This window comes from Tasmannia lanceolata, unplaced genomic scaffold (genome assembly GCF_043159265.1).
Source record: "Tasmannia lanceolata isolate RefF3 unplaced genomic scaffold, GAP_Taslan_0.1 ptg000015l, whole genome shotgun sequence".
NCBI lineage: Eukaryota > Viridiplantae > Streptophyta > Magnoliopsida > Canellales > Winteraceae > Tasmannia > Tasmannia lanceolata.
This window is the reverse complement of record NW_027518692.1, coordinates 53,699,001-53,981,771: the sequence shown is the minus strand read 5'-3', so window position 1 is coordinate 53,981,771 and position 282,771 is coordinate 53,699,001. Positions and strand designations below refer to the sequence as shown.

The window sequence follows — 282,771 nt, the reverse complement described above, 5'->3', positions numbered from 1 at the left end:
AATGGTTCTTCGGTTTGCCGTTTCATCATTCGTCAAAGTCCTAGTTTCCGATATCTTTGTCAGGCACGATCTATAACATCCTCGATTTCATTAAGTTCAAAAAAATCAAAAATTCATCAAATCCAATCCTATGTCAAATTCAAGTTCATGAAAAATCTCTAAATTCTTCGTTATTGAATTCATCAATCAAAGCTATCTTGTTTCTTTGAGCCTGTTTGTGAACGGTGCCTCTTTTCTCGAGTCCATTTGTAAATGGTCTCGTCTTCTCCTTGAACCCGTTTGTGAACGGTGTCTCATTTTTCTGAGTCCATTTACGGTCTCATGTCCTCCTTGAGCCCGTTTGTGGACGGTGCCTTATTTCTGAAAAATCAAAAATTCATCAAATCCAATCCTATGTCAAATTCAAGTTCATGAAAAAACTCTAAATTCTTCGTTGTTGAATTCATCAATCAAAGCTATCTTGTTTCTTTGAGCCTGTTTGTGAACGGTGCCTCTTTTCTCGAATCCATTTGTAAATGGTCTCGTCTTCTCCTTGAGCCCGTTTGCGGACGGTACCTCATTTCCCAAAAATAAAAAATTCATCAAATCCAATCCCCGATTCAAACAAATCCAATCTTACGTCAAATTCAAGTTCATGAAAAATCTCATGTCCTCTTTGAGCCCTTTTGTGAAAGGTGCCTCATTTCTCGAGTCCATTTGTGAATGGTCTCGTCTTCTCCTTGAACCCGTTTGTGAACGGTGTCTCATTTTTTGAGTCCATGTTCTCCTTGAGCCCGTTTGTGAATGGTGCCTCATTTCTCGAGTCCATTTGTGAATGGTCTCGTCTTCTCCTTGAGCCCGTTTGTGAACGGTGCCTCATTTCTCGAGTCCATTTGTGAATGGTCTCGTCTTCTCCTTGAGCCCGTTTACGGACGGTACCTCATTTCCCAAAAATAAAAAATTTATCAAATCCAAATCCTTAATTCAAAAAAATCCAATCCTACGACAAATTCAAGTTCATAAAAATTCTCTTGTTTCTTTGAGCCCGTTTGTGAACGGTGCCTCTTTTCTCGAGTCCATTTGTAAATGGTCTCGTCTTCTCCTTGAACCCGTTTGTGAACGGTGTCTCCTTTTTCCGAGTCCATTTGTGAATGGTCTCATGTTCTCCTTGAGCCCGTTTGTGAACGGCGCCTCATTTCTCGAGTTCATTTGTGAATGGTCTCGTCTTCTCCTTGAACCCGTTTGTAAACGGTGTCCCATTTTCTGAGTCCATTTGTGAATGGTCTCGTGTTCTCCTTGAGCCCGTTTGTGAACGGTGCCTCATTTCTCGAGTCCATTTGTGAATGGTCTCGTGTTCTCCTTGAGCCCGTTTGTGAACGGCGCCTCATTTCTCGAGTTCATTTGTGAATGGTCTCGTCTTCTCCTTGAACCCGTTTGTAAACGGTGTCCCATTTTCTGAGTCCATTTGTGAATGGTCTCGTGTTCTCCTTGAGCCCGTTTGTGAACGGCGCCTCATTTCTCGAGTTCATTTGTGAATGGTCTCGTGTTCTCCTTGAGCCCGTTTGTGAACGGCGCCTCATTTCTCGAGTTCATTTGTGAATGGTCTCGTGTTCTCCTTGAGCCCGTTTGTGAACGGCGCCTCATTTCTCGAGTTCATTTGTGAATGGTCTCGTGTTCTCCTTGAGCCCGTTTGTGAACGGCGCCTCATTTCTCGAGTTCATTTGTGAATGGTCTCGTGTTCTCCTTGAGCCCGTTTGTGAACGGCGCCTCATTTCTCGAGTTCATTTGTGAATGGTTTCGTCTTCTCCTTGAACCCGTTTGTGAACGGTGTCTCGTTTTCTGAGTCCATTTGGGAATGGTCTCATGTCCTCCTTGAGCCCGTTTGTGAACGGTGCCTCATTTCTCGAGTCCATTTGTGAATGGTCTCTTATCCTCCTTGAGACCGTTTGTGAACGATACCTCATTGTCCGAATCCATTTGTGAATGGCCTCCTATCCTCTTTGAGCCTGTTTCTGAACGGTATCTCATTTTCTGAATCCATTTGTGAATGGTCTCATCTTCTCTCGTTGCCCGTTTGTGAGCGGCACCGCAGCGGGATTTTTTTTTTTTTTTTTTTTGCATTCCAAATTCCAGGATTTCATCTAGGGTATTGCATTATGTGAAGGTTGCATTATGTTAAGGTACATTGTGTCTAGAGAGTTCTTTGTCGATTAAAGCTACGCAAAATGGTTTTGTCATTTTTTGCTTTGGTATTCAATGACTACGTCATCTCTACCAAAGAGGGGCATCTGTAGACACCCCATTTTGTTTTGTTTTAATCAACAAAGAAATTAGTGTGTTAAATCCATGTGAGAACCCCCTCTATCATTGATTTATATGTTTTAGGTCATTAATATCTTGATCTGATTTTACGGATCATCAATCGGGACAAAATAAGCTAGGGTCACTTCATAGCCCGGACCCTGATTCCATTCCGAGACCCGATTTCCGTAAATCGTTAGATCAATGGCAGATCTTGACCTGGGTCTAACCATCCAAAATCACCTAACCTCTCCTCTCATCCTAACCATCCAAACCTCACCTAACCTCACCTAACCTCTCCTCTCATCCTAACCATCCAAACCTCACCTAACCTCACCTAACCTCACCTAACCACCTAACCTCACCTAACCTTACCTAACCTCACCTAACCTCACCTAACCTCACCTAACCTCCTATCCCATTCTCCTATAAATACCCTCTCATCCCACCATCCAAAGGGAAGGAAGAAGAGAAAAAAAAAAGAACCCCTCTCTTAGAAAATTCATCCCTCTCCCTCATCTCTTCAAGGGTTCGGCCATCCTTGCCGGATCGGGTGATTTTATACGTTGGGCGATATATATCAAAAGCAGTCATTATCAAGCAAGGAATCATCTTCAAGGAATTAACATCAAAGAAAAATCAAACACAAAGTGGGTTTCCAAAGAGGTAGGCATTTATTTCAATTCTATGTAGGGTCTGTTTTCATGCATATCTTTTACTTTAAAAGAAAAACCATGTTAGGAAGCATGTAGGGTCCGTTTTCCCCCTGGTTAGCCTCTGGTTAGACCCTGGTTGCACCCAGGTTCGCTGCTGGTTGCACCCAGGTTCGATGCTGGTTGCACCCTGGTTCCCTACTGATTCGCACCCTGGTTCCCCTACTGATTCGCACCCTAGTTCCCCTTCTGGTTGCACCCTGGTTCCCTGCTGGTTGCACCCTGGTTCCCCTGCTGGTTCGCACCCTGGTTCCCTGTTGGTTCGCACCCAGGTTCGCTGCTGGTTGCACCCAGGTTCCCTGCTGGTTGCACCCTGGTTCCCCTGCTGGTTCGCACCCTGGTTCCCTGCTGGTTCGCACCCTGGTGCACCCTGGTCCGCACCCTGGTTTGTACCCTGCTTCCTCCTAGTTAGACCATGGCTAGTCTCGGGTTTGCTCCTAACTTAGACCTGACTCACTTGACCCTAACCATTAACCCAATCCAACCAAGTCATATCCCAACACAATCCGAGTCGCATGTCTGAATCCATTTGGCCAAATCTCATAAGCCCGCCCACTTTGAATTCCGAAAATTCAAACCCTTGATGATTCCTATATGCTCAATTCTTTGATGCAAATTCCCAATTCCAAAATCCCATTGCTAGATCAATGTTTCTGAATCTCAAGTCCAATGCTCAAATACAAACCCGATTCCAGATCCAAATACCAATTCTGTCTTCCAAAATCCAAGCAACCTCCCCAGTGGAACTACGTGTGGCTTGATCCCCATCACGGGGTACGTAGGCAATTTGGCACTCCCAAGTTCAGTCGCACCTTTCTCTATCTTTCCCATTCCCTCACACTATTCATCATCTCGATTCATCTCGTGTCTCTCGGAACCATTGGATTATGGTTTCCGTCGTAAGAACCCTTAGAGCCCAATTTAGGAACAATGGTGTCGTGTCGTGTTGTGTCCTAAGTTTTAGGGAGTCCTAGAGTTAGGAGTCCAGCCTCATCACGGACGTTTGCTATGTATAGCAACCGTGCCATAGGTCTAGTTACACTAGTCACCCAATCTTTCCCTAGGACAAGCCTAGTAAACTAGGATGTAGGCAAACCTGCATTAGTCTAAGGGACCATTTGCATTTAGATGAGAATCATATAGCATCTTAAATGAAATCCTAAGATAATAAAATCCTCAACTTGAATTAAATAACTTCTCCTAAAACTGTTGAAACAGTCAATCCCGTCTAGGTCGGTGTCCTAGTTGAGTTAGGCATAAGTAGCTTAGCTTAGGTGCACCGAACTACGTCGACTCTGATCCCAGTGAGGCTTGGGTACGTAGGCAGCTTGGATGTCTGATGGCATACCACCCGCGAGTCGGCACCACAAACAAATTGTGGTGTTTTGTATATTAATTTTCTTGTAAATGCTTAATCAAATCACTTAGGATTTTCCATGAAATTAGAATTCTAGGAGAACTTTCACTTAGAATGAATCCAGACAAATTAATAAATCAAGATACACATCTAGGATTCACATTAAAATTAGATCATAGGATGCATGTCACTTAGTTCGCACATTAACATAGAGTTGAATGAGCCATTTAAAATAAATTTAAAAGAATTAGCTTTTGGAATCGAAGACCGATTATCGGGCAGGAATGGTGCATGTGGCGGATAACTCCCCATACCTTCCATTCTCGTAACCAGGTAGCGAGTCTAGATTTCTGGTTAATTTCGGGTCCTAGATCCCACATCTAGGTGGCGACTCTGTCATTCTCTTTCGTGTGGAGTTCGGATTGCCTTAGTGATCCCAAGTTCACATGAAAGATGAATTCAAATCAATATTAAAATGCACACGCCAATCGCGTGGATACAAGAGACCAAGAGAGGAGGCGCGGCGGCTCGCGCCCCACCCCTCTCGCGGGATCCGGGTACCACAAAGGGCTATACTCAAGTGAGTGGGATAGACTACTTTGATGTCTACTCACCGGTCTGTCATTTGGCTACGATAAGAATTCTTCTTGCTTTGACATCTATTGAGCATTTTGTTGTGCATCAAATGGATGTAAAGACAGCTTTTCTCAATGGAGAACTGTCGGAGGAAATCTACATGAATCAACCTGAAGGGTTTGTCATGAAAGGTTTTGAGAATAAAGTTTGTAAATTAAACAAATCTTTATATGGTCTTAAACAAGCACCTAAATTGTGGTATCAGAAATTTGACAAAGTAGTAAAGAGCCTTGGGTTTCTGTCAAGTGACTCAGATAAATGCCTTTATTATCGTTTTGTGTCGAATAAGGTCGCAATTATTTGCTTGTATGTAGATGACATGTTGATTATTGGTTCCGATCTCTCTGTAGTGAGTGCTGTGAAACTAACCTTGGGTAAAGAATTCGACATGAAAGACCTGGGTGTTGTTGACACCATTCTTGGTATGAAAGTAAGGTTTGAGAGGCAAGGAATTTTCCTTAGCCAAGCCCATTATATTGAAAAACTACTTTCTATATGGGGATGCAGTGAATGCAAACCGATTGAGACGCCATTTGATTATACCAAGAAGCTGATCTCTAATGAAGGAGACAGTGTGAATCAGTTAGATTATTCTAGACTGATTGGTAGTCTCATGTATGCTATGAGTTGCACTAGGCCAGACATAGCCTTTACAGTTGGCATGCTGAGTCGTTTTACTAGTAATCCTGGCCATGAGCATTGGGATGCCCTTATAAGACTGATGAGATACCTTAAGGGTACTCAAAATTATGCTCTTTGTTATGGTGGCCATCCTCCTGTTTTGGAAGGATATTCTGATGCATCATGGGGCTCAGAATTAAGAGACAGTAAGTCTACCAGTGGTTATGTATTTACCCTGAGTGGAGCTGCTGTAGCATGGAAGTCGAAGAGACAGACTTGCATTGCCTTGTCGTCTATGGAATCAGAACTTTATGCTCTAGCTTCAGCTGCAGCTGAAGCCGAGTGGATAAAGAATCTGATTATGGACATTCCACTTACTAGATTAAGGATTCATTCCTTAAGTGTCTTCTGTGATAATCAAGCCACAATTACGATTGTAAAGAACTCACTCTTTAATGGTAAGAGGAGACATCTTAGGCTGAAACATGCCATGCTGAATTATCTCATTGAACACGGGATTATCACTTTGATTGATGTGAGATCAAAGGATAATATGGCCGATGCTCTCACAAAAGGATTGAATAAAGATCGAACATTCAAAACTGTAAAGGAAATGGGATTAAAGTCTGTAAAGACAGAAGGAACTTAAGTTAACGCCTTTGTAGAAAAGACTTAACTTACATTATCCATGTTATGGACACTAATCTACATTATCCATGTTCATTTGAATTTTTGAATACTCCTTGTATGGCCCTAGATAAGCACTTGATATGTTTTCTTTAGGTTTAAAGTTGTTGTATATCATTCCACACTTGATGATATACCCTCTTTTGAGATAGGCTGTACATTCCACATTTGATCATACAATTTAACTCAAACTTTGTTATCCTGTTTGGGAAGGGTTGGACATTCCACACCTGATGATTCAACTTGACTCAAATATGGATAAGATGACTTAACATTTTATGAAAACATGAAATGGTTGTTTGCAAAAGAAACCAGTTTTTTGGTCTTGTTCTTTATTGAAACTTGACAATTATGGTACAATAGTTCTTTGCAAAACAAGCTATTTTGGTCTTGTTCTTTATTGAAACTTGATAATGATGCTTATGGTGAGAGTAATACTGATACTTTTTCAGCCATTCATGTGTGTAATTTATGGTTTTACACAAATGGTTGGATTCATTCTCATGAAATCCATATTGTGGTAATTCACAGGGATTGGCGAAAAAGGAGGAGCGCATCTTGATTTTGACTTTGATGAAGATGACTTACTTGATGAGTAAATCTTCTAAAGTTGTAAAGAATGAGTGTTTTCTTTCAGTATGTATATAGAGTTCACTTATATGTGAAACTTTATTTTGGATCTTGATGAGAATCATACCCCATGAATGAATTCTTCTTAAGAGTAGTGGGGTTCATGTATATATGAAACTTCATTTTGGTTGAGTTTATTGTATATAAAACTCTTGTTTTGTTCATAAAAGAATTTGTGTTTTTTCAGTTGGATTACAGATCTTTTATGATAATGTGATGTGGATAGTTCAATATATTGTTTGAACATCACACTTTCTATCTATGGATCGGGCTATATGTAGAACATAAGGAGGAGATTGTTGGATATATGTTCAAATATATAAGCCCATAGATAATGGAACAGGTGCTGGGCCCATATGGGCTGAAGCCCATAACCTCCTCTCTCCTTATCCCTTTAATATTTATATCCTTAAATAGGGGCTGGGGGCAGCTGTCCAAGCATTCCACTTTGATGCTTTGAGAGCAATGCTTCAAGCAACAAAAGAGCTTATCCGAACAATCCACCGACTCTCTGGTCTTCCCCATCGCCTTAACAACAATTAGTGATATCCATGTCCTACATCTGATTGAAGATGCATGACAATATTTTTTTTTTATGAAGGATTCTAGTGATGGTGATTAGATTAGACAGAAAGAGAAACAAAGGCGACTTTTCGTTGGCAAGCGCGTGGTCATCCAACCTATTTGTTGACAACGTGCATCTGTAGACATACAAGAACTAGTCGTGGTTCAACTTGTTCGTCCAACTTCTACCTAAAGTAATAAATCGATCGTGTAATCACTCACTTGTTGCCGGTTTTTATCACTTGTCCAAAGTCCAAACTAGTTGACTACTGAGTTTTTTTCCTATATATATGGGCCCTCTCTAAATTACGATTCCGAACAAACCCTTTTAACAAAGGAAGTGCGTAGACTTAGGTGGCTGGGATAAATGCTGCCGATGGCCAGGCACAACAGCGAGCAATAGAAAGTAAATTACGAGAAAACATAAATGGGACTTGGAAAAGTAAAGTACGTTGGGAACGTGAAGGATGTGGGAAAAGTAGACAACCCTAGAAAGGAAAAGGGTGAAGAAATGTAAATGATGCTAGAATAAAGGTAAAATGCATTGAAAGTATGAAAACAAGAAAGAGAGAGAGAGAGAGGAAAGTGTTTTTCTCTTGGGTGTTCTCTTGGGTCTTTTCTTGGGTTACTCTCGATGTAAGCTCTTGGGTGAGAGAAGCAAGGAAAGGGTTGGGGGTTTGGGTTAATCCATTGTAATAATTGTAGATATGTATTTCTCATATAGTACTGGAAGATCATGTTCTCACTGGGGCATGGTAACTCTGGTGTGTGCCTCCGAGGACGGAAAAATCACTGAGGAGATCTCGTAGTTCCCACGTTCCTGGCACGTGGAGGGGCGAGATTGTTTACATTGCTTATGCACGGAAGGAGATACTGTTGGGGGTACCATGTAGCAAGGATCCCACGTCCAGAAGGTAAAGAGATGTGGATGGGCAAATTATAATGGCTTGGGCACCGTCCCGTTAACGGCTACGTGAGTGCTACCCGGGTCCAAAAATGAAGTCATCTGATAGCCGAATTTGTCTTATTGAGAAAAAAGGGGTTGCAAAATTGTCCCAACGCTCTCCCTCTCTGTCTGTGCGTCTCTCTCACACCCTGACGTGCCTTTTCTCTTGTCAACATCAAACGAAGCCCATTATGAATGAGACACATACAACACCATTATGACATATCTATCATAGGGAATTCATATCATCATCGTAAACAAGTTTTAATAATTGCTCAAATCCATTTTGTCTTTTCCTTTTTTAATTCACCTGGGAGAGGTTCTTGGAAACGGTAATAGCCTTTGACAGATCTTTACCGCTCTATCGAAAACGGGTTTTATTTAGTTGTTTTATGGTTTATTACTTATGGAGAACTATTTTTAATGGCCAATTAGTTAATTCTATATATACAATGTGGTCTATATTCCAGGGTGATCTCAAACATTAGTTTTAGGCTCATGGCATAGGCGAAATTATATGATGTATGAGCGTACCCATTCGTCCTGCCCTTGGAGTATGATGCAACGATACCCTATTATAAAGTCAGCTGTTGTTGAATCAAATATCAAGGGCTGCACTATGATTACACACAGCTATGCACGGGCACCATATAAGGACAACTTAACATAGATAGGTTGTGCCTTGAAACTCCATAAGATGATCCTAGCCCTCCAATCTATATGGTTTTTTATATTATGTTGTGTTGGCCTCTCTGCAAAGCAGGCATAAGGCTGCGCACATTTGGCCCTTTCCAGACCCCGAAATGGCGGGAGCCTCGTGCACTGGGCTGCCTTTTTTTTATTGTGTTGGCTATTTTAAAATTGTACAAATCGAAAGGATTAGAATCATCCTAAGAAGATTTTTGTGGACAGACTCTACTTGATTCGGCAAAAGCGTGTGGAAAGAAGGCGAAGAGCACCGTCCCATGTTGAAGAAGAACATCGTCTCTCTTTGATGAAAATGCAACAACATCAAGTCTGATGCAAGTAAAATTTTTTTTTTAAAGGCAAGGATATCAACACTCCCTTGTCTTGATAATCACACCCCACAATTTATTAAATAATTTTTTGATTGTATAGACAACTTTTTGGAAAGGCTATTAAAAAGGATATCAACGTTTTCATCTGGTAAAGTAATGTAAAATAGGGTGTGTTCACCTCTTTATTAAAAATAAGGCGTGTTCACCCCATTATTAAAACATGGTCGTGCCAATATCACTAGTCCATGTATATAATGGAAAAAGAAAGGTGACCCTAAAGTTATTTAAAAACTTGCAATTATAAGGTTTCTTTTCACGGCTAAATACCTTATAAATGTAAATTTTTTTACAGCTATTAATATTTTTTTATAGCCTTCAATGTCTTTTATACGTAATTTTATATAAGAAAAATAGTTAAAAAAATGCAAACATTAGTTTGTATTGTGAATCAAGGGTACCTTTTGTTTTTTTAGTAAAAGAGGGGTTGTCAGGTACTTTTAAAGGAGGCTTAGGACAAGAATACCCTCCTATCTCTTTTTCCCTCCACCTTTTTCCTCCTTTCCTCGCACTTTTCACCTACACTTTCACCTTTTCCCTCCACCTTCTTCATCCTCAAGCCTTCCCAAACGTGGGAAACTCTATGAAAGGCCATGGAAGCTTGTCATTGCCACCTTTTGTAAGCTCCATCTCCATTGGCTTTTGAAAGAAAACCCCATTGGTTCTCTTAAGTTTCCTTTGGGTGCTCCGATAGGTCCATTTTCCACAATTTAGTGCTTAGATTTTAGATGTTGTTGTCATTTTTATTTTATTTTTTTTGTGATTTTTTTTTATTCTCATCCTCTCTATAATGGTGTATTTGTTTGGTTATTCTCATATCTCTCTCTCAATGGTTCTAAAGTTCTAAATGGTTCAATGATTGTAAACCCATTATCCAACCTGTTTAGTTACTCTATTTAGACACTCATAACAACCCATTTATACAGTTGGAACCATTATGTAGACCTCGGAACCACAATTTAGTGGTTCCAAGAGTGTAAATAGTGGTTCCAAGAGTGTAAGTTATGGTTCCAAGAGTGTAAATAGGGTTCATGCATTGTTAAAATGATCATGAATGTATTAAAAGTGGTTTAGGTACTCATAATTAGTATGTATACACTTGGAACCATTACGTAGATCTCGGAACCATAATTTAGTGGTTCCAAGAGTGTAAATAGTGGTTCCAAGAGTATAAATTATGGTTCCGAGAGGGGAATTAGGAGTTCATACATTGTAAAAGTGATTATGAGTGTATTGATAGTGGTTTAGGTACTCATACTAAGTATGTATACAATCGGAACCATTAACGGACCAAAATTTAGTGGTTTCGAAGGTTGCAGAAGTGATTATGAGTGTATTAATAGTGGCTTAGGTACTCATAATGAGTATACGTACAATCAGAACCATTACGTAGACCTCTGAATCACAATTTAGTGGTTCCAAGATTGTAAATAGTGGTTCCAGGAGTGTAAGTTATGGTTCAAAGAGTATAAATAGGGGTTCATTCATTGTTAAAGTGACCATGAGTGTATTAAAAGTGGTTTAGGTACTTATAATCAATATGTATACACTTGGAACTATTACGTAGACCTCGGAACCACAATTTAGTGATTCCAAGAGTGTAAATTATGGTTCCAAGAGTGTGAATAGGGGTTCATGGATTGTAAAAGTAATCATGAGTGTATTAAAAGTGGTTTAGGTATTTATAATCAGTATGTATACACTTGGAAGCATTACGTAGACCTCGAAATCACAATTTAGTGGTTGCAAGAATGTAAATAGTTGTTCTAAGAGTGTAAATTATGGTTCCAATAGTGTAAATAGGGGCTCATATAGTGTAAAAGTGATCATGAGCGTATTGATAGTGGTTTAGGTACTCATACTCAGCTTGTATACAAAAGTATTGTACGGCGATGATCCAAACCGTCCATTTGTTGGGCCACACGATAACAGGTTGTGCCCAAAAATCATTACCGAGTTCAGTTGAGATAAAGAATTAAACGGTGTGCTTTTTTATCTCTATATTTTATGATTCGTTTCTTTTCGTATGATTCCGACATGAAAATGAGATTTTTGTTATTAAGAAGAGCAAATCAATGGGAAAATGACAGTCCTCATCTCACAGGATAAAAAGATCTAAGAGATTAACATCAGGAATGAAAAGTGAGCCACCAAAGCAAGGAATGCCCTAAACGCAAGTGAAGCCATTGTGCGCTGAAGGATTGTGTCAATTTAGGGAAAGAATAATTTTCACTATTTAAGTATAAACTTGTCTTTCATAGGGTGTTTCTGGCATTTGATTGTAACAACTAACGAGATAGTGTACTTTAAAAGGATAATAATACAAAGTTACTAACAACCAATTAGCAAAGTGTTAGAACAAGGCAGACATATTTATCATTTAATTTTCCTTAAAATTTTTGCTTCCATAAGCCATGACCTCACTCTTCCGCACTCAATCAACTGTCATGCATTAATGCATTATAATGGGTGTACGTGAGGATAGAGAAGAAAGAGAATGGGAATGGTAAAAAAGTGAGACCCATGGAAAGACAAAGTAGTAGGTGGACTTGGAAAAGCAGTATAGAAATGATGAAGAAATGGGAGCATCGCAACGAACAAAGTACGCTGACTTACCAAGTTACCAAAAGCCTTCTCCTTCTTCCTCCTTTTTCTTTACCAAACCTGAAAACTGTAACCCACTACCAAAAGGCAGGGGACCCACTACCGAAAGGCAGGGGACCATACCTACCCCCAAAGAGGCAAAGAGAGATATTATTAAGAGGTAAATGGGTTGGAATGTACACCCAATCTACCTAATTTAAGAGGTCAAAAGGTATTTTTTTTGGACGTCAGCTAACCTCATTTAAGAGGTCAAAAAGTATCTTTTTTACTTGCAATAAGTAGCGTAGGGTCCTTGAATTTATGAGTTTAGAGTTTGTTTGGTATTGGAGAGTTGAAAGTTGGGAGTCATACTTTCTTCCAATTTAGAAGTTGATTTGGTTTAGGAGAGTTGGGAGTCATCCTATCCCACCAATTTAGTAGAGTTCCGAGTCCTATATTAGTTTTGCGGGCATGTTAAAGAGTAAGGTTAGTATTTAAAATTCAACGGCATCTGCAATGGACGCTAGAAAATCCTTTTGGCCCGTTTGGATACCTCATGCATTTGTATTTTGATTTGGATTTGAGTTTTGGATACAAAATACATCCATCATCTTCATGCATGTTTTAAGAGAGAGAGAGAAAGAGACGGTGAAGGAAGTTTTTTGCTGGAGCCGTTTTGCTGGAGCCTTTTGGCCCGTTTGGATACCTCATGCGTTGTCTCGCTGCTGTTGGAGCAAGGTCGAGGAGCAGCAACGGTGAAGGAAGTTGCCACAAATATTGATTTCCAAATAATGTCTATATTTGAAAATTGGAATTTTTTGCACTGTTGTAGTTGATTTGGAAATTTTTAGGATCTGATCGAGTTCAAAATGTCAACTAAATCCAAATCTAAATCTTGTGGGTAACATGGCCTTAGAGAGATTTCATCAGTTGTGCACGTGTTAAGTCCAATATTTTTTATAAGGGCAATGATAAATTCTCACCCCTATAGGATAATTCGCACCCATCTAAGTTGAGCATGCGGCAGACTTTAACGCTTTTTAACGTCAATTCAAGTTAAAGGGGTGCAAATTATCCTACAGGGGGTGGGAATTTATCATCGCCCTTCTCATAAATTAATGTGGGTTCCACTTTGTAGGATTATCCAAACCGTTCATTTGTTGAGGCACAACGTATACATTCATAGGATGCTTTCTAACCCTCCGAGTTGTAGGGGGGTTATGGTCATCTTACGGAGCTGGTTTACGGGATACAACATATTTAAGTTGCCGCCCAACGCCCAACAAATGAATGGTTTGGATAATCCTAAGAAGTAGGTTCCACGGTACTTTTTGAAGCAATACTGGAAATCACGCGCATGGCATATAAAATCTATAGTTTTAGAAGTCTTTACGCAAGAAAAAATTGTAGATGCATGCACCTTCATTTACATTGTGCAATCTGGTTGGGGTCTTTTCATAAAATACCAACAAGTTCGGATACATTGCTGCTCTATCTCTTAAAACAAATTTCTAAAGGCAAACAATATCCATGGACCAGATCACCGTACACATTGCTACTCTATCTCATAAAACAAAATTTATATCATAGGTGTTTAAATACACAGCCACAAAAATAAAAGGCTACTGATATTGGCACTACTATATTTTGATAATTGCACAAACTCATCTTGTCTTTTATTATTTAAATAGCCATCAAATGTTAATGTTATTCCCAAAAAGCTCTCAGAAGCAATTTAATACACAAAAGACAGGTTGAGTTTGTGCAATTATTAAAACATAGTAGTGCCAATTGTTGGAAAATTATCCGTTTAGTGGTTGAAAAGAAGATAAGAAGATGCTTCAAGGCGCGTAAACGCTCTCCTTAAGACGATATTCGCCCCCACCAGTAATGTGCAAAGGGGACCACGAACTCGCCTCCAAGATACAATGAAGTCCGGTTCCAAACCGATTGCTTGACGACGTTCTGCACTGAACTGAATCAAAGCCTGAATCACCTTTGAATTTTGCAAGTATTTCAGACCCAAGAGTTCTGTTTCTGCAGAGAACATAATACTTGAAAGGATTTCTTAAAAACAGTAAAACAATAACTTTGTATGGGTTTAGAGATAGATAATTGTACTAGAAATAGTGATTTTGGGTATTCCAAAGTAGAAAACCGAATTCTGTATAGAATGAGTATTTTCTACTATTTTTATAGAGCTTCTGGTGGCTTTTCCTGTTGGAAAACACCCTTCTGGACATCCTTTCAGCGGGTTTGAATTCTGACCATTAGATCGTGTCTAATCGCGACTCTATGGATCAGATCAATCCTAGAGTGACCGTTAGCTCGTGTAAAAACCCTCTCAACTCCGGACCGCTAGATTGCCCATCCATAGTGCAGATCGCACCCTTTGGGCCTTATCGGAAAAATGAAAGGCTCCAATCGCTCCTCGCTACGATGCGAAGTGCGCCTAAAAAGGCGTCACTATACGCCCTATAGCCAACGCGTGCGCGAACGGTAACACACCGTCCCGCGGTTCAACTCAAGGCTAAGACCCATTGAGCAATATAATAAAGAAGAGAAAAGAGTAAGGCTTTATAAGCTCAAATTTTTCTTTCTTATGAGTCGGTATGTGACTATCTTTTTAACACTACTTTTGCACTCTTCTCTTTCTCTTACAAAAAACAACTTTTTCCAAAGAAAAGTTTTTCCTTTTCTAAAACACACTTAGAATACATTTTCCGAACACTATCTTTTGACCAAAATATAAGATTTTGAAAATCAAAATCTAACAATATTAGTAACCAATGTAAGTTAGGACTCATATGTTTAGATGATCCATGCATTCATTTGCTGTTCCCCGTCATGGATAATACATTGTACCGCAAAGATCTCCCTTAAAAAAGTTAAAAAAACCTCTCCACAAATCAAGGGGTTTACGATAAGATTTTTTTGGGGCACACCCTATATGCAATGGAGAGCAACAAATGAACGGGATAGTTTATCTAAATAAATGGCCCCACTTTGTAGTGCTGTGGTCCTATATTTTGACTAAAATACTGATACACACTTTCCATGGGCTACACACTTTCCTCGGGCTAATTGGCATATATTCTTCCAATGAGGGACTTTTTGGCAAAAATCCTACAAAACAAAACAACATGAGGGATGCTAAACTCACGGGAGCCCTTGTAGAAACCAGTGACAAGGGCGGCACCATTGGATACACATCATCTTTAGTGCATTTATAATGGCACCGATAACGGTACAAGGAAATACGTGGATCCAATAGTGCCATCCTTGTCGCTGGTTTTTATAAGGGCTCCTTCCAGATAATTTTTAAACCCGGAATTTTGCACTGAGGTCCCGGGATGGATCCGATGATTTTATTAGAGAAGTCCAACGGACAAGGCCCAAACAGGCTTACAAGGTAATGAGGACATGTACCGTCAAAAGCTTACTTAAAAACAAGAAACATGATCAACCCTTAAGACGGAGACTAGGGATTCCCACGCTATCGCATTTCATTGCTCCTTTTGCCTCTTTAGGGCTCCTGTCAGTCAGCATCCCTCAAGCAACATTATAAAGGTCATCTCTAGAGTCCGCACATTTGCAGAACTCGTTACCAATGTGTGATTTTAGAGTTCTCCCAAAAGGACGTGTCTGACTAACGTTTGATTCGGCAAATCCTCTAAAGGTTGTGCAAATCTCCTGCAACGACTAAACCCCCTAAGGATCTAGCAATGTGTTTAGAGTGTTTGGACCCTCTGATTGATATCATTTTTCAACCATGATGCAATCCAGAAAAGAATTGTTAGGAGTTTGTGTTAGTTATCTTAAAAATGTCTACCAACCAATAGAATAACAAGATCAGCGTATCATAGCAAAAGTCAGGTCAACCTTAGTACTATACACAACAATTGCATTTTTATTGAGAATTTGTACAATCTTAAAAGCTGTATCTCCTGTAAAAGGGGTGAAAAAAAACTTCAAAACCAGAGATTTGTAATCAAAATCCCCATCTCCACAGCCACAATCTCTGCAGTGGGTGAATGGAAACTCTGCATTTGTTTCCAGGGAAGCCAACCTCTCTGCAGTTCTCGCAACTAGTGTTATCTACTCTAGAAATTCGCGGAGAACTATATATAACAATATAGATTCCTTCAGCATAATCGTTTGTATACAAGATATTTAATATCTAAAAGGAAATTTACATTTATAAGGTATTTAATAGCTATTGAAAATTTTACATATATAAGAACTTTGATATGTATTACATTATAAAGTTTTAAGTTACCCCAGGGCCATCAATATCATATGGTACACATTTTTAACATATTGAATAGTTTCAGTGAGCTTTAAATTTATATGGTAAAAACCTGGGGCCACCCATGTTTTCCCAATGAAGATAGAAATGGATGAAGAAAAAGATTAGATAGGCTACTAATATATAGGCACAACCATATTTTGATAATGGGAATCAGAGCCATTTGGGAATTGTAATATTCTTTTACAGCTGGTTAAAACATATAAAATAAGATGAGTTCGTCCTATTATCAAAGCATGGTGGTGCCAACATCAGTGCCCTATAGATGTCAGAATTTACATTTATAGGGTTTGAAAAGGGAAATGATATCTGCGCCAAGGTGTTTCCATAAACAAGCGTTCCACTTGTTTGTCGTGTAGTATTTAAAGGGATTTCAGGTATGAAATATATTAGAGCTTCACTTTTGTAAGATTTTAAATAGCCTAGGGGCTTGCGCACGACCATTTAGTTGAGTTAGTTGGCATTAAATAGTCTGGGGTTGGTCATATGGAGACAAACTTCTTTTGGGATTAACCCAAACAACTACCTTACCGTTTCATGTATGCATATCATGAAAAAATGGTTATTGATATAGTGTTTGACACCTGATGCAATATGAAGGCCCGATAGGGACCTTTCGAAATGGGAGAATCTTCCTATCATTGTTTCAAATGGGAGTGTCCCTATACTCACGTTTCTTATAATGTGTCTATGAATGTTTTAGTATAGTCCCGATCACTCAATCTAATGTCACAGAATGGAGTCAGGGCGTGTCTATCATTTTGTTAAAATGAGAGGGCTGTTCTTGTTATTCAAAACAGTTATTTTACTATTTTAGGGACACAAGTTACGACTTTCCAGGCTTAAGGAATTGCCTGAGGAGTAAACGAATGGTTTATCTTTTATTTACATTCGCTCGAGCAGACCCTAAGGCTTCGTTCAGTTGTGTTACTTGCTGCAGAAAAGATATGAGAAAAGGATGATTTTCTATCACCGTATCAACTTCCCACCGTTCAGTTGCTTTCCCTTCATTAAGGGGGGAAATAATGTGGAATCCATGTCGCCACACTTGGATTCCATGTCGCCCCCTTTTCTATTGCGGAAGTCTCTCTCTTTCTGTGTGTGCTACATGCCTAATTAGCCGTAACGCAAATAAATAAACTGAAATTAGAGAAAATATTAAAAAAGTGGTTGATTCGAGGCAACCGGACCTCCTAATGGCTCTCTATTCGAGAGGAGCCATGACTCCTCGTAATAAAGTCTCCTTTGTAGGGTAAAAATCCCCTTCTTTTAAATACAAGCACAAAGAGAGTGCCAACCCTAACATTAATAACCATCTAATAACAACTGTGTACGTACAGCATCGATGTGGGACTATTTGCTTCCGTGGAACCCCAACATATCTCTCTCTCTCTCTCTCTTCACCCACCATTGAAAGAGAGGCAAAGGTCAGTATCGATGCCTTGGTCGTCGTTCAGCTAGAATCCTCTGTGGGTGACAATCTTGATGTCATGTAGACTGTGGCGAGCCCTCTTATGATTGGTTTGGGTAGTAGTCCTCCTACGATTTGTTCAGGTAGCCTATAAAAGATGTGGAAATGGAAAATTGGTTCTTCGAAAATGGCGGTTCAGGGGACATTTCGTATTGGGGTTTTGGTGGTCGATAGACCCTCTTCTCATTTCTAACCCGTGCATTGGGAACCCTGTATTTTCTCTTCGATTTTGATATAAAGATCTGTAAGTTTTGTCCCCCCTTCCCTGTTAAGTACCTAAATTATAAGAACCAACATTAGAAAAAGTTGTTAAAGTAACTTCTTCAACCGGAATGAAAATAGGATCAACTGATCCGTGCCTGAACTCAACCGATAAGCCCGTTCCTACTTTATGATTCTTTCTATGATTTATGATTTGATTATATGCTGCTGTTACTTTTTCTATTTGATTTTCTTCTACCATTTTAAATAGGGAAATGATATGAGAACAATCATGTTTTAATAATTGCACAAACCTAGCTTGTCTTTTCTTTTTCTTTTTTTTTAATTGGCTTGTGATAGCTGTTAGGGAATTGTAATAACCTTTGACAGCTCTCTAAATAATAAAAGACAAGATGGGTCAGTGCAAATATCATAAAATGGTTGTGCTGATATCATTTCCCTTTATATATAGGACAAGCAGGCCAGTGTCATTTACTAATTTTATAGGGATTTGCTAGGGACCATTTTGCGGACTGGCTGTTGCATGAGAGAGCAGCCACATATACTCACTTTTCAACAGATTTTGTCTTATTCATTAAATTCATCTGAGATGGCTGGTCTCTGATGCAACAGCCAGTCTTGTGCGATGGTCCCTAGCAAATCCCAGCAATATATATTACTGCGATTCAAAGTGGGCCTCCAATTGTCTACATGATTAATGACGAAATTGTGACTTTATTGCTTCTTATAATTGGTAATGAAATCATGATTTTATTGCCTTAGATCTTTGCCTTGATATTTTTAAGAGTATAATAAAGGGCTGGGGCCAAAATGGAATGTCCATCCATTAAATGTAGACATTGCTCGGACAAAACCAAAAAATCTACCCTGTCTTTTTTGGCCCTACTTGTTTTGGATTTGACAGCTGATTGTGAGTCCAAAACTGAATATTGGAATCAATTTTACGCATAGGCGTTCGTTTATGATTATGACAACCGATTGTGAATGCCAAACTTATTATTGGACTCAAATTTAAACGCATTTTTGAGTCCAATAATAGGTTTGACACTCACAATTGGTTGTCATAATCTTAAATGAAGAGGTCCTTAATTTTGAGTCCACTAATCAGCTTTCGACTTACAATCGGTTCCCGAACTACAAAGGACCTGTTCGTTTTGGAATTTTAGAATTGATTTTGATTTCAAAATTGAATATTTGGACTCAAAATTGCGTTTAATTTTGAATCCAATAATCTGTTTTGGACTCAAAGTTGATTCTTAAAATCCAAAACAAACGAGACATTTGCATTTTTAGAATTAATTTTGAGTCCAAAACTGGTCACCTAAAATTCTTTAGGAAAATGATATAGGAACTTGGAACCCAATAACCATTATTAGGGCGTGTGACACAACAAATTTTCCTAAATCTAAGGGCTGGCTTACGGCACTGAGATGTTGTGGCGAGAACCCATTTGGTCGGTCACTTGCTCGGGCCTTCTCTCTGTCCCCATAGCATTACTCTATTTATGTAAGAACCGGTAAAATATATATATATATATAAATATAAAAATGGCCTCATAGGTGGGTAATCATCGGCCATTACTCATTTTCCCCAAGTTAATCGGGCATGAGGACATCTGGCATAATGGGGCGTACACGATTCGAACCCAAGTCTAAGCTAAGATTGAACGGCTTCCTACCACTAAGCCACCACCCCAGATGTCAACAAAAACGGAATAAATATATATATATGTTAAAATTTCCAATAGTCACTATTCACAATTACTATTCACAATAGTCACTATGCAAGATTACTATGCAGAAATACTATGCAAGTTCACTATTGAGATACACTATTTAAAAGTATTATTCACAGTAGGACCCACCGAGTACTATTTACAAACGGGTCCCACCATCAGTAGGTCCCACATCAGCGGGCCCCACACAAGTAGGTCCCACATCAGCGGGCCCCACACAAGTAGGTCCCACACAAGCGGGTCCCACATCAGCGGGTCCTACCAACAGTAGGTCCCACAACAAGTAAGTCCCACACAATAATTCAAGTTACTATTCAAGCAAATAAACTAATAATATAATAATTCAAGTTACTATTCAAGCAAATAAACTAATAATATAATAATTCAAGTTACTATTCATGCAAATAAAATAATAAATAAAATAATAATATAATAATTCAGGTTAAGGCTATAAATAGAGGCTCGCAGACGAGGAGAAGGAAAAAAAAAAAGAGAAAGAGAGAGGAAGAGAAGAAGAAGAAAAAGAAAAAAAAAAGAAATCTGAGAGAGGAGAAGGAAAAGGAAATCTGAGAGAGAAGAAGGAAAAGGAAATCTGAGAGAGAAGAAGGAAAAGGAAATCAGAGAGAAGAAGGAAAAGGAAATCTGAGAGAGGAGAAGGAAAAGGAAATCTGAGAGAGGAGAAGGTAAGTCTGTCAATAGTTATTTATTTACACAGTGAAATATCGGTGATATGGTTGGTTCTACCACCTATGGATAAAGCGTGCATATGAGGCGATAACTCGCTATCGATTATGCAAACTTTATCATCATATTTGAACGGTGAAATGCTCGCATAGTAACCGTAAAGTAAACTGTAAGGAAAGAAAGGCGAAGGTCAATAGTTATTTATTTAAACAGTGAAATATCGGTGATATGGTTGGTTCTACCACCTATGGATAAAACGTGCATATGAGGCGATAACTCGCTATCGATTATGCAAACTTTATCATCATATTTGAACGGTGAAATGCTCGCATAGTAACCGTAAAGTAAACTGTAAGGAAAGAAAGGCAAAGAAAGGCGAACTGCTGAGCATAGTAGCCAAAGAATGGTGGCCCACATGAATAGTAACATGCGGGGCCCACATGAATGAGTAACATGCGGGGCCCACATGAATAGTAACATGCGGGGCCCACATGAATGAGTAACATGCGGGGCCCACATGAATGAGTAACATGCGGGGCCCACATGAATAGTAATATGCGGGGCCCACATGAATAGTAATATGCGGGGCCCACATAAATAGTGCATACTGGACAGAAAGGACATGAATTTGATAAAACTTAGAATTATTTACAGGTTAATCATTCCTATTCTTGTTGGGACTTTTCGGTTACTATCTTCACTCAGAAATTAAAAAGGCAGGTGACAGCTAGACCTTGTCTTGTAATGGTATTCAATATAATTGTCTATGCAATGTAGCTCTGCTTATAAATTGCCTGATAAATACCTGCTTAGTGAATTTATACTCGCTTGCCTGGAATCAAATGAATTGAAATGAATGCAGGAAGAAAGGCAAAGGTAAGTAATTGCATACATGTTGCATACATGGGGAAAGTGAAGGGGAACTTAAGGGTGTGGTGGAATCATCCTGGGACCTAAGGTCCAAAGGCCAACGCGAGAAGCGTGTACTGCCTTTCGTTGGCAAACCAACCAAAAAGGGAAAGTATCCCCGAGGGATAGTATCCCCGGCTCGGCAAATGCGAGACCGTAATCCAAGTCCATAACGTCACTACCTTCAGACAGGGGTAGTGGGTAGCCGTGCGGCAAGGACACCGGCAGAAAAAAAATAAAATAAAATGAAAAAGTCAGAAAAGAACTGACAGAAAAATAAATGGGGGAAAAGCCGGATGTACCTGGGGAATGTGCTGTCTCATAATTATTGCATGCATAGCATACATTGAAATTATTGTCATTCCTTTTATTTATATTGCCATGGGCATTGTAATCTTTATTATATTGTTTCTAGACATTATTGAGGATGTGGATTATATTGTATGCACTGTTATTATTGTCTCTTTTACTTTGCTCGGTCTCTGGATGACCCTGCTCTGACGTTGATTCCTCCACCACAGGGGTTGAGGCATTAGATGGCGGAGCATTTGCAAATGAAGGAACCATGGGATAAGGGACTGTGTGATCAGAGAGTTTGTTCCTGAGTTTTTACATTTTGACGCCTTGCGTCATTTACCATGTCTATCAATACTTTGTTATGATAAGACATCTTTCAGTTGTAATAAGATTCTATCGTGGTTGATGCTTGTATAAAAAAAAATAAAATAGTTACATGATTTTTGCTTTCTTTTGCTCGTATCGACTCGTCGGAAATCGGGTCGTTACAGTTTTGGTATCAGAGCTCTGGGTTTTTGTGAAATACCTGGACTTCGTGAGAGTGGGTAGAATTATAGGATTGGGGTAGACAATTAAGACTTGTCGACCAAATTATATGCACTCTGATTTCTATACCCTTAAAGGGAAGACACAGTACTAAATTTTAATATTACTCCATTAATGGCAACAAAGTCTTTTCTTAGTTTGGTACTTCCTAGCAATGAAAAGATTATGTATTGTTCATTTTTGAAGATGTATCAGAGGAGGGGAGCTGCTAACTGTGGACCCCGATCCTGAGGATACGATGAGGTGAGGGGACAGGCCCCCACACCGTCCTCTGGATCATCCACGTGTGAAGGAGAGCTCTACCAGGGAACTCTCGGAACGGATGCCACCCTCACAGCATAGCTCGAGTGGCGATATAAAAAGAAAGAGATATGTCTCGATCCGGAGCCAGGGCTCGAAACCGAGACATACCTGAAATAAACTCAGAGTCGCCATCCATGGACATGCCATGGAACCAAAACAAATGCTCTGTTTGCAATGGATAACCAGAGATACAAAGGGTCCGTGCCTGATGACGAATGGGGAAGGGGTTAGGCGCCCCCAATTCGCCCAAGTGCGAACACTTGGTCTCTTATGCCATTTTTCATTAACTTCGAAGAAGTTTGGGTAAAAATCATGTGAAATGGGAACAAATATCCCCGAGTGAACGTCTACCTAATCATGCATGACTCGGGGATGAAATAATAAACACACATAAAGTAAGATAGAAGATGTGCCACCTAAGCATAGCTAGGTTATGAGTGACATGCCTAAAAGGTGTCTAAGTTCTGATGTGCAAACACATGCAAGCTATAGCTAAAGGTATAGGATCAGTACAAGAAAGTAAGAAAACACATCAAAACATACGATGACTACACAACAAATCCTAAGACTCTAAATTATTAGCCCGAGTCTTCGGATGGTCTGGTATTCATCCAAAGAAGCCTACGTATCCCCGCCTCCACGAGAATCAAGGCAACGTAGTTCTTCGCGCCTATTCTAAGCTAGGATGCCTAAGACACCTAGACCTCTATATTAGACTCGATCTAAAAGACCGGACTAGTTATTAAAGCTTCTTGAACAATTATTTAAATTCCAGTGAATTGTAGATTTTAGGACACCCTATATGCCCTAACTAAATGCAGATTAGCCCTAGGCTAATGCAGGTGGTTCCTACAACCTATGTGTAACTAGGTTGTGTGTCCTAAGGAAAACAATAGGATCACTAACGCATCCTAGACCTAGTCATCAGTCGGCGATGTGAATCGCCAACTGACCGGACGGAGGCGCTCCTATAACTCTAGGACATACCCCTAACTCTAAAACAGGCACACAACAAACAAACAATCAAACAACCTATCAAAAGAAAAACCCTAACTCTAAAACTCTCTATCTAGGAGAAACTCCTAACTCTAGAGGAAGATCTTTTGAAAACAAGATTTTAAAGGTTTTTGAAGAAGGTTTAAAACATTTATTTACAAAAAAGTTTGGCTGGACTTGGGATATGGATCCCAAGCTGCACTACGTACCTCGTGAGAGAGGATCAAGCCAACGTAGTTCGAAACGAACTCTTAAACTACGCTTCTAAAAGAAACACTCACACTTCAGATTTTTTAAGGTTTTTTATATTTTCAAATGTTTTTGATATTTTTAAAGTTTTCACATGTTTTTGGATTTTAAAGCTTTTCCAATGCTCGGGACCTTTAGATGAATTCACTCTTAAAAGGAACACGCAAGAACAACCACAAACTAGGGCAAAGCCCTAAAGCAAAAGGAGAAACTCTGAATAAGCAACTAGCGTCTCAAAGAGACAAACCACAACAAGAAAGATAGCGTCCCAAGAAGAGAGAAAACGATCCAAGATCCCAAGCAAGCAAAGCTCTAATAATACTGAGTTAGTCTCAAACAAGGATGAATGACAACAAATCTAAAGGCGAACTACTAACTAACACACTAAAAAAAGGAGCACAAATGAGTCAGAGACTCACTAAAAACACTACCAAGAAAGGGGTAAAAATGAGTCAAAGACTCGCCAGGAGGAAGGGTTATTCTAACATGAGGCTAGGTAAGCCTCATAAAGGGGAAACTCTCTATAGGAGACAAGGCTTGTCTCCGAGACACAAATGACGTAAAAAGGAATAAGAGACCCTGTGCATATTTGGCAAAGGTAAAACACCCAACCGGGCCGGACAGCTACCTAGCCCTAGGGTGCAACAAATGTGCGACCCAATACCCATAAGGGTAGGGGTATGAAGCCAAGCCGAGTAGGATGTTCTCCCAAAACCAACCGGCGTACAAAGAGGAGGTTAAGCAAGAGAATGAGACTGGGCAAGTCTCCTATATACAAAGGAGGGGTATGCTACTTGGACTGAGCAAGTCCCCTAAGGATGGGCTTGGGCTAGCGCCTTCATCGCCCTCGCGATGAGAGGGGATTCTAGTATCTAAAGAAATTTAACAGAAATCTATAAGACTGTGTTAGTCTATCAAAGAGAGAAGAAAAAGATAATCGCAAACCCATTCTATTCTTATAAAAATAAAACAAGTGTTAAGCAAAGAAGAATTTTCAATTAAAAAAATACACAACCTATAGCAATCATAAAATGATAAACAACATAAATTAGTCCAGACCAGCCGCTGGATAGCCTAATAAAGCAAAAAAAAAAAAACAATATCAAACACTTCTATGCCCAACCACAACCACCAATACGGGGACTCCAATGAAATCAGATGATGCCAAAGTAATCATCTGATTTCCTACACGTATAATATTTCTACAAACCGCCTTGAAATCAGACGATATTCGTGTCAAGGACATCGAATAGTGCAAATCATCTGATTTCCTTCTTCAATTAAACAATTTATAAAATTAATTAGCCCAGACCAGCCGCTGGGTAGCCTAATGAAATAAAAGAAAGTATGATAAGGTTTCAAGATAGTCTCACCTGAATAATCCATTCATCACCGTCTTCAAAACCTGACTCAAAGGCTTAGTATAAAAGACAAGCATTAAATCTTCAATATATTCCAATGTATTCAATGATATTTCCAATATATACAAATTTTAGTGCATAACAACTTGTGCAGATTCAAATGTAAACTAGGGGTAGATTTGTGCAGATTTTGGTATCAAACAGTGCTGACATGTGCCGAACAGGGAAGTTGATATGTGAACTGATTTTAATGCCAAACAGGGAGTTGATATATCAAGAAGAGTACAAGGGCTGTTTGTATCAAAGGGGTGTGAGGGCTATTCAACATGGTAGGATTAATGTCAGTTAACACAAGCATGGAAAATCATTCTATATGTTGACCCAAACCCAAACTACTATACCGAATGAGATTTAAACATCAGATCCCACACATATTAGACTATAAACATGATAAATTCAACTAGAAATTTAATCTGAGTCTAAATCCTAGTACTCAAAATGAGCTAAAATCTGAGAAATCCAAATCCACAATTAAAATCCAATTCTAAATCTCACATCCATATGAGCTGCCAATGCAAATGTGACAAGCTGAATTCTAACACACCAAACATGAGCTGAAATACATGAGAGAATATAACAATGGGATGTTACAGATTTTACCTGAGTGGCGCAGATTTACCTTGCTGACAATGAAGATCGGAATTGCGAGATGGCAGAAGTAATGCTCGACGAAGATGAGTGTCACCGACAAGATTTTCGAGAAGGAGACCAGAACCTCTCTGTCTGTGGATCTCCCTATTTCTAAGTGCTCAGCTCTCTTCCCGGAGTTGTGGCTGGAGAAGAAGGAGTTGCCGGATCTCGGATCTGCAGAGGTGATCAAATGTAGATGATCGGAGAGAGATATAGTTGCTGGATTCCGGCATGAATCGCCGGAGAAGATGGAAGAGGTGGAGAAGATGGAAGAGGTGGAGGACGCGGCTGCCGGAAAAGGATCGGATCCGATCGGATTTGATGATCGGAGAGAGATATAGTTGCTGGATTCCGGCATGAATCGCCGGAGAAGATGGAAGAGGTGGAGGACGCGGCTGCCGGAAAAGGATCGGATCCGATCGGAAAATCCGATCGGAGAAAGATCGGATCCGATCGGAAAGATCGGATCCGATCGGAAAATCTGATCGGAGAAGATGAAGGCGAAAGGAGAAACCCGATCGGAGAAAGATCGGATCCGATCGGAAAATCCAATCGGAGAAGATGAAGGCGAAAGGAGAAACCCGATTCCCTCTCTTTCTCTCTCTCTCTCTCAGTGCTTCTCTGCAAATCCTCTTTTCCCTCTCACTTCTCAGATCTGAAATTTCAGATCTGAGATTTCTCCTTGGCGCAGCGATGATCTGTTGAAGCCTTGAGGTGGGAGAGATGGAGTTGGCCGAAGGGAGGGTTGACCGAAGATGGTGAAGAATTTGGGAAGAGGAAGAAAATAAGGCCGATCGGAGTTGCAGAGATGGGTTTCGGCTGGGGGAAGAGATCAAGAAGAAGAAGAAGAAGAAGAAGCCGGAGATGGGGATAGTGATCGGAGGTGGCACGGCTGTGGGAGAGAAAATGGTGGCCAGCCACCCAAAAACCCTCGTCCCTCCTCCCTCTCCCGTTTTTTCCACTGTCCCTTTTTTTCTTTTTCCTGCTGTCCTCTTTTTCTCTCTTTCCTCTCGTTTTTCTTCGCGAGAGAGATCAGAAGACCCATCATGAGTCATCATGATGGGAGAAAATGAGAATTTTTTTGTCCCCCTCTTGTCCCCCCCAAATTCCCTTATATTTTTGCAAAAATAAAAATAAAAATAAAAAACAATAATCAAATGCATTGGATGCCATAAAAAATCAAAACATACTCATTACTCATTACATGCAATTTAAAAACAAGGGAAATGATTACTGTCCTTATTCTCTCCGTGAATATAGCGGATCCCACATCAGCGGACCCCACAACAGCGGGCCCCACACAAATGGGTCCCACATCAGCGGGCCCCACACAAGCGGGTCCCACACAAACGGGTCCCACAAAAGCGGGTCCCACACAAACGGGCCCCGCACAAGCGGGTCCCACATCAGCGGGCCCCACACAAATGGGTCCCACACAAGCGGGTCCCATATCAGCGGGCCCCACATTCATTCATTTTCCGCCTGACCTCGGGATTTCATTCGAATACGCGGGTTTAGGGTCCTGTCAAAATGGGGTGTTTACACTTAGCTCGTTCGCTAGGCAAACGTGGTCGGATCTTGACGAAATTTCACAGGGACCTCGGTGGGACCCTAAGCTAGCTCAGGGTGCAATTTGGGACCCCAACTCACTGATTTGACGAGACTCGCACAGACAACGCAAACTTGGGTCTGGTCAAAATGGGGTGTCTACAGATGCCCCTCTTTGGCAGAGCGTGTGTAACACGCGAATGGCAAAGCTGAACAGACAACGCATTTTGATCGACCCGAAAACAAAAGAAATTTTTTTTGGGATTTTTCGGTTCTAAGAACGATAATTACAAGGATAAAATGGATTTTGGTTTTGAAATTCAACACTCAACATGACTTATGAGTAATTTGGTAAAAGGCGGGACACATAACTCGGCAATCAAAACATAAGAGAAACTCTCACCATACATAACATAGTAACATACCAAAGAAACAAACGCAGGCATACCTAAATCCACACGTGGGTGGCGGCGGTATACTGCAGAACAACGAATCATGTAAAACATGACCCAGGCTTTCATTACGAACAACAAAAATAACAAGATAGAGTTGCGGTCCAACTTTTTACCAAACTAGACAAGAAAGAACAACAGTTGAATGAAAATTTTGATTAAGGGTCCATGGTGATAAGCCACGAAGAGCCTTGAAAGCGGGAATCAAGGGTCCACGGTGATAAACCGTGAAGAGCCAAGAAAGAAGGAATCAAGGGTCCACGGTAATAAGCCGTGAAGAGCCAAGAAAGAAGGAATCAAGGGTCCATGGTAATAAGCCATGAAGAGCCAAGGAAGCAAGGATCAAGGGTCCACGGTGATGAGCCGTGAAGAGCCAAGAAAGAAAGAATCAAGGGTCCATGGTAATAAGCCATGAAGAGCCAAGGAAGCAAGGATCAAGGGTCCACGGTGATAAGCCGTGAAGAGCCAAGAAAGAAGGAATCAAGGGTCCATGGTATTAAGCCATGAAGAGCCAAGGAAGCAAGGATCAAGGGTCCACGGTGATAAGCCGTGAAGAGCCAAGAAAGAAGGAATCAAGGGTCCATGGTAATAAGCCATGAAGAGCCAAGGAAGCAAGGATCAAGGGTCCACGGTGATAAGCCGTGAAGAGCCAAGAAAGAAGGAATCAAGGGTCCATGGTAATAAGCCATGAAGAGCCAAGGAAGCAATGATTAAGGAAAGGATCAATGACATGTAAAAGATATGAATGGAATGACTATGAATAGTGGGTCCATGATATATCTGAGAGGACACATCACGAAGAGCCACTCAGGGAGCAAGGGTTCATGGTTGTGGGACACGATCCCGCGAGAGGGGCGTGGCGCGAGCCGCCATGCACTCTCTTTTTTGGTCTCTCGTTCCCACGCGATTGGCGTGTGCATTTTAATATTGATTTGAATTCGTCTTTCCTGTGAACTTGGGATCACTAAGGCAATCCGAATTCCACACGAAAGAGATTGACAGAGTCGCCACCTAGATGTGGGATCTAGGACCCATAATTAACCAGAAATCTAGACTCGCTACCTGGTTACGAGAATGGAAGGTATGGGGAGTTGTCCACCACATGCACCATTCTTGCCCGATAGTCGGTCTTCGATTCCAAAAGCTAACTCTTTTAAATTTATTTTAAATGGCTCATTCAACTCTATGTTATTGTGCGAACTAAGTGACATGCATCCTATGATCTAATTTCAATGTGAATCCTAAATGTGTATCTTGATTTCTTAATTTGTCTGGATTCAATCTAGGTGAAAGTTCTCCTAAAATTCTAATTTCATGAAAAATCCTAAGTGATTTGATTAAGCATTTACAAGAAAATTAATATACAAAACACCACAATTTGTTGTGGTGCCGACTCGCGGGTGGTATGCCATCAGACATCCAAGCTGCCTACGTACCCAAGCCTCACTGGGATCAGAGTCGACGTAGTTCGGTGCACCTAAGCTAAGCTACATATGCCTAACTCAACTAGGACACCGACTTAGACGGATTTGACTGTTTCAACAGTTTTAAGAGGAATTATTTAATTCAAGTTGAGGATTTTATTATCTTAGGATTTCATCTAAGATGCTATATGATTCTTATCTGAATGCAAGTTGTCCCTTAGACTAATGCAGGTTTTGCCTACATCCTAGTTTACTAGGCTTGTCCTAGGGAAAGATCGGGTGACTAGTGTAACTAGACCTATGGTACGGTTGCTATTCATAGCAAGCGTCCGTGATGAGGCTGGACTCCTAACTCTAGGACTCCCTAAAACCTAGGACACGGCACGACACCAGTGTTCCTAAATTGGGCTCTAATGGTTCTTAGATTGGAAACCATAATCCAATGGTTCCGAAAGACACAAGATAAATCGATTTAAGTTCTCGAGGTTAATGAGTTTCAGATTTCGAAGATTTTCAGTTTCTAGACATTTAAGGATTACCAATGGTTCTAGGGTTCACCAATTTCGGCCTTGAATGGCATCCAAAGGAGGGAATCGTGCGCTCTTTCCTTGTGCAATTTAATACTTAGGTTATAGCATCTTATTGCCTGGCAGAATCTCAGGATTTCCGTGGACACTAACCTCGGAGCCAACAACATGCTATAACTTAAATATTCAAATTGTCAAAGATCAAGTTGCAATTGGGATACGATAATGGATGCACGGGCCATTTTTCCAGGAAAATCTAAAGATCCTAAAATTTCTGTTTCAATGGATTAAGGAGTGAACATGTGACAGAATTTTAAAGTTCTTTAGGAATTTTTATATGATTTTCAATTAATTTCGAATTTTCCATGGATTTTATCAATTTTAAGCATATGAGCGGTTTTACAAGTGAAATTGTTGCAAATAAATTCGAAATGATTTGAAATTTCTACAGCAGCAAGATGAAAATGTATGTAGCTTACAGGATGAGTTTTGCATATTTTTACATTAAATTCACATTTAATCTTGATTAAACCATTAAATGTCCAGATTGCACAATTAACACATAAACTAGTAGAAATATATCTCTAAAGTCTATGAAATGTCTACAGAAATACTATATGAATCAAAATAGCATGCAGTGAGATTTTCATGAATTTTAAAAATTATTTACTACCAATTTCGGATTTTACAATTTCCAGACCAGATTATAAATTAACACTACATCCCATATTAAAACAGATCCAAATCACACGAAACTTTTACAGTAACAAGTAATATGGAAGATAAGACTACTGTAAAAATTTTATGAATTTTAATGATGATCTGATGTTAGTAAAAATTATCCTAAAATCTGATAAGTTTCAAAGAAAATATTAAATAATATACCAAATAAACTCCAAAAATATTTACAAATTCATGGTAAAATGAATCAGTAACATATTATTTTCTCACGAAATTTCATTAATTTTAGAATCTGTTTGGTATATAATTTAATTTTTCTTCGTCAAAAGATGTTTTTTGAAGAGTTTTCCATTTTTAAAACACAATTTGCGGAAAAAATCAGAAAAATTCGGAAAAATACAGAAATATTTTGAGAACAATGCACCTACCTGTGGTGAAGATCTCCGCCCAATCCAAAAAAATATAAAAAATCCTGCCGCCGCCGATCCGCTCCGCCGTCTTTCGCTTTCTCTGGAGTGTTTAGAGGGAGTGATTGAGGGAGTGAAGAGATAATGGAAGAAGAATATTAGGGAGAGGGATGGAAGAATATATTGAGGAAAGGGATTGGAGGGAGTGATTAGAAGAGATAATGGAAGAGAAAGAGATAATGGAAGATAAATTTCTTTTTTTTTTTTTTCCTCTTTCTTATGGATGGGAAGGGAGATATATATAGGGAGAGAAAGAGAGAGAGAGAGATATGTTGGTGGAGAGCTCATCATGTTGTCCCTCTTAGTGGAGAATCCATCATTATTGTTCTTAGTGGAGGGCCCATCATGTTTCTTAGTGGAGAGTCCATCATTATTGCTCTTAGTGGAGGGCCCATCATGTTTCTTAGTGGAGAGTCCATCATTATTGCTCTTAGTGGAGGGCCCATCATGTTTCTTAGTGGAGAGTCCATCATTATTGCTCTTAGTGGAGGGCCCATCATGTTTCTTAGTGGAGAGTCCATCATTATTGCTCTTAGTGGAGGGCCCATCATGTTTCTTAGTGGAGAGTCCATCATTATTGCTCTTAGTGGAGGGCCCATCATGTTTCTTAGTGGAGAGCTACCATCATTGCTCTTCATAAGAGGCCTCACAAGAGGCCCCACTGAGGCCCCACAACGCGGGCCCCACAATGTGGGCCCTCGGTTGATTCGATTTTAAACAAATGTTCAATGCGGGCCCACCAAACAAGTCCAAATTTAATCAAAATGCATCATGCGGCCCCACCAAATGGGTCCCAATTCTCTCTGGTTTAGATTTTTCTGAATAATCCTTCTCAACATTTAGCGGGAAAATACGAAACACGACGGAAACGACCAAAAATATTTAGAAATGTAACAAACGGATGCGGGAAAGAAAGACATTGGAAAACCGACGGAAAACAAACCCTAATTTCTTTATCGATTAAGGTAGAGCAAAATGGGGTGTCTACAATGGTGTACCTGACTGGTAGACCATGAAGAGCCAAGGATGAACAAGGATAATGACAAGCAATGGAGATGAATAGAATGAGTATGGATAGTGGGTCCGTGATATAACTCGAAAGTCTGATCACGAAGAGCCACTCGGGAAGCAAGGGTCCATGGTATTCCTAAATGGTAGACCACGAAGAGCCTTGAATGAATATAGAGGACTAATTTATTGAATGGAGAATTGATTTTTGGATTTTTTAGATTTTTCTGGAATTAGCTTTCTCTTGCCAAGAAAATTGGGAGTATGAGTTCCTTGCTGAGGATCAGACTTAAGTACTTGACGGGGCTTTCAGGTGTTTACCCTTCTTTAACAAGTGAAAAGCATTCTGCTGAGGTTTGAAGGTTGCGGGAGCAAATTCTAAACTCCGGTGGGGAAATTGATTTTCTTTGGGAATTGACTCTTTTAAGAAAGAGGGCTCATTTGAAGAGCTCGGAGATTTGGCTCAAGACGTGCTCGCATCTCTCTTACTTCAACTTGTTGTAAACATTGGCACTGATTGCCTGTATGCTTGATATCTTTTATGACGCAAGTCATAAAAGATGCCCCTAGTGTATTGTACTTCCATGACAAGAGTCTCAAGAAAAGTAGAACAAGGATAGATAATGAAATTTTTGGATTTGCATAGGTTCTTTCTTGGGAGTAAAGATGGGAAAATGGCTAAGCTCAAAGACTTCTCCTTTCATTGACCACTATTTGAGGTTCGCTCTTTCCGACACCAACTGCATGAAACTTGACATATTCAGTCTGTCAGAGTAGGATACCTAAACCAGGATCTTTCATTTTGGAAGGTATACACCCCTTCCTTCCAGTGCCATACAACTTAGACCTTGAAAGAAAACAAATATAAATGAAGGACAGACTCCCAAGGACTCTATCAAAGAAGGTGTAGATTATTCAAGAGACTCGACTACATTCTGATTCACCCTTAGATCAAATGTGTTATTTTTTTAAATGGTAAGGTCAACCACCCTCCGAGTAATCTCGAAAACCAAGTCAAAAGGCTCTAATTTCCTCCATCGGGATTTCCGTCATGGTTATTAACCCCTTCGGATTGCTCAGTCTTAATGCCCCTAGTTTAAAAAAAAGATATCAAAGCAAGTCTTGTCGACACTACTCGGATTCCAGGATCCTGCCCTGTTTGAGAATGCTTCTCCGTTTCCTTGATTTCTCTCTTCAAAAGAAGTCACAACTCAAATTTTGAAAATTCTGCATAACTGAAGAACTCCTTCGGTATCTCATCAATTCTCTCTTCATGAAAATTCTTTGACTCTGACTAGATTGCCTCTTCAAATTTTCAATCCAGCAGACCGCTACCCTTACCTTTGCATAAGCCAACCTCTTTGGTTATTGACTTAGCAAGCACATGATTTCATTTAGGCCGCCCTTTCGGGTTTTCAACCTATTGGGTCTTCAGACTCTCGTTCTTTTTTTCTGTTTTTTTCTTTTGATTCGCCTCGAACCTTTGCTTGTTTCACCAGATGGACTTTCTAGGAAGGCTTAGGTTCAAAAGGGGTGGGATATTTAAAGTTCAAACGATTTGGACCGAATCTGGTCTAGCCAGACTACCTACGTACCCCAAAAATGGAGGATCAGATCCGCGTAGTTCGCTGTGGGATTTTTCAAAGAATGGTTTAGCATTTAGCTTCAAAATTTTGAAAGGGATTTTATCCCAAGGTTTGACCGAACCTGAATTAATCAAGTTGCCTACGTACCCCTGAAGAGATGGGGATCAGGTCCGACGTAGTTCGGGCGCATAAATGCCCCGGGTTTATAATGTGTTTGAAAAGAAGTATTGGCTTTAAATTGTTGGCCCAAAGGGTTCTCAAAAGGCTTTTAAAACGTTAGGATTTTGGCTATTAAGGCTCAAACGTCCAATGATGGCCTCCTGATATATTTGATGTACAAGCTCTTTTGCTTAAGGTTCAAAGCCTTTGAAAATTTTTTATTTTTTTATTTTTTTCGAGGAGTCTGGCGGTTTTCTGGCAAAACTTCAACCACTGTGCTCCACTCCCTCTGAAAATCTTCTCTCAATATTTCATCAGCTCCACAGGATGTCTGACGCTTCACTTTCTAAAATTTTCACTTTCAACTTGATGTCTAAAGATGGTGGAGCCCTGTCTTGGATCACACCAGAGCATTCACCTGGTTTATCCTTGTAGGATCAAACAAGACTTCCTTGAACCCCTCTAAATAGGTTTATCAATTCCTCACGCTCCTCGGGAGATAACGTTTTGCCAATCCATCTTTCCCGAGTTTCGGATTTCGATACCACTATCGATAACTTCGATTTCTTCTTCAAGTGGCTATGCTAGACGCTCTTCCTCTCGTTTGACCTTTTCAGATCTCGAGGGGAATTTCGTCTGCAATCTCATCCAAGAGGGCGTCTTTAGTTGTTTAAACATTAGATCTAAAGAGTGAATCACAGAACATCGAAGACTTGAAACCAAACCAAAAACTTTATTGAATCGAAGACTCTTAAGTACATCAGTAACTCTCCTTTTTTTTTCGACGCGCCTCAATGGGCTCTACATTGAACTTGACAAAGGATGAAAACAACAGACTATGAATGAACACGACTGACAAACATGACACACTTTTTTTTTTTTTTGACATTAACATAGTAAGACTTACCAACTCTGAGAGACGAAAGTTGGTACAAACTTAATGAAAGACAAACCTTAACAACACATGACATTTTTTATTTTTTTTTCGATACAGATGAACTGGCACTGAAAATATGAGTAGTACACCTTCTTCCATGATGTCGATGACTTGGGGTTCAACCCTGATATAAGTCCTGTTGACTTGCTTAGGTGAAGTGAAAGGAGACTGGTTCAACAAATGGGTGGGGTCAATTAGGTCAGACTCCTGTCATGGAATTGACAAAAACTGACTTTAGTATGAGGCAATCTCATGAAAATGATATACACAAGTTGAAACAAGAGATAATACAAACACATCTTTCCCTTGAATAAAACTAACAGCAGAACTGTAAGAAGGATCATTGTAGGGTAAGCACATGACTTATCAATAATCCTAAAGGATAGCGATCACACTGAAAATGAGTTGAGTAAAATCCGGCAGCATGACGGCTATAAAAGGATTGTGGTAGAGTAAACTCATGGCTTATCGATAACTTTGAAAAGATAGCGATCACGCTCAAGGTGTTTATACAAAATTCGGCAGCATGACGGCTATATAGGGTGATCCCCACAACTCAACATAAGGGTAAATGAATAGAAACTCAGTAATGTAGGACTCTCAGCAAGGATACTTGCACTCAAATAATGATGGCAAGATAAGCACACAATCAGCAAGCAGAGTATGGTCACCACGGAGATATAATCACATGAGGGATTGACCATGAATGACGACGCTTGGTCATGGGTTGGATTTGCGACCAAAAGATATATCATGGCTATAGAGACATCGGACAAGCCATCGACCAGATCTAAGACACAACAAAGAATGGATATACAATCAAAATGGCAGCAAGTAGACTGTGGCCATGATAGTGACAAGTACGGGCCACCCGTCAGGTGAATCCGAAAGAATGCACATATAATTGATTAAACCAGGAATCCCCACTAGAAATGGGTCCTAATCTAATCAACCGACATAATCGTATACACACAAGAGATATGTACAATCTGAGGACGAAATGACAGATTATGGTTTCAACAATGGCAAGGGAAATGACACCAACCAAATCAAGAGAATATAGATATGATGAATTAGACCAGGAATACCCACCGAAAATGGGTCCTAATCTAGACAATCAACTCAACAAATGGTGTAGGTACAAGAAGGTAACTAGAAATCGACTCAGCAAATAAGTTATGTACAAAGGAACGACACAACTAAACACTCGAGAGACAAAAGGCAGACCATAGTTAGAATAATGATAGAGGAAAATTACTGACCAGGTCCGAAGGCTGGGGAATGAAACAATGTGGCTAATGGATAAACCAGAAAACTTCATTAATAGACAGGCCCTGGTCTAACAGCTAGCAAGAAGAATGGATAACAAAGAATCAAGAAATGAACACAGGCTATAAAAGGTGGTGAACAAGAATCATCAGCCTGATCCAAGAAAGAAATAGTGAACAAACTCTAATCGGGGATAATAGACCAGAAAACCTCAGTGGAAAGTAGGCCCTGATCAGACAGCCGACAAAACGGATATAAATCCGAGATACAGGAATAATCATATGATAAAGATGACAGGGTAGACAGCGATCTGGATGATGACCAAGCAAGAGCAAGAGTCATTGACCGGGTCTGAAAGAATGGTATGACTGAAATAGATAAAGAAACCTTATTCGAAAGGATAAGCCCTAATCTAAGAATAATACAATATACATACATATATATACATATATATACACCCTAACCAGGGGCACCAGCCCTAATCTATCTAACGGAGTCGAGAAAGTCTCGACTCGCGACAGACCAGTGAGTGTACTAGAACCGCGCTGTAGCCACATAAAGTGAGCTACCCTAGTCTACAAATGGGACAAGGCTCCTAACTCTAAGCTTCACATGTGTGAGCAACACATGTTCGACCCTTATATGAATGCAATATACTTATATAAACACAGGTACTTCCTAGTTGGGTTTCACTAAGTCAGTACGTATATACATAATATATAAAACAAAATAGGGCTCCGGACTCAATCTAATGGGTACTATGCGTATGAAACATACTTAATATGTATAACAAAAGTACGCCCAATGTTATACATAGTATGCTTCATTGCTCATCGGCTGCTGTAAACACAAGTACGCCCAGTGTTTACGGCTGCAGCACCGGCGCATAGCTTGGAAATAGATTCAACAGTACCATCAGGGTGTAATGACATCCCAGTCGGGCACGCATTGAATCTATCCCGTGGAGCCAATAATGAAAAACAATAAAAAACAATGAAAGAAATAAAAAATATGACAATGCATGATGTGTAGTGTGTGAATCCCTTGTTTTAATTACGCACCTGTCTGGTGCCCCTGGATTCTAACGATAGAGTTCCCATTTAAAATGATTTTAACCCAAATTCCTCCAAAGTTAGTAAAAATGGCATTTTAACAGAGTTAGGCAATGTTTCAAGAAGTCCCCAGCAGAGTCGCCAGCCTGTGGACCCCGATCCTGAGGATACGATGAGGTGAGGGGACAGGCCCCCACACCGTCCTCTGGATCATCCACGTGTGAAGGAGAGCTCTACCAGGGAACTCTCGGAACGGATGCCACCCTCACAGCATAGCTCGAGTGGCGATATAAAAAGAAAGAGATATGTCTCGATCCGGAGCCAGGGCTCGAAACCGAGACATACCTGAAATAAACTCAGAGTCGCCATCCATGGACATGCCATGGAACCAAAACAAATGCTCTGTTTGCAATGGATAACCAGAGATACAAAGGGTCCGTGCCTGATGACGAATGGGGAAGGGGTTAGGCGCCCCCAATTCGCCCAAGTGCGAACACTTGGTCTCTTATGCCATTTTTCATTAACTTCGAAGAAGTTTGGGTAAAAATCATGTGAAATGGGAACAAATATCCCCGAGTGAACGTCTACCTAATCATGCATGACTCGGGGATGAAATAATAAACACACATAAAGTAAGATAGAAGATGTGCCACCTAAGCATAGCTAGGTTATGAGTGACATGCCTAAAAGGTGTCTAAGTTCTGATGTGCAAACACATGCAAGCTATAGCTAAAGGTATAGGATCAGTACAAGAAAGTAAGAAAACACATCAAAACATACGATGACTACACAACAAATCCTAAGACTCTAAATTATTAGCCCGAGTCTTCGGATGGTCTGGTATTCATCCAAAGAAGCCTACGTATCCCCGCCTCCACGAGAATCAAGGCAACGTAGTTCTTCGCGCCTATTCTAAGCTAGGATGCCTAAGACACCTAGACCTCTATATTAGACTCGATCTAAAAGACCGGACTAGTTATTAAAGCTTCTTGAACAATTATTTAAATTCCAGTGAATTGTAGATTTTAGGACACCCTATATGCCCTAACTAAATGCAGATTAGCCCTAGGCTAATGCAGGTGGTTCCTACAACCTATGTGTAACTAGGTTGTGTGTCCTAAGGAAAACAATAGGATCACTAACGCATCCTAGACCTAGTCATCAGTCGGCGATGTGAATCGCCAACTGACCGGACGGAGGCGCTCCTATAACTCTAGGACATACCCCTAACTCTAAAACAGGCACACAACAAACAAACAATCAAACAACCTATCAAAAGAAAAACCCTAACTCTAAAACTCTCTATCTAGGAGAAACTCCTAACTCTAGAGGAAGATCTTTTGAAAACAAGATTTTAAAGGTTTTTGAAGAAGGTTTAAAACATTTATTTACAAAAAAGTTTGGCTGGACTTGGGATATGGATCCCAAGCTGCACTACGTACCTCGTGAGAGAGGATCAAGCCAACGTAGTTCGAAACGAACTCTTAAACTACGCTTCTAAAAGAAACACTCACACTTCAGATTTTTTAAGGTTTTTTATATTTTCAAATGTTTTTGATATTTTTAAAGTTTTCACATGTTTTTGGATTTTAAAGCTTTTCCAATGCTCGGGACCTTTAGATGAATTCACTCTTAAAAGGAACACGCAAGAACAACCACAAACTAGGGCAAAGCCCTAAAGCAAAAGGAGAAACTCTGAATAAGCAACTAGCGTCTCAAAGAGACAAACCACAACAAGAAAGATAGCGTCCCAAGAAGAGAGAAAACGATCCAAGATCCCAAGCAAGCAAAGCTCTAATAATACTGAGTTAGTCTCAAACAAGGATGAATGACAACAAATCTAAAGGCGAACTACTAACTAACACACTAAAAAAAGGAGCACAAATGAGTCAGAGACTCACTAAAAACACTACCAAGAAAGGGGTAAAAATGAGTCAAAGACTCGCCAGGAGGAAGGGTTATTCTAACATGAGGCTAGGTAAGCCTCATAAAGGGGAAACTCTCTATAGGAGACAAGGCTTGTCTCCGAGACACAAATGACGTAAAAAGGAATAAGAGACCCTGTGCATATTTGGCAAAGGTAAAACACCCAACCGGGCCGGACAGCTACCTAGCCCTAGGGTGCAACAAATGTGCGACCCAATACCCATAAGGGTAGGGGTATGAAGCCAAGCCGAGTAGGATGTTCTCCCAAAACCAACCGGCGTACAAAGAGGAGGTTAAGCAAGAGAATGAGACTGGGCAAGTCTCCTATATACAAAGGAGGGGTATGCTACTTGGACTGAGCAAGTCCCCTAAGGATGGGCTTGGGCTAGCGCCTTCATCGCCCTCGCGATGAGAGGGGATTCTAGTATCTAAAGAAATTTAACAGAAATCTATAAGACTGTGTTAGTCTATCAAAGAGAGAAGAAAAAGATAATCGCAAACCCATTCTATTCTTATAAAAATAAAACAAGTGTTAAGCAAAGAAGAATTTTCAATTAAAAAAATACACAACCTATAGCAATCATAAAATGATAAACAACATAAATTAGTCCAGACCAGCCGCTGGATAGCCTAATAAAGCAAAAAAAAAAAAACAATATCAAACACTTCTATGCCCAACCACAACCACCAATACGGGGACTCCAATGAAATCAGATGATGCCAAAGTAATCATCTGATTTCCTACACGTATAATATTTCTACAAACCGCCTTGAAATCAGACGATATTCGTGTCAAGGACATCGAATAGTGCAAATCATCTGATTTCCTTCTTCAATTAAACAATTTATAAAATTAATTAGCCCAGACCAGCCGCTGGGTAGCCTAATGAAATAAAAGAAAGTATGATAAGGTTTCAAGATAGTCTCACCTGAATAATCCATTCATCACCGTCTTCAAAACCTGACTCAAAGGCTTAGTATAAAAGACAAGCATTAAATCTTCAATATATTCCAATGTATTCAATGATATTTCCAATATATACAAATTTTAGTGCATAACAACTTGTGCAGATTCAAATGTAAACTAGGGGTAGATTTGTGCAGATTTTGGTATCAAACAGTGCTGACATGTGCCGAACAGGGAAGTTGATATGTGAACTGATTTTAATGCCAAACAGGGAGTTGATATATCAAGAAGAGTACAAGGGCTGTTTGTATCAAAGGGGTGTGAGGGCTATTCAACATGGTAGGATTAATGTCAGTTAACACAAGCATGGAAAATCATTCTATATGTTGACCCAAACCCAAACTACTATACCGAATGAGATTTAAACATCAGATCCCACACATATTAGACTATAAACATGATAAATTCAACTAGAAATTTAATCTGAGTCTAAATCCTAGTACTCAAAATGAGCTAAAATCTGAGAAATCCAAATCCACAATTAAAATCCAATTCTAAATCTCACATCCATATGAGCTGCCAATGCAAATGTGACAAGCTGAATTCTAACACACCAAACATGAGCTGAAATACATGAGAGAATATAACAATGGGATGTTACAGATTTTACCTGAGTGGCGCAGATTTACCTTGCTGACAATGAAGATCGGAATTGCGAGATGGCAGAAGTAATGCTCGACGAAGATGAGTGTCACCGACAAGATTTTCGAGAAGGAGACCAGAACCTCTCTGTCTGTGGATCTCCCTATTTCTAAGTGCTCAGCTCTCTTCCCGGAGTTGTGGCTGGAGAAGAAGGAGTTGCCGGATCTCGGATCTGCAGAGGTGATCAAATGTAGATGATCGGAGAGAGATATAGTTGCTGGATTCCGGCATGAATCGCCGGAGAAGATGGAAGAGGTGGAGAAGATGGAAGAGGTGGAGGACGCGGCTGCCGGAAAAGGATCGGATCCGATCGGATTTGATGATCGGAGAGAGATATAGTTGCTGGATTCCGGCATGAATCGCCGGAGAAGATGGAAGAGGTGGAGGACGCGGCTGCCGGAAAAGGATCGGATCCGATCGGAAAATCCGATCGGAGAAAGATCGGATCCGATCGGAAAGATCGGATCCGATCGGAAAATCTGATCGGAGAAGATGAAGGCGAAAGGAGAAACCCGATCGGAGAAAGATCGGATCCGATCGGAAAATCCAATCGGAGAAGATGAAGGCGAAAGGAGAAACCCGATTCCCTCTCTTTCTCTCTCTCTCTCTCAGTGCTTCTCTGCAAATCCTCTTTTCCCTCTCACTTCTCAGATCTGAAATTTCAGATCTGAGATTTCTCCTTGGCGCAGCGATGATCTGTTGAAGCCTTGAGGTGGGAGAGATGGAGTTGGCCGAAGGGAGGGTTGACCGAAGATGGTGAAGAATTTGGGAAGAGGAAGAAAATAAGGCCGATCGGAGTTGCAGAGATGGGTTTCGGCTGGGGGAAGAGATCAAGAAGAAGAAGAAGAAGAAGAAGCCGGAGATGGGGATAGTGATCGGAGGTGGCACGGCTGTGGGAGAGAAAATGGTGGCCAGCCACCCAAAAACCCTCGTCCCTCCTCCCTCTCCCGTTTTTTCCACTGTCCCTTTTTTTCTTTTTCCTGCTGTCCTCTTTTTCTCTCTTTCCTCTCGTTTTTCTTCGCGAGAGAGATCAGAAGACCCATCATGAGTCATCATGATGGGAGAAAATGAGAATTTTTTTGTCCCCCTCTTGTCCCCCCCAAATTCCCTTATATTTTTGCAAAAATAAAAATAAAAATAAAAAACAATAATCAAATGCATTGGATGCCATAAAAAATCAAAACATACTCATTACTCATTACATGCAATTTAAAAACAAGGGAAATGATTACTGTCCTTATTCTCTCCGTGAATATAGCGGATCCCACATCAGCGGACCCCACAACAGCGGGCCCCACACAAATGGGTCCCACATCAGCGGGCCCCACACAAGCGGGTCCCACACAAACGGGTCCCACAAAAGCGGGTCCCACACAAACGGGCCCCACACAAGCGGGTCCCACATCAGCGGGCCCCACACAAATGGGTCCCACACAAGCGGGTCCCATATCAGCGGGCCCCACATTCATTCATTTTCCGCCTGACCTCGGGATTTCATTCGAATACGCGGGTTTAGGGTCCTGTCAAAATGGGGTGTTTACACTTAGCTCGTTCGCTAGGCAAACGTGGTCGGATCTTGACGAAATTTCACAGGGACCTCGGTGGGACCCTAAGCTAGCTCAGGGTGCAATTTGGGACCCCAACTCACTGATTTGACGAGACTCGCACAGACAACGCAAACTTGGGTCTGGTCAAAATGGGGTGTCTACACTAACCAGGCGAATGTCCCTACTAATGATGGACATGAACCATCTCAGCTCGTTACGCATGACCCAGTTCAACCTCAAAATCAGGATAGTCTGCAAATGCTTGCAGAAATTCTTAGACAGAATCAGATAGCTAATCAGACCGCCCTTCAAGCCATCGCAGCCAATCTCGGGAATCGTCAGGAGTCGAGACCTCGTGAGGATGCCTCTCAGATGCATCGTCAGTTCCGAGACTACCATCCATCTGAGTTTACTGGTTCAGGTGATCCCTTAGCGGCAGATCATTGGATTACAGAGATAGAGGGGATCTTTGCAGTAATGGAGTGCTCAAGTATTCAGAAGATGCGTTTTGCTTCCTTCCTACTGAAGGGAGAGGCGGGTGTCTGGTGGCGGACTATGATTCAGAACTATCCCGCAGTCTTGTCAGGGACTTGGGGACAGTTCAAGTCTCGCTTCAATGAGCAGTTCTTTCCGGAGCGCATAAGAGATCAATTGGCGGGGCAGTTCGCAGAACTAAAGCAGGGGGCTTTGACTGTGGCTCAGTATGGAGCCAAGTTCAGAGAGCTGTCTCGTTTTGCACCTGGATACGCAGCAACAGAGGCAGATCGGGTTCGGAAATTTGTTAGCGGTCTTCGCCCTTCCATTAAGGCGAGTATCGTTAACCTTGGTTCTAGGACCTTGGCAGAAGCCTGTGAGAAGGCCGAGGTGGCAGAAGACTGTGAGAAGTCAGTACAGGCAGCTAGATCTCAATCTATTGTTAGCAGGAATCAGGGACCTCCACCCAAAAAGCAGAGGACGGATGGTGGTTCGCAATCCAAGACCTTGTGCCCCCACTGTGGAAAGATTCACGTTGGGCAATGCTGGAGAACCATGGCAGTATGTTTTAACTGCGGAGACCCTAACCACAAAAGAAGGGATTGCCCTAAGGCACCAGCCTTCATCCAAAACCGCCCACCTTCGCCACAATATCAACCGATGCAAACAAATCAGCAGAACCAGGGAAGAAGAAATCAGTACCGCCCTCTTACCCAAGATAAGAACGCACAGCCAGGAACTGAAAAGCGTTTCTTCGCCCTAATCAACGATGACAACGAGGTACAGGATGGGGCAACAGAAGGTCAGAAAACTTATTTATAAATTATGGATTATGGGAAACAAGGGAATTCATAGGAGTAAAATGTCTGCCTAGAATAGAAGATTAGTAGTATTTAAGAGGCAGTGCAGATTATGATGGATTTCACAAGACGTTAATTTCTAATCAAAATTAAGATTTACAAAGTAAAGGAGATGATCTTAAATTATCATGTGTCGAGATTCTGATTATCAAGATATCTAGGTTATGGGCGTAGGAATTTCGGGGACGAAATTTTTTTAAGGGGGGTAGAATGTAAGAACCGGTAAAATATATATATATATATATAAATATAAAAATGGCCTCATAGGTGGGTAATCATCGGCCATTACTCATTTTCCCCAAGTTAATCGGGCATGAGGACATCTGGCATAATGGGGCGTACACGATTCGAACCCAAGTCTAAGCTAAGATTGAACGGCTTCCTACCACTAAGCCACCACCCCAGATGTCAACAAAAACGGAATAAATATATATATATATGTTAAAATTTCCAATAGTCACTATTCACAATTACTATTCACAATAGTCACTATGCAAGATTACTATGCAGAAATACTATGCAAGTTCACTATTGAGATACACTATTTAAAAGTATTATTCACAGTAGGACCCACCGAGTACTATTTACAAACGGGTCCCACCATCAGTAGGTCCCACATCAGCGGGCCCCACACAAGTAGGTCCCACATCAGCGGGCCCCACACAAGTAGGTCCCACACAAGCGGGTCCCACATCAGCGGGTCCTACCAACAGTAGGTCCCACAACAAGTAAGTCCCACACAATAATTCAAGTTACTATTCAAGCAAATAAACTAATAATATAATAATTCAAGTTACTATTCAAGCAAATAAACTAATAATATAATAATTCAAGTTACTATTCATGCAAATAAAATAATAAATAAAATAATAATATAATAATTCAGGTTAAGGCTATAAATAGAGGCTCGCAGACGAGGAGAAGGAAAAAAAAAAAGAGAAAGAGAGAGGAAGAGAAGAAGAAGAAAAAGAAAAAAAAAAGAAATCTGAGAGAGGAGAAGGAAAAGGAAATCTGAGAGAGAAGAAGGAAAATGAAATCTGAGAGAGAAGAAGGAAAAGGAAATCAGAGAGAAGAAGGAAAAGGAAATCTGAGAGAGGAGAAGGAAAAGGAAATCTGAGAGAGGAGAAGGTAAGTCTGTCAATAGTTATTTATTTACACAGTGAAATATCGGTGATATGGTTGGTTCTACCACCTATGGATAAAGCGTGCATATGAGGCGATAACTCGCTATCGATTATGCAAACTTTATCATCATATTTGAACGGTGAAATGCTCGCATAGTAACCGTAAAGTAAACTGTAAGGAAAGAAAGGCGAAGGTCAATAGTTATTTATTTAAACAGTGAAATATCGGTGATATGGTTGGTTCTACCACCTATGGATAAAACGTGCATATGAGGCGATAACTCGCTATCGATTATGCAAACTTTATCATCATATTTGAACGGTGAAATGCTCGCATAGTAACCGTAAAGTAAACTGTAAGGAAAGAAAGGCAAAGAAAGGCGAACTGCTGAGCATAGTAGCCAAAGAATGGTGGCCCACATGAATAGTAACATGCGGGGCCCACATGAATGAGTAACATGCGGGGCCCACATGAATAGTAACATGCGGGGCCCACATGAATGAGTAACATGCGGGGCCCACATGAATAGTAATATGCGGGGCCCACATGAATAGTAATATGCGGGGCCCACATAAATAGTGCATACTGGACAGAAAGGACATGAATTTGATAAAACTTAGAATTATTTACAGGTTAATCATTCCTATTCTTGTTGGGACTTTTCGGTTACTATCTTCACTCAGAAATTAAAAAGGCAGGTGACAGCTAGACCTTGTCTTGTAATGGTATTCAATATAATTGTCTATGCAATGTAGCTCTGCTTATAAATTGCCTGATAAATACCTGCTTAGTGAATTTATACTCGCTTGCCTGGAATCAAATGAATTGAAATGAATGCAGGAAGAAAGGCAAAGGTAAGTAATTGCATACATGTTGCATACATGGGGAAAGTGAAGGGGAACTTAAGGGTGTGGTGGAATCATCCTGGGACCTAAGGTCCAAAGGCCAACGCGAGAAGCGTGTACTGCCTTTCGTTGGCAAACCAACCAAAAAGGGAAAGTATCCCCGAGGGATAGTATCCCCGGCTCGGCAAATGCGAGACCGTAATCCAAGTCCATAACGTCACTACCTTCAGACAGGGGTAGTGGGTAGCCGTGCGGCAAGGACACCGGCAGAAAAAAAATAAAATAAAATGAAAAAGTCAGAAAAGAACTGACAGAAAAATAAATGGGGGAAAAGCCGGATGTACCTGGGGAATGTGCTGTCTCATAATTATTGCATGCATAGCATACATTGAAATTATTGTCATTCCTTTTATTTATATTGCCATGGGCATTGTAATCTTTATTATATTGTTTCTAGACATTATTGAGGATGTGGATTATATTGTATGCACTGTTATTATTGTCTCTTTTACTTTGCTCGGTCTCTGGATGACCCTGCTCTGACGTTGATTCCTCCACCACAGGGGTTGAGGCATTAGATGGCGGAGCATTTGCAAATGAAGGAACCATGGGATAAGGGACTGTGTGATCAGAGAGTTTGTTCCTGAGTTTTTACATTTTGACGCCTTGCGTCATTTACCATGTCTATCAATACTTTGTTATGATAAGACATCTTTCAGTTGTAATAAGATTCTATCGTGGTTGATGCTTGTATAAAAAAAAAAAAAATAGTTACATGATTTTTGCTTTCTTTTGCTCGTATCGACTCGTCGGAAATCGGGTCGTTACAATTTATTATAGGGATTTTTGCAAAAGAAGTCTTCAACTCTGCTTTAGTTAAAAAATACCCGTGACACGAATTTGATATTGTCTTGATAGGATGGGTCCCACCAACTCAACTTGAACCATGCATAGCCGCATAGGTCATAGGGTGGGGCCCACAATTTTACACCTCATAGCTCATGCTTTGATGACCAATGCCATAAAATATTATCAATCTAGATACGTGCTAAAGTTAATCTTTTGATTAATTTTTGCCCAAGTGGGAGAATGTATGAGAGTACGTAGGAAACCATTGATCTTAGATTAACAATCAAGATTGAAGAATGAGAATATATGATATTATTGGATTCACCCAGTTACTTAAGTGATCATTAGGGATATAAGCGCATCATAGTATCCTAGTGTAAAATCGATGTTTTAGTGTAGCCCTAAGTTAACCACATTCTGATTAGTAGTAAATTACATTAATCTAGATAAAATCAATCAAAATTATTAGAGTTGTGTTGTGAGAAGAACACTTAACAGATGTTTTGCTATAAATACGGAGGTTGGTCTCTGTTGTCATCTACTTGATCATGAGGAGATCTGAAATTTATAGGATTGTTCCCAAAATTGCATTCCCTACTCCATTTAAACTTCATTTCTACTCATTTTACAGCACCTTATTGGAAGGATGTGTAGAGACTATATCAAATTTTCTCTAGAAATCCAAAGATAAACCTCAAAAAATTGATAGACACACACCCAAATGGACGGTTAGAGACAGAATTTAAAAGACCATTTATTTTTATCAAATAGTCTGCACAAATTGAAGCAATCCTTTTTATTACAGAAATTCAAAAGAAAGTCCTCACAAAGTTGGTTTGTAGCTACATAGGCCTCTCATACAAATACAAATTCCTTTTCATTACCCTCACTTGCAATGCATTAATTTCAAATTGCAGAGAAGAATAAAAAGGGGAAAACCCACCAAAAAGCCTTATTCACCACCTCTCAAACTGTTAAGGCTTCTTCACTCATATATATATATATATATACAAGCTTTGGCAATCATCATTCATGGCTCCAATTTGCCGCTAGCATCGAAAAGCCACCCCAACATTCTGCTCTCCAACTCACATCTGCTCACAGAAATGGCGGTGATGAGTCAAATTTAGCAGCACATATTTGAAAGCTAGATAGTGCTATGCAACCCCTTTCAGTACTCTGTAGGAACTGAGAGGCAGTTTCAAGTACACCATGCTTAGTACATAAACTCAGAAATCAAGGGCTTCTTTGGATACCTCTAAAAAATATTATTGCATAATCCATATTGGACTGTGGATTGAATGATATTAAACATATAAATTAACAATATAGAAGAGAGCGAAAAAAAAATGAATGAATATTTCAGAACAAAGAAATGGAAGAACCAGAATCCATCAATTCAATTTTGTGTTCTTCGTTGCTTGTTGGATGGATCTTAGTTATGGAATGGGAAGTCATAATCCATTGATTGTATTATTTTTACACAAATGGAATAACATGTCAAACTTTACCCTTAAAAATTTAAGAAAATGTTCTAGCTAGGCATATCCAAGGATTGTGCATAGTGCTAAAATTACACCATTTTAACAAAGCCTAATCGTTCAACCAAATGACCAAGACATGGACAGCTTATTAACGATTGCACAGGTTTTCTAACCTAATCTTAAGTACTCCCGTAGAGTGGGGAGAGGTTTAGATAAGGTTGCAAAATTTGAAACTCAGAAAAGAGTCCCTTTTGGGAGCCAGAACTAGGGGATTAACGTCAATTTGGGTAGGGAGAATGAAGTTATATCAGAACAAATGTTTATAAATGGGCACGCATGTGGTATAATGAAAACCAAATATTATTTTTCTCCTACAAGAAAAACGGGGGGGGGGGTTGAATTTGCATTAGTACCATATTTTGATATTCCATCATTTGACACAGTTCCCATAAAAACATCATCATAGAAAATACAACAATACAACAATACGAAAACATTGAATCCATAAGGCTCCGTTCAGTTGCTTTACTTGACGGAGAAGGTGCAGGGATCTGATGTGTCAAATGGATGAAATTGGAAGGAAAGATGGGTGTTTAGTTGTAAGAACACTGTAGATAGAAAATAAATGGAAAAGGAAAACTGATTTTTAATAGAAATTAAAAATCATACCAAAGAAACAACAAATAATGAAATTCCAGCAAATTTTGCCCATGTTTGTGACATATAGAGCCATGTATGAACCACTATTGTCATCAGTAACATGTTTCGGACACCGTTGAGCCTATTTATGGAATTGACCCTCCTCTTGAATCATCTTCACTGAATTATTGGTTGTGCATGCACTTTGCATTTGGATCGTTTCGTTTCAGTGTGCTATGACGACCTAAATTTTTTTTAATATTTGAAAATATTAAAAAAACACAAAAATAAAAGAAGAAATTGTTAAAAAAATATATAAGAAACATAACAACAAGGAAAATCACTACCAGCTGAAATACCTGTGTTGACCGGTACCAGACTATATGAAAAAAAAAATTAGAGACCAAATTATGAGATTTTTTTACTCGACTTTTGGGATTTAATAATGATTGAACAAGATAGACGTTATGAATTTTTAAAATTGAAAAAATACCCCATCTTTCGGAAGTTAAGATTTTGACCCAGTCCGATTTTCTCGAATTAAATACTAGAACAGGAATGTTGACTTTTAATCCTTTTAGAATTGGGTCTTGAAACTATTTTTAATCAATTCAAATGAAGGGTTTACATGTAAATACTAAGAAGAGGGAAGAAGAGAGAATCAAGAAGAGACCATAAGTGTAGAAGAAAAACAACAAAAAACGGAGTATTTCGGACAAAACGGGTCATTTCATCCCGTTTCGTCAGGATTTCGTCTGAAACAGATGAAATGGGATGAAACTTAAAATATGCTGTTTACATTCCGGATTTCGGTCCGGAACAAAATTGACGAAACGAAACGGATTTCATAACAAGGGATATACACAATTATTCAGCCATGGAAATTAATGAGACGGTGTTTTGGAAAAATTGGTGAGGGTGCTTTTTCAAATGATGATTGATAAGAATTTGACCCCTTGGGGACGTCAACAACTCCAATATTTATGAGAGAGAGATGGTGAAGATGATGAACCTCATTAGGCAATGAGACTGGAAAGATGTTATCACCACCTTGGCAATGTAACAACCATACAAGTAAAAATCACAAAGCTTCATATTTGAAAAAAAATGAACTCTTGGAAATTTTTTATTTTGGAAAATATGAGAAAACGTCAAATCTTGTTTCTGGGGATATAAGCAAGAATGGACAAAGCAAAAGGAAGAGAAGTAACAAAAAGAAGAAGAAATGAATTCCCCAATTAAGATTCAAAATAAAACAAATAGGTAGATGTACAAATGACATTAAGATTCAAAATAAATTCCCCAATTGATACAAACTAAAAGAAGCAAAATGACAAGCATACAGCTACAAACTAAAAGAAGCAATAAATGACGCCTAATTGATGGATAGGCCACATCATCTATTCTTCTTCAATTGGTGGTCCCCATCATTAGTCCCCAACCTCAAAGCATTTGTCTCCAGCGAATGGATGGACGTGTATTGTTCATAGAGATAGAGAATGAGACAGTTGGAAATCCACCACTGTGCTCCACGAACTATCTGGTTGTACTTCCAACTTGTGAATTGTGATGTCCATCACACCTTGTATAAATGATTTTGATAATCTCGCACATCTTCAATACTTATGATATCTTAGGCACAATAGGCAATCAATGATTTGTTCGTTGTCACTAATGCTCATGATAAATAGTCAATACCTCTAACATTCAAGACATCAATGCCCATATCCTTAGGTAGATTTAGGAAGTAAGAATTAGGGCTAATCTCCTTAGGGATTTTATAAGGACTTGAACTCCTTGATTGTAGCTTTTGATATTTCCCTTTAGAAAATCTTTCTTGCGCACAATCACCATATCTCCTTTCGTAAGCTCCACGAAATGTCAGTGTATCAGCATGTACTGTGTAAGATTCATTACTGATAGCAATTGTAACCGTGTAAGAATCATTACTGATAGCAATAGTTCATCTAACACCTTCATGAATTTTCTTAATATGGTAAATACTGGCGTACAATCAGTAGCCTTGACATCTAGATGTTACAAAACCAAGTTAGTAGGTCGCCTTGGCTGAATTCCTAACACAACTCCAAATGGATTATGGCTTGTCGTAGGATTGACAGAATTGTTGCGGGCAAATTCAACAAGGGCTAGAATCTGATCCCAATTAGTCACATACTCTTTTCAACTAGGCATCACAATAGATTTCCCAAGCTCCAACATCTGTACATCGGTCTGTGGAAGAAAGGCACTGAAATATTGAAGCTCGGTACTCATCATCCTCCACAAAGATTTTCAAAAAGAATTAATGAATTTTTAACATCTCTATCGGAAACAACAGTCATAGGAAGCCATGTAGACGAACAATCTCCTTAAAAAATAGCTTGGCAATATGCATAGCATCAAAAATTTTAGTGCACCTGATGAATTGTGCCATCTTCGAAAATTATCCACCACAACAAAGATGGCCAAGAAGTATATAACTTTGTGAAACGAAACGGGAAACGGGAAACGCATGAAAAAAATACAGGGGAAACGAGAAACAATAGAAAATCATACGAGAAACGTCTTAGGAAATGATGTGTTTTTTCCAAAATAATTTTCATAAGTTCCACACATGTTTCCTACACATTTCATATGCGTTTTCTACGAGTGTTGCATACGTTTATTACACGTTTACACATTATTTACATAAGTTTTCCATATGTTTCCCATGTGTTTCAGAACTATTTCTCCAATTTTGTATTATTTTGGAAACGTTTCTGAAACGTGTTTCCCTCATTTTAGGGGAAACGAGTTTTCCAACCTCGAGAAACGCATTTTAGGAGAAACGGGTTTCCCACCCGCCTAAGGAGTTTCCGGCAACTATGAGTGCGACACTGCTTAATATTTTGAGCAACAACTCTCTTTCATACTTGCCAAAAGAAACAATCTTCAATCATAACAATGGTTTTATCATGACTTAATTGTCCACTAAGACCTCCATGCAATACCCTTATATTGTGATCTTGAATCAAAGCAGAACATGCACATGTACCTATAACAAAAGATACCCATCATTGATAGAATGCTTGAGGCCGTGTTGTGAGATCTGTGTATATGACTCCAACGCTGTGTATGTGACTCCAAAGCCACGATCACGTGCATACTCCTGCTTGATCTAATCAAAACCCAATAGCTTTAATTTCCATAGTATCCAAAATGTAAGTTTGTCCATTCAATGCATATGCAACCTTGTTCTCTACTACTTTGTGCTTCAATACAATTGGGAACTGCAAGAGATAACTAGTTCATGTGGAATGATGAGTTTCCCACTTTCTTTTGCGAATTGAGATGCATTAATACCTCATGGTCTAAGTAGAGAACAAACTCTTTACTAAACAAATAATGTCACCAATGTCTAAGAACCTGTACGACTGTGTAAGACACTAGGTTGTATGTAGAGTATTGCCGCTTGGCTTCATTTAGACTCATTGTAGAAGGCCACTTGATGTCCATCTTGACTTAAAATGCCTCTTATGCCCACATATGAAGCTTCACAAGCGACTTCAAATACCTAGTTGAATCGAGCAATTGCATCACAGGTGTTACGGTCATCTATGTCACAAATATCTCCGATATTTTCAAAATATAGTGTTTTTATTGCGAGATTTTGATAAAACGACAAAATCCCGAACTAATCCCGAGATTTAAAAATATAGCAATATTTTCGTTTTTATCATAAAATATCCCGATATTTTTATTTTATATTTTTTTCTTAAAATTAATATTTTTATATATTTTTTAAATAATTTTATTTTTATCGTTTGTTTCCTGATATAAACCCAAAAACTTTAATAAAAATTAATATATCGCGAGATTTTCCCTTGCCGAGAAATTCCCGAGAACGACATTTGTGACATAGACAGTCATCTGCTTCTTGATGTCTAGAGAGGCTTTAGCAGCTAATTTAGTCCATTCAAATTGTGCTTTCTTCATATACGTTGCAATTGGAGCCATAACAGTATTGAAGTTGTGAAAGAACCTTCTATAGAAAGATGCCAATCTAGGGTAGCCTTTATTTTATCGGGATTTGATTCAATGCCACGTGAAGCGACCATAAATCCAAGGATGATTATGTTATCTCGTGAATGGGCACTTCCTCAAATTGTTTTACAGATTCTCGTCTTAAGACTCGTCAGTTGAAAAATATAGCTCAAGTGTTCCTCCTTGTCTTAGATGTATACACGAATATCATTGAAATGAACAAAAAGAAATCGGCCAATAAAATATAAAAACACACCGACATTATCACGCACAAGAATGCATTCAGGGCATTGGTAAGGTCGAACAGCATAACCAACCACTCAGTCCATCCTTCGCTACAAATGTTGTCTTCCACTCGTCACCAAGTCAAATTCTAATTTTAGGATACCCACTCTTCATAGCCATCTTTAGAGAAGATAGTAGATCTCGAAAGCATACCCAAAAACCCACTCTTCATAGCCATCTTTAGAGAAGATAGTAGATCTCGAAAACATACCCAAAAAGTCAACATGGTGAGGGATAAGAAACTAGTAATTAATTGTGATTATATTAATAGCTCGATCATCGTGAGGAGTAGGAAACTAGTAATTGATTGTGATCATATTAATAGCTTGATTGTCAATACACAGCCTCCATGATCCATCCTTATTTGGCGGGGTGATCTGGCATTGTGCATGCACTTAGACTCTCAGATGAAACTCTTATACAATAAGTCTTCTGCTTGCCTCTTCAACTCTACATGTTCAGTTATATTCATACGGTAGGCCGGCAAGTTAGGACAGATCCATACACAAGATCAATAGTATGTTGTAAGATCAATACCGTGTTGTATAAAGCTCATTTGGAACTCATCCGACACCAAGTCCTTAAATATTGAGAGGATAACTTGCACCTAACGAGGAAGAGTGGGCTTCTCTTCAATTGTAGTGTCTTCTACCTCTAGTGTCACTAGTACGAGTACAAAACCATGTTCACTGAATTCAAATTCAAACTACTTGAAGGTGAGCATGTTCGAAAGTTTCTTCAATTCAACTTTCTTCAAACTCACATTCTTCTTGGCCTTTTCAACTCCAACATGCAATGGATTAAGATTAATCTTTTTTCTATTGAACATGAAGTCACATGGACTCCCCTGAGTTTCAAAATTCCCATGCATCATCATGGACTCTCCCAAGTCGACTCTCTTTTAAGTTGGCCACATTTTTGTCCACGTCAGTGTTTTGCCTTGCAAAGTCAATCAACACTCCTTTGACTCTCCAGTGTTATGACCGCGTCGTGCCGAGTCAACTATGATATGCTTTGGCAGCGTTCTGGCCTACATCCGCATTTTGAAACACTGCTCTTACCACGAAGAGTGGCATCGCAATCATATAGCCACGGCTGCCCAAAAGAACATGTGTGATCATCATTGGGATGGCATCACACCAAATTGAGTCCTTATATGAGCCAATCTCAAGAGGCAACAAGCACCACTGATCCAGTCATACAACATCTTTACTTAATGTCATTCTGTAAGGTCGTGAATGCTAGTCCGTTAGCAGCTGTACCTTCTCAACAAAGGCCTCATATACCACATTAGAGTTGCTTCCATAATCAACGATCCCCTTGCACACCTTCTTCCTCAATTTTGATAATAGCAAGAATGCATTTTACCACATGAGTTCCTTCATCATCACACTCATCATACCCAGTAGCATCGCCCGCATTTTACCAAATTCATGAGTTCCTTCATCATCACACTCATAATCTTCAATGGCAGCCCTCCATTTGATCAACTGAATCATCACCGTCTTCTTCGACAACGATGTCCAGGCTATGCATGAGCCAACCATGGTTTTAAATTACCATCAAAACGACCGAAATGTTTCTGTTTCCATCCCCACAAAAACCAAAACTGAAACCAAAATGACCGAAATACAGAAACCAAAATCGTAAGTGTAATGGTAGAATGTATTACTGTATAACATAATTATATTTACATGATTTGCGTACAAAATGTGGCTCATGCATTATGTATAAATATTTATGTGGATTACATGTGAAATTTGGTATGTACTAAATTATCAGACATGCATGACAGGTACACATTAAATGTACCTGTCACTAGGTATGTGAATTACACAAAATGTACCTGTCACTAGGTGTTAAATGTTTTTAAACCATTATGGATGGTTATCTTGCTAGTGTGATAGTTTATAAGTGCCTATTTGTGCTTATTCTAGCATTTCCTGACGTTTCATCTGTAAATCCTATCAATTGCATACATTTTTTATAGGATTTCCGCCAAAATTTCCAGCCGAAACCAAAATATTTCTGTTTCCGTGGTGACCAAAACCGAAATTGAAACTGAAATTTAAAACCTTGAAGGCTATTAGATTTATGCCCCCATTCCTTACATTAATTGCACTGAAAAGTACTATGGTTGGTGTTGCCTTGCCTGGATGACTGGATGTCTTGCCTTATTCTTATAATCAGTTTTATGTGTAGGTCTAGGGGTGGTTGGCCTAAAGGCCCGTATAGCATTGTTCGGCATTTTAGTATCCAATCTCCCCAGCTTGACGTGCAAGCCTCCTAAACAGTTGGCTCAGGTTCTCCTATACCTTCAAAAGGTCGTCTTAAATGCATCTTTTAAGTCGTAGATCTGCATGAAGTTCATCTCCCTTTTGATTTCCAATCTTCTGCGCCGCATGTCATCAAGAACTCATCAAACTTAGTTTCATGATGGAAAGTCACCATATGATCATAAAGCTTTTCATGTAAATCGACTGGTGGGAACTAGTCCTCTTTAGGAGTTGTTTCATGACTTACATCTCATCCCACAATATATAGGAGGTTGTCCCATACGATGTTGCTTCACTTCTTGTACTCCCCACCAAGTCATTGCACGGGCTACTAACTTCGCCTTAGCAAAATTGAACCTTTCTATAGATATATCTAACCTTTCTATAGGCAGGGGTGGAGCCAGGGATTTTCCCCAGGGGGGGCAAACAACTCATAAAATTTGTGCAGCTCATTTACAATTTCCATGTAGAAGATTGCAAATATTTTTAGTTTTCAAGCTCATTTTTCACCTATACTCCGTTACTTTCGACATAAAATGGGTGCAAAAACAAATTTTACACCCATTTTTACGCTAAAATTGAGCATAAAATTTGTTTGATGTCCATTTTACATCGAAAGAAACGGAGCCTTAAGAATAGTTCCACACAATCGAGAATCATCTCGAATAGATACAAAAGTTGTATGATGACATTCAAGGAAAGGAGGAGCTATAGCACAGAGTTGATAAAGATATGATATGATCTTTCCTCCTTTAGCTTGATGAGCCACTCTTGACTAACCATAAACATTGATTCTTCAAAATTTGAACAAGAAAGTAAATGAAATATATGTTAGGTTGGAAGTAAATTACCTTCTCAAGCAAAACTACAACATAAAATATGGGTAAGTGATCAAAAAAATGCTGACAAGATGTCACTATAAAAAATTGAGTGTTGAATTTAGCAAAAGTGGAGTGCTGTTATCAAAATCAGCACACCAATAATAAACCTTTTATTTACATTGGTTCTGTTATAAAAAAAACATAGGTGTTTTTAAAGATCGTAAAACCCACTAGTAGCATAGTTTCAATTTTGACCGGATAGCAAGGGTTTCTTCTTGGGCAAAGGGCTACTGACAAAATGTTTATAAAAAAAAATGAGATAAAGTAGTCGTGCATATGTTAGTTCCAAAAACTTCCGAAAATGACCTTTGCCCCCTTCTAAAACAATTGAAAGTTAGAGGGGCAAAGGGCATTTTCAAACATCTAGAAAATTTTCTCAGATTTTTCAGAGGGGGCAATTGAGCGCACCTCCCCCCCCCCCCCCCCCAGCTCCGTCGCTGTCTATAGGTATATCATATCAATTGAAGTATTCTTAAAAATCATGCCAATCAATAATATAAGATGCATCAAACTTCCCATTGAAATCAGTAACATCTAATCCAACCATTTGGTGATATAATCAAGTGGTTCACTCCTCCATTTATCATAGTGCAGATCATATCCTGCCATTGATCCTCTAGGGGGTGGATAGTGGTCACAAGAGTTCTTGATTTTGTGCAAGGAACTGAAGCCTGATGTCACAGATCTTCATCATCACCTCCAACTTGTTGATTTGATATTCCTTATTCATTAGATGCCAGATTTAGATTTGATTATGGAGTTCTATTTCTTTTGCCCTCCTCTAAAGCTTGTAGTGTCTCATTGTGGAGATCCAACTTTTCCAAAATTTGGACAAGAAGTTTATTCCTTGGTAGAACTGTCAACATTCCACTTGTAAATTCCCTCATTCTTGTAGACATGGTGTTTGAAACCAAGGCTCTAATCTCGCAGCATATTGGAATCAAGTCCTGAAAACCTCAGACAGATTCAAGAACTATAACAGATTAAAACCCGAAGGAATTGAATTTGAATATGGACGAAAGCATGGTTTTAACTTTCAGTCAGAAACATTTTCTTTAGCCCAAACATTTCGATTTCGGCTGCTACCAAAACGAAATCCATTTTGATTTGGATATGTAAAAGATTTCGTCCAAAATTTCAGGATTTTTTCATGTTTCAGTCGAAATATGCGAAACATGCAACTTTTCAAATAGAAAAATAAAGACATTTCGAGAGAAACCCTGACAAAAATCAACTCCACTCCCAGAAAAGAGAAGCACGAAATTCCTTTATGATATTTCTCAAAAAAGGATAAAAAATAAAAAAGAGAAACCAGTGGTGAAGAATCTTGATTGGATTTCGGCTGTGATTTCGTACCAAAATGTTTCCGTGAATTTACAAGATTTCAGCCAAAATTTCGTACCGAAACCAAAACATTTCGGTTTCGCTGATGAACGAAACCGCATGGGATGAGTTAAAGTAATGGTGCTCTGGTCTGCTCTCGGAAAGTGGCCAAAGGAGCCAACTATCTCTTTACTTTGGGTAGGCTCTACAGATCAACAACCATAGCTGCATGGAGTACGGTAGAATTCCCCGGTACGGTCATTCGGGAAGGAAATTTAAAACCTTGGATGAAAGGGATGATAAAAATGAAGAAAGAGATTAAAGAGAAGGAGGAACATCAAATAGTATTAATATTGGAGAGATATTTGTAGCACTCGTGGTTCTCAATACTGTTTTGTCCGGAGTTTCATTTTGGTCCGTGGGACGAGACGCTTCGGTGTTTAGGCCATTTCAGTGTTTTGTTTCTGAAAAAAATGTTACAGAGAAATTTTCCTTTTTAATAGTTAAAAATTCAAAACTCAAAAAAATAAATTTGTTAGACAATATAAGAAACCATTATACCAACTAAATTTAACAAAAAGACACATTTTATCGCTTAAAACATCAATTTTATTTCAATACATTAATGAACCTAATGAGTAGAGATAAAACACAAAAAGATTGTTAATAAATCAGTTACAGGCTGACACCTCCCTCCCCTATCGCTAATGTGGCTTGAAATAAAACCTCCTTGTTTTGGCAATGAACAGAGTAGAGTATCAATTGATTGAATAGAGACACTAGTACAAGGATTTGAGGGATTGGATAGGGTTTTATAGGCTTTTACTGTTTGCACAGGCAAAAAGGTGCATTGCTGTAATTTCTCAAACGGCTATTAAACAGTCAAAACGGACAAAAAAATATGAACAAAAAGGTTGAAAAATCATTAAAAAAAATAGTTGATATGGGAGCATTGCTGTAATTTTTCAAAAAATAAAAAATAAAAATAGAATTTACAGTTTGGGACGAAACTGTGTGAATGTTTCATCTGAAACAAGCGAATCGAAATGAAATTCCAATCGAGATGTTTCGGTATGGTGAATTGTACCAATTTCCTTACCGATATGAGATGTGTCATTCAGTTTGGATGAAATGATTCGGTATTGACATCTATGGTAGTATAAAAAACAATTAAAACACAACAGATAATAAGAGGACAAAGGGTAGAGTTTTCAAACGAATCCACCTTTGGGGGCTCTAGTCATCCACACCTAGATCAGCACACCAGGAATCCCACATGACGAGCAAGGTTTTAAATGTTGATTTCAGTATTCATGTCCGTCGCCATAGAAATAGAAACATGTCGGTTTCAATCATAGATTTCGGTGGAAATAGTGTAAAATCACAGAAGTACAGGCTAATGATAAAATTTTAAAATGAAATTTTAAGAGTTCCTATAATAAGCCCAGATACACACTTACAAACTATTACATATAAGCAAGGCAACCAATCATAATGATTTAAGATGACCAAACACCAGATGTCAAGCATTTTCGCACATATATGGAAAAGTAAGGTCTATTCAAAACTGAAAATGTATACAATCAAATGTACATATGTTTGAAATAAATAGAAAATGCAAGAAAACAACTACTTCATTCATTAATTTCATAAAGAAAAGACAATACAATGAACGAGTACATAATAATGATAGAAAATTAAAGAATTTTCTAACAAAAACAAAGTAATTAATTTTTTACATGAAAATAAAAAATCAAACTTCGTTAATTGGTCGATCGAGCAAGAATAACTCACATAAAAAAGATAAGAAGCTAATATACATAATGATTAAAAAAAATTGAAAATTATAGATTTTCCATTTTAAAATTTTTAAAAAAAATAAGTTAAATAAATAATTTTTGAATTTTGTAAAAAATAAATAAGATAATTAATTTTTGAAATGAAAAAAAAAAAAAAACTAACTCTATCTTTTTTTTTTATCAATCAGTCGATCAGACAAGAACTCACATATAATAAAATTAGAAGCTAGTACGCATATATGATTAATTTTTATTCGAAAATATAGTTTAACCCAATTTTTAAAATCATAAATCAGTGAAAAATAAAGTCATGTAGTAATCCATGTCCAAATACACGTGGTTTTGAATTTCCACGAAATTCCCCTGAAACGACGGAAATATTTACATTTCCATCGCCACCGAAACGAAATCTGCATGATTTCTTTCCACGTCATTATTTCCCCAAAATTTCAACTGAAATTCCCAAATTCAACCGATATTCCCGAAAATCGATCGATATTACTAAAATTTGACCGAAATGATTGGAACAACAAAATAATATTAACATGTTATGATTTTCATTTCATTTCATTTCATTTCATTAATGTAGAGAATGATATTTTGTAGGCACCATCATTGAACAAGCATCATTGAACTGCACAACAAAGTAACCGTATCTTATGCATGGGATGTCAGATCGGCATGGGACCAGTAATACTTCATAACTCTATGTGGTATTGACATAGAGTTGGGGTCATTAGAGGGTAGACTGGTCATTGCACTTTCTTGTACTCCATTACATGTAGTTTTTTAATGAATTTACTATTCCAGACATTTCTAAGTATGTATTTATGCTTATTCTAGCATTTCTCAAATCTTCATCTTAAAATTTCATCATTTGCATATGTTTCCATACGTTTCCGTAATTTTACGAAATTTCCACCAAAACCGAAATGTTTCCATTTTCGTGCCAACTGAAATCGAAACCGAAACCGAAATTTAAAACCTTGCAAATACAACACATCAACAATTTCTTGATGCATTTGCACTAGAATTGAAGAAACAACAAAAAAATGTAAAATGAGAACTTACCAAGCAGGGGGCGGGGCAAGGATTTAGTAAATATGACTGGACAGGAGGTACCTTAGAGGGATATCTTTCGCTATCTTGGTTCAATCCTACATAAGGAAGGAGAGACTGAAGAGGATGTTAACCACAGAATAAGAGCTAGTTGGTTGAAGTGGAAGCATGCTTCAGGAGTTCTGTGCGACAGCTGTGAGGCCAGCCATGATCTACGACTTAGAATGTCGGGCCACCAAGAAGCAACATGTGCATAAGATGAGTGTAGCAGAGATGCGAATGCTTAGATGGATGTGCGGCCACACAAGGTTAGATATAATTAAAAATGAAGACATCCGTAAAAAGGTGGGGGTGGCACCAATTGAGGAGAAGATGAGAGAGCACCACTTAAGATGGTTTGGGCATATCCAACGTAGGCCTCTGGATGCTCTGGTGAGAAGAAGTGACTCATGCCAAGTTGATGGAGTAAAAAGAGGTGGAGGCAGACCGAAAACAACTTGGGTAGAAACATTGAGGAAAGACTTGATGGCTAGAAACATAACAGAGAACATGACCTTGGATAGGAGAGAATGGAAGAAAATGATCCGTGTAGATAAACCCAACTAGTGTCAGGATTAGACATGGTCAATTTGAGGCGGGTAGATTCTATCACCTTCTTCATGAATATTTTCTAAAGGATTCATTAGCCGACCCCAACTAGTTTGGGACAAAGGCTTAGTTGAGTTGAGTTGAGTTGAGAGAACGTACCAGGCAAAACAGTGAAAGCCCAAGCTTCTCTCTCCAGTTTGGTAAAAAATTCAACATGTTGACGGAAGTTGTGTGATTTACATACAAAAGTAGTAATGTTTCGACCAAGTTGTCAAAATTCCCATGTGTCGACTGAAATTGTCAAAATTCCATTTCGTATCGGTTTTGACCAACATTTAGAGCCATAGGCTAGAGGACAGCAAGCTCCCAATAATTTTACTTCAAAAAAACTCTTTTGGCTCTAAGGCCTACACTATATAAACTTCCCATGCGGCTTCAAAATAACTTACCTACAATTCAAAAATTCAAAAATAACTTTCCATAACTAAACCCTATCTTATTTTCAGTTTTCTAATACAAGCAAGTTGCTCCTTGGATGAGCTGGAGACAATATGAATCAACTAGTCTACTTAAATACTTTTTCAATTTTCAAGTCTCTTGTATGGCAGTTTCAGAGACCCCAAGTCAAATCAACCCAATAAATAATCAAGTTGAGTCAAGTATACAAGTTTTTAGTACTACAAATTTTTAGGAAGTGGTGCACATTTTATCATTATAAACATAAATAAGAATAACAGGTCAGTTTACATTAAAATAGAATTACATACCATTGCTGGCTTTTCCTGAACTCTGTAAGGACTGGGTAGATGTTCTCGAAGGCTGTGTATGTCTCTTCTCTCACCTAGAGGAGGATTTGAAATTAAACCAATCAACCCTCAAGAATATTGCTACGGATGGAGATGAATGAAGAATAAAAAAGCTTAAGGGGAATGAATGTGTTACCTTAGCCCCTGTCAACACAATCTTGCCTGAGACAAAAATGAGGAGTACAATTTTCGGTTGTTTCATCCGATAGATCAGACCAGGGAATAGTTCGGGTTCATACTATTAGAAACAACCAACATGCAGCTGCGCTCAAAATAAGAAAGCCCACTCGGAAAGCCCAGAAAAAGATACTAATACAGCTCATAATAGTAGGAACAAAACAAAATGCAAATGATAGTGATTTAAGTATAACTTACACTGGAGAAAGCACCGTGAGAATATGCAAGGCCTTCCAGTCTGATTGGAAATTTGACATCACAAGACCCAACAATGTTCTGAATCTTGAAGTCCTATGGATCATGCTAACAACATATTAACAAAAAGAAAGAAAAAAAAAGTAGAGTTTAATAAATGAAAATTTAACATGATACACTAACACTAACCAGCAGTGAGAACAGTGGAAAAAACCCTACAAATCTTATATAGAGTCATAGAAATACCTTGAATTTAGCAGGAAATCCAAGCTTCTGGATAATGCGGGCATACTGAAAAACAAAAAACGTCATAGTTGAAGATCTTTCAAGAATTTTTTTTCTGTGACAGTATCAAATAATTTTTTTTTTTTAATGGCAATAGTATCAAATAATTGATATGTATGATGCCAAGCCACCAGTCCAGTTGGGAATTGTATAGTTTCTCATAGTCAACTTAATGTGATAAAATCCTGAGTATCCATGATGAATTTCAGCAGTCATCATACCTTCCTCGCTGCCAATTTTGATTGTTGCTCACTTTTTGCACCAGTGCATACCTGAAAATCAACAGCACATAGGCCATAAGTTCGGATGCCAAAGTGCCTCAGAGTTTAAGGTTGACATTTTATCTGAGTGGTCCTACGGTTTTGAGTCTTTAGACTTTGAGACCATTACTTACAAATATGGTAAATGTATTGAGCATCGCATATAGAAATAAAAGAAAAGATCTGAGATAATCAAAGCATGGAAATGATTATGATGCCAGTGATGATGATAAGGTAATGCTAGTTATAATTTCAATACTATTTTTAACCTAATTTTACATCATTTCGGCCGAAATTTCCACCGAAACCGAAATATTTCAATTTCAGTGGTGCCCTGAATTGACACTGAAACCAAAATTTAAAACTTTGGTTTCAAGGAAAAGGATGAGAGAACCTTGGTTTCAAGGAAAAGGATGAGGGAAAAAACAGAAAGAAAGAACGCACGGAAGATTGCATGAGAGGTTTGGGGATGATATCATATTAAATTTGTATCCATGATGGAGAGAGAGAGAGAGAGAGAGAGAGAGAGAGAGAGAGAGAGAGAGAGAGACAAAAGTACCCCTGACTAAAATATGGAATATTTTAATATGAACCACTCCTATGATTGTAAGTCCTCTTCCAATAGGACCAAAGAAGACGTCATATAGGCATTACCTCTAGTGGAAAAATTAGTTTAAGGGAAAGGGAACCCATATATCGAGGAACTGTATTTAGTTTAAGGGAACCCATACATAAAGGAACTGCATGAAGGCCACATAATCAGATAAGGGGAGAATAAGGGTCATTTTCCAATTTTCCAATCATAGGCTCAACAGAGATAAATCTAAACACCACCAAGTGTAGACGGACCCAGCACTAGACTAAACTATAATGATTGAAGTATAAAATTGTGTACAGCTGAAATCATAGAGAAATAAATGAAGCATGTCATTCTTTTCATGTGCACTACAAGTGTATAAAGTGGGTGTGACTCCCATATTTAAAATGTCCACATAATATAGCTACCAACTCTATAGAAGTGGGGTATAAATGAGTCAAGGGATCAAATTTAAATGGCAAAACTATAATGATAGAAGAATAAAATTGTGTACAGCTAAAATCATAGAGAAAAAAATAAAGCATGTCATTCTTTTCATCTGCACTACAAGTACATAAAATGGATGACTCCCATATTCAAAATGTCAAGATAATATAGCTACCAACTCTATAGAAGTGGGGCATATATGAGTTGAGGGATCAAATTTGAATGGCAAAATAATGGTCCCAATGCATGCATTCAATAGTAAAGTAAAAGCCAATTGTCCACGTTGAGCTGACTCCCAGACAAAAATTCAACTGATCCAGAATTCCCAAAAGCCATTGCCGTTACTATCTAAGCGATTGATGCCCCCCCCCCGCCCCCCCCCCACCCACGCCCCACACGCGCGGGCGCACACATATCTCCTTCTCTCGCACGGATAGCCGATAGAGGCTGAAAACCCTACTACCTGAAGCAAAACACATTGAATACCTAACTATTCATAATCCATTCCGCCAGGACTAGATTGACACTTCTCTACTTGACAGTTCTTCACCGAATCTGAATCTCCTTCCCTGAACCAAGATGGCTCGAGAGGAATATTCGACTATGGGAGTTTGGACATCTATGAGACGAGCTTTCATCCGGTCTAGATGAGCACCCTTGGGTAGCGGGAAGCAGATGACGAAGTGTTCATAATCCGTTCTGCCAGGACTAGCTTGGCACTTCTCTACTTGACAGTTCTCCACCAAATCTCCTTCCCTGAACCGAGATGGCTCGAGAGGAATATTCGACTAGGGAGTTTGGGCATCTATGAGACGAGCTTTCATCCGGTCTAGATGAGCACCCTTGGGTAGGGGGAAGCAGATGACAAAGCGGTGTTCATAATCCTTTCCGTCAGGACTAGCTTGGCACTTCTCTACTTGACAGTTCTCCATCGAATCTCCTTCCCTGAGCCGAGATTGCTCGAGAGGAACATTCGACTATGGGAGTTTGGGCAATGGGCATCTATGAGACGAGCTTTCATCCGGTCTAGATGAGCAACCTTAAGAAGGGGGAAGCAGATGACGAAGCGGTGCGTCTACAAAACAGGATTATCCTAACAAGAATCCGGGGGCATGCAGAGAGAAATGCCACCAAAAAATGAATTCTTTTGATCGATCTGAAAAAAAATGCAGTTCTTTACATCCAAAGAAAATTTCAATCTCAGGCCCATATGCTAATCTCCACAAGATAGCACATGCTTTATAAATCATGTTTTTAAATTTAATATAATTCACATATCAAATAAAATACTCTTTTTACTAGTGATCAAGTGAAAACGAGTTCGAGAAGAAAATCTAGACAAGGAAAAGATAGTGGCAATCGAATTTGAAAAAACAGAAGAGGCGGTAAGAATTACAGCTATGCTGATCCTTGGATCGACACAAGGGTGATGATTTTTTATTTTTATTTTTTTTGTGAATGAAAAAACGGTGATGAATCCCCCTCCAATAGGTACAAGTGATAGGACCTAGGCTATGTTGCATGCATGTGTACGGATACGAGTGTCGGAATCCGACACAGGGATCTAGTGTCGGATTCAGCTAACATAAAAAAGGGATTCTTAGATTCAACTAATTTTGATTCTTTTACATGATAATACAGCTATATGTTGGGAATTTAGGCAAGTATATGTAATGCTTTACTTCCATACAGAAAAAGCTTACTAGAAGATATAAAACTCAAAACATGTAACCATTCAAAAAAACGCAAAAAATGTGATGATTGTAAATATGCTGTAGTACTTGGAAAAAAAAAAGATTAAAGAGTTCTAAAAGTGTCGCAGTGAATCCAAAAGTATTGGAACCTGATATAGGACCTAGGACACGTGTCCAACGCAAGTATTCCGCCGATTCAGTTCTTTTACATCCAGAGAAAATTTCAATCTTAGGCCCATATGCTAATCTCCACAAGCTAACACATGCTTTTTAAATCATGTTTTTAAATTTAATATAATTCACCTGTCCAATAAAATACTCTTTTACTAGCGACCAAGTGAAAAAGAGAAGTTATACAAGAAGAAAATCTAGACAAGGAAAAGACAGTGGCAACCGAATTTGAAAAACAGAAGAGGCGGTAAGAATGATCCAGCACAAGGGTGATGAGCTTCTTCTTTTTTTTTTTTTTTTTTTTTTTGTGAATGGCAAAAGGGGTGATGATCCCCCTCCAATAGGTGCAATTGATAGGACCTAGGCTATGTTGCATGGATACAGATACGAGTGTCGTCGGATCCAGCTAACTCAACTCAACTCAACAAAGCCTTTGTCCCAAACTAGTTGGGGTAGGCATCGGGTCGGATCCAGCTAACATTAAAAAAAAAAGGATTCTTAGATTCAACTAAATTTGATTCTTTTACATGATCATACAGTTATATGATAGGAATTTTGGCAGGTATATGTAATGCTTTACTTTCAAATAAAAAAATTACTAAAAGATGATAATACTCAAAACATGTGACCACTCAAAAAAAAAAAAAAAAAAACTCACAGCATGTGATGATTGTAAATATGCTGTAGTACTTAGGGGGGGGGGAGATTAAAGAGATCCAGAAGTGTCACAGTGAAACCAAAACTATTGGAATCTGACATAGGACCTAGGACACGTGTCCGGCGCAAGTATTTTGTCGATTCAGAAGCATCCGTGTATCATAGGACCCAGAACAATACAAGGGAGGCGTCACATCATATTAGGCTGACCCCATCACTTGTCGGTGGGCAGACTTGGGCCCATCTGGATCCTCTTTGCGTTTTTGATAAGACAGTGTAAATAACAGAAGTAGACAAGATGTAGAAAAAGCAGTGCTTTACAAAGATTTCAAAAGCAAAAAACACAGAAAAATTATCTAGAAGTTAGACAATAAACATCAAGGTACTAACAGCTCACCATTTTCCCAGATGCAAATATCAAAGCTGTGGTTTTGGGTTCCCTTATCCTCATAATCACAGCAGCAAAACGCTGTAACACAAGCCATGTGGAAAAGAAAAATTAAAGCATCAAAATGCATGATAGCAACACAATGAAAATATGATCGGGGATTGGGTGCGATGGTAGATTGAAATTTGGTAAGCTTCTCATAATAGAAGAAAAAATATACAGAAACTATGTTCCATACCTTGGGATTGTACTCTGCATTACGGGCTTGCAGAGCTATCGCCTTAAGATCCAACTTACAATCTAAATTGACCGTTGAAACAATGTTCCTAGGTATTCAACAAATACAACATTGGATACGGATTAAGAATAAATTCAGATGTCTCCTACAATTCTAAACGAGAATCTCAAACAAATTACACCAAGACAAGTAACATTCAGATATCTGTTATCTGGCTCGTGCCAATTAGGTTGTGTTCATTCTTCATTAAAACAGTAAATCTACATCTGCTATATCTTAAATATCCAAGTGTGAAGCGTCAAACTAATAAACATCAAGGATCAAAGGGTTTCGTAATTATGCTTTACACCAAAAGATATAAATCACTTACTGTGTGGACCAACACAAATAACAAAGCATGCTCTCTAACTACCACATAACATCATCGGGATCAGTAATATCCTAACGAGCCATCTCTCTATCACACACACTAAAAAGCTGATATAATGAGATTTTACATGTCACGTGCAAGTAAATTATTTTTCAAAAATTACTGGCCCACTTCATAGGACGATCCAGATTATTCATTTGTTGGTCCCAGCACATAAATAGGATGCACAGGGAAAATCATCTCCATAGCATGATCCTAACCCTCCGATCTATAATGGAATCACCCGTCCGATCAGAGGGTCAGGATCATCCTATGGAGATGATGATTTACACAGAACATGAGGTGTAAATAGTGGGCCCTACCCATCAAAACATGAGGTCTTAATATTGCACTACATCAAAATATGAGGTGTAAATTGTGGGCTCCACCTTAAGCATGGGTTAGGGGGAGATGGTGGGCCCTACCTATCAAAACATAAAGTGCAAAATGGTGGTCCCCAACATGGTATAACAATCATTTTTTGCCGCCCCTTAAGCATATTCCTGGCTTCGCCCCTGACTAGAATGCATATGTATGCCAAGGATTCAATATACTTCTGTCTGATATGGGTAAGACACATAAAGCCTAGGATGCAGTGGATATATTTCTCACTTGTTCCAATAAAAAAATCTTACCCTACCAAATTATGAAAACAAATGAGCAATACTGAATTTAATCCAATGAGGCACAAGTAACAGTACTATAGAATTAGATAATCTAACTAAAATGTCAAATAAACCTGTGATTTAAATTACATTATTTTACAATTCATACTATGGTGTCCAAGGTTGTCTACGGCAACCATTTATTTACCGCATTCTCCCCCTTTTTAGGCTTGGAGAATGAGAAACGCAAAAGGTATCTCAAAAAATCTTGTTCGGCTAAATGGCCCATTAAGCCCGTTTCTATTTTTTTCCCTTCTTTTTAGGTTAACTCTAGGATTCTTTGGAGCGACTAATAGTCGCTTCCAATGATTCTCATTGATCCCTTTCTCGCCCGTTTAATTGGGCGAGAATGAGAAGCATTGCCGAACACGCCATAAATATCAGCTGAAATTTTTAGCCCAAGAGGTAAGCTTGACTTCGTTATCCAATAAACAATTGGTTCAAGTCATAGTGAAACATAAATTGTGTTAGCAACTTAGTATGCTCGAACAATTTTGAGATTAAATATATGAAACAAACACTTTACGTTTCCATAAAAGGAAAAAAAAAGGGCACGGGATCCAATATGCAAAAATCCTGTGATAACAAATGGAGAGAATCAGAAGAATTATGCTACCACGGTGATTTTGTTGGCCAAATTGATATTGGTTTCACGATATTTCACATGTTATCTTAGGTCAAGACTTTGCCTTGTTTCAGATTTGTTCCCAGCTCCGATTTATGGAGATTCCGACGTGAGAATTGTGCTAGCAGTGATAAGGATGTAGCTTCTCCTCATTGGTACTCTCCTGCTCATGGTGTCTTGAAACTCAATTTTACTGACTCGAGTTTAGGTAACCCGTGGCTTTGACCAGGTGGGCTTTTTCTGAGACTATTGGAGTGACAGACTCCAATGAAGCCGAATTAAGAGTGGTTTTACAAGGAATCAGAATCTTATATGTTAGTGTTCAAAGCAACCTGATTGTTGAGGCCTTGAGGGGGACTCACTAAATGTGATCAGGTGGATGAACAGCGGGAATTCACATCCTTGGAGATACGCGGGGTTGATAGATGAGACCAGGAGAGAATAGCGGATTTCCATGTTAGGTTTCAGCATGGGAAAATATGAATGGCAGGAAGTCACATCCTTGGAGATTCGCGGAGTTGGTAGATGAGATCTAGGAGAGAATAGCGGATTTCCATGTTAGGTTTCAGCATGTGAAAAGATCAGCTAATGGCGATGCAGATAGACTCACCCGTGATGGGGTTGGTAGTAATGCATTGGAAATCTATGATTTTATGCGGCCCTAAGGGCTGTTGTATTCCTTTTTTACTTATTTTCCCTTTCTTTGTAGCCTCGTCCATCTCGGTTTGGGGCCTCTCATTTACTCTTGAAAAAAAATTTCAATTTTCAGTTTAAAAAAAAAAGCAATATTTCACACAAGCCCAGAAATTTCAGTGTTAAGACACTTTACTTTCTGATGAGGTACAATTTTCCCTTATTTCAGTAACTGCCACAATTATAGACAAGAACAAAAATAACATGCATGTGGGTTCAATCGCCAACAGCTAAAATGACCCAACAACCAGAAAGACGAGTACAAAGCATTCTCATAAATAGGTAAAAGAAAACAGAAGTACCAATAACTCATACTGAACCCCAAGATTATAAAAAAATCTATAATATGAGGGCCCCTTGTGCAAGACACTAAATAGATTTACTGGAGTCAAAGACACCTTCCCCATAATAGGAGAGAGAGAGAGAGAGAGAGAGAGAGAGAGAGAGAGAGCGCAAATGTGTTAACTAAGTTCATTTATAACCACAGCAGGTTCGTCTTGTAGGTGACCAAGATAAGCCTTCTATAGACTATTTATATGAGGCTACGAGGAAGCTAAGGAGGTGAGACAAGCAAAGTTGGATCATAAGAAATCTGCGTACATGCCTCCTGAAAGTTAAGCAGGAGAAGGTGTAAAGCATAGCCACTAGCTTCGCAATCCAAGAGGCCGGCACTCTTAGTCACCCCCAAACAAAATACAAGATAAAATCAAATAATTAGTTCAAAAATATTAAGGTACAACAGGTAACTTCAGTTTGCCTATAGTTGCTCGCAGAAGTGCCAATCTTAGATCAAGTACAGTAGTTTTTGTTATTATTTGTTTTTTCAGTGATTTGATATTGAAATGAACAAATTTATCAATTATTCAAATTATTTGAAATTCAGCAAACACAACACTAAATTTAGTGATACTAATTTTTGAATGATTACAGATATTCTTTTTGCCATTCAAAAAAAAAATGTGAATGGTTACCTTGGGCATCAAAACTTTGTGATTGCATGATGATCCCAATTCAATGCCTTTCCAAGCACACGCACTCCATGAAAAGGACTAGACTATAGGACCAAATTTTGCACGATCTAGTATTTGTTCACTACAATTTCAAGGTTCCAGAAGGGTGTAATTTACATTGAAAATGGTAATTATGAGATGCTCATACTACAAGTAGCTTGATTTGTAAACACCAACATGATATTGGCATGACCGGAATACTTTATCCAATGGTCTAACTAATTGATTTTATAATGTGAAAATCACTTTTACAGAACAGCATTACCATGTGAGCATAGAACTTAAATGTGGACAGCTGGTCATTTATTCTCGACTGTCCATTTTCATGATATTAATTGGAAAGATGGGATCATTTGATCAGCACAACTTTCTTGTCGTGTCATTCCATTTCAAGGCCTGCTAAATGAAGGGCATGAATCCTACCAATCTCATGTTGGTGAGTCCAAATCAGGCTTCTCATGTTCTTCCCATATTAAGGCTTCCCATAGCATTGTTCCCCATTTATAATTAAATGAAAAAAAAAAATCTATACAGGGTAATAATTTTATCTTCTACTCTTCCACAATTTTACATGCACACTTTTTGAATGGCTAGGATTAGTACTACGTTGTAATATGTCATAGGCAAGAGACAGTCATCAACAATGGACCCCATCATCCTAGAGAACATGCATACCATGCGAGCATGGATAGGTGAGGAACCTGCTCTTCCCAAATAGAATGAGCTTGAAAGGCAATACACTGAGCAACCAATTGCTACTATTGCACCAGAGGCAAAAGAAGAGCCTATGGACTAATGATGAGGTCTAAGGTGTTCGAGATGGAGATGAAGAAGATGAGTATGCCTGTGAATTTGTGAGTTCATTTTTTTGGACATTTCAAAAAATTGGAGCTGTACTTTAAATAATTATATTTGCATGCTTACGTTTGGTTTGTGAACTCACTTCAATGGATAAACTACGATACTTGTTAGGTGCCGTGTAGTGGATGAATTTCTGATTTTTGTTGTGGCGACAAAACTTCTATTACAACCAGCTTCTGATTCGTGTCATGAAAGAAATCGGCGGACTAATGTTTTCCTAAATTTTTATGATTTTTCTTTTTCTTTCTAATCTTTTTTTTAGTACTTTAAGCGATAGAACACAAAAGTAGACACAATGCCTAAACATTCCAGTTCAAAACTAGCAGATCATACTGCCATATGTGCAAATAAAATACCATCATTCAGCTTTTTCAACAACATCAAGAATCTTCACATTGCATTACATTGCCAAACCCCCCATATTCTTCAATAAATCAAGATCAATAGCTTTACAAGAATTGATATTAAAACCCACATCCCTAAATCTTTAAAAGAAACGAGCTATCTACCTCTCAAAAAAACAAAAACAAAAAAAGAAGAAGAGGAAGAGGAAGAGGAAGAGGAAAAGAAGACTCACTGGAGGGTGGGAACAATGCCAGACGGATGCTTTGAAAGATCGACTGGTTGGTTCCCTTCCAATACCTGATCAGCCATGTCCCTACCCTTCAACCAAAAAAAAAACCCACTCGAGATCAAAGCAGTTTATCTCAATTTTAGGGTTTCTTCTTCCTCTCTCCTCTTCTAATTTGATCAAAGCAGTTTATCTCAATTTTAGGGTTTCCAGAACAAAGAAAGAAAGAATGCGAATAAAAGAAAATACAGCTTTGAGATCTAAATTCGTTCGAGATAAAAGCGATCAGGTGGGAAAGTAACAGGAAGGATCAAAATCGAAACCCTAAATAGAGAAATGTTGGGAAAAGATGAAACCCTAGGGGGTTAATCGAGCGGACTAAAAAATTCGAATTTATGGATAGAATTCGAGGATTTTTTCTAGAGGGGGAGAAAAGAAATCCAGAGCAGATAGATTGGGAATATGAAGATCAAAGAACGAGCCGGGAAAAAAAAAAAAAAGGGTTTCCGCCCAGATCCGTGCTTGAATTTGTGAAGAATCGCAAAAGGGTTAGGGATTCTTTTCTGGGAATTGAAACTCGTGGAGAGAAGAAGAAAATATAAGAAAGAAGAGAGGAGACAGAGAGCGAAGAGGGTTTAGATCCTTTGTAGGCTAGGGCATTATATAATGTTCTAAGGGAACTTGCGCGCGACTTGGTTTTCAGACTGTGTACCGTACACGTGGCAAAATAAGCGAATGTGGAATCGGGGCCGTTGATTTTATCAAATATAACAGGGAAAGATAGGTGGCACCTATGCCGGGTTATGATTGAGACCTGTATGATCGAGACCGTCCATTAAACAGGCACGTTTCTAAGACGTTTAACAACAATTACGAGAGTTGATAGCTATTGGCCTTGATCCAACCATGCTGAAGTATGATCGAGACCGTCCATTAAACAGGCACATTTCTAAGAGTAGAAGGTTAATAACAAGGGAAAAATATAGATACAACCCCTCGACTTTCTCACATTTTCAACCATAACCCTGACTTTTATTAGAAGTCACCGATTGTACTTGAACTTTCCTCTTGATATTTGTTGAATATCTAAGCATGTTACCGAAGACAAGATGGTCACTAAGTTTCTTATGCATTTTCTACTTTGAGGATATTCTCAGTGCTAGAGATGTAATGGAATGCCTCCACCATTTTAATGAATCTACTTGATTTAATCCTCTAATTTGCCAGCACAAGCCCAACAATCTCATACTATTGGGCTCAGTTACAAAAGCATGCAAGGTTTCAATTTGCATTTCAAACCTCATAGTAGAATTATTCTGGATGATGCCTACATTACATTATTAAACTCGATATTTTAATAATAAGGTCAGAGTTCTTATCCAATCCATAACTCTCTAATTACATTTCACTAAAATAAAATAATCTAGCTTCAAGACAAGAAAGTGAGTTTCAATCCATAACTGTCAAAGTGAGTTTCCTACCGATGAGGTAAAAGAAATAATAAACTAAGATTTTTCAGCTCTCTCTCTCTACAAACACATTTTGGCCAACCACAGAGCGAGCTGTTGCCTGTTGGAAACATGTCTCTTTTATGGTGGTCCACATGGACTTTGCCTATTATTACGGAAGTCTTAGAAGTCTTCTAAATATTTGGGTTTTGGCTTAATAAAGATCTCTCATTAAGAATCCTAAAAGGTAAGAGTTTTAGTATAAGTTGTAAACTAATCCATTCCGCAACATTCCATCAAGAAATTGGGTTTAGGGTTTTATTTGAGTGGTCCCGGATCTACTAAGAACAGCTTGTGATCCCATTGATTTAAGCGTGAGGCTTGGATAGATCTGAAGGCTAAATCATAACCGAGTTCGTCGTGGAGCGCCATCAACTGTAAAATCACTTGCACCGTACTCGCTTTAGTCTGGTCATCATGGTATGAGGTAATGATCTTTGAATTGGGAAGATCTGTTCAATTTGAACCGGGAAGATCTGCTCACTCTCTTCATGAAGGATTCATTAGGCGACCCCAACTAGTTTGGGACAAAGGCTTAGTTGAGTTGAGTTGTATAGTATGAGGCAAAGATCTTTCGGCTTAAAGTACAATAAATTTCTGAACGGTATCAGACCAAACCTCTGATCATGATGATCGATCGGAGCATAATGCTTTGATCGAAAAAAATGGATATTTTTTTCGAATTTTGGATTTAACGTATTCCTCCGTTGGATCTTGATCACTAATCAATGATAATTGATTGATGTATCAAGAACCTAGAACCAATCCCAAATCGATGTATCTGCTATCAAAGTTGGGTTTGAGGTTGACAAGAAAAATATTTTAAATTCAGAAATATTTTTATTTATTTTTTGATACCCCCACCAGAATTTATTAAGAAAGAAACAGAAGTACAGAGAGAACACAAGAGGACCATAGCCTCCATACAAGCTTACAACCTTACATATTCAGTTCCAATCCTATCTAGGTGCAGAATTTGTAAATTCAGAAATATGATAAAACCCTAAAGAAAACAAAAATTGTAAGGTCTCTGATAGGGTTTCTTATTTGGTTTTGGGGTTACGCCGTTGTTAGTCTGTTGCTAGCTCGAGCAAGTTGTGGACTAGTTTGGTGAGCGGCCTACATTGCGGCTTTGTGCTGCTATGGAAACCCATTGAAACCAACTGCCCCCTTTCTCAGGGTGGCAAGGTTCCGGTCAATGGAGGGCGGTGTTATGGCCGTACACACTCCATCTCGAAAACTCATTGAAACCATACGCCCCCTTTTCTTTCCATCGTGTCTTTGGAGAAGAAAGGAAAAATACTGGTCATTTATTGGTTTCTTAAATGCTTTATAGTAATGTTTGAAGCTTTTGGGCCCATAATAATTCACAGAAATTACAGGGCCTAAGATTCATTCAAGGCCTGAGAATAAATTTTAAGGCCCATAATAATTCACTATGGCACATTATGACGTTTTGAGGGCCCATTGTCAATTTTCAAGTTATTCTGGGAGTTTTCTTCCATTAATCACAAAACAGAGGAACACAGAGAGAAGAATCTTAAAAAGAAATATAAAAACAAGAGACAGAAATAAGTTATCTTTCTCTCAAAGCCCGTTTAGGGTTTGCACCGGTGGCCGGGCTCTTGATGAGAGATCAATGGTAAGGATAAGATCAAGAGAATCCTAATCTAAACAACTCGTTTTATCTATACTAACTACCCAATCTGACAACACAACCCAACGGTCAGATATTCTTTAATATGCCATCCACCTGAAATTTGTTGATATCAAAGTCATCTCCCATGAGGCCATCACGCATACACCTAAATAGGGCTCATGAATATAGGAATATAATTTAAAAGTCTAACTACCGAATTATATTTGAGTTTGGCTTGCTTTATAAAATAAACTATAGTTTCAAAGGTTGTTCCCTTTGATACATGCAGAAATTAAAGATGTTCACATAAAATGTTATTTAGGATATAGAGATATTATTTAGTTACCACCTGTATCTTTCTCGGTGTCCAAACCATATTGTTCTGAAAGTTGATTTGTTATAGAAGCTCCATGACTGAAGTTACTGGGTAGCGGCAGGAGGAGGAGGAGGAGGAGGAGGAATGCCATCCACCTGAAATGTGTTGAAATCAAAGTCATCTCCCATGAGGCCATCCTGCATACACCAAAATGAATGGTTATGGAGAAATTTTTATTAAGAACGTATCTATAAATGCTTATAGGAACTCAGGGCCTCTTGGAAACTAACAAAACAGTTCCTTATTTGCCAAAGGATTAGTTTAATTTAATCTTATTTGCAAATGGGAAACTAATTAAGGCCTCTTTGGAAGCCATTAGCTATATCATTTCTAGCACTACTGTAATCATTATTTGCAAATTATTATATTTGACTTCAAAACCATTTGTATGTGATTATATTCAAATCTTTAGAGGTATCCAGTTATACTCTTTGGATGCCTCCAGAATGTGTCCCATTTGCAGACACGATTAACTTAAAATAATCTTATTTGCACCTCTTCTCTAATAGTTATAGTGTGCGTGCGTGTAAATCCCCTCTTTTTTTAAAACTATGCACTGTTAAAAGAAATGCAAGAGGGGAGGATTCTCTATCTAAAAGAAAGGCGTCAATTTGATTGAAAAATCATGGTATGGTTTGTGTGCTCCAAAAACTCACCTCCATGAAGTTCAAAACATCCCAGTCAGCTTCAGAAAACTGAGCAGGAGTTGAGTTGGTTTCAAACACAGTACCCTTCATCATGTCTGCTAAACCAGTAGCCTCTGTCCCATCCAGAAGATCATTTTGTTGTTGTACCATATCTGCAAGCACTTCCTTGAATTGGGTTGTGTCCCGAATCTCACAGAAAGAAGAGAACTGATCATTGGTTCCACTGTTGGGAACCCCACTTAGAGAAACAACCCCATCAGTTACACTGTTAGAAAACCCATTGAAAGGACCAAACCCATTAGTTCCACTACTAAGATTTGAGAGGCTGAAATCAGGAACAAGGGAGGGATTTTTTGCTTCCACTCCAATAACCACTTTCGTGTTACTTTCATTCAACAAATTGTAACTTGAGTTGTTATTGTTAGAAGATTCTCCAATCATGCCTGTCTGAGTGGATCCAAACAAGCCTCCACTCCTTGTTAGTTGTAACCCACTATGGTTGTTTCCAAAGCTAAAAGGCGGGTTTTGTGTGAACCTTTCAACTGATGCTGGAGTAGTTCCAATGGTTGGAACTGAACCTATATTTCCCAAGTTTGAAGCTGATCCAATACATCCTATGTTTGAAACTAGTCCAACATTTCCCATGCTTGGAAAGTTGTTTTGAGATCGAGGGTTAGTCATGGGGAAACTATCAAACTGACTGCTTCCAAAAAGCCCTGGGCTCGTCTGAATATTTGGTTGGATTGTCTGCATTAGATCAATACCACCCCCGACATGACCAGTGGACATATCAGCAAGGGAGGGTGAAATTGTTTGAACATTTTGATTTGGGAACATTCCAAATCCTGAGTTCCCAGCGTTTGGTTGTAGCACTGTTGGTTGCATGTTTCCACGAGTATTCAACAATGATTGACCAAATCTTAAGGTTGCAGAAGAGTTATTGCTTTGTGGGTTTTGATTGAGAAAGTTCATGGGGTTCAGTACTGGAGGAATAGGTGCTGGAGGATTAAGAACTGGCATGTTGCTACCAAGCCCGGGCAAAATTCCAGTCAGATTTTGGTGTTCTGCGAATTGAATAAAGTCTGACTGATTTTGGAGACCAAACAGTAATTGTGGGGGAGTGGGCCCAAAAGATGATTTTGGAACATTAGTGATGAGAGGGCTTGCCAGTCCAGGCTTGGATTGACTTGCTGTATTTAGCCTTCGTAAGAACACACGGTATTTCTGCAAAAAAAGACGAACATAAAATGCAATATATATCATCATTGTAAGTCATATATCAACGATTGAGCAAACCAATCTTGATATTCATGTCTTTAGATTAACTTAAGAAAAACAACTGTGGTGAAAATATTTATCAACACAGCTTAGGACCCATGTTTTCACTAGTTTTTAGGGTGGACTTCTAATCATTCCTAGATAAGTAAAATAAGAAAATATTTACTTCTATGTTAATTCTTTCAATTCAGGGAGGATAATCATCTTGCATGCTCAAACTATGAGAATTATAGACATAATAACCACTGCTCAACAAGCTCAGAATATTGAAATGAAATATAGCAAATAAACAATATGAATAAAAAATTTCAACAAACACAATAATTATTCCAACCAAACCAATCTTTATATTCTTACAGATGTAGTGACAAAATTTATCAAAGCAGCTTTGGTCATATTTATTCATTAGTTTTGGGTGGAGTTCTAATCATGCATGGATAAGTAAAATAAGAAGACATTTATTCTTGTGACGATACTGATTTCGCTTCAGTATCTTTGTTGGCCCCAATAAGATGGATCATTATATAAAATATGCAAATTTGTAATGCATATGGTGAAAGGGCTCGTTTAGAGTCTACTAAAAACAAGAATAGACATCAATATATATATATATATATATATATATATATATATATATATATATATATATATTATTTATTTTATTTTTTTTACAAGAAAAATCAGTTATCTTCTTCTTCACTAGATCTCTACAATTCTCCTTTTCTTTCTCTACATAAATGTACTACATATGTAGACGTAAACAATTCCTAAGATTCATAATCACATTAATCACTTTGGTTGTATTTTTCATGAGACTTTAAGATAATACAACCAACTACATAGAACTCCTCATAAGACTCTTGGATAAACTCACTTAACACAACTTTGTGGAACATACAAAGACTTTTCCTTTTCCTTTTTTTGGTCCGTCGACCAGAAACACAGTGGGATCCTCGTTGTTGGGTGATCCAAAACATTCATTTGATGGGCTCTGACATAGATAGGGTGTGCCTGAAAAATCATCTCGATAGGACAATCCTAACCCTTGATTTGTGGAGGTACAGAATAGACAGATTTGTGGAGGTTTAAAATATGTCCATTTGAAACCTCCACAAATCAAGGGTCAAGATGATCCTATGGAGAATTTCGGGCACACCCTATCTATGTTGGGGCCCATCAAATGAATGTTTTGGACCACCCCAACAATGCGGGCCTCACCGTTTTTTCTGGTCGGTTAACACACACCCACACACACACACACACTTTCCAATACATATTAGTTTTGATTTACTAAATTCCAACAATCCTGATTCACCTAAATTAGTATCCAAGCCTTGCTCTACTTTCTATCCTGATAGGTGATCTAACACTAGTAGGGGTTGGGGTTCGAGGAATCCAAAGAAACAAACCCATAGTTAATTAAGTTGCTGCAATGTGGAGCAATAGAGATGCACTAGGTTCAACAACTTGCTGAAATATGACTTGAAATATATCAAATCGGTCTAAAGGCATATTACTGCTGGTTTGTGGTTTTTTGAAGAGTTATCACGTATTATTGTATTAGGGATTTGCTAGCGGTCCATCGCAGAAGGCATTTCGCGGATGGTATGTTGCATCCGACAGCAGCCACCTCATGAATGACGACAAAACTTGCTGAAAAGTGAGCCTGTGTGGCTGCTGTCAGATGCAACAGACCATCCGTGAAATGCCTTTTGCGATGGACGCTAGCAAATCCCATTGTATTTTAAACTAATGGTTGGAGAATTACCAACTGTTTGGTTATTATAGAATATGGACATGGACCATGCATTCCCAGGGATTGCCCCATTCCATGTTCGAATAGTCTGCTTTGTTGAAGTAACTGTCATCATCACCAATAATTTCTAGTCACAAAAATAATTTCATTTCATATTCTGTGTTTCTAACTACATAGGATTCATGTTTTACTCCAGCCAATAAGTTTGCTCGTGCTCAGAAATAACAATTGAAATCGTTACTGTAGAGAAGTGTGTCAATTCAACAAGAAAGAAAGCAAAGATGTTGAACATGACATCTTGTAGGGTGACTCTATTTGATCCGAGAACCACGGCAAGAAATTAGAGATGGGGAAAACAAATTAGCATGTTACGGGCCAAAGTGGGGTCGGGCTTGCCTTGGTATGTGACTAGGTGGGACCCAGCCTGACGTGTTACACCAGTCATGGGGCTTTTGGCATATTCGTTTGATACCAGAGCAGCCACCATGTCACGTGTTCAAGTTATTGTAGGGGCGATATGTGGAGAGGACTCCCTATAGAAAGGGCTACTCGGAAAAAATCCCAAAGTATTTTCTTTAAAATAGCAACATCTTGACAATTTCAGTTACAACCAACATGTTAAGAAGAAGCACATATAAGGGGGACATGCAATCCTTTTAAGGAAACTAAAAGCAAACCTTCAGATATCAAGCAACTAACCTGTAAATGGCTAGCAACATTTTGTCTAGTTAGTCCTGGAACACTCATTAGCTCGAGTATTTTTGTTGGCATGGCATCTGGATCGAAACAACAAAAGTTGAATAAAGAGTACCACTGTATAGAAGACAAGTGGAATACTATATGCATAATATGCTGAACTTCAAGTAAACGTACTTACTTTCGAAGCCTAAATGATTAACAGCATTCATGAACTGATTGTGAAGCTCAGAATGCCAAACTACACGTTGATTCTTATGCCCTGTAGGCCCCTCATTCTCTCCACTGCTATCTTCCTCCTCGGCCTCCTTTCTCTTGTGTTTTTTCCTATTATTCTCTTCATTGACCGAAGTTGCAAATTCACTATCCTCAGGCACTTTCTTTTGCTGAGTATCTTTATCACTCCCTGTTTGTCCCATGTTTCTCGGCACACTTTTCCTCTTCCGAATAGCATACTGCCAAATGTTCTTAAGGTCATTTGTTGTTAAGGGTTTCATAAGGTAGAAGCAAGCCCCATGTTCAAGTCCTTTTATTGCAACATCCACTTTACAATCAACTGACATCACTGCATGACCAAGAGCCAAATTGGAAAGAAAATATTATTGGGAAAGAAAATCATCAAGGCCAACAAAATGATTTATGGGAGAAAAATTTCTAGGTCTAGCAGGTTTATTAAAATATAAAAGATTGAATAACGCCATCTCCAATAGCTTAAGCTTTTGGAGTAATTGGCTGTTTTCACATCATATCAGAGCAAAGGTCCTGAGTTCAAAACTCATTGACATTAAAAATCCACACGAAATAGCGAACCCAAAAGAGGGGCCACATGTGCCACGTGTAGGCCAACCCTAAAAAGAAGGGCCACATGTGAGAGGGGGGTGTTAAAGTATAAAAGATCAAATAATGCCATCTCCAACAGCTTAAGCTTTTGGAGTAATTGGTTGTTTTCACAAGGTTTGTAGCTTCCCATGAAAGGAAAGAACATAATTTCCATGGAGAAAATGAGTTAACCAAATGCTTGAAAATTCATCTTCCAACGAAAATGTTTCCCATTAAAAAATTTCCTACATCCAAAACCATAAAACAACAAAATCAGAAACTGAAATAGGGGTGACACTCACAAACCACAGGCAAGTCCAATTCCAGGCCAATATGCTCAAGAAGCTTAAACCCATCCATGCCGGGCATGTGAACGTCGGTCAGAACAAGATCGAAATCTCCTTTTCTCTCTCGAAGCATCGACAAAGCAACCTCTGGATATTCACAGGATGTAACTGAAAGCAAAACGAGTAACTTATCTATAAGAAAAGATAGCTGATGACTAAAGAAGACTCAAAGTTGTAAAAAAAATTATTTCACATGTTTCTCAACTTTTACAAGATTTCACAGAAGAAACGCAGTCACAGGGAATCAACATGTAATACCGATAAACTGATCTATCAAAGATTTCATCTTATGAAAGTTTTGGTATCAATAAATATACCCATAGAAATTACCATAATCTTATCAAGATTCTTGTGTTTCTATGGGTATCAATAAATATACCCATAGGAAACACATGAAATGCATTCACAAGAAAGCAACATGCAATGCCAATAAACTGATTTAATTATGAAAGATATAATCTTATCAAACTTTCAGTATTATTAAACCCATGTTTCTCAAATTTTATAGGATTTTACACAAGAAATGCCGTCAAAGGGAATCAACATGCAATACCAATAAAGCGATCTACGAAAGATATAATCAACATGCAATACCAATAAGCTGATCTATGAAAGATATAATCTTATCAAAATTTCAGTATCAGGAAATATACTCTTAAAAACATAAAAAAAAAAACATCTTGTATCCAAGGGAAAAACGTCTTGAACATATTGGCCTGGAATTACTTATTTGCAGGAAATATATCCATTTATGCATGTATACAACTTCACAAAAGCAATTTTGCAGCACCTCTTTTTCAGATGAGAAGTGCAACCTCATATGACTAAGAGGACCTGCGACAAATTGCCTAGAAAATCATGGTACTTATGCGCACTCCCTCGCAATATCAACAACATAGATCTTTAATGATCCGGCCTTTCACATGGCAATAGTTATCCTAGATACAGTATATGTAATAGTTACTATATGTATACACCCGTATATACATATATAACAAGAAAATCAGGGTTGTCATGCATATGTCCATGCAAATCAACATCATAGATCTTTAATGATTAGGTTTTTCACATGGCAATAGTTATCCTATTTACAATATGTAACAGTCTAATAAAGAAACCTGGATATCCTTGAGGTTATTTAAAACCTCATTAAACGTATAACTTTCATATGGTAAATATATACTATATAATGAGAAAACTTGCGTGGCCTTCATTATCAATATTTAGACGCAGATAGGGAAATGTACCTCTTCTTGGAGGAAGACCCTCTTTTACATTCATATTGGTAATAATTACTTTAGCATAGAGTTGATTGCTTAGATTCCAATGTGGAAGGATGTGATGAATATGAAGGTGTGTCAAGTGAAATTGCGATTAGTATAGGAAAGTTCAATCTCAAAAAGAACAAAGAGAACACATTGGGACTTTTGTCCACAAGTAAGTCCATTTATTTCTACCTATTGAAGTGTCGCGTCGATTTGTTCATCATTTCCTATATTGCTTCAATTAGGAAGTAGGCATTGATTATGAATAGGGAGTAGTTCCTTCATTTTTCTTCTATTCAATTAGGATGTTTAGGTTTTTCTCTCCTTAAGGAATATCCTATACTACTTGCTTTAGTACTGGTGACACTTTGTCGAAGGATTGAAACACTCAATCAATGCTTGCTGGTGGAACTAGAGCCGGTCTAACGTTGTTAGGATGTTATACCGGCCTTTATTGTAGGGACTCTTAACATGGTAGAACTCGCCCCTAAAAGCTAGCTGTTAGAGGGAGGATGTCCATCCCTTATAAGCAAATCCACATCCATTGACTTTTCCGATGTTGGGCTATTTTTGCTTTCACGTGGAACCCCCAACAATCTCTCCCTCCACGTGGAAGCAACGTGGACAATCTCGCCCATCCACGTGGGTGCAACGTGGGAACTACGAGATCTACCCCAAGGGATTATTCCGCCCTCGCAGGCATTATCGAGGTTACTGAGATCTTCCCCGAGAGACATTCCCCCCTCGGAAGCAAACCGGGGTTACCACGCGCTAGCTCTAATACCACTTGTAGAGACTCTTAACAGGGTAGAACTCGCCCCTAAAAGCTAGCTGTTAGAGGGAGGGTGCCCATCCCTTATAAGCAAATCCACATCCATTGACTTTTCCAATGTGGGACTATTTTTCCTTTCACGTGAAACCCCCAACAATCTCCTCCGTTTAGGCTAATCATCCTTGATGAGGTACTCGCCTTCATCTTTGATTCACAGATAAATAATAACCAAAAGCTAGCTGTTAGAGGGAGGGTGCCCATCCCTTATAAGCAAATCCACATCCATTGACTTTTCCGATGTGGGACTATTTTTGCTTTTACGTGGAACCCCCAACAATCTCCCCATCCACGTGGAAGCAACGTGGACAATCTCTCCCATCCACGCGGGTGCAATGTGGGAACTACGAGATCTACCCCGAGGGATTATTCCGCCCTCGCAGGCATTATCGGGGTTATTGAGATCTTCCCCGAGGGACATTCCCGCCCTCGGAAGCAAACCGGGGTTACCACTCCCTAGCTCTGATACCACTTGTTGAGAAAATCCGCCGGGTAATCCAATCCGATCGTGCACAAATTAAATGGAAAAGATAAAAGTAATAAATAAGCCACAAGATGAACACCAAGATTTTACGTGGTTCGGCAAAGCCTACTCCACGGGCGAGAAACACGATCTTCCACTATGAGAAAAAACAAAATACAAGGATTACAATGGATTAATCACAAACCCACAAACCCGCAACCCTTTCCTTGCTTCTCAAACCTAAGATCGTACCCAAGAGAAAACCCGAGAGAAAACCCCAAGAGAAACCCAAGAGAATACCCCAAGAAGAAAACCCAAATAGAAAACCCTTTATTCTTCTTCTTCTCCCTTTGTCTCTCTCTCTTCACTTCTCTTTTTCCTTTTTTTCTCTTTTCCTCTCTTGATTTTTCCACACTCCAAAGAAGAAAGCCACTTCCTCTTTTTAGTTGCTTCCAAGAAATCCAAATAAAAGGGTTTCTATTCTATCTTTGCCTCTTGCCTTCCCACCCAAGCCACCTACAGTAGGTGGGAAATAAGGCAACTTTCCAACATTTATGACTGTGGCATGTAAATGGCCTTTTATGATTCTCAAATACCTTTAAGGCCATGACCAATGCCTCAATTAGTCCTATCTATTTTCTTTAGAATAGAAAAGATGAATTTGGCACAATATATACATCTCTTTGAATTTAGTACATTCTTGATGTGATTAACAAATAGCAGTATTAGAACTTATGTGTAGACACCCAATTTTGGTCAAGGTGGTGCTAATGATAAGTTGTCGCGATGACGACTCTTATGACGAGCCCAAGGCACCTTTGATCTTTCTCTCGATCTCTCTCTAGTTTACAAAACAGAAAAGATTTCCAAAAAAATGAATTTGTTCCAAAGTTAAAACCAAAAGCCCGTTTTTACACGACACCCGACTTCTACAGCACAACCAAAAAGCCCATTTTTACACGCCATTTAACCAAAAGTTAACTTCGAGTAAAAAACGTATATTATTTCACAAAAATTACCCACACCAATTCAAAGCACATAACTAGGTTCGTTGGATTCTCCTTGTCGCAAGGAGTCCAACGGATTTGACAGTGCACGATTTGGATTCCAAACGAAGGAGTTATGATCTGTCGAAATTCCAAAACCCCAAAAAACCAAAATTTGGACAAAAATACCCCTCCCACGATTTCTCAAAATTGCGAATCGCGATTTTGTCCCAAGTAAAAATTGCAAATCACGATTGGTTGCCGACCTGACATTTGATGTCAGGTCCGCAATTTAGGAAATCGTGAATCGCAATTTCTCCGTTGACCTGACATTCTTGTCGGAGGCGAAATCGCGATTCGCGCGAATCGCAATTTTGGACTTAGATTTTCTATATATAGGAGGGGGTAGAAGTAAAAAATAGAATCTGAAATCAACCAAAAACCTCTGGAATTTCATAGCTTTTGTTCAAGACATATTTTCTGTTAAATTTCAATTTCTTTTATTCAACTAAAGAGAGGAAGTAGAGAAAAAATACTCGAGGAGCTTGCCATCTCTAGGCATCAGCATTTTGCCAAATTTTTCGAGGACTCAGAGCAACACCATCTTATAGGTGTCGTTGTTCTGCCTAATTTCCAGAAGCTATACTACCCATTTGTTAGGTATATTTACATTAATTTTTCTGCCTTTTGTATTTCAATTATAAAACTCGGTAGTAGGTAGCTATAGGGTTTGGGGATCCTTTTGCCCTGAACCCTATAGTATAAATCCCTATCTTCTTGTAAATAGGATTTTGTTCCCTCTCCTTATCCCACCACTCTGTCTCTGGTCCTCCCATAGACACGAGATAGTGGTGAGAGCCTAGTGCTCTGACGGCATTGGACAAACAGAAGGAACTAAAATCCCCTTTTTGTTACAATTATTATATTATTCGGATTGAGGCGGTCGCTATATGATTCGTGAGTAATCCCTTGAGGACCCAAATCATGCAGTAAACATCCCTATTTCTGGTAATATTAACCACGTTTCCCTCATTACTTCATATTTTCTTTTAAATTCAAAATAGGGACATGTTTAATCATAATAAAGGCCAAAAAGTTAAGGTGTTGCTAAAGTTCTTTAAACTGCCAAGTCAAGCCAATAGACTGGGTTTACCCAGGCATGAGGGGTGCCTAACACCTTCCCCGAATGTAACCATATCCTCTACTCAGATCTCTTTTAAGACCATGCCTAACAACAGAGTAAATTATGGGTTCTAGTTCCTAATCTAGATGGTGACTCTGAGATTCTCTCTTCCATGAAATTCGAAACCCGATCCCAAGTTCATAGAAGACACAGACATCCACAAACACTCCCGTACGCTACATGATGTGGTAGCCGAGAACGGGCTCCACATTATGCCATAAGTAAATTCTAATTATTAAATTTGGCACTCACCATTAATTAAGAATCTCATGAATCATTTTTGAGCACCAGACCCTATTTTATTTGGTTCTTCTTATTGAAGCGTCGATCTTCATTGTATATGATGTATTTTATTTAAAAATACAAATTTGGGATAAGATCTCCTATTTATTTATTTTTTAAAAGAAACTAAAAAGAGATTCTCTTTTGATAAGTCATGTAATCCTTAAATTCGATTATTGTTGATACGATATGACGCAAAAGTTAGTTACAAGAAGTGGGAATTGAGATAGATAGACTATTATAGATTATTTGTCTTTCTAAGTAATGTTCACCGCTGTAATTTTTGGATCTATTATTTATAATAACATTTCCTAATAGGGAGATATATAAATTTTTCGGCCCTCTGTACGATAATGCGCTCCCTGTTAACGTGAATTGTGGGCTGACCTTAACGTTTTTTGACGTCAAATCACATTAAAAGGGGGGCGCATTATCTTTCATGGGTGGAAAAATCATTGCCCTTTCTAATATTTATTACATATAATACTTTTAGACACTATAAACACGCAACATGCAATACCAATAAGCCGATCTATGAAAGATATAATCTTATCAAACTTTCAGTATTACTAAATATACCAATGTTTCTCAACTTTTACAGGATTTTACACAAGAAATGCTGTCACTGGGAATCAACATGCAATACCAATAAACCGATGTATGATTGTAATCTTATCAAACTTTTAGTATCAGTAAATGTACCCACAGAAACACTGCACTCAGTATGGGCCCAAAAAAGAAAGAGAATGAAAAGCAGTGCGATTAAAAAAATCCCAAAATGGAAAAAATGAAATCCAACACAAGCATGTCCCTCATCATTTACCAAAATGTAAAAAGGAAAAAACAATTTGTATGTCGCAAATCATTGAATGTCAAAGGTATTAACAAATTACAACACATGCCAAATACTAGAAAAACCTAAAAAGCATCTTATATGAAGTGAAATGTGTCGGGAAGAAATAAAAAATTGCAAAATCAAAAGAGTTTGATTATCTTAAGCTGATCAAGACAAAGAAGAAAAAACAAAATCCCAGTATGATAACTTCAAACTTGTAAGATTTGAGCATCTATCCAATGATCTAAAGACACGTTGTGTCATCATTGACGACCAAAACTCGGAGTCCGGTTGGAAATGCTCGCAAAAAGCACTCATCGCCATTCTCAGTTTCCAAGGAATTACCTTTCTGAGTTTCCATGGTTTCACCTTTATGTGTTTTTATGGTATCAATAGAATTAGTTTTTTGGGTGTACACATAATCAACTTTCTGGATCTCGCTGTTGTGTCACCTTCCTCACTGTATATATTAAGGGAGAGAGAGAGAGAGATAGATTCGAATGAAGAAAATAGAACACACAAGTAGTGGAAGGATGGCACAATGAAACACACAGGTACGTTTAGTGTATGTAAAGACATCGTATAGAGACCATTGAAAAATGCGACTTTTATGGACAAAATAGTAAGAGATAGAAGAGGGACATGGAGTGTTGTCAATATGAAACATTTGTGTTGCACGCGCATGGAAGATGGAGGACCTGAATCCTTTTTTGTTTTATTTCTCAATATTTTTCCTATTTTGGTTAAAATATCGAACTCCAATCTATTAATGAAAAAATCTATATAAGTAGAGTTTTTATGGAAGTACGTCTTACTTATGGCCATCATATGTAATTTCACCCTAATCGTCTGGACGTAACTAAAAGAAGGAAAATTACCAAAATAAACCTCACATTAATATAATGGGCAAAGAGAAGAGACTTACTTCTACAAAAAGACGTTTCAAAGAAGATGTGTACCCACCCATCTCCTCGACCTAATTATCCAAATGCTCTTATTCCTAATTCCTTTTAGGTAGATAAAATATATGGTTATTTTACAAACAATTTTACTTTTCGCCCATATCAACTCATCCAAAATCTTCAATGGTTACAAGCAATGACTCTTTGGTATTATATATATATATATATATATATATATATATATATAGCAGAAGAGAAAAGAGAATAATTTTTTGATTTATTTCAAAATTCTGTCAATCTAAAACATCAACATGGTGGCTTTTTACTGTTGAAGCCCTTGCCATATGTATGTCCAAACTAACTATGTGAGGGTAAACAAGTCATTTTATTATTTTCCCCCTACTTTTTTAATATGAATGTGTCACGAAAGTCAACATTGGCAGCCTTTCTATATGCAAAATTACGGAAAGTTTGCAGTAATTACATGATATTACAAATTCCGGACACCTTTAAAAATATTGACGAATTCCGGGCACCTTAAGAGGAACAACAATTGTGGAAACCTCTATAGATTGGAGGGCTAGGATCAGCATATGGAAATGATTTTACAGGCATAACCTATTTATGTTGTGTTCCATCACATGGACGGTTTGGATCAACCGATGATGTCGTCCGTACAGTTCTTTGTCGGCCCGTGCATCGCACGAGGTTTTTTACTAGTGTGTATATATATAGGGACGGTTTTTTACTAGTATATATATATATATATAGGGAAAACCGTTTTTCCACTCTATCTCAGATAAGCTTATCTAAGCTCGAGCTCCAAAACAGTGTGGGCCCACATTTTTTCAAAGGCTCTTACATGGATAGGGTGTGTAGCAAAAATCTGGTGGTTAGGATCATCCTAACCCTTTCATTTGTGGAGGAAAAATTGGTAGATTTGGGGAGAAACAGTATCTGTCCATTTGGCCCTCCACTTTTGGATGGGTTAGGATGATCCTATGGTAGTAACTCAATGTTAATATCACATAGAGTTACGAGGTATTATTGGTCACATGCCGATCTGACATCCCATGCATAACATACGGTGACTTTGTTGCGCAGTTCGATGGTGTTGCCTACCAAATATCATTATCTGCATTAATGAAAATGAAATGAAATGCTAATAAAAACATCCTTCTATTTTTTGTTGTTCCGACCATTTTAGTTGAATTTTGGGAATTTCGGTTGAATTTTGGGAATTTTGGTCGAATTTCAGTCAAATTTAATAAATTTCAATCAAATTTTTTAAGGAAATAATGATGTAAAAGGAAATCATGTGAATTTCATTTCGACGGGGATGGAAATGGAAACATTTCGGTTGTTTCGGGGAAATTTAAAAGTGCGCGCGCACACACAAATACAAATATAACGAGAAAATTAGCAAATCTAAAGAAGAAACTATGGGTTCTCTCTAAAATAAATCTATGCCACGTACAATTGGAAAATTTGGGTAGCCTCGAGGTTATTTAAAACCTCGTAAAATGTAAAACTTTCATACAGCAATTGCTACTAATCTATACTATATATAATGCTAAAACTTGGGTGGCCTCCATTCTCAGTATTTAGATGCGGATATGGAGATATACTTCTTCTTGGAGATAGACCCTCTTTTACACTAATATTGGTAATAATTACTTGAGCGGAGAATTGATTGCATAGATTCTTTTAATTGATTGCATAGATTCTAATGCTGAGGATGTGATGAATATGAAGGTGTGTCACGTGAAATTGTAATTAGTATAGGAAAGTTCAATCTTAGAAAGAACAAATAGAACACATTGGGACTTTTGTCTACAAGTAAGTCCATTTATTTCTAGCTATCGAATCACATTGATTTGTTCATCATATCCTATGCTGCTTCAATTAGGAAGAAGGCATCTATTTTGATTGAGAAGTTCCTTCATTTTTCTCCTATTCAACTAGGATGTTTCAAGTATCTCCTTCCTTATGGAATACCCTATACTTCTTGCTTTAGTACTGGTATTCTATTGACGTGCAAAAGTCTCTCTGTCGAAGGATCGAAACCCTCAATCAATGCAGGTCAGTGGCACTAGAGCCGGGCTGACGTTGTTAGGATCTCATAGATGCCTTTATGACCCTGGCCGATAAATGGCCTTTTATGAGCTTCTCAAATATCTTTAAGGCCATGACCAATGCCCCAATTGGTCCTATCTATTTTCTTTAGAATAAAAAAGATGAATTTGTCACAGTATAACTATAAACTTCTTTGAATTTAGTACGTTCTTGTTTTTATTAACAAATAGCAGTATTGGAACTTATTCCATAAGTAAATTCCAATTAATATATTTGTTACTCACCATTAGTTAAGAATCTCATGAATCAGTTTGACCACCAGACCCTAAAATCGAGATTATTTCATTTCCTTTTCCTACAAAGAGGGGCCGCTTAGTTTCGTAAGTGGGGCTTATTTAAATGAAATACCAATTGGGGTGCAGTTGTTTTAGGTCTTAACAATAACCTGCTAGTCCTTGTATTTAGGGAAGAGATTGTTCAATGAAATAAAGACCCGTCATATGAACCCTACATTTAACTGAATATACTGTTCCAACACTAAACTTAAACTTATGTAAGGGGACATCAGTAGGGCATTTAAAGGCTTCAAAGCGTCAGGGACTGCTAGTCCCTGTATTTAGGGAAGAGATTGTTCAGTGAACTAAAGACCCGTCCGACATATGGAACCCAACATTTAACTAAATATCATGTTCCAACAGTGAACTTAAACTTTTGTAAGGGGACACTAGTAGGGCATTTGGAGGCTTCAAAGCCTCCCCTGACTAATGGGGCCCCATCCTATTGTTGTTATAAGTCATGTAATTCTCAATCTCGAGTCCTATGAATCCGATGTAATAGAAAGATAACTCACAAGGAGTAGGTTTGAGAGATTAATCTGCAGGAACTCTCAAATGATGTTAGGTATTTTTCCTTTCAAGCATTGACCATTTATTTAATTGTGAAAGGGTTAAGAGAATTATGTCAATCGTAAATTGGGTTTAAAAATTTTTAGATTGACAAAATTCAACGAATTAAGTATTGAATTGACAAAAGGGCAAGGAAACCCTCCAACTTGTCCGTTCTTGGTATTTAGAAGTGTAGTTGGAGATATACGACTTCTTGGAGATGGACTCACTACTATATTCCCCATTGAATCCTTCTGACGTGAAGTACATCAGCCCCTCTGCAGTCATTGATACACTGCTGCTGGGTGTCCCAAGTAATCAAAAGGGGCGGATTTATCACTTCCCTATTATTTTAGTTATTTTTTGGAGAACTTATAGCAAAACGGAATTTATTTTCGAAAATAGACATGAAATCCCATGTGTAGTGTTTTCCCTATTTTGAAGTAAATTGAGATGAAAAGAATACATCTCGGAGCATGGATAGAGCAACCTCTGAAAGTTTAGAGGAAGCAACTTAAAGCACAAACAAATAAAAATCTATAAGAAAATATCTGATGATGAACAAAGATTCCATAGGTCTAAAGTTCAAGAATCAGCACTGCTTTGCATTTAAAACAATTTTTTCTTCCGCATGCAACACCAAAAAAACCAATCTATGAAAGATATCATCTAATCAAACTTTTAGTATCAGAAAATATTCCCATCGAAACACAATAATCTGATCAAGATTAATTATCGAGTTTCTATGGGTTTCACTAAATCTGCCCATAGAAACACAAGAAACGAAGTCACAAGAATCAACATGCAATACCAATAAACTAATCTATGAATGACATAATCTTATATCAAACTTTCTGTATCAGTAATTATACCCATGTTTCGCAACTTTCACAGGATTTCACACAGGAAAAGGGAATCAACATTAACTACCAACTACCAGAAACAACCAAAAAAAAAACAGCTTGTACCCAAGGGAAATATGTCTGGAAGAAAGAAAAAAATCATGAAATCACAGGAGTTTGATGATAATCTCGAGCCGATCAAAACAAAGAAGAAAAAACAAAATCTCGGTATTATACCTTGATACTTGCAAGATCTGAGTATCTGCTCCACGGCCCGAAGACATGCTGTGTCATCATCAACTACCAAAACTCGTATTCCCTCTGGAAATACTCTTGAATTACAATCATCATCAGTCTCAGTTTCTGCGGAATCACGTTGTTGGGTTTCCAAGGAATCACTCTGCTTTTTTCCCAAGGAATCAGTTTGCTGGGTTTCGACAGAATCAGGTTTCTGGATCTCCATTGTTGTATCAACTTCCTCACTGGACATGGTATGAAAGGAAGAAAGAGATATATTTGAAGGAAGAAAATAGAACACAGGGCAAGAGAAAGAGGGAAAAATGAAGCACACAATATGTATGATGTCTGGAAGACAATGTATATAGACCACTGAAAAAGCTGGCTTTAATGACTCCTCTTTCTTATTTAACCTCCTACAGAGCCTTAACTTCTTTTCCAAATAAAACTTTCTTGTCTTGGAATGATTACAGTTAGTATCTTCACTAATCTTCATGAAGTAGAATGGTTAGACCCATGTCTTAAAGTAAGCCAAATCCACAAGAACATTTACATACAATGTCCAAAGGATTATAGAAATAGAACAAATGTCACCCATGCTAAGAAAAATTTAAATAAATAGCAAAGACAATCAAACTAATCTCCCCTTGTGTCTTAAGCAACAAAGATTAGGATTAATTTCGTTATTATCACCATATAGATTTAAAATAACAAAAAAGTTTCAGAGGTTTGTGTTTTTCAAAATTTAAAATGATTCGAGATTTTTTCATAACTTCTTTCATCTAAAAATAGTGAAAGGTGGCAATGTGAAAGATTCGTCCTTACTCAACCCACTCAAGAAGGATAAGGTGTTCTCAAAAGCCATGCATGCAGCATTAAATGCATAGTAAATGAAATTTCCTTATTTTTAAGATACACTTTTCATTGAACCAACATTTGGCGTTTGAATCTATCTTAGCAAAAAAATTTCCTTCAGAGCAGTAGCACGCGTGTTGGTGTGGCAATTTTGGTAAATGAGGAAGAAATTTCAAGCAATTTTGTGTAAATGAGGAAGAAATTTCGAGCCGTCAGAAAAAACAACAGGAAGATTTGAAGGGAGCCCTTCCTTCCTCTTCTTTGTGTCTTCTTTGAGTGACTGAAATTTCGCTATATATGGGAGAACCAAGACAATTTATTGGACTCCAGTACTTGTACTGTTTTTGTTCTTTTATTATATAATTTATTTTAAATATTTTTCTATTTTTTGTTAAAAAGTAAAAAATTAAAAAAATAAAAAAATAAAAAATTCTTTGGCCTAAACTCTAGAAAAAGGGCGATAATATTTTCACCCCCCCTCTCTCGCAGTACGCATTCGCTCCCATTATAACATGAACAGTGGCCAACTTTAACGCTTTTTTACATCAAATCACGTTAAAAAGGGAGCGAATGCGTACTTCAGGGGGAGTGAAAATATCATTGCCCTTTAGAAAAACTCTGTAAAAAGTGCAGTGGGCCCACACGGTTGGATTATCTAAACCATTCATTTGTCATGTCCTTATATAAATTGGCTGTGCTCTATATATCATCTCCATAGGATGATCTTAACCCTCCAATCTGAAGGGGTTTATGTGATGGAAGAGGATCATTAGGTTATGATGATTCTATATATGAAGGGTTAAGAGCACAACCAATTTAAGTAAGTACTGGGAAATGAATGGTTTGGATCACCCAACAATGCGGGCCCGACGCATTAAAAAAAAATTCATTCAAGTACCATGTACAAAGTACCATGCAACCCATGTATTCCTAATAAGAGCCAAAGGATCCATTAAATACCTCTTTGGATATCACTAAAATTAGTTCGTATTTATAAATAAGATTCCCGTTTGGATACATCATATTCTGTATTTGGATTTGGAATTGAGTTTTGAATACAAAATGAATAGATCCGCCAGCTCATGTTAAGGGGGACAAAGAGGAAAGGGGTACTTCCTACCGGAGGGGAGAGGTTGAGGAGCAAAGAGGGTGAACGAAACTGCCACATCTGTGGATTTCCAATTATTTATTTCCACAGCATATTTGGAAATCTGATTTTTTTAACTGTCAGTCACCGATTTGGAAATCCATGGATTTGATCCGGATCCAAATAACAATGCAAAATGGGCTGCAAATGTGAGGAATCCAAATCAAAATCTTCTCGGCATCCAAACGGGCTCTTAGTTTATTGCGGAACCGCGATAGCAAAACAAATTTATAGGCCAAAACCACTTGCTCTTAAACCGATCATCATCCGTTCACTAAAAAGTCAGCTAGTTGAGCCATTGAACCGTTCTATGGGATAAATCCTAGCCTTAGATGTCGAGGGCAAGATCAATGGAGGACCAGTCTATTAATATACCATTGCATGCACGAATTGGGGTAATCCTGGTCATTTGGCTGCAATCAAGTGGGCCCATTGTAGATTAATCAAGGATGATGTCATAGACCTGGCAAAAGTGACCCGGACCCGCGGGTCCACCCGGCCCGCCCGTAAATTTCCGGGTCCGGGTCACCTATTGGTGACCCGTTAGAAATTGACCCGCGGGTCCACCCGGCCCGTCAAAAGTGGGCCGGGTCGGGTCCACACCCGCGGGTGCCCGTAAAAAAAGTGCAAAAGACTGTTTTTTTCTTATAATTGTCATATTGTTTTACTGTTTTCCGGTAGTTTTCTCGGTAATTGTCATATTTTATATGTAATTATTTTACTTCTGACCTTTTTGCGGTAATTTTTCATTTCAAACTTACAAACTTCTGAGAATCTTTTAAAAATCCGTAATGATTACTTCTCTTTATTCTCTGTATTGCTAGCCACAGACCGTACTTCACCCAATCTTTTCAGCAAAGGAGAGGCTACAAGCCGAAAAATAGCCCAGGAGAAGGTGGCTAGCAAATCCCTAAATAAAAAAAAAACTCTTAAAAAATACGTCAACAATCCGGGTGACCCGCGGGTCGACCCGGCCCGTACGGGCCGGGTGCGGGTCCAATGTCAATGACCCGTAGAATTTTCCGGGTCACTTTGACCCGGACCCGTACGGGCCGGGTCAAATCCGGCCCGGCCCGGCCCGCCCGTTTGCCAGGTCTAGATGATGATTGGAGTTAGGGAATTTGGATATCATGTGAGTTGATCTCGCCTTAATTGATTAAAAATTGAGTTAGGGAAACTGGAGATTCATTTTCAAGATCTGAACCTCAATACTTTCGGCAATCAGAGACGAGCAGTTCAATCACTTGCAATTCTCGATCGATCCTGTACATCCGTTCGTTTAGGACCCTGATCAAATTATTCCAGGTTTGGTTCTCGATCGATCCTGTAAATCTGTGAGATGACAAGCTAGAATCATCCATATAAAATTGCAAGGATGCTAAGAAAATTTCCATTTTTAATCCACAAATCTTGATCAATAGCCTTCAACCTTTCCTTATAAGGCTATCCCAGTGCTTGATTTTTGTAGATCTGAACTATAATGCATTAAACTGAGTTCATCCTTGCCATCAGATTACTATTTCTCTCCTTTATTGAGGCCCTGTTTGTTTTAAGATTATAACAACCGATTGTGAGTGCTAAATTAATTATTGGACTCCTTCAAACATAATTTTGAGTCCAATAATCAGCTTGGCACACAAAATCGGTTCTTATGATTTCAATTTGGCACACATAATCTGTTGTTATAATCTTAAACGAACAGGGCCTAAAGAATTTGTAATTATCAATTAATTATGCGGTTCTCAACAATTGTTTTGTTCAATTAGATATAATGGCAAATTGGAGTGCTACAACATACCAGATCCTACCTTCAATTAATCTTATTCATTCACTCGAAAACTTTGCTTTGGATCTCTTATGGCCCAAACAACACATTAACCATAGGATGTCTTCAAATATGCAGAAAATGGTGCTCTTCACATTCAATGGGTAAAAATTGACATCTTTGGATGCTAGGATTGGCATGATTTTTGGCTAATTGAAACACAGCACTAACAACGAGTGGTAAATATCGCCAAAAGCCATCTTGCACTTGCAAACACACAATCCCACTCCAATGCTAAGTTGTGAAGTAAAAAGAAAAGATAAAAATAAAATATAGGTCATCAACCTAATTCAAGGTGTGTCCATTTCACAATAGCCGCTAAAATACCCACATGTGATGGTACAGAAAAATAAAGGACATCAACCTAATTCAAGGATCTCTGTGATTGTAGAAATTTTGGTGAATACTTTTAGGGGCGTTTGGATACGCAGATTTTTTAGAATCTTGGATTTCTTCAAATTTGTAGATGGGAGACAAGAGAAGAAGGAGACCATTTGTTTCACTTCTCTTCAGAATTTTGGATTTTAAGTAAGAAAACCAAATTTCTAAAACCTGGAAACATGAGATGATCTCCTACTCTCTTGCTGATGAAAAGAAGGGCGAGAAAACGATGGCTGGTTTCCTTCTCCTGTCTCCCATGTACAATTTCAAAGAAATCCAAGATTCTAAAATCCGCGTAGCCAAATGGGCCCTTAAACAGACATTAAATACTGAAAGATGTCCCAAACCAGCTTACAGCATAGCTCCACTTCAATAGATGAAAAACACTGTATAGCAACCAATTCCTAACTTGTATAGGATAACCAATGAGATGAGAGTGGGCTCTGAAGAAACCTCCTCCTCAAATAGAGTACACAGCAGGAAAAATAATCTGTAACCCAATCCTATTAATGGAATCTAAACACCTAGGTTGCAGGGCTAACTGAGCAGGACTAACCATGTAGACCTGAGCTCAAAAAGAGGATTGGATGAGAGAGAGGTGTGTGTTGCTAGACATGGGTGATATGTTATACAGATTTTTGTGTGAACACATGATGAAAAGATTGCAAAAACACAAGTGGCATGTGGAATTTTCTACCACCGAATTTAGAAAGGTTGTGACCATACATTCAAAAAAAGAAGGCAGGTTGAGAACATATATCACATGATTGGAGGAAGAAACTAGAGTTGTATTACCCAGACTAGCATTTCTATATAAGTGGCTCTACTATATCATCTGAATAGCATTGCTGTGTGTTTTGCAAGATAAAAGAGAAACTATCAAGAGCGGGTCCACATTAACATGCTATTGAGCCCAATCAAGCATTCTTACTATTAAACTTGAGGTAACTTCTCAAGCCACTTGGCCACACCCAAATGGGTGCTAGCTGTCTTTGCCTCAACTTATCAAAGTCCATCACCTGGAATTACCTTGGCTGGTTAAACTGTTTTTCCATTCCATGCAAATCATAGCATACTTCATCCTATTTCACCCATAAGAAAAGATTGCAACTGAGGAACTTCTAAATGAAGAATAAGAAGCAATAATACATATGAAGCCATTTGCGGATCAGACTCACATGCTTCAGATCTGGAGATGTTACATACACCATCAACAAATAATGGAAATTTGCTTTCCAAAGTACAAATGAGATCCAGCCCTTCAGTGATCCAAATCATTCATCTGCTGTCCTTAAGGATGGGTCATAGACCAAAAATCTCTTTATTAAAAACAGAAGCATATAGTTTGATTTGCATTGGCAAGGAATTATGATGCCATGCTCATTCTATAATTTTTGGCTGATGGATGCTAGTAAGAACTTTTCAAATGATCTATGCAGCTTCAACTTCTTCCAGTAAAAGAAATTTGAAAAATAGAACAGAAATTCCTTGCATCTCAGATAGGTTCCGCAAAAAAATTTGGGTTGTGAGAAACATTCTCAGGGGTAGTTTGGATGCATGGATTTTATAAGCTAAAACCTGGATTATAAAATCAAGGCTTTACAGACTCAAACTTGGATTTTATAAGCAAAAACCTCGATTTTACAAGCCAAAGCCTTGATTTTTTAATCCAGGTTTTAGCTGATAAAATACAGGTTTTAGCTTATAAAATCCACGCTTTAGTATGTAAAACCCAGGATTACAAAATCCATGTATCCAAACGGGCGCCCGTTTGGATACATGAGTCACGAAAAATGAAATAAAGAAAAAACAAGGGAGAGAGAGAGAGTTAAGAAGACAAAATCAACATCGAAGGAGTCATGGGTGCTTGTAGATGCACACGGGCATAACAGGGCAGTAAAAGGAAAGCACCATTGAACATAGATGATGATATTGGGGGAGGGGAGGGGGGGGGAGTAATACCATTCAATCCTCTTCTGGACCAACAGGAATTTGCGGATCTAACTAAGCAGAAGTTTGAGCCTTATTATGTGGATTGAGATGGTTTGCGAAGATGAAGAGTGACCCTCTTATTGTTGAAGGAGACTCTGTAAATGCTTTAGCATGGGTGTCGAATAAAACTCTAGTCCATGGCAGCTTGCGGATGTGATTCTGGAAATTTGCGATCGATCAAGTATTCATCCATCTTTCAGCCTCATGAAGCAGTCGGCGAATTCTCAAGCAGACAAGTTCGTGAACGAAAGTGTGGAGAAGGATATCTTAACATTTTCAGGCCCTACAGCATATTAAAGCAATGGTTTATGCAGCTAGAGGGCTGTTGGAGGCTCAGGCATGGGGACTGTTTACTTCCTTTGTAGTTAGAAAACAGGGTATTGTCTGTTTCTACGGTTGTGTTTATTGTAAGCAAGGGCTGTGACTGTCGGTGTAATCTTGGGACAACTTGTACCCACCTTTGTAATACGATTTCTAGAGGAATAAAATGTTACCTTTGAGAAAGAGATAGAGAGACTAACCTCTTATGACGAAAGAATGTCTCTCTCCAAGTCCACTTCAGTAAATGGTGGCAAGTTTTGGATATGAACAGAATCTAGAACCCTTTTGCTAAGTTATCAAGGGCCAACCTTGCATTGGTTTATCTAATCCCTCAACTTATTTTGGCTTTTTGACCCCATATTGCAGGGTGGATCTCGAAAGATATGAAAGATCTCCCTCCAAGCCGTACATCCGTCACGGTAACAAAGGTATTATTGTGGATCGTTGGTTTGGGCTGTTTCCCTCTTGACTTTGGATCTTGGCACCCAAAGTACAAACAATCTAGGCCAGCTAAGGTCGTAATTAACCGACAATACTTTGCTAAGGTTCAACCGTTTCACCGTTGGTTAAACCAAGATGGGTTCAGAAGAGAGCTAGCAGTTCCATATGAACTTTGGCTTTTTTTTTGAAAGGCAAAGGCAGATTTCATATGAACTTCCTATTAACAGGTAAATTGTCGAAGCTTTTCAAAATTGCCCAAAAACCTCTATAAATAACTCTATGGTTTCTCCTTCAATAGTAGTTTTTTTTTTTTTTGGGAATGGCAAAGATTTATTAATAAAAGGGAGTAAGCCCAAGGTAACTGTAGTTTGGTCAATTTGAGGGAAAAAATTAACTTGTATAAAAATGTAAACAAATGAATCAACTTCATTCTGAATTTGAGAAAAATAAAAGCCGCTTATCATAGTAGCAATTGAGTTTTGAACATGTGACCCATTTCAAGTTTTCAACTACAACCGAAATGCCTACCAATTGTGTCCCAGAAATGTTCCGTGCTAGTAAGTCCGATCCCTGAACAAGGAGTGTAAGTCAACCCAAGTACAGCATCCAAGTACCTATGGTAACATAGATGGATCCTTAACAGTCGCAGATTGACATAATGATTTGTTTTCAATCTGAATATAAGACCAGTACCAAAAAGTGAATGTAAAACAGTACTATGTAACAGGATCTACTGATGGTGCGACAAGCATCCGATAGTAGTATCATTCCATAACAAATCTTGATTGCAGACTGAAAAGTCCTCCCAGAACACACCCCAAAAAACAGTCATTTTACATGTGAGTTCCCATTTACCCAACTGTCAAAGATGATAAGTGGTAAGTCTAAGCTTGTTACAGTAAATGTTATGTTCTAATCATACCTTAACCAGAATCATCAGCTAAAAACTTCAGGTAGATGATATCTGGAAACCAGAATCCACTGATTATAGGGCCATCACAACTGTTCAAAATGATGAAAGTTAGCAGCACGGAACAGATGAGCACTTTCAAAAAACCAAAATCCAAGTAACATAGGAAGTGAGAGTGGAAAATGATGTGTTAATGTGAGACTAGAGAAACCACATCCCTATCATTGCTACATTAAAATACTACAAACGGTAAAGTAATTAAAAATTACATTTGAAATTAAAATCAAAAGATGATTCATGCTTAAAAACAAAATGAGAATTCCATAAAAATAAGAATTCAACCCTTACATTTTAAGGTTAAAAATGATTAAATAAGAATTTGTGTGAATGATTCAAGAAAAAGACACAACAAATATTATCATCTGTGTTGCATGGATTCAGATTCGTGTGTCAGGATCCAACACGGATTCGAGGTGCCGGATTCGGAAAACCCCAAAACTAGGATTCGTGGATTCAGTAATTTTTATTAAACAGAATAAAGAAAAATAATTTAAAAATTAACTATATAATCATGAAAAAAAATTGAGGGTGGAGTGTCAAGGGGTTAGGTTTTTTTATTAAGACAGTAGAAGATGAAGAGGCAAGGAGGTCGATCTTCAAGGGTGAATGATCAAGGTGCTAGGATTTTTATTAAGATTGGATGGGTTGTGCTTTTATTTTATTTTTTAAAAGTTAAGAAGAAAATGTGTCAAAAGGAAAAATATACAGGATTCGCATTTTAAAAGAGAACATGATGTGTCGAATTCGCCCAAAAAAACAAGGATTCGTGGGCAGAACCGGCTACGACAAGAATCCAGGTGTGTCCCATGTGAATCCATATCCGATTCGCATGTCGAAACGTGTCGACACGGATTCGACATAGGGGGCAAATAATCCTTGCAACATAGATTATCATGTAAAGAAGAAGTACACAGAATGCAATGGATACAGAAGAATTAGCATTGCTGAAGGTTAGAAATTTTAAAAACATAAAGGGGGTTAGGCATAAACAGAATCCATTTGACGTGGTGAGCCAGTGGAGACGCATAGATCCCAGGAGACAATGAGGGGAAAACATTAGCAAATATCTACATAAAAGATGTCAAATTCAACATTCCAAATTGACATCTATAATTAACAACACTGTAGCAGAAGACCCACTGATTATCAATCCGGTTAATTTCCCCTCTTACCTGCCACAGGAGAACTACAAAGGCACATCAGACTAACATTATAAATAAACGATAACTAGAGGCGTCAATGTATTGAGATCATAATGGCTATTCAATATACCAAACAGCACATACCCAAATTGTGGCAATCCTAAGACATGGTAACCTCCTGCTCTAGACAAGCAATTAAATCAGTGTCGTCATTGAAAATGAATGAAAAGTTAAGACATGCAATTAAAGGAAGTAGTTAAAGAAACCAAGATGGAAAACCATAAAATTCAACTCAAATAAAACATAATAACACAAAACCTTCAGTAATTAGCTACTCAAGAAAGTTCGAGGTAAAACAACTAGGGAAAAAGAAACTAGCATCTCCGACGCATTGGATCTGACAAAGCACATCCATAGGGGAAATCCAGCCGCATGGTTAAAAAGTGGAGCACTCAAGTTTAGGAAGCTGGAAGCACAATTTCTCCAATACTGCTAAATGAACCGATCTTTCAGTCCAAAAGTCTCTGCAATTGTCATAACAGTACAGCAAGGTTAAAGATATGAGTCCCAAACTTCCAACAAGTTGAAGTCATAGCAACAGGTAATAAATCAGGTTCACAAGAGCTCCAAGAACCTCAAGCCTGCCAAAAAATCCATTTATAAGCAGAAGCACAGTCAAGAAATGCAAAAACAAGAATACCAAAATGCATGATGGAAAAATGAATATTTATTCAGATTAAAAAGATTCCAACAAGCATTATGTTCGGCTCCACATAATCACAGCTGAGATGTCCTTGCTAAAGTAAAACAAAAAGTTAAAACAGTAAAACCAATGAAACATACATCAGTAACTATTCCATTAGAAAACCGAATACAAAATATAAAAAATCATTTTATCAAAATTCTATTTCATGTATGTCGCTATGGCAATATAACTCATAAAAAATTTCCCTGGATCCAGCCTTTACTACAATATAATACAACAATAGCTGAAAAATGTGACCAACTTACTTCTCAAGCAGGATAACAACATTGCGAACTAATACGAATCACTTCATCTCTGCCATGAATTTCTCGTACTCTGAGTCGGCAGCATAAGTTGTCGCTTCTGAAGATGAAACTGGCTGAGGCGCTGGCGGGTTTGCTGCCCATGGTGTATTTCCCATGCTCTGTGAATGGTCTACTGTCGAATGAGGTACAGGAGGAGCTACACCATAATAAGATGGGTAACCCAACGAAGACGGTGGATATGTAGGTTGTACACTCGGTGCCATTCCAGCCAGTGAATTTCCATAGACATTGTTTGGTACAGATTGTGCTGAGGAATTGTTCTGAGATTGTACTCCGGGTGGGAAATTCTGCTGCGCCTCACTAGAAGCCATAACTTGCGATGGAGCACCAGAGGGCATAGTCTGAAATGAAGGGGGGTATTGGAACCCATAAGGGGGCATAGACTGACCTTGAACATGGTTGTACATACTTGAACCAGGAGGCGGAGGGGTGTAGGGAGCATAGGGAGGGGGGATAGGAGTCCCCCATGGAACTGTGCCACCCATGTAGGGTCCACCCGGCGTGAATTGCTGGGATGGGTACCCACCAACACCCGGATTCGAACCATGGTATGTAGGCATTGCTGGTGGAGGAGGCCCTGGAGGTACAGTAGGCTGAGGCGGTTTACCTGCAACTCTTACAGCTATAGCCCTCCCCTCTAAACGATACCCATTCATACTAGTAATGGCTTGAGTGGCCTGAGTAACATTGGAATACTTCACAAAACCATAGCCTTTACTTAACCCAGTCACCCGATCCTTAATGACCTTAGCCATCACAATCTCACCAAAAGTTGAAAACAAATGAATTAGCCCATCATCATCAAGATTAGGAGGCAAGTAACCAATATACAAATTTGTATCATCATATTCCTTTCCTGTCTTCGCATCATTTGCAAGACCCACTAGAGATGAGCTCCCAATACCCCCAAAGCCAGTACTGTTGGACCACGGATGATTGGTTCCCGAACCATTTGAACCGAGAAGTGGCAAAGCTGAACTTTGCCGAGTCAAAGGCTCGGGTGCGCTCCCTCCTAACTCAGCCAAGAAATTCTGATACTCATCGTCCATTTTCTTTCCTGTTGTTCCTTTCATGGGGCAATCAATAGTGGGATGCCCTCCATCCCCACAAATCTTACAGAGAACGTCACTCTTAAAAGTCGAGTCACGAGAGGGGCAAGCAAACTGGCGATGCCCGGGCTCACCACACAACCTACAAAACTCCTCATCCTTTATCGTCCCATTCAAAGCAGCAAGTTCCCTAAGCTGTTGTCGCTTGTGCTCATTGAGCCCTTCGTCAACAGGGCTTAAGAGTTTCTCTACCATTCCTGCCGCGGCATCAAGTGCCTCTTGCGTCTCAGCTTCAACCAAAACATGCAAATCCTCATTCTCGGACAGGTCCGGTTTCAAATCACGCTTTTGCTGCAACCTACCTTCTTTCACCGACCCTTTACCACGAATCACAATCTTTGCCCCCGTCTCCTTCTCCATTCTCTTCTGCGTGTTTCCCCTTGGCCCAATGATAAGTCCTATAAAATTGTAACCTGGGTATTCCTTCATAGGTATATACAGCTTCTTGTGAAGCTTGGGAGGGCGGTAGTCCGCCGGTGGTTTGAATGCTGGGTTCTTTTTTATCAATTGAGAGATTATTTCCTGTCTTTCTCTATTGAATTTCTCGCGGGCACGATACTCGCGAGTGTTTATACGAATGCCCATGTTATCGTAAATGGGTTCAGGCGAAGGTGACCGTGCACCTTCAGGGCGGTCGTCTAAAGGCAATCCAGACTGTAGCATTCTACTAATTTCAAGAAGCCTAATGTTAAGTGATTGTACTTCAGGGTCTAGATCTATACCTCCAGTTAATTCCCTCATGAAGTCAGGTAATTGAATAAGAGGCTTTGGTTCTTCGTCGGCCCATCGGGATTTCCTCTTGCGACCACCGCCAGAGCCATCTCCATTTGCAGGATCGGATTCAGATGGTGGGTCCCATCTACTCCGGCGCCTTCGCCGGCTGGTCGTCTCCTCCTCCCCGCCGGAGTAGTCCTTGTCGGCACCACTGTGGGTGATGTTGAAACCATTTTCCGACAATGGTGGTTTTTCACTGTCTGGTTTTGATGTGGTGGGTGTCTGATTATTGTTTTCAGTGGGGAAATTCTGAAAAGAGGGGTCTAGGGTTTCTGATAAAGAAGGTAAAATCTGGGTTTGATGGGAATAGAGACAAATTTGAGCTTTATGTGGTTCTGTAGAGGAGAGATGATTTTGAACGGATGAAGGTAGAGTGTTGAGAGGAGGAGCTAAGGTTTCAATAGGTAGGGTTTCAGAAGGGGGAGGAGGAGGAGGGTTTTGATCGGTGTCTGCTAGGGTTTCTGGAGGAGGAGGGGGTGGGTTTTGGGAATCTAGGGTTTCCCAAGAAGGTGGGTTGTGATAATCTAGGGTTTCTGGAGGGTTTTGATTATAAGAAGTTAGGGTTTCAGAGGGTGGAATTAGGGTTTGAAAGGACGAAGCAAGATGAGGGAAAGGAAAGTTAAGGGTTTCGGAAGAGGAAGGAGGATTTTGATATGAGGAAGCTAAGGTGGTGGTGTTTTGGAATGGAAGTGAATATTGAGGAGCTAGGGTTTGGGTAGGCAAAATTGCAGAATCTTCCATTCTAAGCTTGAAAAGGAAGATGATGGAAGAGAGGAGATATGGGTTCGTAGCAGAAAGAGGAGATATGGATTCGCGGAATTTTATTATATACTCGGGGGAGATATCAAGTCGATATGGAGTGGCTCGGGCCTCGGGGAAGAAGGCCAGAAAGGAGGAGGCAGATTGAAACCCTAACCCACTTTAGATTGGACTTTTATACCGTCTTAGCAGTGAAATCAAAGTGGGGCCGCCCATGATGGGCGGATGGGCCCTTGCAGAGACTACCAACCATCCACTCACAACTCTCCAGACCCTGGGATTGTAGAACAATCAAGGTCCCAGACTTTATCGCGCGTGATCCACCGTCTGTGATTAGGGGTGGCAAAATTGGCCGAACCGAACCGGAACCGAGCCTAAACCGAACCGAAAATTCGGTTTCGGTTTGGTTAAACCAAACCGATTCAAATTTCGGTTTGGTTCGGTTTGGGGATCAAACCGAACCGAAACCGAATATTTCCAATTATTATGAGTAAGGGGTTGCAAAATTGGCGGAACCGAACCGAAACCGAACTGAAAATTCAGTTTTGGTTCGGTTTTGGTTTGGTAAAACCAAACCGATTCAAATTTCGGTTCGGTTCGGTTTGGGGGTCGAACCGAACCGAAACCGAACCATTGCCACCCCTATCTGTGATGCAGAGAGGAGACGCACCATACACAGGTGCATTCACACTAAATAGAAGAAGAAATACACCATCGAGGTTTTAAGGTGAGGACCGAAACCGAAATTGCCAAAAGTTACCAAGTTTCGGTTGAAACTTTGGAAATTTCGGCTAAACTTTTGATAAAATATTAATTTTCATTCCGTTACAGAATGTCAGCCGAAATTACTGAAATACACCATCGAGGTTTTAAGGTGAGGACCGAAACCGAAATTGTCAAAAGTTACCAAGTTTCGGTTGAAACTTTGGAAATTTCGGCTAAACTTTTGATAAAATATTAATTTTTATTCCGTTACAGAATGTCAGCCGAAATTACTGAAATTTCGGCAAAAAAAAAATGATATTTCAAGCGTCTTTACCGAATTTCGGCTGAAATTTCAGTTTCGGTGAGTACCAAAATTATGCCAGAAACCGAAATTTAAAACCCTGTACACCATAATATGGTGGTGTTATATTTAATTAACATGTGGATTTTAACTACTTAAATCCAATTGGTTGGATGTTTAAGTTAGAAGCTTAAATCTTATTGGTAGGGACATTTTATGGTATGCAAGGTTATTTTGGCCATTTTCTATAAGATAGTAGTATTTTGGCTAGGGGAGATGATGTTTTCATTACCCCCCCCCCCCCATTACGCATGCGCTCCCCTTATAATGGGATTCGCAAGGAACATTTCATCTCAGTGAGGCCAATGATAGATGATGTACCAAGGTAACAAAGAAGAGGGCGAGACACCAAATGAAAGAAGGCCCTGCGATGATAGACGTGCCACGTGTACGGTGGAAATTCAGAGAGAAAGAGAGAGGGGCCCGCCTAGCTCGATGGAAGCCGATATTTAGCCTAGGCGGGAAAGTTTGAAAAGAGTCTAAAACGAGGGCACATTTTGTATTTCTTCTTCCTTGGCTTTCCACTTCTTCTTGTAGACGAAAGGAAATGCCGACCATCTTCATCGCCGTTCAATGCGTCCAATGCTCTACCATGCAGGAAATCTCTCTCTCTCTCTCTCTCTCTCTCTCTCTCTCTCTCTCTCTCTCTCTCTTCACCACTTTCTTGTGTTGAGGTGTTGATTTTTCCTGGAATTAATGGATATGATTTCAGGTGAAGCAGCAGAAGAAGAGCAGCAACAAATGGAACTGTGTTATCTGCAACCAGAAGCAGTCCCTTCGAAAGGTTTTCGCCCGCGGATTTCTCGCCAAAGACGTTCGCAAATTTGTTCAGGGTTTCAACATGTCCAGGCAATTCCCATCCCAAACCCTAACCCTTGCAGAGGAGAAAATCCAGATCCATGATTATGACAACTCTCATCATCAAAAGAAGAGAAGCGATTGGACTGAGTACTTGGATTCCAAAGATAATGAAATAGAAGGAGGAGAAGAAGGTTCTGTTCATTTAAATTTGAATTTTATTTTAGGGGAAAAGGGCTTTAGCTCATTTATTTAATTTTTTTTCAGGGGCTTTTTCGGAGGCCCATATTGAGATTGTTACTGAGTTGCCAAAAGACATGTTTAAGAAAGCCAGTTCGAAATGCTACAATCCCTCTTCTTCTTCTTCGTCTGGATTGAAGAAGCAGAGAGAAGGAAACAAACTATTCAAACCAATTTTCTCAAAAAGAAAGTCTGCAAACCCTATCCTACAAGGTACAGATCATTTTTATTTTTTTTTCATTTTTTCTTTTAATTATATTCTTCTTCCTTTCATTTCCTCAAATAATCGATCAAAACTAGCTAGTTCATGGAAAAAATCCTAAACCCTGACTAACTATGCATTAATCTAACCCTAGAGTCTAGTTGCTTGAATACACTTCTTATTAAATCATTTCTTTGCAAGCATTATTACTAGCATGTTTGACAACCAGAAAAAACTTCCATTGAAAAAATAAATTAAAAAAATCTAATCCCTGACAATTTATGCTTTAATCTAACCATAGAGTCTAGTTGCATGAATGCAGTTCAGATTAATTCACTTGTTACAAGCATTATTACTAGCATGTTAGGCAACCACGAAAAAATTCCATTGAAAAAAATCTAACCCCTGACTAATTATGCTTTAATCTAACCCTAGAGTCTAATTGCTTGATTACAGTTCAGAGTAATTCATTTGTTTGCAAGCATTATTTTACTTATTTAGAAGTTTATACTTTATATTACTTATATCTAAGAGACTGATTTGGCTGAATAAGTTGGGTAGACACACTAATAATTGAGAGAGCATTCTAACTATTTTGGAAATTCCATGCGGATATTATTAAACTTCCCAGAAAGCTATCAACAGCTAATCATGAAAGCAAATTATAAAGAGGGGCGTATGGGTATCATCTCTCCATAAAATATAAGGTAAAACTTTTGCTTACAGTATTGAGATGATTACTTTTGGCAGAGAACGCTGATTCAAAGAAATGTAAGATTTCAAAGCAGGTGTCCAAATGGAGTGATTACTTGGAAGAAGAGAAGGATGGGACTATGTTGGCTACAAGCAGAGATTCTCCAAATACTTATAACCTTTGGTGCGAAGATGGTGTCTTAGAGAGTGGGTTCAATGATCAAAGAGTAGAAGAGGACGTCCACCCTGACTTCATGTAATGGTTTTACCTTTCTCATGTTTACATCACTAATAGTCTATGTAGATATATCATCATACTTCATACAATGCACATAATGCGGCAGTTCAATGCTATATTTCAATCATGTAGCAGTTCAATGCTATATCACTAATAGTCTACGTAGATATATCATCATACTTCATACAATGCACATAATGTGGCAGTTCAATGCTATATTTCAATCTTCCATCTTCCTTGTTGTCTTGGTGTTGTTAAAAAGTATAATGGACATGCTATCGCCACTTCTTTGTTGTTTTAATGATGACACCCTTTTCTTTGATTTACAATTCCCTAATGATCTGTTGCAAGTTGTTATAATCTCTAGAAGTTATCATTATTCAGATGAATTATTTTGTGTGTAATAATATGTTTAATTTTTCCAAGAAAATTCGCTGGAGAGAAGCACAATCCACAGAATAACGGAAAATAGCAGAAGAAATAAAGGACAGAACAGACAAAAAATTCACCTGGTTCAGTCGATGACATACGCCCATGGGACGTGAATCTCTCTCTCTCTCTCTCTCTCTCTCTCTATATATATATATATATATATATATATATATATATATATATATATATATATATTCATTATCAATGAGAATAAATACCAAACTAATTACAGAGCAATCCCACGAACACAAGATTTCGATGAAAACAAAGAAAACCCATAGCCACAACAGTGAATGCTCTGATGAAAGAATAGCTCACCTTTTTTTTTCTCATGTTCTCTTTGTTCAACCTTAGCCGACCCCAACTAGTCTGGGACAAAGGCTTAATTTGAGTTGAGTTGAGTTGAGTTCTCTGTGTTCAACCTTCCTTTTTTTAGGTTGCAACAACCTAAGCAACCTCTCAAGTCAAATAGCTTCTTTGTGATTATACTTAGAGGTCATTTATTCAACTTCTACTGTGGACAATTTCACAACTGTTGGCAACCTTAGTTGCACTATCTATCATGAAGAAAATATATCTTATGTTAGATCTTTTACCCCTGTCATGGGCAGAATCAACACATTGAAGCACAATGGAACCTTTTCCACTTAACTCTTTAGAGTCAATTAAATCTCTCATCTTTCCTATCTCATGCCTAAGAATTTGATTCATTCATGGCACCCAAATCTTTTATTCTGTTGTCCCTAGCCAAATGAGCTTTTATTTATTTATCTAGGAATTCAAGCTGACACCTTTAAATTTTATCAATATGAAAAAAAAAAGAATTACAACCGGAGGTCATACCATCTTACCTCCAAACCCAAAGGAATACTCAACTTATAATGAATACTTGGAATACCCAAAGCATCACATCTAACCATACCCTTAGATCTAGTTTTGAGATCCTTCTAAAATCTAAAAGCTTTATTACTTTCACTTTCACTTTCACTTTCACAAACATAGTTGGCTAAAGAGTCTGCAACTTGATTGACTTCTCTATAAGCATGAGAGCTATGCGGCTTCAGCTCTAATATAAGCGACTTCAGTTCCGGTCAATAAAATATAACGGACCAAGGAATGTCGAGATTCTCGCTGACAAGGTCAATTAGCACTTTACTATCAGATTTCATCAAGATTAGTTACATTGAAAGCATTGCAATATCTAAGACAATTCTGTGCGCTTCTAATTTCCGTCTGCATATTCATAATTTCATACCAATATTATAATCACGAGAAAAAGGAATAACTACATTACCTCTATAATCTCTTAAAAATCCACCGCCATCAAATACATCAGGGTTGCCTTTGGATGCTCCATCTCAATTAACCTTATGCTCACCTTTCCTTGGTTTGACCCAAGCTACTTGACGCAGATGGAAGCTAAGTCTTGCTATTTGATTGAACTGTTCTTGAAGAGTCAACGATCCAGCTGTGGAGATTGACTGTACTTGAATTTGATTTGAAATAGTAAATGGCCGGAACTTACATGCCAAATCAGTTCACCACACTTGATTTAAATTTGAGAGGAACAAATGCAAGGTCCTGTTCGGTTGCCTGGGGTGGCTTGGAGAGTAGTGGAAGAAGTCAAAAGGGAGCAGCCAAGCATGGAAGATGTCTAGAATTTCCACTTGGAGAATTGTGGAGGAGTGGTAAGTAGTGTTTGGTTGCGTGGGAGAGTAGTGGAAAAAGTACCGGTGTCATTACCAATTTAGAGTTTGTTAGAGAGAGAGAGATAGGGAAGAGACAAAGATAATAAGACAACACCTTTTCCACTATTCTTCTACCCAAAAAAATTCCATTTTGGTGAAATTTGGTTGGAAGATTAGAGGAACATTAGCGCCACATAGGGGCCACGTAGGAACAAAAGCAATGATGATGTCCCAAACATGTCTTGGAGTCAAATGAAGTTTCAATGCAATATTGGCAACTAAACATGGAATCGGAATTCATTGGAAGTTCATTGGCATTTAAAATTCCAATGAATGCTAAGCGTTCAGCAATCAAACAGGGCCTAGAATTCTGAAGAAGAACCGATCTTGAAACTCTCCTTCAACTCTAACAGAAAATAGCCATCTGTAAGAGTACAATTCTGCTTGTAAACAACTTGGAATTCTGCTCATAATCGGTTCAGCTGTACATAACTTGAGCTAATAAGGAATGACTTGCAAACCCAGTCAACGGACCGCATCACTAGAAACCACATTCTCGCAGCTACCGGAGTCAACAGGCATCTCGCATAGCAGTCTGTTAATGGTGCATCTAATAGTGAAAAATGTTGTGGCGAAGCAACTCTTCTTCTAGTTGCTTTGGAGTCAAATAGATTCTTCGTGTCACTAGACTTTGTCCAATCTCATCTGCTTCCAGCACACAGGTTTTCTCGGCATCATTACACACTTCACTATCTTTACCACTCTCATCAACTGGATCACTTTCTTCTTGCACATCCACTTGTTGCCTTTGTTTTGGGCAGCCCCTCACGTAATGGCCAAGATTTCTGCACTTGTAGCATCTAACGGTTGGTGTAGATGATGAATTTTGGCCTTGAACTCCTTGAGTTGCTTGTTGTGAACGAGTGACTGGCCTACTTGGAGATATGACGACACTACAACAGCTAAAACAGTGACTTGAGGCTTGGTAGAGGGGGAAGAGGTAGAGGCACCAAGTGTCATTGGCTATGGGGCAGTCCTATAGGTTACCGATTGTGAAACAACCCTATACAGTGCTCTCTTTTATGATTCCTCAACCAATTGTGCCTTAGCATGCACCTCGGAGGTGGTGAAGAAGGGCTGAACATGTAAAGCATAAAAAATAGAAGGTCTCAACCCTCCCAAATACCTCGCAACCAGCTGGTCCTTAGTATCTATTGCATTATTCTCTGCCATGCCTAATTTTAAAGCAATGATTGCAATACGAAGACAGTTTTTCATAAATAATCTGCTGCCATATGCAAACTTCCTTAGTGATGCTTAGATAGATCCTTTTAGGCAGATCCTTCATCAGATCAACCTCTATACACAGAAGAGCTGCCTCCATCTTTGTTCCAAGGAGGCTGGGGAGCGATGTTAACCACATTCCCTATGATTCTTACGACATATTTTACCAGATCCTCATTGTAGAAGATCAAGGGGATGTTTAGAAGGCTCAACCAAATGGGGAAAATCAGATTTTCATTTCAAAACTTGATCAGAGGGTTCCAATGCATGAAAACTTTTAGAGGTAAATGATGTGATTATGGCTTATTTAGAGGGATATCATTATAAACTGAAGGTCCTGTAAATAATACTTGAATTGCAGTGCTTCCTCTTCGTTTTTTATGTGTAACCATACAATGAACAAATAGGAAACTATAGAAAAGCTCTATACTTGAAATGTTTTAAGGCCAGGCCGTGACGTGACTTAGAGAGAGAGAGAGAGAGTGTGTGTGTGTGTGTGTCTCAGACGTTACTTGATTTTATTTATTTTTATTTTTATTCATATTTTATTCTTTACGAATTGCGATGACAAAAAAATTTGCGACCACAAGCTTTAGAGCCTTGCGATCACATACTCGTCTAAAATTATTCTGTTTAAGTTTCTAACTATTTTTAGTTTAGTGTATATAATGCTAATAATGAATGCATTCTTATCGCACGTTGGTTTCCTGATTAGTGTGCAGTTTAATGTTGTATTATTGCTTATAAAAAGTTATCTTCTTCTCTATATATGTTCTTAAGTCTAGATTTGTTTGGAAATGACCTTTCACTCTTCTTCTTGAGCAAGAATTTTTTTTCTTCGGCTCTTTCAAGTGAGGTAAGGCACATACGGTGTCTCCCATAGCTTATGGGTTCATGAGTGTACACACGAAGAGTTGAGAGTTTTATCCTTGGGGCAACTGTCAATAACCTGTTTGTACCATCGATTCATCCTAGTTAGGCCTGTAAATGGACATTCGAAAATCCGATTACCGTCCGCATCCGAATCCGTTTAAAGCGAATATTATCCGAATCCGTTTATGAGATATCCGGCTCTTAGCGGATACGAATCTGGTAAATGGTACATCCGATCTGTTTAACATCCGAATCCAAGAAGTACATCCTTTTATCCCGAATATCAGGATTTAGATCCGTATATCCGAATTCGTATCCGGAATTATTTTATTTTTATTAATAATATCATCAAATAAGATTTACATTTTTTAGGGAGGAACACCTCAAATATAATTAGATTTACATTTTTGCCATCGATATATATATATGAGGAAACTGTTAAGCTCACCAAACTTATGGTGAGCTAGCTTGCCCAATCACATGGGTCCCACATTTTGGGGAGTGATCCAAACCATTCATTTGCAAGGCCTTATCATAGATAGGGGGTTTACCAAAAATCAGCTCCATAGGATCATCCTAACCCCTCCATTTGTGGAGGACAAAAATGGGGCAGATTTGTGGACAAATAATGTCTGTCCATTTTGACCTCCACAAATGGATGGGTTAGGATGATCCTATGGAGCTGATTTTTGGTACACACCCCATCAATGTAAGGGCCTTTCAAATGAATGCTTTGGATCATCCTAACAAAGTGGGTCCCCATGTGATTGGGCGCTTAAGCGCACCAACAGTTTCCTCTCTCTCTCTCTATATATATATATTAATATTTATTTAATATAACTCTCTAGTTTGCAAAATAATTGGTAAATAGTCCTTAAGAATCACATCATAGAGTGAGCCTAGGGGTGGCAATGGTTCGATTTCGGTTCTATTCAACCCTCAAACCGAACCGAACCGAAATTTGAATCAGTTTGGTTTTACCAAACCGAAACCGAATTTTTGGTTCGGTTTCGGTTCGGTTCCGCCAATTTTGTCACCCTTTACTCATAATCATTGGAAATATTCAGTTTCGGTTCGGTTTGATCCCCAAACCGAACCGAACTGAAATTTGAATCGGTTTGGTTTAACCATGGTTTTAAATTTCGATCGAAATCCAAAATTTTGAATTTCGGTGGAGACCGACACCGAAATACATCAAAACCAAAACGGTCATTTATTTCGGTCGAAATTTCGGTTTTTCCGAAATTTGACCCAAAAAATATGTTTTTTTAATATTAATTTAATATTTCACCGAAATTTAATATTGATTAAAATATTAGTTTCGGGTCAATTACCAGATTTCAACCGAAATTTCATGGTCCGAAACCGGTACCGAAACCCAAATTTTAAACCTTGGGTTTAACCAAACCGAAACCGAATTTTCGGTTCGGTTCCGGTTCAGTTCGGCCAATTTTGCCACCCCTAAGTGAGCCCTTTGATCTATGGAGGTTTCCATAATAGAGTGAGCCCTTCCCGTAAAATAGTGGAAGATTGTGTTTCTCCAGCTAGTGTTGTATGGTGTAAGCCTTTATAGTCCCATACTTTTCTATAAGTACTGTACGGACCACAACATAGGATGATCCAAACCGTCCGTGTGATGGGACACAGCGTAAATACTAAATAGGTTGTTCCCCAAAAATCATTTCCATAGGGTGATCCTATAGATCGGAGGGCTAGGATCATCCTATAGAAAAAAATTTGTGTCTGATTTTTGTATGAGAAAACACCCAAGTCAGCTTAATTAAATGAATAAGACCAAATTTGTAAAAAAATTGAGCCTCTGTGGCTGTACTCACATGCAAAAGTCGGCCGTGAAATTGTGTTTGGGGAAATTGCCTAGCAAATCCTTAATTAAAGGATTTGCCTAGCTAACCAATTTCATGGAAAGAACATTTCGTAGCTGACTTTTGCATGTGAAAACAGCCAGGCCCATGCTCAATATAGGGCTTTTGCTAGATTCCATAGGTTCTTTTGTTTGTATGTATCTATTCCCTATGGCCCATGCTCCATGCTCAATTGTTTTTTAGTCAATTTAAGAAGGGCAATGATAAATTCGCACCCCCTGCAGTACACATACACATACGCACTCCGTTTGGCAGCTTTTGACAACTTTGTTTTGACTAAAACCACATGGTTTCTTTAAAACCATGGGTTGGTTTTCACATTCTCCAACTAAATAATTACAACCCGTGTGACTTGTAAGAAATTTGGGTGAAATTTTCGCCCAAATTTCGTCCAACCTATCATTTCGCATTAATTTTATAACTATCATGTGACTTGTACAAAATTTGGATGAAAGAGGGTTTTCCCATTAATTTTATGACTATCAGTGGTTGAGGATAATCAAGATAAATAAAAATAGAGGAAATGTAACAAATGAAGGGCTGAGATTAGTTATGGTAAAGAGCCCTGGGAATAAAACTCTAAGTAGAGCTCGTGGGAGGGATTATTTTTCGTTTGCAGACAAAAGAGAGCGAGGGAGGGAGAGAAGGGATCGAGCCTCCAAGCTTCGGCAAGATCATCTTCTCCGGCAAAATCTCTGCCGCAATCCGGCCACGCCTCTGGCCTTGCCTCCTTTACAGCCACTACTATCACCAAAACCCTCTTCTTAAACCCCATTTCTATCCATTAAAACCCAAGATCCCCTGCAAACCCAACCTCATTGCTACCTTTGCCTATACCTTTATCTCCTTCTACCTTCTCCCCAGCACTAAATCTAAACCCCAATCCTCCATTTTCGTTCCTCTGAAGCCCTATTCTCTAATCTCTGAACCCTTGAAATCGACCCAAATCCTCCAGATCTAGGATATTTGGGCTTAGATCTGTCTATCCTAAGCATAGATCTAAGCACATTGGACCAGAAGCTGGGTCATTTCCTTTATCAGTGTTCTCTTCGGCACTGAGATCTACTCTCCGATCACAGCCTTCTTGTGATCTTTGTCGGAATTCGGCATTCACTACAACCCCTACAAATCTGAGGATCATTGGCAACTCTTCTCCTGATATACAGATTCGAATATGAATTCGGATGTGAATTCGAATTTCGAATTTATCCGATAAACGGATTCGGATATGAATTCGGACATTCGGATGAGAATTCGAATTTCGAATTTACCGGATAAACGGATTCGGATAATATCTGTCGGAATCGAGTTTGAAAGAAAAAATTAAATATCCGTCGAATTCGAATTCGGATAGTGTATAATGGAATCGAATTCGGATTCAGATATAGCCATATCCGCTTCGAATTCGATCCGTTTACAGCCCTAATCCTAGTGAGAGCAAATTTTCCAATCTAACCTCTCACTTTCGTACTTAGTCAACAAGTTACATCAATAATTGTATGCTCGTCGATGTGATTGAGATTTCATCCACATGAGGTATGACATAACCCTCTCTGGGCTGATGTGTTTAGACCTTGTGTATATGGCTAGATGTAGTTAATTGAAACTTTTCCGCAAATCATAACAAGGGAGTAAGGATACAAAAAGCACAATGGTTAAAAAAAAAAAATCTGCAACCATGATGTTCTTTATATGTGAGAGAGTGAAAGCATCCCTTTACATGGGTCACTGATAACAACAATTTGTGCTTTTGGTCACTGATACTGCTGATACTTCGTCGACTGCGAGTATTGCTTTGCCAGCAGTAGGCGTTGTTGCATCGCCTATCTTAACTTCAAGGTTCTTTTGGCTATTACTTTCATGAATTCGAGTGATCATTTGTACAAAAGCCTCTTCTACGTTTGCATTCTCCAACGCTGAAGTCTCCATAAAACAAAGGCCTTCTTGCTCTGCAAGGCTCTGCCCTTCTTCTTTATCAACAGCCCTCTTGTGACCCAAATCTGATTTGTTCCCAACGAGCACTATCACCATCTCAGAATCTGCGTACTCCCTTAATTCTACGAGCCATTTCTTCAGATTACTGAATGTTGCTCTTCGTGTTATGTCGTAGACTAGCATGGCACCTAAAGCACCTCGGTAATAAGAGCTTGTGATTGCTCTATATCTATAAAAAAAACATATAATTATATGAACAATTGTTATTGCTCTATATCTATAAAAAAAACATATAATTATATGAAAAATTGCTCTCTTAATTAACATTAAAGATTAACTACCAAATTGCGATGAAAGAATGAATTTTTCAGGAATGTAATCCATTAGACCATTTTACTATCTCTAATCAATAAACTTTTGCTTGTTGAATGTAAAAAGGATAGGCCTTGGTTTGGTCATCCTATGAACTAAAAATTACATCAACCATACAATCCTAATACCCAACAATGCTTATGTTCTTCATTAGGTGTGAACGGTTGCCTACATGTAGTTTTTTACTTTCTATGTTTATCAATAAAAAGTAGACATTGTTGGATGTTAGGATTAAATGATTGGTGTGATGTTTGGGCCATAGGTTATGAAATGGATGGTTCAGATAAATTCAAAGGTGGAGCCCACAATGTACTAGCTGACTGAGGTCAAGTCCTATTGAAGCATTCCTCTAGTCATAGGAAAATTTATATGCAAATTATCAGCAACAAGTCAGATCAATTTATTGGCTACGTATAGGAGACTTATCCCTACGTATAGGAGACTTTTCTGCAGACAATTTTGCAAAAAAAGCCATTTCTCCCCTCACTTTACTGCGCATACTTGGGTACTTGCTCTGTTTTAAATGAATATGACAAAATCTACTAGGCGGTGGCCATTCTCTCTGAAAAAATGAGTGGCAAAATGAATTCTTGCAAAATTGCCTAGAGAGTCCCTAATAATATTGACAAAATATTAAAAATATTAGTAAAATAAAATGTAAGTTGAAAATTGCAATTAACTGTGGTACACAGGTTTAAAAATCTCTATGAGGCTGTTCTATAGGGGATATCAATACTTTGATATGCTGCTTCTAGGATGGCTATCCTTCTTGGATAATTTTATCTGGAATAAATCCCTAGGATTAGATTTGATTATTGTATAATATACCTTACCCATTAGGGCTGATTGGCAAGGGAGATAGTATTCTAGGAAGCGATCGACCAATTTCTAGGTCAAGAGCATATGATTAAGGAAGGCTAAGAGGAGGAAAGGAAAAAAGGGGTTTCTGTTGTAGTATAAATGATTAAATAACACCAACTCTAACAGCTTAAGCTTTTGGAGTAACGGGTTGTTTTACATGGTGTCATAGCCACCAACAACTCCTTGATATTAAAAATTCATGTGTACGGCCAACCCAAAAGAGGTGCCAAGTGTGCCACATGTACCCCAATATTTACATAGGGGTTACATGTGAGGGGGAGTGTTGAAGTATAAATGATTAAATAACACCAACTCTAGCAGCTTAAGCTTTTAGAGTAATTGATTGTTCCACAGAGTCAGCTTCCTGTTAGTCATCAGAAGATAAAAGAGAACAGAGAGGAGGTGAGGAGGGCATAGTGAAGAGGGGATGATTAGGGCATGGGTCTCAGTGGATGATAAGATGATTTATGCCGGGGATGGAAGGAAGTTTGCTACAACAATGAGACAGGCAGATTGTGGCTCGCTTATTGGACCCGCCTATGGAGGGATATTTTAAGCTAAACTTCGATGGGTCTAGCTTGGGCTATCCTGGGCCGGCAGGAGTGGGTGGACTCCTTCATGATCACGTAGGCAGTACGAGTTGGGCATTCTCAAGTCCCATTGGAATTGCAAACTCCAATGAGGTTGAGACTAGGGCCATTCATAAAGGAATAAGTTTGATTGATTACAACATCCTTAACAAGGTCATTGTGGAAGTGATTCACTCAACGTGATAAAATGGTTGGATGGGACTCTCCCTTATCCTTGGCAGTTTGCACATTGGATTGATGTGATCTTGGGCCTAGTGGAGGGGTTCCTCAATCTCTTTTCACAATGTAAGAAAATAGGCGATTAGTGAGGCAGATAGGCTAGCAAGGGAGGGAGCCTCTGGGGCGGCATTGAAAGTATTTGATTTTCTCCCTCCGTGATCAGTGATGCATTATCCTGTACTTTTGGTTTTTCTTCTTCCTTTGGGTTGTACGTTATCATGGTTGATCCCTTGGTTCTTATTTCATTATAATCAAATTCTTTATTGTAGGGAATTTAACCGGGTAGAACTCACCCTTAAAAGCTAGCCATTAGAGGGAGGGTGCCCATTTTACTTATCCGATGTGGGACTATTTGCTTTTGTGTAGAACCCCAACATTTACCATTCAAAAAATAAAAAATCCCGGCGATGAACTATCCCATTAGGGTTATTTTTTTCGACGCGAAAGGAGGATAGCAAGCCCATCCAATGATAAAATAAACCCTTGATTTATATTTGATATAAAATAAGACAATAAAATAACTTTGGGCTGTACATCAGCAACCTAGAGAATATACTATGAAATGGGAACCTAGGGAATATACTATAAAATGCTCCCAACTAAATTTGTGCAACATCCAAACATCCCCTTAGCCTTAAAAAATTAGTCCATATAAGGTGAAATTTTGAATAGGTTGTATCTCAATAGAATTTCTTGTGAAACCCGCTACCGGAGAATATGATTTGGGAAGGGTTTCTAAGGAAAAAGAAACACAGAGATTATGACAAACTTTTAAAATATAAAATAAAGTCTCCAAATAAACCTGTTAGAATATTGACTCTAAGACCAATTTTAGATATTTTAAATAAATAATTTAATTACCATAATTACTGGATCATCCCTGCACTGTAAATTACCAATCATTCTATCTGGTCTGTGTCGGTCTTTCATTTTTTTTTTTTTTTTTTTCACTTAAGCCATGATGAATATCACTACATTATTAATCTTTCCTCCTCACACTGTGTAATCAAGTAATTTGTGTCAATAGGAATTATAACAGCCAGTAAAAAGTGAAGGACATGGTAGGCATTATGGTCGGGAACAATTATAAATCAACGGATCCGATCACATGAATTATAAATGTGAAACAAGTGGGGCCCAATGGTTATCTTAATTTAGAAAAAGTATAAAATCAAGAAAGGAGTACCATTATTAAAACAAGGGAGTGGAGATATCTTTGTCCCTTGCAATAATGGAAGGTTTCAACAAGGTTTGGTAAGAATCTTGACAAGTACATGAGAAAGAGCCAGAGTTTTCAAACCCGGACCCGTGATCAAACCAATTTTTATTTGGTCTAATAAGGTTCTAAGCCAGTTGATTTACTGGTTCAACATGGGTTTGAAATTCGAAGCATAATATCTGAAGATTTTTCTAAAGAAAAAGGTAACCTTCTTTATCTAAGAAAAAGCTTCTGTAAACTATATCATTCAAAACTCCCTGAAATCTCTCATCAGAGCATGGAAGAACAAATTAAAGAATATCTTGAATGATAAGTTAAGTTTTCTTATAAACTGATAAGAATTTCTTGTACCATACCATGAAATCGCGCTAAAAACATTGGGGTCACGTATTCAATCCTACATGAACAATCAAAATAACAGAGAAGAGAAGATAAATAGATAGTTAAGGCTTACCGTTCTTGGCCCGCAGTGTCCCATAACTGGGTTTTGATGAGCTTATCGCCTACCTTTATATTCCGATATGCGAATTCGACTCCTATTGTTGGTTTAGAATCCAAGCGAAATTCATCTCGAGCGAATCTCGAGAGGAGGTTCGATTTACCCACGGCGGAATCACCGATCAACACAGTCTTAAAGAGATAGTCGCACTCTTCGTCGAAGGCCTCGGCCATGTTCGCAACCATACTCTAATGGATGCTTCAAGGAGGAGAAGAAAAAGAAGAAGAATGGTGATGATGTTGAGATGTTTGACAAAAGGATTAGTGGGTCTTTAGCTTAGGGATGTGATGATGACAATGATAAAAACGACATAAAATGTGCTTTTATATTTGTCTAATGGTTTCCTTTGAATTGACAGATGAAAATTACTTGTAGTAGGAATTGAGGAATGCTACAGTAGGTTGCGATAGATGGATCAGAACCGCTCATTTGAAAGACCTTGGTGTGGATGGCCTAAAAATTGGGCCAATCAAGCAATAGTAAATTCTAATAATATGTATTGTTTTTGTTATTGAACTACATATATGCAACTTATGTCTTGGTCACGGGTTGTTCTGATCCATTACCGGTTGGGCCTGCTTTTCGTATCTGGGTCCTGATTTTTGTGTAATCGGACCATTGGGGTGTCCTTGTTCTTACTTGGATTGTATAGATTTATAGGCTTATGGTTAAGGGAGGGAAGAAGGAAGAAACTTGAGAGAGAGATTAGATGAGAAACGTCATGGAAACCGAAAAAATGGGGAATTAAAATATTGTTTGTCTTCTTTGTAGGGCTTTTAATGTTATAAAAATACCTATTATGAAATATGAATAGACAATTAAATGAAAAAAAAATAAATGTGAACGGTATTTTTGTAGACCGTTGGATTTTGTGGTTACGTTAATCTCGGACCTTAGGATATGGATCCAATACACAGTTCGGCTCAAATCCTATCCATTAACATTCGAATCCTTTTGATTCATTGGATTCATCTGGTCCATTGACACCCTATCTACAGAGAGTCCAAACTAAGACATAGAACGGACGGTTCAGATTATTAGTGGGTGCGCCTCATTGTATTATAATGACATCGCATGGTAGGAAATGAATCCTTGTTTTCATAATGGTACTTTTTTGGTGGGCTGTCGTTTGGTTTTGGGGAATCATAATAGCCTTTAACAGCTAATTAGAAAAGTGATAATTAAGCAGAGTTGTTTTATTAAAGCAAGGAATAAGGCTATCATTTTTCTTAATGAAATTGCTAACAGTTCCAAATTCTTTTCTCAGTCATCATCTTCATCCCTGGTCGTTTTATCATAGAAGGGTGCAGTTCAAGTAGTTTATTTATGAAGGGAAATGGCAAAAACAAGGTGGGTGTTAGGCGATCTTTCCAAAGATCTACTTTTTGGACCTCAATATTTCAGTCTGTTTTCGTTCACCCCCACCTTGATAGGATGATCCTAGCCCCTTCATCCATCGACCATCATTTGGGCTTCCATCTAGAAAAGATAAACCATTAATTTTTAATAAAAATGCTTACTCAAAATGAAATTACTCTTCGGCTGATAAAGAAACCAAATAGATTCTGACTAAGATATAGACAAGCATCTCCCAGTACACATGTGATGCAGCCATGTAGGTGCATATATCCCTCATATTAAGACAAATGAGTACCATCCGAAGGTCGGTCGTCTCTGATCGTCCGTAGATCAAACAACGTCCAGATCAACAGCCCACGTTGAGCACATATGTTGGGTGATTGCTGCTGTTGATTTGAATCTTGCTAATGGTAGGAGATCACATCTATTAGATAAAGGGCTACCAATACCAAGTGCAAAATCAAACTCTTGTAGAAAACCCCGAGAGGTCCATTTAATTTGGATTAAAGTTCTATGATATTCGAAACATGGTGAATGCTGCCGCGATGGACTCGACTCATTCTCCATGGCCAAATCGATGGACACGGATCTACTGCCATGACCTTTCACGTGATTGTAGGTGCCATGTACATCCAAATTGTTTTGAAAATAGGGCTCATATATTTACACCCCCCCTCCTTTTTGTTTTTGTAGTTATGTGCGAATACTTACCAACTTGCAGGTGGAATCCTTGGAAAAAAAAGAGTTTTCTTGGAAAGAGCAGCGTATTTTCTTGGAGAGAGACCTCTCTCTCTCTCTCTCTCTCTCTCTCTCTCTCTCTCTCTCTCTCTCTCTCTCTCTCTCTCCATTTTGTTACCTTTCTATTTTGTTTGCTTGACAAAAGAGGCGTTGGGGCTTCTCTTCGTCTCTAATTTCAATAGACTGTAGGGTTGGGATATCTTCCAAGGAAGAATAGTTTTCAATAGTTTTCGATCTAAGTGCTTATTTAAGCACAAGACGGTGTTAATAAATATTATCCCAGATTAGCAGAGATCACAGATTCTATAATAACATTTCAGAGTGATCCTAACGTTCTGATTTGTGGAGGATTAAAATTGAGAGCATAGTATAGAAATATTTCTCCACATATCAGAGTGTTAGAATTGTAATATGGAGAAGATTTTTTGGGGACATCCTACCTAACTCAGGGCCCAACAATTGAACGGTTTAGATCACCCAAACAATGTGGGGCCCATTTTATTTTTTGGGCACATCCTATCTAACTCCGGGCTCAAAATACAGTTTAATATTGATTTAGATTTACTTAAAACAGTGGGATTTGCAAGCCAATTTCATAAAAGCCAGGGAATATCTCCTAAAAAAGTGAGCCGCGAAATGGTTCTTTTTTTAAAAATTAGATTCTTTTTCCCTTGAGAACATGTAAGATTATATGGTGTAAGGCCTTACAAACTATAAGTACGGTGGAGGTACCATCCTTGATATTTGATCCAACAGCAGCTTCTCAAAAAGTGAGCTGCTGTTGGATCAAAAATCAAGGGTGGCACCTCCCCCATATAGTTGTTAAGGTCTTACACCATATACAAAACTCGTTAGATAGATGTTTTCTTTGGTGGACTGAAATTGCCCCAACATGTTGAGACGTGATACCTTAAGAAGGGAAAGCCAGCTTGGCATACTAATTTGACCGATTAGTTTGCCAATGTATTCATCGTACTGAAATGCAGGGGATGCCAGCAAGGCATTTTACGGCCAACAGAAACCCACGTTGCTTCAAGCTAGACTTCCTCAAGGCGTAAAACATTTGCAATTGGGTTGAGACTAAACATCCCTTCCTATAAACAATTGTCACTAAGCCTCGCCTAAATACACGCATTAAGGTGACTTATCCTGGTCAGTAGGTAAGCTAGCAGAAAGTTGTTGTAAATAACTTATATTAACTTGCTAACAAGATTAGCTTATAAGATTATTCTAGACACAAAGCTCATATATCCTTTGACCTGACGGGCCATATTAATCTGTCGCCCTGCTCTTCACTTTTGGTATGCCTTAAAATGGTTCTCAGTTGTGAGTCATATTCTGGTAAGCTAGACTGTAGGATAACCTACGAGATTAATCGAGATATCTAACAAGGAATCCACTACCTCATAAGAGGAAAGTCATTAGATCGGACACCACAGTATGGATTCTGGAAATTTGATTTGGGCTAGTTGAAAGAATAAGGTTAAAGGGGGGATTTTATCCGTCAGAGGGAGAGGGGGAGAGAATATCATTCCCCTCCAAAGATACACACACTAAGCACGTAACTTTCCTTTTTGTCATTCGCCTTCTCCAGGAAAAGGTTTTCTTGAAAAAAAAATTCTTTATGCCTATGTTTCATTTTGATAATGATGGAGCCAGCATTATACCTAAGCAGAGCATGGTAGGGGCCACTACCAGCGCACTATTTCACACCACATGCTATGACGGGGTAGGGCCCACCAATTATACCTCGTATTTAGACCTGGCAAAAGCTACCCGTGCCCGCGGGTCGACCCGACCCACCCGCAAATTTGCGGGCACGGGTCTAAGTTTTAGTGACCCGTGAAAATCTAACCCGCGGGTGACCCAACCCGCAAAAACATGGGTCGGGTCGGGTCAACCCGCGGGCACCCGCATTTTTTAATCTTTTTTTTTAGAATGTCATCATCACTCAGCAGTACTATTTTTTAGAGGGAACTCTCACTTTATAAAAGTACGGTATGGAAGTACGGTATGGCCCGCACCATAGGATTATCCAAACCGTCCATTAGATGGGCCATATCCTAAATAGTTTATGCCCCAAAATTATTTCCATTGGTTGATTCTAACCCTCCGATCTATAGAGGGTTAGGATCAACCCTCTAACATTCAGATTGGAGGGTTAGGATCATCCTATGGAAATGATTTTTGGAGCATAACCTATTTAGGCTATGGCCCATCTAATGGACGGTTTGGATCATCCTATGGTGTGGGCCATACCATACTTTTAATAAAGTGAGAGTGCGGTCATAAGAAAACAGAGTGTTGATAACATTTTCTTATGTTTTTTATTTTATAACAATTTGCTACCAAACTTCTCCTCCGGGAACTTCTCCGCATGTGGCGTCATCGGGGTGCAAATATGCGCACATGCAAATGTTGCTACCAAACAAAAAAACAATAAAAAAGTAAATTAAAATTGCTAAATTATAAAGTTTTAGATGAAAAATTACCTACAAGTGGTTATCCAGTTATAAAATTACGAAAAAATACCAATAAAACATAAAAAGTTATGACAATTACCTGAAAAACAGATGCGGTCAAATTCAGATAATTATTACAATGCCATATTTGCGGTGACCCGCGGGTTGACCCGGCCCACCCGCGGGCCGCGCGGGTCACCTAAATTCTGACCCGCAAAAATGCAGGTCATTTCCTCACCCAACCCGTGGACCTGCACCAGCATCACCCGCAGGTTGACCCGGCCCGACCACCCGTTTGCCAGGTCTACTCGTATTATTGATGGGATGGAGGCCACCATCTATACCCAAATCTATGCTTAAGATAGGGCCTACCATTTATCACCTAACATTATTATGACGTGGCGTCTACTATTTCTACCCAACCCTATGAATTAGGGCGAGGCCCGTCATTTGACACCTCATGTTTGATTGTGTGGGGCCCACCATTTTACTCCCATGCATAGCATGGCCCCGAATACTAGCATATACATACACATATATGTGTGTGTTCAGGGGCGATGCCAGAAATTTTGCACAAGGGGGGCAAAAATTATAGTAATTTTTTATCTATCTTGAAATTAAGATAGAAAAAATTTCTATCTGAAATTTTGCACGGGGGGGCAAAAATTATAGTAAATTTTGCACAAAAAAGGGAGATAAAAATGGTAAAATTAAAATTTTAAACTTATTTTCTATCTTAGGGATGATTGGAAAGGGGGGCATATTTTTTAAAAAAGGGGGTAAGTATTAAAAAATAAAGGCATATTTTTTTTTTCCAAAAAAATAAGGGGGGCAATTGCCCCCCTTTCCTCTCATGTGGCATCGCCCCTGTGTGTGTTCTTTTCTTTGTTTTTGAATGATACTATAAATCTTTAATTTAAAAGAAATTTACAAATGCATTTGTAAATTGTAAGTCCCAAGTAATGAAAGAAAATGTACTTTTTAGTAGGTGGGCTTAGGAGGTAATCTGTGTTCCACCTCCCACAGGACCCACCTTGTTTGGAACAAAACTTTGCTCCAGATCAGTTTGGAGGAACCTCCTCCAACCCCTCTAATAGCAAGGGATGTGGAAATATCAATTCCATGCTTACTTTTTGGTTTTAGAAGGAATCGATATTTCCACACCCCTCCCAATTAGAGCTATTAGCAAGGGTACGGAGGAAGTTCCTCCAAACTGATCTGGACCCAAGTTTTTTTCCCTTGTGTAAATGAGAATTGGCGAAAGGATAAGTGTGGTATCCAGATGGGGTATGTTAGTCATTCCACATTCGTCTTTTGGGTGATATCCAGATGGGGTCCACTTTCTTGAGTTCAACTTGTAGTAGGACCACTTGCATGAGTGCAACGTGTACTAGAAGGATATGAAGGGATTGATATGATCACTATTTTAATGCAAGTTGAGATCTAACAGTGATCGAAAGGTATTCAAGTGAATCTAGCTAAACAAATAGATTTATTGTGGTTAGAAACAACTAATTAAATTTAAATCATGCTCAATTAGCATAGATCAAAACAAGATCTAAAGGTCTCATGGATGAATACTATTTAACGTGGCTTTATATGATAACTTCACCATCAACATGCATTTGAAATTTTATGTGGGGCTTGAGTTGAAATTTAATATGGGGCTTGATCATTTATCAAGGTACTAGACATTGAATCTTTCTACATAGATATTAAACTATTTAAGCATGCTGAAGGAGATTAAGGCCCTGTTTGTTTTGGATCTTGAGAACCGATTGTGAGTCCAAAATGATTATTGGTGTGGAAATTAAGTTTAATTTTTAGTTCAATAATCAGTTTTTGGACACACAATCAGTTGTCAAACATCCAAAACAAAGAGGGCATCACGGATTACTAAAGCTCTGTTCGTTTTGGATTTTGAGAATTGATTTTCGCTCCAAACATGATCATTGGACTCAATTGTATTTCATTTTGAGTCTAATAATCAATTTTGAAATAAAAATCAATTCTCAAAATCCAAAATGAACGAGGACTAAATATTTGTTTGAGGTCATGGGTAATGTTGTAAGTTAGGTCGGGTTTTAGTGTTTTACTAAACTTGCATCATCCTGACCTAAGTTACAACCTTACCCGTGAATTTTCTTACTTTTTCGCTAAAAAGATAAAACTGTAACACTACTCTCTTATCTAATACACTGGACGGTCGTTGCCCCTCAACTTCTCCCTTCTTTAATTTTTTTCATTCCTCCAAACTCAAAAGTGAAAACAGTTAGTTGCATCAATAATTTGTTTACGGGAAAGCATTTCCAAACAAGAAACCATTAGTTGAATCCGCTTGCACTATCACTTAATGGCACATCATTCATGTCACGCATTCTCAAGGTAAAATGAGACCAATTGGAAAAACTCACCTAACCCAACCCTAGAAACTATCTGTTCTTCCCCGTGAGAGGGCTGATTGGGATTGTTTGAGCAACTCATGTAATCACTCACAACCCTGTTTTCACGGTTTAGGCAGGTCCCATTTCGCTTGCACCTACTGCTGGAATCACTTTTGCTTTCTTTTCCTCTGGCTACTAAGAAGTTTCAGTTCCACGCATTCCAAAAGGAAAATGAGTCCAAATGGAAAATCCCACTGCAACCCGACCCTAGAAACTATCTCGGGTAGGGTCGGATTTATGAATCTAAATTTTCCCTTTCAAAATCCCGACCTGACCCAACGTGTGATTGTTTCTCAAGTAAGGTAGGATTCTGGAAAACCCAACCCACCCGATTTGATTTGCAACTGTGGTCGTCGGTATCTTGGGAGTTGTCCTAATGGTTTTTAAGAGTAGGTCTACAAGAAGAAGCTCTGAGATGAGATTGAGGCAGCCTCCATACAATTTCATCTTTGTAATCTTGCAATCTAGCTGAGCAAAATGAGGTGTCTAGAATTTGTAGTGGAGACCAATTTCCTTGTAGATTATGAAACAACCTATATGGTCTTGGTCCCATGCCGAACGGCACCCCATCGGTAAATTAACTGGTTTCGGGCAAAAATTCAGCAAAAATCAACATTCAACAAGTGAAAACAAGACCAATTGGCTAATCCAATGTATGCATTTTCACTCTGGAATGAATAGAGTGAAGTTCCAAAAGAGAGAAGTAAAATACCACACGGCCGCACAATAGACGATCAAATGATATAGATTCTTCATGATATATATGTCCTATTGATAGATTATAATCATTGATTACAAAATCTACAACACTAATCCTTAAAATAATAGCTTTTCAAATACTAATACATAGTTTAATAATTATATATCTAAAAAAGTAGGGTGCAAAATGGTCGATTCTTTGGATTTCGGGTTGAGCTTTTGCCATAAAATCGAGACGGGTTCAAGTTAATTCCCATTCATTTTTTAGCAAAAGCTCAACCCAACCCGACCCAAGCTGCACTCCTACTGGAGAGAAATCACTAAAATCTGAGCTAGCAAAGAAACTACCTCCTCCATAGTAGGCCTCTCTCTAGAATTCTCACTAGTACAAAGACAAGCAATGTGGAAGAATTTTTTCACTTGATCCGCCCCCTCACCTTCTGATACCAATCCCTCCTTGGACATAACATCATCCAACATCTCCATATGTCTATTAAGGCCCACCATCCTCCGGGCCCACTCGACCAACCACACATCCTTCCCACCCTCCCTTAACACAGGCAAATTAGGCCTCTTCCCCGTGGCCACTTCCAACATAAGTACCCCAAAACTATAAACATCGGCCTTCACCGTAGCAATCGTAATCCCATCCTTATACTCCGGAGGCATATACCCCATGGTCCCAGCCACTTGGGTCGATACATGCGAATGGGCCCCCTCGACCCGTCTAGCAAGCCCGAAATCCGCTATTCGGGCCTCAAAGCCCGAACTCAATAATATATTACTAGCCTTAATATCCCTATGAATTATCTTCGGGTCCGACTCATTATGCAAAAAAGCAATCCCAGACGCAACCCCTTCGATGATGTGGGCCCGGTTAGCCCAAGAAAGTGGGACTCGTTCCGGCAACGTGTCGTGTAACCATTGGTCGAGGCTCCCGTTCTCGAAATAGTCATAGATTAAAACCCTATCGGATCCAGATATACAATAGCCTAGGATCCGAACGAGATTAGGGTTTCGGCTACTGATCTTGCCTAGGGTTTCGATCTCTGCCCGAAATTCTCTAAAGCCCTGGAAAGCATCTAGGCTGAGTTTTTTAACGGCAACAGTAACGCCACTAGGGAGTCGAGCTTTGTAGACGAAACCGAAACTTCCGTCACCGATAATTCCGTCACCGGCAAAGTTTCGGGTGGCGGAGATTAAATCGGCCATTGAGACCTGTCTTAGAGAAGGATCAAAGGAAGCGCTTTCATCTATGTGGAAAGAATAAAGAGGGGTAGAGTTGGGGTTTGGTCTTCTTTGTTTTCTAGTTTTGGTTTTGTTACAGATTAAGACAACGAGGAAGCAGATTAGACCGACGATGATGAAACTAATGGAAGCTGCTATTAGGGCTTGGAGCTTTGGATCCATGGCTGATAGAGATTGAATAAGTAGGGTTTGGTTGGGTTAGGTTTATAGATGGGTTTGGGAACAAAAGGGAAGGAGAATTATAGAACTGAAATTAACGGGATTTTGATCCATGCGAAAAATATAAACTCTGGTTCCTCTTTGGGTGATGATTTTTTCGCCCCCCCCCCCCCCCCCCCCCTGTAGGATTATGCGCCCCCACTTTTAACGTGAACTGTGGGCAGACCTGATTCTTTTTTACGGCAAATCACGTCAAAAGCGGAGCGCATAATCCTACATAGGGGGCGAAAAAAAATCATCGCTTTTCCTTCTCTTTCAAAGGTCGACGTCTGGTGGGGTGTGGAATTGTAAAGTCGTCGGCACGCGTCAGTAAGTCTTTGTCTTGCTTCTAAATAAATAAACCAATAATTTGTAAAGGGGAGTGATATTTCCACCCCTTTCTCATCGTTTACGAATATTTTTATTTCTGAGGTGGGAAAGAGGTAGGAAATGGTAAAACAATTGGTTGTGGAAATGTTGGAAACAGGGACTTATAATTAAAATAGTTTTATTCAGTTTCCAAGCTTGTTCGTGAAGAATCGTGATAGAGTCAAACTAAATTATATTGATCTTTCCTAGTTGGCGCTTATTGGGGGCCCCAAGAAGTGATCCATATGTCTATCGAAGTGCCATGTGTCTACCCACCTCGATTATTTGAGCCTCTTGATCCATCAAGATGCATCCGAGGTCGCGTGAAAGGAAAAAAAAAAGGCTAAACCATTGATTTTTTTTTTCGTACGTATTAAAAAACAAACAATTTTGATTCCACATGCTTGTCCACTTGTGAGACTCACAAATGGAAGGTAGAAAAGTCTTGAACTGTGACTTTTTCCCATTGTGACTAATTTTTTAGGACGGTTACTCCTAAAAAATGGCCAGAGGGTACGAACGGCTAGATTGCTGCGTCCTGCATTCATTATGACACTGGTGCAGGGGTGATGGTTTTCTCATGTGACCTGACCTATACTCACAGACAAAAGGTTAGGACACTCGGAGTGGGAACTCTGGGAACCCTCCGAGGCGGAGCCAGGAATTTACTCGAGGGGAGGGGGAGGGGGGGAATGGTTTTTATATACATTTTCCCCCTCAGAGAACAGTTGTTTATGAATTTACCCCAGAGAGGGCAATTGCCCTCCGCCCCCCGGGCTCCGCCACTGCCTCCGATGTTCGAGTTGGACATGAGGTGATAGAATGAGAACCAAGCACTGGAGGTTAGTGTGCTACCTTGGAATGGAGCGGGGTTCCCTTGTATAAGTGGGGATTCTGTGCTTTGCGGGTGCGATGTGACAGTGCTGCGACACCGGTGTGATCGCAGGTGGGGGCACCATCACTGGCGCAGTGCAATTGACCAGCGATGGTATGTCAATTGCAGGATGTGGCATGGTGAATGTACGGTCCTTGATGGTGACAAGCTGGCACTTAGGAGATGCTAGGACGTTGTACGATAGCAGTTGGGAGATGCTGGAAACCAGTATGGCTTTTGATAACGATGCGGCTGGCAGGTGGTGGGATGTCATACAGTCTCCAGAGACAATGAGTCGGTGAGTTGTGACCAACGTGTTGCCTTGCAATCGCTGAGTGTTTTGGCTTGCCTGAGGGCATACGAGGGCCTCGGTGGGATTCGGCCTTAAGTTCTGTAGCGTGGTGGCAGGCGGTTGTAAGTAGTTGGTTGTCGGTAGGCTGAGGGTTCTCCTCTTTGCCGGAGTAGAGGGGAGACCGCGCGGCGGCATTCGACTGTGGACCTCAACCCCGAAGACCCCTCTTGGCCAAGCTCTTTTGGTTTTAGACTTCGTGGGGTGGAGTGATTGGCAGTGCTTAGATGGGGATAATGAGGAGGCCCATCTAGTTTAGGCATCTATGGGCCCCTACCAAATGTCGTGTTGCTCTCGGCGTACCTGATTTTACCGCCCCCCACGTATAAGCCCCCTACTTCCTAGAGTCGGTAAGGGCAGACAAAGTAGTCTTGTTCACTGGAAGGGGCTTCATCGAGTAGATAGGTGATTTGGTCTGAAAGCAGCACTTAGCTACAGAAATCGCAGTCCAACAGCATGCCAAAGACATTTCTTCTTATAGTTTTGTCAGGTTGCAGAGTTGGTTAGGCTTACAGGGTCTTAGAATGCAACAACAAAATTAATGCACATGCGCGCATTACACGAAAGTTTGTGCTTCTGGGTTTTCGGTCTATCTAACAAATGGGGGTGGCTATTTATAGGTTTTTTGGATCTCTTGCGATTATGGAGCACCATAATCGCAGGCGACCATAATCGTAGCGTTGAGAATATGGAGGGTGATGGGTTCCCGGGTTGGTTTTTCAGGGTCCTGGGTTGGTTTTCCGGGATTTCGGTTTGGATTTCCTCGATTGTCATGGATGGCGGGTGCCGCGTGGGAACAAGCTAAGGGGTCGGATCTTCGGGATCTCGGTTTGTCAAACTTAGGGCTCGATTTTAAACAAGTTTGGTTAAAGGTGTCATTTGCACTCTATTGGTACATGTAGTAGGAAAACGTTCAATTTGAGAGAAGGATTCAAGCATTGGAGATCATCATTGAAGTCTTCATCTCGGCTACCTATCATTAGTCCGGTCTTGACAAAATCGTGTGTCTACAAAGCTGCACACGAGCAAGTTGGCTGGTATTTGCATACAAAATTAATCAAAGGAATGACAATGTGAAGGGTGGCATTGCGAGGCCCAAATGGGAGTTAAATATTCATCGGGCAGGGACGGTGCATAACACCTTTCAGTCCCCTTAATCAGGATACAGATCCTAAATGGAAATGTAGATCGAGTTTATAGAGTCACATGTGGGTCTGAGGCCCTCTACTAGCTGTCGACTCTAATTGTTCCCCATAAAACTTGAGTTCACCTTGGTTTTTGTGGAGGAAGAGAGAGGTGGTTGACAACCGACATTGAATGATGGATGGTTGTTGAGGATGGATTGCCAAAAAAAAATATCAAAAATGCAAACAAAAAGGAGTGGAAGGAGTGCGCAGGCTAGTTGGCCAGTATTTTCTTAATTATAAAATTATTCAAAGGAACTATAATATGAAGGGTGGCATGGCAAGAGCCAAACAATAAGATCACCCCATTAGATCTATGCAATTCACCACAACTTGGGCAAATCTACCTCACAAAAAATAACCAAACTGACCCTATTTCATAGAAAATGGTCAGATGCCCTTCTATTATGGAAAATGACTAAAGTATCATGTCCCTTGAAATCTAGCCAAAATGCTTCCATCTCATAAAGTGATCAAGCTACCCATATCTCATAGATAAGCCTACAAACTTGAAGGTTTTGAGGAATATAACTTCTTAAGGCCCTGTTTGGATGCTCGAACACTCGGCATTCACTGGAGTTTCAAATGCCAATTAATGAAATTCCAATGAATGCCGATTCATGGTGGGTTGCCAAATTTACGGTGATACTTCATTTGACTCCCAGACATGTTTGGGATATCATCATTGCCTTTTTTCCTACATGGTGCCCATGTGGCACTAATGTTCTATCCCCTGATCTTCCAATCAAATTTTACCAAAATGGAGAAATTCGGGTGGAAGAAGAGTGGGAAAAGTCTTGTCTTATTCTCTTTTTGTTTCTCTCTTCCCTATCTCTCTTTACCAAACTCTATACTAGTAATGACACCCCTACATTTTCCACTACTCTTCCAGAGGATTGCCACTCATCCAAACACTACTTACCGCTCTTCCACTATTTTCCTAGACATCTTCCATACTTGTCTACTCCTTAAGACTTCTTATTCCACTACTCTCCCTACCACCTTTGAGCAACCAAGCAGGGGTTGAGGCTTCCCACTGATAGAGAGCTAGGATTGACCCAATATTAATCTTGTAAAAGATGATTAAACCATTCCCCCTTTTAGTCATAAATTACTTTGACAGAATTAACTTCTATCATTTAACATCTTTTGGCCATTTGACCATCAAATGAAGGGTTTTTGGTTGCACAAAAGCCAAAAGCCATGATACATTTGGGGTTTTGGTTTTGCATTTGGGTGCCACATCAGGAAAATCTCTTGTTTGGTTGCCAATGTAGCATCGAAATCCCTGAAGACTACCAGACAAGTATATAGATAATTTTTGCATGTCTGGTGACGTAGCATCCATGTCCTCTCCTTATACTTTTCAGGCCAAATTTCTCAAAAAGGGAGAATTTGGCTTGGAAAATGATGCTTGTTCTTTTTCTCTCCATTCCCCCTCTCTCTTCTCTTTCTATATTAATAATGTCACCTCCTCCAACTACTCCACGAGGTTGGCAACCGAACACTACTTATTTAACGAGGAAGATTCTAGGTAAATCTAATGTCTGCCCCCCCTTTTTGACTACTTATACCACTAAGCTACAAGGTAACAACCTGCAGCCAAATAGAGCCCGAAGGTTCAACCGAAGATTGATAAGAAGATTGCTACTCGTAAAAGATAATTTAACCCATTAACTAATTGAGAAGTTGTTCTCCATTTGAGAGGGAGAAAGAGGTGGTGAAAAAATTCATAATGTATGTGTGAAAGAATGCATGCATAATGCATTGAGAGAATGCAAGAGGATATGCAATTTACGATATTTAATAGGACATTTGCCCGTGAAGTCTAGGACTTTTTTGGAAAGTCCAGTGGGGTTTACTTCTTGATGATATAATGTACAGCCCATTACAGATAAGAGAGTTAGGATCATCCTATGGAAGATAATTTATGGGGTTTAACCCATTTACATTGTGGCACGTCAAATAAGCAGTTTGGATATCGTACAAAGTGGACCCCACTCTACTTTCTGAAAATACCAGACTTCCCTCGCAAACATCATGTAAAATCTCGGTGATCTACCTATGTTGCACTTATCTCTTTTGATGGGAAAATGTTTGGAAAAAACCAGATTCGAAGAGAGAAGGCTGAGTCGTGCCACTGGTCACTCTCCTTAAGAATCGTATCCGCCCCCTACCGATGCAACCGGGATCCGCGAATCGACGCTCCAAGATAAAACAGCCAAATATGGCTCCAGTCCAAGTGCACTCGCTGACTGGTCCACCCAGAACCACCTTAGAACTGTGCTCAGACACGGAAGGAACAGAAGGAAGGAAATGAAGCAAAACCAGAAAACATAAACCTTTTTCTGTGTAAACCTCTTTCTTTTTCTGTTGGCAAAAGCCACCCCAAAAACTCTTAGCCTTACCCAAACCGTATTCTCTTCTCCTTTTTATAGACACCAAAGTGTCAGAAAAGGAAAGAGCCACCATTTATGGGTATTAATGTTGAGAAAAGCTACCATTAAGAGCCTTGAACGTTTCTCTTCCAACATTCATATCTGTGACCGTTGGAGATGAAACGGTTTTACAACTTTAATAGGTGTTATTATCATAATCATTTAGCAATTAATGGGGTAAAATGGAAACTGTTTTGGGCATTAAAAAGAATCTTTTCATTTAAAAAAAAAACACTCAAAAGTCACTAGCTTTTGAAATAAGAGGGAAACCAAAATTTGAATCTTTTCCTCTAAATTTTAAAGACAAGGCAACAATCACTTTTGGCTTTTCAAATTCTTTAAAATTTCCAACAATCCCCCACAAGATTCAAAATACAGTTACAATTTGAAAACGGGAGCATCTGAGCACATTAGAAAAATAGAGTGGATTCATACCGGTGTCTTTTGGACTTCAACCGATATTTAGGATAAATAGATTACGTTCCCGAGTACAGGTAGAGTTAGACTCCTTCAACCTTTCCTCGTAGGTGTAACTGGCTAACCTGTTACCCACACCCTACCTTCGATTCCTTAGTGATTCATTCACAGGATTGGAACATTTTGGCCTTGTTCCCCTCTTGGTTCTCATGAATGTTCTAGAGAATTACCCGTTAAATTCTCATAGGAAGCGGCCTCACCTCCACATTCACTTAGGTCAGTCATCAAGTGTGCACTGCAAGTAACACACCACCCAATTAAGGTTATGAACTAATTAAGAGTCTCAAACTCATCCTACCGCATTTGCAGTGAACAATATCCTTCAACATTTGGCATCTAGGAGTAGGGGGTGATAGTGTTAACAAACCATCCGGTGACTTATTAGTACTCATTGAACCTAATTCCAGGGATCTCCTTTCACATAGGTTGGGTGTCCATCACTAATGGTTAATGCCCCGGGCTTTAACCCCATTCCTTTCTGATGCCTTATATACCACTTTATGTGGCTTTACTAGAAGATCTGCAGACTCCTCTCCGCCTTTACAAAGTCGATTGTTACTGTCCCTCATCTGCTTTACTAACTTATGCCTGAGGCAATCATGCCCATTTTGCCATTTAAGGTCTTACATTTGGCCTTGGCTAAAGCATTTTTTAGCAGTCACTATATAAAATTACCGAGGGAACCAGTCTTGGCCATAACAGCCCATCTACCATAAAAACATAACTTGAGCCATTTGGCTCCACCTTCTGCTAGGGATAAGGCTATAATCTTGCTATCATAGTGAATCTTTACAATACATTTGTTTAACCGATTCTCATGAAATCGCTCCACCACTTAAGGTGAATAAGTACCCATTGGTATACCAGGATTCTCTCAATTAGAGATCCATTGGCACAACCTAGCCTTCTTGAACAGCAGGGCCCCCACAATTTGAACAATTACCTCTTATTTCTGAGTTACCAAGTAATACCCATCCCAATTTGATGTACACATGTACCTTTCGAGCAACAAACCATAAGTACATGGCATTTACATTTTAAGCCGCCCTACTCCAAAAATTATGGTTAGTCACCAATTCAAGAATTTAGAGTCATGTCCATACGATACTCGTACGCAATTACATTCGATTATCCAATCTTTATATAAGTATTCTTATGGACTTACTTTCTGCAACCTGCAGAATATGAACATAATGGGCACATAATGCATATATTGTTCAAATTTTGTTCCAATATGCCAAATCTACTTATTTTCCAAAAAAAATACAGAAAATTAGAATGACATTTTAACATGCATTATATTGATGAATTTCATCAATTCTTCTTTAGATGGAATAAACTAGTTAGGGTAATGCCAAACCCAATTTGGCTCTTAGAGTTCCCATGCCATAGTACATATAAAACATCATTTCCAATACATGAGGGCAATACACCAAGTTCCTTAACAAGAACAAGAACTTTAAACTTTAATAGTGTATGAACTATAATGCAGATTTTTTCTCATTGAAAATAAATCATTACTTATATTGCCATTAGATTCATTTACAAGCATTCAACAAGACATGCTTATCTCTTAAAGGCATTTTAGCAAACACTTGACAAGCATCATTTTTTAACCATGTACCATTATCAAAACAAATGAGTGTCAAAACATTTAACTAGATAAATGGGTGTTGATATCAAAACATAGGCTACTGATTTTATGAGCCACCGCAAACGATCCAAATATCAAGCCCCTATGATGATCAACCATAAATTCCCTTTTCTTTTATCAACAAACCAATAAAATTTCTTAAAACGGAAATTTAACATGTTGAGGCAATTGTATAAAGATACAATAAGAAAATCCATCATCAAAGCCAAACAAATATAATCTACTAGTTTAGGTGCCAATAACAATATTGAGTCATAAGGTACTCAACCTTTTAATTTGCCAAACCAAATAAGAGATGGGTTTTTACACCAATTTAAAAAAAGGTGTTTTCCAAACTCCATTCATGTGATCCATTTAGTTCCAAACATCAAAAGAGTTTTAACTAAATGATGAAAAAAACATCATATGAATTTCAACCAAGCATATAAAATTTTAAAACTGTAATTGAAATAAATTATGGAACTTTTCATGTTTTAAAGAGCAAACATAAATGGATCAACAATCAACATCATAACATGAGGCAAAAAATCATTAAAATGTTCTATTTTCTTTTGAGAAATCTGAACATATCTTTTGACTTTGTTTGCACTAAAATTGGGTTTTTTTTTAGAAAGCCATAGATTATAGATCAGTAACAAGTTTGACCCTTATAAGAGAAGTAGTAAATATGAAATACTACGATTCTTAAGTTTGTTGGATAGAATCCATATCTTAAGAAGCCCAAATATGATTCTTAAGAGTGTTGGATAAAATAGACGGATCAGATTTCTACATATCTTATAAACAAATAATGAAAGAATGATATATGGCTTAGTTGAACCCAAAACACATTACTTGAAACGAAAACATGTTACTCGACCTCAAAACAGTGCAAGTCGAAGCCAAAAATCCATGTATTGTAAATTAAACCATAATTAAAATAAAACATGGAAAACATATTGCACTTATCTCTTTTTATGGGAAAACGTTTGGAAAAAACCAGATTCGAAGAGAGAAGGCTGAGTCGTGCCACTGGTCACTCTCCTTAAGAATCGTATCCGCCCCCTACCGGTGCAACCGGGATCCGCGAATCGACGCTCCAAGATAAAACAGCCAAATATGGCTCCAGTCCAAGTGCACTCGCTGACTGGTCCACCCAGAACCACCTTAGAACTGTGCTCAGACATGGAAGGAACAAAAGGAAGGAAATGAAGCAAAATCAGAAAATATAAACCTTTTTCTGTGTAAACCTCTTTCTTTTTCTGTTGGCAAAAGCCATCCCAAACGTAGACCCCAAAAACTCTTAGCCTTACCAAAACCGTATTCTCTTCTCCTTCTTCTTTTTATAGACACCAGAGTGTCAGAAAAGGAAAGAGCCACCATTTATGGGTATTAATGTTGAGAAAAGCCACCATTAAGAGCCTTGAACGTTTCTCTTCCAACATTCATATTTGTGACCGTTGGAGATGAAACGGTTTTGCAACTTTAATAGGTGTTATTATCATAACCATTTAGCAATTAATGGGGTAAAATGGAAACCGTTTTGGGCATTAAAAAGAATCTTTTCATTTAAAAAAAAAACACTCAAAAGTCACTAGCTTTTGAAATAAGAGGGAAACCAAAATTTGAATATTTTCCTCTAAATTTTAAAGACAAGGCAACAATCACTTTTGGCTTTTCAAATTCTTTAAAATTTCCAACAACCTATCACAAAATGGCTTCCCTTCCTAGGACAAAGTAACTCCTACTACTAGTAGTTTAAAAACGGCTAACGAAGAGTTCCACAATTACACTCTCTCTCACACCCGCGCGCACACACAAAGAGTTTATCTACAGCATGGTCATTTTAAGGGTTTAAAAATCACCTTGAATGAGGATCTCCCGACTAAGGATGGCAAGTGCCAATGGATAAAATAAACCCTAATTAGCTTTGTTCTGGAATGGACGATAGCAAAGTGCCTCTTTATGGATAGAATAAACCATCTCTTGCTTCTACCTTAAATTAGTTATATGGTTAGAGAAAGATAAAGATTTTAGAGAGGAGGAGACACAGAGGGAGAGATTTTCACTGGAGGGAAGATAGAGCCAAACAGAATTGAAAATACCACCTCTTCGGGTGGTATCAAACTCCATCTGATATTCCGTCAAATATTCCACTCCAAATTTCCGAAATGCAAATCCAAACACGCCTTTAGACGTATGGATACTGAGATTAAGACCATTTTGTCTCCTAAGAAAAATAACTAATAAGGTCTAAACTGTAAAACTCTCGAGGGTGAAAAGGTCATTTGACCAACGGTGATGCCCACGTGAAGAAAAGTTAGCGTTTGTTTGTCCAGTTTTTGGCAAAAATGTGAGGGGTGATGTTACATCCTCCTCCTCATGCCACTACTTTTAAAACATTTAATTTTTTTAATTTAAAACATAGACCGAGATTTGTCCCAATAGCACAATCTTAGCTATCTGATCTGGGTACTTTGCACGATGCCCATCCATAATATCTGATCCGTTGATTTTCGTAGTCTTTTATCTTACATATGAAATGTCCGATCGGAACCAAACCAAAAGCATTTAAATCATCTGATAACACTCTACAAAATCAACGGTTTCGATTTCACATAAACACCCAACGTGGGACCCGAAACTTGCCTATTACGCCGTTAAATTCACTTTTCTCGTAACGCCAAAAAACCGACCAACGTGCACGCGTCGCCACGTCATTGACCACACGTGCCAGATCCTTACCCTTTAAAACTAAGTTTTCCTCTTCCCTTCCTTCAGGAGGCTTTCTCTCTCCCCTCTCGCTTTCTGCAAAAACCCAAAAAAACCCAAAAAAAAAAAACCTTTCCCTCCTTTTCTCTTTCTTTCTCCCGTCCTTTAAAACCCTCTCTCTCTTCTTTTTTATCATTCTTAAATTTCCCTTCTCTGTCTTTTAAAACCCTAGATTCTTTTAAAACCCTAAAATGGCGACTCCTCCTTCTCCACCACAGTCGGTCCCACAACAACAAGGAGTCTTTAGTAACGCTTCTCTGTATGTTGGGGATCTGGACCCCACAATCACAGAAGGCCAGCTCTATGATCTCTTTAGCCAGGTGGCTCCTGTTGTCTCTATTAGGGTTTGTAGAGATCAGATCAGAAGGGTTTCTCTTGGCTATGCTTATGTCAATTACAACAATGCTCAAGACGGTATTGTTTTCTTCTTATTATTTAATATAAATCTCTCTCTCGTTTGATGTTTTGATCGGTCTAGGGTTTCAGTGTTGTGTGTTTTGCATGTTGCTATTTTAGGGTTTGAGATTGACCTATGGTTCTGTAGTGTGTATGTTTTGCGGATTGGTACAACAATGTTCGAAATATTCATTTTTCTTCTTCTTATTGTTAATTAAACTTCCCTCTCATTTGATGTTTTGATCGGCTAGGGTTTCAGTGTTTGGGCTTTTCGTGTTGGTATTTTAGGGTTTGAGATGGAGCTATGGTTCTGTAGCTATGTATGTTTTGCGGATTGTATGATGTTTTGTTATTTTAAGGAACTCTGTGGAAATTTGAGCTAGGGTTTTGGATTTAGTTAGGGCTTATTAATCTTGTAATGATGTTTCCAGATGATTTTAGATTGTTGTTTTCTGATTGTTTATTTCTGTTTTGTTTTGCTTCTGTTTATAAATGCTTGCTGGGATTTTGTTTTTGTTCCGTGTGTATTTTTTTGTGTGGTTTTCTTGTAAAAAAACTTGTTTTTCTTGTTGCTATAGCTATCTATCTGTGTTTATGTTAGTTGAAATTTGTCTAGTGATGGGTTTCTTTTTCATTTGTCATCTGTTTTGAGGCTCTATAAATATTCATAATAGGATTATATTGTTGGTTCTTGTGGTTTGGATACTTTAAACTGGTGGGGTTATTGGCTTCCACAGTATGGCTACTTTATTTATGACATTTTACGGAAATCATATCACTCCCATTTGTAAATAAAACTTAAGGCTCTGTTTGGATGCTTAAGCATTCTTTGGGCAAGTAAAGTCCATGGAGGGGGGCAGGATTTTAAAACCCTGGTAAAGCCAAGTAAAGTCTAGGTAAAGTTCCTGTTTGGATGCAAAGTTAACTGGGAGAGGGAAAAGGAGAGGGAGGGATAGAGGGAGAGAGAGGGGGATTACCTATGAAATTTCTTCCTTTTGGGTTATTTCATATGGAAAGATATGTGTTTATATTATTCGTTTTCCTTCTATTTGTGACCACTAAGAGTGCAAATAGATTTTGTGACTCCTATTAAAAAACTTATCATCGATAGCCCCGTTACTTATTTATAAATTTTTATTTTATCCCAAAAGGCTAAAAAATATTGTTTCCTGGCTCACTGCTTCCACCGTTGTGAAAGGGACCTCTTTTATGTATTTCTGAATGATGATGGTTACAAATATGAATTTAACAAATATGATTATTAACCTGATCTTTTTGAATTGTTTATATGAATTTAACAAATATGATTATTAACCTGATCTTTTGAATTGTAAAATTGCAGCTAGTCATGCCTTGGAGCTTTTGAATTTTACTCCCATAAATGGGAGACCGGTCAGGATCATGTTCTCACATCGAGATCCCAGTATTCGGAAAAGTGGATTTGCTAATGTTTTTATTAAGAACCTGGACACGTCAATAGATAACAAGGCATTGCATGACACTTTTGCTGCCTTTGGGACTGTCCTTTCTTGCAAGGTTGCCACTGATAATAGTGGCCAATCAAAAGGATACGGATTTGTACAGTTTGAACAAGACGATGCTGCTCAAAATGCCATTAAGCGACTTAATGGAATGTTGATAAATGATAAACAAGTCTATGTTGGCCTTTTTGTTCGCCGTCAAGAACGAGATCGAGCAAATGGTTCGCCGAAATTCACTAATGTATATGTAAAAAATTTGTCTGAAACAACTATTGATGAGGACCTTAAGAATGTTTTTGGTAATTATGGTCCCATTACTAGTGCAGTTATTATGAGGGATGCAAATGGAAATTCTAGAGGCTTTGGTTTTGTAAATTTTCAGAACCCAGATGATGCTGCCGCTGCAGTTGATAATCTGAATGGAAGTACTTTCAATGATGATAGAGTTTGGTTTGTTGGCAAGGCTCAGAGAAAAGCAGATAGAGAGGCTGAGTTAAAAGCCAAATATGAACAGGAAAGAAATGGTAGGCTAGAAAAACTACAAGGGGCTAATTTATATCTGAAAAATCTTGATGACACTATCGATGATGAAAAACTCAGGGAGTTGTTCTCTGATTTTGGCGCCATAACATCTTGCAAGGTATGTATTAAGCTATACTTAAATGGTATTTAAAAAAAATACAGGAATATATTCACATGTAATGCTTTCTATTTTTTTCAGGTCATGCTTGATCCACAGGGGCAGAGCAGGGGTTCTGGTTTTGTGGCGTTTTCTCTACCAGAGGAAGCTACCAGAGCTGTAAGTTGGCCACTTCTCTTTGCATTTGATCACCTTATTCTTCTGCGTTTTTTAGTCAAACTGTGAACTCAGTTCTATTTTTCCTCTTCATGGGCAAACTCTTATGCATCATGGAACTCTGTTTAGGTCAATGAAATGAACGGGAAAATGATTGGAAGGAAACCTCTATATGTTGCAATGGCTGAACGTAAAGAAGAAAGGAAGGCACGGTTACAGGCGAGTTCTGCTTTTACAGCAACTCATAAGAAATTTGGTACCTATATCTATTACTATATAGCAGAAGAGAAATTGGAGAATTATTGTCCATTTAACACGTCAGTGTGCATGATTTTTACCCTTTTCTGCCCTCCCCACATATCTGTACATACTATCTATGAGGGTAAAATAGACATTTAATTCACCCGAAATATAGCAGTCATCATTACTCTTTTACCATCATCATTACTCTTTTCCCATTAACCCCTTTGCTGATATTTAACATCTAACTCTATGAGAAATTATTTGGGGGTAAAATAGTAATCTACATACAAAAAGTACCAACACAAGGTAATTGTTCTATGACAATTACAGAAAAAAACTACCGAGAAGAGGTAAAGACATATGACAATGACGGAAGAACTACTTTATATTACTCATGCAGGACACTTGCAAAATATTGACGGATTCCGGGCACCTGAAGAGGAACAACAATTATTGAAACCTCTCTCGATTGGAGAGTTAGGATCAGCCTATATTGATTGGAGGGCTAGGATCAACCTATGGAAATGATTTTACGGGCACAATCAATTGATGTTGTGTTCCATCACATGGACGGTTTGGATCAACCTATAAAGCCACATAATTTCAATGTTACCCCCCTCCTTTATGCTTTTTTAATAAAAAATCTATAGGGTGATCTTTACCATCCGATTTAAGAGGAACAACATATTATGGAAACCTCTATAGATTGGAGGGCTAGGATCAGCCTATGGAAATGATTTTTGGGGCACAACCTATTTATGTTGTGTTCCATCACATGGACGGTTTGGATCAACCTATGATGTGATCCGTACAGTTCTTTGTTGGCCCGTGCTTCGCACGAGGTTTTTTACTAGTATATATATATATGAGAAAAGAGTTTTTAGACACTAGTGTAGATAAGTTATCTACACACTAGCTTAAAATACAGTGGGGGCCACATTGCTTGGGTGATCCAAAGCATTCATTTCATTGGCCCTCACATAGATAGGGTGTGCCTCAAAAATCAGCTCCATAGGATCATCCCAACCCCACTATTTGTGGAGGTAAAATGGACGTGTATATACCTTCACAAATCTGAAAATTTTTACCTCCACAGTTCGAAGGGTTAGGATGACCCTATGAAGCTGATTTTTTGGGCACACCCTATCTATGTGAGGGCTCATCAAATGAATGTTTTGGATCACCCAAGCAATGTGGCCCCCTCTGTATTTTAAGCTACTGTGTAGATAACTTATCTACACCAGTGTCTAGAAACTCTTTTCTCTCTCTCTCTCTCTCTTGGTTGAAAGTTTCCACCGAGAAAAGGATATTCTTTGTTTACCTATTAGCTGTTTATCGGATTGAAGGTTCTCTTCGTAGTTATCAAATATGTTCCTGTCGTAGTTCCGTTTCCTCATAAGTTGGAACATTTGGCTGTTCCGTTCCAGAAAAAGACACTTTAACATGTAGATTTTTTTTTAAAAATATGAAAAACTTTAATAAAACATGGTACCTCTTTCGAATCACCACTTGGAGGCTAAGTGGTTGTCCCTTGGTGTAGAATCTGGTGGAAGAAGAGGTTGCACAAGAAAGTGGGGAGAAATCTTTGTCTTAAAGCTACAGGTAGAGTTTTAAGGAAGAAATAAGTATCTCAAATGTTGGTTTTGATGGGTTTTAACTTTTAACCCTCTTAATCATCTGGAAAGGCTAAAACGCACCAATTGCTGTCCAAATGGACACAAAAAAGTCACTAAAAGAGGTAAAACAGGGGAAAAAAGGAAAAATATTGTCCCAAAAATAAAGTTTTGGGAAAAAAGATCTTCGTATTATTTCAAGTCAAACGATTGCAGGCTAGAGTACCGCCCCTACATACAATAGGATTAGCTTACATATCCGTTATATGCTACGCATCCCTATTTCCTATCACATTACCCAGTTACCTAACTTGTATCGGAACCAACAAAATTGCCATATTTTTGGGCCCCAACAAGTCATCACACGTGTCTGCCATGCCACACAAACTTCCCCACCTCTTCCCAGCTGGCGATTTCGATTTTCAAAAATCCCGCTCGAAGACCTAAAGATATTGTGCGCTCTTAACCGTGCACGATAGCCATTTCTTCTAACGTACGTCGGGCCATCTTCTTCGGCTGCATTTTCAGAGAGAGAGAAATGAAACGAGAGAGCTGGTACACTTCTCCGGCAACTATCCCCGCCGGCCACCACCTCCTTCTCCACGGCATCACCTCCAGTCCCTCCTACATCTCTTCCACAAAAGCCATCCATCTCCACTTCTTAAGCCCATCCACCACCACCATCTTCTTGAAGATCTAAACCCACCTCCACCACAACCCATTTTCTTCATCCCATTCCGCCATTTTCAGATCAATCCCATCTTCACCACCCGATCTCCGGTGGACTTCATCTCGCAATACCGCCAAGCCTCGGCGTACCCCCATTAAGTCCGGCCTCAATGGCCTCCTGACGGCCTCTAGGTCCGGTTAACCCATGGACCTTCCACTACCTTCCCTCCACGGCCTCACTTCTCTCCACAGGCTCCAGATCCGGTCTCCATGGCCTCCCACGACCTTCCGGATCCGGCCTAAAAGGGCATAATGGCGGACTCCAGACTGCCTTCACAGCTTCTTGACGGCCTCCACGGCCAACTCTTTTGGACCATCTTATTGTTGGGGTAGACTCTCTCAATGTCGTTAAGTGGGTGGGAGTTGGGCCCTACTATCCTTGGCGCTATGTGGATGCTATTGAAGAAATTTTAGATAAGATCGATGTCTATGATATTTAGACCTGACATGTTTTTTGTTCGGCAAACAACGATGATGATCTTCTCGCTCGATATGGAGTTGTTAGAAATGCGCTTTTGAGCTCGATCATTTGCCCCCTTGATGAGCGTTGTATTGCTGTTTCTTTGTCTTGTTTTTTGTTTACTTCTATGTTGTTATGTCTTTCCTATTGCTTTTAGACCTCCTCGGTTGATTGGATAAATTTCTCCTTTACCCTCAATGCATCACAAATTTTTCATGTGTTGCAGATAGCCTTGACGAAGCCAATTTCTAATCATCGTACGATGCTTCTTGAATCTATGTTGGGGTCTTGAGGCCCTTCTCCATTTCGTTTTAAACTTGCTTGGTTGGAACCTGGAAGTCCCTTCTTTGAAAGATAAACTGAGGGTGTGGTAGTTCGAAGCAGAGGTGGTTGGTTTGGCTGATGTGAGATTCGGTCCAAAACTCAAATTTGTTAAAGATATTCTTAAAGTGCTGTATATTCTTGAAGGTATTAATAAAAGTAGTACTCATAACACTACTTAATCGCGAGAAAAATGCCAACTCATGGATGAGTATAAATAGACTATCGTACATGGGAGTTGAAATGGAAACAAAGGTCTACATTAAAATGTTTGAAATGGATGATAAAAATATAGCCTACTTTCATGGTATTGCTAGCAAAATCCCATTTTTGGAAATTGTATTTTTTTGATGCGTTGTATTACTCTGAAAACTAGAACCTTCCCAAGTTGGAGAATATGTTGTTTGGTCACCTTGATGATGATATTTGCGAGTGATTGGAAAGACAATTTTATGAGGATGAGGTTAAACTATCTCTTTTTTCATCAAAGATTTTAAAGGTCTCAGGTCGGATGGCTTTTGTATGGTATTTTCTATCTATTTCATTAACTTTTTGATGTAAAGAATCCATGTAAATGCACAAGTGTCACTTTCATCACGTTGCCCCCGAAAGGGATGGTGCGTAAAGATTATTGATTTTCGGCCAACTAATTTGATGGGCCGCGTTTATAAAAATGTAGCTTAAGTGTTGACAGATAGGCCCCGTGGAGCTTTGGTAGGCAACGCAATTTTTTTAAATGGTAGGCAAATCCTTCATGGAGCCTTGATAGCTAAGGAGTGCGTCGAGCCCTGTCATCTGACAAAGGGTTATTCTTTGTAAAATTGATGCGGAAAAAAGCATACGACAGTGGAGTAAAATTGTCTTGATCATCTTATGGGTAGGATTTGGCTTCAATTCTAGATGGTAAGGTTGGATGATGTGAAGGTTAGACCGAAAACAACTTGGGTAGAAATATTGAGGAAAGACTTGATAGCTAGGAACATAACAGAGAACTTGACCTTGGATAGGATAGAATGGAAGAAAATGATCCACGTAGAAGAACCTTAGAAGCAGGAACCTCCTCTCGGGGTGCCGCTCCCACCTCGGAACCTCGATTCCGCGCTCCTTAGGAAGGAACTTCCAGGGAGCGCGACCCCATAGAGACAGGAACTGCTCTAATGACGCTCACAGCTTGCTTCTATTACTCTATAAGTCCCACGATCACCAACTTCCTTATATCAAACTCCTCCAACTCTTCAAAGTAATTCGTTGGAGAAAGCACAAAGGCTTGTGCATCTTCAGAAGGCACGAGGAACGAGTGCACACAAATGAAGATGGTGAAGATGGTTAGAAATTAGCTTTTAGATGTACTTCAATTTTGAAAGATACATATGAAAATGGTTAGAAACTATTATTTTTTGATGTGCTTGAATTTTGAAAGATATATAAAGAAAATATTACATACACGCTCCCATGGCGCTCCCAAACTTAGACTTTTCTAGAACCCACGCTTCCCCGCCCCCGCTCCCGCCTCCGCTCCCGCCCCCGCCCCCGCTTCGTGCTTCTAAGAGAAGAACCCAACTAGAACCAGGATTAGAGCTGGGTAGATTCCTTTTACCTTCTTCATGAATTTTTTCTAAAGGATTCATTTAGCTGACCCCAACTAGTTTGGGACAAAGGCTTTGTTGAGTTGAGTTGATTTCAATTTCAATTATCAGTGAAACAGAAATATTTTGGTTTCGGTAGGAAATTTCGGCCGAAATTTTGTAAAATGAAGGAAACATTTCAGTATGAAATCACGATCGAAATCCAAGGGAGATTCTTTACAACTGGGTTTTTTAATATTTTTTTGTTTTGTTTTTAGAAATATCTTAAAGTTAGCTCGTTGTTCTCTTTTATGCGAGAGCTGATTTTTGCCAAAGTTTTCACATTTCGACAAAAATATTACTTTTTTTGTTTGAAAAGTTGCATGTTTTGTATATTTCAAGTTTTCAACCGAAACATTAATGAAATCCCGAAATTTCAGGTGAAATCTGGTATTTTTCCTAATCTAAGTGAACATCGTTATTGTGGCAGCCAAAATCAAAATATTTCGGTTGAAATGAAATGTTCCGACCGAAATTGAAAACCATGGATGATGTCTTCTTTGTCTTCATGTTGGTGTTCATTGTGATTAATGGGTCACATAAAATTTTCTTTTAGACATCTGGGTGTTTGCATCAGAGAGACTTTCTTTCTTCTATTTTGTTAGATATAATGGAGTATGCCTTCGGTAGGATGCTGTTTAACACTTGATCGTGCAGCTTGATTGAAGGCTTTTTTGTATTGGCCATGCCAGAATTGAAATCTCCCACCTGCAGTATTCTGACGATCACTTAGCTATCCTAACTTGTGGAACATTAAAAATCTGAAGTTTGTTCTTGATGTTACGAAGTGATGTTGGGCCAATGGATAAATTTCAGTAAGTATGGTTATGAGAATTTATATGGACGATTTTGAGGTAGAGAAATTTGTGAAGATTTTGGGTTGCAAGTTTGAGTCCATCCCTTCAGGACTTCCTTTTGGGAACATTCAATTAGCCTTTGGGATCCTGTAATCGAGAGATTGGAAAAATGATTCTCTCCTTGGAAGAAAAGTTTATTGTCTAGGGTGCAAAACACTCATCAAGTCCATGCTTTCAAATGTTCCCATCTATTACATGTCGCCTTTTCATTTCCCTTCCGTAATAAAGAGAATTGAGCAACTCAAAAGAACTTTCTTTTGGAATGACAGCAATAACATTAGGACTTACCATCTTGGTCAGATGGAAGAATGCTAAAACCTAAAATATATTATGTGGTACTTCTTTTGAACATACCATCTTGAAGAAAGACAAATATTTGTCCACTTCCAAGCTTCCCATCTACACATGGTTTTAAATTTCCTTGAAATTTCCTCGAAATGATCAAGGTGTTTCCATTCTATCCCCACCGAAACGAAATCTACATGATTTCCTTTCATGTCATTATTTCCCCAAAATTTTGACCGAAGCTCTCAAAATTCAACCGAAATTCTCGAAATTTGACCGAAATGGTCAAAGCGACAAACAAAATGAAAAGATGTTATTATTTGCATTTCATTAATGTAGAGAACGAAATTTGATAGGCAACGTCATTGGACTTCATAGTAAAGTAACCCCATGGAATGTCAGATTGACATAGAACCAATAATACCTCGTAACTCTATGAGGTATTGATATAGAGTTGGGGTCCTTAGAGGGGAGACTAGTCATTGTACTTTCTTATACTTCATTACATGTACTTCTTTATTGACTTTACTGTTCTAGACATGCACTGCAACACATTTCACTCGGTGGTCGATATGATTAAGCCATTATGGATGGTTTTGTTTCTTATTTGAGGGTTTCTAAGTATGTATTTGTGCTTATTCTAGCATTTCCAAAGTTTCAATTTAAAATTTGATCATTAGCATATGTTCGTTTTAAAGATTAAAAAAATTCATCATTTGCATATGTTTCCATATGTTTCCGTGATTTTAGAAGATTTCTACGAAACCAAAATGTTTCTGTTTCCGTTTCTTTGCTGACCAAAACTGAAACCGATATTTATGTTTCCATCTGATTTGGGTTTTATTGGGATTGTAGTTAGGGCTTAGATAAGTGTCTTACAGCCAGGCACCCCAAAATCTTATACATTGTCAGATCGTATTGTTCAACGCATCTTGTAAATTGGCCAAGAGGCACCCTTTTTTCAGTTATTCATTTATTCATTTGGGGTGGGAGGGTGGTTCTGATTTCTGAATAGTTATTCGTAGATGATGCTTACGCTCATCCATTGAGTTTGAGGCGTGTCGAATGATTCCCGTATCTGGATATACTTTAAAACATGGGTAAGAGTGTGGAAAACGTTTGGAGTTTTTCTTTTTATATATGTCCAAAATAAAGAAGATTCCAAAACTAGTGATGGAAGATTATTTGGTTTTTAACCATGTTTAGGATAATTATCTGATTCATCTATGCTTGGTATGGGTAGGGTTCATGGCTCTCTACCAATAGAAGAAGGTTCTCTATTAGTTGTTGTTGGCATATCTGGTTTGCTTTTTGGATCTTTCTGCCGGGTAAAATTGGTTCTCACTCGCTAATATGATGTCATATATGTTTATGACATATTAATAGTGACGATGTTTAATTTCAGTGCTGTTTTTTCCTGATTGTTTGAATGGTTCCATGCCACTGGTGTAACTCTTATTTGTGTATAATGTATTTGTGTTTAATTTTTTTTTTCTATTTAGCACTCAATGATTTTAGCTGAGATTTACTTTTATTTAATTTACTTGGGATTAGGAAAGGTAGGCCTAGTGCTTCAAAAAGGTTGAAAGAGGTAAATGTCAAACAATATCTTGGACCCCATGCAAAAAGTAGGAAAAATGTTTGGAGCTTATAGCGAGGCAACCTCGTAATTTAAAAAAAGGAGGGTCCAAACTTACAGAAGTTTTTGAAAAAATAAAACCCGGAATTCTGAAATATGCATATTAAACTGAACCGTATCTCAAACCAGTTCATTTTATTTATAGTATGGTTTCGTCTTGCAGGCTCATTTTGCTCAGCTTAGGGCTCCAGGGGCGATGGCACCTGCAATGCCGGCGAGTTTGCCTGGATTTCATCCGGGCACACCTAGGCTTGCTCCACAGCAACTGTATTTTGGTCAGGGTACTCCTGGTCTCATTCCACCTCAACCCACTGCCTATGGATTCCAGCAGCAACTCATGCCTGGAATTCGGCCCGGTGTTCCCCCAAACTTTATAATGCCATACCCCCTCCAGAGACAACAAGGACAGCCTCCACAACGGATGGGTGTAAGACGAGGTGGCACTCCGCAGCAGATGCAGCAGCAGCAGGTTCGATAATTTCTCGCTTCAACTTTGCACTGTCGCACCCTATGTCATTTAAAAAAAAAAAACTTTGCACTGTCACAGTTGACTGTCCCTCGGTTTTAAGTTACCAGACATGGCCACTTATTAGTCAAAAGACCCATGAACCTTTGCGATTACCATAATAAACTTACTTCTCTACTCTGTCATTATGTCTGAGATTGTTCGGCGCAATGTTTAAAATGTCCTTGGTCAATCATTGACTCTATTGAGTCAACTAGAGGTGCAATTTTGGTCGGTTCGGGTTGCACTTTTGCTAAAAATTGAATTGAAATTGAAATTAACCTGAACCCGAGCCCATTTTATGGTAAATGCTCGGCCAAATTTCTCAAAAATAGACCGGAGTTGCACCCCTAGAGTCAACTTAGTTTTGCTTCGGGCACTAGAGAAGCTAGTTATCAAAGCAGTTTTATCTAAAGATTGTTGTTATAGATAAGGGAATTTCTGCCCATGGATATATTACTCAAAAGATTTGCCTTGGAAAGTTCTTGGTATGAGTTCTTAACATACTTATAACAGATGAGAAATGACATCAAATGTTGGTAGTACTCTCATTGGTTCTTGATTTGTCAATATGGATCAAGTTTCTGAAAGGGTTCTCAAATTGATTGGTTTGAGTATAGTCAAACCTGTGGAGGGCTTTCCTTAAGCAGGGGTGTTGGCAGGTTGTAAACAGATGTCCGATATGTGAGTTGGGCATTGTTGACATGGATGCTAGGATAAACCTTACTTCATATTTTAATTCCTGTTTGCAATTGTTATTTATTTTTGTAGTTCTAATACACTGTTGTGAAGTAATATTTGTATCTCATGTCTCACACCATAATTTTTTGGACATGGTGTACCTAGTCTTCCAAGATCACTTGGTCAGGTACCTTTGTGCCTATCTCTGGTGCACATGTGTGCATCACACGGTTATATGGAATAGTAGAATGATAAAAAAAAGCATGTGCCTTTTTATGTATTTCAGGACTACACCCAACAATTGGCACCAGTCCCTTATTTCGTTGTCTTTCGTTGTTCTTTTTAAAGGGATGGGCTCAAGTCATTGAAATCATTAAAAAAAGGCATTACATCTCACATTCTTGTCCTGGTAGGAGTTGGTTCGTCTGTGTCTAACCTGTATAATCCCGACTAGTTAGAAGTTGAAAACTAATTTGTCAAAGGATATTTTTGACTGCATATTGTGGTACCTGTATGGATTTTTTCTTTCTATTATTCATTTGAAGCTTCATGGGAAGAGTGATCTTTGTCATAGATATCTCCAACATTTTGATAAAATGACAAAATCTTGAAATAATCCCTAGATTTTAAAAAATATTGCAATATTTTCATTTTAATCAATTTTCAAGATAATATTACCTAATATCTCAGTATTTTTACGATATTTTTTATATTTTTCGTAAATTATATATTTTTAAAGAGGAAAGTGTTGGTGCGCTTGAGCGCACCAAGCTTATGGTGCGCTCGAGTGCCCAATCACATGTGGGCCCACTTTGTTAGGATGATCCAAAGCATTCATTTGAAAGGCCGTTACACAGATGGGGTGTGTACCAAAAATCAGCTCCATAGGATCATCCTAACCCATCCATTTGTGGAGGTCAAAATGAACAGACACTGTTTGTCGACAAATCTGCTCATTTTTTACCTCCACTTTTGAAGGGGTTAGGATGATTCAATGGATCTGATTTTTGGTACACAACCTATCTATGATAGGGCCTTGCAAATGAATGGTTTGGATCACCACAAAAAATGTGGGACCCATGTGATTGGGCACTCGAGCGCACCATCACTTTCCTCATTTTTAAATAACTTTATTTTATCATTTTTCCCAATATAAACCCGGAAGAACTAAAAAAAATATATCCTCAGATTTTCCATTGTCGAGATATTCCCTAGAACGATATTTGTGACTTAAACCATGATTCTGTCTTCCCAGTTATTATTCATTGCCAACTGCGGAATCACAGAAATTCTTTGCTGCTTTGTTATTTCCAACGGATCTATCTCTATGCTTATGTCTAAAATTACATTATTCAACAAGAAGTCATGATAGCTGGGTCATTTCTTTAAAGATGTTTCGGCTGTATATTTGGGGAATTTTTTTCATGGACTTGTGCTTGTCTTTTTTATTAATTTTCATGTTTTTATTTTTTTTCTGATGGTCTTGTCATCTCAGTTGATGCAACGTAATGCAAATCAAAGCTACAGATACATGCCAAATGCCCGTAATGGGGTCGACCCGTCTATGGTACCTCAGAGTTTGATGGGTCCAATGATACCGATGCCGCTTGATGTCTCTGGAATGCCAGGGGCTCCCATGGATGCACCACGCCCAGCACCAGTCCCGATCACTGCACTTGCCTCAGCTTTAGCTTCTGCAAGTCCTGAGCATCAACGACTAGTATGTAGCTCATTTTTTTACCTTTATTCTTGTGAGTTGTTGTGATTGGTTTTATCAGTACATTATTTTTGGGGAAATGATATCAGCACAACCATGTTTTTATAATTGCACAAACCCAGCTTGTCTTTTCTTTTTTAATTGGCTTGTGAGAGGTTTATAGGAACTGTAATAACCTCTGACAGATCTTTAAAAACTAAAAGACAAGATGGTTTAGTGAAAATATCAAAACATAGTTGTCAGGGGTGCAACTCGGGTCGGGTTCAACCCGAATTTGGGTTGGGTCGGGTTAAGCTTTTTCGCAAATCGGGTTGGGTTGGGTTGGGAAAATCAACCCGAATTGGAAATCGGGTTGGGGTGTCGGGCAACCCGACCCGACCCGAAACCCGAATTTGGGTTCCATCTGAAATTCTGTATGTGTTTTTCTGAGAAATTATATGATGGGTGGCTGTGAAAACACGCGAAGTCTGGAAAGTATGGTACGACCCACTCCGTATGATGATCCAAACCGTCCATCTGTTAGGCCAGAACTTAAATAGGTTGTGCCCCAAAAATCATTTCCATAGGATGATCCTAACCCTCTGATCTGTATATGTACTGCCCCAAAAATCATTTATGGAATCTTCTACAAATCGGAGGGTTAGGATCAACCCATGGAAATGATTTTTGGGGCACAACCTATTTAAGTTCTAACCTAATAGATGGACGGTTTGGATCATCATATGGAGTTGGCGTACCATACTTTCCACGCTTCATGCGTTTTCACAGCCACCCATTATATAAATTCTTGTGTTTTTCTTTTTGAACATTGAAATAGTCTCCACAGTCCACAATGGACTGTTTGTTTTGGATTTTGAGAACAATCGGTTCTCAAAATCCAAAACAGCCCGGCTTGAGTTGAGGTGGTCAACTATTGGTACCATATCAAATCGGGTCAACCCAACCCAAATTGGAAATCGGGTTGGGTCGGGTTGAGGAAATTGCAAATTGGGTTGGGTCGGGTTGAACCCAGCCGGGTTGGAGATCGGGTTGGGTTGGAAAAATGGGTTCCTCGGGTACCCGACCCGAGTTGCACCCCTAATTTGGTTTTGTTGATATCATTTCCCTATTTTTTTCAAAGGGTATTGCCAGAAAGGTAGAAATTTTAAGGAATATCACATAAGAATACGACATTACTTCACCAATCAATCAATCAACTAATCCTTTGTCCCAAACCAGTTGGACATTACTTCACCATTAAAAAAAATACGGCTTTACTTCCCTTCATTTTGGGAATGGTTTTGATGTGATTATTACTAAATTCATCCAAAAACTCATGGAATTGGTCTAATTTGCCGGATATTACAAGATCAAGTTGCATAAACCTCCCCCTTTTGAAAAGGAACCAGTTCCTGGAATGTTCTTACCCATTTTGTATATTTCTTTTTATGATACTCTATCATGTGGTTCTTATCACCTTTTGCATTCCCAATTTCAGATGCTGGGTGAACAGCTTTTCCCTCTTGTGGAACGCATTGAGCGTGATCATGCAGGAAAAGTCACTGGAATGCTGCTGGAAATGGACCAGACAGAGGTTCTGCATCTCATTGAATCCCCTGATGCTCTCAAGAAGAAAGTCGCTGAAGCCATGGAAGTTCTCCGGATGGCACAAGTGGCAGGCTCTGATGCTGCCGATCAGCTCGGTTCTCTGTCGCTGAATGACTGAATTCGTTCCTTTATATGCGTTTTTGGGATCCATTTTTATGTTTTTTCTTTTAAAGGGCTTGCTGAGGTGAGATAGTCATTGTTTTGAGGTTTTTTCATGACTGCTCTCTGGAGATTTGTTCAGTTGGTAGGGTCATTATATCCGGCAGCTAGGCACTGGAATTTTGGGGGTTTGACATGCGCGCGTCTTATAAACTTTATGTTTTTGGGTGGCTTTTTTTTGTCTTTGTTTCTGGGTGGGTTTTAAATAGTTATATGATTGGATTGTTGACAATTTCAGAGTTTAGGTTGATTAAAGTTTATGTTTCTATCCTTTTTAGTACTAGGTGGTATTTATGCTTTGCTTGGTTTCATATTTGGTAGGGATGATTCTTTGTTATGCCTGCTGGATGCCTGTAATGTTGTGTTTGTTGGTTTTGCATGGGGTGGTTCACTTTTCTGGTGGGTTTGGGTGTGCAACTCAATTGCATTTTGGGTGAAATTTTTCGCCGGACTTGCATCTTTCAGATTGAAATCGAGGCTCCATTTCTTTCGATGTAAACTTTGTTTATGTTCAGTTTTACAGCATTAAACAAATTTTATGTTGAAATAAACGGTGCCCTAGTAAAAATGATGAACTGTCACCAGATTGTTGGATGAAAAAGCACCAAGTTGCAAAGTTGGGTGGAAACTCATGGATTTTTTGTTGCATTTTCGGGGTTGGGCTGGGTTGGGGTAAATCTTTCAAAAATATGGTTGAACCTCACCAACGCGAAAAGCAAACCCCCAATTTTAGCTTTAGGGCATGTTTGACAACCTCAACTCAACAAAGCCTTTGTCCCAAGCTAGTTGGGGTCGGCTAAATGAATCCTTTAGAAAAAAAAAATTCATAAAGGAGGAGGATTGGCGTCAGGTTGGCCAGCAGAAAAACTTTGCCACTATTCTATGAAATGCATATTTGACAACCACGGAAAAAATAATTTCCCATGCAACTAAACATGTTTTTTGCTGCCCCTAGAGACGGGCAAAAAGATATTGTAATCAAGAAAAAACTGTGTACGCACACTTGGCGTTAGTCTCATTAGCGAATATTTATTATTAGAGGAATGCTAAACTGAAGGGTGCCCTTGCAAAAATCAGCGACAAGTGCACCCCCATTGGATCCACTTTATCAAGCTGCATTTAATTTAGCACTTAAAAATGTAAACATATTAGGAATAATAAATTGGATCAGATGGGGGGCACCCTTGTCGGTGATTTTGGGAAAGGCGCCCTTTAGATTAGCATTCCTCTTATTATCATGCCATGCCATCTCCTTGTCGCTTACCACCATTTGACACTTGCCTTCTTAATACCATTTGTGCATTTCATATTGTTCTAATCGTCCTTGCTCTGTTTAGGGTTTTCCTTCTAGTCTTGTCTGTTAATCTAGTTAACCCAACTACAATTGTTAGTTCTACAGCTTAGCATTCCTCTAAAAACATGAATATAGAGTAGCAACACTAGTGTTCAAAGTTCAAACACATGATATGACCAGATAGCAACTCGGTAGACTCATTAAACTTTAGGTCATCTCATTGCCGTCTTAACCACTGTTTGAAAACTCACCGAGTCAATCGTTGACTTGACCGAGCCAACCCAGTTCTTCCTTGGCCAAGTTCTCGTCGAGTTTTGCCTCACCAAATCAATAAAAAAAAATTCCTTTTCGCTCGTCCGGGCTAAATGAAAAAATTGACCGTTGCTGTCATTGATTTGCACAAGTAAATTCCTTTGTTACCATGGCCAAGTTCTTGTCCGAGTTTTTTTACACACTGATTTTTCCCATTAGGAATTGTTAAATCGGAACATCGATCAGACATGTCTAATTACAAAAAAAAATACAATGTATATAACTGAAATCATCAGGCATGTCTTATTACAAAAAATACAGTGCATGTAACTGAAATGATGATGTGAAGATTATGGAGTGAGGATCATTTAGAGATGGCTTTCATGAATCTGTTTAGTGACGAAAATATGCCTGCTGCTCTTACCAAAAATGGAGGCTCCTCCGATTTCTCAGCCACATCTCCAAATATTATCTGTATAAAAAGACAGGACAGAAAAGGAGTCATAATTTAACAAAATGCAATCATATAACTGTTAAAAATGTGAAAAAGTCATGAGTATCTGCATTTAGTAACTTGTTTCAGCTCTCTCATTCATGTCCAACTCAAGAAGGTTGGAGAGCTTTTAGGTAGTGAATGTGAAGGCTATTTAATTTTTTGCACCAGCCTTCACTAGAACAAACTTCTCTTTAAGGTTGTTTTTCCATAAAGAAAAAGGGTTTGCAACTTGCAAGGGTCTCCCTCCCTCTCTATATGTATTGCAGCAGGAAGGAGCAACTTTTCATATATATGAGGAAAGTCCATTGATCATTCCATTCCACCAACCATACATCCACAGCACTGAAACCCCACCAAAACTATATGCTCACAATAGAGAGCAATATATTCTTTTTTTTATAACATTTTCTTCAGATATGGCTTAAAATTAAGAGTCACAATTACAGTTGTTTGGAGCATTTGGGATGAACAAAGTAGGTGATTATAGACATTGCTTCTCACAAAAAAAGGCGTTAGGGTCTTATCCCTGTTTCTCTTCTAAATGTTTTTTGAATTTGTTTGAAGTCAGTATTCGGATCTCCATAATTTTTAAGCTAATCAATAACAACGAAAATTTTAAGCTAATCAATAACAATGAAATTATTATAACTTTGCAGAAGCTGCAGCTCACAACATATAGAAATCAAATCAGACTCTGATTTCAATGCAGGAAGTTCCAGTTTACATGGTGAGAACCCCTATAATGGTAACAGAGATATGGAAATTCTCGAGTTGATGCTTCCTGACCAATTTTGGTAGATACAATATAGTTGATTCTTTATGATAAAGTATGGAAATTCTAATCTACTCTGACTTCCACAATCTCATGAAAAAATACAGAGCTGATACAACTGACATGGAATACATATTTGTGTGTGAAGAGCTGATACAACTGACATGAGAATATTTTCCATTTCCAACAGCATGGATTCAGTACCTTGACCGGTACGTGGGAAGAACTACATTTGTATAATCCACTGACTTCAAATATTCCTTTACATGAGAAACAATTAGGCAATTTTCAGGTTGCTAAGTTTCAGTCAAGTGTTGAGGTTGAATATAGAGCTAAGGCTCACACAGGATGTGAAATGATGTGGGCCAAATCACTTTTAGAATAAATGAGGTTCTACATTAGCTTCCCAATGCAGATGTTGTGTGATAATTAAGTGGCAATATACATTCCAAATAATCCTATCTTTCATGAGAGGACGAAGCAGATTGAGGTAGATTGTCATTTTATTTGAGACTTGGGAATGTAAAAGAAACTTATAACTCACATGAAGTCAGTTAATCAACTTGTAGATGTGTTCACCAAGGAAGTAGCTTCTGCTCAGTTTCATTCTATGTATAACAATCTAGCCATGATTTATATATATGGCCCAGCTTGAGAGGGTGTGCTAGTGTTAGTTTATTTCATTTGAGGTGAGACCCTTATTTTTTCTCTTTTTTTCCTTTTATGGCTTAGTTGTATTACATCTAGAAACACACGATTCATTGAATATGCATGTTTGGGACAAGATTTGAGGAAATTTATTTACTCAGATTTTCCTGTTTTTTCTTTTTTTTTTCTATTTTTGTAATATTTCATCTTTTAATATTAGAATTATATGTCGAGAACTTATATGATTCCCGACCGTGAGATTATAAAGGGCAGAGAGAGAAAACCATCTCTCCCTTGGTTTTTAATCCAAGAGAAAGCCCTTTTTTTTTTACTTTTCCTTGGTTCAAAAACCAAGAGGCAGCAAGTTTTGTCTCTTACCACCCTTTACATTCTCATGGTCGAGCATCATATAATTTCTCTTATATGTCAATGCATTGTTTGATTGTCTTATACATCTATCAATTTGTGCATTTTCAACCATTCAAATTTTTTTTATGAACCAGTCTAAAAAATCATTCAAAAAAATCAAATTATGCATTTTTTACTTTAATGACTATATGTAATTTTTAACTGTTATAAAGCCAGATCTACATGTTATAAGCATTATGAATGTATTTATCAATATATGTGCCCCTTTTTATGAACTATTTTTACCATTTTTGTACTTTTTCATATTTTTTAACCTTTTACTAATTTATTTTATTTTATGTTTAATATTTTAGAAATCAAGCCTAGAACTGTGTAGGCTTGTTCTTGGTTATTTTACTGTTTTTTTATTGCTTTTTGTATTATGGAACTTGTTAGTACTTATGCAAATTATGTTACTTTTCTACCTATTTTTATTATTTAATTGTTCATTTCTTTAGTTAAAATAATTGTTTCTACACTTCCAGTTGAAGTAGTAGCAAAAAAATCTTGACGGACGAGCAGACACGCAGGAGCGGATACACTCACTAGCACAGTATAAATCCAATAATTCATGTTAAAATTATCAAATCACAGATTTTAGTTGAAGTAAATATGCCCACAACCATTAAAGATAAATGCAAACTCAAAAACATGTTAGAAACCTTGCATATCACTCTATTTTTGGGACCATGATTATCCATATCATCTGATTCACATATGTATCGCCGATATAGTCAATAAGTATCACTGATAGGGTCGACATGCATTGTTTTGGCCTCCGACCATTACGTTGATCGAGACCAATATTTTGACCCTTGGATCTGTCTTTTCGACAAGTAAATTAGTTCTAAAATTATCACGTAGGGAGGATTTAAAAATGTAAGATAGTGTATCTAACCTCAATATCTTCAGCATCTGGGCGACTAGGTTGTTCTTTTGCTAGCAAATATCGATTTGGCCGATCCTTATCATCATAGAATACCTTCCACAACCTGGTAAAGTATCAGATACAGAGTCATTACCAGTGTCAGTTTTCTCTAATGAAAAGCTTATGTGTGTCTTTCTTTTCACAAGACAACAATTGTAGGTTACTTCTCACCCTGGATAGCATCTAAAAACTGCACCAGATGGCAAAGGTCTCATTGAATACACTGTCGTGAAAGTGCTGCATTTTAAAAGACATTATAGTTAGTATTCAAGTAGATCATCAAAGAACCCATATCCATATTTCCATATGAAGGTTTTCTCTATTTAATCTAACCAGCATATAAGAAAAATAACAAGGATAGCATGCCCTCATAGATATTCATATAATTTATGTGGTAACTATAATTTACATATAAAGAAACCCCACACAATTCAAGATAAGTATTAATTGGGTGTCTAATGGTAAGCAAATAAACAATTTTTTCTCCGTTTAATTTCATTCACGGCCACATGCACCAACTTCTTGATAATTTTATTTATTATAAAAAAATCCAGAGAATTTTAGTCGATATGATTCCAACCACCAGAGTATATACCTTCTCATTCCACTTGTGGAGCACACTTAAAACCCTTTAAGCATTGATAACATGTGAAGATGTAATTTTTCCCATAAAAGATTTACACATCCAGCAAACTTACTGTCTTTTAAATAAACAATGACAACCACATCAACTGAAAGACAAAAAAGAATCAAAATGCAGTGCTTGAGCCTCTGCGTAGGTTCATGGATTTTATTCCTACTTCCTTGCCGAGAAGAGACTATAGGGAAAAAATAAAGAAATGTGTCAAGCCACTATTGCCATAAACAGTGAAGAAGAGAGCTGACATGTCGGGACGTAGATGCTAAATTCTTATCATTTTGGCATAAATTACAAAGTAACTTGAGTGAACCAGTCAACAACCTATCAACATGGTTTAAATTTCTACCGAAATTAACAAAAAATGACCGAAATGTTTAATTTCCATCACCACTGAAACACATACTGAAATCGGGACGTATACCAAAACCAAAATCGTAATTGTATAGATAACATTATTTCAGTCGAAACTTGGAAACATGTTGAAAACATATGAAAATCATGAAAACATATGAAAATTTAAGATGAAACTAAAGGAAATGGTAGAAAATATTTTATCGTACTTGAAAATAGGAAAATAATTATTTTCTCAACTCAACTCAACTAAGCCTTTGTCCCCAACTTAACTCCGCTTGCGTTTTTCACAGCTTGTCCCAAGCCAGGATAAAGGAGGAGGGTTAGCATCAGGTTAGCAGCCGGCCGTAAACTTTGCCACTCTCCTATGAAATGAATCCTATAGAAAATAATTATTTTCTAATATTAAAATATTAAAAATACAAATAATATGTAAAAATTATAAAAATCAAAGAGGATATAAATAACACAATTCATATGAATGTAGTGTTATATACTATATTTTATAATGTTATAACTAATATTTTGTAGTTTTGTTAAAAAATTAAAAAATTATTAATCTTTCAAAAAAACTAACAAAATCTAGGCATGTGTAGATTTAGCCATGACCTGTTTAAACATAAAATTTAGGTAGTGTTTTCTCACTATTTTTATCTTTGTTATAATGTTTTTATAAAATATTAAAAATATTTTAAAAAAGAAAAGAGCATCTGGTAGATGTAGCTTTGTCCAAAACCAATAAACTTTCATATAGCTCCAAATCTCTAGTTGAGACATGATGATGGAGACAAGATCTGAGGAAATATCGGTGATTAGTTGGAATAGTAAACCAATTTATGCATATGCTATGCTACTTCACTTGAATGCAGTGTATAGGATTTTGAGATATCTTAACTCCAAAAATTGATAAGAATTGTTGCTACTAACCATGTACATCTTTGATTTTTTGTTTTATTAGATGTTGACTGGGCATGATTTCCTGTCACTTCTGTTGGTGGAAATCTTCTGACATGGGAAGGCAATGAATAGTTTGTGGTTGCAAGATGGAGTGATGGAGTAGATGGTGATATAAAATTCTATATCTGAGATTTTGCGGCTGCGCACATTCTTATCTAAGTTAGGCGTTGAGACTGATTATCTTATTCCCAGTTAAGGTGACAATCAAACTGCTATTCATATCACATTCACATCAAAACTAGTTTTCATGAGGACCAAACAGAATGAAGTTGTTTATCAATTTGTCCTAGATAAGATGATGCGTTGAGATATCTGCACACCATATGTTCATTCTTGGAGTTAGTTGGCCATTTTTTTTCCCAGCAGCTCTAAGCAACTGTCTTCGTAAGATTATTGCAAGTTGGAATGAAGGACATTCCTGCGCCAACTTCAAGGAGAGAATTGGAGTTCATAAGTTGGAACTCTTACTTTAGTATGCTTTTATGTTGTATGGGAATTCTTTTCATATTTTTTTATTTATTAATGACGACTTTTTAATTTATGCAATCCTCTATGTATGACTCTAATAAACCAGGCATTAAATTACATTTTTTGTAAATGGTCACAATTCTAATTTTTATTTGTAGCCAAGTTCTCGTCGCAAAAAAATGGATGGTTACTTCTTCAAGTGCCTTTCATCAATATTTTAACGAGAAAACAAGGAAATGGCAATTTTGTAAATGCAAGCAGTGCTAAGCAAGTCAAATCAATTTACATTCACATATAAGAAGTACAAGACGTGCGGGAAGATTATTTTTTTAGTTTTGCGAGATGGAGGTGTTGTATAAGTATATGAGCTTGTCGAGTGTTGCTTCTCCCACATTCAAAGGGAAGGAAACTCTAAGCCAGAAAGATTAACAACTATAAGGTTCTCTGTAGATATGTTGTAGTTCGGCATGAAATGCCTGAGCTGTGATTTAGTTCCCTTTTCTCTTTTTTCTTTTGTTTTTGGCTTCATCTTGTCTTGTCTTTGCTACCTTTTCTATTCTTTTAATCAATCACATGTCAAATAAAAAAGAAAAAAAGCCAGACATGAAGTACAAGATGCGTGTAGAAGAACTACACTTGCAAGAGAAATATATATTAAAAAGTCTTTTAACATCCACAGTTTCTTGCGTAGGAAGGAAATGAATAATAATTCATAAAGAGACATCTCATATTGGCATAAATTTGTCTGTCATTCAAACCAGTCCACTGCTAAAGAAGAAAAAGCACATTCCGCATCAATACGAATGGAAAATGAAAGAGAAATTTACCTTAAAAAGTATCTACGCAGTCTCCGGACATTGAAGCCAACTCCAACATCTTCACTGATAAGACGTGGATTCCACATGATAAGAGGCCTTGGCTATTCACAAAATAATTAGGAGTTTAGTGTTAGAAAAACATCCTTCTTGGCCTGGAAACTGTGCAAGAGAAAATTCCTCTATTGCCTTGAAGTAATATGTAAAGTAATAAATTCGCTAACATGTATAATTGGATGACACCAACCAGATAGTATAAAGAATTGTTTATTCATCAACTACAAACACTCAAGAAACAAAAGATCTTAACTCTTAAGGAAGAATGACAAGAAAAACCTAAGCTTAGTTAAACCAAAAGAACAAAGAAAGGCTTTTTACTACAATCAACGAGTCCCAATAAACAAAAGGATGCTGCCCAATCCTCACATGTATTCATGTCAATCTACAAGATTTCAACTACAGTGGCTGGTAGACTGGAGAAGATCCAAAGGAACTTTTTATTGAATAGTATTGGCTATATTTCTTGGGGGAATTTGATTGCTTGGTGAGAAATATGAAGGCCAAAGGGGATGGAGACTTGAGTAAGGACTTTAGTGTGCAATAGAGCGTTAAACTGTTATTTGGGAAGTGGTGGTAGAGGATTTATAAAAAGCCACATGGATTGCACTCATCTATTTAGGGTACAAATATGGGGAAAATGGCAAGATGTTTTTGGTTCAACTAATGGAAGAGGAAGCTTCTTGTTTCAGGATTTTGAGGAGTATTATGAGTGTTCATGTAATAATATACCCACGTAGGGGGTATTCTTGTCATTCATGTAACCCTACTCATATATATATATGAGGAAAGTGTTGGTGAGCTTAAGCTCACCAAACTTATGGTGAGCTTAAGCGCCCAATCACATTGGGGCCTACTTTGTTAGGATGATCCAAAGCATTCATTTGAAAGGCCCTTACATAGATGGGGTGTGTACCAAAAATCAGCTCCATAGGATCATCCTAACCCATCCATTTGTGGAGGTCAAAATGGACAGACATTATTTGTCCACAAATCTGCCCATTTTTGTCCTCCACAAATGGAGGGGTTAGGATGATCCTATGGAGCTGATTTTTGGTACACACCCTATCTATGATAGGGCCTTGCAAATGAATGGTTTGGATCACCACAGAAAATGTGGGACCCATGTGATTGGGGCGCTTAAGCTCACCATAAGTTAAGTGACCAACACTTTCCTCTCTCTCTCTCTCTCTCTATATATATATATATATATATATATATATATGAGGAAAGTGAAGCTACACCGCCGGTGTAGCTAACTTAGCTACACCGCCAGCTTAAAATACAATGGGCTCACATTGTTTTGGTGATCCAAACCATTCATTTGATTGGCCCTCACATAGATAGGGTGTCCACCAAAAATCAGCTCCATAGGATCATCCCAACCCTACGATTTGTGGAGGCAAAAATTGAACGTGTAAAAACCTTCACAAATTTGTCCATTTTTGCCTCCACAGTTTGAAGGGTTGGGATGATCCTATGGAGCTGATTTTTGGTGGACACCCTATCTATGTGAGGGCCAATCAAATGAATGGTTTGGATCACCAAAACAATGTGGGCCCATTGTATTTTAAGCCAGCGGTGTAGCTTCACATTCCTCTATATATATATATATATATAATATAATATAATTTTTGTGTGCGAGAGAGTAACACAACTCTCTCATCACCTTTCTCTCATTTCTCATCTCTTCTCTCTTCTCTTCCTCATCTCATGCAGAAGACAACATGGTTTCAGAGCTCAAGTTTGAAGATCAACACTTTATCCCTCCTTGATGTCGCCGTATGGCCATACCACACAAACCTAACCCTAGAACCCCAAACACCTAACCCTATCATTGCCGCCCCTTCCCTAAACACCCTTTAAGGTTTCCCAACCCTCAACCCCAACCCCTAATCTGTAAATTGCCGCCCACCCCCCTACACCCATTTTTTTGGTTGTTTCCACTGTTCTTTTTGGGTTTTATCAAACCCTAACCCTAGCCCTAGCCGCACCCCTCCAACTTCACTATTTTTTTGAGTTTCTTCAATCCTAACCCTAGCCACCCCTATCAAACTACAGTTTTTGGGTTTTTCTCAACCCTAACCCTAGCTGAACCCTCCCTACATCTTGTTTTTTGGTTTTTCCTTAACCCTAACCCTAGCCGCCCCCTCCATTCTATTATTTCTTGAGTTTTTCATCCACCCTAACCCTAGTCTTCTCACTCCATAATCTGCCTTAGTTGGTTTCAACCCCAACCCCAAACCCAACGCTAAACCATCTCACATATACCTTCCTTCACTTTGATGACTTAAACCCTCATCCGTGCCGTTTTTCATTCCGTTGTTGGTTCTAGGACGATGTTTTGTGATTCCCTATTGTTGGTGATGTGCCTGTGTGGTGTTGTGGTATCTTTCTATCCCGGCACCACGTACTGATGTATGGGCCAGCATGTATTAGTGGCTGGCAGTGGTTATCGTTCTCTGTGTTGAACGTTTGTTGCTGATTTATTGATGATATGTTGGCGGTGCGTTGGTGCTTTATTGGTGATTTGTTATTGATTTGTTCATTGTTGTTGTTGGTGGTGGTGATTTGTTGTAGGCGATTTGTTGGTGTTGTTACTTGTTGTGGATATTCAGTATGACTACTACTGTTGTTGTTTCTTCCTCTATGTCACTCCCTATGGTACCGATGACCTCCATCAAGCTTGATGAGTTGAATTATCCAACCTGGTGTTGGTCGATTCAGATTTATCTCTGTGCACAAGGGAAGATGAGTTATCTTAGCAAGGATCCTCCTCCACTTAAGGACGCGACATATGAAAAGTGGAGCCAGGAGGATGCTCTCATTCAGTCACTTTTATGCCATAGCATGGAGCCAAAGATTGCTCGTCATAAGCTGTTTCTAGATTGCTAGTCATAAGTTGTTTCTGGACACATCCCGCGATGTCTAGCAATTGCCTTTCATCTCCCAAGTGTTAACTCTTACTCCAAGCAGTTGTGGAACAACTTTTCTTTTCCGCAAAGAGTGGGATCTTCCCTGTAAGTGGTAGATTGTTCCTTCGATGGAAACTTCCTGGATTAACAACATGCTGTCACTATGGGGTATGGACTCGAACTTTTTTTTTTGGAAGGTAAGCTGGGATCAAACCTGAGACCTCAAGGTTGAGATACAAAGCCTCAACCATTGAGCAGCAAGCCCAAATCCCACATGGGCTCTAACTATCACTGTACTGATTAAGGTTATTTGGTGTCATTGATATCACTGTTACTTCGATGGAAGCTTCCCCGATTAACAACATGCCAAGTCACTATGGGGTATGGACTCTACCTATCACTGTACTGATCAGGGTTATTTGGTGTCAGTGAATTATCCATGTAATCAGGGGAATAGAGTCAGGAATTTAAATATACTCGCAAAATCATTTAAGGTGGTGTTTTTTTTTAATGGCAAAATCATTTGAGGTGTTTGGAAAACGAAGCACTTCTTTCATGTTTTAGTGGGGTTGGGGCATTGTTTTATATTCGGGCTAGAAGACCAAGGTTTGTGTTCTCCAACAAATGTGTAGCGGAGGCAATACAGGGCATCATTGTCTAAGGACAGACCTACTCGTGTGTCTGATTTGACCATTGTAGAGCTAAAGGCAGAGAGATAGGGCCTTCAACAATTACAGGTCATCTCAATCAATCGTGAACATTCAAAGCATTTTTCATAATGCTATCTATGGGTTAGACTGTGCACTAGGAAAGCATATCAAGGATATTTCATGAGATAGATAATATTCAAGAATGCTATAGAACGTGATATTTGTAGAGAAGTAAACTCATTTCCAGATGCTATGGCAGTAAAGCTTTCTTTTCCTCGTACCCAGGAGCTCATTCAAGCATAAAGGTAATTGATGTGTTAGCAGTTTTCTGAATGGATTTAAATTAGGCCTTTTATTTAGGGGCAGGCACAAATATCATGCCTAGGAAACAGATTTTATATAGTTTCCGAAAACCCAAATGTGTGGAAAATCCTAGGAAACATATGACATGCATTTGGAAATGCCTATAAAACTTCACTGCATGTGATACTGCGTTAAAATGGTATTAAAGTTTAGCTGTCACAATAACGAACAACTATTGATTGATTGTGAGAGTTGAGCCAGTAACTCAATAGGGACGGACATTGTGTGAATATTGTTTGTAAAAATGTTTAAGAAATTATAAGAAAGTGCCAATCATACAACTGTAGAACAAAAACCACTATAGAAAACTGTCTGATAAAGAAATCAGATACTGTCATACCGGGTCATTTGACAACTGGGATGCAATTCGCTCAACATATTCCAACATTTGATAATCAGGAACAACCATAACCACGATTTCATCTTCGTTCTTTACAGGCTTTCGGTCACTTAAGCTGCATAAATATAAGAGAAAAGATCAATGTCAAAGACAACATAGATTCCAGGGGTACAAAATAAATAAATATATAATAACAGAGGAGATAATCCAAATTGTAACACATCATGTGTGTAAGAGGTGATGATTAGAAAAACAGCAATAGTGTTACAAATAACATTTGATGCAATTGAAAATCACCTGGCAAACCCGAAATTTGCATCTTTCCACCGATATTTCAGTAATGCAGCAGCTCCAGCATCAGGAAATATGGCCTTCAGTCTCTATAAATGGACACAGCATTTTATAATATAAGGTTAGAAACACAATCAGCATTCGCAAGCAAAGCTGAACCTACTTATAAAGAGTGTTTAAAAACACGGATTTGTTGCGGAACGCGGCCAAGAAAAATCCTTGTCAACTCGGTCATAACTCGCGAGTCATAGGAGTTTATTGACTCTGTAGGGAAAAACGCGGAACGCGGATGTGGTGCAACGCGGAACACGGCCGAGATAAAAAGGAGTTGACTCGGGCGAGTTCCTTGCCGAGTCAAGGAGTTTTTAAACACTAATACAGGCTCAGCATTTATAATTAGTTATCCATAAAAACTCTCAAAATGATTATTTTTGTTAGTTAATATAAATGTAAGAAACAAATAATTTAACAATAGATTTGAAATGAGAAGTATCCAAAATAAGAAAGAAAAAATGCACTTTATTGAAAGCAAATAAAATATTTTTATACGGTCAATCTTAATAAAAGTTACACAGTGTTAGTTATTATTCAGTATATAGGTGAATGCATTATTCAGTTTCCTGAAAAATGTTGACAGTCCATTTAACCAGTAGCAAATACAGAAGTATGAAAACCACAATATGAAAAGAGAACATGAGTTTGGTATTCTTTCAAAAGATCCATTAGTGTCATACTTTCATTAAGGCACCCTATAGAATTGTTGAATTCATTCTTAGTTATAAATAAGTGTGAAACTACCAGTTACTCCAAAAGCTTAAGCTGTTGGAGAAGGCGTTATTTACTCTTTTATACTTTAACACTCCCCCTCACGTGTGGCCCCTCTTTCTTTGGGTTAGCCTACACGTGGCACATGTGGCCCCACTTCTGGGTTGATCATTGCATGTGAATTTTTGACATCAAGGAGGTTTGAACTCAGGACCTTTTGCTCTGATACCATGTGAAACTACCAGTTACTCCAAAAGCTTAAACTGTTGGAGAAGGCGTTATTTATTCTTTTATACTTTTTTTTTTTTGAAAAGCGACATAGAATCCATTAATATAGAAGGTAGACGGGACCAGGAGTCCCATTCTACAATACAAAATATTAATGAAGATTGGAACGGGCATACCTGAACCAAAAATATTATTCTTCTATACTTTAACAATAAGCTTTTTGATTAAACAGAAATTTGTACGATAGAACAATCAAAACTGAAGTTCTCAATAATATTTTCATTTTGAATACCTATAAATGAAATGGAAACTACTATTTAGTGTTGATAAATTCACATTGCAGGTCGGTAGCTGACGGCAATCAGGTTTGAAAAGGGTAGGGACATAGCACAAACACAAGCACGCACGCGCACACAAATGAGGAAAGTGTTGGTGAGCTTAAGCTCACCAAACTTATGGTGAGCTTAAGCGCCACATTGGGGCCTACTTTGTTAGGATGATCCAAAGCATTCATTTGAAAGGCCCTTACATAGATGGGGTGTGTACCAAAAATCAGCTCCATAGGATCATCCTAACCCATCCATTTGTGGAGGTCAAAATGGACAGACATTATTTGTCCACAAATCTGCCCATTTTTGTCCTCCACAAATGGAGGGGTTAGGATGATCCTATGGAGCTGATTTTTGGTACACACCCTATCTATGATAGGGCCTTGCAAATGAATGGTTTGGATCACCACAGAAAATGTGGGACCTATGTGATTGGGGGGCGCTTAAGCTCACCAACACTTTCCTCTATATATATATATATATATATATATATATATAGAGAGAGAGAGAGAGAGAGAGAGAGAGAGAGAGAGAGAGATAACTGGCTAGTATAGAAACACATGCTGAGTTTTCTCAGTATCAAAACACGGGCTGAGTAAATTATCCAAAATTTTTTTTGAAAAGATAACGAGATTTTATTCCAGTAACACGCCAATTACAAACAGGGGACAAGACGTCCCCAAAGCCGAAAAGCCAAAATGCAAACGGTTAGCCCCCTATAACTAACCGATCAATACATAATGTCCTGGAAAAATTCAAAAATTAATCCCTAGATGGTCCTCCACCACGATCCGAGGTGAATGTAATTCAACTCCCGCCCTAGCCAGTTCATCCGCCATCGAATTCACTGATCTTCTCATGTGGGTGAGCTGAGGGTGTAAATTATCCAAATTATTCTAGGAAAATTGATGGGAGCTGGTATATGTTGAAGAAAAGAAACTCCTGACCTGACATCCTGTCAATTCTCTAAGTGATTCCAAGAATATCCTTGACAATTCCCAGAGCTCACCTTGTGCACCTTCCTCATCAAGAAACTGCAACTGTGGGATTAAAAGTTCTACCTGCCAATGAACATTAATGATTGTGAAGTCCCCACTATATGGTGCTCAAACTAGTCAAATGGGTAGATTTTTCAAAGTTAAACATTAATGCTCACTGTAATGATTTTCAAAATAACTTATATCACAAAACATTTTACTTTCATGTTGGTATTGTTGTAAAAGATGGATATCTGGGATGGTTTGACACTGTATCAGATCATTCATACAAAGATATGAAGGCATATTTCACAAAATTATGCCAGAAAGTGCTTTAAGCGGAAACTTACAATGGCCCTCATTCCACCTGAAGAGATAAAGGTAGCACTTGCGCAACTTGATTGTAGGATTGCACCCTCCAAGTCAGATGGCAAGTCACTGAAAATATAAAAAACCTATCATCTGCCGTTCCATTCATCCGGAGGGGGCGTTCGTAAGAAAGGAAGGTCCAAAACCACACCCAAGATACAAAGTGTCTTAAGCCATAAAAGGGCTTTCAAGCATTTTGAAATGAGATGGTTTCTCAATGCACATCCCAAGCATTTGATCTATACGGGTTGATAAAGTTAAATATATAGAACAGTTTCTACACGTATTTGTAGATAATGAGTTGCCACCAAGGAAGGGTAATTTTCCAATATAAAGGCCAAACATTATCAGATATTAGAACTCTCCCGCCATCTACAATTGCATCTTATGCACAATATAAAAATCTAATAATCGTATGCCTTGGTTTGACATTATTTAGAGCAGGGCATCCAATCAAAATACTATTTAAAAGTTGACAGGAGCATCATGTAGTGAATGCCAAAGGCATCTACCACGATGAAATAAAGACGTAGAAAAATGCATGTCAAGAATTGAAAATTATATATAAAATGAGTGGTGGGTGGAATTTAGTCCTACCGGAATTTATTCTGCTACTTGAATTTAACACTCGTTTTTATTTTTTATTTTTTGAACAAGAAATTCTTTAAAGTAAAAAAGGGAAAGATACAAAGAAAGAGATAGACAAACAAAGGAGAAAAAAAGAGAGAAGAGAAAAAACAAAGAAACAAAACCTCAGGAAAAAAACTAAAGCGAAAAAAGAAGAAGAATTAACTGGGCAAGCTACACTGATGCCCAGACAAGGCAAATAAGACTATAAATCTGACATTTCTACTGAAACAAAGAACATCTTCACACTGAACTACGAAGTTAGTTAATTGCCTTCATGATGGATATGTGAGCAATTCGACTCCTAAAAGCTTGAGCAAATAACCAGCATTTCTCAAAATGAGAATCCCCAAGAAAGTCGTGACAGACCTTTGAGCCAAGAAATGGTAGCAAGAGAGTCATCCTCAGCATTTTGCGTATGCACAAGCAAGGTTCTAAATTTCGGTTTCGGTACCGATTTTGGACCCCACCGAAATCCGAAATTTCATCTCCACACAGAGCCTAGAAAAAACTGTTCTGGTTCCTTGGATTGTAGGGACGTCTAGTTTGAGCACTCTCCCAAGAAATCCATTAATGGAGATCAAGCAGTCTTCGATGTAATAGAATAGGGGACGGCCCAGAAGAGTAATCCAGATTGGAGATATGGGGGGATCAACATCAAGTCGGAACTCAGGAGACCACCTCAGGAACCCAACTGGAAGCCCTATATTTTCAGGTTATCCAACAGCCTCACTGCCAAGAAAACCCGCTCAATTCCAAATCTAAGCAATATGTGTCCACGGTCCAGCAAGGTAACCAGAGGATCTCAAAAGGTCCTGGAATCCCTGCGCTTTTTTTCACTGAAGAAGATACTCAGAAAGGTGTGGCACCATTCCGTCTTGCCTTAGTAGCCAAATGCTCCTATGGCAGGCCATCCCTCTTCTCAGTTAAAGAAGCCCTGAAACAAAAGCTTCACTTAGGTTGATGAACCTCCTTTTACCTTGCTGGACTGTAGACACCTATTGCTCAGATTTGGAAATGGGCGGGCTTTCTCAGCCGTGAGGCTGGTGGAAAACCTGAAAAATACAGGGCTTCCTGTTCAGGTTCCTGAATAAAGTGAAACACCTGATATCCATTATGGCCTTACTATGTCCCACAAAGATTTACATAACTGCCTTGGGATAAAACTTCCGACGAGTGGAGGAAGGTACAACCCCATGAATGATAATCAAGGTTTGTATCAGTGACTACGTAAGTGGGAGGTGTTCGTCCAAGGGTAGCCAATGGAAGTGTGTTGATGACGTGAACAACTGTGTAAAATGCCTATGTGCACAAATGCTTAGATGTCCTTGAATGAAAGATCATTGATAGACATATATGCTTAGATGTCCTTAAGGCTTAAGTGAAAGATCATTGATAGAAATCCTCTATGATGTGTCAAAGTTTCCTTTCTATAACTTAAATGAAAGATCATTGATAGAAAGCCTCTGTGATGTGTCAATGTTTCCTTTCTACAACTCCATTTTTTGATGAAGTGTACGAAAATGAGAACCATTCGATGAATGCCACGACAGTGACAAAAGTCTCTAAATGCCTCAAAAGTTTTGTCACCACCACCATCACTCCGCAAATAAGAGATACGGCAATGTAATGTTCAGCAACAAGGGTATAAACTAGAAAAGAGACCAGACTTGTTTTTGAGAAAAAAAATCAAGTATAAAGCAAGTAAGCTGTACAGATATAACATGAAACTGCAAACCAATAAGAGAAGGGATGGATGCGGGAATGGTGAAGAGGCATAATATTATTATTGGATGAAAAAGGAAGTTCACAGTGTTCCCAAATTGACAACTAGGACACAATTGAGACTCGGCAAAAATACTATATCTATAATATATACTAAGCAGTAAGCATATTTCTTTTTTCTTTTTTTACCTGCAAGAAGCAAAAAAACAATAGCGAATTGGAAATCGTAGCTAGCATTTTATTATCGGTATTGTGCTGTATTCTTTGTTCATTAGCCGACATATTCCTGTCTGCCTATTTACAGTAACTATACTCATTTTCATATCTGATTGTCCATTCCCATTTGTTTTCTTTTAAAGAAAAAAAACACAACCTAAATTCTTCATCTGAATCAAGTCCAGTTGGATTACATCTAATGCTGCCAATGTCAACTTTTTTCAACTTTGACATATCCCTTCTTATAAGTCAATTTGTTTAACTATTTCAGATCATTTAGGCCCTGTTTGGATTGCAAGAAATTTCGGGAAAAGTTTGGAAAGAATTTTTTTTCTAAAATTTCATAATTTTGTACACACACAAAAAAATAAATATAACTTGAACCGACCCTTTTCAATTTTTACTTAGAGGGACCTTCAATTTTTACTTAGAGGGACCTTCAATTTATAGAACAAGAAATTTTTTTTATTAGAAATGTTTTTTCTGCAACCCAAACAGGGCCTTAGAGTCTCTTTTTCAGAATCTTACAATCAATTTATTTAATTTGATTCAGATTATCATAGGCCCATCATTTATAATTCATGTACCTTCATATATGATTGACCATTAGCCCTACTCAGACTTTGTCATTTCAGCTCCTCACTCAATTATATGAACCCAATTCTATACGCATGAACCTACATACATACATACGTCCAGAATCCAGATTGTCTTACAGAGTAAGGATGTTGAAAGAGTGAATAATTGAGAAACCTGTCTTCTTAGTTACTATTTCAGATCATTTAAAGTCTCTTTTTCAGATTCTTACTTTCAATTTATTTATTTTTTATTCAGATTATCTCAGACCCATCATTTATAATTCATTTACCTTCATGTATTTGTATGATTGACTATTAACCCTCCTCAGACTTTGTCATTTCAGCTCCTCACTCAATTATATGAACCCAATTCTATATGCATAAACCTGCATACATACATACCCACATACAGAATGTTGTGTTACAGAGTAAGGGTGTTGAAAGAGGGAGAAATTAAAAAACCTGTCTTCATCTTCTTTTTCTTCTTCTTGTTGGAGGGCTTGTTGGGTGTCAAGGGAAGAAGAAGAAGAGGACTCATCGACATTCCCTTGAAAATTTTCGAATTTCTCGAATTTTGCGCGGGTGCGTAAGTTGGGGCGAGTTGAAGGTAATGGAATTGGGAGGGAGAGAGGAAGGACGATGGAAGGAGAGGTGAAGGGTGTGGTAGGGTTGGAAGGGCAAGGGCTGCACCAAAAGCTCTTGCACAAAGAAGCCATGTATGTCTGAGTTTAGGATCCCTCATTTTATTATGAGTCTCAGTTTATCCCTTCCCATTTTTTATATGTGACTGTTATTGGCACTACCATGTTTTGATTTTGGGACGAATTCACCTTGTCTTTTGTTATTTAACTTTAAAAATGTATGTAAATAATATAGGGAAATGTTATCAGCACTAGTGTATTTTGATGACTGCACTCACTTTATCAAAAAGTACAGTATGGCACACACCATACGATGATCCAAGCCGTCCATTAGATGGGCCACAGCCTAAATAGGTTGTGCCCTAAAAATCATTTCCATAGGTTGATCCTATCATTGGGTAAGGATTAACCTATGGAAATGATTTTTAAGGCACAACCTATTTAGGTTGTAGCCCATCTAATAGACGGTTTTGATCATCCTATGGTGCTGGCCACCCCCACATGATACTTTTAATAAAGTGAGGAGTGCAATCATCAAAATACAGTAGTGCTGATAGCATTTCCCATGATATATCGCCCCTTTTTCTTCCCTGCGCCACCCCGGGTAGTGAAAATGAGTAGACATAAATATACTAGTGTGGGACCAGCGGTGAGGAGAAAAGGGGACGAATATATCACTTCCCATGAGTTTTTGAAATTCTCATATCTAGGAAGGCCTCCACTCATGACCACAGCATTCCACCACGCTTCTGCACCCTCTATCCTCGGCGGGCCACTGGCCCAACTATGTGAGTGTTTCACTATGACAAACATGGGACGTTTTGGGGGTAGCTGCAGTCCAGCCTTATGTATAACCTGCCCCTCTCGCCATTGCTTCTGGGCGCTTCTTTAGACGACGCACTTTCTTCCAAAGAGAGGTAATCGCTGCCGAGAGGTCATGGTTACTAGGAAGACGAGAAGGAAGATGGGAGAGGACGATAAAAGCTGAAAGAAATACTAAAGAGAGCTTGTGTCTAGAGGAGAGGTCTAATCAGTTGGATTTTTATAGAAAATGATTCGAGTTCAAGCAGCAGTGTGAAATTAAAAGGAAAACCAGGTTACGGGTCTTTATAAAGAAGGATTAGACTTCAATCAGGTTTAGGACACATACAGATACGTATACAAAGGGGTGGTTTTATGCCATTCTAGAAAGAAAATGCTAGAAACAATATGGCCGTGAGGCTCTTTCGTAACAAAATCTTTGTGGGCTCTCACACGTGTGGCACTTGGATGAGACTGGATCTGTTGATCTCACCCATGATCAGGACTTGCCCACTACTGTTGTTGACCCCACGTTGATTGTATGATCTTAGACCCTTGATCCATCAAGCTTCATTTGCAGTTATGTCAAGAAAGGAACACCATTAATTTTGGTACGTCTTCACCTCATAGGAGATTTTATATGGTGTGTCTCCGTATAGTCTAGTATTTTTTCAAATAGTACTGTATGACCCATTTCATAGGAAGATCCAATCCATTCATTTGTTGTGCCAATATAAATTGGTTGTGCCCCAATAATCATTTTCATAGGATCCTCTGTTTTGTTTTTGTTACGGTCCCGAGTGAGGGCCTGCCTAGGAATGGGACTGGGTGGGACCCAGCCTGGTATGGGACAGGCATCAAGAGCCTTGCCTAATGCGTTCCATCAGCTCTAGAGCTTTTGGCGTATCGGTAAGGTACCTAACAGTTTTCAGTAACGATTTCTTGATCTCCTTTCATTGTCTCGAGAAATTTGGAATCCTTTTCACATTCTGTTATGGTCAAAAAAAGATGTTCCTCAATGAGGAAGCGTTTTCTGTGTCCTCGAGCTATGGTGTCTCACAAGGCACTGCTCAAGAGGAAAGAGATAAGTAATCTCGTATGGGAGATTGCACCAAGATGAAGGGGAACATGAATAAAATCTCTTCTGCCTGTTTCTATTATTCATAACTGTTTAAATACAACTGCAGAATAGAAAGATAACTCCTAAAAGATAGCTAACAACCCTAAAAGATAGAATGTAATGGCTTTATTTACAAAGATAAACCATAAAGATCCTACCAGATAAAAAATAGCTGATTTATTTAATGCTAAAAAATACGTAACACATTCTTGTTCTGTTGTCCCGATTGGTGTGCAGGTTGAATTAATCTTGAAATGTCCTGGAAAAAAAAACCAAGGATTTCTCGGTAGAATGATCTTCCTCATCTAACAATGAGGAGAAACTATTACCAGAATCTTTGGGATAAAATCTGGAACCCAAATAGCTATATAAATATTAGGATTCAGATACCTACTGTTTACCCAAACATTATAATGTAAATTAAGATTCCGTTTAACAAGGGAATATGAATGTGATCACAATTCGAATTCCTTAATAATGGCAATCCAAACACACTTCAGATAGGATCGACTTGTTTGTATCGGTCACTATCAATTTCAGAGTGTTTTCAGATCTTAATCTCTGAGTCTGCTTTCATGAATCGAGCTGTCCATCAAAGTGTCCTAGGTTCCAAGGACAAAGGACTATTGGAGCTTGGCTACAAAATGAACAAATAATTAATTTTTCACCCTCCTCTTACTCAGGCCCTCTTTAGTCTCTCCTCTCACCCTCCTTCTTACCACTTGACATATTGAGTTCCATAGTTGTGGGGTTAAATCTGTTACATTCATGTCTCAACATCTCATTTTAAGAAGCCCTTTCCCAAGGCTGTCACACCAAGATGAGCACATAAGCTATCGTCGTTCACTCATGCCTAAGACGACATTAACCGCAAGCCATGTGTCACGGACCTTTGGTTTGGGATTGAGGTCCGTGCGGCACTTGCGTTGCCTCACAACAAGCAAGTAAGCCTAACAAAGTTATGAGGATCAAACCTACAAAACAAACACAAATGGAATGCTAAGTTTCCAAACACACACAAAGCAATAGGGCACACGCGTAGGCAAAATGTTAAGCTTTATTGATGATTCTAGCACAAGTTACAATAGGATCATGCCAAAAGGTCTACAACTCCTAAGGGTCCCCGATCACCCGTTGACTAGAATGGAATCCCTGCTAGGATATGCACTAGCAATGCACCACTCAATGGCCAACCAAGATCTCAGGGTAAAGAGCTTTAGCTACCAACCCCTTTTACCACCAGTGGCGACCAAAGGTGCTATAAACAACGCATTTCCAAGACGCAACGAGACGAGGCGAGATGGATTTTAATACCAACTACGTCCTCACTACAAAATGTACATAGGCATGAGCCTTACATATTACATTGATAGACCAAGTCACGGGCCATAGGCCATGCGAACAGCGCTGGACGAAATGGCCACGTGACACTCCCCCACCCAATCATGTCGACGCCCTCGTCGACATTGCATCCGTGTAGGTACGTATTTCATCTTCAGTGAGGTGGAGCTTTTCCCTTGGTTCCCAGCTAGCTTCTGAGTCTGGTAGGCCTTTCCACTTGATGAGGTATTCTAGTGTCGGTCTTCGAGAAGTTCCTCGCGGCTTGGTGCGTTCAGCCATGATACCCTCAACTTCAGGTGTGAAGGAAGTTGCGTGTGGTTCCTCTCGAATTGATGTGTTTCTGGTGTCGTCTTCCTTATCGGCTCGATAGGGCTTCAAGCAACTGGCATGAAAGACAGGATGGATTCTGAGCCATGAAGGGAGTTGGACCCGGAAGGAGACGTTACCAACACGCTCAATGATGGGAAGGGGTCCTTCGTATTTTCGAACCAAGCCTTTATGCACTTTGCGGGTAAACTTGAGCTGGCTAGAGTTCAATTTGACTAACACCAAGTCACCAACTTTGAAGTCATCTGGTCTTCTATCCTGATCTGCCCACTTCTTCATCCTCCTTGAAGCTTTCTCCAGATACGCTCTGGCGATGTCTACATTTGTGTGCCACTCTTTTGTCATATGGTAAGCAGGGGGGCTATTGCCGATATAACCAGCAGCGATGGAATGGGGGGTGGAAGGTTGCCGGCCAGTCGCTAGCTCGAAGGGGCTTTGATTAGATGCAGAGCTCTTTTGTAAGTTGTAGCAAAACTGCGCTACATCGAGCAGGTGAACCCAATTTCGTTGGTTGGCGCTAACAAAGTGCCTCAAGTATTCTTCAAGTAGGGCATTGATCCTTTCTGTCTGTCCGTCAGCTTGGGGGTGTAGGCTCGAGGAGAAGTTCAACTTTGTGCCCAACAACTTAAACAATTCGGTCCACAAGCGGCCAGTGAATCTTGGGTCCCTGTCACTGACAATATTCTGAGGAAGGCCCCAATACTTCACAACATGGCGGAAGAATAGTCTAGCTGCCTCTTCTGCACTGCAATATAATGGCGCTGGTATGAAGGTTGCATACTTTGAGAACCTGTCCACGACCACTATGATAGAGCCAAACTCCCCAACTTTGGGTAAGCTCACAATAAAGTCTAGGGAGATACTCTCCCAAGGTCCCTTCGGCACTGGCAACGGGTCTAAAAGTCCCAGGGGCTTGTCCCTTTCCACCTTATCTTGCTGGCAAGTGAGGCACGTCCGAACATACTCTTCCACATCATCGCTCATTCGGGGCCAGTAGTAATTACGTTCAACCAGGGCGAGAGTGCGATGAATCCCAGGGTGCCCTGCCCACAGAGTATCATGGCACTCTCTCAAAAGCTCCTTCCTTAGGTCACCTGATCGCGGAATGTATATTCGACACCGCTTGGTCAGTAGGAGACCATTTTGGGTCCAAAACCGTCGTGATTTCCCTGCCTTCACAAGCTGCATGATAGTTTGGGCGAATGGATCTTTCTCAAGCCCTTCACGAATACGGTCTTGAAGGTTGCTCTTTATTTGACACATGGAGGCGTTTTCATCCAATTTCAAGGTGGCCAACTCAGCCTTTCGACTGAGTGCGTCGGCTACTTGGTTCGATCGGCCCGGCTTGTATTCTAGAACCATGTCAAATTCTGCAAGGAAATCTTGCCATCGAGCTTGTTTTGGTGACAACTTTCTCTGGGTTTGGAAATAGCTTGTGGCTACATTATCGGTCTTGACAACAAACTTGGAGCCAAGAAGGTAATGTCTCCAAACTCGCAAGCAGTGTACTATTGCGGTCATCTCCTTTTCTTGCACGGTGTACCTTCGTTCAGTGTCATTGAGTTTGCGGCTCTCATAAGCAATCGGGTGCCCTTCTTGCATAAGCACACCGCCAATAGCATAGTCTGAGGCATCAGTCTGAACTTCAAATGGCAATGAATGGTTTGGCAGCTGTAGCACTGGCTCCACCATAACAACATCCTTGAGATTCTGAAAGGCAGTATTACATTTTTCGGACCATAACCACGGGCGATCTTTCTTCAATAAGTCTGTCAAAGGAGCCGCTCGATTTGAGTATCCTGATATGAACCGCCGATAGTAGTTAACAAGCCCGAGGAATGACCGGAGTTCTCCCACCTTGGTTGGAATTTGCCACTCTTGGATGGCACGAACCTTCTCATTGTCCATGCGAATTTCTCCTCCACCCACTTCGTGACCCAAGAACATAATACGCTCCTGAGCAAATGAGCACTTCTCTAGCTTCACATAGAGTTGGTTATTTCTGAGTACCCCAAGGACCTTCTTTAAATGATCGCCGTGTTCTTCGAGAGTGTTGCTATATACCACAATGTCATCGAGGTAGACCACTACAAACTTATCTAGAAACTCATGAAACAACCCATTCATCAAAGTACAAAAGGTTGCAGGGGCATTAGTAAGACCAAATGGCATCACCAAGAATTCAAATGCACCATACCTTGTTACGCAGGTTGTCTTGGCCTCATCTCCTTCTGCAATTCGCACTTGGTAATAGCCGGATCGCAAATCCAGCTTGGAGAAGTATCTGGCTCCTCCCAGTTGGTCAAACAAGTCAGCAATTAGGGGGATAGGATACTTATTCTTCACAGTCAGCTTGTTGAGGGCCCTGTAGTCAATACACAATCGTAGACTCCCATCATGCTTCTTTTGGAATAGAACTGGGGCACCAAAGGGGGCCTTTGAAGGCCTAAGAAATCCTGCTTCTAGTAGCTCATTGAGTTGCCTCCTAAGCTCTGCTAACTCTGGAGGGGCCATTCTGTAAGGGGCACGGGCTGGGGGTATGCTGCTAGGCTCTAGCTCGATTTTATGGTCCACTGCCCTCCTTGGCGGCAGCTTCTTGGGTAGCTTCTCAGGCATGACGTCTTTAAATTCTTCTATAACATCTTTGATGCTCGGGGGAATGATGATCTCCCCCACCAGTGCCTCTCCCATCTTTAAGGTTGCCACGAAGGTGGGTTCCCCTTTCTTTAAACCCTTCTTCAGTTGAAGGGCCATCAAGTGTTCGACGTCCTTCCTCTCTTGTCTACTGGCAGGAATCATACAAGGTGCTTCTTCTCCAAACATACATAAGGAGTTTAAGTAGGGCATTGGAACTGCTTTGGCCTGGTTCAAGAACTCTATCCCCAAGATGACACAAAAATCATCTAAGGGTACTGCCATGAGATTGGTTGTTCCAGACCATTCCCTAATCTTGATTGGTACACTCCTTGCTTTCCCAGTGACGGGGCGGGCCTCTGAGTTTACTGCCTTCATTTTCCAGTCATCTTTTTCGAGCTTCAACGCCAAACGTTTTGCCTCTTGTTCCGAGACAAAGTTGTGTGTAGCACCTGTATCGATCATGGCCCGTGTCATCTTTCCATTGATGCATGCTTCAATATACATCAAGCCTTTGGATGGGACTCCCTTAGAAAGAATTTTCTTGGCACCTTGTCCCTTGATAGCACTGCACAGGCTTAGAGCTGTCATCTTGGGTTCCTCCTCATCTTCTTTCTCTTCGTTCTGAGCATGGGGTGAGGAAGTTGAAGCTAGCAAAGCATTGACAGACCCCTTCTTTGGGCAAAACCGAGTGTAGTGTGGACCGGTGCATATGAAGCACGGCCCCTGTGACGCAGGAGTTGGTGCCTCATTGTATTGTCTGGACCCTTCTCTAGGATAGGTTCTCCTATCACCCCCTGAACCCTGGATTCTTCCTTTTGTGCTATTAAACTACAATTAGAGGTATTCATGTTGCTGGGAGGCCTGTTGAAGTTGCTAGATGGCTTGTTGTTGAAGTCTTTCTTCCTGTTTGTTGCGTCATCCCCCACATGATCAAACAACTTTTCTGCTTCGCTCATTGCCGTAGCAAGGTTCTGAACTCCTCTTCTTCTTCGGAGCTCTGTCTGGGACCAAGGCTTTAGTCCCTCCATGAATTGAAATAGCTTGTCCTCCTCTGACATGCTCTTTATATCAAGCATGAGAGCCGAAAATTTCTTCACATATTCTCGAATCGACCCGGTTTGTTGAAGGCGCCGTAGGTTCTTTCGGGCAATGAACTCCACATTCTCAGGCATGAATTGAGCCTTAAGTTCTCGCTTCATGTCTTCCCAACTGTCAATAATACATCGTCCCGCTTCAATCTCTTCATAACGGGTTCGCCACCACAATTTGGCATCATCACTGAGGTACATGCTGGCCGTAGTGACTTTGGCCTCCTCATCAAGATGTGTTGCACGAAAAAATTGTTCCATATCGAACAAGAAGTTCTGTAACTCCTTAGCATCACGGGCACCGGCGTAGCATCGTGGCTCAGGCACTCGTACCCTGCTACCCTGTCCATCACTGTGACCACCTATGCCATTACCGATGGTCCTCATGAGTAAATTCACTTGGCCAGTGAGGGTCTCAACTTGCTTTCGAAGATCCTCCATCGCGGCCTGATTCAATAACTCAGCAAGAGCATGGACTCGCTCTTCCACCTCTTCTATCATGCCCTTGGTCTCCACACCAAGGCCTTCTGTCAACTCGGCAAGATTAAACTGTTGTTGCTCTACCGCTGTCACCCTTTCCTCAACACCAGCAATCCGTTCTCTTGTACCTCGCACCGGTATTGGTTCTTGATCATCACGGACCTGACTAGACTCCGGAGGGAGTATTTGGGTAGCATTCTTCTTCGCCATTTCTGAATGTAGGTAGGAACTTCGGCTCTGATACCAACTGTCACGGACCTTTGGTTTGGGATTGAGGTCCGTGCGGCACTTGCGTTGCCTCACAACAAGCAAGTAAGCCTAACAAAGTTATGAGGATCAAACCTACAAAACAAACACAAATGGAATGCTAAGTTTCCAAACACACACAAAGCAATAGGGCACACGCGTAGGCAAAATGTTAAGCTTTATTGATGATTCTAGCACAAGTTACAATAGGATCATGCCAAAAGGTCTACAACTCCTAAGGGTCCCCGATCACCCGTTGACTAGAATGGAATCCCTGCTAGGATATGCACTAGCAATGCACCACTCAATGGCCAACCAAGATCTCAGGGTAAAGAGCTTTAGCTACCAACCCCCTTTACCACCAGTGGCGACCAAAGGTGCTATAAACAACGCATTTCCAAGACGCAACGAGACGAGGCGAGATGGATTTTAATACCAACTACGTCCTCACTACAAAATGTACATAGGCATGAGCCTTACATATTACATTAATAGACCAAGTCACGGGCCATAGGCCATGCGAACAGCGCTGGACGAAATGGCCACGTGACACATGTCTCCTTCGATGATCCTCCAACAATTGGGTGTCACCTTAAGGAGAGACAGTCACTGTCCTACACATGAAACCTCTTCCATGAAAAGACTATGGATTTTCAAGCCCTATGAGAGGTTCTATACACGTCATCACAAACATAAGCATACAACAAGGGTAGTGAGTATTATTAATCCTTTCTATTTTAGTAAAGCTATCTCGAGTGATGGATGGATAAAAGCAATGGCAAACAAGATGAGTTCCTTGCACAAAAATGATACATGGGAGATTATTTCAGCTGTCCAGGAAAGAAAATTCTTGGATGTAGAGTGGATTTACAAATTAAAACAACACATATGGTACGATATATAGTGTAGCCCTTCTTAACCAATGTATCACCATGTAAAATCAAACTATCACCCTGATGTTTTCAGGATATCATTCTTCAAAGTTCCAAGATCATATCAAAAGATGTAGCAATCGGAAAATGAGTACCAAGTATTTCAAATTTCCAAGGCATCATCACCACTTCAAATTTCTGGATGACCCTAGAGATTTCTGGTACCTTAGAAATTTTAAATATTTTCCGATCACTATAACTTTTGATCCGACTGTCGGATAAAGAAATATTTATATCAGTTTGGGGCTACTAGAGATTAGTCATCCGACCATGAAATTATTTCTCTAATCCAACGGCTGGATTAAATTTTTAGGAAATAGAGAACAGTTGCAAATTCTAGTGGAAAAGCAGAGTACAGAGCTATGGTGTCCGGTCCACAACCCATGATGCTTTATTTAGACATCTACCTTAGGAGCTTCACCTGAGAACACTCACATATCCTCCTCCTTTATTGTGACAACCCAGAGTACTATTAAGCTTTCACAAATCCTATGTTTCATGCCCAAACAAAACATATAAAGATAGACCATCATTTTGTTCGTGAGAAGGTAGAAAGTGCTGGATCTTTCCTCTTTTTTATAAATTGTAAACATAGTCCGATTATTATGGGTTTAGCCTTCATTAAGGTAAAGTGTCCACTTTTTTATATAAGTCAAAGTCACTTGTACTGACTTTATTCATTATTATGAAAGCTAGAATACTCAAAAATCTCCCTCTCAACTATCTTTTCTACCTTTTTTGGCACACTACACATTCAACAATCTTTACAAAATGTGTGCGTCTGTCCTTGGAATGGCCATAGGCTCACCTTCCATGAAAATATTTTAAGCTCAATGTTGTATCGAATATGAATTATACAACTGTGCAGCAAATGATTGAACAGGAAAGTAGTCAAAGGATGTGTACCAATAAAAAAAAGGATACATATCAAAAGTTAGCATCTTATAAAACATGAAAAATCTCCAATATGAAGTGCCACATGCCCCACAACTACTTGGGAAACAGGAACTTATCACTATCACCACATATTTTTCTCTTTTAGCTAACAACAATGGTGAAGAAACCGAATGCATTGAAAATAATATTTTTACATCCGTTCAGGAAATTAAAATTAGCATAGGAAAAGAGAAGAAACAAGGGAAGGGGGAAACATGGATGGGAATAACATATAAGGCTTCTTTGCAGGCACAAGCCAGAACTGGTAAGGATCTTTCTCAAAGGAACAAAGGCCTATACTCTACTAATAGGAATAGGACTATTTCTCTCTTCTTAGAAGCGTTCCGTTCGGTCACTTGAAAGTCTCTTTTCCTCATTGGTGCAACACCTTTGTCTCTGCCAGCTAACTCTTCTGATATAATACTCAAACCTTTTTTAATCCATCGGTTTTCTATTGTAACAAGAATAATTAACTGCTTAGAGCCCCTTAAATGTATGCAGCACAAAAGTCTAAGAAATGTGACATTTAAGGAATGTAATGCTCAGGGAAGCTAATACAAAAGTTTATTTTAGATGTCATCTACAAAAAAATTCCCACAGAAATAGTTTATGTAAATCACACAATGCAAAAACCAAACATTGGGTTAACATGTTCCCGTAGTGTAGGTAAAAAAAATCGTCATATGAACACTAGAAACACTTGAAATTTCTTGTATAGTTCATTACGTTCAGCCATTCCTGGAAAATGTAATTTGGATATATGCACAATATAATTTCTGATTGCCAATTTCAATTGTAGATCCTAATATAAAGATTCTATAGGTTTCATCTGTTATAAAATTCTAAGATCCAAAAGCCATGTTATTTCTATTTTCTAGGAACCTTGATCCAATCCCTTTTCGACCATTACATTTATTCCCTTTTCCCATTATAATTTTTTTTGAGAAAAACCTGATTATGGAGTGCCTGGTGACGCAATGAACATCTCGAGTGTGTCCCTGAAATCAGAGGAAAAGATAAAAGGAAAATAGCATGTTATTAAAGAATAATGTAAAAAGTAACAAATACATATGAGATGTTGATCTTTTAGTTTGTCTCATTTTATTAGTAACTTATCCAAGTGCGTGAACTTAAAATGTCAAAAATTGCCCATGCTTCCACAATAATAGGTGGGGTATTTGTACTCCCATGACATGAAGGATCTCATCCCTCCATGAGTGCAAACACTTGGAAACTATAAAAATAATTCCTCAGTGTTTTTCTCAAGTTAAATTTTTATTGCACATCATTAATCAAAATGAAATGACATCAAAACTCTAGGTTGAATCCCAGAGAAAGAAGACAGTACCCACCCAACCATATCCTTTGTTGAAAAAAAGTTGAAGAACATCTAAATCCAACCTTTCTAACAGAAAAAGAAATAACGACTTTCTCATCCAAAGTAGAATAGGTGTTCTGTCACTCCCAAACAATATAGGTTCCATAAAAGCTAGTGGGTCTCTTACAAAAAAGTGATTCATGGAGTGGGGTAAAGGAACAAATAATTATCATAGCTCTAGTTCTACGATTGTCACCTGGCAATATTTGCAGGACACCTAGCTCTTTGGTTTTCTGAAGTGTCAGACATTGTGAGACATAAGTTATAACAAATAATGAGATGAAAATGAATTAAAGGATAGAAATTAAAAGATGCTTTGATGATGTAATCATATTACACTGAGACTTGGCAATTGTCACAACAAATTAACGATTCTCTTTTCAAACACTTGGAAAAACAAACTGTGCGAGATGCATATATTAAATTGCTATCCATAATTTTATACACAGAGAAATGATATCTACCCACAAAAAACAATAAAGGAAAACCCTTCGTTGTAGTTTTGTAATGTCTTAAAGGTTGGGGCTAGAATAAAATTGCCTCCACTCAATTAATAACCTAAAACGCAAAAGAGAAAAGAAAATATAGGAGACAATAGACGGAAGGGCAAGAATAGAGGCAGGTGAGTTAGAGGTGTCAATTTTGTTTCTCAAAGTGTCGGTTATGGTGGTGGTTGTGTTGGTAGTGATGGCCAATGTGATAGATGGGAGTTTGTCTTAGAACGAACATGTGGTTGATGTAGTTATGCATTTTGAAAATGGTTTTCAAAAGAACACAAAGAAGAGGGTCTTTGCAGCGCTTTCCTCTTCTCCACCCCTCTTCAACTAGCATGTCCCTTAGGCAGTGTTTGGTTGCACAAATGCACGGCATCCATTGGAATTTCAAATGCCAACGGCTGCCGATTCCTTGTTTTGGTTGCCAATATTGCATTGAAGTTCTAGGAGACTCCCCAACATGTTTAGAACATAATTATTGCTTTTTTGCACATGTGGAGCTCATGTGGCAGTGACGCTCATGTCCTGCCTTATCAAATTCAAATCAAATTCTACTAATAAGGTAGGCAGAAGAATAGTGGAAAAGGCCTTGTATTTTCACTCTTTCTTTCTCTTCCCTATTTAGCAGTGACTACCAGGACCTTAAATGGCAGAGTATCTCTCAAGGACTATAATGGCAGCAGAAGCATCAATCCTTCAGTGGCAGCTACAATTGTTGAATCCCATATCAATAATAAGGTAATGAACTCTATTGATATCCAATGCTGATCTTGTAGATATACTCTCCAACCCCTCTCTGCAGCTCAAACTATAAATCCTTACAATGATGCTCTGAACTTTGTTCATTTGAGTTGACTCCCTTTCCATGACGGGAATTATGTAGTTAAATTATAAACTCGTCAGCCCCCTCTTTTCTACAATATGGAGAAGGCATAGTCTGAGCCTCTTCCCACCAAACTCCAAGACCTTTTCTGAGAGCGAGGCTGGTGTTGGAAACTCTCTGGTACACCCCAAGCCAAAACCACCAATTTATGAAGGATCCCTCTCTTAACAGAGGGCATTAGGGACATTCTCCTCTTCTTAAAGAGATGATACCTGAACCAAAACTAATTCCAATCCATTCACAAAGTCCATACAAGAAATACTGCATACTAAGTGAAAACCCATGGGTAACTTCCAACATATGTCAATTTTTTTTTCTGCAACTCCATTTTGTTGTGAGATGTAAATCGAGGTACTTTGATGCAGAATGTCATGATCTTTCAGATACACCTTGAGATCACTCTCAAAATACCCCTTCGCATTATCAGATCCTAAATATATTTTTATCTATTTCTCAAATTGGTCATCACCATCTTGTGAAACACCTTGATTATATGTGGTATTTCATCATGCAAGCATGTCAAATACAGCCAAGTATATTGGGAAAGTCATTTACACACAAATAAAATATTGGTAACCACTCATAACCAAAGTTGGGAAAGGCCACTAGACATCGATATGCATAATATAACATGGAAACATGCTTCTTTTATTATTAGATGGAAATTTTGATCTAGAATGTTTAGACAGTTTACACACTACAGACTCAATGGGGAAACATAAGCAAACATGAAGGTGTACCGTGTGCCTGTGCTACAGCTTAAACTAAACATGATAAAAAATGATCCTACCATCGCTCCCACAATTTTTTATTCATACAGCACACATGATATGTGACCATGGATTGAAATTTCGGTTTCGGCCTTAGCCGAAAACAAAATTTTGGTGGAAATTCTGATGGCAATTTCGGTTTGAGTGAAAATTTCAGTGAAAATCTTATAATTTCGGTTTCGGTTTTAAATTTCGGTCCCGGCCGAAATCTGAAATTTTGGTATTTCGGTCAAAATTTAAAACCATGTATGTGACTAACACAACTTTCACACATCCAACAAACCCTAAATATGCAAGCAAGAGGCAATATGCATACCTTAAGAACAAAAGTGGCGAATTAATTTTCATAAGGATTACTTGGGGGAAGTGCTAGGTACTTACCTGTCACGAGTGTTTAATAAAACAAGGCAATATGGGTCCTGAGATGAAAGGTGGAACAACTGCATGACAATGTAGGAGCATGTAGTAATGCTGAAAATCCAAGAAAAAAATATCAGTATAAACTAAAATAATATTGAAATGCTATTTATGAGACAATAAATGAAATAATCATGCACATAAGGATAAAAAATGAAGATTCCCCACAGATCTATCATATAAAACAATAATAGTATAGAAGTGGAAATCTCAAAGCTGCGAAAATAACTAAGCCAGCAGGTCACAATGGTGAAATGTTAATATCAAATGACTAGTTGCAATTGCTGAGTAACAGTAACTAAAATTAAGATGCACCCTTTGGCTTATGACTTCGCAAAATATGGGAAATAAAACTTAAAAATTCGGTACCAGTGACAACATAAGAAATCAAAAAATAAAATAAGAAGATTTAACTGAACTCCATTATAAGCACTAGAACAATAAGTAATCTAATAGAAATTTATCACAGCATACTGTCCACAAGGAAAATCTGCAAAGCATAGTACATGTTGACAAATGCAATGGTTACACCTGTCTCCAAGAAAATAATTAGAATCAAAAAATAAAATAAGCAGATTTAACTGAACTCCATTATAAGCATTAGAACAATAAGTACTCTAATAGAAATTTATCACAGCATACTGTCCACATGGAAAATCTGCAAAGCATAGTGAATGTTGACAAATGCAATGGTTACACCTGTCTCCAAGAAAATAATTAGATTTTGGAGATATGATATGAATTAACATATAATATTTTCCCAATACAGTTTATGGGAATGATATTTTAAGCAAGAAGAAAAGATTACCTGCCAAAACATATCAACAGAACTATCCAAAATAATGCACCTATCCCAGTTGGTTCTTTGTAGACAACCCAAGCCTGATATTGTAAACATACACAGAAGAGCATGTGAAATGTTATGTTCAAGTGAAAAGAGAAAACCACTACGGTTTGAGTCTTTTCATAAATTGAGCCATAACTTCCAGAAAATTATACCATAACTTCCAGAAAATTATAAGCTGAAATATTGTGATAAAGCTAATACTAAAAGGAATCAAACTAAAAATTACTTTACACATGAAATATATATAGGGATGTGCTAGGCAATTTTGCAAAAAAAGCCTTTTCGCAGCTCACGTTTTCAGAAGAGAACATCCACCTTAGATGAATTAAGGTGAATAATTCATCTGAGATGGATGTTCTCTCCTGGGGAGCCGTGAAATGGCTTTATGCGAATCCCATATATATAATATACTAAGCATGTTTTTTTCTGTTGTCATTCGTCTTTTTTCCAAGAAAAAATTTTCTAGCAAAAAGTTTTTCCTCACGAAATTGAGTTTGCCGCTAATAATTTGAGTTTGCCGCCCAACAAAATTAAATTTGCTGCACAAATCCCCTACAAAATTGTCCCTTTTCATTACGGTTTTGCTCTCAAAAAAGAAATTGGCCAATTATGTTTTGAGAACTATTACTTTGGATCCCCTAAAAAATCGACCCTTATCATTACGGTTTTGCTTTAAAAATAGAAGTTGTCCAATTCTGTTTAGACTTCCTGCTAACATTGACTTTCCAGTAACTAATTTGGATCCCCACTAATTACGTTTTGCAATTTTTAGGCAACTAAATCGGATTTTCAACAAGCAATTAGGCTTCCTACTAATTTGATTACACCTTCCCCTTGCAACTTCCCACCCAGTCACCCACACCAAAACAATTTGATAGCGGAAATGATATTTCCACACCTTCTCTACCATTTAGAGCTCTTATTTGTCATTGTTTATGGTGAAAATATCATTTCCCTTTTCAAAATGCCTCTCAAAATCCCAATAACTTAGTAAATAGGGGCGGCTTTTGTTCTTCACAAGAATGAAACATGAGATATCATTGCCGGGCACATGAACAGAAATGTGGTAGGATGCAAATGGATATTTAAAAGTTAAAGCAGAACCAAAAAGACAATTAATACGTAGTACGCAAGGCTTGTGGCGGTAGAAAGCACAATTCTACTGATAATCTAAAAAGAGATTTCATTTTTAATATTGTATTTTTCTTTAGCATTCTGGTATTCGATAGCAGTCCTATACGACCCAGACATAAATTATTGATAACAATGCCTTCACACCACCTAAGGATGTTTATAATTACTACATGATCATTGCTGACTGAAATTTCAACTACAATAAAAAAATGTTGGTTCCTTGGCAATTCCAAGAGATTACCATCTAAATTATGTTGTTGTGGAAACAAGCAAACAAATGTAATATATTTGTCGCTTACCGATATTGCCACAACGTTAACATAAAAATCAACCAGTGTTTCCACCATCCACCTACAAACATTTTCATATAGTCAATTGATATATGCATGTGTGAAACTTAAATAGAGGCTTAAACATATAAACACCTGCATAAGCTCTTTTACAATAGGAAAACAATTAATTTGAAACATTATTAAATTAAAAAAGCTTAACTTCATATGAATATACATGCACATGTACTTGTATATGTATGATGAAATAGACAGAAAAAGACATATATGCAAACTGTGGACAAACCCAGAAATGTAGAGGGCCACATGAAGCAAGGGATATTGAATTCAATGAGGATTAGTCATGCATTATTTTGGTTATTTTGTTTTAGTTACTTAATGAGTCTCCTCGTGATGCTAAGGGGACATGGCAATAGTTGATTTTTCACTTTTCTTTTAATTTCTTAAGTGCTACTGATGAAGCCAAAAGGCAAATTGAAGAGGGAGGAAAGTTTGAGTTCCTTGCTTGCCTCAAACTTGAATTTGAGCATATCAGAGTTAGATTATGAGTGAGAAACAACCAGTTACTCCAAAAGCTTAAGCTGTTGGAGATACTGTTATTGAATCTTTTATACTTTAACACTCCCCCTCATGTGTGGCCCCTCTTTTGGGTTTGGCCATTGCATGTGGCTTTTTGCTATCCAAGAGGTTTGAGCTCAGGACCACCATTCAAAAAAAAAAGGTTTGAGCTCAGGACCTTTGGCTCTGATACCATGTGAAACAACCAGTTACTCCGAATGCTTAAGCTGTTGGAGATGGCGTTATTTAATCTTTTTTACTTTAACAATTAGGATAGATTTCCTTCTGTGAATTCTGCTTTTTCTTTTTTGTTACAACATGAGAATAGACAACTTGCTATGTTTCCTTCAGGGCCTAGATTAGAGAGGTTGAATCTGATCTTCAGTGAGAAGGAAAAAGATGCAGAAGACCATAATAAGGTTCAATAAACACTAGTCTAGAATTATGTTAAAATACTTGCATTTCAAATTGAGAAACCAAGGAAAAATTAGCATTTATGGAGAAACATGGTATATCCTACTATCATGTGTTCGCTGAGAAACTTGATATATCCCACTAGCATTCGTCTTGACTTGGATTTGTAGTTGAGGTTGTAGGTCAACTTGTCCACAAACCTTATAAACAACATTTGTAGCCAAATCATTAAATTATGAGATATCGAAAGGGTAGCATTTCTAGGTCACCTTCATATTTTATTTGCTATATATCATGCTCCATAATCATGTAACCATCTATCAACCTACGAATCGTGTTACTTTATTGGTGTGAATTTGGTCATTGGGAAGAATACAAAGTAGATTCTGATTGCAGTCCATGTACGCATTAGACAGAGAGATAGTAAGATGTATTCATAGAGATTTTTATTGAGTTTTTTCATGGATTTTCAAAAGTTTGAAACAAAAAAATTATTGTTGGATCAACATAAGGGCTTGTTAGAACTGTTAGTCAACATAGAAATTTTATCAGAATTGTGTTACCCTCTATAGTGAGAGCAATACTGGTTGTAAAATAATCACTTAATAGCAGCATTCTTGTAATTATTTGAAAATCCAAGGTGGTGTCAAGAAAAAAATCATTTTCTGGAGAGAGAGTCTGCCACTCCCACTTTCATCTTCCTTCATTAGTTTACCTAAAAGCTACTCATTAGGCATTAGTAAATAGCATCATTAGAAGTCATAATTGGTCAGTAATTCATTGCTGAAAAAGAAAACACCACAAAATTTTCAACTCTTTGTCTTTGAAATCAAAAGAAGCTACCATGAAAAATTAAACTAAACCAAAAACTGGAATAAATAAGGTCATAAAAGAACTCACGGTGTCAAAAGCTCTTCCCGGAAAGGAGAACCATCGGTGAGAAGTGTGTAAATCAGAGTCCCCAACATCAAGCAACCCAACACACCAAACAGAATTCTCAATGCCACCACAGAAGAGAATTTCTTTCTCTCAATAGAAATCCTAAAGAAAATGATACATTTCAATATATAAGTGAATCATACTATAGTGGAAAGTGCAAGAAGAAACAGATTATAGATTGGAAACATACATAATAATGAAGACAAAAAACCCACCATGATATAAGATCACATATGCTTCCTTTTGGGATCATCTTTCACAGTTTTTTCTTTGAATCAGAGAAGGATTTTATAATGTGTGGTAAAGATGATGGTAGAAAGGAAAATAAGCATCTGGGAGAACATAAAATAATGAAAAACAGTAAATGACAACACAGTGTCAGCATTAAAGTGCCAAAAGGCATTTCCTTTGTGTATTATTTTTCATAACTATTGAGAGGGGGGGGGGGGGGGGGGGGGGGGGGGGGGCGCGGGGGTCTGTCTGGGGCGTATATTTTCATTTGGATTGATAAATGGTGCAGATTCTTTATTAGGGTGGACTAGACTCAAGTATTTAGGAAGGCCTCGAACCCTTGACCCACAATCGCAAATTGTTATTATGGATCCAGGTCTGATATGTTTAGGTCCCCTAATTTGGGAGGTTTGTCGATGACAGCTTCAGAGGAAACTGGGTAAAAATTAAGTATTTTTATATCACTTTTGGGTTGCAAAGACAAAGTGGTATGGGAGTTTGAAAGGTTGACACCTTCTCACTAGAGTCCTATAACTAAAGGTTGAGGAATCTAAGCCCTCATTATTATACATCTATTTGGAATCCTATTTCGTCTCTATGGGCTGAAGCCTTCTTTAGTCTATCTTTAAATGGAAAAATAGTAACTGGTAAACCGCTAGAGGAAAGGAAAAATTTTCAAATGACTCGAACATATTTTGTGGTAGCCTCTCTGAAAGTCTTCATAGTTTGTAATACTGGTCGTGGCCTTTCCATGTCTAGCTCATTTGTGCCTTGTCAAGAGTTTTAGCAGATATTTTCAGGTATAATTCTATTGAAGACTTTTGGAAGTGGCCGTTCAGGGTAATGGTTAATAAGAGAGAAAATTCTTTCAAAAATGTTGCTTCCCTCTACAATTTGGTAAATTGGAAAGAAAGTGAATTCTAGTCTTTTTTTGATCATGTAATGTTCATGGGGGCATAATTAGATCCATAATAATTTAAGTCTTGGAGAAAGTCCCAAGGTTGGACTTCTTTAAAGGATTATTCAGGGACTTAGTAACTAATGATTAGTTAGGAGTTTACAGAGATTTCATGAGATTCCTAGAAAGCTTGACGACTGGTTTAGACCACAAACAAGATATTTAAAGTAGATATGTATGGTAGAGCAAGGTCTTCCAAGACAATCAAGGTGATGTTAAAGAACTAGTTTTGGAGGAGCTATTTTTTACACTTGGAGCTGTTCGATATGACTTTGCAGGTCCTGGCACTGACTCTCATGGCTCTGCAGTGGAACCTAATGCATCATGGAGAGGCGTGAAATTTCTTATGGGCTTCAAACTTTATGAGTTCTGATAGAAGGGGTTCTATGATTTTTTTAAATCAGTTGGAATGCAATGCACACTGCATACATTTGGGGGCTGTTTGGATACATGGATTTTAGAATCCAGGTTTTAGTTTGAAAGCGGTGTAAAATTCTGGATTTTACAATCCATTATCCTGGATTTAAGTAAGAAATCCAGGTCATAGAAATTTCTCCCCCATCCTGAGATTTCTAAAACCTGGAAACATGGGACGATCTCCTACTCTCTCGCTCGGTGGAAAGAAAGGCAAGAAATCAGAAAACGACGGACGGTCTCCTTCTTCTCTCGTCTCCCATCCAGGACTTTGAGGAAATCCAAATTCTAAAATCCGCCTATCCAAACGGCCCCTTGATGTTAGAGAATAATGAAAATTTGACAATGCATCCAAAATCATTGGAAATGGAAAAACAATTAACAATTTACTTATTGGAATCTGTGGGAACATCTACTTAATGATAAGCTTTACAAAAACACTCTCAGCTGATAAATGCTTTGCCACTGCTTATTCAATATTCAGAACTCGTAGAATTCCATCTGAAATTTTTATTATTAATACTTACCCAAAAGAAATTAAAGGCATAAAATGGAGTACGATAGTGCTGATTCTGCCCAAAGTTTCGGTCACATGTTGCTTTTTGTGTTGTGACCACAATGCCTTTAGCCTTTTGTTTTGCATGAGGTTTATTATTGGAAAAGGCCCTGATTAAATATCCCCAATTATCAAAGAGATAACAAAAATCAATAGCCAACCTTTAACCTTTTATTTTTTAATAGTTTTTTAAATTTTAACTATTAAAAATATTCTCCGATCATAGCAACTTTTCAGAAACGGAACACTGAAACGAATGAAACACTGAAAAATCTATCCCACTGACCAAAATGAAATGCTGAAAGAACCGAAATTGAAAAGTAGGATTAGGTGTTGAAGTCTAAGTCAACAATTAGGTGGGAGCGTAGTAGGTAAGGAGAAGGTTGGATTTTGCCTATAAATAATTGAATGGAGCAAAACCTGCAGGAAATGAATTAGTGGCTGATGAACAGCTACAAGTTTTTCTTATTGAGTTTTGGGTCAACCTTGGATTTTGCCCATAAATAATTGTATGGAGCAAAACCTATATTGTATGTACCAAAACCATCAAGACATGAATTAGTAGCTAATGAATAGCTACAAGTTTTCCCTACTGAGTTTTGGTTCATCCCTTGCATTTTGCCTATAAATAATTGTATGGAGCAAAACCTACAGGACACGAATTAGAGGCTAATGAATAGCTACAAGTGAAGGTTTCCCTATTGAGTTTTGGTTCATTCCTTGGATTTTGTCTACAAATAAGTGTATGGAGCAAAACCTACAGGACACGAATTAGGGGATAATGGATAGCTACAAGTTTTCCCTTTTGAGTTTTGGGTTATACCCTACTATGATTATTTTTTTGAATGAATCTATTTTTTATCTCTCTACTGTTGATTGTGAAAATCTGTTGAAATGTTTGTGACTGTTAAATTCCTAGCAAGTTTCCTAATCTTGGTGGATTCCTAGTAGTTTACTTACACAGCTCATCATCACTTTCAGTCATTCAACTTAAAATGGACAACATATATCGTTCATAAACATATGCATGTAGTTATGTGTCTATATTACTAGTATCAAGTGGTTTGCAACTTGCCGGCTAGGAGACCGCAATAAAATGTTATAGAAAGGATCTTCTATAGCTTGAGATGATGAGAGCTTGAAAAGTTGCATGACAATATAGGTACATGTCGTGATGCTGAAAATAAACAAGAAAATGGTCAGTAATAATCTAAAAAATACAAATATATTTTTATGAAACATATTCATTTGCAAGTTAAACAAAGGAACATAGAGAAAAACAAGGAACAAAAAGGGATATCAAATCATTAATAAAAAAAATCTATGTATTATTAGAAGTATATTTTTTTGGTAGGTACTGGGATTGAACCTCCAATCGCAAGGTTGAAGATTTATTAGAACTATACTGAAAATGATCAACAAATCAGAGCGTTCAAGGGGAATCAAAAAATGAAAACAATTCACAAATACAAGTAAAACTTCTATATGAATTTCAAAAAACAACAGAAAAAAAAATCTTAGAAACTCTTCATGACTGGCCAAAACTAATGCATATTCAACAATGTTAAATAATTATTTTTATCCAATCCTATACATTTTTGAAAGAGGAAATAGAATACAATTGGGATGGAAAGTATAAGTTTTTCACAATTATGTACACTATTTTGTAGATCATGGGGGTGTAATAATTGTGATTGCTTTGTACTCAACTTCAGCACTTGATTAGCAACAACCGCTTGCTTCTATGACAAAAGACTAAAAAGGGCGGCCCAGTGCGCAAGGCTCCCGCCATTGCGGGGTCTTGGGAGGGCTAGATGTACGCAGCCTTACCCCTGCTTTGTAGAGAAGCTGTTTCCGTGACTCGAAACCATGACTACCAGGTCAAAATGGAGCAACCTTACCATCTCTTTTGTCTTCCATGACAAAAGACTACGGAATATTAAAAGACTGTAACAGACAATGCATGTTAAAAGCCCCTATAACATACACTGCATGTTAAAAGACTACGGACTATTCAATTGCTAATTGAAAAATAACATGATTTGCCAAAATTGTTACACAGTGCTCTAACCATACAAAAATAAGTGTCTTTTGGTAGCTTGTTATCCATAAAAATGTGCAGAACAACCCTGAACAATCAATATCGACATCAATATGTAATCTAAAAGCAATACAATAAACACAAGATTATAAAACTCCTACATCAAGTTGAATATCTGAAAATAAAGAACGAAAATAACACATACCTCCCAAAACATACTAACAGAATTATCCAGAATATTGCACTGATCCAGCTTAGCTCCTTGTATGCAATCCAAACCTGGCCAAGAATTTGTGAGGTTTCATGCTTTACAACGAAATGTAAATATATGTAGCTTTAACATAATGAAGTTTGATTTCCACAATAAGACAATGGAAAAAGTGCCTTATATGAGAATTATGAGACAGAGCCGGAAAGGAGTGCACTCTTATTATAAAGAGTAGCGGATGGAGGAAGCTAAATACCAAAGTCGGAAAGGAGTGCTCAAAGACAGACAACCTTGCCAAATGTTGCGAACATGGATAGATATTCTGCTTCAACGAAAGACTTTAAAACAACGTATGGTTTCTTACATTTCCAGGAGATCAAAGAATCTCCTAAAAAGATGCATCAACTGTAAGTGGTTAAGGAGCAGCAAGAAGACCAAGATACAAGGCCCAACACACCCCTCTCAGTTTTCGTAACCATCTTCTCAAAATATTATCATTGACATTCGATTATGTCATGTTCCCAAGGGATATAGGGTATAACCAACAAGAAGATCACTTGCAACCTTCTTTTTCGAAGGGGTCAATCCATCTCAACCCAACAATGGAGCAACAAAGGAGAACCCAACAACCCCGTCATCTCTATGATATAAGGAGAGCTATAAAATATATGAATAACAATAGAATTAAAAAATAGCAACCATTCATCATAAGGATTGGTGTTAGAATTAGAAACTCAAACCCTTTGCTTTCAAAGAGCACAATTAGTAACACGGACTTGGTTGGCTTATTAGTTAAGCTCTCTTCCAAGCTCCAGAGAGACAAGGTCATCTTCCCAATTATCAACATGCCTTTACTTTTCAGGATTCCAGCCTCTTGCTAAGAAGCACACTAAAGGAACATCAATCCATTATTCATTGAAGTAGGATTATATCGTCTAGGTGGGGAATGGTGACTAGTGTTCCTAAGATCTCAATGGATGGTTAGAAACAAAGTCGCATGTGCATGCATGAAGAGACATATTTCCAGGTTGCAGAAGATGGTAAGGAAGTGACAATACTTGTGATGGGGAGGATGGATTAAGATCCCTCTCCATGGTTGACTAGATGAGTCAACGAGCTGGCAGCAATACATGTACATTGGCCGTATTGATCGAGAAAGCTGGAATCGGAAAAAGGATGATTCGATGGTGTGTAACTAGGCACTTTATAAGGCTAATGGTAGTTTGCGGCGACAATGGACCAGTGTCGACATCAACGGAAAATCTTCATGTGGCTGGGAAACATGCCAAGGTGGAGATTGTTTGGAAAGTTGCCTTGCTTCCCACGGCACTAGTTGTTGTGGTGGGAAGCAAATTAGGAAAGAGGCATTTTTTAGGGTGTTCTACACCTGTAGAATATAAGTCCCTGTTTTTTAGCCTGCAAGATGTGGCGGCAAGAGGAAGGCGTGGGAGGCAAGAGAGAGACAGAAGGAGAAAGGGAGAGAGAAGAGTGTTTTTTCTCGGGTTTCTCTTGTTTACTGTCTTGGTTGAGAAGAATGGAAAGGGTTGCGGTTTGTGGGTTTGGGGCTATAATCCATTGTAATTCATGTATTTTTCTTTCTCATAGTGAAGATTGAGTTCACGCAGGTGGATGTAGGCATCTTGCCGAACCATGTAAAATCCTGGTGCTCATCTTGCGGTTTGTGTTTGTTTAAACTTTTCTGTTTATTTGTGCAATATCAGATTGGATCGGATCTGGCCAGCAGATATTTTGTTCTTATTTTAATGATTTTATCTTTTCAAACACGAAAAATGGGTCTCTTGATCATTTTGAAATGTGCTGTGTCTGCCCTGATGTTAGTGACAATTGTAGGTTATGGAAACAGCTACCATTGGCAGGCATCGTCATTCATTTCACTATATGATTGGCATTGTTAAGCAGTTTTTAACTTATCTGTTTGTGTCAATTGTAAGCTTAAATGTATATTATCTAATCAATGAACAATAATCTATTAGTTTGTTTGCTTAGAATTCAAATGAAGTGATCCTTATGCACTTAGCAGCTCAAAGTGAATAACTTGTTTAATTTCCACTTGAAATATAACATTAAATGTAGATAAACTCAATATAAAAGACTCATCTCATCCCAAACTAAGAAATCACCTATTATCTAACAAGTAGTAAGGTAGGATAGAACTATTTTTAGACCCAAGCAAAACTTGTGGAGGTCATAACAACAACGCAAAATAGCAAAAAATTTCTCAAACTATGAGATCAATTTCTCATGCATCTGTCTTAGAATCACCTAGGATCCTATAAAAGGATACTCCATATGTTTACATGGTAGTGTCTTTCAAGGTGCATAAGTATATTTAATAACTATGACTATTACGCCATGATGTTTATCCAAATACAAAAGAATGGAGATCTTATTAGGTTGTTGTCACATACCGCTATAGCTGCAACATTAATATAAAAATCAACCAAAGTTGCTGTCATCCACCTGTAAAAGTCCACAAAACATCATTCATATGGTGTATGAACTGGTAGTTTCATATACACAGCCACACATAGTATTTCCCATTGACTTCAACCAGCTATATTAAAATTGGATTCTATTACTAAATGTGATGAACACTTAGCCAAAAGCATGCATACACAAATATCCAAATGTAAACACATAGTACATGCATATAAGAGCATATGTCTAAGCACTAGAAAAGCGATATGAATACAATACATTTTAACCTAGTGCTGCTTTGATAATTGTCACAGAGAAATTCCATAGATTTCTTTTCGCTGAGGGAAATGGGAGAAATTATATGGTGTAAGGCCTCACAACAATAAGGCCTTTGTACGGTGGAAGTACCACCCTTGACATTTGATCCAACAGCAGCTCCTCAAAAAGTGAGCTGCTGTTGGATCAAATCTCAAGGGCGGTACCCCTACCGTATTGTTGTAAGGCCTTACTTAGACCATATAAAATCTCGGGAAATGGATTCAATAATAAAAATGTTAAAAAGAACGAAATAGAGGTTCAACAATAAGTTTCGAACGAAAAGGCAAAGAAAATATAAAATAAGGCAATCAAGCAATGTTACAAGAGGAAGGGAGAGCATAAATATAGGGGAAAACCTAATCTTAAGGATATGACACTGGGCGAGCTACTTCCAATGTCTCCAACATTTGGCTTTTACTAAACAAGTGAATGATCCAAGGAAACCTCAGTTTGAAGAAGACAAAAGCAACATTTAGCTTTTATGAATGATCACAAAATTACATTGATGGGGACCATCCTCGGGCCCATATTTTAATTGTATAGCGGAACTTAAAACCAAGTGTAAAGAATAAATAAGGGCGATGATATTTTCACCCCCCCGCAGTACGCATTCACCCCCCTTTTAACGTGATTTGACGTAAAAAAGCGTTACAGTTGCCCACTGTTCACGTTATAAGGGGGGCGAAAATATCATCTCCCATAAATAAATATGGAATTCAATGTAATAGTACTTCAAATTCAAATTAATAAATTGGGTCAGACTAATTAGGGCTATCTTGGGCTATAATTGAAAACCCACAGTTTCTCGTTGATGAGATTAAGAACCTTCATTAGTTTTTGACATCTTGTGGGTTCTTTCACCATATCTTCTGATCCTAAGTGGGATTTCCCCTTCTCACTTTGATTCTTCAATGTTTATCCCACATAAGCAGATCACAGACTCTAAGGCCCTGTTTGGATTGCAAGAAAATCATTTCTTAAAAGGAAAATTTCCACAATTTAGAAGGAAGTGATAAGTTTTACGGATATCATTATAAAGTAAAGGTCCCTGTAAATGAAAGTTTAATTTTGGTGGTTCAAATTACTCTTTTCATGTGTAATCAAACAGTGTAAAAGCATGAAAATTTGGAAAAAACAAAAAATTATTTCCAAACTTTTCCATAAAATTCTCACAATCCAAACAGGGCCTAAAGAAAAACCCTTCATCTTTTTACTAGAATTCATCACCGGTTTTATTCATTACAACTTATATTCTTCAATATATAATCCCAACAAGCAAAACCCATGAAGAAACAAAAGAACCTTCATAAGAGAAAGTAAAGAAAAAAACAGAGAATGAAAGAATTGAAAGAAGAGAGAACTTACGGTGTCAAAATCTCCTTTCGAAAAGGAAGACCATCAGTGCGAATAGTGTCGACTAGAGTCCACAACATCAAACAACCCAGTAAAATGAAGAGAACTTTTGCAAACGTAATGGATGAAGAACCCATGATCTTAAAGCAATATGCTTCTTGAAAAAATGGGATTTGATATACAAGAAATCTATACTGAATAAGAAGAAGAAGAAGAAGAAATAAAGGTCGTGATTTGTGAAGGAACGGAAAGTGGGTAGTGGGTAATCTAAGCCCACGTCATTACACAAAAGAAGAAATACGTAAACGGAAGATAAACCGTGGGTTAGTGGGGGATATGCTATTTGTAATTTGGATTGCCGTATTCAGGAGTCCGAACAGACATTGTATTCTGATTCTCCCATAAATGGAATGAGATTAAAGTTCCACCAACAGTGGGTTGAATCAGAATACCACTGATGGGGTCCAAACTCTGCAACCAATCGGCTGTTGACACGTGGCCCTCACAGGGACCACTGCAAAGCCAACACCTATCCCTGCTAGGTATGACACCTGGACCAATCGGGGACTTCTACCTGCCCCTCCTAGGCATGAAACCTGGTCCATACAGGGGCTACCACCTGTCCTGGACAGGTGGCTGAGGATCACTATAAATAGCCCTTATTTGTGCTAAGGTGAGGGATCTGAGATCAAAACCCTAAGCTTTTTGCTCTGACATTGCTCTGCACTCCTGCTCATACTGACTTGAGTGTCAAAGCGCCCGTCCGGAGCACCACTCCGGGTTGGTCTTCTGACCCTTTGTATCCTTGTCTGTGCTTGTGCAGCGCAGGACTCCATTAGCCCTTCAGCTGTGGCTTGCCAGATCAGCCCTTCCGGCCCTACCATAACCTGTTACCAATTTTAGACCTAACAGATTTGGCGCCATCCGTGGGACCCCGGAACAAAAAGCTGTTCGGAACCTCACTCAAGCAATGGTAGGGAAAAATGGAAAGCATGTGCCAACCTCCCGGACGACCCGGGCTACGGCCCCCCGCGAAGGAAGAAGCGAGCGACTGGCCTCGCAGATAGAGGTTGGGGCGGTAGGGGAGCAAAGTCCGACTCGCTCGGACCGCTCAGACCCTACCCCGACGCCAAGGGAGATGCGGGCCCTTTTTCAAGAAATAACAGCTGTGATTGCGCAGTTCAGGAATCCGGCCCCCGCACTCCAGCAGGACCCAGTCGAGGCTTCTCAGCCCACCCAAAGGAGGGGAAGCTCCCGCAGGGAGCACACGCCCCTGCCCCAGGATCAGACTCGTCACTCCACAAGACAAGATCACCTCTCCCGGGACAAGCATGTGCGCCCCGAGCCTCGCTTACATCACCGGTCACGATCTCCTTCCGTACAAAAGCATGGTAGCAAGAGAGACCCCACGCACGGAGAAGGATCGCGGCACCGGCGAAGGAGTCCGGCCAGTCAGTCCGGCTCTGCTATGAGCCCGCCGGCAAGAAGAGAGAGGCCCGTCCACCGGGCAGAGAAGAGAGACGACCCGATGTTACTAAGGATCCAGCATATCGACCACCGGATTGAAGAGCTCGCCAGAGAGCAGGGCCGGCCTGCCTCCCGGATCTTCACAAGCGCTCCCCCATTCTCGGACAGAGTGCTCAGCGCGGCAGCCCCCGCGGGCTGGAAGATGCCGCAGATTTCGCAGTATGACGGGACCACCGACCCCGTGGACCACTTGGAGACTTTCAGGACTACAATGCTCCTCCACGGGGCGTCGGATGGATTCCTTTGCCGGGCATTCCCCACCACATTGACTGGAGCCGCGAGGGACTGGTACTCGCGGCTCAAACCCAGGTCCGTGGACAATTTCGATGACTTTGGGGATGACCTGGCCCGTCACTTTATGAACAGCAGAAGACCCAGGAAGACGACGGCTTCGCTGATGGCCCTCAGGCAGGGAGATGATGAGGCCTTGAAAGTGTTCGTTGGTCGCTTTAATAGGGAAGCCCTTCAGGTTCCCAACCTGGATCCCTCCGCGGCCACGAATGCCCTTCTGGCCGGCGCCCGTCAACTGACTTCAGACGAGCAGTGGCCCGGCGCAATCCGCAGTCCCTCGCAGACCTGATGGCCGGGGCGGAGGAGTACATCTCGGTGGAGGAAACTCTCCCCGCCCTGGACTCTGCTAGCAAAAGAAGGCCTGAGGAGAGGAACTCTACCAAGCAGCGTAGGGATGATAAATCTCAGAAGAAGGAGATGAGCCCTTCCCGCAAGGAGAGAAGCCCTTCCCGAAAGGGGAGAAGCCCCCACCCGAGAGAGCATTACACGCGGCTGACCGCGTCCAGAGCACATATCCTGGCAGCCATTCGGGAAGAGGATTTTATCCGGTGGCCGGAGAGGCAAACCTCGACGGGGAAAAGAAACATGTCCCAGTACTGCAGGTTCCACAAGGACCACGGCCATGACACCAACGCGTGCCTTCATTTGAAGGAGGAGATCGAGCAGCTGATCAGCAGAGGGTACCTCGGAAGGTACTTAAAAAATAATGACAACAGAAGAGAGCGCAAGGACAAGTCGAGGACCAGAGGCAGAAGCCCCCGGGGCGCTCAACCTCTGGGCGACCGCATCCAAGCTCCTGCCCCGGCCAGCCCCCCTCCTCAGATACCTCAACCTCAACCTCATGGTGTTATTGGTACCATTTCAGGAGGGCCGACCGCAGGAGGAACCTCTTCATCAGCCCGCAGGACTTATGCCCGGCAGGTCAACGCCGTCCATACCTGCAGCAAGAAGGCCAGGCTAGAGAACGAGATATCCTTTTCAGATGCAGATCTCGACGGCCTGATCCTCCCGCATGATGATGCCCTAGTCATCACCATGCTGGTGGCGAACTGGGAAATGAAGAAGATTTTGGTCGACAACGGGAGCTCCGCAGACATCCTCTATTATCATGCCTTCGAGCAGATGCTGATCGGAACTGACCGTCTAAAGCCGGCCAACTCTGATCTGTTCGGGTTCTCCGGAGAAGTTGTCAAAGTTGAAGGGCAGATCGAGCTTCCAGTTCTTATCGGGGAGCCGCCCTGCCAGTCCTTCGCCATGGTGAACTTCTTGGTGGTAAGGGCCAAGTCGGCCTACAATGCTATCCTGGGACACCCCGGCCAGAATCTCCTCCGAGCTGTTCCCTCCGCCTATCATCAGAAGATGAAGTTCACTACGCCAGGAGGTATAGGGGAAATCAGAGGGGATCAGCCCCAGTCGAGGCAGTGCTATGCAGCGGCACTGAAAGGGAAGAATGCGTCCGAGTCTCTGCCAATCGAGCTGTTTGATCTAAGGGATGAAGCCCATATCATAGTAAACGAACCGGCCGAGGACCTTATATCTATCCCTTTGTACAGCGATGACGACTAGAGAGTTGTCCAGATCGGCTCTGCCCTGTCAGAGGCCGCGCAACAGGATCTTGCTCAGTTCCTCAGAGCCAATGCAGATGTCTTTGCCTGGGCTCCTTCAGACATGCCCGGCATCGACCCTGCAATTAGCACCCATGAGCTTGGGGTTGATCAAACCTGCAAGCCCGTAAAACAGAAGAGGTGGCACTTTGCACCGGAGAGGCGAAGGGCCATCAGAGAAGAGGTGGAAAGGCTTCTGAAGGCCGACTTCATCCGCGAGATCCAGTACCCGGACTGGCTCGCGAATGTGGTGATGGTGAAGAAGTCTAATGGGAAGTGGAGGACCTGCATAGATTTTACAGACCTGAATAAGGCCTGCCCGAAGGACAGCTACCCGCTCCCAAAGATCGATCAGCTCATCGACGCTACTGCAGGTCACGAGCTGCTAAGTTTCATGGACGCCTTCTCAGGATATAATCAGATCAGAATGCATGAGTCCGACATTCCGAAGACATCCTTTGTAACCGATCAGGGGACTTATTACTATCGGGTTATGCCTTTTGGACTGAAGAATGCAGGGGCCACCTACCAGCGGCTCGTCAACAGGTTGTTCAAAGAGCAGATCGGCCGCAATATGGAAGTATATGTGGACGATATGCTGGTCAAGAGCAGAGCTGCCTGCAATCATGTTGCCGACCTCAAAGAAGCGTTTCAAGTCTTGAGGGAGCACAACATGAAGCTCAATCCGACCAAGTGTACGTTCGGCGTCGGAGCAGGCAAGTTTCTGGGCTTCATGGTGAGCCAGAGAGGGATAGAGGCAAATCCTGAGAAAATCAAGGCGGTGATGGAGCTGACTCCGCCCAGAACTATCAGAGAGGTACAACGACTGACCGGGTTAGTGGCTGCCCTGGGGCGGTTCATCTCTAAGTCCGCGAAAAGATGCCTTCCGTTCTTCAACGCAGTCAAAGGTATAAAAACCGCGCCCTGGACTTCGGAGTGTCAAGCGGCATTTGAAGAGCTGAAGCAGTACTTGTCCTCTCCGCCGTTGCTGTCCAAGCCAGAGCCAGGAGAAGAGCTGATTCTGTATCTCTCAGCGGGACCTTTGACAGTTGCAGCAGTACTGATCAGAGAGGAGTACCACCAGCAAAAGCCGATCTACTATGTCAGTAAGGTCCTCCATGATGCAGAGACCAGATATCAGCGAGTCGAGAAGCTCGTATACGCCCTCGTTATGGCGGCCAGAAAGTTAAGGCCGTATTTCCAGGCGCATACGATCAAGGTCTTGACGGGACAGCCCCTCCGGCAGATCCTCCACCGGCCAGATACTTTAGGCCGACTTGTGAAGTGGGCCGTGGAGCTCAGCGAGTTTGACATCAAATATCTGCCCAGGCCAGCGATCAAAGCTCAGGTTCTTGCAGACTTCATAGCTGAATGTACAATGCCAGATTCAGACCCCGGGTCGGAAGCAGCGCCTCCTTTAGAAGCAGAACCGGTTATACCCGAGCAGCAAATCGAAGCCGAAGCGGTTCCGCTTCCCGGGCTTGAGAGTGCAGCTCCACCAACCAGCCCGCTTCCGTGTTCTGAAAAGCCGCTCTGTGAGGTATATGTCGACGGATCTTCAAACAAAAGTGGCAGCGGTGCCGGACTAGTTCTCACAGGACCAGAGGACTTTGTCCTGAATTATGCCCTGAGGTTTGGTTTCCGTGCGTCAAACAATGAGGTAGAGTACGAAGCGCTCATCGCCGGAATGAACCTCGCCATTCAGGCCCGCGCTCAGAGACTGAAGGCGTACTGCGATTCACAGTTAGTTGTATGCCAGATCCAAGGAGTATATGAGGCCCGTGAAGAGCGAATGATCAAGTATCTGCAAGGGGTGCGTAGCCTGGCCAGTAAGTTCGGAAGTTTTGAGGTCATCAGAGTCTTCCGGACTGAAAATGCAAAGGCTGATGTGCTCTCAAAGCTAGCGGCATCGGGCTACACCGCTCTCAGAGAAATTCGTATGGAGTTCCTAAAAACCTCCAGTATTGATGGCCAGCCCGTCGTAGTAATGCAGATCGACGATGAGCCGTGCTGGATGGATGAGATCATCAGATATCTGCGCAGCGGAGAGCTCCCCGGAGAGAAAAAAGAGGCCCGTAAAGTCGTACAGCGGGCAACAAGGTTTTCACTTGACGGCGAAGCTCTGTACAAGAGATCTTACACCCTCCCGTACTTGAAGTGTCTCCGGCCAACTGATGCCCTGTATGCCCTGCGAGAGACCCATGAAGGGATTTGTGGAGAGCATCTTGGGGGCAAGGCCCTCGCCATCAAAGTCCTTCTAAGAGGCCTGTACTGGCCTACACAAAGACAAGATGCTCTGAGCCTTGTGAAGAGGTGTGAGAAGTGTCAGAAATTCTCCCCAGCCGTTCACCAGCCTGCCGTGCCAATGGCCCCGATCATCAGCCCTCTCCCTTTTGCTGTCTGGGAAATGGACATTTTAGGTCCTTTTCCGCCGGCCTCCGGAGGCCGCGAGTTCGTTGTTGTCGCCATCGACTACTTTACTAAGTGGGTAGAAGCTGAACCTCTGGCCAAGATCACCGAGCAGAGCGTCCAGAACTTTTTCTGGAAATCAGTGGTGTGCAGATTCGGGATACCCCGGGTCCTCATAACAGACAATGGCAAGCAGTTCGACTCAAGGAACTTCAGAAAGTTTTGTTCAGATCTGAAGATTGAGCAAAGGTTCACTTCCGTGGCACATCCTCAGACAAATGAACAGACCGAAGTGACAAACAGGACTCTGCTGCAGGGGATAAAGAAAAGACTGGATGATAAGGCCGGACGCTGGGCTGACGAGCTGTACCATGTGCTCTGGGAGTATCGGACTACCCCACGCACTGCAACGAGTGAGTTGCCTTTCAATCTCTCCTTCAGAACAGAGGCTGTGATTCCGGTTGACATCGGCATTCCCTCCCCAAGAATAGTTGACTTCAATGAACAGCTTAATGGGGACGGGCTCCGTGTCAACCTCGACTTGCTTGAGGAAGTCCGTGAGGAGTCACAGATCAGAGCCGCAGCATATAAGCAGAAGGTGTCTAGATACCATGATGCGAAGATCCGACCAAGGGAGTTCCGCACAGGCGACCTAGTTTTGAGGAAAGCGGCTGTCTCCCAGCCAAGAAGGGTGGGCAAACTCTCTCCGACTTGGGAAGGGCCGTACCGAGTCAAAGAGGTCATCCGTCCAGGAAGCTACCGGCTAGAGACACTTGACGAGCAGCTGCTGCCGCACGCCTGGAATTCCAGAAATCTCCGAATATACTATCAATAGTCTTTTCTCTTGCCTTTGAAGGCTTGTAAAGAATCTCTGTAATTAAATTTCAAAGAGAAATAAAGTGGAGTTGTCACTAAACTGTGTCCCTCACTTTTGAGTCACTAATATATGCCAGCTCCTCCAATCAAAGACTCTAAGTGTTTGCAGACTTAGCTCTCAGCCTAAGTGTTTGCAGACTTAGAGAACGGCAGTGGTGCACTCCGGCGCGTCCAATTTGGTGTGGAGATCAGTTCCAACCATGGACCCGCCCTAGTGGAAAACCACCTCAAAGACTCTAAGTGTTTGCAGACTTAGAGAACGGCAGTGGTGCACTCCGGCGCGTCCAATTTGGTGTGGAGATCAGTTCCAACCATGGACCCGCCCTAGTGGAAAACCACCTCAAAGACCTGCCCGGCCTGGCCGTCCACAGCCTTAGCTCTCAGCCTAAGTGTTTGCAGACTTAGAGAACGACAGTGGTGCACTCCGGCGCGTCCAATTTGGTGTGGAGATCAGTTCCAACCATGGACCCGCCCTAGTGGAAAACCACCTCAAAGACTCTAAGTGTTTGCAGACTTAGAGGGCAGAAGTGGTTCACTCCGGCTCGTCCTAATTGGCTTACAGACCAGTTCGGCCAATGACATCCGGACAACCACTCCGGCTCGGCAGAAAGACAAGGAAGCAGCACAGAAGTCATAAGTACAAAAAGCAAGGCAGCCGTACAGACAGTTAGACAAAATTGAATTTGTATTCATATTACAAAAGTGCCCTTTTTGCCGAGCTAGCTTACAATGAATGAGCCTCATGGGCCATTACAAAAAATACACAACCAAAAAGAAAGATAGGAGCAAGAGGGCTGCCACTTAGGCCTCCTCATCGACCACCTCCTCGGTGACGGCCTCTGAAGTAGGGACTACAACCTGGCCGGCCTCAGTGGTTGGGGCGGTGACCTCGGAAGCCAGAATGACTTCCTGTTTCACCTCGATGGGTTGGGAGGAGTCCGGTTCGTCTTCTTCCTCCTCGTCCTCCTCCTCCTCCGGAGGTGCATACGGGACGGCCAGTCCGTCGAGGGAAATGTCGGGGTAAGTCTTCTTCACCTAATCGGAGCAGAAAAGGAACCCCGCCTTATAGGCCTGGAGGCCCAGGTTGAAGAACTGTGTTTCCTTCCTCTTCTCAGTTTCCTTCACGGCCTCCCTCACTGCTGCTTTCACGGCCGCCTTGATAGCCGCCTTCTCCCTCTGACCGGCTCTCTCCTCCGCATTCAGGAGATCCTGCACGGCCTGGTTTTTTACCCTCTGCAGCTCGTCCTTCAAGCTGTTGAATTCGGCCTCTTTGATCTGGACGGCTTCGATAAGCCTGTCCTTCTCCTTCTGGAGCTGGCTCTTCTCGGACTCTATCTGTGTGAGCGTCTCAGAGAAGAGATAACGCTTCTTGGCCATGTCCCTTGAGTACACCTGGAGTTGATAGAGGGCGGAGGTGATTGCCGCTTCGCAGGTCTCCGGCGCCTCATTCTCGACGTCCCGCCGGTCGCGCGGGAGGACGCCCTGGTACACCACTTCCATGGCCACCCGGCTATCCCCCAGGCCGGTGTCCGTTTTCTGCACCGCCTAGTTCGGGCGGAAGACGTTGTCGCCTCTTGCCGCCGTGGCGACAGGGATGCCCAGAACCGGCCTGCTGTGTTGGGGCTCTGTCACCCCTGCAGACCCGGAGCTCTGTCCGGCGATATTTGTTCGGCTCGACTTGACGGAAAGCTTATGCGTCGCCCGGCTGCTTTTGAGAGGCTCGGCCAGTGCGGCCATTGCCGGAGTTGACTCCGACACCTTTCTTTTCTTGCCCTTGGTTTGGGGCTGCTCCTGCGTTGGGGACGCTTGGGAGGTCTGCCTGATCTTGTCCAGCATGGACATCTGCTTCACCATTTCTGAACGCGAGAACAGAACACAGTTAGAACTATAAAAAAAAAGAAAAAAAAAGGAACAGTTCAAAAAATAAAAGCTGGCCTAAAGAGTCTACGTACGTGCCGGCGTCGCACGACTGATCCCGAGCGCTACCAGGACGGCCTCCTCGGAGAACTCCGAGCAGTTTATTTGACCACACTTCAGCTCTTCTTTGATCAGAGCGAAGGTCATGTGGTCGTAACCCTCAAGGGCTGGCTTCTGACTAAGGTTATGGGTGTCCGGCGTTCTCCATTCCAACGAGAACGGCCAGTGGGAGCCCGGCTCGGTGTCCCTAGCGTAGAAAAACCTGTTCTTCCATGTGTGAATGGAAGTAGGTATGCCAGTGATCATTTTCACTTCGGGCCGTTGGCTGATGTAGATCCAACCGCCGTCCTTGTGCCTCTTCAGGTGCGCACACATCCTGAAGACGGGCATGGTGGGGTTCCTACGGAGACGAACTCCCAAAAGGTAAAGGAAGCCGACCAGCGTCCTCCAAGAGTTCGGCACGACCTGTGTAACCGCCAGCCCGTAGTACTTCAGCACATCGACAAAAAATGGATGCAAGGGAAGCCTGAGCCCGGCCCGTAAGGCTTCTTCGTATAGGCAGAGATCTGCACTATCGTTGCTGGCCCGGTCCCCTTCAACGGCCGCCCTCAAAGTGTACCTATCAGGGATACAGTATTTGTCTCTGACGGCCTGAAGTTTGCCCAGCCCTAGACGGTTCACCTCGCGCAGGGCCCCGATGTTGTACTGGGGATTGGCCTCCATCCGTGCCTCCGCTATCACCTCGACGGGCGCGCGCGACAAGCGAGGAACTACCGCCTCAACGTCTTCTTTGTCGCCGCTGGTTTCTACCAGGTGCGGTCCGTCCCCACGGACCGGGATTGTGTCTAAGTCCACAATCACTTCCTCCCCGCTCTCCTCGTCTACAATTATTATCTCTTCGTCCTCAACACCGGCCTCCGTAGGAGAGGCCGGCCTCGTCCTCTCCGACGCCCCGGACCCCGTACTACTGGTCGAACCGGGCTCCTCTGAGCCAGAGTCCGACTCCGAACTAGCGCTAGACATTAAAAGGGGAGAAAAAGAAAAGCTAAAAGAAATTACCGAACTGAAGTGTTGACCGAAGATCTCCGGGCTCACTGATCCGAAGCGGGCAGAAATATGAATAGCCGAGCAGAAGAGGAGGAGAGTAAAATGTGAAAAGTGAAAAATGAGGAGTAAAACTCCGGTATATATAGGCTGGGAAGAGCGGGAAAAATCCCGCCCTTTTCCCACCAGCCGGAGTGCGCCACGTCACTTACCGCATTAAATGCGCCGTCCGCATTAAATGCGAGGCACAAGTTCCAAAGTGATTAGGCGACAAAAGACCTGCCCGGCCTGGCCGTCCAGAGCCTAAGCCGGACAGGATATGGCGCAATCGCTAAGCGACAAAAGACCTGCCCGGCCTGCCCGTCCAGCGCCTTAGCCGGACAGGATATGACGCAATCGCTAGACGCCAAAAGACCTGCCCGGCCTGGCCGTCCAGCGCCTTAGCCGGACAGGATATGGCGCAATCGCTAGACGCCAAAAGACCTGCCCGGCCTGGCCGTCCAAGGCCTAAGCCGGACAGGATATGGCGCAATCGCTAAGCGACAAAAGACCTGCCCGGCCTGCCCGTCCAGCGCCTTAGCCGGACAGGATATGGCGCAATCGCTAGACGCCAAAAGACCTGCTCGGCCTGGCCGTCCACAGCCTAAGCCGGACAGGATATGACGCAATCGCTAGGCGACAAAGGATCTGACCGGCCTAGCCGTGACGCCCAGGAGGTTTGGCCGGCCAGACTTCTGGTCCAAATTTTGGCCGGACTGGATAGCCCAGAGGCTCCTGTCCGGCCGTGCTCCTTCAGGCCAAGCTTCAAGGCCGGACCAGGCTGCCCGGAGGCCCCTGTCCGGCCGCGGTTTCTTCTGGCCCAGTCTGAGGCCGGCCCCAGCTGCCCAGAGGCCTTAAGGCCGGCCGGATGCTGTTTTAACCCTCTTTTTGCTTCCCCTAGCCACTGTCACGACTCGGAGAACCAGGGGGCAACTGATGGGGTCCAAAATCTGCAACCAATCGGCTGTTGACACGTGGCCCTCACAGGGACCACTGCAAAGCCAACACCTGTCCCTGCTAGGTATGACACCTGGACCAATCGGGTTTTTCTACCTGCTCCTCCTAGGCATGAAACCTGGTCCATACAGGGGCTACCACCTGTCCTGGACAGGTGGCTGAGGATCACTATAAATAGCCCTCATTTGTGCTAAAGTGAGGGATCTGAGATCAAAACCCTAAGCTTTTTGCTCTGACATTGCTCTGCACTCCTGCTCATACTGACTTGAGTGTCGAAGCGCCCGTCCGGAGCACCACTCCGGGTTGGTCTTCTGACCCTTTGTATCCTTGTCTATGCTTGTGCAGCGCAGGACTCCATTAGCCCTTCAGCTGTGGCTTGCCAGATCAGCCCTTCCGGCCCTACCATAACCTGTTACCAATTTTAGACCTAACAACCACCATTTGAGGACGGAAGTTACATGTCTAATTCCGCCCCCATGATTTCATGTATTCACTCTCTTTTTTTGGAACCAAATGCAGGAATCAGGCAGAATTGCAATCCAGATCCCAATTCCAGCACTTGATTCCGACAATCCAAATTCACCTTGGTTGGAATCAAGCATCGGAATCGAGATCATATTCTGATTCCTAATTTGATTCTACCTCAAACAGAACGAGGAAAAAAATTAATTCGAAAAAATTTAACAAAAATTCCAATTCGACGTGGGTGGAATCACAATACCATCACTTGGGTCGGGCAAGACATACTGGCTAGTGGCTGCCCAGTTATCTATGATTTTTCCGGGTCTCTGGGGCAGTCTAAGTTGAGTTATACCCAACTCGATGTAGTGGGTTGCTTCTTACTACTGATTTGTGGGACGAACCCCCACTTGGTGGTACAGTCAGGCCTTTTATAATGGGTGGACTCGGTCGATGATGATTGGAAGTTGGCTTGCATATGTGTTGAAGAGACAGAACAAGAACGAGCAATTACAGGATGGTTGGTCAATAACTCCCTAGACCGAAGAGTATAAATACTAGAAGAAAAGATTGCGAAAGGATCCTCAGCATCATCATACAACTTTTATCATTTCATTTTATCTTCGTCTGTAGAGTAGATCTCTTCTTTCTTCTATATTTTATCTATGTTTTTTCCTTCATTTCATAGAGTCTCGGGTGTCTTTTCTATTTGAAAAGCACCTCTACTCGGTACATTTCTAGTTTGAACCTCACACACTTGGGATCACACCGGTCTTAATCCAACGGCCTAGATCACTCCAATCACTCCCCGCGATGATGCGAAGTGTAATGTGCACAAAAAAAGCACTGCTAGCGCCCTACAACCCACGCCGTGCGTTGCACTGGCCAGTGGGTTCACCCTCTGCTAAAACCCATTTGTGTAGCAAATCAAGAGAGGGAAGTGGGAGGGAGTATACTAACCCCTCTCCAACTTTTAAACTTTCTAATGTGAGACTCTGTTGCTCTTCGCACGAGCACTTTTTCACCTCTTTCAAAAGGCACCCATTTTCAAAATAAAGGGAAGTGATATATCCACCCCTTTTTCATTACTTGGGACACCCGGAGTGTACCACAGAGGTGCCAACAACCTCTTAGAAACTCTTACAAAGTTGAGACACCAAATAGCAATTGGATCAAGGTGAGGAGACACCATATAGAGAGAAATTATATGATGAATGAGCGTACAGATGCATGATGGTGGTACCATTACCATCCTTGATATTTGATCCAACAGCAGCTTCTAAAAAAAGTGAGCTGCTGTTGATCAAGTATCAAGGGCGGTGCGGCTATAAGTCTATAACATATCTATCTCATTATACAAATACGGCCCGCTCAATCATCACATAAAATCTCCCATTTAGAAACTCATTTTCATGGAAAATTATATAAATAGTACTTTTAAACATTAATCTTGATTGGTAAGCTGGGGATTAACCTCGACTTCAAGGTTGAAAACCAAAGTCTTAACTAATTAACGATTTAAGCTAAGGCTCGACCCTTAATTTTTTCCCCTAGACATATTTACTTGGCTACTAAGTAGGCACACGAATGATCTGGCTCCTTATTAATCATTCGAGAAATTATATGATGGGTGGCCGTACAAACCCATATTTTTTAAAAAGTACATACGGCCCACTCCAAAGGATGATCCAAACCGTCCATTTGTCGGGCCACAAATGGGCACCCATCACATAATTTTTCCATATAAGAACCTATTTAAATCGGTCCGAGCTTAAGCGAATGGTCTGGATGAATCAAAGACGATGGATTTTGTATAGAGTGAAATTACAGAAGTAGCCTCGAATCAATTGTCCCTAGATTCCGTTTGTTTGTCAACGTTAATAACAAACGAAGAAACAAACAAGGGAAAACCCTAGAGAGACAGAGAAGAAGAAGAAACAAACAAACCCTAGAGAGATAGAGAAGAAGAAGAAGAAATGGAGAAAGAGATCGAGGAAGAGACGAGCAATGACCAATCTCCCAAACCAAACCCTAGCCCTAACCGTAAATCCGTGAAGACCAAAGTTCCAGAGGTGGAGATCCACCTCTTCCGCAGAGGAAAAGGACCGATTGAGGTGTTCAAATCTCCTCTAGGAGGATGGGATCAAGATCAGTTAGAAGTTCTCGATATTCTCGAAAATTACGGTTTCAAATCCCTCTTCGCCTTTAATCCTTCCTCTGGAAGAGGCGTTCCCATCCGTTTTAACCCTAAAAATGGAAAATCCTTACTACCTTACACCGATGGATCCGTGATTTTCATTGACGGAGAGCCCAAGGTATTGATTTTCTCTTTATCTTTATATGTCTATTTTATTCTCCGATTAGAATTCTGATTTGGCCTCTTTCTTTCTTTTTCTTGATTTCTTCCTTTTGTTGTTCGTCTTCCTCTGAAAATAATTCGATGTATGGTGGATAATTTGTTTGGGAAAGGGAAATGATATCAGCACTACCTTTTTTTTAATAATTGTACACAAACCCAGCTTGTCTTTTTTTTTTTAAATTGGCTTGTGAGTGCTTTTTGGGAACTGTAATAACCTTCTGACAGCTATTTAAATAAGAAAAGACAAGTTAGGTTAGTGCAAATATCAAATCATGGTTGTGCTGATATCAGTTCCCTTTGCGAAAATAGATTATGGTTACTGATATTGGTACTGCCATATTTTAATAATTGAACAAACTTAGCTTGTCTTTTCGTTTTGAATTGCCTTATGAGAGCTTTTTGGTTACTGACAGCTATTTAAATAATAAAAAGACAAGATGAGTTAGTGTAATTATCAAAACACGCTAGTTCCAATATCAGTAGCCTATATTTTACTCTTGTAAAATCTGTTGGGAATCTTTTTTCTTTATTTATTTTATTTTGGGAGATTATTTTTAGCTGTTTATTTATGTGGTTCTGCTGCTGTTACATTCTTGGAAAAAAGCATGGTTTGAGGAGGAATGATAGATGCAAGGGCCCTCTCTTTGCAAGGGCCAGAGAACGGCCCTTGAATAGATCCACATCATTTTAAAAGTCAGTTGAGAAACTGGATTCAGTTGCACTTAATGATGTGGATCTATTCAAGAGCTCTTCTTTAGCCCTTGAATAAAGAGGGCCCTTGCATCTATCATTCCTCTGGTTTGAGATATTATTATTAGGTGAATGCATAATACTGGGTTTCGATGTAAATTTTTTGGTAAGAGTGAAGCTTCAAATTTGGACAATGACTTGAAATTGTTTGGAAACCTAGAAATATCCAATGTTGCTGCATATAAATATTTATTATACGCACATTGTTAACATGATCAAATGCAGGATGCTGTAAATTAGAGTCAGAGATTTGGGTTTATTTATAAAACACAGTTTCAGAAGTAGGCTTTTGTGTGCATTTCATGATGTTACTTATGTGGGAATTGGTCGCGATCATTATCTGATGCAAAAAGGGATCTCTTAAAGAGGATTTCACTGTGCTTCTTGGAGTGGCTTCTTTTAAAGAGAGCAGGGTAACAGACTAACTACATAGATCTAAAGGAAAAATGGATTGGAACATAAGTCTGGGAGGAACTTTTTCGGTTGGGAAATAAATATTGTTGCTTCTCTCGTTGATAGAATCAAATCCACATATACTAAAAAGCAGGGTAAGGACACGAATCTGGAAATAGACACCCGTTGGGTCTTTCACAATTAAATAGTTTTTTTCAAAAGTTTGGTCCTTTCAGCTTCTCCTTCCCCTCCTAGATTAGTTTGGGGTACCCTGTCTTTGTTGCGAGTAAATGCTTTATGCAGGTCTTCCTGTCTTAATAAAAATCTCACCGTAGATCATTTGCAACTTCTTTGTAAAATTATTGTTAGCCATTGAACTTTGGCTTGCGAATGCCGAGTTTGTTGATAATTTGTTGACTCGTTGCGATTACACGTAATCTCTGGTATTTTGTGTTTGACCTTTTTGGAGTTTGTTAGGGACTCCGGGTCTCCCTGGTCACAGTCACGACCTTGTAGAGTCTTGGTGTTTTGTCCCATTGCATCACCGATTTAAGGTTTTATGGAGTCTTTTCTTTGCTTCCATCCTATGGCTGAATGGCTGATCCGGAAGCTAAGAAATCAGAGATTATTTAATGGTATATTTAAGGGCGCAAATTTTTTTGCCGGGTGTCCAATAGTCTTCGATCCTTCCTTTAGAGAAATATCCATCACATCTTTCTCTATATCTTAGAAGGAAATCAAGTTTGGCAGTAGTGGCACTGAGGGCCCTCAGCCAAGATGGGAATTTCCTCCAGGGAAGCTGAAATTGAACTTTGACGGATCGAGTTTTGACGACCCTGGACTAGCTTGTATTAGAGGTCTGTTGAGTACTACAGATAGATGTCTAGTTTGGGCTTACTCAGGTCCGATTGGTATAATAGGTGTTGTCGAAGCGGAGACTTCTGCATGGCATTAGGCTATTGGATTAGTTACAAATGGATCATCTTGTTATTGAGGGAGACTCCCACAATGTGATTAGATTGGCTGAGAGATTATATTAGACATCCTTGTAGACTAGCGAACACTATTGAGGAGATCCAGGATACGCTGGGGGCCACCGTCTAGAGTTCAGGCATGTCTTAATAAGACAATTTATCCGAGATAGCAAGAGTTCTTAGAAGAAAATTTAATTATAACAAAGAGTTGGAAGATAATTTAATTTTAACAAAGTGTTATGCGCTTGCTTGATTTAGCTATTAGACTGATGGAATGTGATGTCAATACAATGGGTGAGTTTCTTTTGGTAGCTATTTTCATTTTAGCCTCAATAACAGGTCAGGATGGGAGGGGTACACACTTTGGTGTTTGCATTTATGGTTTCCATTCACATTCGATCTGCAGTAAGCAAGAAATTGATTTCATTTCTTGGAGATGGTGCATAGGAGTTTTGAAAGCCTTTTTAGGGCAGCCTGAGTTTATCATGTTGTATGCTTCAATCCTCAATATAGAGGAAAATGTCCTTCCATTAGTGATGAATGTTCCGGTTTTTGGAATGAATTAGACTGATTTCTCATAAGAAGTTGTTTGGGAGTTATGTGCTTCTCCTTTGGTTTGGGAATTATGTCCTTCTCCTTTCAGCTTCTCCTTTGGAATGAATTAGACTAATTCCCAAGCAAGAAATTGATTTTTGTTTGGAATGAATTAGCCAAAGCAAATCCTCGTCGACTCGGTGCTGCAGGGCTGAGTACTCGGTCGATGCAGTCATAACTCAGGAGTAATTTTGATTGACTTGGCAGTGCAAAACGTGGACTCGGACAAGAACTCCATAGGTAAAAGGGACTCGGCTAGGGTCAGTGGCCTGGCGTCCAAAGGCATGAATCACTGAATTTAGAATTATCCTTCCTATTTTTACCAACTGCCTTATTTTGAATTCCTTATTCTTTTAGCCATCAAGTAAAAATCAGTTTTTACAAATTTCTTTTACTAAGTTCTAAATGCAGTTATCTTGATAATATATTGAACTGGTAAGCACTCATTGTCCTTCTTGAAAAGACCCCATCTGATCAAAGTATTATGTGAATTGATCTCTGTTTTTCTCATTATGTTGATTGCAGGACTCCTTGGTAAAGCCTATATCAAAGATCTTGCTTGGTATAGCTGTATCAACCCTTCTATTGACATTGTTTCTGAGGGAAACTCCAGAATGGATCAAGAAGTCGAACTTCTTAGGTGGAACCTTCCCTCCTTGGGTACTTGCCTGTATGGTTATAGTTTTCATTCGCCTAAGGAAGAGAACTAGGGATATTTTGAAAAAGTATGGATGGTAAATAGATGTCATGTCTAATTTAAAGAACTTGCTGAAATTTTTATACGTTATTATTGTCGTGGAAGTTTTTGGCTTCAATGATTATTGATAATTGCAGCAGCAGAATTTAATGCTTTCTATAGCCGGAAATGGGCTGCCTTCCCTCGTAAAGAGAAGAAAATCTGTCAGGTGAGTTGTGGATTTCACAAGGAAATGATATCAGCACAGCCACACTTTAATAACTGCACAAACGCAGCTTGTCTTTCCTTTTTTAACTGGTTTCCAAGAGCTTTTTGGGAACTGTAATAACCTTTGATAGCTCGTTAAATAATAAAAGACAAGATGGTTCGAGCAATTATCAAAACATGGTTGTGCTGATATCATTTGCCTTCACAAATTTCTACTTCGGTGTTCACTCCTTAGATTTCAGTATTCACAAATTTCTCAACTAAGCTTAACTAAGCCTTTGTTGCAAACTAGTTTGCGACAAAGGCTTAGGGTGTGTTTGGCGTACCGTTTGAAATAGTGTTTAAAACACTGTTTTGCAAAACGGCATTTTGGTTCAAAACGGTGTTTTGCTAAACGGCGTTTTCATGTTTGGTTGGCTAGATCAAAACGACATTTTAAACGGCAAACAGAGGTATTGTGTGTTTGGTTGCAAATGTCTCAAAACAGAGTTTTAGTGGTAAAATGACCAAAAAAGGCATTGTTTGGTAGGCCTCATTGTAACTCAACTACTCTCTCATTAGGCCCAATATTAAAAGGTTATTAGGATCTCATTCAAACACTATTAAAATTAAACGTCATTGCCAAAAAAATAAATGGCTATACCTTTGGGGTTCTTCTCTTTCTTCTTCTCAACAGCCGGATTTGCCGGATTTGACGGACGAGTGGAGGTGCTAAGACAGTGAGGCGTGAGAGGGTTTGCAATTTTGCAAAGTAGATAAAGAAAGTAAGAAACTAGGATTTCTTTTAATTCTTTTGTCTTTAGAAAATCAAAATTAAGAGATCATATAATGATATTAGCAGCCCCTTGTTTTGAATTAAATATTAACAATTTAACAAATTTATGTTATCAAGAATGATATTAACACCCCCACTTTTTTGGTATTTGACGTAACGCATAAAATCGCGCGCATATACGTAAAAATGGGTTTTGGTGAGGGCAAACATGTAAAAACCCACAGCCCAAAAACTCTGTTCAAAACAGCGTTTTGCAAATGGACTTACCCCCCTCCGTTTGCAAAACACCGTTTTGAAGGTTCAAAACGGTGTTTCAAACGGTGGCTGCGCACCCAAAACGGTGTTTCAAACGCCAAACGGTGTTTTAAACGGTACGCCAAACACGCACTTAGTTGAGTTGAGTTGAGTTCACTCTTTAGATTTCCAGTTTCTTTCAGATCGATTACACGAAATCTGAATTGTTTTTTGTAGTTTGGGACGGATTGTGACTTGTTTGAGCTAGGCATCTATGTTTGTGGTCTATTGAACACAAATTCCAGTTTTTATCTTACAGGATACCAAGGTCCGTTTTTGCTCAAAATGTGTGAACTTCCAGCCTCTTCCAAATCAAATTTTCTGGTAGAATAGAGGATCTGATCAAATGGTTGCATTTTATAAAGCCCTTTTGAACTCATTGGAGTTTGATTGGAGATCCCAAATGAAGATTGGTCTATCACTTCCTATTCCCTGTTCAAGTTTCTCAATTTCATTTTCTTTCAAATCATATTATTTTTTATACAATGATTCCTTCCCCTGCAGGCTTGCAATATCAGCTATTTTTGAGATAATTCTTTTTGTAAGCTTAGAACAGCATTTCTCCCAATTTTAGATCTTAACATTGCGTGATTAGTTTGGAACAGGACTTAATCCGTGTGATGCGTCAAGGATTAGTCTTCCCATATCCCATTCATCCCCGCTAACAATGGCAGGCAATTCCGCAAAGGGAAATGATATATTCACTCCTTTCCTTCCCCGGGCCACCCCTTCTAGTGGATAAAACTATAAAAGTAGTCAATAATATACTGGAGGGAGCTGGCCCGGGGAGGAATTTATTACTTCTCTTCTGGAAATACCTCTAGAGCAAAGCTCTTCCTCAATTCTACCCTTATTGCAGCCATTATTAACACCACATACCCTATCCACTCCTAACCTCTTTTTAAATTTAAAAAGACCCTCAGGTCCTTGGACTAATGGGCTAGGGTCATGGGTATTGTGGGTCTCCATCAGTTCCTAATGTGGGTTGTCTTACCTGGGCCAACACCCACATTCGGTCAAAACTTTGTAAAATTGGCCAAGCTTTCTAAAACTCACTTTGTTATTCTCCCTTATCACAAAATCCTTCAAATCTCTCCCATTTAATCTTATGGTCTCTTTTTACAACTTATAGTAGTAATTGGACTAAGACTCTTAACCAACTTCCATGAGCATTAATTCATAGGAATTCAAAATAAGGATAGAACTTGTTTTGGACGTCCACTCATACGTAGACGTAGAGGAAGTTTCCTCTTTTTCAAAACCGACAACTATATGTCAACCTCATGTCCAACTACCAGTAGACTGAAGTTCTAGTCATTTTAAAATAGAGTAGAATCTCTATCTTTTCTAAAACTTCGAAAATGCAAATGAGGTCTAGTAAAGGGTATTAAGAGGGTTATACTCTAACCTTCCTACTTATAATCAATCCTTAATCCAAATTATTCATTAATATTTTTTTAAACACCATAGGTGTTACACATTTTAGATCCGCAAAGAACTGGAATATCATCTTTCTGCCTCTTAGGATCTGTAAATCCATGGGCTTGATATTCCTACAATGCTACTTAAGGACAAACATGTGTTACGTAAGCACATCACACATTCCTTTTAATACTACCCAATAAGATGCTATGAATTTCATTTATAAATTAAGGTTAAATACAAGAATTACTAGATTTTAGAGCATACACTCTAACAATCTCCCACTCACACTCAAAACCAGTTATGCATGTATCTCAGACTTTATTCCTATGAGTATTTCTCAAACGCCTTCTGCGTGAGGGACTTTTTCAGGAGATTCGCCACGTTATCCACTAAATCAATTTTCGTATGACTAAGGTTAGGCTTGTGGCTAAGGTTTTCCAATAGTCCTCAAAAAGATGTTTTAGCTTGCCGACCTTAAGCAGCCTAATTCTCTCTATGCAAGGACATACATGAAAACTTTTATTCCCCGCCGACCCATGCGATCAAGTTAATTAATTCCAAAAGAAAGTTATGAATATTATTAAAACTTAACATGTTTATGATTCAAGCACGCATGCTTTGGTACTACATGTAAAATTAAGATTGTGTCATCAAAGCATAAGCATGTGGTTGAGCAAAATAAGTGCGAGAAGAGATTATTCATAAATGCCTCCGTCCATGGCTATTGATGCTTTGGCAAAAATGATTTCATAGGATTTCATGATCCTCAGATGTTTCCCTTATGTGTGAGAGCAGGGACCAATCCTATATTTATAATAACTCAAAAAGAAATCCTAGAATTCATTCATTATGAACTCTTGTTACTCAAATAAGCCCAATAATCTTATTGAACTTACAACAAGCCCACACATTTTTAACCCATTACCATACCCCTTCCTTCCAACGTGAATACACCATGCTAAGATGCTTCCTCTGAATTACTCTCTACTGTAATCAAACATTCTCTGCAATCCGGTTTTTACAAAAGCCAAAACACGTGCAGGTCTTACATTAAGAACACAAGGGCGTCACTGTAGTTTCACTCCCCATCATATTATTAAGAAATCAAATTTACACCATGCTAAGATGCTTCCTCTGAATTACTCTCTACTGTAATCAAACATTCTCTACAATCCGGTTTTTACAAAAGCCAAAACACGTGCGGGTCTTACATTAAGAACACAAGGGCGTCACTGTAGTTTCACTCCCCATCATATTATTAAGAAATCAAATTTACACACTAGTTTGGTGTATATCTGAGCTGAAACATCTAAGAATGCTATCTACGAGGAGGGGTGAGCAGGCTGAAAAGTACGTGCATTTGGAAACATTAGAGTTGGGTTTGAAGAACCCAAGCTGCTGGAGTCATGTCTTGGAGTGCAGTAGAACACGCAGGGGCTCTCGTGGTTATGCACACCGTCGTACGTTGTAATCACATAGGTCGGGTCATCTCTATCTCTTTGCACTCTCTTCTTCACAGGACACCTTCCATCTGAGCAACGATAGTAATTCCTAATTTCCCCAATATTTAATTAGTCAATAATTTCTTTTTGCTTTGCGAATCGAATATCAATGGAAAAAGGAAAAAAAAAAAAAAAAACTTAACAAGTTGCTAATAGAATTTGTTTAAATCATATTTATTATTGCTGATAAAATTTGTTTACATCACACTTTTTTACTGGTTTTTTATAATTTAGGCCACATGGGAACACTGCAAATAGTATAAATGAGGTAGAATTTGAGAATAAATAGTATAAAAATTATAAAGGGATTTGCTAGTTGGAAAGCCACTTAGAAGCTCATTTTTGCAAGAGAGAACATCCACATGGGCTCACTTCTTAGCAGATTTTGTCTTATTCATTTAATTCATCTGAGGTGTTTGTTCTCTCCTGCAAAAGTGAGCAGTGAAATGGATTGCCTAGCAAATCCCAATTATAAATGGGGATGCAAATTTGAGATCCAATGGGTGAGGATTTTTTTTGGAATAAATGATATAAGGGACTTGCTAGGGTCCATCGCACAAGGCTTTTGCAGCTGGTCCGTCTCACGTCAGACCAGCCACCTTGTGAATGATGACAGTACATACAAAGGGAAAAAGATTGAGCGCGCGAGCTTGTTGCAATAAGCGCCCATGGTTGGTGGAAGCCAGGCGGATTCTTAGTGTAATTTCCAATTGTAATGATTTAGAATTTCAATTACGACTAAAATTTTGCATATATGATACATGCAAGTCAAATATGATTATTTTCAAATAAGGCCCCGCTTCATTCCATGAAAAATGGGGCATGAAACAAATTTAAACTCATCTTTCCACTTAAAAATGGTGTAAAATTTGTTTTACGCCCATTGTATATCAAAAGGACTCAAATTTGGGTTTGATGGAGTCATCTCGAACTAGTGATTCCTGACTCATCAAATAAATAAATAAATAAAATATATATATATATATATATATATATATATATATATATATCTTATATGAGGTCACGCTCACAAAATGTAAGGGGGCCACATTTTTGGGGTGATCGAAACCACTAATTTGAAAGGCCCTTAGATGGATATGGTGCCTACACGATCATCCTAACCCTTACATTTCAACCTCCACAAATGGAAGGGTTAGGATGATCCTATGAAGCAACTTCAACTCGGACACGTTTCATGTTGACTCCAGTAGCTTTAGTACAAGAGTATGATCCAACGAGGCCATTTTGTTTCTTAGTTTGATAACTAAATCAGATTCAGTGAAGAACAACTAGTGTTTCTGAAAATTAAAAGCAACTCTGAAGTAAATCTAGGCAATTGCTAAAACGTTGACTTGAAATTCGTGTATTAAATTGCAGGTCTTTCTGGGATTTTTTTGTGTGGCAAAGTTACCTCGGATTTGGGCTGTTCTTCACCTGCTTCTTCCCATACTTCCTCCACTTAAATCCATCATCCATGACTTCAAGCTCAGATTTTGTTCTAAATGCAATCCTAATTCCATCATCCATCTGAACTCCTCTCTCCTCACTTTCACTATTCCTACATAAAAAGAAAAAATAAATCCAAGTTAGGGGAAAGACAGAATCAATTATTTAAAAAAAAAAAAAAAAACACTCTTAGAGGGCCGTTTGGATATCAATATTTTAAAATCATGGATTTTCTCAAAATCCTGGATGAGAGACGAGAGAAGGAGACCGTCATCGCCCCTCTTTTCGTCGAGCGAGAGAGTAGGAGATCGTCCCGTGTTTCCATGTTTTAGAAATCTCAGGATGGGGGAGAGATTTCTAAAACCTAGATTTCTTACTTAAAATCCAGGATAATGGATCTTAAAATCCAGAAATTTACACCGCTTTCAAACTAAAACCTGGATTCTAAAATTCACATATCCAAACAGCCCCTGAACAATCAAATTTGAAACCCATCACTTGCATGCTACTAATCCCGCCGGAGTCATCATCTACAATCTGAACCGAATTTTCCAAATTTTCCGCGAACCCATCTTCGAAGTTTAGATAGTCCGAGAGGTCGAAGATCGGTTGGTCCGTTCGATACCCCGTAACCCCATAATGACGACTTCTCGACGAGTCGGACATAGTGGCAGCCGTCGGTGTTATAGTGAAGAAAGAGTAGTGTGAGAGCTCTGGCCACTAGAGGTATGCACTATATATACGTGTAATGGAGCACTTTCCTGGAGACTTCTCTGGGTAATGGGATGAAGCTTCTTTGCTGATGTAACGTGTCCCTGCCACACAATGTGACACATGGCCTAAAAAATTCCATCAGCAAGGTGACGTCACGAAGGGTTTGAAATTTTGGCTGACACATAATATTTAAAGGGGAATTGCTTGCGTGTAGATCGCAAAAGGCATCCCAAAAGGCATTTTGCAGCTGGTCTGTCGCACGTCAGACCACCCACCTCATGAATGGAGACAAAAGTTGTTGTCTTAAATAGGAATTTTACTAGCAAATCCCTATTTAAAGAGGGAAAGTGATATTTACGCCCCTTTTGATCACCAGGTACACCTAGTTGTATCAATGACTAAAGGGAGCTAATGTACTTGACATCAGAAGAATCCAGTGGGTTTGATTGCCACGTACACTGGCGCTGAACGTCCTTCGCAGAAGGCATTTTGCGGATGAGTGAGAACAGCCACCTCATGAATGAAGACGAACTCTGCTGAAAATTGAGCCTGGGTGGCTGCAGACCATCCATAAAATGCCTTCTGCGATGGCTGCTAGCAAATCCCTTTTTTTTACATATAATATAATAAAATAGACAGCTGATATTGGCACTACCATATTTTGATAATGGCACTACTCATTTTGTAAATTAGTGCCATTATCAAAATATGGTAGAGCGGATATTGCTTGCCTAAAAATAATATCAAAATTATTTTTGGTAGGTAATAATATCATAATTAGTAGCACGTATTTAGACATGATTGAGTTGTAGGCCCCACATTTATAACTGAGTTGTTTATTTACTTATTTTGTCGGTCCCAGATTATAGAGATTTCTATAATGTTCAATCTCTCTACAGATCGGATGGTTAGATAGATCGGAGATGATTTACGGGGAACAGTCTATTTACATGGCGGATCGGATGGTCAGGATCATCATATGGAGATGATTTACACGGTACAGCCTATTTACATGGTGGATTGGATGGTAAGGATCATCCTATGGAGACGATTTACAGGATACACACTACTTACGTTGCGGCCGGAAAGATGAACACACGGTTTGGATCATCTTTTGGGGCGGGCCCCACTATACTTCTTGAAAAATAATGGACTTCAAGCGCAAACACCATATTAAATCTCACTAATACTACACTGTATGAGTTGTTTTACTCCTCTGTTTAGGCTTTTCTAGCCACCTTAATTAATAACCGATTATAAAATTCCAAGGTAAAGAATTAAGTGTTATGTGGTCGCAGCAGACAAAAGTGGTCCTTTCTTATCATGGGCCCCCAAAAGCACCCTTTTTACCTTTGATAGACGAACAAGAAAAGTCTGCTGACCCTAACATATCTTGAAGATTCAGTAATGGTTTGCGGCCTCGCAGGCTTCAAGGAAATGGCATTGAGCTATGTAAGACTGAATACTTTGTGTTAGGATAATGTTAAGGACAAATAGGTGGCGTGGATGGAAGTTTCATTGAGGAAAAGATGGCCGTGTGAAAATCCTAGTGTAATGTTTTCCTTTTTGTGTGGGTGTGTGTGTAAGAAAAGTTAGGTGTGATTGTGAGGTGGAGAATGGTGTGCTAAGCATATTGCTTATCTATAAATTAAATGGTTTTCTCATGTTGAGGGGATATCTAGAGCCGTTTGACTCTTCTTAATCTAGAAGTCTAGAAATCCATAAGTATTGTTCAAATGAGAGATGATTATTATTTTCTTTAAAAAATGCTGAAAGATGTTTCTGTAAAAAGAATACGATTCAATCGCCCTTATTCCTTCAGTTGCTAAGGGCATGTTTGGCAACTAGGAAAAACTATTCCATATGGAATATTAGTGGGGCCAGTTTAGAGAGAGAGAGAGAGAGAGAGAGAGAGAGAGAGAGAGAGAGCCTTTTAAAGAGGACAAAAACACAATTTGAAGTAGGGTATGCTTTTTCCATTGTTTTTGGGGATTTCTCGTGCTCTCTCCACTATCAATTTGAAGTAGGGTATGCTTTTTCCATTGTTTTTGGGGATTTCTCGTGCTCTCTCCACTATGTCCCTCTCAAGTCCTTCCTCCTCCCTCTTTCTCAGCACCTCTCGTACAATTAGGCCTACGAATATTTCATGGAATAATTTTTCATGGTCGTCAAACATGCCCAAAGAAGTCATACCAAATGCCATTGAGAACAACTTGTTGGTTGGGTGATCCTAGATCCACAAACCCTCATCTAGAGTCCCACTAGGAAAACCTAAACTGTTGATTTGTGTAGATCCTTTATTTCACGCATGAGATGCTCGTCACCATGGAATGAAGACCATACAAGTAGCATCATGAAGTTCTACAAGATCAATGGTCTCGATTGCACGTAATATCCCCATGTGGGACCCAAATTGATCGTTGGCATTGATCACCGCAGTACCTAACAGCCTAGTTATTCTCTTTATTTACTATATGTCAAAGCATACACTTGTATGTGACAAGATCAAAGTACTTTAGTGTCGTTGTCTTTGGCATCCGGAGGAACCACACGGCAACTCCATGAACACCCTAAGACGCTACCGACTTTGTCACTACCCATGTGCAAGTTGACTCCTAGCATTGTATTGAATAAGACTTCATTTTGAAGAATGAAATTTTATTCTATTTTTTAATATTGGCAAACGAATGTTTTGCTCGTTGTTTTTAATAACTCCTTGAAATGATATTTCTAGATTTTTTATATGAGTTTTTATACGGTTCATGTACCTATCGTCATTGGGGAATAATTGGTATTAAAAAGGTGCCTTGTCTCGTTGCTCATGGGAGATGTATGTAAGTGTAAATATGTAAGTACAACATCTTTAGAGGGCATTTCTATGCAAGTTAGAAGATGCGTTCACACCTTAAGGAGTTAGCTTCCCGTGATATACTTTATCCCCTAGGCCCAGCATGCTGTAGGTTGAAGAGCCATGCGAGGACCTCACATGTGCCACGCACCAGAAAAAAAGATTGACCGGTAGCTCGTAGGCGTTCCCTAAAGTTGTCTTGGATTACAAGAATCAAGAATCAGTATTGAAATCAAATTCCAATAACATTCCAATTCTCTTTGGGTAGCAAAAACTGGCATAATATGCAGTGAACTGTACTGTAACTGGCGTGGCGAGACTAGTACTGCTGCACCATGTAGTTATAGAACTTGCCCAGAACTTGCCCAGTAATTCATGGGAAGCTGAATCCCCACTATACTCGTGGAAGACCTCACCCTCGAAGGTACTTGGAAGGATCGTGCTGTCGAAAATACTACGTAGAGAAATGACTTTGGCTAGAACCGTGACTCCCTTCATCATCTAGAAAAAATCTCACACGCACAGGCAAATCCAAACGGATTCAAGCTGTCCCCAAAGACTAGCTATAGCATCTCACTCAGACAACACTTTGTCCTGATGCAAAACTGTGGGTAGTAAAGTCTAATTGGCATATAACATGCAATTGCGATTCCATACACGGAAACATACAATACTGTGGATAGAATTTATGTGTAGACTAACACATTAATACTGTTCAAATAAATTGAAAACATGCACCACTAGCATAAGTAATCATCTAAAAGATGGAAAACTGATCATTAGATCATGTCTACTCACTTGTGGTATTTGTTTAAATTTGTTTCCCACAAATAAGCTCCTCTTGATCATTGTGTAGCATCACCTATAGTTCATATTAATTGTAAATTAACACTTTGAAACATTAACTCGGTCCTTTGGGGCAAATCCGTACCTTCAACATTGCTCGAAAAGTTATTCCCGAATTTGACCCCAAATATCGGACGTCTGAACATCACCTTCGAGCGTCCGAAGAGCCCCTTCGGATGTCCGTTTCGGGCATCCGAGTATCGCGAGTTGGGTTTTCCAAAACCTGCCAGATTGCTGTTTTTCGTTGGTTTTCACCCGAAAACCCTTCTTTTGCCTCGTTTTATGTGCATTAGACAATCTTAATAATCCTCCTTTTAATTTTCTTATTTGATTAGGGCATAAAATGCGAAAATGCAAAGATCCTCAGCAAACCAATTCCCACAATCCTAATCCATGATTCTTCACTCGAAGTGCACAAGATTTGCACTGAATGTTCTATGTATGTTGTTCCTCAAGGTGGCAAATGGGTCGTGCTGGTCCGCGGCCGGGCGAGGCACCGCACGGCACAGATAGCTACAGACCTACAGTGACGTGTGCCGTGTCGGGCTTGGTAGGGCGGCCCCGCGGCCCGGCATGGCACGACCTGTTTGCCAAGGCACGGCACGGCGCGTGAGCCCGGATGCCCCCTTTAAAAAATGTGTTTTAAAAAAAAAATCCGAGAATACCCCCCAAAAGGTGTTTCAAACGGCTAGTTTGGGGGGTATTCTCGTCCAAACTTATATATTTCATAAAATCTCGAAAATACCCCCTCCAACAATTTTATTACAAGGTTATTTTAGTACTTATATTTCTCATCCCTTTGACACATGGCACAAGTTTATTGCATAGTTTTTTTTTATCCAAAAGTGATCAGTATTTTCCTATAGCAACCTTATTAAATTTTTTTATAAAGATGGGAGGTCTCAAAGAAAAATTTATTCAAAATTAAGGTATTCATTATGAGTTGGTTGCCCCACGACATGTTTGCCACGTTGAAATTGTGGGCCTATGAATAGATTGAATTGAAGAGAATGGTAATGTGAAATTACCATGTGAACCCATCGTGATTATGATATTGGTTGATTGGTGTATACACCTACCTTAGTTAAGATATGGATGGGTTAGTGTAAACCTGTCACATTAGATTAAAATAATTATTAGATAATCACTTTCCCATTAGATAATTACTAAAAAAGGGACATATATATATATATATATATATATATATATATATATATATATATATATATATATATATATATATATATATATATATACTTTCCCATATAAAACTCATAAGTTTACATGATATACATGTAATATGGTGTAAGCCCGTATAATAAAGTATTTTTCAAAAAGTATAAGGCTTACCCCATAGGATGATCCAAGCCATCCATTTGATGGGCCGCATATTTACCCCAAAAATCATTTTCATTGGATGACCCGAACCCTCAGATCTATAGAGGTTTCCATAGTATGCAATTCCACTATAGATTGAAGGGCTAGGATCCAAGAATTTTTTTTTTTTTTTTTGGATATTTAAGTCCTTTGGTTGAAAAATGTGATTGAACAGGCCAGCCCGGCCCGGCGGGCTGCGGGCCGTGCCGTGCTCGCCTTGGAGAAAATCGGCCCGGCCCGTGAACCCTTCCGGGCCTGATTTTTCTGTGCCGTGCCGGCCCGGCACGGCCCGTCTGCCACCTTTACCTAATTGACGCTAACTAGGGAACTTCTACTCTGAATTAATCATGAACGAACATCCCTGATTTTTATTAATTATAACAAAAGACTAAATACCCTCCCATAAATGTAAATACGTTATGGGGCATTTCACAGTCAGTGAAATGCCTTCCGCGATGCCCCCTAGCAATTCCCTTTTTTCTATTGATTATTAGAAATAAGATACTATAAATTACCACCATAAGAATAATAGCAGTTCATAGTATGAGCATAAGATATAAGAGATTATAAATTTATGGAGCATTACTTACGAGAGCTCTAACTTATTAAACTTTTCTGTGCTCTTATAAATGCACTTTATTGAGATGGACCAATGGGAGAGCTCTTGTGGATGGGTTTTTGCAAGCCGCCCCTCGGCTTATCATTCTTTTGCTAGGTTTGCTCGACTAGCATAAGTTTTAGGCCTTAGAATTCTAATGTACTGCTTAGCAAAATGGGCTCACAAAATAGCATGCCTGTACAATAAATAGAACATATACACTCAAATAGGGTGTAGATCCTAGTACAATAAGTACATATATTATTATATATAGCCCCTCTCCTTTGGTAGATCTAGACCATCCATCTGATGAGTGCCAGTGCCACATGGGATCTCCAATTTGCCCAAAATTCAAACAAAATTAACAAAACTAAATTCAAATTAAATACGTTTTAAGTTGCTAGAGATGGAAGGCATAAACCCTAGTCTTTAACGCTTTTTGACGTCAAATCACGTTACAACTTACAAGTGGAGCGAATGCCTACGGCAGGGCGGGGGTTGAGGGGCCACTCTCATATAACAGGAGTACAGGACCCACCACCTGATCGAGTGCTGGACATTGTAATTAGTAGTGGACCCCACAACTAAAGAACATTCAAACTAGGACAAGGCCACAAGGACAACTGGACAAGGGCATCACGGACGTCATTTGAAAGATGTAAGAGGTCATTTTCGTCATTTCAGTGCAGAAGGTTCTAGTCCTGTCTGACTCCGTTATTTTTTTTTTCAAAAGGCCTTGCTGGCGCGTACTGCTTTTAGTTTGATCGGCAAAATTCAGACACTTTCGCAGAGAAATAGAGAGAGAGAGAGAGAGAGAGCGCGCTCTTCTCTCCTCTTTCCTAAAATTCGAAAACCAACTGAAAAAGATAAAAAAAAACAGAGATTTTCTGTCTTCTCATTTTTGTCTTTTTCATTTCCACCATGTCTATGATTCGAAGGAGAACCTTGCTCAAGGTCATCGTTCTTGGCGATAGCGGGTCAGATTTTCTTTCATTTCTTTTATTTCGCGCTCTCTCTCTCTCTCTCTCTCTATTTTTTTTTGGATTCTGTCGTTAGCTATTCGTTACATTCCCAACATCTAGGGTTTCATCACCTATTAGTTTTTTTTTTCTCTCTCTCTCTTTCTTGACTTTACCCCTTCTTTTATTCTAATTATGTCTTTTTTTTTTCTTTATATAATTTCTAGGGTTGGGAAGACATCTTTAATGAATCAGTATCCTTAATGTGACAGACTAGATCTGTGAGATTTTTTTTAGTTTCTATTTTTATTTATGTGGTTATTGTTTCAATTTTTGTAGCGATTGGTGTGTTAGGGCCAGATATTTCTTTTAATTTATGCGGTTTTTGAAATCTCTGTTCTTGAATTTATGCCCAATTATCTATTTCTTTGGATTCAATTTATAATTCTTTAGCATTCTTTCCATTTCAGTTTTTTTATGCGATGTCGTTTGATTATTAGCCCTAAATGTATTCTTTAACAAATGATCTTGCATATGGCAGGTATGCTGGGCATATGTTGTATAAGATGTTCACCATTGTCCCTTTTTCTGCAAATGTGAATCTTTAACTGCTCATTTAGATATGTAAACAAGAAATTCAGCCAACAGTACAAAGCTACCATTGGTGCTGATTTTGTCACAAAGGAACTTCAAATTGATGATAGGCTTGTAACTCTGCAAGTGAGTTCTCAGTGCAAGATCTTACTTTTGCCCTATGATATGTCGACACGAATTTTTCTGAATTTTTTTGTCGAATGTCGACACAGATACGAGGTGTCCGATGCGGGAAACTATAAAAATGTAGAAACAGGGACATGCCCATATGCACTCATACTTATAGAATTACTGATTACTAATCATAATTTCAAGCAAAATAAAAATGTTATTTATTTAATAAACTAATAAATCTGAGGATTAAGCAAGTACAAGTCTAAAACAAATATAAGACAATCAAATATCAGTGGATTCATCAATCTAATCTAGTTCTTTTTAGTCTCCAATATATAGTGAGAAGACGAGACCAACATGACATAACTGATATAATATTGGAAGAAGTGTTTGTTTAGGATTTAGGTTTAAATAAGAGTTAATAATAAAGTAAGAGTTAATGATAAAAGAGGAGGTAAATAATATATTCAATGATAAACAATATTTCACTTAACACGTTACAAAAGCATGTCGACACACACACATTAAGTTTGAAAATTCCAACGGTACTTTCATTAGTGCCGAAAGGAGTGTTGACACGTCTTTTAGTAGTAAATTCGAGGTCTCGGCTAAATCATAGCTTTTGTCTTCTTGTTTTTAATAACCTTTTTTCTATTATTTGTTTTTTAGAGTCTTATTTGTTCATACCATTAAAAAAAGAGTGTTATTTGTTCATGTTGATGATAGATTTGGGACACAGCAGGGCAGGAAAGATTTCAGAGTCTCGGTGTTGCATTTTATAGAGGAGCTGATTGTTGTGTTCTTGTCTATGATGTTAATGTGCTCAAATCATTTGATTCTCTTGACAATTGGCATGAAGATTTTCTCAAACAGGTATGGTCTTTTCTTTGTTTTCTTCTTTCTTTGTATATAGTTGTTGTTTATTACCCAGTCATCTTTTCTCTGGTTATTCCATTGTTATTCCAATATTCAGCATCTGCTCAATACTTGTCGACGGATTCCTTATGCATGTGTCATAAAATTTGGTACCTGTAGTTTATCTTTTCTTGCTTAATATTTACTTGGTTTTCATTTGCGAGAGACGTAGAGGAGCATTCCTAGTATTTCTCCTACAAAGGTCGCCCAACATCTCCTTCACAAGGGGTTCTAGATTTCACATTTTGTACCTAGAAATTGTTTCACACCAGAAATATGCATACAAGAATGTAATACTGCAATACGGTAAAACTCAAGTCTTCTTTATAGACTCTTGGGCCCACCAATACTTTCGATCCTGAAAAACTTCATCTACAACAACAATAAAGATATATCTGTGAACCTATGGACTGATCTCCATCACACAATTTGTGAGGAAACTCTTATAGTGACCGTCAAGATGATATGGAGTCCCTAGCATCTTTCTGCAATTTTGCCTCACATAGTAGAAGCCGTGAGGAAATATAGGAGTACTAATCAAAGAAACAAGAAAACTGCAATATTAGTTGCAAAGGTTGGCTTGTTTAATGTTTCATCTGCTAATTTTATGGATTAAATAGGTTGATCCATGGGGAAACCAGAAATTATCTTGTGTGTTGATTACTTTTTGCTTCTTTATCTTAATACTAAGCCCAATTATTGGGCTTTTAGGTATTTCTTGACATCTTGCTCTAGAACTTAAGTCCTTTTGACACACTACTTGATGAAGGATATTTTGTAGATTCTTATGATTAGCCATTATGTTTTTATTTTGTTTTCTCTTGCATTGCTCTGTCATAGGAAATAACCGACACTAATATAATAATTGTCACCACTTTACATGTTTTTCCTGCAAAGCCTTCTTTGACATAGAACTTGGCTTGTAATTTTGCCCCACCTTTTTTTTAATGGCATGATAATATCATTATTTTATTTTATTTATTTTTGAATGGTTGGCACGATAATATTATTAAAAAGGCAAAGGGAGACCGAGGTGGTCAACCCGAGGAATACAAGAGAAGATCAAACAGCTAAGAAAATACAAAAGCTAAACGAAACAAAGGAAAGGAACAATCACGGTAACAATCTTGATTCTTGACATTTAGAGGCCCTAAAGCCAATCGATGATGCACTCAAAATTATAATGGAGGTACCACATTCCTTTGGCATAATATGGTAATTGCTTTCTTGAAAACTTGAAAATTGTCAAGAACATGCTCAATAAAGGATTGATATCACCAAACTCCAGCACATTGAGCTTCATCCCTTTCTCATAATCATGGTACAATCTCTTATCCAATGCCCCTTTCTTTGCAATTTTGATGCGTTGATCCTCTACTTCCACTCCCCTCAACATCATCTCTACGAATTACGTTTCTCTTCATTATCTTCATAAAAAGGATTGATATCATCACCTTCCGACAGATAACCATATGAATGTTTCTCTTCTTGTTCTTCACCCAAGTCGCCTTCCGACATAACGATATGAATGTTTCTCTTCATGTTCTTCACCCAAGTCGCCTTTTGATATACCCTCCGGTTGCCAAGGTCGACTGTTTCTTAGCACTCGACCATCACTAGGTTGCTCCCTACACCAGGCTTGAACTTCCTACTTCAGGCAGCCACTTGGTGGGCGAGATCTCAAAATGGATCATCCCTTTGATGCTGGGTTAATAATCCTCGATTTACCATGGCTAAAGCAAAAGGAAGTGAAATGTTTCTCTGATGCCAAAATTTGATGCATCCAAAGAGATATAAAAATTAGTGATAACCAAAAAGTGAATGAAACTATTTTATTAGAAGAAATCAGTCCTGACAAGCAGCAAGCAAATAAGAAAAGGAGGGGAAAAAAACTCTAGCTGGTTCATTTCATTAAAATACCCAAACTCCAAGATTTTTTCAAAACGGAATTGAAGTTCCCCAAAGTTGACCCCTACTAACCCCTCTTACACTGATCAGTGGAAGTCTAAAAATACCCCTGATACCAATTAAAACATTTACTTAACTAAAGAGGAAAGTCCAATATGCCCACCCTATAAATTAATAATAAACTGATAAATAGGGCAGAACCGTCACAGGCAGAAAACTGTGTACTCCTGCTACTAATTAAAATGTTAACTAAAGAAGAAATGTCCAATATATCCTCCTTATAAATTAATAATAAACTGATAAATAGGGCAGAAAACACCCTAATTAAAATCTGCTACCAAACTACTCTTTGCCATCGAACAACCTCTGGTTCTTTCACTTGTGTCACTGCTGGTACACCTTGAAGGCCGACTTGTCCACACTGCATCAGTTAGAGGCATTGGTCACCTTATTAGCAATTGTGAAAGGTTTTTCCATCCCCTTGTAACCTTTTGGTTTGGCTAACCTAGTGACCATTGTGGTCCTTGACATGGAGGGCCATGATTTTTAGCCCAAATCATGTAAACACCCCAAGCTTAGATCCCGAATCCAAGAAATAAAATTTTGTGACGAACGCAACTAGGGGAAATAAAAGCATCATCTGCTTTATGGCCAAAAGTCCACTCTTCTAGCTGTATGAACTCAACTAGGAGAATCTTTAATAGACTTCTTTCTATTTTGAGCCTTAGTTGGATTTACAATATATTAAAACCTCAAAGGAACTTTGGATGCGTCTCAAAAGTTCATTTCTGCTTCAGTAATGTTTTAAAACAAAAAATCTTCTTGAATAGTTGTTTTTATTGGATTTTTAAGAACCGGTTCTTCCAACATTATAGGGCCTACATGAAGTTTTATGCTCAAATGTTTGCTCAATCGTTGGTTTTCCAGATGTGTGGGTGGGCCTGAAGTAGTTTAGCGTTAGACTAGATCTATATCACACTTGAATCATATAAAATAAAGTACCTTTTGGAGATCTTGCAAATTAAAAACTTCAGCGAATCCCGATAACAAGTACTTTTTGGTGATTTTCAAACTGAATCTGAAATAAGTAGCTAATCCCTTCCTCTCTTGTGAGCGTCTGGAGCCGCCTTGCATTTTAATTGTGAAACAATGTTGCATTTCAGGCGGGTCACTTGAGAGTTTGTCATTAACTGTCTCTGACAAAGGCGTGTTGGGATCTAAGATTAGGCCTGCAGACGCTGCTGAATGGTTGGTGGGGCCCATCAATGCCTCGTTGGTTGTATCTATTAGCAACACCAGTTCGTCTCGCCCTCGCTCTCGAGCCAAATGTGTTTGGGCCCCTAGATCTATGGGGTCTAGATTTCCGGAAAGTCTCCTTTTGAATTTGTTTGGAAAATCCTTGGTATCAAAGGCTGGAGCTAGAAGACTAAACAATAGTTTGTCGAAATTCCGAAAAAATTCTCCACTCGGGTACGTTGGGTCCTCTCTAGCTATTTTGTAGCGGTGGGTCCTACAATAAAGTTAGATATATCATGTATGTTTGTATAATCAGGGGTAGATTTTGTTTAGAAGCTATCCTACTCTATGGATCAATCTAAATGGGTTGAGGCTTAGGCTTGGACTATAAGCTGATTACTCACCTTTCCCAGTCATTTTGATTTGATGGTAGTGGGGGCGGAGGTCCTTCTTGGGAAGATGCGAAAAGACTCTGAGAAGGGACGTTTCGCTTAAAAGGAATTAATTGTCTTGGTAAGAGGTTTTCGGATGGGGTCACTTTCAGCGACCTTTCTGGTCTAATCGTAAGGCGGTGAAGCATCTTCTTTAATGAGTTATTTAATGCGTTATCTGGATTGTAACGATTTAAATGTAGACATTGTATCTCCGTATGTAAGTATGGATACTCAGGCATCTGGGCAGCATGAATCCTCATCATGCCCAGGGGGCGTAAGAGAAACTTATTTATGGAAATCATCGTGCTGGAAAACATCCTTCATAAGATCCGAGGGATGGTCTACGATGAAAGATTAGCCTCCATTAATAAATTTCTAGAGAATAATAGAAATCGGAAGAGAACATGGGACGTTTCGAAGGAGATAGCTATTTCCTATCTGGAGGAGGAGATTGAAGCTCGAAGAAGCCCAGGGTTTCTGAACAGGAATCCGGATTCGGGGACTTTAATCGATGTCCTTTCTGTAAAGCCTCATTGATGATCTTTGTAGATGCTCCCCTTAGATAACCATTTGGTGTCAATAGGCTGGGGCCTGATTGACATGGATAATAGAAATGTCTTCAATGTGTTTGGGTTTCTTTGGTAATTAGGATAGAGTCCCTGAACTCCACTGATGGTAGGAAAATGAGGTCTGAATGCTTACTACAAGGTCTTTTGGTATGATCAGGTAGGGGAAGGTTCCTGCTCCTTTGAGGCGTAAAACTATGTAATGTTAAGAGGGACCTCTGGTCCCCTTTGTAATTATTATAGTATCAATAACATATGTCATCTTTCAAAAAAAATATTGGATTTGGTCATTCATGTGTGCTTGCTGTCACGCTGAACCATTTTAATGAAAATTTAGTATTTATTTTATTTTTACTGCAGGCAAATCCTTCAGATCATAAGACATTTCCATTTATCTTACTTGGAAACAAAGTTGACATAGATGGTGGGAACAGCAGAGTGGTAAAGATATACAGTTCTCGTCAAATTTTCAGTTGTCCCCTATGAGTGGCCATTCTTAATTTCCCCATATATATACAGGTTTCTGAGAAAAAAGCAAAGGAGTGGTGCGCTTCCAGGGGAAACGTACCCTACTTTGAAACCTCAGCGAAAGAGGATTACAATGTTGATGCTTCCTTCCTATGTGTTGCAAAATCTGCACTAGCCAAAGGGCATGATCATGATATGTAAGTATTACTTAGGGTATCGTTTGTTTATTTCGCTGCCTGCTCTTCTGTAGACTTTGTTTCCACGAGGCTTGGCTTAAATTTGTGATTGGTTGCATGCTTGTTTATATTGCTTTGCATGCTTGCTGAGCTTTTTTTTAAGTTTAATCTGTGTGCAACCTGGTTTTATATATAAAAAAAACACATGAGATGATGGTGAATCTACCAGATTGGTACACTTTCTTTTTTTTCTTTTTTTGCAATGTAGATAATCAGTTTCAACTTTCAACCCTTTTGTATAGAAACAGGGAATGGGTCAAAGTACAAATCCAGATGAAGTGGGACTATACTCTCGCAAAGTATAATGTAGCAAAGGACAATGCTAAATTATGTTGTGTTTGTATCTTTAATTCAGGTAATAGATGATACTGTTAATTTATTACCATTAAAAATACCATTAATTCATTCTTGTCTCATAGGAGTAATGTGTGTGGATTGCTTTCCAGTATGAGAGGGACATCGAGTGTATCTTAAAATCTGAAACCATTCAAAACAGCTTGAAGTTCTGCGACACAATAGTTTGTAATACGAATTGGACCTGCAAATTCAACTCTCACTGCTCCTTACTCATCTCTAATTGTTCCTCAACTCTTGTTTGACTGGAATTGTGGAGCAGTTGTAGAAAACTGATAAATATCTTCTCAAATTGGATCAGACACGATGTATAGCAAATTTCAAGAAAAGATGCAAGAAACACAGTCACACAGAGCAAGAACATGAGATCTACGTGGTTCGGCAATGCGCCTACTTCCATGGGAGAAGAGTTTCATTATTTCGGTTTAGAGTTTGAAAACTCTCATCTGCCAAGAAATCACAAAGAAAACCTTGCAAACCGTAACCCTAATATGTGGCTTATATGTCAAAAAAAAAAATGTGGTTTATATATCAAAGCCACTACATCAAGACAAATACCAAAATACCCTTTAGCGCGAAGCTGGAAATTAAAATGTTCTTACGGGGTGCTGCCTCGGAAACTCCAGCAGGGGCGCGTTCCTCCCACACTCCAGTCTGTTAGGGTCCTGTATAATGCCAGAATACAAAACATCTGCACAGCAGGACCCATCAATGTTTAATTTAATTTAGCAAAAAACATGAATCCTAATACTATAAACTGATTCCTGAGAAGGACAAAGCTCACGAGCTAAAGGACTCAAGAGATCAATAAGCTTTACGGGAAGCATAGTGAGAAGTGTATTGGAACCAGTAATTTCAAGGTTTCAAGGAGCATTTATCAGGAGCAGGCAAGCCCTAGTGGGAGCAGTTGTGGCACACATGCATTGACTCACATTGTAAGTCTGGGAGAGGAGGAATTTTATTCAAAATTGTTATGGAGAAGGCATAGGACAGAGTAGAATGGCAATTCCTGTACTGTATGATGGGAACTTGGGGTTTAGAGAGAGATGGAAAGGTTGGATTAAGTCTTGTGTCTACCACATGGTTTCCATTGTTATTAGTGCCACACGAAAGGGATTTTTCAAAAGTTCAAGGGGACTAGAGACGAGACCCTTTTAAGCTTTAAGAAGAGGCATATAAAGACTGTAGATTACTGTAGAACAGTTCTTAGGTATGATATGAAGACTGAGATTATTATAGAAGGGGCATACTGAACTGTAGGTTGTATTTGAATAATAGATTTCTGTATAAAATCAATCATATAAATAATTAAGAATACATTAATTCCCATTATTACCATAGTTGGTAGCCCAATCACTTTTTAATATCCAATAATGGTCGCCTCTGATCCCTCGTATCTGTAAAATACGTCTGTGAAAAAGAAATCATGACACAGGTCTTTACCTTTTGTTTTGACTTTTCGTGTAGTATTTATTTGCATCTCAGAGCACTATGCATAATCCACTCACCTCATTGGTCAGATTTTCAAAAGATGTTGACGTGATTGAAAAGTTTATGCGAAATTTCAAGATGTGGCACTGTTGCTGTTTTTTTTTTTTTTTTTTGAATGATTGCACTGTTACTATTGTTACCTCTCTATTCTGTTTTTTTAGTGTGCTTAGCAGTTTAAATGAATAGCTTTTACCTGCCCTGATTTTGACACATGCATGCAAGTAAATAAAAGCTTGCAAGAAATCGCCAGAAGAGTCTTTTCAAAGTCTAAGATCTGGCAGACTATCATATGCAAGTAAGTTACGATTTGCAAAAATGAAAACGTGAGCATTAGCTGTCACATCTATATGTGAACTTGACACAAGCATATGGAAGCAAATAAAAGCTTGTAAGTTGCAAGAAATCATCAGAAAAGTATTTTTCAAGTGTAAAATCTGATAGATATTATTCTGGATTTTTTTACTTAAAAAACTGAGGCAACACAAAAAATTAAAAACTTTCTGACTAACACAAACTAAAAAAAAACTCTCTCGGGTTTTTTATGTTTTCTGTGTATAACAGTGTTTTTTACCATTTTTTTATGTTCTCTAAGATTTTTTTTTACCTACAAGAATAGGACACGCGCTCAGGCATGGATGTGTCCAAACACGTGTCCATGTCGACACAGGTCAATGGTCAAATGTTCAAGTTTCGATGAATCATAGGTTTATGATTATACACTTTTAAAAACAAAAAATAGGTTTATGATTATAGTGGAGGCCTTAATCAAGATGGTGGACAAGGCAATGGCGCAGAATCCAAGGGCTTCAAGGTGCATGAATCTGATTTGTAGATAAACGATCTCCAATTTGCTGATGACACAATACTATTTTGTTGACTTCTAGTGAACACGAAGCAAATCTTAAGGCAGTATTTCGTTGCTATGATGCGGTTTTCGGCCCATTGTTTGAGATATTTGAAGAAAATTAACATGGAAAGGGTCTACTATCATTTGGGGGGAAGGGGGGAGGGGGGAGGGAGGGATGAAGAGGGGGTAGGGTTCTAATAAAATGTGCTTTGGAAAGCCAATCAATTCTCTATACCAATGTCCAACTAATGTGCTCGACCTGATTGAGGGAATTCAGAAGGAATTTTATTGGAAAGGGTGCGAAGAATGGAGGAAGTATGATTTACTCACATGGAAGGTGGTTTCTAAGTGCATAATGGGTCTTACAAGGAAAATCCTTTGATCTTTTAAACCATAAATTGGAGAAGAAAAGATGACTTTTGAAGAAAGAATTTTTCAGGTTTTTATTTATATTTGAATTTTTGGAGTACTTCTGTTGGGCTTTAGAAGGTACATGTTTTTAAAAGGATGGAATTGTTTAAAGCTTCTAGATTTTCTATTATGAGTTGAGGAGGTTTAAGCTTTATTGGGCTTCTTTTTTAAATCATCCCTATTTCTATCACATGGGAAGTGTTGAGGGAAAGATGTAATAAACGTATGGAAGGCATCTTGAAGCCCATTAACCATGTTGTTAAAATCGTACGCTTCAAATCGAATCGAGGGTTAAACGATTCAAATCGCAAGGAAGAATCTTTTTCGTAAAAATCTTACAATTCAATTTTGAATCTTGTGTTTTTTACAATTTTTATGATTTTTTGCGATTCTTTATTGTTCGCTTATTTTTTGTGACGGGCCCTAAACGATTAGAAATAAATCGTATATAAACCCCCAACCCCAACTTGTAACCTAAAAACAAGTTAAGAAAACCCTAACTTTATATTTAATTTAACAGTTTGGAATGAAAAATAAACAATTACTCATTTTTTTCTTATTTTTTAACCTTTTTATATTTTTTTCTCATTTTTATCTATAAATATGAAAAAATCTTATGATTTACGATCCGATACTATTCGAACCCGTTTATGATTAACAATTCAATTCCGATTGTCAGAACCTTGCCCATTAATATCATTGTAAGAGGCATCCCCTTTTTTTTTTGGAATGGTATCGTAAGAGGCATCTTATTGTGGGGAAGTACTCTATCGAGATCTTTTTCTTTACTTTAGATTGTTCCCCTTGGGAGAGTTGGTCTAATAGAACCATTAAGATTTGGCCTCTGAAAACAAATATTCCTAAAATGATTCGTGTTCGGCTTAAACCAAGAAAAGGGGAGATAAAACTTAATACGAATGGCACTTCAAAAGGCAACCCCGGTTCATCTGGTGGTGGAGGTGTTTTTAGAGACTACAGTGATAAGTTACTTTTTGTCTATGATTTGTGGACACGGACACGAGAGTCTTCAAAGTTGATTGTGATGCATCTAAAGTGGGTAATGGGGCTGTGTTGAGCAATGAAGGATACCTGATTGGCTATTTCAGTGAGAAGCTTAATGGGGCGCGACAAAAACTTTCTATTTATGACAGAATTCTATGCCATTGTCGCCTTGATGATTTTAAAGCATTTTCTGATTCAGAGGGAGTTCATTTTGAACCTTTTTTGTTTGTTTTGTTTTTTCTTTTGAAGACAGGAAAATTTACAAGAGTACTCTTTTGGCCCATGTTGCAGCTAGATGCCTATAGACATGTTGACAAGTGTCATACATGTCAATTTTCAAAGGGACAACCGCAAAATATCGGCTTATAAACTCCCTTAACAGTCTCTATTGCTCCTTGGATTGATGTATGCATTTAGTCTTGGGTTTAATGCTGATAGCGAGAGATATAGATTCAATATTTGTTTTTGATGATTGCTTTTTCAAGATGGTACTCTTCATTGCATGTAGGAATGCATTGGAGGCTACCATCGTGGAAACTTTGTGAGGTAGGGAGGCTTCATGACATCCCGAATACCATCACGCTCGATAGGGACACAGTTCCTTGGTCATTTTTGCCGGACTTTGTGGGGGTTAGTGACTAAATGACAGTACAATAGTGCTTTTCATTCCCAAACAGGTGCCAAATAGAGGTAATAAATCGGAGTTTGGGAAATTTGTTGCGTTGTCTTGCAAAGGACTGCATTAGATAAGACGAGTTTGCGTATAATAGTTTCAATAGTAGGTCTATAAGGAAGAGCCCTTTTGATATTGTAGGCGGGTACCAAATCACCTTGTGGACATATTAGGTCAATCACATGTTGGTGCATATGTAGAACACTTAAAAACGTCCAAGGACAGATTCGTCAAAGGCTGTTAAAAATGAACCAGTAGTATAAATAAGCTAATGATAACAGGACACAGAAGGTATCAAGTGGGAGATTAGGTCATGGTGCTTCTTCGGAAGGAAAGATTTCCCACTCGTACTTTATCACAAAATTAAGAGTAAGAAAATAGGTAGTTTCAAGACATTGCACAAGTATAGAGAAAATGTATATGAAGATCAACTTCCCCAAGATCTTTGCAGTTCGCCATTCTTATTATGGCTGATTCTCTATAGCTATCATGGTGATTTTGGATCTGAAAAGGATTATGTTGGAATGAGGTTACATGGGCAGATTCCAAATAAAGAAAAAGGGAAAACTGAAAAGGTGATCAAAGCGCTGAAAATTAAGGCAGGTTTGTACATATTGCCGATGTCTCATTAGGTGGGCTAGCAAATCTAATTTAGAAAATTCATGGATAAATAAAGAGGAATTCAAGAAGATAGATGCTGAAATGTGCCGATCTGCAAAGGTCCATGTGCATTCTATTCATTTCCAGCTCCAGCTGCTTACTTTGTGAGAGTTTACTTTCCTATGAGATTTTTAGTCTAAAATGTGGGCTTGGAAGTCTAAATATCCTTATTGGTTTTATGCTTATGTAAAGGGTATTTTAGGCAATTAGCATCATTTGAGTGACTTGGGCAAGGGGTTGTAAAAGGAGCGCAAAGGAGAAAAATGGAGTGACTTTTGAAGATTTTCTCTGGTCCCTTTGGGCTGTAATACCCTCCAAGTTATGGTTTGAGCATTGGAAGAGAGTTTTGGTATTCAGGACTCAACCCTCCGGTGGCTTCCAATCCCTTCACCATTGCATGTTTGCGCTAGATGACAACAATACGCCGAAGTTGGAGTTGCTGACCTGTTGGACAACAATAGTTCTTAAAGGTGGAAGTTTTATTTGCTTTATGGGAGAACATTTTGATACTAATGTCTGGGACAAATTCTGCTTCTTTATCTCTAATTTTCCTATACCATTTTGAGTTCACATTAAAATCAAATGTAAAAAGTTCATTATTTGAACGGAAAAAAAAATCCATAGCATATCCTGTGATTTAGCCCCACCACAATGCACTTCTTGGTGTTTGTTCGTGCACGGACCTTCAACTTGAAATGTTTTTCTACTGACTTAAGTTATTCTTTGTGCTATTGTGGATAATTCTTGAATGCAGTGATGTTGTGCATATTATTTAATTCATTATAAGAATTTTATATCACCTTAATCAAAGATGTCTGATTATGAAAGAATCCATCAGCAAATTAAGACTATACTGAATTTACACAGGTCTTTCCTATCTTTTCCAGTTGCCATGTCATTGTATTTTCGAGCTCTTCATCAGCCTTCCGTCTTCAAACTCTTGCATTCTTCTCATCATTTATCACAGTCAGTGCATTTTGTACACTTTGCGTTTCGGGGTCTTTTGGCCCAGGGTTATGCATCCCTTTAGAGAAATTGCTTCACTTTTGTATGGAACTTCAAAATTTATTTTTTATATAGAGAAATTTTCTGCCGACCCCAACTAGTTTGGGACAAAGGCTTAGTTGAGTTGAGTTGAGTTGAGTTGTATAAAGAAATTTTCTGTACAGCATCTTGCGATGTTTTTATGCTGAGTTGTTGTTCTGTTGGCAGCTACTTCCAGTCCGCTCCAGAGGCTAATTCAGAAACTGAGCAGAGGAGTGGAGGCTGTGCGTGTTGAGATGGCCTGCTGTAAAGGAAAAGTGTTTTGGCTGCTTATCTTTGATCTATCTGGTATGTTTGTAATCCTTTTTCTTCCTGTTTCTTGTTCACGATTCCTTGCCAATTTTTTGTATCACATGTATTCTAAGCTTTTGTCTTCAAGACCAGTATAAAATCTTGTATTTGTTATCTAATAACACTTGTCTTCAAGACCAGTATAAAATCTTGTATTTGTTATCTAATAACACTGATTATAGACGCAGTGGAGGCAAACACTAACATTTGAACAGCGGAAAGCCGAATTCGGATTGTTATGCTAATGATAAGACACGGTGTACTCTTTATGGTGAAAAAATGTGGTGAATCCTACAATCGTAGGTGTTTGAGCATGCTTATGTTGATAATTTCTTCGAGGGTGTATCTATTGTTGCTTTTGTACTTGGGCGTTTTGGCTATTTATGGTTTTAAATGAGCAAAAAATATTGCCCATATTTATCTCGACTCAACTCAACTCAACTCAACTAAGCCTTTGTCCCAAACTAGTTGGAATCAGCTAATGAATCCTTTAGAAAATTTTCATGAAATTGCCCATATTTATGATTGTGCTTATTTGATTTTGGGGGCTGATATCTGCCTGAGCATGTTTTAATAATGGGATGAACTAGCCTGTGACAGCTGGTTAAAAAAGGTAAAACAAGGTGAGTTTGTTCCGTTATCAAAACACAAGCGCGTGGTAGCTTTATTTTTTACACTTTCTTTTACTTCTTTTTTTGGGAAATGATTTCAACACAAACATGTTTTGATACATGACACTAAGGTTTTAAATTTCTGTTTCGGTACCTATTTCGGACCCCACCAAAATCTCGGCGAAATCCGAAATTTCGGTCTGAAATTTGGTATTAAGCTTTGAAATTTAGGATTGAAATTTCGAAGTTCCGGCCGAAATTTTGTAACATTTATTTATTTATTTTTTAAAATGCCATTTTCCGAAATTACCAAAATTTAGGACTGAAATTTGGTATTTCGCGAAATATCAAATTTCTGGAAATTTTGGTTTCGGTAATTTCGAATTTCAGTCGAAATTTAAAACCATGCATGACACTATTGTTTCTTATCTTTTATATTTAAAAAGCTGTAAAAGGGTTTTCCCAACTAGTTTGGGAAAAAGGCTTTGTTGAGTTGAGTTGAGTTGAGTTGAGTTGAGCTGAGCTGAGCTGTGCTGTAAAAGGGTTTTCATGGTCCCCAAAAAGCATCTACGTGACAGTTAAATGCTAAAAGACAAGATTCATGAGCGCATGTATCAAAACATAGCTGTGCTGAAATCATTTCCCTTTTTTCCTTTCTTTTTTCATTTGAAAGATAAATATGGTGATGAGTTTTGTTTAGGATGATGATATTTTCACCCCCGCAGGACTTGCACCTCCCCTTATAACGTGATTTTGACATAAAGTTGCCCACTTTTCAAGTCAAATCAGGTTATAAGGGGGTGTGTGCATGTGATGTGGGGGGGGGGTGGGGGGGGGGGGGGGGGAATATCATCTCCCTTTTGTCTATTTTAGATAGTTGTTTTACTCTGAGTGTGACTGCTTGGATACGCGGATTTTAGAATCCTTGATTTCTTCAAAATTGTAGATGGGAGATGAGTCAAGAAAGATACCAGCCATCGTTTTCTGATTTTCTTACTTAAAATCCAAGAAACGCTACGGCATACAGCAGCTTGCTCATGAACCCTCTTTTTAAATGTTTTCAAACTAAAATCTGGATTCTAAAATCCGCATATCCAGCCCCCTTAGTGACCTACATGATGTGATATGTTCTCTTTTTTCTTTTTCTTTTTTCTATTTGCTTTTGTTTTTGTAGGAAGAACCGTAGAATATTTAAACTTTAAATTAATCTTCATGCTGATTAACTATTTTATTGGCTTTCTGTTGAAATATGTTTCTTTTATGGGATTTGCTAGGCATATCTCATTATCTCGGATGGCTTGTTGCATGTGAGAGCAGCCCCCTCGTGAATGAAGACAAAATCTGCTGAAAAGTGGGCATCTGTGGCTGCTCTCACATGCAACAGGCCATCTGCGAAATGCCTTATGCGATGGACGCTAGCAAATCCCATAAAAGAAATATGTTTCAACAGAAAGCCAATAAATTTACACGTAGGAGAGGGACAAAAACTACACGCAGGAGAGACGAAAGGTCTCTTTGGAGAGATGAAGGGTCTGTTCAATCCATCAATGTCATTTACACGCAGGAGAGATGAAGGGTCTCTTTGGATATATCTAAACATTAGTTGTAGATAATCTTATATGTAAATGGTTTTCAAAGTTCGATTATGTGCAAATAATGGCTAAATTAGCTTTATAAATTATTATGGTTTTGAATAATGGGGGGTTAACTTGGGTGGAGATGACAAGCCCTAATATTATTCAAAACCTTATAAATATAAGGAATTTTGAAAACGGGATTTCGTTTGGAATTTAAAGACAAACAATTTGGTAGTTTCCATAGTGACTTTTGCATTTCGTGGGGATTTTCGCTCAATTCTCTTGGTGCTCAAGTGTCTATATTTTCCAAACAAACGGAATCCTGTTTTGCACGCAGTCCTCTTGATGAAATCTTTTAAACGTACTTTGCCATTTCTATAATAGTAAGGGTGCAACTCGGGTCGGGTTCAACCTGAAAAAAAAAAAGGTCAGGTTGGGTTTTCCTAATTGGGGTTGAGTTTGGGTCGGACTTGGGCAACCTAACCTGAGTGAAACCTGATTTTTTTTTTTTAGTTTCAAGTAAGCTTAAAAATTCAGGTTGGGTCGGCTTGGGACTGAGGTCTGGTCGGGTTCAGGTTGGGTAAATGGTTCCTTGGGTTGGGTTTGGGTTGGCCTCAACCTGACCTGATTTGCACGTAACCCTAAAAAATATAACTTGGTACCACCTAATTTATCCCCTTCTCTCTCTGCGTGTACATAAAACTAATCTTAGGGCATATATAAGCCTTTCTCTCTCTCCCTTGCGATAAGAAGCTACGTCTTCAGGAATCCCCTCCCCCCCTTCTCATGATATGATGGTAGGTAGTTGGAATTTATCGTTGGATCCACGTGTGCCGCGTGTATGAAACAACTCATTTGATCTAGTGGGTAACCATAAGTGTAATTTATTGCCATTAATCCAACAGTGACTTGATCTAATGTAGAACTAATCTTCCATTGACACTCTGATACCAAACCAAATGATGTAAAATAGATCTCTAACGCTTTGATACCGAATAATGGAAGACCGATAAGAAGCAAAATTTATCTCTCTAGAAATTGATATCCAATGTTGATTCTTGCTGCGATGATGCTAAATTAAAATGAAAATTCATTCAATGTGGAGGTTGAATCTTGATGGGAAGATATTCATTCAATGTGGAACTAGGACCATGTGGGTCAGTTCACTCCTTCCTAGATTAATATACTGACGTTCATTACAATTATTGTACATGCAAAACATGAAATACAATAGTAAAACATGGCAAACAAAAATTATAATTTTTTTTTTGATAAGTGACAATATGTTCATATACTGAGAACATTGCAAGCAGAAGGGACCGGGAGTCCCCCCTGGGTACAAAATATAAAAGGCATAGAAATTGATTCTTATGCCAAGATAAGAGATTTTAGAGACCTACTGTGTCTCCAAAAAGGCATTAAATATCAACAAATATAGCTAAAACTTCACCAAAGACCTACATTATCCACACCTAAATTTTCATGAGACAAACCAAAGACCCACTCACCATGGCATGTCAAAGATTATCAGAGGATAAATCCTCGAGCAGTGAAGGACCAAAAGTCCCTCAAGCACACTCAGATAATCACATTGCTGCCCAAATCCTTCAATTAGAGTAAAAAGTTAAAAAACCGGAACAATAGAGCCTTCCCACCTTCCTCCTTCCAACACCCTGCCAAAAAATTATAAATTTAAAGGACGAATAACTGTACTTTGGTGAGATGATCCAATGGGGGCGCCCTTGTAGCTCGTTTATTGCAAGGACACCCTTTAGTTTAGTATTCCTCTCTCTTCAGCAATGTACAATGGTGTCATCTCTAGTCAAGTGTTTCAAAATCTCGAGTGGCTGTTCTGTATCATAGTATAGATATCACCAATAGTCATTGCATGAGCACAACCCATCCTTGAAATGGTGAAAGCGATTTTGGTCCCTGACAATGATCTCACGATCATAGAGTTTTGATATCAGTTTAGTTGCAGAGTGGCAATCTACACAAACCCGAAGGTTTTTTACAATGTGTATAGTACTACCCGGCGCTGTATTGATCAAGCCAAATGCGATCGCCAGCTTCTCGCTATGGCGAAACAGCGTAGTCTCCTTTTCTTCCTCCTCAACATCAACAAACACTTGGCGGGTGTCCGGAATATATCCTTCACCCTTCATCCGCTCCACCATTTCCTCTATTTTCATATATATCTCTTTGATCTGAGGATGAGACATGTCCCCGGCATGAAACTCATGGGCCGCGTTATTCAGTTCTATAGAACTACAACCAGCAATCTTCCTCACTCCCCTCTCTTTCATCAAGTTCCTCACCTTACCAACATCTTCCCATCTACCTACCGACCCATAAAGATTTGCGAGAAGCACATAACCACTACTATCATCCGAAGCTATCTCAATAAGTTCCCTCCCAACCCGTTCGCCGATCTTCACATTTGAATGGACCCTACATGCACCCAAAAGGGTCTTAAGAATCACAGGATCGGGTGGTCCATTCTTAATCTTCACTAACATTTCTGCTTCTTCTAGCCGTCCAGACCGACCCAAGAGATCAACTATGCAACCGTAATGCTCTATCGTGGGCTTGATCTTATACACGCCCCTCATCATCTCAAAGTACTTCAACCCCTCTTCCACCATTCCAACATGACTACACGCCTTCAAAACACCCACAAATGTAACATCGGTAGGCCCCACGCCTTTTTCCGACATCTCTCGAAAGAGATCCAATGCATCCCTCCCCTGCCCGTGCATCGCTAGGCCGCATATCATCGAGTTCCACACGACTGCGTTCTTAGTGGGTCCAATCTTCTCAAACAACTCAATTGCACTCTCTATACTCCCACACTTTGCATACATGTCTATCAATGCAGACCCAAGGAAGGAATTCATTTGAATACCCAAAGTTTCCACATAAGAGTGCACCCATTTCCCCAAACTAAGTGCACCCAAGTGAGAAATAGAAGGGAGGAGGCTCACCAACGTGCGCTGGTCGGGTTTCATTCCCGCCTCTTGCATGGTTTGAAAAACTTCAAGAGCCTCTCTAAATCTCCCCAAATGCACATACCCAACTATCAAAGCAGTATACGAAATTAGGGTTTTCTGGGGCATTTCGTCGAACAGTCTCTTTGCTTCATCAATTTCTCCTAATTTTGAATATCCATCAATCATCGAATTCCAAGAACCAACAAATCCACAGCTCGATTCGAAAGCCCGACGAGCGGAATCGAAGGCTTGAATTTCTGAATAGAATCGAATGATCGAGCTCGCAAGGTGAGCATCGATCTCTCCGGATTTTAAGATCTGGCCGTGGATTTGCTTCCCCTCTTGGATGGATCGCGATTTCGAACAGGCTTGAATAAAAAAGGAGAAAGCAAATTTGTTGGGTTCGAATCCTGATAGGTCTTCTAGCATTTGAACGTAAAGAGAGAGTGCAGATCGAGGGAATTGGGTAAGGGAATGGCCTCGGATCATGACATTTTTTGTGAATTGGGTTGGATTTTCGCATCTTTCGAATACGGATTGGGCATAATCAAGATTAGAGGTGGCAGAGAATTCGATTATGGCGTTAATGGCGGAAATGTGGTGGATGAGACCGGTCTTGATGATGGTTGCGTGGATCTGGTGGAGTTCTGTCATGTATTTGCACATTTTTAGCAGAGAAATGGTGGTGAAATCTGGTTTTAGAGGATTTGGATTTCTTGTTGGATTTGGATTCCTGTTGGGGCTTATTACTGATATTGTTGTCATCCTCTCGTTCCTCTTTTTTCGCAATCAAGCCTTTCAAAAACAAAAACTCATTTTGCTTAAAGTAGATTTTACACAGTGGGTTAAGATCATCCTATTGAAATGATTTTTGAGGCAGTGAAGAAGTCAATTAATTTTAGAGCTTAATAAACCAAGGTTTAAAATTTCGGTTTCGGTACCGGTTTCGGACCCTGAAATTTTGAAATTTCGGTCTAAATCCGGTACCACAAAGAAAATGGTATTTTATTCAATATTAAATTTCGGTATAATATTATAATAAATTAAAAAAACTGGTATTTTGTGTGAAATTTCGGCCGAAATAAATGACCGTTTCGGTTTTTGGTGGTTTCGGTGTCGGTAATTTCATATTTCGGTCGAAATTTAAAACCATGCTTCTAACTATACTCTAAGAAAAAAAAGGATGATGAGGAGAATATAGGGCAGCAAGAGCAGTTGGGGCAGGAGAATGAGGATGTGGTAGCTAACTCCATGCTTGACCTTGAAGATGGAGATAAAGTTCGCAATGAGTTTAATAGAGAAATTGAAATGGACAACTACATATTTTAGTATGAAGATGAAGATATCGGGGTTGACATGGCTATGTTCTTTATCTGATCTTGGTCATGTGGCCCAAAAAATGGATGGTTTGGATCATTCTATAGAATCGTTGTACCGCACTTTTTGAAAAATACGGGGTTACAGGGCCACACATCATGTAAGACATAACAAAAACGCATAAAACGAAGGTTAAGGGGATTTGGTTGCTAGATTTTCCCTACAATTGAATTCAGCATCAGATTTTAAAATAGTATTAGAGGGATTGACAAATCATTAACCAGATTTGTACTTATATCAGAAAATTGGGTTTGATTTGTAAAATGCAAGAAATTTTATTTATTCAAGATATTTTGAAGTTCAAACTGGTTTATCAATAATCTAAAAGTTTTTCATTAACTTTTCAATTATTTAAAATTTTGTTTAACCATACACAACAGAGAGTGTGGTTACAGGGGCTTTTATATGGTGTTCACATATTCATTTATGTATTTTTCAAAATATAGTGGGCCCCACTCCATATGATGATCCAACGCATTCACTCAAATATAGTGGGACCCACTCCATATGACGATCCAACGCATTCGCTCAAATAGGCTGTGCCCACAATAAACTCAACGCTCCGATCTATAGGTATTTTATTAAATGTTCCATCTGCAGATCGTAAGATCAGGATCATCGTATGGAGATGAATTTTCGGGGACAACTTATTTAAGTTGAGGCCCAATAAATCAACGGCTTGGATCTATGTAGTGGGGCCATCCTTTCCAGGCTCTCCTCTGGAGCCATGCTGGCCACGCTACAAGATCTGGCTTCTGCTTCTGTGAACAATCAATAGCCAAATGACTCGTCGTGGCCGATTGAATTGTTAACACTTGATAGGTAGGATTGATCCATACTAATCTTCTGCATAGTTGGACTCTATTTCCTCAAGGCCCTGTTATTATTATTATGATTGAGGGAGAAACTTTTTTTCTTTCCACATTTTAGAAGAAAATGATATGAATATTGAAGAAATTTTTCATAGGAATTATTTTCCAAACCAAATCCCGTTTTGCTAGCTGCCATCTTTATAAAATCGTTTGGGAAGTGATTTATGCGCCCCCTTTTGATTACTTGGGACACCGAGGACAGGTGTACGTGGCAATCACACCCGTTGAATACTTGTGACGAGAAGTACATCAGCCCCTCTGCAGTCATTGATACACTGCTGCTGGGTGTCCCAAGTAATCTAGAGGGCCAGTAAACAGTCCCAAACACATATCCATAACTTCTATTCTCAGTTCACACAGCCCTAAACCCTATTTCCATAACTCAAGAGTCAAGAACAGCCCTAACCTAACTTATACCTACAGCCCCTCATCCACAAACTGTTACCTATCAAATCTATTTTCCCCGTCAATTACCTAATCTGTTCTCTTAACTCTGAAAATTCTCATCTAAATTTCCTACCACAGCTTCAACCCTAACCTACGAATTCAAGAAACCAATTATCTGTATTCTTTTTCTCTATCTTCCATAACCCACCATTCTTCTCCATCATCTGAAATCCAGACCAGTCCTAAATCTGGGCCTACCACCTTTACCCAACCCAATCATAACAGTCCACAGATTGCTATCATAATCCCACAACCTGTCACAACAGTCCCAACAGTCCAGATCTGTCCAAACAATCGAGATCTATCCAAATGGTCCAGGTCTGCATAGTCCAGATATGTCATAATAGTTACCCCTATCTACCATCTGTTGTTTATCTAATCAGTTCCCAACACCCCGCAGCACCTGTTACCTTATTTTCCTTACCGTAGTTTATACCCATCTGATTAGACCAAGCCCTATTCTATTATCCCTTAACTCCATCCAGTTGTGACTAAAATCTGCAGACCCAAGTTATCGTCCCTAATCTTTCCTACATCAATAAAATTTCAAAATCTAATTTTCTTCCCTTTTGGTCCCGCATCACCTGCCCATTGACCATTCTTGATCTCAAGTAAGATAGCAACATCATGCTAATAAGAAATGCAGATTCATTTTTTTCTAACTTTGACAAAAGATAAAGAACTGAAAAATATACAGGGTTTCTAAATAGCATGTCCTGGCCAAATAGGCTTGATCATAAGAGAGGAACATAGAAATTTTTGGTAATAAGAAAAAATACACAAGTGTTGATTTCCTGTAAGTGGTTGGCTAAACAGACATGTTTTTCAGTGTAAATATTATTAAAGAAAGGAGAGAAGCCCAATGACCGATACGGTCAAGAACATGAGACGAAACAAAAAGGAAAGGGGAAAGGGAAAAATTGAGTAATAAAAAAGGAAAGGCGCAAAGAAAACGGTCCCAACTCATCAGCTGGGCATAGGAGTGCAACTTGGATTGTGTCGGGTTGACCTTTTGTTAAAAAATGAATTCGAATCAACCCGAACCCGACCTGATTTCATGGTACTCAACACGAATTCCCAAAATCTATAATTTAGCCGACGTTTGATTTTATTGCTGACACACATATTGTGTCGTGGCCGGCATGACACGCATGTCCACACGTGTCAACGCTTTTAAATGTACGGATAGAAATCTGACTTAACGTGGGCACTTGACATGTTTTTTTTGTACCGTGTCAAGTGCCACATTCTGTTTTATTATTGAATATTGTGTTTACCTCTATTATTATTAACTCTTCGTTTATTATAAACTCTTCTTTTAACTCTTCTTTAACTAATATTTGTTGTTACATCCCCTCCCCGAAGCCAAAAACTTTAAACAAACTCTTATTCCAATAATATATTCATTGTATCTATCCTATTGGTCTCCCTCCCTTGTTGCATATTGGAGATGGAAGAGAACTACATTAAATTAATGAATGCGTTGTTATTCGATAATCACATGTTCGTTTTAGATTATAGTTTATTAATCTTAAGATTTATTAGTATATTACATGAATACAGTATTTATATTGTTGCAAATTATGAAAGTAATTACTAATTTAATATTTATGTATGTGCATGGGCATGTCACCATTTCAAGAATTTTAGGAGTCTCCATGTCAAACACCTTATAGCCGTGTTGAAACTCGACACATGAATCTATATCCACAAACCATGATTATATATACTTGTTATTTTAGTTGTGCCCCTTTTCTAAATTTTGGGAGTCACCCGATGTCCATATCGACACATGGCACTCAGTGTCCATGTTCACAAATCATTGCAGAGGGGGGGCACCAACTGTCGGCTAAACAGACATGCAAAATATATAATTCAAAACGAAAGCAGAAGGGACACCAACTGCTGGGTAAACAGACATGTAAAATATATAATTCAAAAGTAAAGCAGAAGGTGCAAATGAGAAGCCAAATTTTCAACTTTTGATGAGCAATGTTTATGCCCCTTTTTAGGGTTCTCATAGTAGGCAATTCTAATAAATGAACAAAAGAGTAGAGAAACCAAACTAAGATGTAAAAGGCTAACTATACATAACACCCGACACCCTAGGAAAACAAGTTGAGGCTTTAAGCACACACTCCCATTATTCATCACTCATCAGACCCAAGTTCCGGTTTTACATTAGAATTTTCCACCATCAGAGGGAAAAATAAAATCAAAAGATTGCAGTGAAGTATTAGCATTTACCTCTTTAAGAAAGCTTCTCCCAGAATCCCCATTTTCTACCAAATCACCTCCTCCACTCTGCTTGGACCACCTTCTCTGCAATATAACACACATGGAGTATATGGCATTTAGAAAAATAAATGATCCACACATTTTAGGAAAGATTCTATTACCAGTGATTTTAACTTGGCAACTTTATTCTCTTAAAAGAAAATGAAGTAAATATATAAAATAACAGGCCACCACTTAACCATGAGCAGCCAAACCATCCTAAATAAGCCATCAGATATTTCTTCTCAGATTTTTTTCAACAATAGCAAAATTTCTGAAAAGGAGAGAGAGAGAGAGAGAGGGGGGGGGGGGGGGGGGGGGGGGGGGGGGGGGGGTGATTCTTTTAAGAATATAGAACTTTCCAGAAAACCAGCTACATCTTAAAAATGTGTTAAAACATCTTAAAATGTGTCAAAACTTGCTGCGTAAGTTACTTTTAACAGAATAAAGGGTGCAGCAATAACTGCGGCCACAGCCTCCAGTTGCACTTGTTTGAAACCCGCCTAGAAGAAGGTGACTCGTGCAGACAGCTGACTCCTTTTCAATAGAAAGGAATAGCCCAGAAAACCAGCTACATCTTAAAAATGTGTTAAAACATCTTAAAATGTGTTAAAACTTGCTGCATAAGTTACTTTTAACAGAATAAAGGGTGCAGCAATAACTGCGGCCACAGCCTCCAGTTGCACTTGTTTGAAACCCAAGCAATCAAATCTTTTGAATTCTGTAACTCATCATATGCTCAAAATGCAAGGCAAATATTAGTTACTTTTTTCAGCAACAAAGTCTGATAGGATTTGATATTTCAGAATCAAAAGGAAATCATCTTTGTTGTTGTCAACCTAAAATAGAAAATATCCATTTCGAAGCATACACGAGTATTTTACTAAGTCCAGAAAATTTGTTGAGGAAGTAAGAAAAAATACTAATCACGTTGTTTTTTATAAGTTTATATCTGTCACTGTGAATTCTCAGTTGTGAGACGGAATAATAACACACTCCCATATTAATTGTTCTCTATAGTTCTCCCGTTTTTCTTCATTTATTCTTTTAAGTCAACATCGAAAAGAAAACTACAAAAATATAGATAGTAATTTAATATCTAAATTAAGTTAAGAAACAATGAAGACAATAATCAATCTGCAAGAGAAAAATAAAAATAAGCAAACAAAGCAAAACTTGAGTTCTAACCATTCCCATCTCTCGAAGACAACAATGATCTGTCATTTCTGATGCCAGCTTTGCCACTTGCTTGAACCAGTTTCTGTGCCCGTGTCGATGGTGAGGTCACTTTGCCATTGGTAGAAGATGGCAGAGAATGCCTCCTGGTGATACCATTTTTTTCAGCACCATCTGAGCCAAACCTTGGCGAGCCAACTCCCCGCAGCTTTGCCTTTGCAGATTCAGTTGCGGCCATATAGCTTGGCAAAGTTGGAATGTTCTGCAACCCATTCTCGGAATATTCAGGCTTTACTGGTAAAGAAGCCCTTCTCCTAGTGGCCTTCTGATTTTCATGGCTAGCTTGACCTTCCTTAGAGCTTAGCTCTCCATTCATTACAGATATGTTCCCATCTTTCCCACTGCCCTCCAATGGATGCAACTCAACAGTCAAATGATCATGGCCCAATATATCAACAGGCCCATCGGCAGCCACTGGCTTTGTAGTAGTTTCCACATGAGGGTGATTGTCTGAATCCAATTTTGTATCTTTCTTCACCTTCTCTGCAGATTCTCCGGCAACCTGGTCTGTAACATCAGTTGGGGAGCTTGACACCTTTCTAAGACTTCGCTTTGGTTTCTCAGGTTCAACCTCTAGCCGTTCAGAAGCCTCTGTTGTGGGAGTAGAAACTTTTCTCAAACTACGCTTGACCTTTTCAAGATCAATCTGAGGATGTTCTTGAACCGAATCTACTGGATTGGATGAGACTTTCCTCAGATTGCGTTTGGGTTTTTCAAATTCCGAGGTCAAATGGTTTGATCCAGAGTCAATGTTCTTCCGGAAGGTGCGCTTTGACCTTCCAGACTCATTTTCAACAGCATGGGAAGTGCCCTGCTTTGTCTTAGATTTTGAATCAGTAAGCCTCTTGGGTTGTGAAAGTGGTTCTCGATAACAAATGGATGTCCAGCGTTCTAGCCAGTTCCAGGCTGAATTTGGTTCCTCTTGACCATATTGAACACGCAGAGGCATGGCATTGGGCGATGCAGCAAGAAGCTAAAAGCGAAATTGAAAACAAAAAAAAAAAGAATAAGCCGTCAAATTAGAGAAAATCAACAAGCAAATTTATGACTTATTTGGGTTGTCTAACACCATTTTCTTTTCTGGGTATCCATTTAGAATGGAAGACTTTCTAAGGCCAAATCTAAAGCAATGCGCATGAAGCCGAATTATTACCTTAATAACAAATGCATTTACCAACAGTTTCTTCGTCTGCAATGCCATATTTACCCCCAAAGATTTCAAAGGCTTGGCATCCTGAAAGAAATGAAGCACTAGCTCTTACAAAAGGTACGAAAGACAAATAAGCAAATAGTTGATCCATTTATTAATTGATGTTACACACATGGTATGATAACATAAATAAATAAAACTAGTCTGATAACATAATATTGTTTAGAAACAACCAAAGTATCTTCTCTTGCGTATTGACATTAATTAGGAAAAACTCCAAATGTAATATTTTGAATTCTTACCCACTTACAAGATTTAGGTTGGAGATAAATTTCAGAGAAATGGAGCATTGTGACTAGAAACAGACATTATCTAGTTTACATGACAGCAAATTTATGTTCAAAAAAGAGGAGAAGCAGAAGGCATGCAAGTTGAAACTAATCATACATGATGACTTAAGTTCCACTGAGAACATTTGCCTGGTTTATGAAAGTTTACCAAAGCCTTTTCTCAGGTGCACTTTTTATGTACCTCGAGCTCAAGATCTGAGTGCCTGACTCTCCGACCACGAACCAGTGCCTGTAACTTTATGATTCTCTGAAAACAGCGTAAAGTTGCCACAGCTTGTCTCCTCACCAAATGTCCACGGACTAGTGCCTGCAGTCTTATGATGCCCCTGAGTGCTCGAAATGCCCGACGAGCCTGGTAAAATATTCCATTTACATCATCAGAAAAGTCAATGCAGTAAAGGGGGGTAAAATGTGGCAGTAAAAAATTTACCAATATTATATGCCCGGGTGTTCAGTATTCTTTTTCTTAAAATAAGAAATCAATTGTCAGGTTTTATCATGCTTGCAGAAGCTCTCAATAGAAACAATGAATAAAAATAAAAATTGAAATTCTGAGTTGTGACTTGTGACAACAGATCAGGAGTAAAAAAATTTGTATAACTACTACACCTGGCCTTAAAACAACGATGAAAATAAACAAATCACAGATGAAACAAAACAAGACTTTAGACAAAAAAAAAAGAAAAAGAAGGTAGCCAATATTGTAGAAGCATGTTACTAATGCACGATGGTGACAGCCTGATGTTTTCAGATATAAAAATAACTAACAGCAGTGAGCTAAAAGATAAAATTAAAACTTTTTTTTTCTTCTGGGATTGAACCTCTGGCCTCAGGGTTGAAGAAAAAACACTTAGTGGGTGTTTGGCGTACCGTTTAAAACACCGTTTGGCGTCTGAAACATCGTTTTGGGGCCAAACGGCCGTTTGAGAGTGTTTGGGTGCGCAACCATCGTTTGAAACGCCGTTTGAAACACCGTTTTGAACCCTCAAAACGGCGTTTTGCAAACTGAGGGGGGGAGGTCCGTTTGCAAAACGCCATTTTGAACGGAGTTTTTGGGCTGTGGGTTTTTACGTGTTTGCCCTCACCAAAACCCATATTTACGTATATGCGTGCGATTTTATGCGTTACGTCAAATACCAAAAAAGTGGGGGTGTTAATGTCATTCTTGAGGACACAAATTTGTTAAATTGTTAGTATTTAATTCAAAACAAGGGGATGTTGATATCATTATATGATCTCTTAATTTTGATTTTTTAAAGACAAAAGAATTAATAGAAACCCTAGTTTCTTACTTTCTTCATCTACTTTGCAAACCCTCTCACGCATCACTGCCTCAGCGCCTCCACTCGTCCGTCAAATTCGGCCGTTAAGAAGAAGAAGGAGAAGAACCCCAAAGGTATAGCCTTTTTTTTGGCAATGATGTTTAATTTTAATAGTGTTTGAATGAGATCCTAATGACCTTTTAATATTGGGCCTAATGAGAGAGTAGTTGAGTTACATGGAGGCCAACCAAACAATGCCCTTTTTGGTCATTTTACCACCAAAACTCCATTTTGGGGCATTTGCAACCAAACACACAATACCTCCGTTTGCCGTTTAAAATGCCGTTTTGATCTGGCCAACCAAACATGAAAACGCCGTTTGGCAAAACCCCCTTTTGAACCAAAACGCCGTTTTGCAAAACGGCATTTTAAACGCTATTTCAAACGGTACGCCAAACACACCCTTAACCATTAAGCTAGACTCTCAACCCCACTTCTTATTTCTTTGTTTCTTTGGTTCAGAATGAACCGCATGAGTCTTCGTCTTCTTATCTTTCATAGTCATAAAGATAAAACTAAAACTTCGAAGTCTATCAACCTTCGAAGTCTATCAAATAAAATTTCCTCTTTCAGATTGAAAATTTTACCAGATAACCCCTAAAAGCCGCCTGTGCTGTAATAGCAGCTTTCTCCTCCCTGAATTTCTCCATGTCATTTAATGCATAGGATCCACCAGTTCTTTGACTTGCTGCATTTTGATTTACAGGCAATAAGACCTCTCCATCATATGGTACACTGGAAGCAACCCCCTTGTCTAATTCCTTCCCTCCGTTTTTATCAGTACTAGCAGGTATTGGCTCTGAAATTAAGGTTGAATCCATAGCCAACTCAGCAGGTGATTGCTTTCCCGTAATCCATGCATCCCTCTCATTTGCCGCTTTCTACATAGGTGAATTCAAAGATCGATTAGAATCTGCACATACTAACTTGTAGTATAGGATATGACAAGATCCACAAAGCAAATTGCAGACATAAACACTTACACAAAGATATGTAACATACATATATACATGCGTATACACATATATACACATGAGCAAGTGAGTGAACACACAAATACATATATACATAAGCATGCATGCGAACACGCACATACATATAAATGTAAAGGTTCACACAACATGCAGGTATGTACACACCCATGCCAAGCCACTACAGCTTCATGAACAGAAATCAAGAATATATTTTATAGGTTAGAGGCCAACAATGTATAGAAAAGAACCCAAGAAAATAAAAGATCGTAATGGAACCGATATTCTCCCCACTTTTTCGGCTTCCATTTCAGGAAAGGGAGATTGAAACTATGAACAAATAATAAAAGCACAAATCACAAAATAAGGGATGTGTTCCTGAGCATTCAAAAAATCCAGAAAATGAATAACATTAAAACCAATATTTTCTATTCATACACCTTATGGAGTAAGAAAAATAGATAATGCCTCGTAAAAAGAAAATGCTACTTATAAAATAAAAAAAGAAAACCAATGTCCCAAACAACAATGAAAAAGGAACACACTCCTGTATCTCCTTCGTAGGACGAACAGAATTGAATAACGAAAGACAGCAATAATGAATCTTAAAAAAAAAAAGACAGCAATAATGAAGAAGGATTAATACTCAGGATACGGAAAAAAAACCAACCTTTTTTCATGGAAGGGGACTTCTTTCACCTTGAAGGTAAAAGACATCTTTATTGGAAAAAAGAATAAATCAAGGTTGAGAAACTAAGACTACAACTATTGCTTTAAATATGAACACCTGATAGCAATTGCCAATAAAAAAATTCCAACATCAAGTGGAAATTGCCAGTCCCTTTGAAATTTTAATATTTTTTCTGTATGTGTAACCATCCTTTACAAAAAGTTTCTGCAACAAATCCTCTGACAGTTTACTGATTTTCTGTACTCTTTCAGCCATTGAGGAAGTACAATAATTCTTTTCTTTTCTTTTCTTTTCTGAGGTAAATTGAAATATATTATCGAGATGTTACTCAGCACAGATTAGGATGTCAACCTTGAACAATTACAATTTCTTTGCTGGCTAATTAGCTAATCAAGCTTCATAGCTAATCAAACCAAGCTTTGAGTTCCTATTCATTTACGAGAACGTAGCTTTAAAATTTCTAGATCCTGGACAAACCTTCACCTCGGGAAAATTCTATTGAAATGATATTGATGATGAAATTGATGAGATGCTTCACAGTAAGGAAGGCGAAATTTGATGCGCAACAAGCTTCATGACGAGACTCAGTATAATGGAATAAGTTAACTTTAAAGATTCGGTGTGCATCAAGCTTAGTTTTGTCGTCTTTCGAACCATGAGTAATTCAGACTTTCCAAAAAGCATATAGGGCTATCTAATTAATAGAGAATTCAGTTAATTTGTTAAATCAAATTGCAAGTGATATGAAATTCATCAGATATTCCCTATATATATGAACATCATGATTTCAAATCTGACTGATGTGGCTAGTTCTAAGAAAACAAAAACTGATCAACGAAGCCATGCATTTACATCAATGTTTGGATTAATCAAGTCTTGTGGGTATTATTCCTTTATATTCATGATTACAACACCAATGCCCACTTTTTTACTAGAAAGCTGATGGGTAAGCACAATCTCCTAAACTCTTCACTGGTCAAGAAGCAATGGAGCACAATGATTCAGGAAAGTACGCAAAATATTTATAGACATTCCAACCTATAAGACAATTATCAATAAAACGGAACGAAGTCTAAAGTTGAAGCACGTTCATCAGACATAGACATGGTTCCACGTCAGTGTCACTAAACCAAGTAGCATATGGCAATTTGCCCAAGATCAATAGCCGGTGTGGCGGAATAAATAGTGTCTGAAATGAAGGATGCATAGCAAATTTATCATGACATAGGTGTCTAACCATCCAAAAGGATTCGCAGCATCCGGATAATTTATGGATCAAATTTGAAAGTTCACAAAGAAAAACTGTAATTTCCATTCCTTCAATTTCCATGGAAAAAATACATTTCCACCCACAATGCAAGAGATGTTTCTTGAAGCATCTAAGTTTGTTACAGGATCATGCTATCAACCAAAGGGCATTTGGGAGTTGGGCCTCGCCACCTGGTGCGTTTGGCAACACAACAGCCTCAAGGACAAAGAAATAAAACTAAAAGGGCAAACGTCACATTGAAATATTAGAAACTTAGAGAGGAAACAGAAAAGTATGATCAACTCGAGAAAGAAAACACCAACCCAACAGAAAAAGGTCAAGGAAAAACACATTTGTTGATGTAGTTATTCTTTTCAACCAGAGAGAAGAGCATAATACCATAAAAATAAAAATAAAAACTCTTGGCAAAATAAAATTATACAATTATTGAGCAAACATCTCCCTCGAAGCATACAACAGACAAGCATTTACAAACCAACCATTGGATTACGCAACCAGAGAATGGATTGAAAAGGAAAAAATATGGCAGCCACAAGATTCAGTAGCAACAACTTGAAAATGGCTTACCAGGGCCTCTTTTCCTTTTAATGCACTAGATCTGGATGATTTCTTCCCGAGAAGCAGTGTCTTGAGCCATTTGCCTGGAGATTTCCCCATTGCAAGAAGGCAAAGATACTAAAATCGAAAATCAAGTCCCGCAAGAATCCTGAGCGGTATAGTTCAAACTTCAAAGAGCAGAGATGCTGAAAGGCCACAAAACCAGTATGAAACTATCAAGAAATTCATCATCAAATAGAAAGTGCCAACAAACAACCATGAATAACCCCAAATTTTACATGAAAGGCCCAAAAACAATTTGATATTTTCGAGAACATTCATAACTAAAAAATTTTATCACAGAAGAAACCAATGAAACCTCAAATCGGTAACCCCAAAACCAAAGAATATATTATATATGATCGTCCTAGCAAATCCACAAGGATAAAATTCACAAGAAAGAATCCAATGAAACCTCCAATGAATTGATAACCCAAAACTATAATCAGATTAGCAATTTCTTATCTACTAGATTAGTCTAAAACGCTAAAGTCTTGTAATCGCACATCTACTAGAATCTCGTCTCAAACATACAACTAGTGTGAATTAAATACCAAGTTGACAACACCCAATATTAATTAGATCTGCTAAAAAAAATTCAACAATGAAGAAAGAAAAACATCAAACACTATGAAAACCGAAGAAACAAGAGCATAACATTGGCGCAATGTTATGGATTAAATACACAATCGACCCCTCTATCATCAACTCAAATCACATTCACATTTTTATGGAAAATATACAGAATTACATTAATAGAAAAATGTTCCAAAAATCTAACGAAATGAAAACCCTAAACCTGGAAAAACAATGTTCCCCCAAAATAACCACAACACAAACCCAAACCCTAATATGACATTCACGAAAAGACCTAAAATATGAACACAAAAAATGACATTCGAAAATAAGAAAAGAGAAAATAACCTAAATCCATAAGGTACAGAAGTAAACACATAAAAAATCACAGCAGATCTAAAACACTCAGATGAAATAAAAGGGGAAAAAAGAGCAAAAAATAAAGAGAATGGAGAAATCAAAGCAGATGAACATAGAAACAACAGATCTAAAACTTACGAGGTAAATGTTGTCCTTTGGAACCCTAAATCTACCATTCCTGAGCTCCAGAAAAGCAAAGGAGAAAAGAAAAACAGATGGTTAATAAGAGATCTGAACTCTGGAGAGAGAGAGAGAGAGAGAGGCGGGGGGTTACTTGGGATGAAAGGGAGCAAATGTTGTACCGTGAAGAAGCGGCAGCATGCAAGGGCAGCAAATGGAAGGACCCACTACACCTATGATTTTCCCCAAAAAAATTAGAGCTCTCACGGTAAGAAAGAAGAAAAAGAAAAGGAAGATGATAGTCACACCTCCTCGATTTGATAACAGCACACCTTTTCTTCCATTTTGAATATTTGATAACAACGAGAGCAGCGCAGAATAAGGTTTGACAGGTTGTTGCTAATTTAATAAAGGGCACTGATTTATTCGCCTTTAAAAAGTGTGCAACAAAGCGAAGGGTGGTGGCATCATCTAATAAAAGAAGAGTTCAGATATGTCGTCTCTAAAAAACCAGATTTCATAACCATTGTACCCTTAGGCATCGGATGATCCATACCCTCCATTCGAGGGGCACAACACGTCGATAGATTGTGCTCAAAAATTCATTTCCATAGGATGATCCTAGCCCTACTATCTATAGATGATGGAGAGTTGGTATCATCATGGAAATGGTGTTACTAGGGGCACGACCTATTTGCATGTGGCTCATCAAATGGACAGTTTGTATGATCCTATGGTGTGCTTACACATATATTAAAAAAATAATTTCTTAAAGAAATGGCTGCTGATACTGGCACTAACGTGTTTTTATAATTACACAAACTCAGTTCGGATGAGCTGAGCTTTTTTGGGAACGGTAAATAACCTTTGACAGCTGTTTAAATAATAAAATACAAGGTGAGTTTGTGCAGCTACTAAAACATGGGAGTGCGAACATGTACCTCCCTTGTTTCAAACTCTCAACAGGTGGCACGTACATTTTCAACTAACAATAAAAGGGCGTTACAATTTCCAAGATGCTTTCAACATATCCCATCATAGTTGGATGACTGCCTCTTGTACTCTTGGGTGAGCTATTTTTAGTATAAAATTATATACCGCCTGCACTTAAGGGCTGCCTTTGATGTTTGATCCAACTGACAACAGCCTCCTAAAATGGCGGCATCTCGTTTCAGTGCTTTCGGCCACAGTATAGAAACTTACTTCATAAAAAAAATCCTAAAATAGTTTTTATATGGTGTAAGGCCTGTATGATCCAGTATCTTTCGAAAGGTATTGTAGCACTCCATAGGATGATCCCAACCGTCCATTTGATAGGCCACAAAGTAAATTGCTTGTGGCCCAAAAATCATTTCCATGGGATGATGGGAACCCTCTAGTCTATACAGGTTTTCATAATATGCAGTTTTCCTTTAGATCGAGGGGCTGGTATCATTCTATGAAAATGATTTTTTTGGCCACAACCTATTTACGTTGGGGCAAATTAAATGGACGGTTTAGATCATCCTATCGTCTAGCCCGTAAATTACTTTTTGGAAAATAGTAGACTATGTGGCTTACACTATCAAGTGGTGGGGGGGGGGTGGGGGGGGGGGGGTGTTGAGCCTTGGCTTGGTTGGTAAAAGTCATTGTTCTTTGACCCTAAGGTCTATATGGTTCCCATGATTTTCACCAGAAGGAGACACCTAGTAAACACTCACTTCCTTTGCTTCTAACAACTCTACCGGGATGGAGTGGCTTCCTAAGGTGGAAAAAGACATCACCTGTTGCACTTTCCGATGATCGTTGATGCTCCCAGTGCAACCTTCAAATACTATTTTGCTCTAAAATAGAAGAGAAGAACTCAAACCCCGTGGTCTTCTCCTCACTTCACATTCCAGGCAGATGGGGGCCATCAGATCTTGCCGTTTTGCCGTGGATTACAAAACAACGTGGAAAGAGACTAGCTATCTTTTTCTGATTTCTCACCCTTCTTTTCAACACCAAGAGAGATTTCTAAAACCAGGAGTTCTTACTTAAAATTCAAGAAACGCTGTCAGGACAACACACACAGCATGATCGTGAACCCTCTTTTACACTGTTTTCAAACTAAAATCTGGATTCTAAGATTTGCGTATCCAAACTACCTCTAAATATTAATAAACCAAGGCCCACAAGATCACAACCATTGATCTTTGCAAATGACCATCTGTGGTTAAGATCTTCCTAACATTTTGCTGTTAGATTGAAGGGATTAGCTAGGAGCCATCACACAAGGCATGTTGCGAAGCGGCTGTTGCATGAGAGTGCAGCCACATAGGGTCACTTTTCAAAAGATTTTGTCTTAGTCATTTAATTCATTTGATGTATCTAAACTCTCATGCAACAGTTGAGTGAAATGCTTTCTGCCATGGTCCCGAGCAAATCCCTGGATTAAAAGTACAATTTTTTTCATCTTATGCGGCAAACAAAACTATAGCTTTTCTTGGCTAGAGCCCATATGGGCAATCGTTACGGTTGTTAGAGAAAGCACTCTGACTGAATGTTGGTTGAGGCTTCACACATCAGACCATTAAAGGAAACCTAACTACATTACCCAGGCCTTAAATATGTTTTCCCCTCCAACAACCACCTTCCCCACACTTTCGGAAAATTCTCTTTTCCCATGTATACCACAATTACAAAGGCCTTAAAGAGATACAGCCCTGTTAGTTGTTTTATATCAACAGATTATGAGTCAAAGACCGATTATTGGACTCAAAATTAAACTATATTTTTAGTCCAATAATCGGTTTTTGACTCACACTCATCAAAATATAAAACACACAATTTCACTATTTTCAAACGAAACTCAATTTTAGGGATGTCTACTGAGTAATTCTTTTTTTTCGAACCAAATTCTACAAAAAAAATGGAATTTTGTTGAAAAAATCTTGGAAATTTTGCTTTTTAAATCTTTCTCTATTCCCTCCCCCCCCCCCTCTCTCTCTCTCTATAATGATAATGAAACCCCCTACATATTTCCCTACTATCCACTATTCCACGCAACCAAACTGCTTACCACTATTATCTTAGGTAATTTCAGGTAAAATCCAATTCTCGTCTCCCCCTGTTGACTGCTTAGTCCCCTACTCTCTGAGTCTATGCCACACATCCAAACAGTGATGTAAAACCAATACGGCACGACGCCATTTGGCAGCCCATTTTACTGAGAGACGAGAGCTATGATACGTGCCTAGATGGGTCCCATTTAGAATGGAATAAATTACTTTGGTATTTTAGAAAATAAATATCAGTTTTAAAATGGAGCCGCTTAAACTCTAAATGACGACATGGGTAATGATGACTAATTACAAGATGAAGAGAAGAAGAAAGGGACGCAAGATCTCATTTTTCACCAACCAATTCTTAGTCTCCAACCTTGAGGTCAAGGTTGATTTCAAGAGGGGTGGAATGATATGTGCCTAGATGGGTGTAATGGATAGATTAGAATATTAATTTAGATTAGGATTCTATTCTTATAATTAACATTAAGTGCTTTATATAAGCATATGTTATCGTTAATGGAAATGAAGGAAGAAACTATTTTAGAAATTGTGTTTTTTTTGCACAAATGAGGATTGATCCTTCCCTCGAAGTGGATCAAGGGGCCGATCTTCCCTCTAAAAAGATCAATTGCGTTACAAACCGATTCGGGTTCGTAACAAGCTACTAATTTTGTCCTTTTCATTCAATTCATTGAGGTGACACTTGTCGTGAAGAAGAGAGGCTGAAAAAGTGCTTTGTGAAATTGCCTCTCATAATTATTATATATAATTATGATATCGACCCACCATTCTTGTTTGCTACTCTGGATGATTTTGAGCCTCAAACAAAAGCACGAAAAAACATCTTTCTTGATATCCTCAGTGCATGTAAGCATGTTTGTATCTAGGGATTTTTCTTTCTTGAAAATAAACTTTCCCCTACGAAATAAAAATATAATGTTTGGTAAACTAATTTAATATTACTTTTTGAAAATAAACTTTCCCCGACGAAATAAAAATATAATGTTTGGTAAACTAATTTAATATTACTTTTAGAATTTTGGGATAAAAGTTTCAATAAAAAATAAGGAAAAAAGAAGACCAACCTAAACCATTTTTTCCGCAAGAAACTTAAATGTTCAATTACCGGGGCTTTGCTCAAAGGAACCCATTCCTTTGAATCCCTTCTCGTCTTTATCTCAAACCCTACTTGGTCCTCCATCGGTGACTCCCTCTCTCCCTATCCCTCTATTGGTTGTTTCATATGGTATTAGAGTTATTGCCTCACGGCAGGTCTTGGGTTCAAACCCCAGTGACTCCTGGATATTAAAAGTCCACATGTACGGTCAACTCAAAAGAGGGGGCCAAATGTGCTGTATGTATTGCCAACCCAAAAAAGAGGGGCCACACCCGAATGGGTTTTTGAAGTATAAATGATCAAATAATACAACTCTAACAGCTTAAGCTTTTGGAGTAATTGGCTGTTTCACATTGTTCTTGGCAGTCGCATAGCAATTAGTTGAGTCCACGACAGAGAGGAATGGCGACTAAGGTGATTGCAAATCTTCATTCTCATATCTATTCCACACCTGATGGGCATATGAAATGTGCTGTTTGAATACATAAAAATTCTTTTGATGTTCCGGATATTTCATGTTTGAGTTGGAGGCCAAAAGAAGTGTGTGTCACTCCCTTTTAGAACATTAAGCACCTCTTTGCATTAGCGCTATGGATTAGAGTCTGAGATCCAGGAGACAATGTATGAAGCCATACTTCAAACTCTTTCATTCCACGCAAGACAGCTCCAGTGGTAGGCCTCTGGTGGAGGAGCTAGAAGCTTCAGCAACTGTGTAGGATAGAAGGGAAATGAGAAAGAAGATGGTATGCCATCTTCACAAGCTACTAACACGTTGCTAATTGCCATGAACCTACCCTTTTTCTTATTGTTGAAAATTCTAGGGACTGAAATTTCAGTTTACCCTGTTTCATCCAGTTCTCGTATAAGATAACTTTAGAACAGAACAGTATAATTTAAAATTCTAAAATATTAATAGATATGAACCAAACTATAGAAAAAGAAAATCCAGAAAAAACCCACTATAAAAAAAAAAGAGTTTCCAGAGAAATATTATTTTCCATAGATCAAAATTTGCCCTAAAGTTATTGATTTGTTGCTAATGAGAATTTTGTTTGGCATAGGACTTGGACCAACTGGTTAACCTATGGTGATTGTCCAAATTTTGGTACCTTTTTCCGCAATCCAATACAAAATAAATAAGTATCCTCACAATTTTACAAATCATGTTATTAAAATAACTAAAATAAACTTCGAATTTAAAATAAATCATATTACAAGCTTAATAAAATATCCATATAATATTTACTAAACCAAAAAAAATGTGAGGGCATTTTTATAACTGTACCCATTCAACTAACACAATACTTGTAATGGATACTTAGGCAGTTGTTCAACTTGATGTTTTAGATATTGGAGATCCCAACGTAAGGCCTTTCAAGCGGACAACTAAATCAACACAAGGGAAGGCCATTGGAGGTCCCATAGTAGGGCTCATTTAGCATTCAAGATAAGAGAGACAATTTGAATTTCAAAGGTAGAGATCAATGCTAACGACAACCTCTTTTGTTCTCATATCCATGATATAGAGTTTTTATATGGCCTACCGCCCTTGATATTTGATTCAACAACAACCCTCTTAAAACATGGGTTGTCTGTGGATCAAATATCAAGGATGGTGCCCTTGCACAGTTGCACATATAATTTCTCCTATAATATATACTACCCATGTTTCTTTCCCTTTGTCATTGTGTTCTTTTCTCGAGAAACTCTCTAGGCATTCGGTAACCTCTCTCTTATGGCTAATTTTTGCAGCGCTGAACATGGTGGGCCCACTGTTTTACATCTGATGCTGTATTGAGGTGGGTCACAACCATTTATTGCTAATCTTTGCAACTCTGAACATGCTGGGGCCCACAACTCTACACCAACCATCTCTATGCATTAGGGTGGGGCCTACCATTTTACACCTCATATTTGATAGATGCAGGGCCCACCATTTTAAACCTAGGCATAGCATGGGTCTGGAATACTACTACTACTATATATATATATATATATGGGAAATGTGTGCGTACTCGGTCGAGTAGATAAGCTTATCTACTCGGTCGGGTTAAAAACAGTGGGGGCCCACATTTTTGGGGTGATCCAAACCATTCATTTGAAAGGCCCTTACCTAGATAGGGTGTCCACCAAAAATCAGCCCCATAGGATCATCCTAACCCATCCAACAGTGGAGGGAAAAATGGGCAGATTTGTGGACAAGCTGTGTTTGTCCATTTTTTCCCATTTTTCCCTCCACTGTTGCATGGGTTAGGATGATCCAATGGGGCTGATTTTTTGTGGACACCCTATCTAGGTAAGGGCCTTTCAAATGAATGGTTTGGATCACCCCAAAAATGTGGGCCCCCACTGTTTTTAACTCGACCGAGTAGATAAGCTTATCTACTCGACCGAGTACGCACACATTTCCCATATATATATATATATATATATATGAATGAGGAAAGTGTTGGTGAGCTTAAGCGCCCAATCACATTGGGGCCTACTTTGTTAGGATGATCCAAAGCATTCATTTGAAAGGCCCTTACATAGATGGGGTGTGTACCAAAAATCAGCTCCATAGGATCATCTTAACCCATCCATTTGTGGAGGTCAAAATGGACAGACATTATTTGTCCACAAATCTGCCCATTTTTGTCCTCCACAAATGGAGGGGTTAGGATGATCCTATGAAGCTGATTTTTGGTACACACCGTATCTATGATAGGGCCTTGCAAATGAATGGTTTGGATCACCACAAAAAATGTGGGACCCATGTGATTGGGCAAGCTAGCTCACCATAAGTTTGGTGAGCTCAGTTTCCTCATATATATATATATATATATGAGCTAGCTTGCCCAATCACATGGGTCCCACATTTTGGGGAGTGATCCAAACCATTCATTTGCAAGGCCTTATTTGTGTCTGTCCATTTTTGTCCTCCACAAATGGAGGGGTTAGGATGATCATATGGAGCTGATTTTTTGTACACCCCCCATCTATGTAAGGGACTTTCAAAAGAATGGTTTAGATCATCCTAACAAAGTGGGCCCCATGTGATTGGGCAAGCTAGCTCACCATAAGTTTGGTGAGCTTAAGCTCACCAACAGTTTCCTCATATATATATATATATATAGAAAAAATGTGAGCGTACTCGATCGAGTAGATAAGCTTATCTACTCGGTTGGGTTAAAAACAGTGGGGGCCCACATTTTTTGGGTGATCCAAACCATTCATTTGAAAGGCCCTTACCTAGATAGGGTGTCCACAATGTGGAGGGAAAAATTGGGAAAAATGGACAAACACAGTTTGTCCACAAATCTGCCCATTTTTCCCTCAACTGTTGGATGGGTTAGGATGATCCTATGAGGCTGATTTCTTATGGACACCCTATCTAGGTAAGGGCCTTTCAAATGAATGATTTGGATCACCCAAAAAATGTGGGCCCCACTGTTTTTAACCCGACCGAGTACGCTCACCTTTCCCTATATATAGAGATCCAAACAATTCATTTGAATGGTCCTCACATAGATAGGGTGTCCACAAAAAATCAGATCCATAGGATCATCTCAACCCTACGATTTGTGGAGGTAAAATGGACGTGTATAAACCTTCACAAATTAGTCCATTTTTTGCCTCCATAGTTTGAATGGTTAGGATGATCCTATGGATCTGATTTTTTGTGGACACCTTATCTATGTGAGGATCATTCAAATGAATGGTTTGGATCACCCAAACAATGTGGGCCCCCACTGTATTTTAAGCTAGTGTGTAGGTAACTTACCTACACAAGTGTATAGGAAATGTTCTCTCATATATATATATATATATATATATATATATATATATATATATATATATATATATATATATATACTAGTAAAAAAAGTGCGACAAAGAACTGTACGAACCACATCATAGGTTGATCCAAATCGTTCATGTGATGGAACACAACATAAATAGGTTGTGCGCCAAAAATCATTTCCATAGGCTGATCCTAGCCCTCCAATCTACAGAGGTTTCCATAATATGTTGTTCCTCTTAAATCGAATGGTTACGATCACCCTATAGATTTTTTATTAAAAAAGCATAAAGGAGGGGGTAAGATTGAAATTAGGTGGCTTTAATGGGTGCCTTTGTTAAAAAGCATAAAGGAGGGGGTAGGATTGAAAATATGTGAGTTGAATGGGTGCATTTGTTAAAAAAAGTGATGTGTAATTCTATTAGAATTTTGAAATAATTCAAAAAATTCTCTCATTTTCTCTTATGCTATATAGTATACTAGTAAAAAACCCGTGGGTCGACAAAGAACTGTACGAACCACGTCATAGGTTGATCCAAACCGTCCATGTGATGGAACACAACATAAATAGGTTGTACCCCAAAAATTATTTCCATAGGCTGATCCTAGCCCTCCAATCTATAGATGTTTCCATAATTCCTCTTATCTTAAATCGGATGGTCAAGATCACTGTGAGATCCCACATCGGAACGGGTGGGAAGTGATGGGCTGTATATATGTGACGTGCTTGGATTTCCTTGTGGACGCGTTTTAAAACCGGGCGGGCCAGTGGCCTTGAACGGACAATATCTACAAGTGGGGTCGGGTCGTTACAATTATGGTATCAGAGCCAACCACGCCGTACCCCGGTGTGCCAGCGAGGACGCTGGGTCCCCAAGGGGGGTGGATTGTGAGATCCCACATCGGAACGGGTGGGAAGTGATGGGCTGTATATATGTGACGTGCTTGGATTTCCTTGTGGACGCGTTTTAAAACCGGGCGGGCCAGTGGCCTTGAACGGACAATATCTACAAGTGGGGTCGGGTCGTTACAATTATGACTGGGAGCGTCATTTGCCCCTAGTCGAATTTGCTTATAATAACAGTTATCAGCAAAGTATTCAGATGGCTCCCTTCGAGGCTCTTTATGGTCGTGCTTGTAGATCACCATTGTGTTGGGTTGAAGTTGGTGAAAGACAGTTGCTTGGGCCGAAATTGGTGGAAGAAACTTCTGAGAAAGTAACCTTGATCAGGGAAAGGTTAAAGGCAGCTCAGAGTAGGCAGAAGAGCTATGCCGATCAGCGGCGTAGAGAGCTCGAGTTCGCTGAAGGAGATATGGTTTTTGTTAAAATCTCGCCTTTCAAAGCAGTTATGCGGTTCGGCAGGAAAGGTAAGTTGAGCCCTCGTTACATCGGGCCTTATCGCATCTCTAAGCAAATTGGATCTCGAGCTTATGAGTTGGAATTACCTCCAAACCTTGATCAGATGCATAATGTATTTCATGTATCCATGCTTCGTCTATATCATCCCGACTCTTCTCACGTGCTAGAAGAGGACGAGGTGGAGCTTCAGGGTGATTGGTCCTTTTCGGAAGGACCTGTGCGCATTCTGGAGCGCAAGGACAGAGTTTTGCGGAACAAGTCGATTCCCCTTGTCAGAGTACTTTGGCGTCACCATGGCGTCGATGAGACTACTTGGGAGCGAGAATCCGATATACAGAAAAATTTTCCAGAATTATTTGGAGGTACGCCTTTAGTTACTTAGTGATAGAGAGGAATTTCGGGGACGAAATTTTTTTAAGGGGGGTAGAATGTAAGAACCGGTAAAATAGATATATATATATATATATATATATATATATATATAAATATAAAAATGGCCTCATAGGTGGGTAATCATCGGCCATTACTCATTTTCCCCAAGTTAATCGGGCATGAGGACATCTGGCATAATGGGGCGTACACGATTCGAACCCAAGTCTAAGCTAAGATTGAACGGCTTCCTACCGAGTACTATTTACAAACGGGTCCCACCATCAGTAGGTCCCACATCAGCGGGCCCCACACCCGCAGGTCCCACATCAGCGGGCCCCACATCAGCGGGCCCCACACAAGTAGGTCCCACACAAGTAGGTCCCACACAAGCGGGTCCCACATCAGCGGGTCCTACCAACAGTAGGTCCCACAACAAGTAAGTCCCACACAATAATTCAAGTTGCTATTCAAGCAAATAAACTAATAATATAATAATTCAAGTTACTATTCATGCAAATAAAATAATAATATAATAATTCAGGTTAAGGCTATAAATAGAGGCTCGCAGACGAGGAGAAGGAAAAAAAAAAGAGAAAGAGAGAGGAAGAGAAGAAGAAGAAAAAGAAAAAAAGAAATCTGAGAGAGAAGAAGGAAAAAGGAAATCAGAGAGAAGAAGGAAAAGGAAATCTGAGAGAGGAGAAGGAAAAGGAAATCTGAGAGAGGAGAAGGTAAGTCTGTCAATAGTTATTTATTTACACAGTGAAATATCGGTGATATGGTTGGTTCTACCACCTATGGATAAAGCGTGCATATGAGGCGATAACTCGCTATCGATTATGCAAACTTTATCATCATATTTGAACGGTGAAATGCTCGCATAGTAACCGTAATGTAAACTGTAAAGAAAGAAAGGCGAAGGTCAATAGTTATTTATTTAAACAGTGAAATATCGGTGATATGGTTGGTTCTACCACCTATGGATAAAGCTTGCATATGAGGCGATAACTCGCTATCGATTATGCAAACTTTATCATCATATTTGAACGGTGAAATGCTCGCATAGTAACCGTAAAGTAAACTGTAAGGAAAGAAAGGCGAAAAAAGGCGAACTGCTGAGCATAGTAGCCAAAGAATTGTGGCTCACATGAATAGTAACATGCGGGGCCCACGTGAAGTAATATGCGGGCCCACATGAAGGAGTAACATGCGGGGCCCACATGAAGTAATATGCGGGCCCACATGAAGGAGTAACATGCGGGGCCCACATGAATAGTAACATACGGGGCCCACATAAATAGTAACATGCGGGGCCCACATGAATAGTAACATGCGAGGCCCACATGCATAGTAATATGCGGGGCCCACATAAATAGTGCATACTGGACAGAAAGGACATGAATTTGATAAAACTTAGAATTATTTACAGGTTAATCATTCCTATTCTTGTTGGGACTTTTCGGTTACTACACTCAGAAATTAAAAAGGCAGGTGACAGCTAGACCTTGTCTTGTAATGGTATTCAATATAATTGTCTATGCAATGTAGCTCTGCTTATAAATTGCCTGATAAATACCTGCTTAGTGAATTTATACTCGCTTGCCTGGAATCAAATGAATTGAAATGAATGCAGGAAGAAAGGCAAAGGTAAGTAATTGCATACATGTTGCATACATGGGGAAAGTGAAGGGGAACTTAAGGGTGTGGTGGAATCATCCTGGGACCTAAGGTCCAAAGGCCAACGCGAGAAGCGTGTACTGCCTTTCGTTGGCAAACCAACCAAAAAGGGAAAGTATCCCCGAGGGATAGTATCCCCGGCTCGGCAAATGCGAGACCGTAATCCAAGTCCATAACGTCACTACCTTCAGACAGGGGTAGTGGGTAGCCGTGCGGCAAGGACACCGGCAGAAAAAAATAAAATAAAATGAAAAAGTCAGAAAAGAACTGACAGAAAAATAAATGGGGGAAAAGCCGGATGTACCTGGGGAATGTGCTGTCTCATAATTATTGCATGCATAGCATACATTGAAATTATTGTCATTCCTTTTATTTATATTGCCATGGGCATTGTAATCTTTATTATATTGTTTCTAGACATTATTGAGGATGTGGATTATATTGTATGCACTGTTATTATTGTCTCTTTTACTTTGCTCGGTCTCTGGATGACCCTGCTCTGACGTTGATTCCTCCACCACAGGGGTTGAGGCATTAGATGGCGGAGCATTTGCAAATGAAGGAACCATGGGATAAGGGACTGTGTGATCAGAGAGTTTGTTCCTGAGTTTTTACATTTTGACGCCTTGCGTCATTTACCATGTCTATCAATACTTTGTTATGATAAGACATCTTTCAGTTGTAATAAGATTCTATCGTGGTTGATGCTTGTATAAAAAATAAAAATAAAAAAATAGTTACATGATTTTTGCTTTCTTTTGCTCGTAGCGACTCGTCGGAAATCGGGTCGTTACAGTTGTGGTATCAAAGCTCTGGGTTTTTGTGAAATACCTGGACTTCGTGAGAGTGGGTAGATTATAGGATTGGGGTAGACAATTAAGACTTGTCGACCAAAATATATGCACTCTGATTTTATACCCTTAAAGGGAAGACACAATAGTAAATTTTAATACCACTCAATTAATGACAACAAAGTCTTCTATTAGCAGATGTATCAGAGGAGGGGAGCTGCTAACCAGGCGAATGTCCCTACTAATGATGGACATGAACCATCTCAGCTCGTTACGCATGGCCCAGTTCAACCTCAAAATCAGGATAGTCTGCAAATGCTTGCAGAAATTCTTAAACAGAATCAGATAGCTAATCAGACCGCCCTTCAGGCCATCGCAGCCAATCTCGGGAATCGTCAGGAGTCGAGACCTCGTGAGGATGCCTCTCAGATGCATCGTCAGTTCCGAGACTACCATCCATCTGAGTTTACTGGTTCAGGTGATCCCTTAGCGGCAGATCATTGGATTACAGAGATAGAGGGGATCTTTGCAGTAATGGAGTGCTCAAGTATTCAGAAGATGCGTTTTGCTTCCTTCTTACTGAAGGGAGAAGCGGGTGTCTGGTGGCGGACTATGATTCAGAACTATCCCGCAGTCTTGTCAGGGACTTGGGGACAGTTCAAGTCTCGCTTCAATGAGCAGTTCTTTCCGGAGCGCATAAGAGATCAATTGGCGGGGCAGTTCGCAGAACTAAAGCAGGGGGCTTTGACTGTGGCTCAGTATGGAGCCAAGTTCAGAGAGCTGTCTCGTTTTGCACCTGGATATGCAGCAACAGAGGCAGATCGGGTTCGGAAATTTGTTAGCGGTCTTCGCCCTTCCATTAAGGCGAGTATCGTTAACCTTGGTTCTAGGACCTTGGCAGAAGCCTGTGAGAAGGCCGAGGTGGCAGAAGACTGTGAGAAGTCAGTACAGGCAGCTAGATCTCAATCTATTGTTAGCAGGAATCAGGGACCTCCACCCAAAAAGCAGAGGACGGATGGTGGATCGAAATCCAAGACCTTGTGCTCTCTTTGCGGAAAATTCCATTCAGGCCAGTGTTGGAAATCAATAAATGTCTGTTTCAATTGTGGGGATCCCAACCATAAGCAGAGGGATTGCCCTAAAAAGAAGCGTCAGCAGTATACCGGACAGCCATATCAGCAGCAGCAGCAGGCTCTTCCTAGACCTCCATTCCAGCCGCAGCAGCAAAATCAGTGGAGGGGAAACCCAAAGCTCATACCAGTTCAAGGAAGAAATGCACCCCAAGCTCCTATCAATCGGGTCTTTGCCTTGAGTCAGCGCGACGCTGAAGCATCCGATGCAGTTATCGAAGGACAGCTTCACGTTAATGGTATATCTGTTCATGTCTTATTTGATTCTGGCTCTACATTATCATTTATATCGCCTGATTTTGTTCGAGAAGTAGCTTTATCTCCTGTACCCTTACTACATCCGTTGAGAGTGGTCACACCAGTAGGTGATGTGGTAATTACTGACTTGGTATGTAAGGGTTGCAAAATTAAAATTAGGGACCGGGAGCTTTTGGGAGACCTTGTATTGCTGAATATGAATGACTTCAAGGTCATCTTAGGCATGAACTGGTTGGCGTCTTACCACGCCAGTGTGGATTGTTTCCATAAGGTGGTGGTGTTCAGAATACCCGGAGAGGAAGAATTCTTATTTAAGGGTGTGAAGCGCCCTGGCAAAATCAAAATTATTGCTGCATTAAGGGCCCAGAAAATGTTAAGTAGGGGATGTGAAGGTTTCTTGGCGTATGTGAAGAAAGAGGATGATGGTGTAGGGTTATCAGCAGCTGATATTCCCGTGGTAAGTGAATTCCTTGATGTTTTTCCAGAGGATCTCACGGAGTTGCCTCCCCACAGGGAGATCGACTTCACCATTGCTCTCGAGCCAGGAACCTTACCCATTTCCAAAGCACCTTATCGGATGGCCCCTGCCGAGTTGAAGGAATTGAAGGAACAGTTGTCTGAGTTGCTTGAGAAAGGATTCATCAGGCCAAGTTATTCGCCGTGGGGTGCTCCTGTTCTACTTGTTAAAAAGAAGGATGGCAGCCTCCGTTTATGCATCGATTATCGGCAACTGAATAAGGTTACTGTCAAAAATCGTTATCCTTTGCCTAGGATCGACGATCTTTTTGACCAGTTGCAGGGAGCTTGTCACTTTTCTAAGATTGACCTCAGATCAGGGTATCATCAGCTTCGTGTCAGAGATGAGGACATATCCAAGACAGCTTTTAGGACCCGATACGGTCATTTTGAATTCGTGGTAATGCCTTTTGGCCTGACGAATGCTCCAGCTATCTTTATGGATGTAATGAACAGGATCTTCAAACCCTTCTTAGATCAGTTCATTGTGGTATTTATTGATGATATTCTCATTTATTCTAAGTCCAAGGAAGATCATGCAGAGCATCTAAGGAGAGCACTTGAAACTTTGAGGCAGAATCATTTATTTGCCAAGTTTTCAAAGTGCGAGTTTTGGTTAGAGAGCGTGACATTCCTAGGTCACGTGGTCTCTAAGGAGGGCATCTCAGTTGACCCAGTTAAAGTAGAGGCGGTGTTGCGTTGGAAACAGCCTTCTAACGCAACTGAGGTCAGGAGTTTCTTGGGGCTAGCTGGTTATTACCGAAAATTTGTTGAGGGATTTTCGGCATTGGCTGGTCCTCTGACCAAGTTGACTAGAAAGAATGTCAAGTTTATTTGGGCGGAGGAGTGTGAGCTCAGTTTCCAGGAATTAAAGAAGAGGTTGACTTCGTCGCCTGTTCTTGTCCTCCCTTCTGAAGGAGTGGATTTTGTTATTTATAGCGATGCTTCCATAAAGGGGTTAGGTTGTGTACTTATGCAGGATGGAAAGGTGATTGCATATGGCTCACGGCAGTTGAAGCGGCATGAAGTGAATTACCCCATCCATGACTTAGAATTGGCAGCTGTGGTTTTTGCGCTCAGGATCTGGCGTCATTATTTGTATGGTGTGAAGTTTGAGGTTTTTACGGACCACAAAAGTCTCAAATACCTGTTTGATCAGAAAGAATTAAATATGCGCCAGAGGAGGTGGCTTGAGTTCTTAAAAGACTACGAGTTTGCATTGAGCTACCATCCAGGTAAAGCCAATGTGGTTGCCGATGCTCTCAGTAGGCAAGGATGTGCTAAAATTGCATGCTTGCTGATAGAAGAGTGGAAACTTCTTGAGCAGTTTAGAGATTTGACTCTGGACATTTGCAAAGTGGGTGAAAAATCAGTCTTAGCAAATTTTCGAGTTCAGTCAGACTTTTTGGAGTCGATAAAGGCGGCTCAAGCAGATGATGCAGAGTTGATCAAGTTGAAGAAAGAAGTAGATTCCAGACCAGACTTTTCAATTGGGGCAGACGGTTTCTTGTACTTTAAAGGCAGGATATGTGTGCCAGCTAAAGAAGATCTTAGAAGGAGTATCTTGGATGAGGCCCATAAATCTCGCTACACCATTCACCCAGGTAGCACCAAGATGTATCATGATTTGAAAAGAAATTTCTGGTGGAGCGGAATGAAAAGAGAAGTGGCTTGCTATGTTTCGAAATGCTTGACTTGTCAGAAAATAAAGATTGAGCATCAGAAACCTGGAGGCACTCTAAAGCCTTTGGAGATACCCATATGGAAGTGGGATAGTATTTCTATGGACTTCATCATGGGTTTGCCCAAAACCAAGAATGGTTGTGATAGCATCTGGGTGATTGTTGATCGTCTCACCAAATCTGCACATTTTATCGCCATAAAAAAGACTTGGACTATGAGCAAGTTGGCGGAGGTGTATGTGGCGCAAATTATCAGATTGCATGGGGTACCTGCTTCTATAATATCTGACAGGGACACCAGATTCACTTCTAGGTTTTGGCATGGGTTGCATGAAGCTTTGGGGGTCAAAGCTAAATTTTAGCACTGCCTATCATCCTCAAACGGATGGTCAGACCGAGAGGGTTAACCAGATTGTGGAGGACCTATTGAGAGCCTGTATTCTCGATTTTGGGGGAGACTGGGAGCGTCATTTGCCCCTAGTCGAATTTGCTTATAATAACAGTTATCAGCAAAGTATTCAGATGGCTCCCTTCGAGGCTCTTTATGGTCGTGCTTGTAGATCACCATTGTGTTGGGTTGAAGTTGGTGAAAGACAGTTGCTTGGGCCGAAATTGGTGGAAGAAACTTCTGAGAAAGTAACCTTGATCAGGGAAAGGTTAAAGGCAGCTCAGAGTAGGCAGAAGAGCTATGCCGATCAGCGGCGTAGAGAGCTCGAGTTCGCTGAAGGAGATATGGTTTTTGTTAAAATCTCGCCTTTCAAAGCAGTTATGCGGTTCGGCAGGAAAGGTAAGTTGAGCCCTCGTTACATCGGGCCTTATCGCATCTCTAAGCAAATTGGATCTCGAGCTTATGAGTTGGAATTACCTCCAAACCTTGATCAGATGCATAATGTATTTCATGTATCCATGCTTCGTCTATATCATCCCGACCCTTCTCACGTGCTAGAAGAGGACGAGGTGGAGCTTCAGGGTGATTGGTCCTTTTCGGAAGGACCTGTGCGCATTCTGGAGCGCAAGGACAGAGTTTTGCGGAACAAGTCGATTCCCCTTGTCAGAGTACTTTGGCGTCACCATGGTGTCGATGAGACTACTTGGGAGCGAGAATCCGATATACAGAAAAATTTTCCAGAATTATTTGGAGGTACGCCTTTAGTTACTTAGTGATAGAGAGGAATTTCGGGGACGAAATTTTTTTTAAGGGGGGTAGAATGTAAGAACCGGTAAAATAGATATATATATATATATATATATATAAATATAAAAATGGCCTCATAGGTGGGTAATCATCGGCCATTACTCATTTTCCCCAAGTTAATCGGGCATGAGGACATCTGGCATAATGGGGCGTACACGATTCGAACCCAAGTCTAAGCTAAGATTGAACGGCTTCCTACCGAGTACTATTTACAAACGGGTCCCACCATCAGTAGGTCCCACATCAGCGGGCCCCACACCCGCAGGTCCCACATCAGCGGGCCCCACATCAGCGGGCCCCACACAAGTAGGTCCCACACAAGTAGGTCCCACACAAGCGGGTCCCACATCAGCGGGTCCTACCAACAGTAGGTCCCACAACAAGTAAGTCCCACACAATAATTCAAGTTACTATTCAAGCAAATAAACTAATAATATAATAATTCAAGTTACTATTCATGCAAATAAAATAATAAATAAAATAATAATATAATAATTCAGGTTAAGGCTATAAATAGAGGCTCGCAGACGAGGAGAAGGAAAAAAAAAAAGAGAAAGAGAGAGGAAGAGAAGAAGAAGAAAAAGAAAAAAAGAAATCTGAGAGAGAAGAAGGAAAAAGGAAATCAGAGAGAAGAAGGAAAAGGAAATCTGAGAGAGGAGAAGGAAAAGGAAATCTGAGAGAGGAGAAGGTAAGTCTGTCAATAGTTATTTATTTACACAGTGAAATATCGGTGATATGGTTGGTTCTACCACCTATGGATAAAGCGTGCATATGAGGCGATAACTCGCTATCGATTATGCAAACTTTATCATCATATTTGAACGGTGAAATGCTCGCATAGTAACCGTAATGTAAACTGTAAAGAAAGAAAGGCGAAGGTCAATAGTTATTTATTTAAACAGTGAAATATCGGTGATATGGTTGGTTCTACCACCTATGGATAAAGCTTGCATATGAGGCGATAACTCGCTATCGATTATGCAAACTTTATCATCATATTTGAACGGTGAAATGCTCGCATAGTAACCGTAAAGTAAACTGTAAGGAAAGAAAGGCGAAAAAAGGCGAACTGCTGAGCATAGTAGCCAAAGAATGGTGGCCCACATGAATAGTAACATGCGGGGCCCACGTGAAGTAATATGCGGGCCCACATGAAGGAGTAACATGCGGGGCCCACATGAAGTAATATGCGGGCCCACATGAAGGAGTAACATGCGGGGCCCACATGAATAGTAACATACGGGGCCCACATGAATAGTAACATGCGGGGCCCACATGAATAGTAACATGCGAGGCCCACATGCATAGTAATATGCGGGGCCCACATAAATAGTGCATACTGGACAGAAAGGACATGAATTTGATAAAACTTAGAATTATTTACAGGTTAATCATTCCTATTCTTGTTGGGACTTTTCGGTTACTACACTCAGAAATTAAAAAGGCAGGTGACAGCTAGACCTTGTCTTGTAATGGTATTCAATATAATTGTCTATGCAATGTAGCTCTGCTTATAAATTGCCTGATAAATACCTGCTTAGTGAATTTATACTCGCTTGCCTGGAATCAAATGAATTGAAATGAATGCAGGAAGAAAGGCAAAGGTAAGTAATTGCATACATGTTGCATACATGGGGAAAGTGAAGGGGAACTTAAGGGTGTGGTGGAATCATCCTGGGACCTAAGGTCCAAAGGCCAACGCGAGAAGCGTGTACTGCCTTTCGTTGGCAAACCAACCAAAAAGGGAAAGTATCCCCGAGGGATAGTATCCCCGGCTCGGCAAATGCGAGACCGTAATCCAAGTCCATAACGTCACTACCTTCAGACAGGGGTAGTGGGTAGCCGTGCGGCAAGGACACCGGCAGAAAAAAATAAAATAAAATGAAAAAGTCAGAAAAGAACTGACAGAAAAATAAATGGGGGAAAAGCCGGATGTACCTGGGGAATGTGCTGTCTCATAATTATTGCATGCATAGCATACATTGAAATTATTGTCATTCCTTTTATTTATATTGCCATGGGCATTGTAATCTTTATTATATTGTTTCTAGACATTATTGAGGATGTGGATTATATTGTATGCACTGTTATTATTGTCTCTTTTACTTTGCTCGGTCTCTGGATGACCCTGCTCTGACGTTGATTCCTCCACCACAGGGGTTGAGGCATTAGATGGCGGAGCATTTGCAAATGAAGGAACCATGGGATAAGGGACTGTGTGATCAGAGAGTTTGTTCCTGAGTTTTTACATTTTGACGCCTTGCGTCATTTACCATGTCTATCAATACTTTGTTATGATAAGACATCTTTCAGTTGTAATAAGATTCTATCGTGGTTGATGCTTGTATAAAAAATAAAAATAAAAAAATAGTTACATGATTTTTGCTTTCTTTTGCTCGTAGCGACTCGTCGGAAATCGGGTCGTTACAATCACCCTATAGTTGTTTAATTAAAAAACCATAAAAGAGGGGGGTAAGATCGAAATTATACGGCTTTAATGGGTGCCTTTGTTAAAAGCATAAAGGAGGGGTAGGATTGCAATTATATGATTCAATAAGTGCCTTTGTTAAAAGCATAAAGGAGGGGGGGGTAGGATTGAAATTATATGAGTTGAATGGGTGCATTTGTTCAAAAAAGTCAAAAAATGTGAGGTGTAATTCTCACGTAATTTCCAAAAAATTCAAAAAAACTCTTCTCTCTTCATCCCTGCTTATATATATACTAGTAAAAAACCCGTGTGATGCACGGGCCGACAAAGAACGGTACGGACCACGTGATAGGTTGATCCAAACCGTCCATGTGATGGAAGACAACATAAATAGGTTGTGCCCCAAAAATCATTTCCATAGGCCGATCCTAGCCCTCCAATCTATAGATGTTTCCATAATTCCTCTTATCTTAAATCGGATGGTCAAGATCACCCTATAGTTTTTTAATTAAAAAACCATAAAGGAGGGGGGTAAGATTGAAATTATACGGCTCTAATGGGTGCCTTTGTTAAAAGCATAAAGGAGGGGTAGGATTGAAATTATATGATCTAATGGGTGCCTTTGTTAAAAGCATAAAGGAGGGGGGTAGGATTGCAATTATATGAGTTGAATGGGGGCATTTTGTTCAAAAAAGTCAAAAAATGTGAGGTGTAATTCTCACGGATTTTTCAAAAAAATCGAAAAAACTCTCTCTTTTCATCCCGGCTTATTATAGTAGATATATATATATATATATATATATATATATATATATATATATATTTTTTTTTAAATTTTTTTATTTTTTTTTGTAATGGACACCTTTAATCTCGTAGATCATCATGAGTCAAATGGCTATCCAATCCCTAGGATAAAGCTCTACAAAAATCAAAGGTTAAGCTTTTGTTGGCCGGCCGCTTCGTTTGGTTGCCGGATTTTTTTTTGGTTCTTAGGATTTCTGTGGAATAAAAAACTCCCTGGGAGATTGGTGTAAAAAAAGACTCCCTGGAAGTATCCCGATAAAATAAAAATCCCATGTTCGGTTGACCGGACTATGGTGGGAAAAATTTGTTTGGTTGCTTGAACTGTTGGGAAGAAAAAAAATTCTTCTGCAAGCTTATTTTTGGTTCCTAGGAGTATTTTTTTTTTCCAGGGTAAAATTTCGTGCGGGGTTATTTTGGTTCTTGGGATTAATTTGGGCCCAGTAACCAAACATGGGTTTCTTGCGGAAATTCCACAAAAGTCCCAAGAACCAAAAGTATTCCTTCAACCAAACTACTAGGAGCACTTGAGGGCCAGTCTAGTCAACGGGTGTGCTCAAGCCACCTGGCAAACCTGATCCCAAAAATTATATGTTAATAAAGAGCCTAAAAACAACCCATCATTCATTTTGGAACGAAAAATTAGAGTTTCACAGGGCCCAAGGCGCGGAAGGGATTCAAACTTTGAACTAGACTAGACTAGACTTGCATTTATTTATCTGTTTTATCTAATAATTTTCGGGAGATGATATTTTCACCCCCTCTGCAGCAAGCATTCGCCCCACTTATAACGTGAACAGTGGACAACTTTAATGATTTTTGACTTCAAATCACCTTAACAGGGGGCGAATGCGTACTGCAGGGGGTGAAAATATCATCGCCCTTATTTTCGACCGTTTATAGCTTTATTTTAAATTTCGAAATTCCTCTTACTCCCGCCCAAAATCCCCCCTCACCTATATTTAAAGAAATTTCTAACTCTTCTCTCTTTCACGCTAACTTTCTTGTATTTTTCTCCATCATAAGAATTGAAATATGGAAGCTAAAGATCAATCTCCTGGTCCAGGTAAAATCTATCTCCTCTGTCTCTGTTTATTTTTCTAACATTTTACTAAACTCTTTTTCCGCTTTTGATTTTCAGCAACCTCGGCCAGAAAAAAACTGCCGTATTCGTTGCGGTCTGCTAGTAAGCCGAAGGATGAAAACTCGGCCATGGTGGAAAAATCAAGCACTTCATCAATTAAGAGGTTGTTTTTTGCTTTGCTTAGTTTTTATTATTTATTTCTTGATTTTGTTTTTAGCCTTTGAGGCTCCTTTTAAGACAAAAACAATGAAAATATTGTTGATCGGTAGGTATGGATTGTAGATCCAAATGGGTCTGTTTTTTTTTTTTTTTTTTCCCTTTTTTTTTGCGAGCAAGAGAGAAAAGTCTCGTCTTGTTCTGGGATGTTGGAAATACCTTAATTTTTCTTATTTGTTGATTTTTTAGAAATATCTTAAAGGAATCTCGTTGTTCTTCTCTTTTCTGCAAGTGGAGTTGATTTTTGTTAGGGTTTCTGTCAAATTGTTGATATTTCAAGATAAGCTTCGCTCCTGGTTCTTTTTTTTTTTTTTTTTAAAGTTGCATGTTTAGTATATTATGACCGGAATTTTGAGGTAGGTTTTTTTTCCCAAATCCAAGTAGATTTTGTTTCGGCAGTGGCCGAAG

The 282,771-nt window shown here is 39.3% G+C and overlaps 14 protein-coding genes and 1 pseudogene across 26 annotated transcripts in view; 5 read left to right on the top strand and 10 right to left on the bottom strand.

Annotated features, from left to right (window-relative positions):
• Positions 1–46,951: 46,951 nt before the first annotated feature.
• LOC143892427 (TATA-box-binding protein) lies at positions 46,952–71,937 on the bottom strand. The gene is made up of 9 exons (XM_077397038.1): positions 71,303–71,937; positions 66,463–66,550; positions 66,234–66,305; positions 62,252–62,302; positions 61,992–62,036; positions 61,749–61,841; positions 61,510–61,611; positions 61,335–61,408; positions 46,952–47,304 (listed from the first exon to the last, which is right to left on the bottom strand). Coding segments are annotated over exons 1-9 (603 nt in total). The 5' UTR covers positions 71,380–71,937; the 3' UTR covers positions 46,952–47,303.
• A 2,703-nt stretch (positions 71,938–74,640) lies between these two features.
• LOC143846851 (two-component response regulator ARR2-like) lies at positions 74,641–91,506 on the bottom strand. The gene is made up of 6 exons (XM_077355443.1): positions 91,147–91,506; positions 80,318–80,470; positions 79,378–79,761; positions 79,200–79,276; positions 75,476–76,690; positions 74,641–74,956 (listed from the first exon to the last, which is right to left on the bottom strand). The coding sequence occupies exons 1-6, from the start codon at positions 91,397–91,399 to the stop codon at positions 74,864–74,866; spliced, it is 2,175 nt and encodes a 724-aa protein (XP_077211558.1). The 5' UTR covers positions 91,400–91,506; the 3' UTR covers positions 74,641–74,863.
• Positions 91,507–100,476: 8,970 nt separating this feature from the next.
• On the bottom strand, positions 100,477–104,249 carry LOC143892424 (splicing factor-like protein 1). 2 transcript variants are annotated; one of them, XM_077397034.1, is made up of 2 exons: positions 101,232–104,249; positions 100,477–100,861 (listed from the first exon to the last, which is right to left on the bottom strand). In XM_077397034.1, the coding sequence occupies exon 1, from the start codon at positions 103,913–103,915 to the stop codon at positions 101,270–101,272; it is 2,646 nt and encodes an 881-aa protein (XP_077253149.1). In that variant the 5' UTR covers positions 103,916–104,249; the 3' UTR covers positions 100,477–100,861; positions 101,232–101,269. The 2 variants fall into 2 exon arrangements, with proteins under 2 accessions (XP_077253149.1, XP_077253150.1); XM_077397035.1 differs by having other exon boundaries at positions 100,477–100,744.
• A 425-nt stretch (positions 104,250–104,674) lies between these two features.
• On the top strand, positions 104,675–107,492 carry LOC143846039 (uncharacterized). Of its 3 annotated transcripts, XM_077354448.1 has the most exons (5): positions 105,266–105,598; positions 105,713–105,991; positions 106,065–106,250; positions 106,871–106,946; positions 107,028–107,161. In XM_077354448.1, the coding sequence occupies exons 1-4, from the start codon at positions 105,547–105,549 to the stop codon at positions 106,936–106,938; spliced, it is 585 nt and encodes a 194-aa protein (XP_077210563.1). In that variant the 5' UTR covers positions 105,266–105,546; the 3' UTR covers positions 106,939–106,946; positions 107,028–107,161. The 3 variants fall into 3 exon arrangements, with proteins under 3 accessions (XP_077210562.1, XP_077210563.1, XP_077210561.1); XM_077354447.1 differs by lacking the exons at positions 105,266–105,598; positions 106,871–106,946 and adding an exon at positions 104,675–104,807 and having other exon boundaries at positions 105,712–105,991; positions 106,990–107,492; XM_077354446.1 differs by lacking the exon at positions 106,871–106,946 and having other exon boundaries at positions 105,272–105,598; positions 106,990–107,492.
• Positions 107,493–114,926: 7,434 nt separating this feature from the next.
• Positions 114,927–119,276, bottom strand: LOC143892423 (ras-related protein RABA6b-like). Its single transcript, XM_077397033.1, has 2 exons — positions 118,981–119,276; positions 114,927–115,494 (listed from the first exon to the last, which is right to left on the bottom strand). The coding sequence occupies exons 1-2, from the start codon at positions 119,208–119,210 to the stop codon at positions 115,056–115,058; spliced, it is 669 nt and encodes a 222-aa protein (XP_077253148.1). The 5' UTR covers positions 119,211–119,276; the 3' UTR covers positions 114,927–115,055.
• A 7,478-nt stretch (positions 119,277–126,754) lies between these two features.
• LOC143892422 (Protein kinase superfamily protein) lies at positions 126,755–128,304 on the bottom strand. The gene has a single exon (XM_077397032.1). It carries the CDS (start codon positions 128,135–128,137, stop codon positions 127,031–127,033), a length of 1,107 nt encoding a protein of 368 aa, XP_077253147.1. The 5' UTR covers positions 128,138–128,304; the 3' UTR covers positions 126,755–127,030.
• A 9,984-nt stretch (positions 128,305–138,288) lies between these two features.
• On the top strand, positions 138,289–153,643 carry LOC143892420 (polyadenylate-binding protein 3-like). Its single transcript, XM_077397031.1, has 7 exons — positions 138,289–138,683; positions 140,008–140,786; positions 140,868–140,945; positions 141,072–141,161; positions 148,878–149,183; positions 151,396–151,620; positions 153,095–153,643. The coding sequence occupies exons 1-7, from the start codon at positions 138,461–138,463 to the stop codon at positions 153,320–153,322; spliced, it is 1,929 nt and encodes a 642-aa protein (XP_077253146.1). The 5' UTR covers positions 138,289–138,460; the 3' UTR covers positions 153,323–153,643.
• Positions 153,644–155,023: 1,380 nt separating this feature from the next.
• On the bottom strand, positions 155,024–172,554 carry LOC143892419 (DUF1995 domain protein, putative (DUF1995)). Of its 2 annotated transcripts, none has more exons than XM_077397029.1 (9): positions 172,285–172,554; positions 168,658–168,745; positions 168,278–168,391; positions 166,015–166,097; positions 165,718–165,832; positions 161,405–161,496; positions 158,333–158,398; positions 158,132–158,225; positions 155,024–155,381 (listed from the first exon to the last, which is right to left on the bottom strand). In XM_077397029.1, exons 1-9 carry the CDS (start codon positions 172,536–172,538, stop codon positions 155,274–155,276), a joined length of 1,014 nt encoding a protein of 337 aa, XP_077253144.1. In that variant the 5' UTR covers positions 172,539–172,554; the 3' UTR covers positions 155,024–155,273. The 2 variants fall into 2 exon arrangements, with proteins under 2 accessions (XP_077253144.1, XP_077253145.1); XM_077397030.1 differs by lacking the exon at positions 172,285–172,554 and adding an exon at positions 172,113–172,240.
• Positions 172,555–182,490: 9,936 nt separating this feature from the next.
• On the bottom strand, positions 182,491–199,259 carry LOC143892418 (uncharacterized). 5 transcript variants are annotated; one of them, XM_077397027.1, is made up of 10 exons: positions 199,026–199,259; positions 197,333–197,384; positions 194,901–194,974; positions 193,730–193,831; positions 190,457–190,597; positions 188,594–188,645; positions 187,122–187,195; positions 186,278–186,367; positions 183,946–183,982; positions 182,491–182,822 (listed from the first exon to the last, which is right to left on the bottom strand). In XM_077397027.1, exons 1-9 carry the CDS (start codon positions 199,148–199,150, stop codon positions 183,967–183,969), a joined length of 726 nt encoding a protein of 241 aa, XP_077253142.1. In that variant the 5' UTR covers positions 199,151–199,259; the 3' UTR covers positions 182,491–182,822; positions 183,946–183,966. The 5 variants fall into 5 exon arrangements, with proteins under 5 accessions (XP_077253142.1, XP_077253141.1, XP_077253140.1 ...); XM_077397025.1 differs by lacking the exon at positions 182,491–182,822 and adding an exon at positions 183,035–183,369; XM_077397026.1 differs by lacking the exon at positions 183,946–183,982.
• Positions 199,260–212,005: 12,746 nt separating this feature from the next.
• LOC143846037 (WD repeat protein) lies at positions 212,006–216,072 on the top strand. Its single transcript, XM_077354444.1, has 2 exons — positions 212,006–212,451; positions 215,732–216,072. The coding sequence occupies exons 1-2, from the start codon at positions 212,113–212,115 to the stop codon at positions 215,942–215,944; spliced, it is 552 nt and encodes a 183-aa protein (XP_077210559.1). The 5' UTR covers positions 212,006–212,112; the 3' UTR covers positions 215,945–216,072.
• A 3,582-nt stretch (positions 216,073–219,654) lies between these two features.
• Positions 219,655–222,255, bottom strand: LOC143846036 (WRKY transcription factor 71-like). The gene is made up of 3 exons (XM_077354443.1): positions 222,055–222,255; positions 221,518–221,664; positions 219,655–220,155 (listed from the first exon to the last, which is right to left on the bottom strand). The coding sequence occupies exons 1-3, from the start codon at positions 222,216–222,218 to the stop codon at positions 219,927–219,929; spliced, it is 540 nt and encodes a 179-aa protein (XP_077210558.1). The 5' UTR covers positions 222,219–222,255; the 3' UTR covers positions 219,655–219,926.
• Positions 222,256–228,678: 6,423 nt separating this feature from the next.
• On the top strand, positions 228,679–242,564 carry LOC143892417 (ras-related protein Rab7). Of its 4 annotated transcripts, none has more exons than XM_077397021.1 (9): positions 228,679–228,912; positions 229,122–229,148; positions 229,515–229,614; positions 230,329–230,475; positions 235,022–235,102; positions 235,181–235,326; positions 235,608–235,720; positions 242,016–242,135; positions 242,321–242,564. In XM_077397021.1, exons 1-9 carry the CDS (start codon positions 228,857–228,859, stop codon positions 242,347–242,349), a joined length of 819 nt encoding a protein of 272 aa, XP_077253136.1. In that variant the 5' UTR covers positions 228,679–228,856; the 3' UTR covers positions 242,350–242,564. The 4 variants fall into 4 exon arrangements, 3 of the variants coding, with proteins under 3 accessions (XP_077253136.1, XP_077253135.1, XP_077253137.1); XM_077397020.1 differs by having other exon boundaries at positions 242,016–242,264; positions 242,313–242,564; XR_013255490.1 differs by lacking the exon at positions 235,608–235,720 and having other exon boundaries at positions 228,680–228,912.
• Positions 242,565–245,448: 2,884 nt separating this feature from the next.
• On the bottom strand, positions 245,449–248,161 carry LOC143846033 (pentatricopeptide repeat-containing protein At5g48910 pseudogene; annotated as a pseudogene).
• Positions 248,162–251,966: 3,805 nt separating this feature from the next.
• On the bottom strand, positions 251,967–261,223 carry LOC143892415 (protein IQ-DOMAIN 31-like). Of its 2 annotated transcripts, none has more exons than XM_077397018.1 (8): positions 261,115–261,223; positions 260,951–260,990; positions 259,847–260,022; positions 256,935–257,228; positions 255,207–255,377; positions 254,679–254,759; positions 253,478–254,498; positions 251,967–252,334 (listed from the first exon to the last, which is right to left on the bottom strand). In XM_077397018.1, the coding sequence occupies exons 3-8, from the start codon at positions 259,934–259,936 to the stop codon at positions 252,303–252,305; spliced, it is 1,689 nt and encodes a 562-aa protein (XP_077253133.1). In that variant the 5' UTR covers positions 259,937–260,022; positions 260,951–260,990; positions 261,115–261,223; the 3' UTR covers positions 251,967–252,302. The 2 variants fall into 2 exon arrangements, with proteins under 2 accessions (XP_077253133.1, XP_077253134.1); XM_077397019.1 differs by having other exon boundaries at positions 261,087–261,182.
• Positions 261,224–281,985: 20,762 nt separating this feature from the next.
• Positions 281,986–282,771, top strand: part of LOC143892087 (uncharacterized) — a 5,504-nt gene continuing 4,718 nt past the window's right edge. The window contains exons 1-2 of the mRNA XM_077396555.1: positions 281,986–282,129; positions 282,205–282,310. Of these exons, the coding sequence (XP_077252670.1) occupies positions 282,099–282,129; positions 282,205–282,310 (137 nt within the window). The 5' untranslated portion in view covers positions 281,986–282,098. The remainder of the gene's footprint in view (positions 282,130–282,204; positions 282,311–282,771) is intronic.

Coding starts and splice junctions, on each gene's coding strand:
- LOC143892427 (XM_077397038.1), bottom strand. CDS start 71,379: ATGGCTGATCAGGTATTGGAAGGGAACCAACCAGTCGATCTTTCAAAG. Junction 66,306..66,462: donor ATGCAGAGTACAATCCCAAG/GTATGGAACATA, acceptor CTTGTGTTACAG/CGTTTTGCTGCTGTGATTAT. Junction 62,303..66,233: donor TATTTGCATCTGGGAAAATG/GTGAGCTGTTAG, acceptor GTTGATTTTCAG/GTATGCACTGGTGCAAAAAG.
- LOC143846851 (XM_077355443.1), bottom strand. CDS start 91,399: ATGTCCAGTGAGGAAGTTGATACAACAATGGAGATCCAGAAACCTGAT. Junction 76,691..79,199: donor ATGTTGCTAGCCATTTACAG/GTTAGTTGCTTG, acceptor CTTTTTTTGCAG/AAATACCGTGTGTTCTTACG. Junction 74,957..75,475: donor ATGTTTTGAACTTCATGGAG/GTGAGTTTTTGG, acceptor TGGTGTATGCAG/GATGGCCTCATGGGAGATGA.
- LOC143892424 (XM_077397034.1), bottom strand. CDS start 103,915: ATGGAAGATTCTGCAATTTTGCCTACCCAAACCCTAGCTCCTCAATAT.
- LOC143846039 (XM_077354446.1), top strand. CDS start 105,547: ATGCCGACCATCTTCATCGCCGTTCAATGCGTCCAATGCTCTACCATG. Junction 105,992..106,064: donor AATAGAAGGAGGAGAAGAAG/GTTCTGTTCATT, acceptor ATTTTTTTTCAG/GGGCTTTTTCGGAGGCCCAT. Junction 106,251..106,989: donor TGCAAACCCTATCCTACAAG/GTACAGATCATT, acceptor TACTTTTGGCAG/AGAACGCTGATTCAAAGAAA.
- LOC143892423 (XM_077397033.1), bottom strand. CDS start 119,210: ATGGTTGCGAACATGGCCGAGGCCTTCGACGAAGAGTGCGACTATCTC. Junction 115,495..118,980: donor GACACTGCGGGCCAAGAACG/GTAAGCCTTAAC, acceptor TTTTTTTTATAG/ATATAGAGCAATCACAAGCT.
- LOC143892422 (XM_077397032.1), bottom strand. CDS start 128,137: ATGGATCCAAAGCTCCAAGCCCTAATAGCAGCTTCCATTAGTTTCATC.
- LOC143892420 (XM_077397031.1), top strand. CDS start 138,461: ATGGCGACTCCTCCTTCTCCACCACAGTCGGTCCCACAACAACAAGGA. Junction 138,684..140,007: donor TTACAACAATGCTCAAGACG/GTATTGTTTTCT, acceptor GTAAAATTGCAG/CTAGTCATGCCTTGGAGCTT. Junction 149,184..151,395: donor AGCAGATGCAGCAGCAGCAG/GTTCGATAATTT, acceptor TTGTCATCTCAG/TTGATGCAACGTAATGCAAA.
- LOC143892419 (XM_077397029.1), bottom strand. CDS start 172,538: ATGGCTTCTTTGTGCAAGAGCTTTTGGTGCAGCCCTTGCCCTTCCAAC. Junction 168,746..172,284: donor GAAAAAGAAGATGAAGACAG/GTTTTTTAATTT, acceptor TTATATTTTCAG/TGACTTGCCATCTGACTTGG. Junction 158,399..161,404: donor CTGCGTAGATACTTTTTAAG/GTAAATTTCTCT, acceptor TTTAAAATGCAG/CACTTTCACGACAGTGTATT.
- LOC143892418 (XM_077397024.1), bottom strand. CDS start 199,150: ATGGGTTCTTCATCCATTACGTTTGCAAAAGTTCTCTTCATTTTACTG. Junction 197,385..199,025: donor CGAAAGGAGATTTTGACACC/GTAAGTTCTCTC, acceptor GGACTTTTACAG/GTGGATGACAGCAACTTTGG. Junction 183,370..186,277: donor TTATTAAACACTCGTGACAG/GTAAGTACCTAG, acceptor CTCTGATTTCAG/GGACACACTCGAGATGTTCA.
- LOC143846037 (XM_077354444.1), top strand. CDS start 212,113: ATGGAGAAAGAGATCGAGGAAGAGACGAGCAATGACCAATCTCCCAAA. Junction 212,452..215,731: donor TCATTGACGGAGAGCCCAAG/GTATTGATTTTC, acceptor TGTTGATTGCAG/GACTCCTTGGTAAAGCCTAT.
- LOC143846036 (XM_077354443.1), bottom strand. CDS start 222,218: ATGTCCGACTCGTCGAGAAGTCGTCATTATGGGGTTACGGGGTATCGA. Junction 221,665..222,054: donor TCCGGCGGGATTAGTAGCAT/GCAAGTGATGGG, acceptor CTTTTTATGTAG/GAATAGTGAAAGTGAGGAGA. Junction 220,156..221,517: donor AAGAACAGCCCAAATCCGAG/GTAACTTTGCCA, acceptor TGGGGAAATTAG/GAATTACTATCGTTGCTCAG.
- LOC143892417 (XM_077397020.1), top strand. CDS start 228,857: ATGTCTATGATTCGAAGGAGAACCTTGCTCAAGGTCATCGTTCTTGGC. Junction 235,103..235,180: donor ATGGTGGGAACAGCAGAGTG/GTAAAGATATAC, acceptor ATATATATACAG/GTTTCTGAGAAAAAAGCAAA. Junction 235,721..242,015: donor TGTTTGTATCTTTAATTCAG/GTAATAGATGAT, acceptor TTCTGTTGGCAG/CTACTTCCAGTCCGCTCCAG.
- LOC143892415 (XM_077397018.1), bottom strand. CDS start 259,936: ATGGGGAAATCTCCAGGCAAATGGCTCAAGACACTGCTTCTCGGGAAG. Junction 254,760..255,206: donor ACTCAGATCTTGAGCTCGAG/GTACATAAAAAG, acceptor CATTTCTTTCAG/GATGCCAAGCCTTTGAAATC. Junction 254,499..254,678: donor TAAATGCATTTGTTATTAAG/GTAATAATTCGG, acceptor TTTCGCTTTTAG/CTTCTTGCTGCATCGCCCAA.